Raw genomic sequence first — 228879 nt, 5'->3', positions numbered from 1 at the left:
GAAAGGGGGCGGGGAGCAGCAGCTCATTTGCATTTAAAGGGACACACACAAAAACGGCGTGTTTTTGCTCACACCCAAATAGGGGCAAATTTGACAAGCTATAATAAATGATCTGTGGGGTATTTTGAGCTGAAACTTCACAGACTCATTCTGGGGACACCAGAGACTTATATTACATCTTGTGAGAAGGGACATAATAGATGCCCTTTAAGAAATAATTCTAATATGCTGATTTTCTGAAACATTTCTGATTATTATCAATGTTGAAAACAGTTGTGCTTCTTCATTTTTTGTGGAAACCGTTATACATTTTTTTCAGGATTCTTTGATGAATATAGAAAGTTCAAAAGAACAGCATTTATTTCAATTTATTTCACTTTTGATCAATTTAATGTGTCCTTGCTGAAGAAAAAAAAAATCAACCGTGTAACAACACATGTCAGCTACAATGAGTAAGATGAGTAAGTTGTCAGTCAGGTATTAAGACGAAACCTTAAAGTGCCAATAAAACGAACACACACATAAACACTCGCAAGAAGAAACAGAAAGCGGTGAGTAAAGCCTCTTAAAGGATTACAGCTGCTGTGCTTTGTGGAAGCAGATGTGGAGTGAATGTGATCACTGAACAAACAAGGTGACAGGTGCGCGAGGAGACACTCGTGTGGCTGAATGGTCATGATTAAAGAGTGTCGTTTCTGTGCTAAACGCTATGGTTGAGGCAAATACAACAGCTTTTAATACGCTACTTCATCTCGTGTGAATGCACCTAAGCAGAGTTTTCAAACTATTCACTTCTTTATTAACTGAGTACGCCTTTATCAGTACTGTGAAGTATCAGGTAAATAAAGACTTTTTGAGGTTTGAAGACACACACCATGCAAGAGTTTTTATTTATTTGTACTCACACTGAAGTACACAAAATAAATAATTACTTTTTCCCTCTAATAGATAAAACACGAACACATATTCCGCCCCATTTACTTCTATAATACCCTTACACACAGAAAAGCCATTACAGATCTTCAAACAGCTGCAATATGTTAAGAGCTCAGCGGTTGGTCTGACCTACAGCAGATACACGGGTCAAGGGCACACACAAACACACACACACACACACATGCTAAATCATCAAATCCCTGGCAAATGTCTCCACCCTCCCTTAAAGCCCTTCATATAAGCATCACACATGCGCATGCTTTACACTCTGAAAAATAAAGGCTCCAAAAGGTTTTTTTGCAGCGATGCCATAGAAGAAACATTGTTGCTTCCCCAAAGAACCTTTCAGTGGACAAAAGAACCCTTTTAAAGAAACTTTTTCTACTATAACAAAACTTTTGTGGAATGGAAAGATTCCATGGATGTTAGATATTCTTCATGGAACCATCAATGCCAATAAAGAACCATTATTTTTAAAGGATTAGTTCACTTTCAAATGAAAATTAGCCCAAGCTTTACTCACCCTCAAGCCAGGTGTATATGACTTTCTTCTTTCTGATGAACACAATCGGAGATATATCCTGACACATCCAAGCTTTATAATTGCAGTGAGCGGGACCAACGAGTATGAAGCTCAAGAAAGTGCCTCCATCCACATCCATCCATCATAAACGTGTACTCCACATGGCTCCAGGGGGTTAATAAAGCAAATATCCATATTTAACAAGTTATGAAGTAAATTATCTAGCTTCCGTCAGACTGCCGCCTTCTGTATTCAACTTCAACTGAAGTAAGTGTAAAACTCTCGCAGTTCAAAAAGCTTACGCTACGTACTACGCCTTCCCTATTCAACTTACGGAAAAAGCTTAATTGACGCGACACCAGTTCCTTTTTTTTTGTAAGTTGAATATGGAAGGCAGTCTGCTCGGATGCATCAGGATATTTATTAATATTTCTCAGATTGCGTTCATCAGAAAGAAGAAAGTCATATACACCTAGGATGGCTTGAGGGTGAGTAAATCTTAGGCTAATTTTCATTTGTAAGTGAACTAATCCTTTAAGAGTGTAGCTGGATCAGTGATATAAAGATGAGTTTTAAATGTTCTTCATTTCTGTTTTTTCATTTATGCTGTTGCTGTTGTGTTGAGAGTAATGAATGCAATCGAGCGGAAAGAATCAACATGATTCTGTTTCATTCACAGAGACTTGCAGTGCACAGTGTCTTTCTCAAGGGAAGCTCTACGTTATCATCCCAGCTCCCTCACAACTAGGCAACCAGCATCCCAAATGTGTCCTCAAATCACCTCCACAACACCAGCTTGACTAAACTGGCCATCCAAGATACTACATGAAAACGGTAATGAAAACTATATTTATTCCTTAACTGAAGAAAATTTGAGTGGTGTTTGCTGATGCAAAAATTCATCAAATATATATATATATATATACAGTACTCACATAAAGCAATATATATATAGCAGATCTCAACTGCCTTATTTTTTATTTCATCATAAAATGCAACATATAAGTCCAGCTTTATCTGCATATACGATATGTACTTTATAGCAAATCTCAACTGCCTGATATTTTGTAACTATTATCACCCAGCTTATTTTAAAGTTGGATATATAAGTATGTCCAACTTTATCCACATACATACAGTACACTCATGTAGGCCGAAATATAGCCTACTAGTCTATATAGAAAATCTCAACTGCTTCATCATTTGTATCATTGCTAAATGTAAACTGTCGTCCAGCTCTAATCTGTTACATGCGACTATAAGGCATGAAGATATTAAGGTATTAAAACATTAACATCATGATTTTCTGTAAAGTTGCTTTGAAACAATGTGTATTGTGAAAAGTGCTATATTATTAAATTTTGCTTATTTATGTAGGGACCAGACTTGAGCTCTTTTGACTTGTGCCAGAACACAGATCAAAATGCTAAAAATATACAAATATAGAATTGTTTGTGGTGAGTTTTGCACAGAATATGGAAAAACATCTGAAAATGTGAATGTTTTCATGTTTTTATCCCTTTCTTTCTTGTATGCCTTCCCCTGCACTGCTCACAACCATTCTGGGAAAATGGTAGTTCTGCACACACACACGCACACACACACACACACACACACACACACACACACACACACACACACACACACACACACACACACACACACACACACAGATACTGAAATGCTGAGGCATGTCGGTGTGGACTGTCCTGCATGGCTCAAACAGTCAGTTCTCTCTGACTGACACGTGAGAGTATAATTACAGCTGTTCGGCTCCATGCGCCTTAGATTTAAATCCCAAACACACACACACACACACACACACACACACACACACACACACACAGGGTAAACAGAAAACACACATATGCACACTACCGGTCAAAAGTTTGGAAACATTACTGTTTTTAATGTTTTTGAACGGAGTCTCTTATGCTCATTAAGGCTGCATTTATTTCATAATAAATACAGAAAAAACACTAATATTGTGAAATATTATTACAATTTAAAATGATGGTTTTCTATTTTAATATACTTTAAAATATAATTTACTTCTGTGATGCAAAGCTGAATTTATTTTCAGCATCATTACTCCAGTCTTCAGTGTCACATGATCCTTCAGAAATCATTCTAATATGCTGATTTGATACTCAGTTATCATCAATGTTGAAAACAGTTGTGTTGCTTAATATTTTTTTGGAACCTGTAATACTTTTTTCAGGATTCATTGATGAATAAAAGGTTAAAAAGAACAGCATTTATTAAAAATATAAATCTTTTCAAACAATATAAATCTTTACTATCACTTTTTATCAATTTAACACATCCGTGCTGAATAAAAGTATTTCTTTCAAAAAAAAAAAAAAGAAAGAAAAAAAATTACTGACCCCAAACTTTTGAACGGTAGTGTATATTGTTACAAAAGATTTCTATTTTAAATAAATGCTGATTTTTTTTTTTTTTTTTAACTTTTTATTCATCAAAGAATTAGTGTGGTTAGTCTGGACTTGGGAGATCTAGCCTCCCCATTGACTATGGATAATAGGTAATTTTTTATAGTTTTTTTCCCCCAATTGACATCCCCAGAGTTTTGAGGTTTGGTCAGATTAACATCACTTCCCATAAGTATAAGCACTAAACACACACACACACACACACACACACACACACACACACACACACACACACACACACACACACAAATGTTCCTGAGACAGATGTCCAGTCTAACAGCTGCTTTGTCAATGTTTACCCTGATTGAAAGAGAGAAAATAAAGCTCTACTGAATTTTAATTACCAGAGAGAAATGGCATGAAATAAAGCAAATGAGAACGAGATCTGATGATTTTAGATCACCTCAAATACAGATCAAATACTTTTAACTAGCTGTTAAAAAAGAATCTGATGAAAAGATATAGCTGTATATAACAAATTTAATCAGTAATTTAATGCTAATTTAATACATTAATTCTTTTGATTAACTATTAAAATGACCACAATAGTCACTACTACATCTAGTTGTTTTATTTTTGTACATTACAGTTTTGTTTTTTAAATTGCTTACACACTAAGAGTGGTACTTGATGCCCACTCAGTGAAACCATTCACTCATGTACCGAATCTTCAGACCGAGTCTCAACTGCAAGCACATTCTCTGCTTTACACTCAGTTTGCAATTGTAAAAGAAACTTTTTGCAAAATACTAAACACAGTTCTCTACATTGTAGAGGTGCCGTGATGAAGAGATAATCAGTGTTATTCACTTCACCTATCAGTGGTCATAATGTTATGCCTGATAGGTGTATTAAATGTACTTGTACATTTTGGTCCTTGTTTTGATCATGAATCATGTGAATACTGAATGTTTTTTTCAAGACTGTCATAATTGAAAACAGCTTGAAACATGAAGGGACAAAGATATTATTGTAGAATTAAGGACAGTGCCTGTAAATCTTCAGTAAAAGTGGTTGCGTAACAGAACACAGTACTTGCTGCGAGAGTGAAAACACAAATGAAGACTTTATATTACGGCTTAAACACTGAAACAAAGGCATGACAGCATCCTTGAACTGACCCGACAGACTCGACTTTGATATTTGAAGAGAAGAATAAACTAATTGTGAAATGCTGACTGTTCATATTAAAGCTTTTCACTGACAGCAGAAAATGAAGGTGGTGTCACTTTAGGAGATTCTCCGAATCCTTTCGTCAGCAGATTGGGTCACTTCCTGTCTGCATGTAGTTTAGGAGATGATCAGTGTCCTCAGATTCAGACTCTGGTCTGGGTCAGTGCTGGTCTGAGAGACCTGGTCTCTGCTGGAGTGGAGAGGAGAGCAGTCGCTGACCCCATTCTGTGTCTGACACGGCCATGTGTGTGTGATTAAGTTCATGTGAAGGGCTAACATGTCGGGTTGGCATTAGCGTTAAATATGAAGCTGGCTGACACATGAAATGTATGTTATTGGAGGTTATTATAGTTTTTACATTTTAATGTAGTTTTTTTTCTTCATTTCAATTAGATATCACAACATGTTAGTTTAGTTTTTGTAGATTGTTTTTCTTTTTGTATTTTGAGTTATTTTTCAGTATATTTTTATTTATTTTTATATTAGATTTTTTTTTATTTATTATTTTTTATGAATTGTCTTATTTTTAGTAGTCCAGTTTTTTTCTAATTTGAGTTTAGTTTTATATTTTCAGTATTTTTTAATTTATTTTTTTATATTAGATATATTATTTATATTATTTTATACTTTTTACTAATATTCTTATTTTTAGTATTATTAATTAATTAGTTTTAGATTTTCATCATATTACTTATATTTATATATTAGATATTTCATATATTATTCATATTTTATTATATTTATTTACTAATATTATTATTTTTAGTATTATTAATTTGTTTTTTTACTTTCGGTTTAGTTTTATATTTTCTGTACATTTTCATTTATTTTTTATATTAGATTTTTTATATATTATTTTTTTGATTAATGTTGTTATTTTTAGCAGCCAAGTATTTTTCCAGTTTGAGTTTAGTTTTAGATTTTCAGTATTTTTATTTATTTTTTATATTAGATTTTTTATATATTATTTTTTACTAATATACTTATTTTCAGTATTATTAATTTGTAGTCAAGTGTTTTTGTAGTTGGTTTAGTTTTAGATTTTCAGCATATTTCTATTTTTTATATATTACATATTTTATATATTATTTATTTATTTTATTTTTTACTATTATTCTTATTTTTAGTATTATTAATTTGTAGTCAGGTGTTTTTCTACTTTGTTTACTTTTATATTTTCAGTATATTTTTTTATTTTATATATATATATTATATAAATAATAGATACAAATCATTTATTAGAACATTTATTTATTTGATTTTTGTATTAATATTTTTATTTTTTGTATTTTTCATTTGTAGTCAAATTCATTTGTGGTCATTTTTATTTTATTTTATTTTATTTCATTTCAGAGTCAAATGTATTTTAGTTCAGGCTCAGTTTTTTTGCAATTATTATTATTATTTTTTTGAACGTGTGTGTTCATGCATGTGTTGAATGAATGTGGGGTTCATGCTCTGCTGTCATCATCCCTTGTTTTGTCTGGTCATGTGATTAAAGTGTCTCCTTGATAAACCTCTTTTTGCATGATTGCTTTATCCACGGCTTCACGGGACGTCCGGCCAACTCTCATTAATGGTCAGTGAATTTCTTTGGAAAACCTTCACGTGTGCGTCAGAGATTTAAACTGAATTACACAGAAACGTCCATATCTCTAATTAAAAACAGGGTCGCTGCTAAACCTGAAATGTTCCATCTCAGCCTTCCCCTACAAACCCAGATATTAGGATTGTTCTGCTTCTGAAATTCATCCGTAAAAACATTTCTCATTCATATAAAGCATCAGTGCGCAATTTTGTGGTTTAAAGTAAAAAATCAGCCTGCCAAAATGAAAATCATTTTATCACCTTCATGACATTGCAAACCCACGAGATATGTACTTCATTTGCTAAGTTACACCAACTAATACATTTTTATGGTCAGACAAGGTGGAAATAGCTTAAGATAACAACTGCACATTTTCACTTTCTAACATTATAATACTGTGGGTATAATAGGTATATAGTACATTGAGGTTAAATTTTGAATTATTTTAAAGCCAATAGTAAAAACTAAATTGTGTTCACGTGAAAATGTCGAGAAATCAGAATCAGTGTTTATTTTGTTGTTTTGGAGCAGGACCTCAGACATTAATAAACCAAATGTACTGACAGTGATCCACGGCATATCAGTAATGAGCTTTAGTCCTAATGAGACTATGGCAGTGATGCCGCTTTGGCTTCTACAGAGTTTTATCGCTGATTGACTGCTCAGCTCAGATGCTCTGGCAATCATTTCACATGTTTCACGTCGCCAACCAACCAGACTTCACATCTGCATGTTTCTGTTAAATTTATCCTGCTTTTTTCTTAACAATATACTGTATCATATTTGATATGCAAATTTCTAAAGACATTAATATGATCAAAACTTTGCTGAAAAACCTGTTGCACACAATCTACTACATGCTTTCTATCGTCTGATTGATAGCTTATATTTTTTTTAGTAAAAGGCTTTTTAGTATCATTGTAAAATGTCCACCTACATGTCTTTTTGCTGTAAAACAGAAAAAATGACTTTTATAAACACAAAAATGACTTTTATTTTGTTTGTAGCATTTCGATATGAACACTTAGGTTTACTTGATTATCCATACTTTATTTTTTAGAAAAATCATGTTAAAATGTGAAATATAATCAAATGTCAAATATAATCTCTCATTCTTTTCAGTAACATTTATTTGTTCATCTCTTTATTGCATTACTTTATATTTTTTTAACCCCACAATTAAAACTATGCAGAGCTTTGATCATAAAACTATGCATTTAAATAACATCTTTGTCACAGTTATGTTCAGTTAGTTTTAGTTTATGTTCAGTTAGTCTAAGCACACACGTGAAACAGATGACCAAACCACAAATGGATTTGACAGCTAAGTTTGCTGCGGTGGCTCATATGAGCCACAACTTTTTGGATTATACAGAGTGTTTCTGTCGCCTCTTTATCACCAGCCCCTTCAACGACGAAACCCTGAAGTCTTTGTTCTGGATCGGGGCTAATACCACCACCCAGTAGACTTCCCAGACACTACAGGACTTGACTGGAAGGAGGACGTCATCAAGTGTTTGGAGAGCGTCTACTCCCGATCCAGAATACAGCCGGATCCAGAGCCCGATGCACCACCTCTGGCCGCGGCGAATTCGCGTGAGCCCCCTGCCGACAGAGAGCGCCTGCCAGGACGAGTGAGCAGGGGAAAGCCAGAGGAAAGGATGACAGTGCTGACCATCACCCCCGGAACAAGAGCCCCAGGGTGAGTCTGGCCATGGGTTTGTGAGCCCGCGACACCAGAAGCTGAGGGAATGCTGCCAAAAGTGGACACTGAGGACTGGCTGATCAGTCTCAATACTGGGGTATTGCCTCCCACCCAGTACTTTGTTTTAAGACAGCACTAAGAACTGTATGGACTATGATCAGTTTGTTTTGAGTCATCGCTATTTCAAAACAGCACCTGTTGGGAACTGGAGTTACTGTTATTGATCACATCAAGCGTACCTCTAGCACCATCACCACAGAGCTCAGCCAGTCCTCCAGCCCTGCTTCTGCTGGATGCCTGCAGCCCTTCGCCTCCTCTAACGTCAAGCCTCAGGTCGTACAACCACCAGCAGCGCCTGAGCGAGAGGGTCCTGCGTCTCCGCCTTCGGTCTCTGATCCCTTCACTCCATCTGAGTCCTGTCAACCACTTGGCTCCGCTTGGCTCCTCCCGCCTTGGGCTCCACCAGAGACCCTCGACCTTGCAGCTCCACCAGGTTCCCTCGTCCCACTGCCTCCCGCTTGGTCAGTCATCACTCTTCTTCTGCCACGGACTTGCAAGCTGTCCGCTGCGCTCCGTCTCTCCACCCCTACGGCTACAGCGGGCTACGCCTCAGACGCTCATCGCGGTGACTTTGCCAAGGTCTACAGTGGCAGCGATGTCACTCGGTATCATCGGCTCTCCCTCCTTGGATCCATAGGCCTCTTCTCTGTCGGTCATCCCCCAGATGTGGTCAGCGATCTTGGCTCCTCCCCCCCTTGACTCCTTCGTCGCCATCTCCTGTCACCATCCCTTCCTCACCGCCTCGTCCACCTCCAAAGCACCCACCATCCCTCCCTCCCTCTTTTCATCATCTGTTACGGCATGAGGTCGTGCCTTCCCGGCGGGGGGTGTACTGTCACAGTTATGTTCAGTTCGTTTTAGTTTCTATTGTCACGGACTGTTAGTTTGTATTCATTAATTTCTGTTGTCCTTTGTTCCTAGTTCCCGCCAGTATTTAGTAGTCATGATTACCTTGACTGAGTTATTCTGTTCAGCTGTGTGCAACTTATTATTTTTGGTATATAAGAGTTCATGTGGTTTCCCTTTGAGTTTGTTCTGGTCATGCTTGCGATTAGATCATGTTCTACTACCTTGTTTTATTGTTGTGGATTATTAAACTTTGTGTTGGAACTTCATCTTTCTTTTCATCTGTCTGCCTGCACACACGCGTAACGATCTTACTAAGACATATATAAGCTGTATATTCTCACTGTATCATACTATATAGGACATAAAAGCCTGATGTATCAAATATGATATAAAACATAACACGTATGCAAACTTTTTTCCTGTATATTTTGCCTAAGGCTCAATAAACTGTAACATTTAAAATATATATATTATTTCCTATATCAGGCCTTACAGGGTTAAGTTCCTCCAAAGCAAAAAGTATATCCTAAAGCAACAGCTGCCTGTTCTGAACAATTCCTAGATGTTCATAAAAAATTTGCATCCCACACACACACACACACATTGCGGACACCTGCTCTGAATGCAAAGACAATGACATTTCTGCACTGAGACTTGTTTGATTGACAGCTCTCCGCTGTTTATTAAATATAGGCCAGCTGCGCACAGCACAAATCCCCAAATGATTGCCTTTCGGGTGTTTTTTCGCCCCGCGCCATTGGCTGACCGCTGGCCTGATTTCCACTGATCTGCATGTGCGAGCATGTGAGACAGTACTTAACACACAAACTCCATCTCTCTCTCTCTCTCTCACACACACTCTGAGTTCAGACAGACACAAGATGCAGCTGTTATCCCGCTGCGCTCTTTAGACAGCTGCTGGTCTGTCTCTCTCATCCACTGAGCACTCGCTCTCCATCATCATCCGAAGCTCTTCTGTCAAAGACAGAATGCGACGATTGTTGGACAGCAGCTGGATAAAGTTTGGACCAGCGGGAAGAGATGACTGGGTTTCGGGGTCTCCTTCACCGCCTACTGCGGAGCAACGGCTACAGGTTAGTGAGCGATCCCATTAGACAAGTCATTAGGACAGAAAATGACAGATTGGACCACAAAAGTTCTTTGAGGCACAGAAAAACTAAAACTACACTACACTCTTAAAAATAAAGGTTCATTATTGGCATCAACGGATCCATGGAAAACTTTTAACATCCATGGAAACTTTCCATTGGACTAAAGTTACTTGATAGTGGAAAAAGGTTATTTAGATTATAACAATTTTACTCCACACTAAGAAAAAATGGTTCTTATAAGAACTGTTCACTGAAAGGTTCCTTGAATGGGAACCAAAAATGGTTCTTCTGTGACATTTCTGCAAAAAAAAAAAAAAAACCCATTATTCTAAAGAACCTTTTTTCCTCTATAGAACCTTTTATGCTTTGGAAAGGTTCTATGGATGTTAAAGGTTCTTAATTGAACCATTGATGCCAATAAAGAACCTTGTGTATATTTAAGTTGAAGTCAAGACATTTGTGTTGAATTTTTGGTGCTGTTATGATTTGAAGTTTCAGTTGTGATCTCCATTGGGGTTTATTTGAGGTGACACAGTGGTTTGGCATAAACGAAGGGGTTTAAAGCACCAAAATATCTAATCTAGCTGAAAAGCAGCATTATGTGATTAGCGTTGGTAAAACGGTGAAACAAGCTACAGATTTTGGGATGCAGTCCAGTTGTGGTGGACACACTGGTTCTGGATTAGAAAAGCAAGGGTGCTGCATACTGATTTGGTCAAGAGATGAGTCGAAACATTCCAAAAGAAAGCTAAATAAACTTTTATTGAAAGAAGTTGGAGAATGAGGCCATTAGAGAAGTTACTGGATCCATTCATAGATCCTTCTTCTGCATTTATAGGTTCAGCAAAGAATTTTCCAAGACCACTTTTCACTGTAGTCTTGATATGGCTCTGTTAAGACTTAAAAGCGCTCTGATTATGCATTATAGGTTCTTCAAATCATTGTTTTTGTTTCTTGGTTCTAGCACCAGTATAGTTTTATAGTTTTTTTTTAAACTAGAGAATAAAATGTTTGGTTTGGAATTCTACAAGTTTCTTATATCAAATTTGTGTAAAGATCAGTTTTGTCTTTCAACATATTTCTGTCCGGTTTTCAGATGTTATCTCCCTACTGAAAACTGCTGATTATAGTTTTTCTCCCAGCCTGGTCTTATCTGGTTTTAGAGGGTTTGGACACTTTTCAGCTGGTCAGTCTTTGAAACCAGCTGGCTATCCAGTAAAGCAAAGTAAATACAAACCCAAACTAAAGTGAAGATGAAACTTTTATAAGAGGTGGTGATTTCATATCAAATTTGATTTGTTTGAAAATGTATGATTTTAAGAAAAAAGCAAGAAGTTCCACTCCTAAACCCCTAAAAGATTGTACAAATTCATACAAATTAGCCATCAATTCGCTATAATTAAAACTAGTTATGAATTTCCATGTAAATACCAGCTGTGAAAAGTAGTAACCTGCGATTGACCTTTATTTCTACTTCATTTAACCCATAACAAGTTTTGCTGGTAGTTAATGTATTTAGGTTGATTGATTCTGCGATAACATTTTATCGCAATTATATTTTTGATATTTTATACTTAAAGGTGTAGCAAGCAATTTCTGAGAATAATTGTTGAACACGGTTGATATTTGAAATCAGCCCAAACAAACACACCCCTCCCTTCGTTGCTCCGCCCCAAAATGCACGAACCACAAGGAAGAACAAAAAATGAACATACAGTACACGAGTATACAAGCAAGAGTTCGTTTTTAGTTGCCAGCAGCTCCAGACAAACAATGACATTCAAAACCAAAGTTACTCACGTATGCAGCAGAAACAACACAATTTTCAGGCCTTCCCGCTTAGGGCTCTCCAGAGCTGGAAAGCTTTTCTAAATATTAACGCACATCCTAAAGCTCTTGCCTGATCACAACCCTTTTTCCCCAGTGATATTGCTATGAGCTTTTCTATTTTGTACAGTCTCTCAGCCATCTCTCATTCTACAGTCTTTCTTAAAATCACCCTCTTGCTCACTCTCTCTCCTTCCCCATCATGGGTGGACACACCCCCTACTGCTGATTGGCTACAGGTTTGTTGTTCTGCTTGGTCTGATCCTTTTTCAACAGCGTTTCTCAGAAATCGCTTCCTGCATCTTTAATAAAAGCAGTTGATTTAGATGTTAGCCTATACCATTTTTTAGTGTTGAGCTTAAACCAGATAAGACCAGCAAATCAGCTTTAAAGGGTTAGTTCACCCAAAACTAAAACCAATGAAAATTACCTATGATTTACTCACCCTCAAGCCATCTTACTGTACGGTGCATATGACTTTCTTCTTTCTGACAAATACAATCGGAGTTATATTAAATAATGTCCTGGCTCTTCCATGCTTTATAATGGCAGTAAATAGAGAATGAGATTCTGAAGCCCAAAAAAGTGCAACCATCCATCATAAAAGATATCCACATGGCTCCAGTGGGTTAATAAACGCCTTCTGAAGCGAAGCAATGCGTTTGTGTAAAAAAAAAAAAAAAAATCTATATTTAAAACTTTAAAAACTAAAATAACTAGCTTCCGACAGACATCTGTACGCATTGACTTATGACGAAAGAGTGAACACTGACCTGACGCATGACGTATTGACGAACGTGGAAGCACAGAGGATAGAGCAAAACAAAACACCGGTCACGAATTAGAAGTCTAAAACAAGAATTTTTAAAGAGAAATGTCGGAGGATTCTGATTTAAGAGAAGAGGAGCTTTAGCTTGTTGCTCAGCCCTATTTGAACCGCGAGAGGCTTACGATACTCCTACATCGTGACAGGGGTGACACTTTTGGTGCAAGTCAATGTGCGTACGGCTGTCACCCGGAAGCCAGTTATTTAAGTTTTTAAAGTTTTAAATATGGACATTTTTCTTACACATACGCTTCGCTTCAGAAGGCCTTTAATATCTTTTATGATGGATGGTTGCACTTTTTTGGGCTTCAAAATCTCATCCTCTATTCAAATTAGCTACAAAGCTTGAATGAGCCAGGGTATTTTTAATATAACTCCGACTGTATTCATCTGAAAGAAGATAGTCATGTACAGCATGGCTTGAGGGTGAGTAAATCATGGGGTAATTTTCATTTTTGCGTGAACTATCCCTTTAAGGGTTTTTTTTTTAGGACTATGCAGGCTTTCAAAAATGTTCAAATTCAATATCATGTCCTTAATGTCCCTTTAGGGTTACCACTGGAATGAGGTTTCGACGGAAAACAGCGGGAAATCTGAGCTTATCCTGTACGTCGTTCTCCCGTTTGTCACGCTCATCGTGTTCGGTATCGCGTTTGTCCTTCTTTACCGAAGATTAAGACAGAACAAGCTCGGACTGAACAACATCATCGCACTGGACCTGCAGGACCCGGAGCGCAACGCAGAGATTCTGTCGTCACTCACCGGGAACGCGGAGCGGCTAAACAGCACGAGCTCGGACATGTCTGACGGGGTCTTCCTCATGGTCTACCTCCCGCCGCCCTACGAGGACACGCTGACGAAGATCACGCGCGCTGCCAGCCTCAGCAGCGGCAAAGACGTCGAGTCCATCAAGATCGAAGACCTCGAAGCCAAACTGTGTCCGGAGCTCAAGGCGAGCGGGGAGTTTGTCTGAGAGAAAACTAGTATAGAGACACCGGGGCTAGTTGTCACACATGGAAAATATCACAAGGGCTATATATCTCAGTTACACACGTGCTTATTTTCTCCAGAACTGGTTTTATGTTGGTCGAATTCTAACCTACGAACTAAAACAACGGCGAAAAACGTAAAGGTATGTGCCTAACTTTCTAAAAATATACCTCAAGTGGGAAATATTCACTTGAGTAAAAAGTGTGACAATTAGCCCCCGTCCTCCCTGTAGTGACACCATCTGAACTAAGTTTGGCAGGGTCTTTTATACGATAAAACCATTCACAGAATAAAAAGATATATTATTATTCATATTTGTTTTGAGTTATTGTCAGTCATGAGAGTAAATCTTTGTGCTTTTACAGTAGTAGGCTATGTGTTATCAGCAAGTAATCACCATGTGTTTTACTTTGAAATACTGCCTAATTAGACACACTTTATGTAGTAACACAATTAGTAGAGAATACTAGAGATCAGTCAATTAACAACATGACACTTTTTATATCTGCACGACTGCATCAGTCCTTGTTCGTATTCAAACATAAAGCACAATCCTGACAGGTTTTCATTATTGTTGTCAGTCATGTAGTCTTCTAAAGTATTTCTAATAAAGACAACATTAAAAACCACTAAGTGTCACTGAACTTTTTTGCCCAGTTTCATGTAATATGTTTTCACATCTTCTCTTAGCCTAGGCCTAAGATGCACAGGAAAAAAAATACCGAAGATCCTAATTTTATATTTCACTCAACAACATTTGTTGAAAACATTTTATATATGTTATATAAACTGTGCACTGTAAAAAAAAAAAAACAACAACTTAACTTTGAGTTATTCTTTTACATTGACTCAGTTAAGCTGCATTTACTTGACACATTTAGTTGTTTGAACTTATAAAGTTTATTTGAAATAACTTTAGGGAAGTAAAGTGAACTTACTTTTTTTTTCTTTTTAAGTTTTCAATACCACAGCTCATGTTCATTTAACCTAATTTGACTTATTTCTTAGTTAAACCAAAAAAATTGTCAATTGTAAATAATTATTTTATTTCAAATGTTTCAGCCATGTTTCGTTGAGAACTTTTTCATTCAAATTCATTCCTACTGCAAATAATAATTGATCTGATGGCATCCACTGAAACATCAAATGCAAACAATTAAATGAAATCTCTCAAGATCTCAGCAGAGGAGGATTAAACAACTCCAAAAACAGCTTTACCAGCTTCATTTGTTTATTTATAATTGAAAATACTATTTTTTTAGTCACCATTTAGGTGAATAGTGTTTCCTTTAGTTGTGCTCTTGATCCTTGAATTTTCCAATTAATTTTTTAAATGGAAGTTCCCCAAACCGGAAGTGCAACCTATAATTGGAAACGCAGTCAGGAATAAGGTGGATTGGCTTCAAGAGAAACTGAGGGAGGTTGCCGCTTGTCTGAAACCTCATCACTGATTGTTAGGGTTTAGTGTAGTGCCTCTAAACTTTCTGCTGATCTTGTGATACTGCAGCTTTTGCTCCAGCAGTGTCACGACAATCTGACCATTTGAAGCATTAAAAACATGCTGGACAGTAAGTTTTGAACTACAGTATCAATCAGACACACACTGACATCAAGAATCAGCATATGAATCTCAGCAATGGTGACAATCAACAAAAAGCTTCATGCTGCAGTGCATTATTATATTAGTTTGACTGTTTGCTAAGATCGTGTAGCCTATAGGCCCTATTTGAGAATATGAACAATTAACACTTTGTTTTTCCTGCCATTTAATTACTATTCACTTGTAAATATACAAACATCTCAAATTCTGTGAAGCCATTCTGTTACGGCGAGCAAATATCGCTGACTTGTGTGTGTAAGACACAATCTAATTAGCCTAATTTACATTTTTAAATATTTTTAATGACCACAGAGTGTCAGAACCTCGGTTTAACGTCTCATCCAAATGATGGTGCTTTTTGACAGTATTACAGGAGCGTTTCCTCCGAGGAGGCAAGGGAGGCAGTGCCTCCTCAAAAAAAAAAAATAGGATGAGAAAATAATCCATATTACATATAAAACAACACAAATATTGAAAAAGCACAAGTCACTCGTATTTCTTAAGGAACACCGCCCAACATCGACACCCGCAGGTAAAGTTACAGCAGGAGACATGCCTCCCTTTGCTCTCATAGAAAACCATTAGACCCCCGGCGTGCAGTGGGTTTTGTGGGGGGTAATTGAGAATGAATGGGGGAAAGTCACGTGAGAGGAACCAAGGTCTCCATTGCGCTATGATTGGATGTAATTGGTTATGATTGGATATGACTGGTTTGTGCAATAAATCCTGCCTCTTGTTTACGTGCACGTTCTGCGTGTCAGTTTGAATGACCAAATGATGGCGTCAATGGGAAGACTAATTGAAAAGTAAGTAAACAGATCACCCAGTTAGATATCACCGCTTTATGTCACGTCAAAATTAAACTTGAAATGGACTGAAAACACGATGACTGCGGGGTTTTTTTGTGCAATCAGAACACCAATGAGGTGTTAGGACCCACACAGACCACAGGGTGAGCGCCCCCTGCTGGCCTCACTAACACCTCTTCCAGCAGCAACCTAGGCCCTGTTTACACCTGGTATGCGTTTTGGTCCATGGGATTACAATTGGACGAGGGAGACACACACCCATTTACACCTTGTTTTAAGTCTCTTTTGTCCACTTTCGACCACTTCTGTCCTGATTTCTTCGAAGGAAGGGTCTATGGGTGGGTAAATGTATGTTTTTTTTTTTTTCAGATCTTTAGATCTAATGGATGAAATAAGCTCACACAAATTACATATGAACGCGAAAGGAGACAGAGAGAAACAGAGCAGCAGGTTTCGTTTCTGCTCTGACAGTCTTGACACCACGCTGAACGCTGTGAGTGTGTGTTAGAAATCAGGAATGGTGAAGAACATTGTGCTTTGTATGTTTTTCATCTTTTTAAACCAAACTTGGGTCTTCAGCCGACAAAGTTTAAATCCCATCTAGTTAGCCCGCTTCCCATAATGTTTACGCATTAAGTCAATAGGTGGAGAGTTCGCGGTCTTTTGCGGCTGTTTGAACACATTTGACCACATGAGCTTTTCCACTATGAACATAATCCGGACAAATGTGTTTTCAACTACATGTGGAAGTGGTCGAAGGTGGACAAGCTCAAAAACCTCATCCTGTTTTACATCCGGTCCATGTGATCCGATCGACCAAAATGCATCCTAATACCAGGTGGAAACAGGCCCCTAGTTTTCCCAGGTGGTCTCCCATCCACGTACAAACCAGTCTCAGCCCCACTTAGCTTCAGTGGGCAACCAGTCTTGGCCTACAGGGTGATATGGCTGCTGGCATATGAAGAGATATAGGCCAACTTGTGGTGATGTGATCATGTGATGACACAAATATGCACCTTAATCATAACCATTTGCCTTTCACACACACCACAAAGACAGAAAAATAATAATGTGACAATGGCAAATGTCCTCTTCAGATTTCAGCTTTAATCAAATCTCAGGAAGACATTAAAAACCATCATCATTAAACCCTATAAAACATCAAAGTCCCCGAAATACAGATTAAACTCAGCTGAAGTTCACTGTACTGTTGATGTAGTGATTGTGTTGAGCTGCTCTCTTCACTGATATGGCTGATAAAAAAACAATTCACTAATGCATGAATGATAGGAAGACTTTATTAGATTTTTTACAAAAAATTCATGTACATTTATATACAGTAAAGTCCAGGAAAGGTCACGTGACTTCAGTGTTGATGATGATGTCTCTATAGTGGCTCCATATTCACCATAAATCACAGCTGTCAGTAAAATAAAACACAGACAGTAACATGTATATTACTGCTGACACATCTGTTCAGAGGATCGACAAGGTCAAATTATTTTATTATATTATATGAATCAATACTTACTGCAGTGTCTCTAGTTTATAATGTGGATCATCTTTTAAAGCAGAAAGACTCTTCACACTTGCATCTCCTATTTCATTCTCAGTCAGATCCAGTTCTCTGAGGTGTGAGTTTGATCTCAGAGCTGAAGTCAGAGCAGCACAACCTTTAGCTGTGATATTACACCCCCATAACCTGCAGAACAACGACACAATCTGTCAGTTTAACTTAGAAAATGTGCAGAGCGGTGGGTCTCCAGGACCAGAGATGAGAACCACTGACATAAAATACATATAAATATCAGTCGCCACTCTATATCTGTCAGCAACATGATATTTAAATGCTTAGTTTTATTATCAAAGCCCTGTAATTTTACAACATAATGAATGCAATACAATAATGATTGAGAGATGAACAAATAAATATTCTTTAAAAGTCTGATAGATCATATTTAATACATTTGAACATGATTTTTTTAAACAAACAAAAAAGATGTATGGATGACTAAGTAAACCTCAGTCGACTCGCTTTAGTCCAGAAAATGATCATCTTGAAATATTATTAACAATATAAAGGTTATTCTTGTTTACTTCATAAAATTTGGTAAAGATTTAAAAGCAAAAAGACACACGTGAACCACGAGCTGAAGAGACACATTTTAAAACTATACTAAAAGACCTGGGGACACTTGATATTCAACAATGTTTTTGATCTGTCTGCACTGACACTATTGTATGAGAACTGAACTGAGCTGGACGATTACGTCACTGTTTTCTCCAGTGCTGATATATAGATAAATTACCTAAATTAATAACTATTGAGTTTTACAACAGAATGAATCAATACTGAATTTAAGCTGGACAATGACACCATTTTCTTTAAAAGCTGCTGTGCAGCCAAAATTATTTACCAGTTATCACTGTAAAGCTGCTTTGACACAATCTGAACTGTAAAAAGCACTATATAAATAAAGGTGACTTGACTTGACCTTTTACTTCCTAAAAAAAACTATAAACTATCAATCAGACAACAGAAGTAGTAGATTGTGTGTAACAGGTTTTTGATCATGTTGATAATTTAGATCAAATATGATACAATAGGAATTAAAGGCTTAAAATAACATTATTCTTGTTTCAGTAAGATTAAAGTATGATCTTACCTCAGTTTCTCCAGTTTACAGTGAGGATCCTTCAGTCCATCAGAGAGCAGCGTCAGACCTCCACCTCCTATTATATTCCCATTCAGATCCAGTTCTCTGAGGTGTGAGTTTGATCTCAGAGCTGAAGCCAGAACAGCACAACCTTCAGCTGTGATATTACAGCAACTCAACCTGCAGAACAACGACACAATCTCTCAGTTCAGCAGAAACTACACAATCACAGAGAGAATGAGATATTAAACACTAAATCTGTCTGGGTTTAATGTTTTTATTACTTTTTGTTTACTTTTTGCTTCATTGTGTGTTAAATGTAAATTACGATGGGAAAAATATAAGGATAATAATCCCTTAAAATAGTATTATTCTTGTTCAAATTAAGACCAAGTTCAAGACACCAAGATCAGTTTCAGAGTGGACTTCATCAACAGTTGTAGTGATTACAGTGGTTACATCAGCCACAACATTCAAATGTACACATGATCACAGAGCAAAAACAACATCATAATATTGCTGAAAAATAATAATCGTAAATAAATATTCTCCAAAGTCTAATGCGAACAGGATGCGTGAATAGCTGTTGGCGCTCTGCCTTTATAAAGCAGCACCAGACGGCAATTACACTGAATCGTTCTTCTTCAGATTCTTGACTTGTCGTTGTCTGAACAAGCCCAACATAGAAGTCGCTATAGAAAAGCACCTCTTCAGCGGACGGAAACACAAGCTGCTTTTGTGAACGGCGCGCGCTCCACTGCTGTACGCGTTCCTGTGAGAAGACGTGACGTACAAGAGGCTGAGCTTGTGAGGCGCTAAAATCTGTCAAATACTGTTATTTATATTTATTAACACTGTTATATATTGTTCGTCCAAAGCATCACTGAAATATTTACTTTTTTTTTATTTAAATTAAAAAAAAAAAACGGATCTAATATTTTCTCTTCCTGTTATATTTTTCAATGATTCAATCAATGACATTACAAAGTGAAAATAATGCAGGTGTTTTTCATTGCACGTTTTTCAATTTAAAAAATCTTTCTGTTTTTGTAACTTTTAGTGAAATTATTTGGTAGTCAGTCAGAGTGTGTGTGTGTGTGTGTGTGTTAGAAGTGTAACGGTACACAAAAATGACCTTGGTATTGAAATCACAGTTCGGTGCAGATTCAGTACAGCAGGAGGGAGAAAACTAAAATTGCTTTTTTTCTTTTTATTAAACTGGTTTACTAAATAAATTGTGTCTCTGTTTTTAAATAAATTCAATTACAGTTTGACCCATTTCAGAGGCGTCCAAAATCAGAATTTAAAATGGACTAAATAAAGCTCTCTACGAACTTGACGTGTGATGCCGCACTGACTGACATGAATGAATCACTGTCACACGCACACGCTCAGAGAAATATTGAAAATTACTACATAATACATTTTTAACAAGCAGAATAATACAGTCACGATACACACAGTCTCACTTTCAGCTGTCTTTTAACTATCATTGTGTTGCGAAGGACAAAAACATGAACTTTAATTATTGGCTTTACATCATAAATTCAGCTGTCACTTTACTTCGGCCCGAGGCTCTGTGCGGTCACACACTTGACACAGCTCTTGCTACAGTTCTGGTCAGACGTGCCATATAGGCCTATACATAACACAACAGCACTCTGGGTAACCACACCCCGCTCCATCCGCTGGCGGTATTGGTACGGTCCAACCGCGAGCACAAAACATGGAAATGGAAAAATAGGAATAATCACTTTTTCAGTTCAACTTAGAAAATTTGCAGAGCGGTGGGTCCCCAGGACCAGAGATGAGAACCACTGACATAAAATGCATATAAATATCAGTCGCCACTCTATATCTGTCAACAACATGATATTTAAAGGCTTAGTTTTATTATCAAAGCCCTGTAATTTTACAACATATAATGAATGCAATACAATAATGATTGAGAGATGAACAAATAAATATTCTTTAAAAGTCTGATAGATCATATACATTTGAACATGATTTTTTAAAACAAACAAACAAAAAGATGTATGGATAATTAAGTAAACCTCAGTCGACTCGCTTTAGTCCAGAAAATGATCATCTTGAAATATTACTAACAATATAAAGGTTATTCTTGTTTACTTCATAAAATTCAGTAAAGATTTAAAAGCAAAAAGACACACGTGAACCACGAGCTGAAGAGACACATTTTAAAACTATACTAAAAGACCTGGGGACACTTGATATTCAACAATGTTTTTGATCTGTCTGCACTGACACTATTGTATGAGAACTGAACTGAGCTGGACGATTACGTCACTGTTTTCTCCAGTGCTGATATATAGATAAATTACCTAAATTAATAACTATTGAGTTTTACAACAGAATGAATCAATACTGAATTTAAGCTGGACAATGACACCATTTTCTTTAAAAGCTGCTGTGCAGCCAAAATTATTTACCAGTTATCATTGTAAAGCCGCTTTGACACAATCTGAATTGTAAAAAGCACTATATAAATAAAGGTGACTTGACTTGACCTTTTACTTGCTAAAAAAACTATAAACTATCAATCAGACAACAGAAGTAGTAGATTGTAACAGGTTTTTGATCATGTTGATAATTTACATCAAATATGATACAATAGGAATTAAAGGCTTAAAATAACATTATTCTTGTTTCAGTAAGATTAAAGTATGATCTTACCTCAGTTTCTCCAGTTTACAGTGAGGATCCTTCAGTCCATCAGAGAGCAGCGTCAGACCTCCATCTCCTATTATATTATCAGTCAGATTCAGTTCTCTGAGGTGTGAGTTTGATCTCAGAGCTGAAGCCAGAACAGCACAACCTTCAGCTGTGATATTACAATAACTCAACCTGCAGAACAACAACACAATCTCTCAGTTCAGCAGAAACTACACAATCACAGAGAGAATGAGATATTAAACACTAAATCTGTGTGGGTTTAATGTTTTTATTACTTTTTGTTTACTTTTTGCTTCATTGTGTGTTAAATGTAAATTACGATGGGAAAAATATAAGGATAATAATCCCTTAAAATAGTATTATTCTTGTTCAAATTAAGACCAAGTTCAAGACACCAAGATCAGTTTCAGAGTGGACTTCATCAACAGTTGTAGTGATTACAGTGGTTACATCAGCCACAACATTCAAATGTACACATGATCACAGAGCAAAAACAACATCATAATATTGCTGAAAAATAATAATCGTAAATAAATATTCTCCAGTCTAATGCGAACAGGATGCGTGAATAGCTGTTGGCGCTCTGCCTTTATAAAGCAGCACCAGACGGCAATTACACTGAATCATTCTTCTTCAGATTCTTGACTTGTCGTTGTCTGAACAAGCCCAACATAGAAGTCGCTATAGAAAAGCACCTCTTCAGCGGACGGAAACACAAGCTGCTTTTGTGAACGGCGCGCGCTCCGCTGCTGTACGCGTTCCTGTGAGAAGACGTGACGTACAAGAGGCTGAGCTTGTGAGGCGCTAAAATCTGTCAAATACTGTTATTTATATTTATTAACACTGTTATATATTGTTCGTCCAAAGCATCACTGAAATATTTACTTTTTTTTTATTTAAATTAAAAAAAAAAAACGGATCTAATATTTTCTCTTCCTGTTATATTTTTCAATGATTCAATCAATGACATTACAAAGTGAAAATAATGCAGGTGTTTTTCATTGCACGTTTTTCAATTTAAAAAATCTTTCTGTTTTTGTAACTTTTAGTGAAATTATTTGGTAGTCAGTCAGAGTGTGTGTGTGTGTGTGTGTGTTAGAAGTGTAACGGTACACAAAAATGACCTTGGTAATGAAATCACAGTTCGGTGCAGATTCAGTACAGCAGGAGGGAGAAAACTAAAATTGCTTTTTTTCTTTTTATTAAACTGGTTTACTAAATAAATTGTGTCTCTGTTTTTAAATAAATTCAATTACAGTTTGACCCATTTCAGAGGCGTCCAAAATCAGAATTTAAAATGGACTAAATAAAGCTCTCTACGAACTTGACGTGTGATGCCGCACTGACTGACATGAATGAATCACTGTCACACGCTCAGAGAAATATTGAAAATTACTACATAATACATTTTTAACAAGCAGAATAATACAGTCACGATACACACAGTCTCACTTTCAGCTGTCTTTTAACTATCATTGTGTTGCGAAGGACAAAAACATGAACTTTAATTATTGGCTTTACATCATAAATTCAGCTGTCACTTTACTTCGGCCCGAGGCTCTGTGCGGTCACACACTTGACACAGCTCTTGCTACAGTTCTGGTCAGACGTGCCATATAGGCCTATACATAACACAACAGCACTCTGGGTAACCACACCCCGCTCCATCCGCTGGCGGTACTGGTACGGTCCAACCGCGAGCACAAAACATGGAAATGGAAAAATAGGAATAATCACTTTTTTCAGTTCAACTTAGAAAATTTGCAGAGCGGTGGGTCCCCAGGACCAGAGATGAGAACCACTGACATAAAATGCATATAAATATCAGTCGCCACTCTATATCTGTCAACAACATGATATTTAAAGGCTTAGTTTTATTATCAAAGCCCTGTAATTTTACAACATATAATGAATGCAATACAATAATGATTGAGAGATGAACAAATAAATATTCTTTAAAAGTCTGATAGATCATATACATTTGAACATGATTTTTTAAAACAAACAAACAAAAAGATGTATGGATAATTAAGTAAACCTCAGTCGACTCGCTTTAGTCCAGAAAATGATCATCTTGAAATATTACTAACAATATAAAGGTTATTCTTGTTTACTTCATAAAATTCAGTAAAGATTTAAAAGCAAAAAGACACACGTGAACCACGAGCTGAAGAGACACATTTTAAAACTATACTAAAAGACCTGGGGACACTTGATATTCAACAATGTTTTTGATCTGTCTGCACTGACACTATTGTATGAGAACTGAACTGAGCTGGACGATTACGTCACTGTTTTCTCCAGTGCTGATATATAGATAAATTACCTAAATTAATAACTATTGAGTTTTACAACAGAATGAATCAATACTGAATTTAAGCTGGACAATGACACCATTTTCTTTAAAAGCTGCTGTGCAGCCAAAATTATTTACCAGTTATCATTGTAAAGCCGCTTTGACACAATCTGAATTGTAAAAAGCACTATATAAATAAAGGTGACTTGACTTGACCTTTTACTTGCTAAAAAAACTATAAACTATCAATCAGACAACAGAAGTAGTAGATTGTAACAGGTTTTTGATCATGTTGATAATTTACATCAAATATGATACAATAGGAATTAAAGGCTTAAAATAACATTATTCTTGTTTCAGTAAGATTAAAGTATGATCTTACCTCAGTTTCTCCAGTTTACAGTGAGGATCCTTCAGTCCATCAGAGAGCAGCGTCAGACCTCCATCTCCTATTATATTATCAGTCAGATTCAGTTCTCTGAGGTGTGAGTTTGATCTCAGAGCTGAAGCCAGAACAGCACAACCTTCAGCTGTGATATTACAATAACTCAACCTGCAGAACAACAACACAATCTCTCAGTTCAGCAGAAACTACACAATCACAGAGAGAATGAGATATTAAACACTAAATCTGTGTGGGTTTAATGTTTTTATTACTTTTTGTTTACTTTTTGCTTCATTGTGTGTTAAATGTAAATTACGATGGGAAAAATATAAGGATAATAATCCCTTAAAATAGTATTATTCTTGTTCAAATTAAGACCAAGTTCAAGACACCAAGATCAGTTTCAGAGTGGACTTCATCAACAGTTGTAGTGATTACAGTGGTTACATCAGCCACAACATTCAAATGTACACATGATCACAGAGCAAAAACAACATCATAATATTGCTGAAAAATAATAATCGTAAATAAATATTCTCCAGTCTAATGCGAACAGGATGCGTGAATAGCTGTTGGCGCTCTGCCTTTATAAAGCAGCACCAGACGGCAATTACACTGAATCATTCTTCTTCAGATTCTTGACTTGTCGTTGTCTGAACAAGCCCAACATAGAAGTCGCTATAGAAAAGCACCTCTTCAGCGGACGGAAACACAAGCTGCTTTTGTGAACGGCGCGCGCTCCGCTGCTGTACGCGTTCCTGTGAGAAGACGTGACGTACAAGAGGCTGAGCTTGTGAGGCGCTAAAATCTGTCAAATACTGTTATTTATATTTATTAACACTGTTATATATTGTTCGTCCAAAGCATCACTGAAATATTTACTTTTTTTTTATTTAAATTAAAAAAAAAAAACGGATCTAATATTTTCTCTTCCTGTTATATTTTTCAATGATTCAATCAATGACATTACAAAGTGAAAATAATGCAGGTGTTTTTCATTGCACGTTTTTCAATTTAAAAAATCTTTCTGTTTTTGTAACTTTTAGTGAAATTATTTGGTAGTCAGTCAGAGTGTGTGTGTGTGTGTGTGTGTTAGAAGTGTAACGGTACACAAAAATGACCTTGGTAATGAAATCACAGTTCGGTGCAGATTCAGTACAGCAGGAGGGAGAAAACTAAAATTGCTTTTTTTCTTTTTATTAAACTGGTTTACTAAATAAATTGTGTCTCTGTTTTTAAATAAATTCAATTACAGTTTGACCCATTTCAGAGGCGTCCAAAATCAGAATTTAAAATGGACTAAATAAAGCTCTCTACGAACTTGACGTGTGATGCCGCACTGACTGACATGAATGAATCACTGTCACACGCTCAGAGAAATATTGAAAATTACTACATAATACATTTTTAACAAGCAGAATAATACAGTCACGATACACACAGTCTCACTTTCAGCTGTCTTTTAACTATCATTGTGTTGCGAAGGACAAAAACATGAACTTTAATTATTGGCTTTACATCATAAATTCAGCTGTCACTTTACTTCGGCCCGAGGCTCTGTGCGGTCACACACTTGACACAGCTCTTGCTACAGTTCTGGTCAGACGTGCCATATAGGCCTATACATAACACAACAGCACTCTGGGTAACCACACCCCGCTCCATCCGCTGGCGGTACTGGTACGGTCCAACCGCGAGCACAAAACATGGAAATGGAAAAATAGGAATAATCACTTTTTTCAGTTCAACTTAGAAAATTTGCAGAGCGGTGGGTCCCCAGGACCAGAGATGAGAACCACTGACATAAAATACATATAAATATCAGTCGCCACTCTATATCTGTCAACAACATGATATTTAAAGGCTTAGTTTTATTATCAAAGCCCTGTAATTTTACAACATATAATGAATGCAATACAATAATGATTGAGAGATGAACAAATAAATATTCTTTAAAAGTCTGATAGATCATATACATTTGAACATGATTTTTTAAAACAAACAAACAAAAAGATGTATGGATAATTAAGTAAACCTCAGTCGACTCGCTTTAGTCCAGAAAATGATCATCTTGAAATATTACTAACAATATAAAGGTTATTCTTGTTTACTTCATAAAATTCAGTAAAGATTTAAAAGCAAAAAGACACACGTGAACCACGAGCTGAAGAGACACATTTTAAAACTATACTAAAAGACCTGGGGACACTTGATATTCAACAATGTTTTTGATCTGTCTGCACTGACACTATTGTATGAGAACTGAACTGAGCTGGACGATTACGTCACTGTTTTCTCCAGTGCTGATATATAGATAAATTACCTAAATTAATAACTATTGAGTTTTACAACAGAATGAATCAATACTGAATTTAAGCTGGACAATGACACCATTTTCTTTAAAAGCTGCTGTGCAGCCAAAATTATTTACCAGTTATCATTGTAAAGCCGCTTTGACACAATCTGAATTGTAAAAAGCACTATATAAATAAAGGTGACTTGACCTTTTACTTGCTAAAAAAACTATAAACTATCAATCAGACAACAGAAGTAGTAGATTGTAACAGGTTTTTGATCATGTTGATAATTTACATCAAATATGATACAATAGGAATTAAAGGCTTAAAATAACATTATTCTTGTTTCAGTAAGATTAAAGTATGATCTTACCTCAGTTTCTCCAGTTTACAGTGAGGATCCTTCAGTCCATCAGAGAGCAGCGTCAGACCTCCACCTCCTATTATATTATCAGTCAGATCCAGTTCTCTGAGGTGTGAGTTTGATCTCAGAGCTGAAGCCAGAGCAGCACAACCTTCAGCTGTGATATTACAATAACTCAACCTGCAGAACAACAACACAATCTCTCAGTTCAGCAGAAACTACACAATCACAGAGAGAATGAGATATTAAACACTAAATCTGTGTGGGTTTAATGTTTTTATTACTTTTTGTTTACTTTTTGCTTTATTTTGTGTTAAATGTAAATCACGATGGGAAAAATATAAGGATAATAATCCCTTAAAATAGTATTATTCTTGTTCAAATTAAGACCAAGTTCAAGACACCAAGATCAGTTTCAGAGTGGACTTCATCAACAGTTGTAGTGATTACAGTGGTTACATCAGCCACAACATTCAAATGTACACATGATCACAGAGCAAAAACAACATCATAATATTGCTGAAAAAATAATAATCGTAAATAAAAATTCTCCAAAGTCTAATGCTAACAGGATGCGTGAATAGCGGTTGGCGCTCTGCCTTTATAAAGCAGCACCAAACGGCAATTACACTGAATCGTTCTTCTTCAGATTCTTGACTTGTCGTTGTCTGAACAAGCCCAACATAGAAGTCACTATAGAAAAGCACCTCTTCAGCGGACGGAAACACAAGCTGCTTTTGTGAACGGCGCGCGCTCCACTGCTGTACGCGTTCCTGTGAGAAGACGTGACGTACAAGAGGCTGAGCTTGTGAGGCGCTAAAAACTGTCAAATACTGTTATTTATATTTATTAACGCTGTTATATATTGTTCATCCAAAGCATCACTGAAATATTTACTTTTTTTTTTATTTAAATAAAAAAAAAAAAACTGATCTATTATTTTCTCTTCCTGTTATATTTTTCAATGATTCAATCAATGACATTACAAAGTGAAAATAATGCAGGTGTTTTTCATTGCACGTTTTTCAATTTAAAAAATCTTTCTGTTTTTGTAACTTTTAGTGAAATTATTTGGTAGTCAGTCAGAGTGTGTGTGTGTGTGTGTGTGTGTGTGTGTGTGTGTGTGTTAGAAGTGTAACGGTACACAAAAATGACCTTGGTAATGAAATCACAGTTCGGTGCAGATTCAGTACAGCAGGAGGGAGAAAACTAAAATTGCTTTTTTCTTTTTATTAAACTGGTTTACTAAATAAACTGTGTCTCTGTTTTTAAATAAATTCAATTACAGTTTGACCCATTTCAGAGGCGTCCAAAATCAGAATTTAAAATGGACTGAATAAAGCTCTCTACGAACTTGACGTGTGATGCCGCACTGACTGACATGAATGAATCACTGTCACACGCACACGCTCAGAGAAATATTGTAAATTACTGCATAATACATTTTTAACAAGCAGAATAATACAGTCACGATACACACAGTCTCACTTTTATCTTCTTTTAACTATCATCGTGTTTCGAAAGACAAAAACATGAACTTTAACTATTGGCTTTACATCATAAATTCAGCTGTCACTTTACTTCGGCCCGAGGCTCTGTGCGGTCACACACTTGACACAGCTCTTGCTACAGTTCTGGTCAGACGTGCCATATAGGCCTATACATAACACAACAGCACTCTGGGTAACCACACCCCGCTCCATCCGCTGGCGGTACTGGTACGGTCCAACCGCGAGCACAAAACATGGAAATGGAAAAATAGGAATAATCACTTTCAGTTCAACTTAGAAAATGTGCAGAGCGGTGGGTCCCCAGGACCAGAGATGAGAACCACTGACATAAAATACATATAAATATCAGCCGCCACTCTATATCTGTCAACAACATGATATTTAAATGCTTAGTTTTATTATCAAAGCCCTGTAATTTTACAACATATAATGAATGCAATACAATAATGATTGAGAGATGAACAAATAAATATTCTTTAAAAGTCTGATAGATCATATTTAATACATTTGAACATGATTTTTTTAAAACAAACAAACAAAAAGATGTATGGATGACTAAGTAAACCTCAGTCGACTCGCTTTAGTCCAGAAAATGATCATCTTGAAATATTATTAACAATATAAAGGTTATTCTTGTTTACTTCATAAAATTCAGTAAAGATTTAAAAGCAAAAAGACACACGTGAACCACGAGCTGAAGAGACACATTTTAAAACTATACTAAAAGACCTGGGGACACTTGATATTCAACTATGTTTTTGATCTGTCTGCACTGACACTATTGTATGAGAACTGAACTGAGCTGGACGATTACGTCACTGTTTTCTCCAGTGCTGATATATAGATAAATTACCTAAATTAATAACTATTGAGTTTTACAACAGAATGAATCAATACTGAATTTAAGCTGGACAATGACACCATTTTCTTTAAAAGCTGCTGTGCAGCCAAAATTATTTACCAGTTATCATTGTAAAGCCGCTTTGAAACAATCTGAACTGTAAAAAGCACTATATAAATAAAGGTGACTTGACTTGACCTTTTACTTCCTAAAAAAACTATAAACTATCAATCAGACAACAGAAGTAGTAGATTGTAACAGGTTTTTGATCATGTTGATAATTTACATCAAATATGATACAATAGGAATTAAAGGCTTAAAATAACATTATTCTTGTTTCAGTGAGATTAAAGTATGATCTTACCTCAGTTTCTCCAGTTTACAGTGAGGATCCTTCAGTCCATCAGAGAGCAGCGTCAGACCTCCACCTCCTATTATATTATCAGTCAGATCCAGTTCTCTGAGGTGTGAGTTTGATCTCAGAGCTGAAGCCAGAGCAGCACAACCTTCAGCTGTGATATTACAATCCTCCAACCTGCAGAACAACAACACAATCTCTCAGTTCAGCAGAAACTACACAATCACAGAGAGAATGAGATATTAAACACTAAATCTGTGTGGGTTTAATGTTTTTATTACTTTTTGTTGACTTTTTGCTTTATTGTGTGTTAAATGTAAATCACGATGGGAAAAATATAAGGATAATAATCCCTTAAAATAGTATTATTCTTGTTCAAATTAAGACCAAGTTCAAGACACCAAGATCAGTTTCAGAGTGGACTTCATCAACAGTTGTAGTGATTACAGTGGTTACATCAGCCACAACATTCAAATGTACACATGATCACAGAGCAAAAACAACATCATAATATTGCTGAAAAATAATAATCGTAAATAAAAATTCTCCAAAGTCTAATGCGAACAGGATGTGTGAATAGCTGTTGGCGCTCTGCCTTTATAAAGCAGCACCAAACGGCAATTACACTGAATCGTTCTTCTTCAGATTCTTGACTTGTCGTTGTCTGAACAAGCCCAACATAGAAGTCACTATAGAAAAGCACCTCTTCAGCGGACGGAAACACAAGCTGCTTTTGTGAACGGCGCGCGCTCCACTGCTGTACGCGTTCCTGTGAGAAGACGTGACGTACAAGAGGCTGAGCTTGTGAGGCGCTAAAAACTGTCAAATACTGTTATTTATATTTATTAACGCTGTTATATATTGTTCATCCAAAGCATCACTGAAATATTTACTTTTTTTTTTATTTAAATAAAAAAAAAAAAACTGATCTATTATTTTCTCTTCCTGTTATATTTTTCAATGATTCAATCAATGACATTACAAAGTGAAAATAATGCAGGTGTTTTTCATTGCACGTTTTTCAATTTAAAAAATCTTTCTGTTTTTGTAACTTTTAGTGAAATTATTTGGTAGTCAGTCAGAGTGTGTGTGTGTGTGTGTGTGTGTGTGTGTGTGTGTGTGTTAGAAGTGTAACGGTACACAAAAATGACCTTGGTAATGAAATCACAGTTCGGTGCAGATTCAGTACAGCAGGAGGGAGAAAACTAAAATTGCTTTTTTCTTTTTATTAAACTGGTTTACTAAATAAACTGTGTCTCTGTTTTTAAATAAATTCAATTACAGTTTGACCCATTTCAGAGGCGTCCAAAATCAGAATTTAAAATGGACTGAATAAAGCTCTCTACGAACTTGACGTGTGATGCCGCACTGACTGACATGAATGAATCACTGTCACACGCACACGCTCAGAGAAATATTGTAAATTACTGCATAATACATTTTTAACAAGCAGAATAATACAGTCACGATACACACAGTCTCACTTTTATCTTCTTTTAACTATCATCGTGTTTCGAAAGACAAAAACATGAACTTTAACTATTGGCTTTACATCATAAATTCAGCTGTCACTTTACTTCGGCCCGAGGCTCTGTGCGGTCACACACTTGACACAGCTCTTGCTACAGTTCTGGTCAGACGTGCCATATAGGCCTATACATAACACAACAGCACTCTGGGTAACCACACCCCGCTCCATCCGCTGGCGGTACTGGTACGGTCCAACCGCGAGCACAAAACATGGAAATGGAAAAATAGGAATAATCACTTTCAGTTCAACTTAGAAAATGTGCAGAGCGGTGGGTCCCCAGGACCAGAGATGAGAACCACTGACATAAAATACATATAAATATCAGCCGCCACTCTATATCTGTCAACAACATGATATTTAAATGCTTAGTTTTATTATCAAAGCCCTGTAATTTTACAACATATAATGAATGCAATACAATAATGATTGAGAGATGAACAAATAAATATTCTTTAAAAGTCTGATAGATCATATTTAATACATTTGAACATGATTTTTTTAAAACAAACAAACAAAAAGATGTATGGATGACTAAGTAAACCTCAGTCGACTCGCTTTAGTCCAGAAAATGATCATCTTGAAATATTATTAACAATATAAAGGTTATTCTTGTTTACTTCATAAAATTCAGTAAAGATTTAAAAGCAAAAAGACACACGTGAACCACGAGCTGAAGAGACACATTTTAAAACTATACTAAAAGACCTGGGGACACTTGATATTCAACTATGTTTTTGATCTGTCTGCACTGACACTATTGTATGAGAACTGAACTGAGCTGGACGATTACGTCACTGTTTTCTCCAGTGCTGATATATAGATAAATTACCTAAATTAATAACTATTGAGTTTTACAACAGAATGAATCAATACTGAATTTAAGCTGGACAATGACACCATTTTCTTTAAAAGCTGCTGTGCAGCCAAAATTATTTACCAGTTATCATTGTAAAGCCGCTTTGAAACAATCTGAACTGTAAAAAGCACTATATAAATAAAGGTGACTTGACTTGACCTTTTACTTCCTAAAAAAACTATAAACTATCAATCAGACAACAGAAGTAGTAGATTGTAACAGGTTTTTGATCATGTTGATAATTTACATCAAATATGATACAATAGGAATTAAAGGCTTAAAATAACATTATTCTTGTTTCAGTGAGATTAAAGTATGATCTTACCTCAGTTTCTCCAGTTTACAGTGAGGATCCTTCAGTCCATCAGAGAGCAGCGTCAGACCTCCACCTCCTATTATATTATCAGTCAGATCCAGTTCTCTGAGGTGTGAGTTTGATCTCAGAGCTGAAGCCAGAGCAGCACAACCTTCAGCTGTGATATTACAATCCTCCAACCTGCAGAACAACAACACAATCTCTCAGTTCAGCAGAAACTACACAATCACAGAGAGAATGAGATATTAAACACTAAATCTGTGTGGGTTTAATGTTTTTATTACTTTTTGTTGACTTTTTGCTTTATTGTGTGTTAAATGTAAATCACGATGGGAAAAATATAAGGATAATAATCCCTTAAAATAGTATTATTCTTGTTCAAATTAAGACCAAGTTCAAGACACCAAGATCAGTTTCAGAGTGGACTTCATCAACAGTTGTAGTGATTACAGTGGTTACATCAGCCACAACATTCAAATGTACACATGATCACAGAGCAAAAACAACATCATAATATTGCTGAAAAATAATAATCGTAAATAAAAATTCTCCAAAGTCTAATGCGAACAGGATGTGTGAATAGCTGTTGGCGCTCTGCCTTTATAAAGCAGCACCAAACGGCAATTACACTGAATCGTTCTTCTTCAGATTCTTGACTTGTCGTTGTCTGAACAAGCCCAACATAGAAGTCACTATAGAAAAGCACCTCTTCAGCGGACGGAAACACAAGCTGCTTTTGTGAACGGCGCGCGCTCCACTGCTGTACGCGTTCCTGTGAGAAGACGTGACGTACAAGAGGCTGAGCTTGTGAGGCGCTAAAAACTGTCAAATACTGTTATTTATATTTATTAACGCTGTTATATATTGTTCATCCAAAGCATCACTGAAATATTTACTTTTTTTTTTATTTAAATAAAAAAAAAAAAACTGATCTATTATTTTCTCTTCCTGTTATATTTTTCAATGATTCAATCAATGACATTACAAAGTGAAAATAATGCAGGTGTTTTTCATTGCACGTTTTTCAATTTAAAAAATCTTTCTGTTTTTGTAACTTTTAGTGAAATTATTTGGTAGTCAGTCAGAGTGTGTGTGTGTGTGTGTGTGTGTGTGTGTGTGTGTGTGTGTTAGAAGTGTAACGGTACACAAAAATGACCTTGGTAATGAAATCACAGTTCGGTGCAGATTCAGTACAGCAGGAGGGAGAAAACTAAAATTGCTTTTTTCTTTTTATTAAACTGGTTTACTAAATAAACTGTGTCTCTGTTTTTAAATAAATTCAATTACAGTTTGACCCATTTCAGAGGCGTCCAAAATCAGAATTTAAAATGGACTGAATAAAGCTCTCTACGAACTTGACGTGTGATGCCGCACTGACTGACATGAATGAATCACTGTCACACGCACACGCTCAGAGAAATATTGTAAATTACTGCATAATACATTTTTAACAAGCAGAATAATACAGTCACGATACACACAGTCTCACTTTTATCTTCTTTTAACTATCATCGTGTTTCGAAAGACAAAAACATGAACTTTAACTATTGGCTTTACATCATAAATTCAGCTGTCACTTTACTTCGGCCCGAGGCTCTGTGCGGTCACACACTTGACACAGCTCTTGCTACAGTTCTGGTCAGACGTGCCATATAGGCCTATACATAACACAACAGCACTCTGGGTAACCACACCCCGCTCCATCCGCTGGCGGTACTGGTACGGTCCAACCGCGAGCACAAAACATGGAAATGGAAAAATAGGAATAATCACTTTCAGTTCAACTTAGAAAATGTGCAGAGCGGTGGGTCCCCAGGACCAGAGATGAGAACCACTGACATAAAATACATATAAATATCAGCCGCCACTCTATATCTGTCAACAACATGATATTTAAATGCTTAGTTTTATTATCAAAGCCCTGTAATTTTACAACATATAATGAATGCAATACAATAATGATTGAGAGATGAACAAATAAATATTCTTTAAAAGTCTGATAGATCATATTTAATACATTTGAACATGATTTTTAAAACAAACAAACAAAAAGATGTATGGATAATTAAGTAAACCTCAGTCGACTCGCTTTAGTCCAGAAAATGATCATCTTGAAATATTATTAAAAATATAAAGGTTATTCTTGTTTACTTCATAAAATTAAGTAAAGATTTAAAAGCAAAAAGACACACGTGAACCACGAGCTGAAGAGACACATTTTAAAACTATACTAAAAGACCTGGGGACACTTGATATTCAACTATGTTTTTGATCTGTCTGCACTGACACTATTGTATGAGAACTGAACTGAGCTGGACGATTACGTCACTGTTTTCTCCAGTGCTGATATATAGATAAATTACCTAAATTAATAACTATTGAGTTTTACAACAGAATGAATCAATACTGAATTTAAGCTGGACAATGACACCATTTTCTTTAAAAGCTGCTGTGCAGCCAAAATTATTTACCAGTTATCATTGTAAAGCCGCTTTGAAACAATCTGAACTGTAAAAAGCACTATATAAATAAAGGTGACTTGACTTGACCTTTTACTTCCTAAAAAAACTATAAACTATCAATCAGACAACAGAAGTAGTAGATTGTAACAGGTTTTTGATCATGTTGATAATTTACATCAAATATGATACAATAGGAATTAAAGGCTTAAAATAACATTATTCTTGTTTCAGTGAGATTAAAGTATGATCTTACCTCAGTTTCTCCAGTTTACAGTGAGGATCCTTCAGTCCATCAGAGAGCAGCGTCAGACCTCCACCTCCTATTATATTATCAGTCAGATCCAGTTCTCTGAGGTGTGAGTTTGATCTCAGAGCTGAAGCCAGAGCAGCACAACCTTCAGCTGTGATATTACAATCCTCCAACCTGCAGAACAACAACACAATCTCTCAGTTCAGCAGAAACTACACAATCACAGAGAGAATGAGATATTAAACACTAAATCTGTGTGGGTTTAATGTTTTTATTACTTTTTGTTGACTTTTTGCTTTATTGTGTGTTAAATGTAAATCACGATGGGAAAAATATAAGGATAATAATCCCTTAAAATAGTATTATTCTTGTTCAAATTAAGACCAAGTTCAAGACACCAAGATCAGTTTCAGAGTGGACTTCATCAACAGTTGTAGTGATTACAGTGGTTACATCAGCCACAACATTCAAATGTACACATGATCACAGAGCAAAAACAACATCATAATATTGCTGAAAAATAATAATCGTAAATAAAAATTCTCCAAAGTCTAATGCGAACAGGATGTGTGAATAGCTGTTGGCGCTCTGCCTTTATAAAGCAGCACCAAACGGCAATTACACTGAATCGTTCTTCTTCAGATTCTTGACTTGTCGTTGTCTGAACAAGCCCAACATAGAAGTCACTATAGAAAAGCACCTCTTCAGCGGACGGAAACACAAGCTGCTTTTGTGAACGGCGCGCGCTCCACTGCTGTACGCGTTCCTGTGAGAAGACGTGACGTACAAGAGGCTGAGCTTGTGAGGCGCTAAAAACTGTCAAATACTGTTATTTATATTTATTAACGCTGTTATATATTGTTCATCCAAAGCATCACTGAAATATTTACTTTTTTTTTTATTTAAATAAAAAAAAAAAAACTGATCTATTATTTTCTCTTCCTGTTATATTTTTCAATGATTCAATCAATGACATTACAAAGTGAAAATAATGCAGGTGTTTTTCATTGCACGTTTTTCAATTTAAAAAATCTTTCTGTTTTTGTAACTTTTAGTGAAATTATTTGGTAGTCAGTCAGAGTGTGTGTGTGTGTGTGTGTGTGTGTGTGTGTGTGTGTTAGAAGTGTAACGGTACACAAAAATGACCTTGGTAATGAAATCACAGTTCGGTGCAGATTCAGTACAGCAGGAGGGAGAAAACTAAAATTGCTTTTTTCTTTTTATTAAACTGGTTTACTAAATAAACTGTGTCTCTGTTTTTAAATAAATTCAATTACAGTTTGACCCATTTCAGAGGCGTCCAAAATCAGAATTTAAAATGGACTGAATAAAGCTCTCTACGAACTTGACGTGTGATGCCGCACTGACTGACATGAATGAATCACTGTCACACGCACACGCTCAGAGAAATATTGTAAATTACTGCATAATACATTTTTAACAAGCAGAATAATACAGTCACGATACACACAGTCTCACTTTTATCTTCTTTTAACTATCATCGTGTTTCGAAAGACAAAAACATGAACTTTAACTATTGGCTTTACATCATAAATTCAGCTGTCACTTTACTTCGGCCCGAGGCTCTGTGCGGTCACACACTTGACACAGCTCTTGCTACAGTTCTGGTCAGACGTGCCATATAGGCCTATACATAACACAACAGCACTCTGGGTAACCACACCCCGCTCCATCCGCTGGCGGTACTGGTACGGTCCAACCGCGAGCACAAAACATGGAAATGGAAAAATAGGAATAATCACTTTCAGTTCAACTTAGAAAATGTGCAGAGCGGTGGGTCCCCAGGACCAGAGATGAGAACCACTGACATAAAATACATATAAATATCAGCCGCCACTCTATATCTGTCAACAACATGATATTTAAATGCTTAGTTTTATTATCAAAGCCCTGTAATTTTACAACATATAATGAATGCAATACAATAATGATTGAGAGATGAACAAATAAATATTCTTTAAAAGTCTGATAGATCATATTTAATACATTTGAACATGATTTTTTTAAAACAAACAAACAAAAAGATGTATGGATGACTAAGTAAACCTCAGTCGACTCGCTTTAGTCCAGAAAATGATCATCTTGAAATATTATTAACAATATAAAGGTTATTCTTGTTTACTTCATAAAATTCAGTAAAGATTTAAAAGCAAAAAGACACACGTGAACCACGAGCTGAAGAGACACATTTTAAAACTATACTAAAAGACCTGGGGACACTTGATATTCAACTATGTTTTTGATCTGTCTGCACTGACACTATTGTATGAGAACTGAACTGAGCTGGACGATTACGTCACTGTTTTCTCCAGTGCTGATATATAGATAAATTACCTAAATTAATAACTATTGAGTTTTACAACAGAATGAATCAATACTGAATTTAAGCTGGACAATGACACCATTTTCTTTAAAAGCTGCTGTGCAGCCAAAATTATTTACCAGTTATCATTGTAAAGCCGCTTTGAAACAATCTGAACTGTAAAAAGCACTATATAAATAAAGGTGACTTGACTTGACCTTTTACTTCCTAAAAAAACTATAAACTATCAATCAGACAACAGAAGTAGTAGATTGTAACAGGTTTTTGATCATGTTGATAATTTACATCAAATATGATACAATAGGAATTAAAGGCTTAAAATAACATTATTCTTGTTTCAGTGAGATTAAAGTATGATCTTACCTCAGTTTCTCCAGTTTACAGTGAGGATCCTTCAGTCCATCAGAGAGCAGCGTCAGACCTCCACCTCCTATTATATTATCAGTCAGATCCAGTTCTCTGAGGTGTGAGTTTGATCTCAGAGCTGAAGCCAGAGCAGCACAACCTTCAGCTGTGATATTACAATCCTCCAACCTGCAGAACAACAACACAATCTCTCAGTTCAGCAGAAACTACACAATCACAGAGAGAATGAGATATTAAACACTAAATCTGTGTGGGTTTAATGTTTTTATTACTTTTTGTTGACTTTTTGCTTTATTGTGTGTTAAATGTAAATCACGATGGGAAAAATATAAGGATAATAATCCCTTAAAATAGTATTATTCTTGTTCAAATTAAGACCAAGTTCAAGACACCAAGATCAGTTTCAGAGTGGACTTCATCAACAGTTGTAGTGATTACAGTGGTTACATCAGCCACAACATTCAAATGTACACATGATCACAGAGCAAAAACAACATCATAATATTGCTGAAAAATAATAATCGTAAATAAAAATTCTCCAAAGTCTAATGCGAACAGGATGTGTGAATAGCTGTTGGCGCTCTGCCTTTATAAAGCAGCACCAAACGGCAATTACACTGAATCGTTCTTCTTCAGATTCTTGACTTGTCGTTGTCTGAACAAGCCCAACATAGAAGTCGCTATAGAAAAGCACCTCTTCAGCGGACGGAAACACAAGCTGCTTTTGTGAACGGCGCGCGCTCCGCTGCTGTACGCGTTCCTGTCAGAAGACGTGACGTACAAGAGGCTGAGCTTGTGAGGCGCTAAAAACTGTCAAATACTGTTATTTATATTTATTAACACTGTTATATATTGTTCATCCAAAGCATCACTGAAATATTTACTTTTTTGTTTATTTAAATAAAAAAATAAAAAAACGGATCTATTATTTTCTCTTCCTGTTATATTTTTCAATGATTCAATCAATGACATTACAAAGTGAAAATAATGCAGGTGTTTTTCATTGCACGTTTTTCAATTTAAAAAATCTTTATGTTTTCATAATTTTTAGTGAAATTATTTGGTAGTCAGTGTGCGTGTCTGTGTGTGTGTGAGAGGAGTGTAACGGTACACAAAAATTACGGTTCGGTACGTACCTCGGTATTAAAGTCACGGTTCGGTACAGATTTGGTACAGCAGGAGGGAGAAAACTAAACATAAAATTAATTTTTTCTTTTTATTTAACAGTGGTTTACTAAATAAACTGTGTCTCTGTTTTTAAACAAATTCAATTACAGTTTGACCCATTTCAGAGGCGTCCAAAATCAGAATTTAAAATGGACTAAATAAAGCTCTCTACGAACTTGACGTGTGATGCCGCACTGACTGACATGAATGAATCACTGTCACACGCACACGCTCAGAGAAATATTGTTTTTGTAAATTACTGCATAATACATTTTTAGCAAGCAGAATAATACAGTCACGATACACACAGTCTCACTTTTAGCTTCTTTTAACTATCATTGTGTTGCGAAGGACAAAAACATGAACTTTAACTATTGGCTTTACATCATCAAGTCAGCTGTCACTTTACTTCGGCCCGAGGCTCTGTGCGGTCACACACTTGACACAGCTCTTGCTACAGTTCTGGTCAGACGTGCCATATAGGCCTATACATAACACAACAGCACTCTGGGTAACCACACCCCGCTCCATCCGCTGGCGGTACTGGTACGGTCCAACCGCGAGTGCAAAACATGGAAATGGGAAAATAGGAATAATCAGTTTTTCATTTCAACTTAGAAAATGTGCAGAGCGGTGGGTCCCCAGGACCAGAGATGAGAACCACTGACATAAAATACATATAAATATCAGTCGCCACTCTATATCTGTCAACAACATGATATTTAAATGCTTAGTTTTATTATCAAAGCCCTGTAATTTTACAACATAATGAATGCAATACAATAATGATTGAGAGATGAACAAATAAATATTCTTTAAAAGTCTGATAGATCATATACATTTGAACATGATTTTTTAAAACAAACACAAAAAGATGTATGGATAATTAAGTAAACCTCAGTCGACTCGCTTTAGTCCAGAAAATGATCATCTTGAATTACTAACAATATAAAGGTTATTCTTGTTTACTTCATAAAATTCAGTAAAGATTTAAAAGCAAAAAGACACACGTGAATCACGAGCTGAAGAGACACATTTTAAAACTATACTAAATGACCTGGGGACACTTGATATTCAACAATGTTTTTGATCTGTCTAGATTGACACTATTGTATGAGAACTGAACTGAGCTGGACGATTACGTCACTGTTTTCTCCAGTGCTGATATATAGATAAATTACCTAAATTAATAACTATTGAGTTTTACAACAGAATGAATCAATACTGAATTTAAGCTGGACAATGACACCATTTTCTTTAAAAGCTGCTGTGCAGCCAAAATTATTTACCAGTTATCATTGTAAAGCCGCTTTGACACAATCTGAATTGTAAAAAGCACTATATAAATAAAGGTGACTTGACTTGACCTTTTACTTGCTAAAAAAACTATAAACTATCAATCAGACAACAGAAGTAGTAGATTGTAACAGGTTTTTGATCATGTTGATAATTTACATCAAATATGATACAATAGGAATTAAAGGCTTAAAATAACATTATTCTTGTTTCAGTAAGATTAAAGTATGATCTTACCTCAGTTTCTCCAGTTTACAGTGAGGATCCTTCAGTCCATCAGAGAGCAGCGTCAGACCTCCACCTCCTATTTTATTATCAGTCAGATCCAGTTCTCTGAGGTGTGAGTTTGATCTCAGAGCTGAAGCCAGAACAGCACAACCTTCAGCTGTAATATTACACCCCCATAACCTGCAGAACAACGACACAATCTCTCAGTTCAGCAGAAACTACACAATCACAGAGAGACTGAGATATTAAACACTAAATCTGTCTGGGTTTAATGTTTTTATTACTTTTTGTTTACTTTTTGCTTTATTGTGTGTTAAATGTAAATTACGATGGGAAAAATATAAGGATAATAATCCCTTAAAATAGTATTATTCTTGTTCAAATTAAGACCAAGTTCAAGACACCAAGATCAGTTTCAGAGTGGACTTCATCAACAGTTGTAGTGATTACAGTGGTTACATCAGCCACAACATTCAAATGTACACATGATCACAGAGCAAAAACAACATCATAATATTGCTGAAAAATAATAATCGTAAATAAAAATTCTCCAAAGTCTAATGCGAACAGGATGCGTGAATAGCGGTTGGCGCTCTGCCTTTATAAAGCAGCACCAAACGGCAATTACACTGAATCGTTCTTCTTCAGATTCTTGACTTGTCGTTGTCTGAACAAGCCCAACATAGAAGTCGCTATAGAAAAGCACCTCTTCAGCGGACGGAAACACAAGCTACTTTTGTGAACGGCGCGCGCTCCGCTGCTGTACGCGTTCCTGTCAGAAGACGTGACGTACAAGAGGCTGAGCTTGTGAGGCGTTAAAATCTGTCAAATACTGTTATTTATATTTATTAACACTGTTATATACTGTTCATCCAAAGCATCACTGAAATATTTACTTTTTTTGTTTATTTAAATAAAAATAAAAAAATCTGATCTATTATTTTCTCTTCCTGTTATATTTTTCAATGATTCAATCAATGACATTACAAAGTGAAAATAATGCAGGTGTTTTTCATTGCACGTTTTTCAATTTAAAAAAATCTTTCTGTTTTTATAATTTTTAGTGAAATTATTTGGTAGTCAGCGTGTGCGTGTCTGTGTGTGTGTGAGGAGTGTAACGGTACACAAAAATGACGGTTCGGTACGTACCTCGGTATTAAAGTCACGGTTCGGTACAGATTCAGTACAGCAGGAGGGAGAAAACTAAACATAAAATTTATTTTTTCTTTTTATTTAACAGTGGTTTACTAAATAAATTGTGTCTCTGTTTTTAAATAAATTCAATTACAGTTTGACCCATTTCAGAGGCGTCCAAAATCAGAATTTAAAATGGACTGAATAAAGCTCTCTACGAACTTGACGTGTGATGCCGCACTGACTGACATGAATGAATCACTGTCACACGCTCAGAGAAATATTGTTTTTGTAAATTACTGCATAATACATTTTTAGCAAACAGAATAATACAGTCATGATACACACAGTCTCACTTTTAGCTTCTTTTAACTATCATTGTGTTTCAAAGAACAAAAACATGAACTTTAACTATTGGCTTTACATCATCAAGTCAGCTGTCACTTTACTTCGGCGTGAGGCTCTGTGCGGTCACACACTTGACACAGCTCTTGCTACAGTTCTGGTCAGACGTGCCATATAGGCCTATACATAACACAACAGCACTCTGGGTAACCACACCCCACTCCATCTGCTGGCGGTACTGGTACGGTCCAACCGCGAGCACAAAACATGGAAATGGGAAAATAGGAATAATCACTTTCAGTTCAACTTAGAAATTGTGCAGAGCGGTGGGTCCCCAGGACCAGAGATGAGAACCACTGACATAAAATGCATATAAATATCAGTCGCCACTCTATATCTGTCAACAACATGATATTTAAAGGCTTAGTTTTATTATCAAAGCCCTGTAATTTTACAACATAATGAATGCAATACAATAATGATTGAGAGATGAACAAATAAATATTCTTTAAAAGTCTGATAGATCATATTTAATACATTTGAATATGATTTTTTAAAACAAACAAAAAAGATGTATGGATGACTAAGTAAACCTCAGTCGACTCGCTTTAGTCCAGAAAATGATCATCTTGAATTACTAACAATATAGAGGTTATTCTTGTTTACTTCATAAAATTCAGTAAAGATTTAAAAGCAAAAAGACACACGTGAACCACGAGCTGAAGAGACACATTTTAAAACTATACTAAAAGACCTGGGGACACTTGATATTCAACAATGTTTTTGATCTGTCTGCACTGACACTATTGTATGAGAACTGAACTGAGCTGGACGATGACATCCCTGTTTTCTCCAGTGCTGATATATAGATAAATTACCTAAATTAATAACTATTGATTTTTACAACAGAATGAATCAATACTGAATTTAAGCTGGACAATGACACCATTTTCTTTAAAAGCTGCTGTGCAGCCAAAATTATTTACCAGTTATCACTGTAAAGCTGCTTTGACACAATCTGAATTGTAAAAAGCGCTATATAAATAAAGGTGACTTGACTTGACCTTTTACTTCCTAAAAAACTATAAACTATCAATCAGACAACAGAAGTAGTAGATTGTAACAGGTTTTTGATCATGTTGATAATTTACATCAAATATGATACAATAGGAATTAAAGGCTTAAAATAACATTATTCTTGTTTCAGTGAGATTAAAGTATGATCTTACCTCAGTTTCTCCAGTTTACAGTGAGGATCCTTCAGTCCATCAGAGAGCAGCGTCAGACCTCCATCTCCTATTATATTCCCATTCAGATTCAGTTCTCTGAGGTGTGAGTTTGATCTCAGAGCTGAAGCCAGAGCAGCACAACCTTCAGCTGTGATATTACAATTACCCAACCTGCAGAACAACGACACAATCTCTCAGTTCAGCAGAAACTACACAATCACAGAGAGAATGAGATATTAAACACTAAATCTGTGTGGGTTTAATGTTTTATTACTTTTGTTTACTTTTTGCTTTATTGTGTGTTAAATGTAAATCACGATGGGAAAAATATAAGGATAATAATCCCTTAAAATAGTATTATTCTTGTTCAAATTAAGACCAAGTTCAAGACACCAAGATCAGTTTCAGAGTGGACTTCATCAACAGTTGTAGTGATTACAGTGGTTACATCAGCCACAACATTCAAATGTACACATGATCACAGAGCAAAAACAACATCATAATATTGCTGAAAAAATAATAATCGTAAATAAAAATTCTCCAAAGTCTAATGCGAACAGGATGTGTGAATAGCTGTTGGCGCTCTGCCTTTATAAAGCAGCACCAAACGGCAATTACACTGAATCGTTCTTCTTCAGATTCTTGACTTGTCGTTGTCTGAACAAGCCCAACATAGAAGTCGCTATAGAAAAGCACCTCTTCAGCGGACGGAAACACAAGCTGCTTTTGTGAACGGCACGCGCTCCGCTGCTGTACGCGTTCCTGTGAGAAGACGTGACGTACAAGAGGCTGAGCTTGTGAGGCGCTAAAAACTGTCAAATACTGTTATTTATATTTATTAACACTGTTATATATTGTTCATCCAAAGCATCACTGAAATATTTACTTTTTTTGTTTATTTAAATAAATAAAAAAAAAAAAAACGGATCTATTATTTTCTCTTCCTGTTATATTTTTCAATGATTCAATCAATGACATTACAAAGTGAAAATAATGCAGGTGTTTTTCATTGCACGTTTTTCAATTTAAAAAATCTTTCTGTTTTTATAATTTTTAGTGAAATTTTTTGGTAGTCAGCGTGTGCGTGTGTGTGTGTGTGTGTGTGTGTGTGTGTGTGTGTGTGTGTGTGTGAGAGGAGTGTAACGGTACACAAAAATGACGGTTCGGTACGTACCTCGTTATTGAAGTCACGGTTCGGTACAGATTCGGTACAGCAGGAGGGAGAAAACTAAAATTGCTTTTTTCTATTTATTAATCTGGTTTACTAAATAAACTGTGTCTCTGTCTTTAAATAAATTCAGTTACAGTTTGACCCATTTCAGAGGCGTCCAAAATCAGAATTTAAAATGGACTGAATAAAGCTCTCTACAAACTTGATGTGTGATGCAACATTCATTGTTTATTATATTTCACAATATCCTCTTTCACACACTATTATTGTTTAAATATCTATTTTTTTCATAATTAATTGTTCTTTTTCAAAAAGCTGTTTTTCATAATAATATGCTGCATTTACGAATGATGCCTATTTGATGAATCGTGTATTTCCAAAACACGATTTTCCCAAAGATTCTTTTCATAATAATAGAGGACATTTCACAAATGCCAATCAACAGACAGTGGGCGGTGCTTGGCGCTAATAGGTTGAAAGTTGAAGAGCAGACAGACATGACAAATCGATCTTCCTGTGGTTGGTGACATTAGTCACGGGATGCTTCACCCTGGTATAGTTTTTTTTTTAATCCTCATTAATATCAAAGATGTTCATCAATGATTGTATATCAAGAGCAGGGACACGTTTGTGTGCATTTTGTTTTGTGATTTTACCGGAAAGAATAGACCCTCCGCAACGGCATTAAAGGGATAGACTGAAGCGCGCGCTCGTCTGTGTGAAGACTGTGCACGAGCCAAAATAGAGCGTTCCGCCACTGATAACAGCGGCAACGAACAGCATGATCAAAAACAACACATTCCTGCTCCAGATCGCCTGTTTTTTTTTTTTGTTTTTTTTTTTTTTTTACACAAATTAATGTCAACTGGATCTGTTTCATTTGCATTAGGTATATCCGTACAGCGAGATTAAAAAAAAAAAAAAAAAAAAGGGACAATATCGACTCTGGCAAAATGTGGTGGGGATCATAGACATTAATATAAAAAATGTTTATTATAATGTCTATGGTGGGGACATCACAAAAAAAAGATATTTAAACAATAATAGTATGTGAAAGAGGATATTGTGAAATATATATTTTTTTAATGTGAGACTCGGACGCAACAACCCAAACCTGTAGAATCAAAAATTAAAGAGACAATTTTCAGTTTGTGAATTATTCAAAAGAAAAGGAAACTGAAAGTCTGAAGTCAATTTACATTTGGTTCATTTTGATGGTGGGAATTGAACAAAGAGCTGCAAAGCTTTAACGTTTACACGCACCTCCTCATTCTTATTGCAACAACTTTTTATCTCTTTCTCATCAAACAGCCAGACTAACGAATGGCTCGACACAAACCATTGTGAGGCCCATATGTAGAGATTGAATATTCTCAACTCAACTCGATTTTTATTTATAAAGCACTTTCAAAACCATCAGAATGGACCGAAGTGCTGTCCATAAATACTAAATAACTCTAATATTCATACAAACATAAAATAACAACAAAACATAACATCAAGAGAATCATGCAACCAATCACTCACAATTCACCGACCTACCTGACCTACCGTGGGATGGTTAGGAGGAGCATAGTCTGAGAGAAATTTTTAAAATCCTGTGAAACTAAGTTCACCTTCTTTAAGACTGGTTCAATAACAGCATGCTTAAACCCTAATGGTACAGTGCCATAAAATAAACTACTGTTAATAATCGATAATACACTGGGACTAATAGTTTCTACCACCTCCTTAAACAATCGGGATGGGAGAATGTCATAAAGAGAGGTAGTCGGCTTTAAATGCAATATTATATTTTCCAACTGAGCTAATGTAATCGATTCAAATTTACTCAAATGAGACGGATTTTTTTTATCAGCTACAACATTCCCTACTGGCACAATATCCGACCCAATAAGATTAACCTTGTCAATAAAAAACATTTAAAAAAACTCTCACACAGATCCTTAGACGGAGTAGGGGAAAAATTAATAGACAGACTCAACACTTTATCTATGGTTGAAAACAATACCTTCGGGTTATTTGAATTATGTGATATAATTCATGAAAAATGTGAAGATCTAGCGGCTTAGTTTGATAGAGATTCTCTAAAAATATCATAAGACACTTGCAATTTATCTTTAAGCCACTTACGCTCTGCATGCCGACAAACCCGCCTCATATTCTGAGTTACATCATTTAACCAAGGTTGTTTTTTAACTTTATGACATCTCATTTTAAAAGACGCAACATTGTCCAAGATCTCTGAGCAAACATGATTAAAAGAGTTGACCAATTCATCAGGTCCTATATGGTGCAACATTGTAGACTCAGTAGGAAAGGGTAATTCAGTAGTAAAAGCAGTTGAAAGGCACTAGGTGTGGAGGTAGTAATAACCCGAGACAAGAATGAAGGGGGCTGATAACAGAGTACATTTGCTGCAGAAGACAGATCAAACCTAATAGACATATGGTCCGTTTCTTTGACACAAATATTTTCTATCGTTATCCCCAACGAGAAAACCAAGTCAAGAGTATGCCCATGACTGTGTGTAGGTCCAGAAACACTTAAATTAAAAGAATCTACTAAATTCACCTCAAACAGGTTCTTTAATTGGATAAAGGTCATAAGTGGTTTAAACAAAATCCAAACAGCACAAACTGTAGATTTTGCATATGTAGCCTACAAAAGTTTTCAGATTTGGCAAAGTTCACTATATCAGAAGAGAGTCTCATTGAAAGAGTGACAGATGAGTCCTCACAGACTTTCAAAACCCAAGCCTAAAAAAACTAGCATCTTCATCTCAAGTTCAATTAATGTGGAAATGAAGAGTGTAACAAGTGTGTCTTTTGTTAAAAAAAAAAGAAAAAAAAGAAAAAGAAATCAGGCCAAATTAATATTACTATAGACAACAAAGAACAGAGAAGCACATCACTACCACACACACACACACACACACACACACATCTGATGACTGATCTCAGACTTACCCTGCTGATCTGGAGGCTTCAACTACAGGCAAGAGCTTCTGAAGTAATTCATCTGGTGACGTGCGGTTTTGGGCTTGATTGATGCTTATGTATTTCCTTAACATAAACTCATCCAAACACTCAGAGGTTAATAAAACAAAGACAACAGCCGACCACTGTGACGAGGACAATCTGGTGCTTGAAAGACCTCCAGATCTGAGACACTCCTGGATTTCATTTACGAGAGAATGATCACCCAGTTCATTTAAAGAGTGGAACAGATTGATTGATTTCTCTGGTGAGGGATTCATTTTTATCCTTATTTTAATGTATTCAACCGTATTCTCTTTACTGTACGAGATGTTTCTAACATGTGTCAGAAGGGTTTTCAGGAGTGTCTGATTGGACTCCAGTGAGAGACCCAGAAGGAATCGGAGGAAAAGGTCCAGATGTCCATTCTTACTCTGCAGAGCCTTGTCCACGGCTCTCTGATGCAGGTCAGATATAGTGTGACACATGAACTCATGTGAATGTTTTGAGCTGAGGCTTTCATTGAGCACATCCCTCTTGTACAGCAGGAATGAAAGCAGCACATAAAGAGCTGCTAGATGCTCCTGAATGCTCAGATGAACAAAGCAGAAGACTTTCCCCTGATACAAGCCCAACTCCTCTCTGAAGATCTGAGTGCACAATCCTGAGTACACTGATGCTTCTGTCTCATCAATGCCACACTCGCTCAGGTCTTCCTCATAGAAGATCAGGTTTCTTTTCACAAGCTGCTGGAACGCCAGTTTCCCCAGTTTGAGGATCATGTCTTCATCCTTCACATTCTTCTCATAGTCCTTCTCATGTTTGATGTTTGTCTGAATGATCAGGAAGTGTGTGTACATTTGAGTGAGAGTCTTGGGGATCTCTCCACTCTCTGCTTCACTCAACATCTTCTCTAGGACAGTGGCTGAGATCCAGCAGAACACTGGGATATGACACATGATGAAGAGGCTCCTTGATGACTTCAGGTGTGTGATGATTTTATCAGCCAGACTCTGATCACTGATTCTCTTCCTGAAGTATTCCTCCTTCTGAGGCTCATTGAAGCCTCGTACCTCTGTCACTCGATGGACACACTCAGACGGGACGAGGTCAGCTGCTGCGGGTCTGGAGGTGATCCAGATGAGAGCAGAGGGAAGCAGATTCCCCTCAATAAGGTTTGTCAGCAGCACATCCACTGAGGCTGATTCAGATATATTACACAATTTCACATTGAAGTTCAGAGACAAACGACACTCATCCAGACCATCAAAAACAAAGACAACTTTATATTCATCACTGAATGGTTTCATTTCTTTTGTTTCAGGGAAAAAGACATGAAGAAGATCTGAAAGACTGAGTGTTTTGTCCTTCATCAAGTTGAGCTCTCTGAAAGGAAGTGGAAATATGAGCTGGACGTCCTGATTCTCTTTCCCTTCAGCCCAGTCCAGGATGAACTTCTGCACAGAGACTGTTTTTCCGATGCCAGCGACTCCCTTTGTCAGCACAGTTCTGATGGGTTTGTCTTGTCCAGGTAAAGGTCTGAAGATGTCATTACATTTGATCGGTGTGTCTTCTGTTGCTGCTCTGCTGGATTGAGTCTCAATCTGTCTCACCTCATGCTCATTATTGATCTCTCCACAATCACTTTCTGTGATGTACAGCTCTGTGTAGATCTCATTCAGCAGTGTTGGGTTTCTCTGCTTTGCTGTTCCCTCATACAGACACTCAAACTTCTTCCTCAGATTTGATCTGAATGTCTTGAGGAATTTGGCATGTTGAGGGTCACTACTTTAAGATAAAAAAAAAAAATCGTTAATAAACTATATACAAACATTGAATCAGGATATTGTATTGAGTCAAGATCCTGCTATGTAAGGGTAGGAACACACCAAACCGACACCAAAGAACAAGCGCTGATGAAAGCCAAATGTGTTGTAGATAACTGTCTATTTAAGCAGATATATTCGTTTATATTCGTCTTTCAAAAAAAGACTGCCGGTATATGAACCATAAACAAAGCAGCGCTTGCTGACAGTTTTGAATATAATCATGCTGATCATGTCCTTAATTCCACTCCGCTCATGTTATTATGAGAATATTCACGCAGTGGAATGCTCAGGTAAGATGGCGTAACAGAACTCGGTCAGATTAAGGCTTATTAATGAAAGTTCCTGTCAAAAAAATTAATTGTATTAAAAGGGCAGCTATAAAAAAAAAAAAAAGCCAGTGTTGAGCAGCAAACAGGTATTTGAAGCTTCAAACTGCTCCATGCAGGCTGCAGGCTGGCAGTTGTGCGTAAAGATGCCACCACTAACCAAAGCTCACAAAGAGAAACATTTACAGTGGGTTTAGAAATACATGAAGACTCATTTTTAAATAGTTTTATTCACTGACGAATGGCGTACTACAATGGATGGTATAAATGGATGGATTTCTGGATGGTTGGTGAATGGCCACCACGTTCCAACAAGACTGTGACGTCAGCAGGGAGCTGGCGGGTGATGATTTGGGCTGGAATATTGGGAAGTGAGATGGAAGGTCCCTTTAGGATCTCTGAGGGTGTCAAAATGACTTTTGTAAGATATGTAGAGTTCATAACTGGCCATTTTCAGCTATGGTATAAAAAGGAGGATAGTGCCTTCTGAAATACAATGCACTATGCACTATCCCATGCTGCAAAAAAACAGCACAGCAATAAAACTGTTTGAAAATTTATTTCTACACCCACTGTAAATGTTTCTCTTTGTGAGGTTTGGTTAGTGGTGGCTAAAATGCATCTTTACACATAACTGCCAGCCTGCATGGAGAGCTTCTTGAGACTCCAGAGACACCAGCAGCTTCAAATACCTGTTTGCTGCTCAACACTGGCTTTTTTTATAGCTGCCCTTTTAATACAATACATTTTTTTGACAGGAACTTTCATTAATAAGCCTTTATCTGACCGAGTTCTGCTGTGCTCTAAATCACTCACAAATCTTATGATAATTTGATAATCTCCATTCAGTTTTCACACAATATTAGTTGTTTTCATGCCTTTTGCACAACATTGGATCATTTCATGCTTTTCATCTTCAGAAAGATCTTTCTTCCTCCCCATATTGCATGAGAACTGTGACTTGCTTAATAATGTGGAACAACCTCTAAGTAGGGTTTCCATAGACTTGGCAAATTATTTTGTCTGAGATTGATACCAGTTATCTAAAAAGACATGGATAAACAAACAAACAAACAAACAAACATTTTCTTAGAAAAACTAAAATCTGAACGTTTATTGTACTGAAATCTTACTGATATGCCACTTGTATAATAATTTGGAACACGTGTAATACATAGCCTAATCAGCACTCAAGCACACGCATAAAGCGTGGCACAGTGCAACGGCAAAAGTAATTCTCTTATATGTCTTGAAAAACAGAAGGAGACCGTCTAAACATATTAATCATTTATTGATAATGTTTTCGGCTGCAGAGATTAAGTCGACGATGCTGACTCGTCATCTCCATATAGTGGACACGCCTATATGTATTCCATAATCTGAGAATATTTATTTTCCATTTGAATTGGTTCATTTCAAGTGCCAATGTTATTTTTAAAAATGACCTTTCATGCAGCGTGTAATGTAGCTGTATGTGAATGTAAACAGTCTGCAAAGTTGTAAAGCTGAAAGTGCATCATAAATAAAGCTATTGTCATTCAAAAGAAGGAGATGACTCTGAACCGCTTAAACGAGTCATTTGTAATTTGAATCCCATTTCCGTGAAGTTCACACGTCACAAGTTAACACATTTGCATAATGCCGGCCTACGTTCTGCATGGACATCCCGCAAAAACTTGAACCCTTTTTCAAACGCTGTAGCTCGTTCGTGTGGATAACATGTCGACAAGAGGCTGTGCTCTGCGCTATGGAAGTAAATTCAGTTTATTTTCACTTCCAAAAGATGAGGCTGTGAAGAATCAGTGATTAAAGAAACCTGCTTTATTTGGACCAGCTTGCTCCACAGAATCACAACCTGTGTAATTAATTATTGATGTATTTTATACGAGTGTTCAAAATACATAGTTTTGCGTTTTAGCTATATTGCGTATGTCTCCGTCTAACTCATGTTATTACTGTCTGTGAAATACTTCTGCTAATCAGCTGTAGGCCACTGTTACCTAAAACTGTGTCCATTTCTGCAGATTGTCTCTTGTTCTTACTACTTTCATTAATGATAAAGGATGGAGCAAGATTTGTTTTACAAACTGTAATGTTACATCAGTCATTCACGTTAGTGCTCAACTAACGTATGCACCGTTATTGATACAGTTCAGTTCCCACATGTGCTAACCTTTCAAATAGCATTATAGGGGCACTTTAAAAGCAGACGTTTCAAGTTTCTATAGATATTTCTTGTGTCTGTGAGGTAAGTATTCGCTGAGTTTTGGTTCATTTTTTGTGACTGAGATGGCAGAAAGCACATCCTGAGTGTTTTCATTATTTTACAAAAGCACAACGTTTTGTTGTTATTGTGAGTTTACAGAAATAAAAGTAGACCCTTTACAGTTGCATTACTCTTATCTGTATGACCAAAAATGACAGAGCATTTTAAAGTCCCCCTGTGGTGAAAATCAAGTTTTTAATGTTGTTTATATGTCTATGTGGTGTTTTTAATAAGCTTTGAGACAAACCGTGTGCAAATTCACCATTGCTGAGTATTTTAAAACTGCAGTGATCCTAAGACAGTTCAAAAACACAGTTCGAAATCACCGGTGTTTCTGACATCACAAACTAACTTATAACCAATCACGTCAACGTGCCGATGGGCTTTAGCATATCATTAACTATTACCACTCTGAAGAAGGCAGCTGTCTGACTCTGAGATGGCGAACGAGAACATGGTTTGTGTAACATTACCAACACATTATTAGCTGTTTGATAACATACTCAAGCAAAAGGCTAATCATATTAATTACCGTCATGCGTCCGACGTTTCAAAAAGTGATACTATTGTTTAGCGTTTACCTCAGTAACTTGTGCGAGTGAGTGGAGGTGGGGCTAATTAGCATATTCATAGATCTGTGTATACTAAATGAAGCAAGGGTGTAGAGTTACATTCAAGCTATTTTAAAGAATGAAGAATTTTTTTTTCACAGGAACATTTAAATATGTCATTTTGGTGATCAAAGATGAGTTTTAAGGGATAAAATTGTTGACTAAGGGGGACTTTAAGTTAAATGCAAGTGATCGCACCGGCGCCTCTGTGTCATGCAGTAAGCGCGCTCTCCACACAAACACTAATAATAGCACACATTTATCTATGTTAACATTAGAGCAAGCAGAAGTTGCTACTTCATGTCATATTGGAGGTCGATGAACGATAGGCGAATGTTTGGATTTCGTGCCGTTAAACGATCTGGCCATCACAGTATGCGTGTTTTCACCACTTCCACGAGTTCTTTTTTTCTGCGACTAAACGACTAATACAATTTTGGTCAACCAAGCCTCTTCTAGTTGACTAATGGTTAGTCAAATATTAGGGGCAGTCCTAATAAACTGAACAGCCAATCAGAGTTCTCTCTCTGCCCGACACCGATTCTACATGCTGAATGTAAATCACACACTCTTAAATGTATGACTTTTGTAATTAACTGATTTAGGTGACTGAATTATTCCACTAATATTTATTATGCTGCTGGAGACTTTACAGCAGGTGCACATCCACATATTGGAGCTGTTAATTAAGATTTTTTAATTATAACATCTGAAATGCATTACATACAATCACTTTAGTCAATTTACAGCATTAATGAACAATTTTATTAGTTTCAACACAGATATAACAAGATAAGTGGTTTAGTAAAGTGTTTACCTAAACCCAGGATCAGTGTGTCCACTAAATTTAACGGGACGATCCATTGACTGGTCACTCTTCATGGACACAGAGCTGGGTTCTGGAGGGTCCGATCTGTGCAGTGAAGTTGAACACAAGTGAATGTAAATCACACTCTTAAATGTATGACTTTTGTAATGAACTGATTTAGGTGACTGAATTATTCCACTAATATTTATTATGCTGCTGGAGACTTTACAGCAGGTGCACATCCACATATTGGAGCTGTTAATTAAGATTTTTTAATTATAACATCTGAAATGCATTACATACAATCACTTTAGTCAATTTACAGCATTAATGAACAATTTTATTAGTTTCAACACAGATATAACAAGATAAGTGGTTTAGTAAAGTGTTTACCTAAACCCAGGATCAGTGTGTCCACTAAATTTAACGGGACGATCCATTGACTGGTCACTCTTCATGGACACACAGCTGGATTCTGGAGGATCTGGTCTGTGCAGTGAAGTTGAACACAAGTGAATGTAAATCACACACTCTTAAATGTATGACTTTTGTAATGAACTGATTTAGGTGACTGAATTATTCCACTAATATTTATTATGCTGCTGGAGACTTTACAGCAGGTGCACATCCACATATTGGAGCTGTTAATTAAGATTTTTTAATTATAACATCTGAAATGCATTACATACAATCACTTTAGTCAATTTACAGCATTAATGAACAATTTTATTAGTTTCAACACAGATATAACAAGATAAGTGGTTTAGTAAAGTGTTTACCTAAACCCAGGATCAGTGTGTCCACTAAATTTAACGGGACGATCCATTGACTGGTCACTCTTCATGGACACACAGCTGGATTCTGGAGGATCTGGTCTGTGCAGTGAAGTTGAACACAAGTGAATGTAAATCACACACTCTTAAATGTATGACTTTTGTAATGAACTGATTTAGGTGACTGAATTATTCCACTAATATTTATTATGCTGCTGGAGACTTTACAGCAGGTGCACATCCACATATTGGAGCTGTTAATTAAGATTTTTTTAATTATAACATCTGAAATGCATTACATACAATCACTTTAATCAATTTACAGCATTAATGAACAATTTTCTTAGTTTCAACACAGATATTACAAGATAAGCCTGCAGTCTGTACAATTCATAACCCCATCTTCATTCTTTATAAATCTCTCCAAGTGTGTAGCATTAGCCCCGTTAGCCACGCAGCACTATTAAACTCATTCAGAATCAAACGTAAACATCCACAAATACATGCCATACTTAAGTTATCTGATATGCTGGATCGCAAACACTTTGTAAAGATCCATTTTGAGAGTTATATTAGCTGTATGAACTTATTCTATTGTTTATGCAGTGTTTAATGGCAGTCGCGAGCTTGGGGGCGGGGAGCACGAGCATTTAAAGGTGTACACGCACAGAATCGGCGCATTTTTAATCAAAACTGCCAAAATAGGCAGTTAAAACATGGTATAATAAAAAAAATCTATGGGGTATTTTGAGCTGAAACTTCACAGACACATTCGGGGGACACCTTACATCTACATGTTACATCTTGTGAAATAGTATTCTAGGGAACCTTTAATACATTTTAGTCCCTTTACAGCATTAATGAACAATTTTCTTAGTTTCAACTCAGATGTAACAAGATCAGTGGTTTAGTACAGCACTCACCTAAACCGATGATCAGTGTGTCCACTAAATTTAATGGGACGATCCATTGACTGGTCACTCTTCATGGACACACAGCTGGGTTCTGGAGGGTACGGTCTGTGCAGTGAAGTTGAACACAAGTGAATGTAAATCACACACTCTTAAATTCATGACTTTTGTAATGAACTGATTCAGGTGACTAATATTTATTATGCTGCTGGCGACTTTACAGCAAGTGCATCTTCTAATTAATGTCTGAAATGCATTACATAAAACACTTTAGTCCCTTTTAAGCATTAATGAGCAATTTTCGTAGTTTCAACACAGGTGTAACAAGATAAGTAGTTTAGTACAGCACTCACCTAAACCCAGGATCAGCGGGGCGATCCATTGACCGGTCACTCTTCACAGGGTACTGATCTGAAACAAAACATGAAGGGAATTTAGAGTATTTATGCTATATTAATTATCATTAGTCATTCTCAGGAAATCATGAAATGGATCCATGTGCATGAAAATCATATTTTACCTAAAAGACCAAATCCTACACATGAGGATACATAAGGTTGATATGACACAGGTTCAGTGTGCCTCTGTAAAACCACATAATTATATTAATAATCCAAGACTTTCAATACCTGTCAACTCTTTACATGGCGAAGTTTTGAGGATAAAATAACAAAAAAATGTCCTAAACTAGCGAATATCATAACATTGCACCACATTACTTACAGTCAGTATTCCTGTACTTTGTGCCAAAAAAACTTGAAAGACAAATCTATTAGAGAAAACCAACTCTTTGAATCTTCTGTATATGATGTCAGGAGCTAAATATTCGAATACAAAAATCGCACTAAAAGATTTTCACAGCATAACAATGTTAAACATTGTTTGTTATTTCTAGCACGAAGTATTGGCGTTCTGAACGCAAATTCATTAGTCTCCTTTAAAACATAAAGATGTATTTAGAATTATATTAAAATAAATGTAAAATAATGTTATTAGCAAAACAAAATGGCCCTGTCCTGAAGTGAGACGCCATACGGCGCCATCTAGAAAAATGTAAGCGATTATTACTTAAACTGTGTCTGTAACACTCACCTCAGTGGAAATGTGTCTGTGGACACTGATGATCCGTCAAGAAAATCTACATGAAGGAAACTCTTTGATTCTATTGGCGAGATGTTTCTGTTTTCTTAAAGGACAACAGGCCGATGGATTTTACTTTCACTTTCACTCTGCTACATCCCAATTCGCATAGTATCCGTCATAAAAAGTATTCAAAATGAGAATTATTGTGTCCGAAATCCTAGTATGTTGAAATGAGTACTCCAAACACACCCAGATGGTTTATTTTTTCCGTTTAGAATCCGAAGTGCAGATCCGTGTCTCGAGCAGTGTTGACAACTAATTTTCAGGGGAATGTCTTTTTCCACTTCCGGGTTTGTTTTTGTTGGCGCGTTGCATCCTGTGTGCATTACCGCCACCTACATTTGCTGTTATGCAGTCATGGTTTATTTATAATCAATTTCTTCCTTGTTTTTGCTCTTTTCCATTCTTTCATATATACACACATAGCTATACAAATATTCATACTTATATAATTATTCGATGTTCCATCCCATTCCATCTTCCCAGACCTGGCGCTGCACGTTCAGCTCCTCCAGACTAATTCCGTGGCCCCCTAAAGGCATCTTCACACAGCCGATTTATGGCTGCTCTGAAGCAGGTGTCGTGCCGAAATCACGTAAAAATCAGGCTCGATTAAGCAATAAACGGAAAATTAATTAAATTAATAATTTTGATTAATCCGTTACAGGAAGAGTTTCTTTGTTATTATCACGGACATATTACCACGGACACAGAGTTATATGTATTTGCAGGTTATGGCCGTTTGATCATGATAAAAGCAGCTGTAGACGTGTAGAAACAGGGGCGATACCCTTTAAACATGCTGCGCGCGCTCCCGCGGACAGCAGTCAGTTTTCGGCAGACGACCTGTCTGTGTCTATTGAACAATTACGATTATCAACTTAATTCACATATGATGTGTGTACAGCCATCTTTCTTCAGCTCTCTCCAGGCTGATGCGCTGCTTGGCTGTTCAATGCTTTCCTCTTTTTGTGTAATTTAAATGAAAATGTGCCTTTTTTTATTGTTTGAGTCACTTTTCAAAAGTTGCTAAATTTGTTTTTAGGTGCTTTTTGAAAAAAATGCTAGGATAGTCTGAAAAGTTGCTAAATCTGGCAACAAAATTGCTAATTTGGCAACACTGGATCTCTAGAAGGGTGTGGCTGCAGCAGGAGATCTCCAGGTCTGCAGGTATAATAGACCTATAAAATACATAGACACCTTATTAGCCCAATCCTTTTCTATGATTCCTTTGATTTTCATTCATTTGAATGGATATAAATGCATTTAGTTCATTTGTATAACTATGGTGTATACTGACAGTAAATCTGTTAAATGTTTATAGACATATAATAAAACACGTTTTCAAGTTGCCAGACACATTAAATATAATGCTGTCCATTTAAAATTCACTATATTATAAATGTTCTATAAATACATTTATTGTTGTGGTATTTTGTGTGTTTTTATCCCAGTACTAAAAAATCAAGGTTGGCATTTATTTCAGCGCCACAATCCACTCGTTAACAAACACGCCGTCTAGTGAATGTTCTTTATACTTAACATATTGCCCACTAAATACTGCCTAACAGGAAGAGAAAAAATTAGTCTGTAAAAATATCTTAAAGCTATGGAAGCCCGTTTCCGCCACTAAATAAAAAAATAAAAAGAGTAATTGCGACTTTTTATCTCAGAATTCTGACTTTTTATCTCGCAATTGCGAGTTTATATCTCACAATTGCGTGATATAAAGTCAGAATTCTGACTTTTTTTCTCGCAATTCTTACTTTTTTTCTCACAATTGCGAGTTATAAAGTCAGAATTCTGACTTCTTACTTTGCTTGCGTTGCCTTTCACTGCGACTGACCATTAGGATTGGTGCTTCGTTATTATTCTACATAACATGGAAGACCTCATAAAGGATTATTTTCAGCGCGGATTTACCAATAAAGAAATTTTTATTTTACTGGAGGAGACACATAAAGATTAGTCTCCGGACATATGCATTATGCAGGAATATGCATATAGCATGTTTCCACGGTAACCTTGTACATGAGTATCATTGTTTCGTTTCAAGGAGAAAAAACAGCTTTTACTGCCATCTAGTGGGCTTAATATTAAAACACCAATACCTATCATGTTTCATCAACTTTGTAACTTTGCAACTCAAGTCTGGTGGCTCCATAAAAGGGGGCATTCAAGGGTAAAATCATGCAATTCTGCAAATACAGTGTAAGTATTTGGTGAATAAAAGTTGTTTTTAACAGAATGGATACACTAATGAATTTGACACAATAATAACAATATAATAGTAATAATAATAAGAATCAGCTGTGGCGGAGGCGCAATAAAACAGACGAAGCTGAAGTGGCACATTTTCTACACCAACAGCTTCAGACATCAGAACGGCAGCACGGCTATCGTTGGATGTACAAGAAATGTTGGATGTCCGGAATTGTTACAGACAGAGAAACTGTCAGTTAATTGCGAGAAGAAGAAAAAAAGTCAGAACTCTGAGATATAAACTCGCAATTGCGAGAAAAAAAAGTCAGAATTGCGAGTTTATGTCTCAGAATTCTGACTTTATATCACGCAATTGCGACTTTATTTCTCGCAGTTCTGACTTTATATCACGCAATTGTGAGATATAAACTCGCAATTGCGAGAGATAAAAAGTCAGAATTCTGAGATAAAAAGTCGCAATTACTCTTTTTATTTTTTTATTTAGTGGCGGAAACGGGCTTCCATATAAAGCCCCCCGTGGTGAAAATCAAGTTTTAATGTTGTTTATATGTCTATGTGCAAATTCATCAGTCAGCACCATTGCTGAGTATTTTGCGTTTTAAGGTATGAAATTATTGACTACAGGGGGATTTTAACTTACTCATCATAACCACTGATTGGCAAATTAGAGAACCATCAATCCATCATTTCACTAAACCATCCACCAACTCTCTTACACTCCTTCTCAAAACAAAGCCTGTTTTATATTTTCCATCTGATTTGGATTGTCCACCACAGACATGGAAATGTTTGACTCAGTTTTCACTACATCAGACCACAGAGACACACAGGAATGAATTAAATTCATGAGCACAACACTGCGTTTCAAAAGGCTTTAATGACTCGTACAGAATAAGATTTGTTGTCTAAACTAAGTATATAAATGTAGAAGAAAAGCAGGGCGTGTCAAAGTTCAGGATTCAGATCAGGAGGTCTAAAACTCAGGGTTGTGGACAGTCAGCGAAGTAAACAGAGGCCTTTGCATTGACACACTCTGGCTGGTAGATCAACGAGATCCTGTCAAAGGAAAGTGCCAAATATTATGCTTTGAAAGAACCAAGACTGAATGCTTTTTAGAAAAGAAATTATCCATAGTGGCTATTGTAGAGACCTCTATATCAGTTTAACATTCTTGCATGTTTTCCATTAACTCATTAAACAGTTTTAGGTTTCATTCACTTACATTTTATGGATGTGTTTAGCAGTTTCGGGGTCAGGAATCACTGCAGTCCTGTTAAAGTCAGATGAACAGTTTCAGAACACTTGCACTCAACTGCCTTACGAGGATTCACTACTAAATCATTTCTATGTGGAATAAATGTTAACACGATATTCTATATAAACAAAATTAATAATAATTCAAACGTCTACAAACACATTACAAGAATAATGTATATTTTTTTGTATTATAGCTTAGCTAATTTACTACACTAGAAATTAAGATTCACTGCGAAAATACCTTCATACTATAATAGCATTTTCTGTAATTTGTGTACTATTGTGTGTACAATTTTACTCACATTTTATTTATAAGGACCTCAAGCAGCTCTGAAAAAGAAAAAAATCACATTAATATAAACCTGTTCACACACACACACACGCACACACACACACACACACACACACACACACACACACACACACACTTCTATATTATATATATATATAGACCTATATATATCTCATGAAGTAATTCTGTGAAATATTATTTAAAATACATATTTCTATATTTTAAAATGTAATCTATTCCTGTGATCAAAGCTGAATTTTCAGCATCATTACTCCAGTCTTTAGTGTCACATGATTTGCTTCTCAAAAAATATTTCTTATTATTATAAATGTTGAAAATAGTTGTGCTGCTTCATACTATTGTGGAAAGCGTGATCATTCCCCATTTCCTCATCGGATTCTTTGTAGAGCTTTTTGTTTGTTTGTTTCAAATAGAGATCAAGATTCTCCCACGAGTCTGAACAGACAAACTACACAAAAAAACATAATTTACAAGAGGTTCTGACAAAATGTTAAAGCTGCAGTCTGTAACGTTTTTTGAGTTCAAAATTTACAAAAATTACATAATGAGCGAGTACATCATGAATCCATTTTCCAAACCGTGTTTTTGTCTTATCCTGAATCACTACGGTACACCTATAATAAGTGTTTATATTCGGACTATCATGGGTCGGGTCGGCACCGCTGTGGAGTAAAAGTACCTGCGTGACTCGTCATAGACATAAACACAGAGAAGTAGCTCCGGCTACAATGTTCTTCCACAAGACCGATGCAGTTCTGTTTATTATCCGCTAGAGCGTCGAAAGTTACGGACTGCAGCTTTAATTGCTGTAGTTTTTATTTAAAACGTTTAACCCTTGTGCATCAAAAAAAAAGTTACACATAGGTGCAAAATGGACAAAAATGTCCATGTCCAAAAACTGTCATAAAAATATGATTTATTAATATTTTTTTCCACTTTCACTGATGTCAATTTTTTAACCAGCATCTGTTCTATCCATAGATACCAAACATTCATTAATTTTAAGAACTGTAACCCTTTAAATGCTGGTTTGTTTACATAATGCCATAGGTGTTTTTTTATGAAAAAAATAAAAATAGTAGTTTATTTTCATAAACTAAATGCTAAGCAGAATTTTTTTTCTTTGCTTATTAGATTCTTGGGTGTGTCAATGAAGAACAACAACATTAATTTTGAGGCATTTATATTTTTTATGTAGTGTTAGATTTTTTACAAAAACTAACACTTAGGTCCATAATGGACAAAAATGTCCATGCCAAAAAACTGTCATAGAAATATTATATATTAATATTTTTTTCCACTTTCACTGACTGTTTTTTTTATCAGCATCTCTTCTATTCATAATTACCAAACATTCATTCATTTTCAGAATTTTAATGCTTTACAAATCGGTTTCTTTACACCCTCAGCTTCTAATGCACCTGTGTGCTCACTGTCAGTGGGCAACACTAGCTTCAGAGCTTCCTCTGCTGAGTAACGTCTCTTCAAACAATGAAATGATCAACCCCTCAAGCACCACATATTTATAGGTTTGGCTGTGAGGACACTTGTGTGAACTCAAACTTTGTATAAAATCTACCAGACTAAACAATCAGCATTTTCTTGTGGTGAAAACTAAAACAATGTGTTTAGGGGCTTCTGAACTTCTACTTCAAATTCAAGCATACCTTTTATCTCCGTACAAAAACAATAACAAGTGAAAAAGTGCAATCAAGGGTTAAGATGCGTGTTTGGTCGAAAAAGAAAAACCTCAAAGCTCATTAACCTTCTTTTTCATAGTTTTCACATGGCCCTATGACCCTGCCACGGGTGCGACTCATATTTACTCATATATACTCATAGATTTTTGATTGCCAGTACAATATAATTTCTTTCAAACTAATTACACACATTACATTTTCAGTTCATCCTTACCAACATACCCACACAATTATAGCTGCATTATTTTTCAAATTGACTCTATAATATGCATAAGCAGAAAACACAAATAAAGCAAGTATTTCTTTTATATGCCAAATTGGAAAATATGGCACAATCTAGTAAAAAATGGTAAAAATGTCAAATTTGAAGCCTTGCCGATAGAATGAACGCCTATTTGCAAATATTGTATCATTTTATAGTCAAATGGCCCTGGGTTAAAAAATTGCAGTTTTAATGGGTTTCAATGTGGACATTTTTGTCTTTAAGGTCCTGAGTGTGAGTATTTTTTGTACGGAGGGTAAAATTGATTTTTTGAAGGAAATGAGGGTAAAATATTAAAATTCCAATAAAAATAAACACCTGAGCCAAAATTCATGTAGTTGGCATTAACAAAGGCACACTTATAACAAAAAACAAAACTGAAATGGACAAAAATGTCCATAAGGTTGCACAAGGGTTAATTAATAGGGATGAATTGTTTAAAAAAAATAGTTTGAATGAATGATTCAATGACTCACCCATAAATAGGCCTACTTCACTTGTTTTATTACTGGATGAATTGCATTTGTCATTGAATCATTCATTCATGAGATTCGTTCAGAAACAAATACGCTTTTTAACAGTCACTTAACAGTCTCCACCAACTGGTGTAACGATGTAATCGACACAAGCTTTAAAGCTACTTTCAAAAGGTGATTTGCTCTATTTTGATGGCTTCCGCTGACATCAGTGTTTATATCCAATAAACTTTTATACCAGTACTTCTGTGATAATTTGAATATTCGAAAATAATGATACTGTGTGGTTGAAAAGAAAGTGTGAAGCTGTTTAATACCGAATCATGACAACTACTCTCTCTGGATCAGCAGCAGCGCAAACACAGATCTTAATGTTTTGGTGTGATTTTGTCAAATGTTTAAATCTGGTCGAATCATTGCCATTGGGAATGAGATTTTTTTAACGATTAATCATGCAGCTCCAATTCTTTAATGAATAAAAAGTTCAAAAGAAAAACATTTATTTTAAAGCCCCCCTGTGGTGAAAATTAAGTTTTTTTAATGTTGTTTATATGTCTATCTGGTGTTTTTAACATGCTTTAAGACAAACCATGTGCAAATTCATCAGTCAACACCATTGCTGAGTATTTTCTCTTTAAAACGGCAGTGAACCAAAGACAGTCTCAAACCCGCTGTGTTTCTGATGTCACAAACTACCTTGTAACCAATCATGTCAACGTGCCGGCGGGCTTTAGCATATCATTAACTGACCGCGCAAGGGAGTCTCAAAAGAAGGTTAACTCGGTATATTTTTCTGTTGATATGGAAAAAAAATCGGGTAGATTTAGCAATATGGTGGGTGTATGATGCATATTACAATGTTATATATATATATATATATATACCTTTCTCCACTGACGTTCTGAGTTGTTCAAAGCATTTCTAAGGATACTGATTGTTAGAAGGCAGCTGTCCGACTCATGAATCCGAACATGATTTGTGTAACATTACACGTTATTAGCTGTTTGATAATGTTGCCAAGCAAAACGCTAATCATATTAATTATCATTATGTGTCTGACGTTGTAAAAGTTATACCATTGTGAGCGTTTACCTCAGTAAGTTGACTGAGTGGATCTCTTGAGCTTGTGTGAGTAAGTGGAGGCGGGGCTAATTATCATATTCATAGATTCGCGTATAATAAATGAGGCAAGGGTGTAGAGTTACATTCAAGCTATTTTAAGGCATTAAGAATTTTTTTTTTTTACAGGAAAAAAAGTTTAAATATGTAATTTTGGTGACTAAAGATGAGTTTTAACGGATAAAATTATTGACTACAGAGGGACTTTAAATATAGATCTTTTGTAACATAATAAATGTCTTTACTGTGAATTTTGATAAATTTAAAGCATCCGTGTTGAATAAAAGCGAGTACTCACTGTCGCAGGTCAGTCCGCAGAGGTTCAGTGAATGACGTTGAGTGGAGTTGCATACCAAGCCGTACAGGGTCCAGAACTCATTTTTGTCCTCGCCACTTTCCAAGTGGGGTTTAGGGGTGACTTTAGCGGAGGGGCGGCCTTTCTTGGCAGACCTGCCCTTGCTAGAACCTTGACTTTCATGTGGCTTTTCTGGCTCAATGATCGTCTTAAAGGAACACTCCACTTTTTTTGAAAATAGGCTCATTTTCCAACTCCAATAATCACGAGGATAGAAAGCAGAGACTGAAAAGAGCTCTTGCCACAGATATTCTTGTTATAACATGTTACGTTAAAATACCAAGTTACGTTATTCTCATGATGTCTGAAAATAAAACATGAAAGAAAAATTGACAGCTCATTCAGTCAAACTGACAGATAAGCTTTATTTGTAGGGCAACCTTATGATTTGAAACGATTCGTTTCAGTCTTTTTAAATGGAAGTTCCCCAAGCCGGAAGTGCAACCCATAATTGGAAACGCAGTAGGCTAGTCAGGAATAAGGTGGATTGGCTTCAAGAGAAACTGGGGGAGGTTGTCGCTTGTCTGAAACCTCATCACTGATTGTTAGGGTTTAGTGTAGTGCCTCTAAACTTTCTGCTGATCTTGTGATACTGCAGCTTTTGCTCCAGCAGTGTCACGACAATCAGACCATTTGAAGAATTAAAAACATGCTGGACAATAAGTTTTTAACTACAGTATCAATCAGACACACACTGACATCAAGAATCAGCATATGAATCTCAGCAATGGTGACAATCAACAAAAAGCTTCATGCTGCAGTGCATTATTATATTAGTTTGACTGTTTGCTAAGATTGTGTAGCCTATAGGCCCTATTTGAGAATATGAACAATTAACACTTTGTTTTTCCTGCCATTCAATTACTATTCACTTGTAAATATACAAACATCTAAAATTCTGTGAAGCCATTCTGTTACGGCGAGCAAATATCATTGACTTTTATGTGTAAGACACAATCTAATTAGCCTAATTTATATTTTTAAATATTTTTAATGACCACAGAGTGTCAGAACCTCGGTTTAACGCCTCATCCAAATGATGGTGCTTTTTGATAGTATAGTGTCCCCGTCACTGCTGAGGCGTTAGGAACCACACAGACCACAGGGTGAGCGCCCCCTGCTGGCCTCACTAACACCTCTTTCAGCAGCAACCTAGGCCCTGTTTACACCTGGTATTAAGATGCGTTTTGGTCCATTGGATTACAAGTGGACGAGGGAGACATATACCCATTTACACCTTGTTTTAAGTCTCTTTTGTCCACTTTCGACCACTTCTGTCCTGATTTCTTCGAAGTAAATGTATGTTTTTTTCAGATCCTTAGATCTAATGGATGAAATAAGCTCACGCAAATTACATATGACCGTGAAAGGAGACAGAGAGAAACAGAGAGCAGCAGGTTTCGTTTCTGCTCTGACAGTCTTGACACCACGCTGAACGCTGTGAGTGTGTGTTAGAAATCAGGAATGGTGAAGAACATTGTGCTTTGTATGTTTTTCATCTTTTTAAACCAAACTTGGGTCTTCAGCCGACAAAGTTTAAATCCCGTCTAGTTAGCCCGCTTCCCATAATGTTTACGCATTAAGTCAGTAGGTGGAGAGTTTGCGGCCTTTTGTGGCTGTTTGAACTAGGGTTGCAAATGGGTGGAAAGTTTCCGGTAAATGTCCGGAAACTTTCCACGGGAACTTAACCTGAGGAATTTTGGAAATATTCCAATTTGGAAACTTACGGGAATTGGGAATTTACGGGAATTTATGAGAATTTATGGGAATTAATTGGAAATTTTGGGAAATTTATATAAATGTATAATATTTATATAAAATGTATCATATACAAACATAAATATAAACATTTTGTTTGGTCATAACATGAAATTTCTTTTTCGCATTCAATTAATTCTAATTTAATAAATGTTTAAAATATTTTTATTGAAACAGTTATGTTATTTATTTCAGTGTCACATGATCCTTCAGAAATCATTCTAATATGCTGATTTGATACTCAGTTATTGTCAATGGTGGAAACAGTTGTGCTGCTGAATATTTTTTTGGAACCTGTGATACTTTTTTCAGGATTCATTGATGAATAAAAAGTTAAAAAGAACAGCATTTATTCAAAACAGAAATCTTTTCTAACAATATCACGTTAATATCACTTTTTTTATCAATTTCACACATCCTTGCTGAATAAAAGTATTAATTTCTTTCAAAAAAAAAAAATGACTGACCCCAAAATTTTGACTGGTAGTGTATATTGTTACAACAGATTTCTATTTTAAATAAATGCTGTTCTTTACATTTTTATTCATCAAAGAATCCTGAAAAAAAGTATCGCAAGTTATAAAAAATATTAAGCAGCACAACTGTTTCCAACATTGATAACGGAGTATCAAATCAGCATATTAGAATGATTTCTGAAGGATCATGTGACACTGAAGACTGGAGTAATGATGCTGAAAATTCAGCATTGCATCACAGAAATAAATGATATTTTAATGTATATTAAAATAGAAAACCATTATTTTAAATTGTGGTTATATTTCACAATATTACAGTTTTTTCTATATTTTTGATCAAATGTGTATGTTATGGACTGGGGGAATGCACAGTGCATGCAGGGGGTGTGGCCTCAATAGCTCTGCAGTAAGTAATGTGCTGTGTGAACGTCAGGGTAAAAACTGAAATTGCATTAAATCTGGTTGTTTTAACCAAAATTATGCCGCAAGATGTTTTTTTCAACTAAATTTAAGTACCCTGTTATAGGCTAATCTGCAATTTTGCAAATTCCCTGTTTTTGCCCATATGTTCCCGTTAATTCCCATGGAAAGTTTCCAGCTTTGAAAATTCCCGGAATTTTGCAACCCCAGTTTGAACACATTCGACCAAATGAGCTTTTCTACTATGAACATAATCCAGACAAATGGGTTTTCAACTACATGTGGAAGTGGTCGAAGGTGGACAAGCTCAAAACGTTTTACACCCCATTTATACCAGTATTTAACGTCATCCACTTGTGATCCGATCGACCTAAACACATCCGAATACCAGGTGGAAACAGGCCCTTAGTTTTCCCAGGTGGTCTCCCATCCACGTACAAACCAGTCTCAGCCCCGCTTAGCTTCAGTGGGCAACCAGTCTTGGCATACAGGGTGATATGGCTGCTGGCATATGAAGAGATATAGGCCAACTTGTGGTGATGTGATCATGTGATGACACAAATATGCACTTTAATCACAACCTTTTGCCTTTCACACACACCACAAAAAAATAATAATGAGACAACGGCAAATGTCCTCTTCAGATTTCAGCTTTAATCAAATGTCAGGAAGACATTAAAAACCATCATCATTAAATCCTATAAAACATCAAAGTCCCTGAAACACAGATTAAACTCAGCTGAAGATCACTGTACTGTTGATGTAGTGATTGTGTTGAGCTGCTCTCTTCACTGAGATGGATGATAAAAAAAACAATTCACAAATGCATGAATGAGAGGAAGACTTTATTAGATTTTTTACAAAAAAATCATGTACATTTATATACAGTAAAGTCCAGGAAAGGTCACGTGACTTCAGTGTTGATGATGATGTCTCTATAGTGGCTCCATATTCACCATAATCCATAGCTGTCAGTAAAATAAAACACAGACAGTAACATGTGCATTACTGCTGACACATCTGTTCAGAGGATCGACAAGGTCAAATTATTTTATTATATTATATGAATCAATACTTACAGCAGTGTCTCCAGTTTATAATGTGGATCATCTTTTAAAGCAGAGAGACTCTTCAAACTTGCATCTCCAACGTTATTCCCTTTCAGACCCAGTTCTCTGAGGTGTGAGTTTGATCTCAGAGCTGAAGTCAGAGCAGCACAACCTTCATCTGTGATATTACACTGACTCAACCTGCAGAACAACGACACAATCTCTCAGTTCAACTTAGAAAATGTGCAGAGCGGTACAAAAGATGTATGGATGACTAAGTAAACCTCAGTCGACTCGCTTTAGTCTAGAAAATGATCATCTTGAAATATTATTAACAATATAAAGGTTATTCTTGTTTACTTCATAAAATTTGGTAAAGATTTAAAAGCAAAAAGACACACGTGAACCACGAGCTGAAGAGACACATTTTAAAACTATACTAAAAGACCTGGGGACACTTGATATTCAACAATGTTTTTGATCTGTCTAGATTGACACTATTGTATGCGAACAGAACTGAGCTGGACGATTACGTCACTGTTTTCTCCAGTGCTGATATATAGATAAATTACCTAAATTAATAACTACTGATTTTTACAACAGAATGAATCAAAACTGAATTTAAGCTGGACAATGACCATTTTCTTTAAAAGCTGCTGTGCAGCCAAAATTATTTACCAGTTATCACTGTAAAGCTGCTTTGACACAATCTGCATTGTAAAAAGCACTATATAAATAAAGGTGACTTGACTTGACCTTTTACTTGCTAAAAAACCTATAATCTATCAATCAGACAACAGAAGTAGTAGATTGTGTGTAACAGGTTTTTGATCATGTTGATAATTTAGATCAAATATGATACAATAGGAATTAAAGGCTTAAAATAACATTATTCTTGTTTCACTTAAGATTAAAGTATGATCTTACCACAGTTTCTCCAGTTTACAGTGAGGATCCTTCAGTCCATCAGAGAGGCAGCGTCAGACCTCCATCTCCTATTATATTCCCAGACAGATTCAGTTCTCTGAGGTGTGAGTTTGATCTCAGAGCTGAAGCCAGAGCAGCACAACCTTCAGCTGTGATATTACAATCAAACAACCTGCAGAACAACAACACAATCTCTCAGTTCAGCAGAAACTACACAACCACAGAGAGACTGAGATATTAAATACTAAATCTGTGTGGGTTTAATGTTTTTATTACTTTTTGTTTACTTTTTGCTTTATTGTGTGTTAAATGTAAATCACGATGGGAAAAATATAAGGATAATAATCCCTTAAAATAGTATTATTCTTGTTCAAATTAAGACCAAGTTCAAGACACCAAGATCAGTTTCTGAGTGGACTTCATCAACAGTTGTAGTGATTACAGTGGTTACATCAGCCACAACATTCAAATGTACACATGATCACAGAGCAAAAACAACATCATAATATTGCTGAAAAATAATAATCGTAAATAAAAATTCTCTAAAGTCTAATGCTAACAGGATGAGTGAATAGCTGTTGGCGCTCTGCCTTTATAAAGCAGCACCAAACGGCAATTACACTGAATCGTTCTTCTTCAGATTCTTGACTTGTCGTTGTCTGAACAAGCCCAACATAGAAGTCGCTATAGAAAAGCACCTCTTCAGCGGACGGAAACACAAGCTGCTTTTGTGAACGGCGCGCGCTCCACTGCTGTACGCGTTCCTGTGAGAAGACGTGACGTACAAGAGGCTGAGCTTGTGAGGCGCTAAAAACTGTCAAATACTGTTATTTATATTTATTAACGCTGTTATATATTGTTCATCCAAAGCATCACTGAAATATTTACTTTTTTTGTTTATTTATTTAAATAATAATAAAAAAACGGATCTATTATTTTCTCTTCCTGTTATATTTTTCAATGATTCAATCAATGACATTACAAAGTGAAAATAATGCAGGTGTTTTTCATTGCACGTTTTTCAATTTAAAAAAATCTTTCTGTTTTTATAATTTTAGTGAAATTTTTTGGTAGTCAGCGTGTGCGTGTGTGTGTGTGTGTGTGTGTGTGTGTGTGTGTGTGAGAGGAGTGTAACGGTACACAAAAATGACGGTTCGGTACGTACCTCGTTATTGAAGTCACGGTTCGGTACAGATTCGGTACAGCAGGAGGGAGAAAACTAAAATTGCTTTTTTCTATTTATTAATCTGGTTTACTAAATAAACTGTGTCTCTGTCTTTAAATAAATTCAGTTACAGTTTGACCCATTTCAGAGGCGTCCAAAATCAGAATTTAAAATGGACTGAATAAAGCTCTCTACAAACTTGATGTGTGATGCAACATTCATTGTTTATTATATTTCACAATATCCTCTTTCACACACTATTATTGTTTAAATATCTATTTTTTCATAATTAATTGTTCTTTTTCAAAAAGCTGTTTTTTCATAATAATATGCTGCATTTACGAATGATGCCTATTTGATGATCGTGTATTTCCAAAACACGATTTTCCCAAAGATTCTTTTCATAATAATAGAGGACATTTCACAAATGCCAATCAACAGACAGTGGGCGGGTGCTTGGCGCTAATAGGTTGAAGTTGAAGAGCAGACAGACATGACAAATCGATCTTCCTGTGGTTGGTGACATTAGTCACGGGATGCTTCACCCTGGTATAGTTTTTTTTTAATCCTCATTAATATCAAAGATGTTCATCAATGATTGTATATCAAGAGCAGGGACACGTTTGTGTGCATTTTGTTTTGTGATTTTACCGGAAAGAATAGACCCTCCGCAACGGCATTAAAGGGATAGACTGAAGCGCGCGCTCGTCTGTGTGAAGACTGTGCACGAGCCAAAATAGAGCGTTCCGCCACTGATAACAGCGGCAACGAACAGCATGAATCAAAAACAACACATTCCTGCTCCAGATCGCCTGTTTTTTTTTTTTGTTTTTTTTTTTTTTACACAAATTAATGTCAACTGGATCTGTTTCATTTGCATTAGGTATATCCGTACAGCGAGATTAAAAAAAAAAAAAAAAAAAAGGGACAATATCGACTCTGGCAAAATGTGGTGGGGATCATAGACATTAATATAAAAAATGTTTATTATAATGTCTATGGTGGGGACATCACAAAAAAAAGATATTTAAACAATAATAGTATGTGAAAGAGGATATTGTGAAATATATATTTTTTTAATGTGAGACTCGGACGCAACAACCCAAACCTGTAGAATCAAAAATTAAAGAGACAATTTTCAGTTTGTGAATTATTCAAAAGAAAAGGAAACTGAAAGTCTGAAGTCAATTTACATTTGGTTCATTTTGATGGTGGGAATTGAACAAAGAGCTGCAAAGCTTTAACGTTTACACGCACCTCCTCATTCTTATTGCAACAACTTTTTATCTCTTTCTCATCAAACAGCCAGACTAACGAATGGCTCGACACAAACCATTGTGAGGCCCATATGTAGAGATTGAATATTCTCAACTCAACTCGATTTTTATTTATAAAGCACTTTCAAAACCATCAGAATGGACCGAAGTGCTGTCCATAAATACTAAATAACTCTAATATTCATACAAACATAAAATAACAACAAAACATAACATCAAGAGAATCATGCAACCAATCACTCACAATTCACCGACCTACCTGACCTACCGTGGGATGGTTAGGAGGAGCATAGTCTGAGAGAAATTTTTAAAATCCTGTGAAACTAAGTTCACCTTCTTTAAGACTGGTTCAATAACAGCATGCTTAAACCCTAATGGTACAGTGCCATAAAATAAACTACTGTTAATAATCGATAATACACTGGGACTAATAGTTTCTACCACCTCCTTAAACAATCGGGATGGGAGAATGTCATAAAGAGAGGTAGTCGGCTTTAAATGCAATATTATATTTTCCAACTGAGCTAATGTAATCGATTCAAATTTACTCAAATGAGACGGATTTTTTTTATCAGCTACAACATTCCCTACTGGCACAATATCCGACCCAATAAGATTAACCTTGTCAATAAAAAACATTTAAAAAAACTCTCACACAGATCCTTAGACGGAGTAGGGGAAAAATTAATAGACAGACTCAACACTTTATCTATGGTTGAAAACAATACCTTCGGGTTATTTGAATTATGTGATATAATTCATGAAAAATGTGAAGATCTAGCGGCTTAGTTTGATAGAGATTCTCTAAAAATATCATAAGACACTTGCAATTTATCTTTAAGCCACTTACGCTCTGCATGCCGACAAACCCGCCTCATATTCTGAGTTACATCATTTAACCAAGGTTGTTTTTTAACTTTATGACATCTCATTTTAAAAGACGCAACATTGTCCAAGATCTCTGAGCAAACATGATTAAAAGAGTTGACCAATTCATCAGGTCCTATATGGTGCAACATTGTAGACTCAGTAGGAAAGGGTAATTCAGTAGTAAAAGCAGTTGAAAGGCACTAGGTGTGGAGGTAGTAATAACCCGAGACAAGAATGAAGGGGGCTGATAACAGAGTACATTTGCTGCAGAAGACAGATCAAACCTAATAGACATATGGTCCGTTTCTTTGACACAAATATTTTCTATCGTTATCCCCAACGAGAAAACCAAGTCAAGAGTATGCCCATGACTGTGTGTAGGTCCAGAAACACTTAAATTAAAAGAATCTACTAAATTCACCTCAAACAGGTTCTTTAATTGGATAAAGGTCATAAGTGGTTTAAACAAAATCCAAACAGCACAAACTGTAGATTTTGCATATGTAGCCTACAAAAGTTTTCAGATTTGGCAAAGTTCACTATATCAGAAGAGAGTCTCATTGAAAGAGTGACAGATGAGTCCTCACAGACTTTCAAAACCCAAGCCTAAAAAAACTAGCATCTTCATCTCAAGTTCAATTAATGTGGAAATGAAGAGTGTAACAAGTGTGTCTTTTGTTAAAAAAAAAAGAAAAAAAAGAAAAAGAAATCAGGCCAAATTAATATTACTATAGACAACAAAGAACAGAGAAGCACATCACTACCACACACACACACACACACACACACACATCTGATGACTGATCTCAGACTTACCCTGCTGATCTGGAGGCTTCAACTACAGGCAAGAGCTTCTGAAGTAATTCATCTGGTGACGTGCGGTTTTGGGCTTGATTGATGCTTATGTATTTCCTTAACATAAACTCATCCAAACACTCAGAGGTTAATAAAACAAAGACAACAGCCGACCACTGTGACGAGGACAATCTGGTGCTTGAAAGACCTCCAGATCTGAGACACTCCTGGATTTCATTTACGAGAGAATGATCACCCAGTTCATTTAAAGAGTGGAACAGATTGATTGATTTCTCTGGTGAGGGATTCATTTTTATCCTTATTTTAATGTATTCAACCGTATTCTCTTTACTGTACGAGATGTTTCTAACATGTGTCAGAAGGGTTTTCAGGAGTGTCTGATTGGACTCCAGTGAGAGACCCAGAAGGAATCGGAGGAAAAGGTCCAGATGTCCATTCTTACTCTGCAGAGCCTTGTCCACGGCTCTCTGATGCAGGTCAGATATAGTGTGACACATGAACTCATGTGAATGTTTTGAGCTGAGGCTTTCATTGAGCACATCCCTCTTGTACAGCAGGAATGAAAGCAGCACATAAAGAGCTGCTAGATGCTCCTGAATGCTCAGATGAACAAAGCAGAAGACTTTCCCCTGATACAAGCCCAACTCCTCTCTGAAGATCTGAGTGCACAATCCTGAGTACACTGATGCTTCTGTCTCATCAATGCCACACTCGCTCAGGTCTTCCTCATAGAAGATCAGGTTTCTTTTCACAAGCTGCTGGAACGCCAGTTTCCCCAGTTTGAGGATCATGTCTTCATCCTTCACATTCTTCTCATAGTCCTTCTCATGTTTGATGTTTGTCTGAATGATCAGGAAGTGTGTGTACATTTGAGTGAGAGTCTTGGGGATCTCTCCACTCTCTGCTTCACTCAACATCTTCTCTAGGACAGTGGCTGAGATCCAGCAGAACACTGGGATATGACACATGATGAAGAGGCTCCTTGATGACTTCAGGTGTGTGATGATTTTATCAGCCAGACTCTGATCACTGATTCTCTTCCTGAAGTATTCCTCCTTCTGAGGCTCATTGAAGCCTCGTACCTCTGTCACTCGATGGACACACTCAGACGGGACGAGGTCAGCTGCTGCGGGTCTGGAGGTGATCCAGATGAGAGCAGAGGGAAGCAGATTCCCCTCAATAAGGTTTGTCAGCAGCACATCCACTGAGGCTGATTCAGATATATTACACAATTTCACATTGAAGTTCAGAGACAAACGACACTCATCCAGACCATCAAAAACAAAGACAACTTTATATTCATCACTGAATGGTTTCATTTCTTTTGTTTCAGGGAAAAAGACATGAAGAAGATCTGAAAGACTGAGTGTTTTGTCCTTCATCAAGTTGAGCTCTCTGAAAGGAAGTGGAAATATGAGCTGGACGTCCTGATTCTCTTTCCCTTCAGCCCAGTCCAGGATGAACTTCTGCACAGAGACTGTTTTTCCGATGCCAGCGACTCCCTTTGTCAGCACAGTTCTGATGGGTTTGTCTTGTCCAGGTAAAGGTCTGAAGATGTCATTACATTTGATCGGTGTGTCTTCTGTTGCTGCTCTGCTGGATTGAGTCTCAATCTGTCTCACCTCATGCTCATTATTGATCTCTCCACAATCACTTTCTGTGATGTACAGCTCTGTGTAGATCTCATTCAGCAGTGTTGGGTTTCTCTGCTTTGCTGTTCCCTCATACAGACACTCAAACTTCTTCCTCAGATTTGATCTGAATGTCTTGAGGAATTTGGCATGTTGAGGGTCACTACTTTAAGATAAAAAAAAAAAAATCGTTAATAAACTATATACAAACATTGAATCAGGATATTGTATTGAGTCAAGATCCTGCTATGTAAGGGTAGGAACACACCAAACCGACACCAAAGAACAAGCGCTGATGAAAGCCAAATGTGTTGTAGATAACTGTCTATTTAAGCAGATATATTCGTTTATATTCGTCTTTCAAAAAAAGACTGCCGGTATATGAACCATAAACAAAGCAGCGCTTGCTGACAGTTTTGAATATAATCATGCTGATCATGTCCTTAATTCCACTCCGCTCATGTTATTATGAGAATATTCACGCAGTGGAATGCTCAGGTAAGATGGCGTAACAGAACTCGGTCAGATTAAGGCTTATTAATGAAAGTTCCTGTCAAAAAAATTAATTGTATTAAAAGGGCAGCTATAAAAAAAAAAAAAAAGCCAGTGTTGAGCAGCAAACAGGTATTTGAAGCTTCAAACTGCTCCATGCAGGCTGCAGGCTGGCAGTTGTGCGTAAAGATGCCACCACTAACCAAAGCTCACAAAGAGAAACATTTACAGTGGGTTTAGAAATACATGAAGACTCATTTTTAAATAGTTTTATTCACTGACGAATGGCGTACTACAATGGATGGTATAAATGGATGGATTTCTGGATGGTTGGTGAATGGCCACCACGTTCCAACAAGACTGTGACGTCAGCAGGGAGCTGGCGGGTGATGATTTGGGCTGGAATATTGGGAAGTGAGATGGAAGGTCCCTTTAGGATCTCTGAGGGTGTCAAAATGACTTTTGTAAGATATGTAGAGTTCATAACTGGCCATTTTCAGCTATGGTATAAAAAGGAGGATAGTGCCTTCTGAAATACAATGCACTATGCACTATCCCATGCTGCAAAAAAACAGCACAGCAATAAAACTGTTTGAAAATTTATTTCTACACCCACTGTAAATGTTTCTCTTTGTGAGGTTTGGTTAGTGGTGGCTAAAATGCATCTTTACACATAACTGCCAGCCTGCATGGAGAGCTTCTTGAGACTCCAGAGACACCAGCAGCTTCAAATACCTGTTTGCTGCTCAACACTGGCTTTTTTTATAGCTGCCCTTTTAATACAATACATTTTTTTGACAGGAACTTTCATTAATAAGCCTTTATCTGACCGAGTTCTGCTGTGCTCTAAATCACTCACAAATCTTATGATAATTTGATAATCTCCATTCAGTTTTCACACAATATTAGTTGTTTTCATGCCTTTTGCACAACATTGGATCATTTCATGCTTTTCATCTTCAGAAAGATCTTTCTTCCTCCCCATATTGCATGAGAACTGTGACTTGCTTAATAATGTGGAACAACCTCTAAGTAGGGTTTCCATAGACTTGGCAAATTATTTTGTCTGAGATTGATACCAGTTATCTAAAAAGACATGGATAAACAAACAAACAAACAAACAAACATTTTCTTAGAAAAACTAAAATCTGAACGTTTATTGTACTGAAATCTTACTGATATGCCACTTGTATAATAATTTGGAACACGTGTAATACATAGCCTAATCAGCACTCAAGCACACGCATAAAGCGTGGCACAGTGCAACGGCAAAAGTAATTCTCTTATATGTCTTGAAAAACAGAAGGAGACCGTCTAAACATATTAATCATTTATTGATAATGTTTTCGGCTGCAGAGATTAAGTCGACGATGCTGACTCGTCATCTCCATATAGTGGACACGCCTATATGTATTCCATAATCTGAGAATATTTATTTTCCATTTGAATTGGTTCATTTCAAGTGCCAATGTTATTTTTAAAAATGACCTTTCATGCAGCGTGTAATGTAGCTGTATGTGAATGTAAACAGTCTGCAAAGTTGTAAAGCTGAAAGTGCATCATAAATAAAGCTATTGTCATTCAAAAGAAGGAGATGACTCTGAACCGCTTAAACGAGTCATTTGTAATTTGAATCCCATTTCCGTGAAGTTCACACGTCACAAGTTAACACATTTGCATAATGCCGGCCTACGTTCTGCATGGACATCCCGCAAAAACTTGAACCCTTTTTCAAACGCTGTAGCTCGTTCGTGTGGATAACATGTCGACAAGAGGCTGTGCTCTGCGCTATGGAAGTAAATTCAGTTTATTTTCACTTCCAAAAGATGAGGCTGTGAAGAATCAGTGATTAAAGAAACCTGCTTTATTTGGACCAGCTTGCTCCACAGAATCACAACCTGTGTAATTAATTATTGATGTATTTTATACGAGTGTTCAAAATACATAGTTTTGCGTTTTAGCTATATTGCGTATGTCTCCGTCTAACTCATGTTATTACTGTCTGTGAAATACTTCTGCTAATCAGCTGTAGGCCACTGTTACCTAAAACTGTGTCCATTTCTGCAGATTGTCTCTTGTTCTTACTACTTTCATTAATGATAAAGGATGGAGCAAGATTTGTTTTACAAACTGTAATGTTACATCAGTCATTCACGTTAGTGCTCAACTAACGTATGCACCGTTATTGATACAGTTCAGTTCCCACATGTGCTAACCTTTCAAATAGCATTATAGGGGCACTTTAAAAGCAGACGTTTCAAGTTTCTATAGATATTTCTTGTGTCTGTGAGGTAAGTATTCGCTGAGTTTTGGTTCATTTTTTGTGACTGAGATGGCAGAAAGCACATCCTGAGTGTTTTCATTATTTTACAAAAGCACAACGTTTTGTTGTTATTGTGAGTTTACAGAAATAAAAGTAGACCCTTTACAGTTGCATTACTCTTATCTGTATGACCAAAAATGACAGAGCATTTTAAAGTCCCCCTGTGGTGAAAATCAAGTTTTTAATGTTGTTTATATGTCTATGTGGTGTTTTTAATAAGCTTTGAGACAAACCGTGTGCAAATTCACCATTGCTGAGTATTTTAAAACTGCAGTGATCCTAAGACAGTTCAAAAACACAGTTCGAAATCACCGGTGTTTCTGACATCACAAACTAACTTATAACCAATCACGTCAACGTGCCGATGGGCTTTAGCATATCATTAACTATTACCACTCTGAAGAAGGCAGCTGTCTGACTCTGAGATGGCGAACGAGAACATGGTTTGTGTAACATTACCAACACATTATTAGCTGTTTGATAACATACTCAAGCAAAAGGCTAATCATATTAATTACCGTCATGCGTCCGACGTTTCAAAAAGTGATACTATTGTTTAGCGTTTACCTCAGTAACTTGTGCGAGTGAGTGGAGGTGGGGCTAATTAGCATATTCATAGATCTGTGTATACTAAATGAAGCAAGGGTGTAGAGTTACATTCAAGCTATTTTAAAGAATGAAGAATTTTTTTTTCACAGGAACATTTAAATATGTCATTTTGGTGATCAAAGATGAGTTTTAAGGGATAAAATTGTTGACTAAGGGGGACTTTAAGTTAAATGCAAGTGATCGCACCGGCGCCTCTGTGTCATGCAGTAAGCGCGCTCTCCACACAAACACTAATAATAGCACACATTTATCTATGTTAACATTAGAGCAAGCAGAAGTTGCTACTTCATGTCATATTGGAGGTCGATGAACGATAGGCGAATGTTTGGATTTCGTGCCGTTAAACGATCTGGCCATCACAGTATGCGTGTTTTCACCACTTCCACGAGTTCTTTTTTTCTGCGACTAAACGACTAATACAATTTTGGTCAACCAAGCCTCTTCTAGTTGACTAATGGTTAGTCAAATATTAGGGGCAGTCCTAATAAACTGAACAGCCAATCAGAGTTCTCTCTCTGCCCGACACCGATTCTACATGCTGAATGTAAATCACACACTCTTAAATGTATGACTTTTGTAATTAACTGATTTAGGTGACTGAATTATTCCACTAATATTTATTATGCTGCTGGAGACTTTACAGCAGGTGCACATCCACATATTGGAGCTGTTAATTAAGATTTTTTAATTATAACATCTGAAATGCATTACATACAATCACTTTAGTCAATTTACAGCATTAATGAACAATTTTATTAGTTTCAACACAGATATAACAAGATAAGTGGTTTAGTAAAGTGTTTACCTAAACCCAGGATCAGTGTGTCCACTAAATTTAACGGGACGATCCATTGACTGGTCACTCTTCATGGACACAGAGCTGGGTTCTGGAGGGTCCGATCTGTGCAGTGAAGTTGAACACAAGTGAATGTAAATCACACTCTTAAATGTATGACTTTTGTAATGAACTGATTTAGGTGACTGAATTATTCCACTAATATTTATTATGCTGCTGGAGACTTTACAGCAGGTGCACATCCACATATTGGAGCTGTTAATTAAGATTTTTTAATTATAACATCTGAAATGCATTACATACAATCACTTTAGTCAATTTACAGCATTAATGAACAATTTTATTAGTTTCAACACAGATATAACAAGATAAGTGGTTTAGTAAAGTGTTTACCTAAACCCAGGATCAGTGTGTCCACTAAATTTAACGGGACGATCCATTGACTGGTCACTCTTCATGGACACACAGCTGGATTCTGGAGGATCTGGTCTGTGCAGTGAAGTTGAACACAAGTGAATGTAAATCACACACTCTTAAATGTATGACTTTTGTAATGAACTGATTTAGGTGACTGAATTATTCCACTAATATTTATTATGCTGCTGGAGACTTTACAGCAGGTGCACATCCACATATTGGAGCTGTTAATTAAGATTTTTTAATTATAACATCTGAAATGCATTACATACAATCACTTTAGTCAATTTACAGCATTAATGAACAATTTTATTAGTTTCAACACAGATATAACAAGATAAGTGGTTTAGTAAAGTGTTTACCTAAACCCAGGATCAGTGTGTCCACTAAATTTAACGGGACGATCCATTGACTGGTCACTCTTCATGGACACACAGCTGGATTCTGGAGGATCTGGTCTGTGCAGTGAAGTTGAACACAAGTGAATGTAAATCACACACTCTTAAATGTATGACTTTTGTAATGAACTGATTTAGGTGACTGAATTATTCCACTAATATTTATTATGCTGCTGGAGACTTTACAGCAGGTGCACATCCACATATTGGAGCTGTTAATTAAGATTTTTTAATTATAACATCTGAAATGCATTACATACAATCACTTTAATCAATTTACAGCATTAATGAACAATTTTCTTAGTTTCAACACAGATATTACAAGATAAGCCTGCAGTCTGTACAATTCATAACCCCATCTTCATTCTTTATAAATCTCTCCAAGTGTGTAGCATTAGCCCCGTTAGCCACGCAGCACTATTAAACTCATTCAGAATCAAACGTAAACATCCACAAATACATGCCATACTTAAGTTATCTGATATGCTGGATCACAAACACTTTGTAAAGATCCATTTTGAGAGTTATATTAGCTGTATGAACTTATTCTATTGTTTATGCAGTGTTTAATGGCAGTCGCGAGCTTGGGGGCGGGGAGCACGAGCATTTAAAGGTGTACACGCACAGAATCGGCGCATTTTTAATCAAAACTGCCAAAATAGGCAGTTAAAACATGGTATAATAAAAAAAATCTATGGGGTATTTTGAGCTGAAACTTCACAGACACATTCGGGGGACACCTTACATCTACATGTTACATCTTGTGAAATAGTATTCTAGGGAACCTTTAATACATTTTAGTCCCTTTACAGCATTAATGAACAATTTTCTTAGTTTCAACTCAGATGTAACAAGATCAGTGGTTTAGTACAGCACTCACCTAAACCAAGGATCAGTGTGTCCACCAAATTTAACGGGACGATCCATTGACCGGTCACTCTTCATGGACACACAGCTGAGTTCTGGAGGGTCCGATCTGTGCAGTGAAGTTGAACACAAGTGAATGTAAATCACATTCTTAAATTCATGACTTTTGTAATGAACTGATTCAGGTGACTAATATTTATTATGCCGCTGGCGACTTTACAGCAAGTGCATCTTCTAATTAATGTCTGAAATGCATTACATAAAACACTTTAGTCCCTTCACAGCATTAATGAGCAATTTTCTTAGTTTCAACACAGGTGTAACAAGATAAGTGGTTTAGTAAAGCACTCACCTAAACCCAGGATCAGCGGGACGATCCATTGACCGGTCACTCTTCACAGGGTACTGATCTGAAACAAAACATGAAGGGAATTTAGAGTATTTATGCTATATTAATTATCATTAGTCATTCTCAGGAAATCGTCAAAATGGATCCATGTGCATGAAAATCATATTTTACCTAAAAGACCAAATCCTACACATGAGGATACATAAGGTTGATATGACACAGGTTCAATGTGCCTCTGTAAAACCACATAATTATATTAATAATCCAAGACTTTCAATACCTGTCAACTCTTTACATGGCGAAGTTTTGAGGATAAAATAACAAAAAATGTCCTAAACTAGCGAATATCATCGTACTGCACCACATTACTTACAGTCAGTATTCCTGTACTTTGTGCCAAAAAAAAAAAACTTGAAAGACAAATCTATTAGAGAAAACCAACTCTTTAAATCTTCTGTATATGATGTCAGGAGCTAAATATTCAAATACAAAAATCGCACTAAAAGATTTTCACAGCATAACAATCTTAAACATTGTTTGTTATTTCTAGCACGAAGTATTGGCGTTTTGAACGCAAATTCATTAGTCTCCTTTAAAACATAAAGATGTATTTAGAATTATATTAAAATAAATGTAAAATAATGTTATTAGCAAAACAAAATGCCCTGGCCTGAAGTGAGACGCCATACAGAGGCCATGTAGAAAAATTTAAGCGATAACTTAAACTGTGTCTGTAACACTCACCTCAGTGGAAATGTGTCTGTGGACACTGATGTTCCGTCAAGAAAATCTACATGAAGGAAACTCTTTGATTCTATTGGCGAGATGTTTCTGTTTTCTTAAAGGACAACAGGCCGATGGATTTTACTTTCACTTTCACTCTGCTACATCCCAATTCGCATAGTATCCGTCATAAAAAGTATTCAAAATGAGAATTATTGTGTCCGAAATCCTAGTATGTTGAAATGAGTACTCCAAACACACCCAGATGGTTTATTTTTTCCGTTTAGAATCCGAAGTGCAGATCCGTGTCTCGAGCAGTGTTGACAACTAATTTTCAGGGGAATGTCTTTTTCCACTTCCGGGTTTGTTTTTGTTGGCGCGTTGCATCCTGTGTGCATTACCGCCACCTACATTTGCTGTTATGCAGTCATGGTTTATTTATAATCAATTTCTTCCTTGTTTTTGCTCTTTTCCATTCTTTCATATATACACACATAGCTATACAAATATTCATACTTATATAATTATTCGATGCTCCATCCCATTCCATCTTCCCAGACCTGGCGCTGCACGTTCAGCTCCTCCAGACTAATTCCGTGGCCTCCTAAAGGCATCTTCACACAGCCGATTTATGGCTGCTCTGAAGCAGGTGTCGTGCCGAAATCACGTAAAAATCAGGCTCGATTAAGCAATAAACGGAAAATTAATTAAATTAATAATTTTGATTAATCCGTTACAGGAAGAGTTTCTTTGTTATTATCACGGACATATTACCACGGACACAGAGTTATATGTATTTGCAGGTTATGGCCGTTTGATCATGATAAAAGCAGCTGTAGACGTGTAGAAACAGGGGCGATACCCTTTAAACATGCTGCGCGCGCTCCCGCGGACAGCAGTCAGTTTTCGGCAGACGACCTGTCTGTGTCTATTGAACAATTACGATTATCAACTTAATTCACATATGATGTGTGTACAGCCATCTTTCTTCAGCTCTCTCCAGGCTGATGCGCTGCTTGGCTGTTCAATGCTTTCCTCTTTTTGTGTAATTTAAATGAAAATGTGCCTTTTTTTATTGTTTGAGTCACTTTTCAAAAGTTGCTAAATTTGTTTTTAGGTGCTTTTTGAAAAAAATGCTAGGATAGTCTGAAAAGTTGCTAAATCTGGCAACAAAATTGCTAATTTGGCAACACTGGATCTCTAGAAGGGTGTGGCTGCAGCAGGAGATCTCCAGGTCTGCAGGTATAATAGACCTATAAAATACATAGACACCTTATTAGCCCAATCCTTTTCTATGATTCCTTTGATTTTCATTCATTTGAATGGATATAAATGCATTTAGTTCATTTGTATAACTATGGTGTATACTGACAGTAAATCTGTTAAATGTTTATAGACATATAATAAAACACGTTTTCAAGTTGCCAGACACATTAAATATAATGCTGTCCATTTAAAATTCACTATATTATAAATGTTCTATAAATACATTTATTGTTGTGGTATTTTGTGTGTTTTTATCCCAGTACTAAAAAATCAAGGTTGGCATTTATTTCAGCGCCACAATCCACTCGTTAACAAACACGCCGTCTAGTGAATGTTCTTTATACTTAACATATTGCCCACTAAATACTGCCTAACAGGAAGAGAAAAAATTAGTCTGTAAAAATATCTTAAAGCTATGGAAGCCCGTTTCCGCCACTAAATAAAAAAATAAAAAGAGTAATTGCGACTTTTTATCTCAGAATTCTGACTTTTTATCTCGCAATTGCGAGTTTATATCTCACAATTGCGTGATATAAAGTCAGAATTCTGACTTTTTTTCTCGCAATTCTTACTTTTTTTCTCACAATTGCGAGTTATAAAGTCAGAATTCTGACTTCTTACTTTGCTTGCGTTGCCTTTCACTGCGACTGACCATTAGGATTGGTGCTTCGTTATTATTCTACATAACATGGAAGACCTCATAAAGGATTATTTTCAGCGCGGATTTACCAATAAAGAAATTTTTATTTTACTGGAGGAGACACATAAAGATTAGTCTCCGGACATATGCATTATGCAGGAATATGCATATAGCATGTTTCCACGGTAACCTTGTACATGAGTATCATTGTTTCGTTTCAAGGAGAAAAAACAGCTTTTACTGCCATCTAGTGGGCTTAATACTAAAACACCAATACCTATCATGTTTCATCAACTTTGTAACTTTGCAACTCAAGTCTGGTGGCTCCATAAAAGGGGGCATTCAAGGGTAAAATCATGCAATTCTGCAAATACAGTGTAAGTATTTGGTGAATAAAAGTTGTTTTTAACAGAATGGATACACTAATGAATTTGACACAATAATAACAATATAATAGTAATAATAAGAAGAATCAGCTGTGGCGGAGGCGCAATAAAACAGACGAAGCTGAAGTGGCACATTTTCTACACCAACAGCTTCAGACATCAGAACGGCAGCACGGCTATCGTTGGATGTACAAGAAATGTTGGATGTCCGGAATTGTTACAGACAGAGAAACTGTCAGTTAATTGCGAGAAGAAAAAAAAAGTCAGAACTCTGAGATATAAACTCGCAATTGCGAGAAAAAAAAGTCAGAATTGCGAGTTTATATCTCAGAATTCTGACTTTATATCACGCAATTGCGACTTTATTTCTCGCAGTTCTGACTTTATATCACGCAATTGTGAGATATAAACTCGCAATTGCGAGAGATAAAAAGTCAGAATTCTGAGATAAAAAGTCGCAATTACTCTTTTTATTTTTTTATTTAGTGGCGGAAACGGGCTTCCATATAAAGCCCCCCGTGGTGAAAATCAAGTTTTAATGTTGTTTATATGTCTATGTGCAAATTCATCAGTCAGCACCATTGCTGAGTATTTTGCGTTTTAAGGTATGAAATTATTGACTACAGGGGGATTTTAACTTACTCATCATAACCACTGATTGGCAAATTAGAGAACCATCAATCCATCATTTCACTAAACCATCCACCAACTCTCTTACACTCCTTCTCAAAACAAAGCCTGTTTTATATTTTCCATCTGATTTGGATTGTCCACCACAGACATGGAAATGTTTGACTCAGTTTTCACTACATCAGACCACAGAGACACACAGGAATGAATTAAATTCATGAGCACAACACTGCGTTTCAAAAGGCTTTAATGACTCGTACAGAATAAGATTTGTTGTCTAAACTAAGTATATAAATGTAGAAGAAAAGCAGGGCGTGTCAAAGTTCAGGATTCAGATCAGGAGGTCTAAAACTCAGGGTTGTGGACAGTCAGCGAAGTAAACAGAGGCCTTTGCATTGACACACTCTGGCTGGTAGATCAACGAGATCCTGTCAAAGGAAAGTGCCAAATATTATGCTTTGAAAGAACCAAGACTGAATGCTTTTTAGAAAAGAAATTATCCATAGTGGCTATTGTAGAGACCTCTATATCAGTTTAACATTCTTGCATGTTTTCCATTAACTCATTAAACAGTTTTAGGTTTCATTCACTTACATTTTATGGATGTGTTTAGCAGTTTCGGGGTCAGGAATCACTGCAGTCCTGTTAAAGTCAGATGAACAGTTTCAGGACACTTGCACTCAACTGCCTTACGAGGATTCACTACTAAATCATTTCTATGTGGAATAAATGTTAACACGATATTCTATATAAACAAAATTAATAATAATTCAAACGTCTACAAACACATTACAAGAATAATGTATATTTTTTTGTATTATAGCTTAGCTAATTTACTACACTAGAAATTAAGATTCACTGCGAAAATACCTTCATACTGTAATAGCATTTTCTGTAATTTGTGTACTATTGTGTGTACAATTTTACTCACATTTTATTTATAAGGACCTCAAGCAGCTCTGAAAAAGAAAAAAATCACATTAGTATAAACCTGTTCACACACACACACACGCACACACACACACACACACACTTCTATATTATATATATATATAGACCTATATATATCTCATGAAGTAATTCTGTGAAATATTATTTAAAATACATATTTCTATATTTTAAAATGTAATCTATTCCTGTGATCAAAGCTGAATTTTCAGCATCATTACTCCAGTCTTTAGTGTCACATGATTTGCTTCTCAAAAAATATTTCTTATTATTATAAATGTTGAAAATAGTTGTGCTGCTTCATACTATTGTGGAAAGCGTGATCATTCCCCATTTCCTCATCGGATTCTTTGTAGAGCTTTTTGTTTGTTTGTTTCAAATAGAGATCAAGATTCTCCCACGAGTCTGAACAGACAAACTACACAAAAAAACATAATTTACAAGAGGTTCTGACAAAATGTTAAAGCTGCAGTCTGTAACGTTTTTTGAGTTCAAAATTTACAAAAATTACATAATGAGCGAGTACATCATGAATCCATTTTCCAAACCGTGTTTTTGTCTTATCCTGAATCACTACGGTACACCTATAATAAGTGTTTATATTCGGACTATCATGGGTCGGGTCGGCACCGCTGTGGAGTAAAAGTACCTGCGTGACTCGTCATAGACATAAACACAGAGAAGTAGCTCCGGCTACAATGTTCTTCCACAAGACCGATGCAGTTCTGTTTATTATCCGCTAGAGCGTCGAAAGTTACGGACTGCAGCTTTAATTGCTGTAGTTTTTATTTAAAACGTTTAACCCTTGTGCATCAAAAAAAAAGTTACACATAGGTGCAAAATGGACAAAAATGTCCATGTCCAAAAACTGTCATAAAAATATGATTTATTAATATTTTTTTCCACTTTCACTGATGTCAATTTTTTAACCAGCATCTGTTCTATCCATAGATACCAAACATTCATTAATTTTAAGAACTGTAACCCTTTAAATGCTGGTTTGTTTACATAATGCCATAGGTGTTTTTTTATGAAAAAAATAAAAATAGTAGTTTATTTTCATAAACTAAATGCTAAGCAGAATTTTTTTTCTTTGCTTATTAGATTCTTGGGTGTGTCAATGAAGAACAACAACATTAATTTTGAGGCATTTATATTTTTTATGTAGTGTTAGATTTTTTACAAAAACTAACACTTAGGTCCATAATGGACAAAAATGTCCATGCCAAAAAACTGTCATAGAAATATTATATATTAATATTTTTTTCCACTTTCACTGACTGTTTTTTTTATCAGCATCTCTTCTATTCATAATTACCAAACATTCATTCATTTTCAGAATTTTAATGCTTTACAAATCGGTTTCTTTACACCCTCAGCTTCTAATGCACCTGTGTGCTCACTGTCAGTGGGCAACACTAGCTTCAGAGCTTCCTCTGCTGAGTAACGTCTCTTCAAACAATGAAATGATCAACCCCTCAAGCACCACATATTTATAGGTTTGGCTGTGAGGACACTTGTGTGAACTCAAACTTTGTATAAAATCTACCAGACTAAACAATCAGCATTTTCTTGTGGTGAAAACTAAAACAATGTGTTTAGGGGCTTCTGAACTTCTACTTCAAATTCAAGCATACCTTTTATCTCCGTACAAAAACAATAACAAGTGAAAAAGTGCAATCAAGGGTTAAGATGCGTGTTTGGTCGAAAAAGAAAAACCTCAAAGCTCATTAACCTTCTTTTTCATAGTTTTCACATGGCCCTATGACCCTGCCACGGGTGCGACTCATATTTACTCATATATACTCATAGATTTTTGATTGCCAGTACAATATAATTTCTTTCAAACTAATTACACACATTACATTTTCAGTTCATCCTTACCAACATACCCACACAATTATAGCTGCATTATTTTTCAAATTGACTCTATAATATGCATAAGCAGAAAACACAAATAAAGCAAGTATTTCTTTTATATGCCAAATTGGAAAATATGGCACAATCTAGTAAAAAATGGTAAAAATGTCAAATTTGAAGCCTTGCCGATAGAATGAACGCCTATTTGCAAATATTGTATCATTTTATAGTCAAATGGCCCTGGGTTAAAAAATTGCAGTTTTAATGGGTTTCAATGTGGACATTTTTGTCTTTAAGGTCCTGAGTGTGAGTATTTTTTGTACGGAGGGTAAAATTGATTTTTTGAAGGAAATGAGGGTAAAATATTAAAATTCCAATAAAAATAAACACCTGAGCCAAAATTCATGTAGTTGGCATTAACAAAGGCACACTTATAACAAAAAACAAAACTGAAATGGACAAAAATGTCCATAAGGTTGCACAAGGGTTAATTAATAGGAATGAATTGTTTAAAAAAAATAGTTTGAATGAATGATTCAATGACTCACCCATAAATAGGCCTACTTCACTTGTTTTATTACTGGATGAATTGCATTTGTCATTGAATCATTCATTCATGAGATTCGTTCAGAAACAAATACGCTTTTTAACAGTCACTTAACAGTCTCCACCAACTGGTGTAACGATGTAATCGACACAAGCTTTAAAGCTACTTTCAAAAGGTGATTTGCTCTATTTTGATGGCTTCCGCTGACATCAGTGTTTATATCCAATAAACTTTTATACCAGTACTTCTGTGATAATTTGAATATTCGAAAATAATGATACTGTGTGGTTGAAAAGAAAGTGTGAAGCTGTTTAATACCGAATCATGACAACTACTCTCTCTGGATCAGCAGCAGCGCAAACACAGATCTTAATGTTTTGGTGTGATTTTGTCAAATGTTTAAATCTGGTCGAATCATTGCCATTGGGAATGAGATTTTTTTAACGATTAATCATGCAGCTCCAATTCTTTAATGAATAAAAAGTTCAAAAGAAAAACATTTATTTTAAAGCCCCCCTGTGGTGAAAATTAAGTTTTTTTAATGTTGTTTATATGTCTATCTGGTGTTTTTAACATGCTTTAAGACAAACCATGTGCAAATTCATCAGTCAACACCATTGCTGAGTATTTTCTCTTTAAAACGGCAGTGAACCAAAGACAGTCTCAAACCCGCTGTGTTTCTGATGTCACAAACTACCTTGTAACCAATCATGTCAACGTGCCGGCGGGCTTTAGCATATCATTAACTGACCGCGCAAGGGAGTCTCAAAAGAAGGTTAACTCGGTATATTTTTCTGTTGATATGGAAAAAAAATCGGGTAGATTTAGCAATATGGTGGGTGTATGATGCATATTACAATGTTATATATATATATATATATATACCTTTCTCCACTGACGTTCTGAGTTGTTCAAAGCATTTCTAAGGATACTGATTGTTAGAAGGCAGCTGTCCGACTCATGAATCCGAACATGATTTGTGTAACATTACACGTTATTAGCTGTTTGATAATGTTGCCAAGCAAAACGCTAATCATATTAATTATCATTATGTGTCTGACGTTGTAAAAGTTATACCATTGTGAGCGTTTACCTCAGTAAGTTGACTGAGTGGATCTCTTGAGCTTGTGTGAGTAAGTGGAGGCGGGGCTAATTATCATATTCATAGATTCGCGTATAATAAATGAGGCAAGGGTGTAGAGTTACATTCAAGCTATTTTAAGGCATTAAGAATTTTTTTTTTTTACAGGAAAAAAAGTTTAAATATGTAATTTTGGTGACTAAAGATGAGTTTTAACGGATAAAATTATTGACTACAGAGGGACTTTAAATATAGATCTTTTGTAACATAATAAATGTCTTTACTGTGAATTTTGATAAATTTAAAGCATCCGTGTTGAATAAAAGCGAGTACTCACTGTCGCAGGTCAGTCCGCAGAGGTTCAGTGAATGACGTTGAGTGGAGTTGCATACCAAGCCGTACAGGGTCCAGAACTCATTTTTGTCCTCGCCACTTTCCAAGTGGGGTTTAGGGGTGACTTTAGCGGAGGGGCGGCCTTTCTTGGCAGACCTGCCCTTGCTAGAACCTTGACTTTCATGTGGCTTTTCTGGCTCAATGATCGTCTTAAAGGAACACTCCACTTTTTTTGAAAATAGGCTCATTTTCCAACTCCAATAATCACGAGGATAGAAAGCAGAGACTGAAAAGAGCTCTTGCCACAGATATTCTTGTTATAACATGTTACGTTAAAATACCAAGTTACGTTATTCTCATGATGTCTGAAAATAAAACATGAAAGAAAAATTGACAGCTCATTCAGTCAAACTGACAGATAAGCTTTATTTGTAGGGCAACCTTATGATTTGAAACGATTCGTTTCAGTCTTTTTAAATGGAAGTTCCCCAAGCCGGAAGTGCAACCCATAATTGGAAACGCAGTAGGCTAGTCAGGAATAAGGTGGATTGGCTTCAAGAGAAACTGGGGGAGGTTGTCGCTTGTCTGAAACCTCATCACTGATTGTTAGGGTTTAGTGTAGTGCCTCTAAACTTTCTGCTGATCTTGTGATACTGCAGCTTTTGCTCCAGCAGTGTCACGACAATCAGACCATTTGAAGAATTAAAAACATGCTGGACAATAAGTTTTTAACTACAGTATCAATCAGACACACACTGACATCAAGAATCAGCATATGAATCTCAGCAATGGTGACAATCAACAAAAAGCTTCATGCTGCAGTGCATTATTATATTAGTTTGACTGTTTGCTAAGATTGTGTAGCCTATAGGCCCTATTTGAGAATATGAACAATTAACACTTTGTTTTTCCTGCCATTCAATTACTATTCACTTGTAAATATACAAACATCTAAAATTCTGTGAAGCCATTCTGTTACGGCGAGCAAATATCATTGACTTTTATGTGTAAGACACAATCTAATTAGCCTAATTTATATTTTTAAATATTTTTAATGACCACAGAGTGTCAGAACCTCGGTTTAACGCCTCATCCAAATGATGGTGCTTTTTGATAGTATAGTGTCCCCGTCACTGCTGAGGCGTTAGGAACCACACAGACCACAGGGTGAGCGCCCCCTGCTGGCCTCACTAACACCTCTTTCAGCAGCAACCTAGGCCCTGTTTACACCTGGTATTAAGATGCGTTTTGGTCCATTGGATTACAAGTGGACGAGGGAGACATATACCCATTTACACCTTGTTTTAAGTCTCTTTTGTCCACTTTCGACCACTTCTGTCCTGATTTCTTCGAAGTAAATGTATGTTTTTTTCAGATCCTTAGATCTAATGGATGAAATAAGCTCACGCAAATTACATATGACCGTGAAAGGAGACAGAGAGAAACAGAGAGCAGCAGGTTTCGTTTCTGCTCTGACAGTCTTGACACCACGCTGAACGCTGTGAGTGTGTGTTAGAAATCAGGAATGGTGAAGAACATTGTGCTTTGTATGTTTTTCATCTTTTTAAACCAAACTTGGGTCTTCAGCCGACAAAGTTTAAATCCCGTCTAGTTAGCCCGCTTCCCATAATGTTTACGCATTAAGTCAGTAGGTGGAGAGTTTGCGGCCTTTTGTGGCTGTTTGAACTAGGGTTGCAAATGGGTGGAAAGTTTCCGGTAAATGTCCGGAAACTTTCCACGGGAACTTAACCTGAGGAATTTTGGAAATATTCCAATTTGGAAACTTACGGGAATTGGGAATTTACGGGAATTTATGAGAATTTATGGGAATTAATTGGAAATTTTGGGAAATTTATATAAATGTATAATATTTATATAAAATGTATCATATACAAACATAAATATAAACATTTTGTTTGGTCATAACATGAAATTTCTTTTTCGCATTCAATTAATTCTAATTTAATAAATGTTTAAAATATTTTTATTGAAACAGTTATGTTATTTATTTCAGTGTCACATGATCCTTCAGAAATCATTCTAATATGCTGATTTGATACTCAGTTATTGTCAATGGTGGAAACAGTTGTGCTGCTGAATATTTTTTTGGAACCTGTGATACTTTTTTCAGGATTCATTGATGAATAAAAAGTTAAAAAGAACAGCATTTATTCAAAACAGAAATCTTTTCTAACAATATCACGTTAATATCACTTTTTTATCAATTTCACACATCCTTGCTGAATAAAAGTATTAATTTCTTTCAAAAAAAAAAAATGACTGACCCCAAAATTTTGACTGGTAGTGTATATTGTTACAACAGATTTCTATTTTAAATAAATGCTGTTCTTTACATTTTTATTCATCAAAGAATCCTGAAAAAAAGTATCGCAAGTTATAAAAAATATTAAGCAGCACAACTGTTTCCAACATTGATAACGGAGTATCAAATCAGCATATTAGAATGATTTCTGAAGGATCATGTGACACTGAAGACTGGAGTAATGATGCTGAAAATTCAGCATTGCATCACAGAAATAAATGATATTTTAATGTATATTAAAATAGAAAACCATTATTTTAAATTGTGGTTATATTTCACAATATTACAGTTTTTTCTATATTTTTGATCAAATGTGTATGTTATGGACTGGGGGAATGCACAGTGCATGCAGGGGGTGTGGCCTCAATAGCTCTGCAGTAAGTAATGTGCTGTGTGAACGTCAGGGTAAAAACTGAAATTGCATTAAATCTGGTTGTTTTAACCAAAATTATGCCGCAAGATGTTTTTTTCAACTAAATTTAAGTACCCTGTTATAGGCTAATCTGCAATTTTGCAAATTCCCTGTTTTTGCCCATATGTTCCCGTTAATTCCCATGGAAAGTTTCCAGCTTTGAAAATTCCCGGAATTTTGCAACCCCAGTTTGAACACATTCGACCAAATGAGCTTTTCTACTATGAACATAATCCAGACAAATGGGTTTTCAACTACATGTGGAAGTGGTCGAAGGTGGACAAGCTCAAAACGTTTTACACCCCATTTATACCAGTATTTAACGTCATCCACTTGTGATCCGATCGACCTAAACACATCCGAATACCAGGTGGAAACAGGCCCTTAGTTTTCCCAGGTGGTCTCCCATCCACGTACAAACCAGTCTCAGCCCCGCTTAGCTTCAGTGGGCAACCAGTCTTGGCATACAGGGTGATATGGCTGCTGGCATATGAAGAGATATAGGCCAACTTGTGGTGATGTGATCATGTGATGACACAAATATGCACTTTAATCACAACCTTTTGCCTTTCACACACACCACAAAAAAATAATAATGAGACAACGGCAAATGTCCTCTTCAGATTTCAGCTTTAATCAAATGTCAGGAAGACATTAAAAACCATCATCATTAAATCCTATAAAACATCAAAGTCCCTGAAACACAGATTAAACTCAGCTGAAGATCACTGTACTGTTGATGTAGTGATTGTGTTGAGCTGCTCTCTTCACTGAGATGGATGATAAAAAAAACAATTCACAAATGCATGAATGAGAGGAAGACTTTATTAGATTTTTTACAAAAAAATCATGTACATTTATATACAGTAAAGTCCAGGAAAGGTCACGTGACTTCAGTGTTGATGATGATGTCTCTATAGTGGCTCCATATTCACCATAATCCATAGCTGTCAGTAAAATAAAACACAGACAGTAACATGTGCATTACTGCTGACACATCTGTTCAGAGGATCGACAAGGTCAAATTATTTTATTATATTATATGAATCAATACTTACAGCAGTGTCTCCAGTTTATAATGTGGATCATCTTTTAAAGCAGAGAGACTCTTCAAACTTGCATCTCCAACGTTATTCCCTTTCAGACCCAGTTCTCTGAGGTGTGAGTTTGATCTCAGAGCTGAAGTCAGAGCAGCACAACCTTCATCTGTGATATTACACTGACTCAACCTGCAGAACAACGACACAATCTCTCAGTTCAACTTAGAAAATGTGCAGAGCGGTACAAAAGATGTATGGATGACTAAGTAAACCTCAGTCGACTCGCTTTAGTCTAGAAAATGATCATCTTGAAATATTATTAACAATATAAAGGTTATTCTTGTTTACTTCATAAAATTTGGTAAAGATTTAAAAGCAAAAAGACACACGTGAACCACGAGCTGAAGAGACACATTTTAAAACTATACTAAAAGACCTGGGGACACTTGATATTCAACAATGTTTTTGATCTGTCTAGATTGACACTATTGTATGCGAACAGAACTGAGCTGGACGATTACGTCACTGTTTTCTCCAGTGCTGATATATAGATAAATTACCTAAATTAATAACTACTGATTTTTACAACAGAATGAATCAAAACTGAATTTAAGCTGGACAATGACCATTTTCTTTAAAAGCTGCTGTGCAGCCAAAATTATTTACCAGTTATCACTGTAAAGCTGCTTTGACACAATCTGCATTGTAAAAAGCACTATATAAATAAAGGTGTGGAGAAGGTTTTTGTCCAGGATATCCCTGTACTTGGCTGCATTCATCTTTCCCTCGATTGCAACCAGTCGTCCTGTCCCTGCAGCTGAAAAACACCCCACAGCATGATGCTGCCACCACCATGCTTCACTGTTGGGACTGTATTGGACAGGTGATGAGCAGTGCCTGGTTTTCTCCACATATACTGCTTAGAATTAAGGCCAAAAAGTTCTATCTTGGTCTCATCAGACCAGAGAATCTTATTTCTCACCATCTTGGAGTCCTTCAGGTGTTTTTTCATGTGTCTTGCACTGAGGAGAGGCTTCCGTCGGGCCACTCTGCCATAAAGCCCCGACTGGTGGAGGGCTGCAGTGATGGTTGACTTTCTACAACTTTCTCCCATCTCCCGACTGCATCTCTGGAGCTCAGCCACAGTGATCTTTGGGTTCTTCTTTACCTCTCTCACCAAGGCTCTTCTCCCCCAATAGCTCAGACGGCCAGCTCTAGGAAGGGTTCTGGTCGTCCCAAACGTCTTCCATTTAAGGATTATGGAGGCCACTGTGCTCTTAGGAACCTTAAGTGCAGCAGAAATTTTTTTGTAACCTTGGCCAGATCTGTGCCTTGCCACAATTCTGTCTCTGAGCTCTTCAGGCAGTTCCTTTGACCTCATGATTCTCATTTGCCCTGACATGCACTGTGAGCTGTAAGGTCTTATATAGACAGGTGTGTGGCTTTCCTAATCAAGTCCAATCAGTATAATCAAACACAGCTGGACTCAAATGAAGGTGTAGAACCATCTCAAGGATGATCAGAAGAAATGAACAGCACCTGAGTTAAATATATGAGTGTCACAGCAAAGGGTCTGAATACTTAGGACCATGTGATATTTCAGTTTTTCTTTTTTAATAAATCTGCAAAAATGTCAACAATTCTGTGTTTTTCTGTCAATATGGGGTGCTGTGTGTACATTAATGAGGAAAAAAAATGAACTTAAATGATTTTAGCAAATGGCTGCAATATAACAAAGAGTGAAAAATTTAAGAGGGTCTGAATACTTTCCGTACCCACTGTAAATAAAGGTGACTTGACTTGACCTTTTACTTGCTAAAAAACCTATAATCTATCAATCAGACAACAGAAGTAGTAGATTGTGTGTAACAGGTTTTTGATCATGTTGATAATTTAGATCAAATATGATACAATAGGAATTAAAGGCTTAAAATAACATTATTCTTGTTTCACTTAAGATTAAAGTATGATCTTACCACAGTTTCTCCAGTTTACAGTGAGGATCCTTCAGTCCATCAGAGAGCAGCGTCAGACCTCCATCTCCTATTATATTCCCAGACAGATTCAGTTCTCTGAGGTGTGAGTTTGATCTCAGAGCTGAAGCCAGAGCAGCACAACCTTCAGCTGTGATATTACAATCAAACAACCTGCAGAACAACAACACAATCTCTCAGTTCAGCAGAAACTACACAACCACAGAGAGACTGAGATATTAAATACTAAATCTGTGTGGGTTTAATGTTTTATTACTTTTTGTTTACTTTTTGCTTTATTGTGTGTTAAATGTAAATCACGATGGGAAAAATATAAGGATAATAATCCCTTAAAATAGTATTATTCTTGTTCAAATTAAGACCAAGTTCAAGACACCAAGATCAGTTTCTGAGTGGACTTCATCAACAGTTGTAGTGATTACAGTGGTTACATCAGCCACAACATTCAAATGTACACATGATCACAGAGCAAAAACAACATCATAATATTGCTGAAAAATAATAATCGTAAATAAAAATTCTCTAAAGTCTAATGCTAACAGGATGAGTGAATAGCTGTTGGCGCTCTGCCTTTATAAAGCAGCACCAAACGGCAATTACACTGAATCGTTCTTCTTCAGATTCTTGACTTGTCGTTGTCTGAACAAGCCCAACATAGAAGTCGCTATAGAAAAGCACCTCTTCAGCGGACGGAAACACAAGCTGCTTTTGTGAACGGCGCGCGCTCCACTGCTGTACGCGTTCCTGTGAGAAGACGTGACGTACAAGAGGCTGAGCTTGTGAGGCGCTAAAAACTGTCAAATACTGTTATTTATATTTATTAACGCTGTTATATATTGTTCATCCAAAGCATCACTGAAATATTTACTTTTTTTGTTTATTTATTTAAATAATAATAAAAAACGAATCTATTATTTTCTCTTCCTGTTATATTTTTCAATGATTCAATCAATGACATTACAAAGTGAAAATAATGCAGGTGTTTTTCATTGCACGTTTTTTAATATAAAAAAATCTTTCTGTTCTCATAATTTTTAGTGAAATTATTTGGTAGTCAGCATGTGTGTGTGTGTGTGTGTGTGTGTGTGTGAGAGGAGTGTAACGGTACACTAAAATGACGGTTTGGTACGTACCTCGGTATTAAAGTCACGGTTCGGTACAGATTTGGTACAGCAGGAAGGAGAAAACTAAACATAAAATTGCTTTTTTCTTTTTATTTAACAGTGGTTTATTAAATAAATTGTGTCTCTGTCTTTAAATAAATTCAATTACAGTTTGACCCATTTCAGAGGCGTCCAAAATCAGAATTTAAAATGGACTGAATAAAGCTCTCTACGAACTTGACGTGTGATGCCGCACTGACTGACATGAATGAATCACTGTCACACGCACACGCTCAGAGAAATATTGTAAATTACTGCATAATACATTTTTAACAAGCAGAATAATACAGTCACGATACACACAGTCTCACTTTTATCTGTCTTTTAACTATCATCGTGTTTCAAAGGACAAAAACATGAACTTTAACTATTGGCTTTACATCATAAATTCAGCTGTCACTTTACTTCGGCGTGAGGCTCTGTGCGGTCACACACTTGACACAGCTCTTGCTACAGTTCTGGTCAGACGTGCCATATTGGCCTATACATAACACAACAGCACTCTGGGTAACCACACCCCGCTCCATCCTCTGGCGGTACTGGTACGGTCCAACCGCGAGCACAAAACATGGAAATGGAAAAATAGGAATAATCACTTTCAGTTCAACTTAGAAAATGCGCAGAGCGGTGGGTCCCCAGGACCAGAGATGAGAACCACTGACATAAAATGCATATATAGATAAATTACCTAAATTAATAACTATTTTTTTTAACAACAGAATGAATCAATACTGAATTTAAGCTGGACAATGACACCATTTTCTTTAAAAGCTGCTGTGCAGCCAAAATTATTTACCAGGTTATCACTGTAAAGCCACTTTGACACAATCTGCATTGTAAAAAGCGCTATATAAATAAAGGTGACTTGATTTGACCTTTTACTTCCTAAAAAAACTATAAACTATCAATCAGACAAAAGAAGTAGTAGATTGTGTGCAACAGGTTTTTGATCATGTTGATAATTTAGATCGAATATGATACAATAGGAATTAAAGGCTTAAAATAACATTATTCTTGTTTCACTTAAGATTAAAGTATGATCTTACCACAGTTTCTCCAGTTTACAGTGAGGATCCTTCAGTCCATCAGAGAGCAGCGTCAGACCTCCACCTCCTATTATATTCCCAGTCAGATCCAGTTCTCTGAGGAGTGAGTTTGATCTCAGAGCTGAAGCCAGAGCAGCACAACCTTCAGCTGTGATATTACAATCAAACAACCTGCAGAACAACAACACAATCTCTCAGTTCAGCAGAAACTACACAATCACAGAGAGAATGAGATATTAAACACTAATTCTGTGTGGGTTTAATGTTTTTATTACTTTTTGTTTACTTTTTGCTTTATTGTGTGTTAAATGGAAATTACGATGGGAAAAATATAAGGATAATAATCCCTTAAAATAGTATTATTCTTGTTCAAATTAAGACCAAGTTCAAGACACCAAGATCAGTTTCTGAGTGGGCTTCATCAACAGTTGTAGTGATTACAGTGGTTACATCAGCCACAACATTCAAATGTACACATGATCACAGAGCAAAAACAACATCATAATATTGCTGAAAAATAATAATCGTAAATAAAAATTCTCCAAAGTCTAATGCTATAACAGGATGCGTGAATAGCTGTTGGCGCTCTGCCTTTATAAAGCAGCACCAAACGGCAATTACACTGAATCGTTCTTCTTCAGATTCTTGACTTGTCGTTGTCTGAACAAGCCCAACATAGAAGTCGCTATAGAAAAGCACCTCTTCAGCGGACGGAAACACAAGCTGCTTTTGTGAACGGCGCGCGCTCCGCTGCTGTACGCGTTCCTGTCAGAAGACGTGACGTACAAGAGGCTGAGCTTGTGAGGCGCTAAAAAACTGTCAAATACTGTTATTTATATATATTAACACTGTTATATATTGTTCATCCAAAGCATCACTGAAATATTTACTTTTTCTTTTCCTGTTATATTTTTCAATGATTCAATCAATGACATTACAAAGTGAAAATAATGCAGGTGTTTTTCATTGCACGTTTTTCAATATAAAAAATCTTTCTGTTTTTATAATTTTTAGTGAAATTATTTGGAAATTATTTGGTAGTCAGTCAGTGTGTCATCGTGTTTCGAAAGACAAAAACATGAACTTTAACTATTGGCTTTACATCATCAAGTCAGCTGTCACTTTACTTCGGCGTGAGGCTCTGTGCGGTCACACACTTGGCACAGCCCTTGCTACGCTTCTGGTCAGACGTGCCATATAGGCCTATACATAACACAACAGCACTCTGGGTAACCACACCCCGCTCCATCCGCCAGCGGTGCTGGTACAGTCCATCCGCAAGCACAAAACATGGAAATGGGAAAATAGGAATAATCACTTTCAGTTCAACTTAGAAAATGTGCAGAGCGGTGGGTCTCCAGGACCAGAGATGAGAACCACTAACATAAAATGCATATAAATATCAGTCGCCACTCTATATCTGTCAACAACATGATATTTAAATGCTTAGTTTTATTATCAAAGCCCTGTAGTTTTACAACATATTGTAATAACTGGCAGTTACTTAGTAAAAAATGGGGCTCACCGGAGCTATACTACGTTAGTATACTTGTACTCTGCTAAATGCTAGTATGAGCACTTGTGTCCCATACACTGCATGACCATGAGTGTCGCTATAGGCAGAATAAAACAGCAGGTAGCAGTATTGTCTTTTCTCCTCTTTATTCTGAACACAGAATAAGAACTACACAAGCAAGGCCAAATCGCCAAGTCCCTCCTGTACACATCTCTCTTCATGATGGTGAGAGCCACACTTTTTATAACCAGGTGGTAAATGAACCAAACCCACCCAAACTAACTTGAACATAAACACACATAACTTTGCTAAAGCAAAAACCCAACCATTTTGCTTAAATAATGCATAAATCAACTCAAAACAAACAAATACCCATAATGCAACCAGCTGCTGGTGTTGAATGTTGGGTCATTACAATATAATGAATGCAATACAATAATGATTGAGAGATGAACAAATAAATATTCTTTAAAAGTCTGATAGATCATATTTAATACATTTGAACTAGGGGTGTGCGATATAACGATTTTTGTTCGTGGACAATTAAAATGTCTCCACGATCTGCTTATGAAGAAATATTGTAGTATCGTGCTACAGTGCTTTCTATCAGTTGCAGTTCTAGTGCCTCCGTCTCAGCATACTGTTCAACGTGACGTACATTCACATTTTAACGCAGCGGTAGAGAGTAATATTCGCGGGACACTTCAATCCACAAAAGTTCATTATTTCATGTGCCTTGCCGGTTAAACTTTTCTTTTGTGTGCTGATGCGCCGTTCTGACATGCCACATGCGTTTTTTCAGAACGAGAACACACGAAGCGCACAGGCACTAAAACTGTCAAACAGCGCCTGATTGCTATGTTATCTTTAGAGTCCGATTGCTCTAATACTGTCAAATACACACAAAGTTTACATAAACATAGTTGGTTATGTCTAAAGTGAAAGTAAACATTTGAGAGAAAATTGGAATCAATGTATAATTTATACAGTGAAGTCTACTGTTTTATTTTTATATTTGGTCATTTAATTTTTTACTTGAATGCTACTGTTAAATACACCTACTGTAGCTGAAAAAATAAAGCATTTTATTAATTTCATTTGTATAATGTGTAGCCTATGTTTTTCTTCTTTTTTAATAACAAAGATAAAATAATGACAAAGATTTTTATCTTTGCCACTTTGGCCTAAATGTCTGCCATTTTTTATTTTTTTTTATTTTATATTTTGTTATTTTGTAAGGCTTTGTTTTTAAAATAGGGAAATTAGTTTGGCTGTAATGCTCAGTCACTTGCAAAATAGTAAAAACAACATGAAGAATCGTGATAAAATCGTGAATCTTGATTTTCCTGAAAAAAAATCGTGATATGATATTTTTGCCATATCGCCCACCTCTAATTTGAACATGATTTTTTAAAACAAACAAACAAAAAAGATGTATGGATAATTAAGTAAACCTCAGTCGACTCGCTTTAGTCCAGAAAATGATCATCTTGAATGACTAAAAATATAAAGGTTATTCTTGTTTACTTCATAAAATTCAGTAAAAATTTAAAAGCAAAAAGACACACGTGAACCACGAGCTGAAGAGACACATTTTAAAACTATACTAAAAGACCTGGGGACACTTGATATTCAACAATGTTTTGATCTGTCTAGATTGACACTATTGTATGAGAACTGAACTGAGCTGGACGATTACGTCACTGTTTTCTCCAGTGCTGATATATAGATAAATGAACTAAATTAATAACTATTGATTTTTACAACAGAATGAATCAATACTGAATTTAAGCTGGACAATGACACCATTTTCTTTAAAAGCTGCTGTGCAGCCAAAATTATTTACCAGTTATCACTGTAAAGCCGCTTTGACACAATCTGAATTGTAAAAAGCACTATATAAATAAAGGTGACTTGACTTGACCTTTTACTTCCTAAAAAAACTATAAACTATCAATCAGACAACAGAAGTAGTAGATTGTGTGTAACAGGTTTTTGATCATGTTGACAATTTAGATCAAATATGATACAATAGGAATTAAAGGCTTAAAATAATATTATTCTTGTTTCACTTAAGATTAATGTATGATCTTACTTCAGTGTCTCCAGTTTACAGTGAGGATCCTTCAGTCCGTCAGAGAGCAGCATCAGACATTCATCTCCTATTTTATTCCATGTCAGATCCAGTTCTCTGAGGTGCGAGTTTGATCTCAGAGCTGAAGCCAGAGCAGCACAACCTTCAGCTGTGATATAACACCCCCATAACCTGCAGAACAACGACACAATCTCTCAGTTCAGCAGAAACTACACAATCACAGAGAGACTGAGATATTAAATACTAAATCTGTGTGGGTTTAATGTTTTTATTACTTTTTGTTTACTTTTTGCTTTATTGTGTGTTAAATGTAAATTACGATGGGAAAAATATAATAATAATAATCCCTTAAAATGGTATTATTCTTGTTCAAATTAAGACCAAGTTCAAGACACCAAGATCAGTTTCAGAGTGGACTTCATCAACAGTTGTAGTGATTACAGTGGTTACATCAGCCACAACATTCAAATGTACACATGATCACAGAGCAAAAACAACATCATAATATTGCTGAAAAATAATAATTGTAAATAAAAATTCTCCAAAGTCTAATGCGAACAGGATGCGTGAATAGCTGTTGGCGCTCTGCCCTTATAAAGCAGCACCAAACTCCAATTACACTGAATCGTTCTTCTTCAGATTCTTGACTTGTCGTTGTCTGAACAAGCCCAACATAGAAGTCGCTATAGAAAAGCACCTCTTCAGCGGACGGAAACACAAGCTGCTTTTGTGAACGGCGCGCGCTCCGCTGCTGTACGCGTTCCTGTCAGAAGACATGACGTACAAGAGGCTGAGCTTGTGAGGCGCTAAAAACTGTCAAATACTTTTATTTATATATATTAACACTGTTATATATTGTTCATCCAAAGCATCACTGAAATATTTACTTTTTTTTTTGTTTATTTAAATAAAAATAAAAAACTGATCTATTATTTTCTCTTCCTGTTATATTTTTCAATGATTCAATCAATGACATTACAAAGTGAAAATAATGCAGGTGTTTTTCATTGCATGTTTTTCAATTTAAAAAATCTTTCTGTTTTTATAACTTTTAGTGAAATTATTTTGTAGTCAGTCAGAGTGTGTGTGTGTGTGTGTGTGTTAGGAGTGTAACGGTACACAAAAATGACCTCGGTATTGAAGTCACGGTTCGGTGCAGATTCAGTACAGCAGGAGGGAGAAAACTAAAATTGCTTTTTTCTTTTTATTAAACTGGTTTACTAAATAAACTGTGTCTCTGTTTTTAAATAAATTCCATTACAGTTTGACCCATTTCAAAGGCGTCCAAAATCAGAATTTAAAATGGACTAAATAAAGCTCTCTACGAACTTGACGTGTGATGCCGCACTGACTGACATGAATGAATCACTGTCACACGCACACGCTCAGAGAAATATTGAAAATTACTACATAATACATTTTTAACAAGCAGAATAATACAGTCACGATACACACAGTCTCACTTTCAGCTGTCTTTTAACTATCATTGTGTTGCGAAGGACAAAAACATGAACTTTAACTATTGGCTTTACATCATCAAGTCAGCTGTCACTTTACTTCGGCGTGAGGCTCTGTGCGGTCACACACTTGGCACAGCCCTTGCTACGCTTCTGGTCAGACGTGCCATATAAGCCTATACATAACACAACAGCACTCTGGGTAACCACACCCCGCTCCATCCGCTGGCGGTACTGGTACGGTCCAACTGTGAGCACAAAACATGGAAATGGAAAAATAGGAATAATCACTTTTTTCATTTCAACTTAGAAAATGTGCAGAGCGGTGGGTCCCCAGGACCAGAGATGAGAACCACTGACATAAAATGCATATAAATATCAGCCGCCACTCTATATCTGTCAACAACATGATATTTAAATGCTTCGTTTTATTATCAAAGCCCTGTAATTTTACAACATAATGAATGCAATACAATAATGATTGAGAGATGAACAAATAAATATTCTTTAAAAATCTGATAGATCATATTTAATACATTTGAACATGATTTTTTAAAACAAACAAATAAAAAGATGTATGGATGACTAAGTAAACCTCAGTCGACTCGCTTTAGTCCAGAAAATGATCATCTTGAAATATTACTAACAATATAAAGGTTATTCTTGTTTACTTCATAAAATTCAGTAAAGATTTAAAAGCAAAAAGACACACGTGAACCACGAGCTAAAGAGACACATTTTAAAACTATACTAAAAGACCTGGGGACACTTGATATTCAACTATGTTTTTGATCTGTCTGCATTGACACTATTGTATGAGAACTGAACTGAGCTGGACGATTACGTCACTGTTTTCTCCAGTGCTGATATATAGATAAATTACCTAAATTAATAACTATTGAGTTTTACAACAGAATGAATCAATACTGAATTTAAGCTGAACAATGACACCATTTTCTTTAAAAGCTGCTGTGCAGCCAAAATTATTTACCAGTTATCACTGTAAAGCTGCTTTGACACAATCTGAATTGTAAAAAGCACTATATAAATAAAGGTGACTTGACTTGACCTTTTAGTTTCTAAAAAAAAATATAAACTATCAATCAGACAAAAGAAGTAGTAGATTGTGTGTAACAGGTTTTTGATCATGTTGATAATTTAGATCAAATATGATACAATAGGAATTAAAGGCTTAAAATAACATTATTCTTGTTTCAGTAAGATTAAAGTATGATCTTACCTCAGTTTCTCCAGTTTACAGTGAGGATCCTTCAGTCCATCAGAGAGCAGCGTCAGACCTGGACCTCCTATTATATTATCAGACAGATTCAGTTCTCTGAGGAGTGAGTTTGATCTCAGAGCTGAAGCCAGAGCAGCACAACCTTCAGCTGTGATATTACAATTACCCAACCTGCAGAACAACGACACAATCTCTCAGTTCAGCAGAAACTACACAATCACAGAGAGACTGAGATATTAAATACTAAATCTGTGTGGGTTTAATGTTTTTATTACTTTTTGTTTACTTTTTGCTTTATTGTGTGTTAAATGGAAATTACGATGGGAAAAACATAAGGATAATAATCCCTTAAAATAGTATTATTCTTGTTCAAATTAGGACCAAGTTCAAGACACCAAGATCAGTTTCAGAGTAGACTTCATCAACAGTTGTAGTGATTACAGTGGTTACATCAGCCACAACATTCAAATGTACACATGATCACAGAGCAAAAACAACATCATAATATTGCTGAAAAATAATAATCATAAATAAAAATTCTCCAAAGTCTAATGCTAACAGGATGCGTGAATAGCGGTTGGCGCTCTGCCTTTATAAAGCAGCACCAAACTCCAATTACACTGAATCGTTCTTCTTCAGATTCTTGACTTGTCGTTGTCTGAACAAGCTCAACATAGAGGTCGCTATAGAAAAGCACCTCTTCAGCGGAAGGAAACACAAGCTGCTTTTGTGAACGGCGCGCGCTCCGCTGCTGTACGCGTTCCTGTGAGAAGACGTGACGTACAAGAGGCTGAGCTTGTGAGGCGCTAAAAAACTGTCAAATACTGTTATTTATATATATTAAGGCTGTTATACAGGTGCTGGTCATATAATTAGAATATCATCAAAAAGTTGATTTATTTCACTAACTCCATTAAAAAAGTGAAACTTGTATATTATATTAATTCATTACACACAGACTGATATATTTCAAATGTTTATTTCTTTTAATTTTGATGATTATAACTGACAATTAAGGAAAATCCCAAATTCAGTATCTCAGAAAATTAGAATATTGTGAAAAGGTTCAATATTGAAGACACCTGGTGCCACACTCTAATCAGCTAATTAACTCAAAACACCTGCAAAGGCCTTTAAATGGTCTCTCAGTCTAGTTCTGTAGGCTACACAATCATGGGGAAGACTGCTGACTTGACAGTTGTCCAAAAGACGACCATTGACACCTTGCACTAGGAGGGCAAGACACAAAAGGTCATTGCAAAAGAGGCTGGCTGTTCACAGAGCTCTGTGTCCAAGCACATTAAAAGAGAGGCGAAGGGAAGGAAACGATGTGGTAGAAAAAAGTGTACAAGCAATAGGGATAACCGCACCCTGGAGAGGATTGTGAAACAAAACCCATTCAAAATTGTGGGGGAGATTCACAAAGAGTGGACTGCAGCTGGAGTCAGTGCTTCAAGAACCACTACGCACAGACGTATGCAAGACATCGGTTTCAGCTGTCGCATTCCTTGTGTCAAGCCACTCTTGAACAACAGACAGTGTCAGAAGCGTCTCGCCTGGGCTAAAGACAAAAAGGACTGGACTGCTGCTGAGTGGTCCAAAGTTATGTTCTCTGATGAAAGTAAATTTAGCATTTCCTTTGGAAATCAGGGTCCCAGAGTCTGGAGGAAGAGAGGAGAGGCACACAATCCACGTTGCTTGAGGTCCAGTGTAAAGATCCCACAGTCAGTGATGGTTTGGGGTGCCATGTCATCTGTTGGTCCACTGTGTTTTCTGAGGTCCAAGGTCAACGCAGCCGTATACCAGGAAGTTTTAGAGCACTTCATGCTTCCTGCTGCTGACCAACTTTATGGAGATGCAGATTTCATTTTCCAACAGGACTTGGCACCTGCACACAGTGCCAAAGCTACCAGTACCTGGTTTAAGGACCATGGTATCCCTGTTCTTAATTGGCCAGCAAACTCGCCTGACCTTAACCCCACAGAAAATCTATGGGGTATTGTGAAGAGGAAGATGCGATATGCCAGACCCAACAATGCAGAAGAGCTGAAGGCCACTATCAGAGCAACCTGGGCTCTTATAACACCTGAGCAGTGCCACAGACTGATCGACTCCATGCCACGCCGCATTGCTGCAGTAATTCAGGCAAAAGGAGCCCCAACTAAGTACTGAGTGCTGTACATGCTCATACTTTTCATGTTCATACATTTCAGTTGGCCAAGATTTCTAAAAATCCTTTCTTTGTATTGTATTTTATAGATAATGGTAACACATTCCAGAGTGCAGGAGCCACAACAGAAAAAAGTGCAGTATTCACTACGCCTCAGCCGAGACCGTGGGACGGTTAGGAGGAGCATAGTCTGAGAGGAGCGCAGATGACGTTGAGACTGGTAAGGGATTAACATGTCCTTTATATACTCAGGAGCCTGATCATGCAATGCTTTGTAGACAAACATTAACACCTTGTATTGTATTCTGTATTTTACAGGTAACCAGTGAAGAGATATCAATATGATCCCGTTTTCTGGTGTTTGTTAAGATTCTTGCTGCAGTGTTTTGGACATACTGAAGACGAGCAACCAGGGATTCACTTATACCTGCATTACAATAATCCAACAATGTGGAAATAAAGGCATGCAAAACGGTCTCCAAGTCCTTGTTTGAAAGGATAGGTTTCAGTTTAGACATTTTTCTTAACTGAAAGAAAGCTGTTTTCACAATGCTGTTAACTTGACAATCAAAGCGAATTTCAGAATCGAATATTACTAGATTCTTTACATAACTATGCATATTGTTGGACAAAGGTCCATAACTTTCAACTAGATGTTTGTTCCCAAACATAATAAACTCAGTTTTATCCTCATTTAGTTGTAAAATATTATTTGCTAGCCATTCCTTTACCTCAGTCAAACACAAAGATGTACAGCCATCACACTCCAAAGGAAAATACAATTGTAGATCATCAGCATACAAGTGATAATTAATATTGTATTGCCTAAAAATTGACCAAGGGTAACATATATAATGAAAATAAAGTCAGACCAAGAATTGATCCTTGAGGAACCCCCAAGAGATAGTTGCAGATGCAGAAACATCATTTCCAATTTTAACAGATCATGTCCTCTCATGCAGATAAGAGGAAAACCACTTAAGGGCTACATTTTTAATCCCAACATAATCTCTGAGGCATTCATTAAAATCACATGATCCAAAGTATTGAAGGCTGCACTTAAATCTAACATCAAGGCAACAATTTTCCTGGAGTCAATACTTAACAAGATATTGTTTGTAACCTTTAATATTGTTGATTTTGTACTATGTTTGGTTCTAAATCCAGAAGGAAAAATATCCATTATGTTATTTCCAATCAAAAAGTCAACAAGTTGATTATGGACAACTTTCTCTAGGATCTTATTCATAAAAGGCAATTTAGAGATAGGCCTAAACAATTTTAAAATCCTGGAAACTAAGTTCATCTTCTTTAAGAGTGGTTCAATAATAGCATGCTTAAACCCTAATGGTACAGTGCCATAAAATAAACCACTGTTAATAATCGATAATACACTGGGACCAATAGTTTCTACCACCTCCTTAAACAATCGGGATAGGAGAATGTCATAAAGAGAGGTAGTCGGCTTTAAATGCAATATTATATTTTCCAACAGAGCTAATGCAATCGATTCAAATTTACTCAAACAATGAGATGGATTTATTTTATCGGCTACAACATTCCCTACTGGCACAATATCCGACCGAATAAGATTAACCTTGTCAATAAAAAACATTAAAAAAAACTCTCACACAGATCCTTAGACGGAGTAGGGGAAAAATTAATAGACAGACTCAACACTTTATCTATGGTTGAAAACAATACCTTTGGGTTATTTGAATTATGTGATATAATTCGTGAAAAATATGAAGATCTAGCAGCTTGACCAGCATTTTGATAGTTTGATAGAGATTCTCTAAAAATATCATAAGACACTTGCAATTTATCTTTAAGCCGCTCTGCATGCCGACAAACCCGCCTCATATTCTGAGTTACATCATTTAACCAAGGTTGTTTTTTAACTTTATGACATCTCATTTTAAAAGACGCAACATTGTCCAAGATCTCTGAGCAAACATGATTAAAAGAGTTGACCAATTCATCAGGTCCTATATGGTGCAACATTGTAGACTCAGTAGGAAAGGGTAATTCAGTAGTAAAAGCAGTTGAACTTGAGAGGCACTAGGTGTGGAGGTAGTAATAACCCGGGGCAAGAATGAAGGGGGCTGATAACAGATTTGCTGCAGAAGACAGATCAAACCTAATAGACATATGGTCCGAGATAGCCGTGTCTTGGACACAAATAATTTCTATCGTTATCCCCAATGAGAAAACCAAGTCAAGAGTATGCCCATGATTGTGTGTAGGTCCAGAAACACTTTGAAATAAATTAAAAGAATCTACTAAATGAAAAAATTATTTGGCCATGGGTTTACCGGAACAACAGACATGAATATCAAATATTCAAGTTGTTTATTCATTTTCCACCCCCAAATGTAAAAACGAAAAATCAACCCCGAATCCTTGTTTTTTTTTTCATTTTGTTTGAAAAAAAAAAAATGGCCCCGTTTCTTTTTTCTTTTTTCCCCCCCATTTTTCTTATTTCAAAATTAAATAAAAAAACGAGTGATTGAAAGATAACCTGATTCACCTCAAACAGGTTCTTCAATTGGATAAAGGTCATAAGTGGTTTAAACAAAATCCAAACAGCACAAACTGCAGATTTTGCATATGTAGCCTACAAAAGTTTTCAGATTGGTGAAGTTCACTATATCAGGAGAGAGTCTCATTAAAAGAGCGATAGATGAGTCCTCACAGACTTTCAAAACCCAAGACTAAAAACTATCTTCATCTCGTTCAGTTAATGTGGAAATGAAGAGTGTAACAAGTGTCATTTGTTTATAAAAAAAAAAAAAAAAAAAAAAAATCAGGCCAAGTTAATATTACTATAGACAACAAAGAACAGAGAAGCACATCACTACAACACACACACACACACACACACAAACACACACACACACCTGATGATTGATCTCAGACTTACTCTGCTGATCTGGAGGCTTCAACTACAGGCAAGAGCTTCTGAAGTACTTCATCTGGTGAAGTGTGGTTTTGGTCATTTTCTCTGCTTATGTATTTACTCAAATAAAACTCATCCAAACACTCAGAGGTTAATAAAACAAAGACAACAGCTGACCACTGTGATGAGGACAATCTGGTGGTTGAAAGACTTCCAGATCTGAGACACTCCTGGATTTCATTTACGAGAGAATGATCACCCAGTTCATTTAAAGAGTGGAACAGATTGATGGATTTCTCTGGTAAGGGATTCAGTCTTATCCTCGTTTTAATGTATTCAATCGTTTTCTTTTCATTGTACGAGATGTTTCTAACATGTGTCAGAAGGGTTTTCAGGAGCGTCTGATTGGACTCCAGTGAGAGACCCAGAAGGAATCGGAGGAAAAGGTCCAGATGTCCATTCTTACTCTGCAGAGCCTTGTCCACGGCTCTCTGGTGCAGGTCAGATATTGTGTGACACGTGAACTCATGTGAATGTTTTGAGCTGAGGCTTTCATTGAGCACATCCCTCTTGTACAGCAGGAATGAAAGCAGCACATAAAGAGCTGCTAGATGCTCCTGAATGCTCAGATGAACAAAGCAGAATACTTTCCCCTGATACAAGCCCAACTCCTCTCTGAAGATCTGAGTGCACAATCCTGAGTACACTGATGCTTCTGTCTCATCAATGCCACACTCTCTCAGGTCTTCCTCATAGAAGATCAGGTTTCTTTTCACAAGCTGCTGGAACGCCAGTTTCCCCAGTTTGAGGATCATGTCTTCATCCTTCACTTTTTTCTCATAGTCCTTCTCATGTTTGATGTTGGTCTGAATGATCAGGAAGTGTGTGTACATTTGAGTGAGAGTCTTGGGGATCTCTCCACTCTCTGCTTCACTCAACATCTTCTCTAGGACAGTGGCTGAGATCCAGCAGAACACTGGGATATGACACATGATGTAGAGGATCCTTGATGACTTCAGGTGTGTGATGATCCTGTTGGACAGACACTTTTTACTGATTCTCTTCCTGAAGTATTCCTCCTTCTGTGGCTCATTGAAGCCTCGTACCTCTGTCACTCGATGGACACACTCAGACGGGACGAGGTCAGCTGCTGCAGGTCTGGAGGTGATCCAGATGAGAGCAGAGGGAAGCAGATTCCCTACAATGAGGTTTGTCAGCAGCACATCCACTGAGGCTGATTCAGATATATTACACAATTTCACATTGAAGTTCTGAGACAAACGACACTCATCCAGACCGTCAAAAACAAAGACAACTTTATATTCATCACTGAATGGTTTCATTTCTTTTGTTTCAGGGAAAAAGACACGAAGAAGATCTAAAAGACTCAGTATTTTGTCCTTCATCAAGTTGAGCTCTCTGAAAGGAAGTGGAAATATGAGCTGGACGTCCTGATTCTCTTTCCCTTCAGCCCAGTCCAGGATGAACTTCTGCACAGAGACTGTTTTTCCAATGCCAGCGACTCCCTTTGTCAGCACAGTTCTGATGGGTTTGTCTTGTCCAGGTAAAGGTGTGAAGATGTCATTACATTTGATCGGTGTGTCTTCTGTTGCTGCTCTGCTGGATTGAGTCTCAATCTGTCTCACCTCATGCTCATTATTGATCTCTCCACAATCACTCTCTGTGATGTACAGCTCTGTGTAGATCTCATTCAGCAGTGTTGGGTTTCCCTGCTTTGCTGTTCCCTCATACAGACACTCAAACTTCTTCCTCAGATTTGATTTGAATTTCTTGAGGAATTTGGCATGTTGAGGGTCACTACTTTAAGATAAAAAAAAAGGTTAAATAAATCATATACATATACATATCCTTGTATCAGGATATTGTATTGCATCAGGATCCTGCTATGTAAGGGTAGAGACACACCAAACCGAGACCAAAGAACTAGAACTAATGAAAGCAGAATGTGTTGTCCCCTCGTATCTGTGCTTGAACACACCGAAAGGACTACAGGCGCCTGTCAACTAGCATGCGTGTTCTGCGCCTGCGTGTAAAGTAGATAACTGTCTATTTAAGCAGACATATTCGTTTATATTAGTCTTTCAAAAAAAGACTGCAGGTATATGAACCATAAACAAAGCAGCGCTTACTTACCGTTTTGAATATCAATCATGCTGATCATGTCCTTTATTCCACTCTGCTCATGTTATTATGAGAATATTCATGCAGTGGAATGCTCAGGTAAGATGGCGTAAAATTAAAACAGCCTTCTTTCTGTGCCGTCATGACTTCTTTGCTTGCTTTCATCACTTTTGATCTTTTTCTTGTGCACTGACTTGTTTGCTAAATTGTAGGGCTCCCCTTGACTAAAGATTTTTCTAGTCGACTAGTAGTCCTTCATTTAAACGATTAGTCGACTAATTGCACGTTTATATTAATAAGCCATAAATCAAAATAATGAGCCTTTAATTGCCTATATATAATACATAGCCTAATCAGCACTCAAGCGCACATAAAGCTTGCCACAGCGCACCGGCAAATGTAATGATTATGAATGTGTCGTGAAAAAACAGAAGGAGACTCTCTAAACATTTAAATCATTTATTGATAAAGTTTTCAGCTGCAGACATTAAGTCGACAATGTTGACTCGTCATCTCTGCATAGTGGACTATGCAGAGATTGCTACTAGGGGTGTCGCAATATACCGGTATTGACGATAATCGTGATATTCAAAGCATGAAATATCAACATCGTGTTAATTTAGGGTGTGGCAATATATCGGTATTGGCGATAACCACAATATTTAAAATTAATAGGACTCTTATGATATCATGACACATAAATACTCCAGCACCAGTACCTGGTTGACCTCTCAGGTGGCAGTATTGCAGCTTAACGCTGACACCTGTCAAACAAGAATAAGACGCAGCACGCGCAGCTATTCTGAGAAGAGAGCAAGAGGCTCTGTCCACACCCAAATAAAGTAAGCTCGACAGTAGTCAGTGCGAAGGGTGGCAACACCACCAACCCTTTTTACCCACCTCCGTGTCTATCAGCCTGCGGATTACGCCATTTTACAGAGAGTAAATTGCGATTATTTTACTAGTCATGGAATGGGAAATGTTAGGCTATATTAACCTGTTAACAGCGATTTTCTGTGTTCATGTATTTAAATAAAGGGTGATTCTTTTAATAAGTACCGCGTTTTCTTTACTCGTCTTACTCAGCGTGATGTAGCTATGCATGCAGTTATATGCCCTCAAAATTCAAGATACATGGGCATTTTTGCCCCGAAGAGTTTTTGTCATTAACTTATATCATATGATAAGATGTACAATATCACACGAGCAAGAGTGCCGTGCAACAGACAGAAATGTTTTTGTTATACTCAGTTAAATGAATGATTAAATGACCCATTCAATAAAGAGAGTCACTTGCTTCCTTCCTGAATGAATGAATCATTTGAACAAATCAGTTGAATGAATGAATGAATGAATGACTCACTCATTAAGACAGTGACTTGCTGCCACCTACTGGCAGTTTAGTTTCATATTTAAAGTACATTTTAATTAAAAAGTTAAAATTAGAAATAATTCCATATTTAAATATTGAATTAACTTTATGTAGACACATTGTAAATACTGTGTAAATATATTAATGCCACTTCTCATTCTGTGTCACCTCTGTATTGCAAAAATGGATTTTGTTGATGATTTCATTTGATTGGTAACAGCCCTAGGCTACTAGGCTAGTATTAATTTTTATTTCTTCAGGTCTTAAAAAGGTCTTAAAAAGCCTTAAATTTGGCTTTTAAAAAATGTGCAGCAACCCTGAAAAAGAAAAACTAAATAAAAAAAGTAAAAATTAATTTGACTGATACATTTTTTCCCCCAAGAATTCTATAGATATCGCGATATATCGATATCGTGAATTCTTTTGGCCACAATAATCGTGGTGTGAAAAATCTAATATCGTGACAGCCCTAGCGTCTACATGCTATTTTCATATGGATTACATAATCTGAGAATATTTATTTTCCATTTTAATTGGTCCATTTAAAAGTAGACATCTCTGTGAGGCAAAGACATGCTGAGTTTCAGTTCATTTTTTGTGACGTGCTACAGTTCAGGGAGACCGAGATGGCAGAAAGCGCATCCTGAGTGTTTTCATTATTTTACAAAAGCACAACGTTTTGTTGTTATTGTGAGTTTACAGAAATAAAAGTAGACCCTTTACAGTTTGCATTACTCTTATCTGTATGACCAAAAATGATGGAGTTTTTTAAATTAAATCAAGTGATTGCACCGGTGTCTCCATGTCATGCAGTAAGCGCGCTCTCCACACAAACACTTGGATATGCGCCTAATAATAGCGCACATTTATCTAGGTTAACAATAGAGCGAGTGGACTTGTAAAGTGATAAGCCATATTTGAGGTTGATGAATGACAGGCAAATGTTTGGATTTCCTGCCGTTAACGATATGTCCGTCACAGCCTGTGTGATTTTAAGACTAATAAAATTTTGGTCAACCAAACCCCTTCTAGTCGACTAACCGGTTATTCGACTATTAGGGGGCTGTCCTACTAAACTGAACAGCCAATCAGAATTCTCTTTCTGCCAAACGGCATCCGACTAGAGCCAACGGTGCAGAACACACTGAAAAAACGTAGTCGGTCGACACTCAAAAACAGCCCAATGTTGCCAGATGGCCGACCATCGGCTTGGTGTATCCCGGCCTTTTGTCTCTTTGGATAAATGTGTCTGTCAAATGAATAAATGTAAATATAAATATAAACATGTATAATCAAGTGTTTAGTAAAGCACTCACCTAAACCCAGGGTCAGTGTGTCCACTAAAGTTACTTGGAGGATCCATTGACTGGTCACTCTTCATGGACACACAGCTGGATTCTGGAGGATTAGGTCTGTGCAGTGAAGTTGAACACAAGTGAATGTAAATCACACTCTTAAATTCATGACTTTTTTAATGAACTGATTCAGGTGACTGGATTATTTCATTAAAGGGTTAGTTCACCCAAAAATGAAAATTCTGTCATTAATTACTCACCCTCATGTCGTTCCACACCCGTAAGACCTTCGTTCATCTTCAGAACACAAATTAAGATATTTTTTAAGAGTTTTTTTATATTTCCCATAGAAAGCAATGAAAATACCACATTTAAGGTCAGAAAAGTAGTGCTCTACATCAGAACGCTTACACTGTATTGGCATCACACGTATGTGTCATTGTGCTCATGTGAACAGTGTTGGCCAATACTGAGCCGGCATCCGGACATAACACGGAAGCTCTGCACTGTCTATTCAACATAAACTGCGTAGGAGAATGACACGGTATAAAGAAATTGTTGAATAAAGTTTTTTTTTTTTGATTTTGCACACAAAATGTAGTCTTGTCACTTCATAACATTAAGGTTGAACCACTGTAGTCACATGGACTATTTGACAATGTCTTTACTACTTCTCTGGACCCTGAATGTGGTAGTTACGTTGCTTTCAATGGAGGATAAAAAAAAAAACCTCTCAGATTTCATCAAAATATCTTAATTTGTGTTCTGCAAATGAACGAAGGTCTTACGGGTTTGGAACAACATGAGGGTGAGCAATTAATGACAGAAATTTCATTTTTGGGGGAACTAACCCTTTAATATTTGTTATGCTGTTGGAGACTTTACAGCAAGTGCACACCCACACATGTGAGCTGTTAATTAAAGGGGTAATGACATAAGAAATCAAATTTGATCATCGATAAAAAAGCTGTAAAAATACTTCGTTTGAATCCGAGATGGCATGTGACGTCACAGGGGCACAATCATTAGGCTTGTTCGAGATGTATCGGTGCTGCGCAGACCAATCGGTGTATGACATCAAAGTACTGCGAAAGCGTTTGGAGAGCAGACGTCTCCTTATGCTTTTGAATTGCTCTCATGGTACTTTGATGTCATACACCGATCAGTCAGCGCAGCGCCGACGCATCTCGAACAAGCCTATATTCATATAACTGCCTCTGGAGGAAGACAACAACACCTATTTTTACATCATCGCATCGTTGGCCCCGCCCACTGGTGTTCAGCCGATGAGCAGCGAGTGGATCTAAAGTACAGGTTAAAGGGCTAAAATCAGGGTAGAAAAATGCCTTTTATTTCTAAATTATGACATTTTATGATGTAAGAATCATATTAACATTATAAGTGCACCTCAGGAAACATTATAAAATAATAATAATCTACTTCATGACCCCTTTAAGATCTTTTAATTAATATGTCTGAAATCCATTACATATACAGTCACTTTAGTTTACTTTAGTTTTTAACAGCATTAATGAACAATTTTATTAGTTTCAACACAGACGTAGTAAGAGAAGTGGTTTAGTAAAGCACTCACCTAAACCCAGGATCAGTGTGTCCATTAAAGTTAACTATAGGATCCATTGACCGGTCACTCTTCATGGACACACAGCTGGATTCTGGAGGGTTCGGTCTGTGCATTGAGATGAACACAAGTGAATACAATTCACACACTCCAGTAAATTGATTCCAGTAAATTAATTATTCCATTAATATGTATTATGCTGCTGGAGACTTTACAGCAAGTGCACATCCACATATGTGAGCTGTTAATTAAGGTCTTTTAATTAACTTCTGAAATGCATTACATACAGTCACTTCAGTCCCTTTTAACAGCATTAATGAACAATTTTCCTCATTTCAATGTAGTAAGATGTAGTAAGATAAGTGGTTTAGTAAAGCACTCACCTAAACCAAGAATCAGTGCGTCTACTAAAGTTAACTATAGGATCCATTGACCGGTCACTCTTTATGGACACACAGCTGGATTCAGATGACTTTAGTCTTTCCATCTGGACTGAACTGAAACAAAACATGAAGGGAATTTAGAATATTTATGCTAAATTAATTACCACTTGTAATTCTCAGGAAATCACAAAATGGAATAATGTGCATGAAAATCATATTTTACCAACTTTTAATTTTAACCTAAAATACAAAATATGAGGAATCGGACACATAAGGTTGTGATGTTTTCACACAGCTTCAATGTGCCTCCATAAAACCATAGTTATATTAATAATCCAAGACTTTCAATACCTCCTGCCAACTCTTTAAATGGCCAAATTTTGAGAATTAATGTAAGAACAAAAAATGGCCTAAACTACCAAATATCATCGCATTGCACCACATCATTTACAGTCAGAGTCACAGCCGGAATGAAATGCACTAAGCCCTTGATCACTTGGAATTCACTACGGAGCTGATTTATTATTTAAACCCCTTTTCTACTTGTGAATTTGTTTTATGCACCATTCTATTGCTTATAAGTTGTTGGAGAAAATATCTAAAATCTTATAGGTATATGAGCTGTTGGAGAAAAATAAAATTACACAAATGAAATAAAATATCAATAGCATAAACTTTGACTGTGAACATAAGGTATCTACAAGTATTATGCGACTGAATCTCAACATAATTAATATATTATAGACTATTATGCGATTAATTCTCAAAATAATTAATATATCAATCTTCAGTTAAGCGCGATCTGCTGTGATGTCACAATCAAGTTGAATTGTGAATATAGAGCTGCTTGAAGTGTACATCAGAGTAGTCTCGCTCCCTCGAGGAAGCGAGGGTCTGTCCATATATACTTCCTTCATCCACTTCATGAAGAGGAACACACTTCAAAATAGCGGCAGGGATTCCCCGAGGGGAAGTGCTTAGTGAAGTTCACGAGTGCTTGTCTAAAAGTGGAGTGGAACGCAGGCCCAGTAGACTCACCTATGTTCCTCGACAGTTTTTCAGCATCCCTCCACCACCCTGTCTCCTCATACTCACCTGGTTATCTTCCTAACCAGAATACAGGGGGAGTACTCTGGGTTCGGGCCAAATACCGAGCTCGGAGCACTCTTCTCGGACAGCATGCCAAATACGCATACCATTTACTTTACCTGATTTATTTGTAAGTGATTTTTAAACTGTAATTAAATTACATACAGAAAGCGATCAAATTACGCTCCCTTTACAATGGCTGAAGCTGTCAATAACACAGTGCGAGTTTATCTGGACACTTGCCAAAACTGCCGTTATAATGAATGACACTGTTACAATATTACTGCACAACAAATTCCTTAATCTCAACAGCTGTAATAGTAAAACGTAGTAAAAAGCATCCGAGAGGGTTCCACATGTAATATCTATTTAAAATGCAAATATGGCAGTGGGCATTTACACTGAAGTCTCACAGCAGACACGCCCCTTGAAACAGCGTTCAAATCAGAGGGCTAAAATCAGGGTAGAAAAATGCCTTTTATTTCTAAATTATGACATTTTATGATGCAAAAATAATACTAAAATTATAAGTGCACCTCAGGAAACATTATAAAATAATTTTAAAAAAATCTACTTCATGACCCCTTTAAGATTTTTCAATTAATATGTCTGAAATCCATTACATATACAGTCACTTTAGTTTACTTTAGTTTTTAACAGCGTTAATGAACAATTTTATTAATTTCAACACAGATGTAGTAAGATAAGTGGTTTAGTAAAGCACTCACCTAAACCAAGAATCAGTGCGTCTACTAAAGTTAACTATAGGATCCATTGACCGGTCACTCTTCATGGACACACAGCTGGATTCTGGAGGGTTCGGTCTGTGCATTGAGATGAACACAAGTGAATGTAATTCACACACTCTTAAATTCATGACTTTTGTAATGAACTGATTCCAGTTAATTAATTATTCTATTAATATGTATTATGCTGATGGAGACTTTACAGCAAGTGCACATCCACATATGTGAGCTGTTAATTAAGATCTTTTAATTAACTTCTGAAATGCATTACATACACTCACTTCAGTCCCTTTTAACAGCATTAATGAACAATTTTCCTAATTTCAACATAGATGTAGTAAGATAAGTGGTTTAGTAAAGCACTCACCTAAACCCAGGATCAGTGTGTCCATTAAAGTTAACTATAGGATCCATTGACCGGTCACTCTTCATGGACACACAGCTGGATTCTGGAGGGTTCGGTCTGTGCATTGAGATGAACACAAGTGAATACAATTCACACACTCCAGTAAATTGATTCCAGTAAATTAATTATTCCATTAATATGTATTATGCTGCTGGAGACTTTACAGCAAGTGCACATCCACATATGTGAGCTGTTAATTAAGGTCTTTTAATTAACTTCTGAAATGCATTACATACAGTCACTTCAGTCCCTTTTAACAGCATTAATGAACAATTTTCCTAATTTCAATGTAGTAAGATGTAGTAAGATAAGTGGTTTAGTAAAGCACTCACCTAAACCAAGAATCAGTGCGTCTACTAAAGTTAACTATAGGATCCATTGACCGGTCACTCTTCATGGACACACAGCTGGGTTCAGATGACTTTAGTCTTTCCATCTGGACTGAACTGAAACAAAACATGAAGGGAATTTAGAATATTTATGCTAAATTAATTACCACTTGTCATTCTCAGGAAATCACAAAATTAAATAATTAATGTGCATGAAAATCATATTTTACCAACTTTTAATTTTTAACCTAAAATACCAAATACCAGATCTTTTAATTAACTTCTGAAATGCATTACATACACTCACTTCAGTCCCTTTTAACAGCATTAATGAACAATTTTCCTAATTACAACATAGATCACAAAATCAACATAGATCACGAAATCACAAAACGGATTTGTGTGCATGAAAATCATATTTTATTTCTAGCACTTAGTATTGGCGTTCTGAACGCAAATTCATTAGTCTACTTTAAACCATAAAAATGTGTTTAGCATTATATAAAAATAAATGTAAAATAATGTAATTAGCAAAACACAATGGCCCTGGCCTGAAGTGAGACAAGGCAGAAAAATTTAAGCGATAACTTGAACTGTGTCTGTAACACTCACCTCAGTGGAAATGTGTCTGTGGACACTGATGTTCCGTCAAGAAAATCTACATGAAGGAAACTCGGCGCGATGTTTCTGTTGCTACATGGTCCGATGGATTTTACTTTCACTTTCACTCTGCTACATCCCAATTCGCATAGTATCCGTCATAAAAAGTATTCAAAATGAGAATTATTGTGTCCCAAATCGTAGTATGTTGAAATGAGTACTCCAAACACACCCAGATGGTTTATTTTTTCTGTTAGAATCCGAAGTGCAGATCCGTGTCTCGAGCAGTGTTGACAACTAATTTTCAAAGGAAGTTGCTAAAGGAGGCGGGTCCATTTGTTGCGAAAAGTTGTTAAATGACGTTCTGATGTCATACCATGGCGTCATCGCGCAAACATGCCGCAAAACTGCGTTATTGCGTAAAATACACATAAGAAATAGGCTATGATTTGAAATGTGTTTATTTAGATTTGTTCATAAAAAATAATATAAACATCGTAAAATAGGGCACATGTAGGCTACTGTGTTAATATGACAGAATTAACTGTTTTGATTTTTCACAGGTGTGTTTTTAAATCATGCATTGCATTTTGTGTTTTAGGGTTACACAGGCCCACATAGCAACATTGTGCCGGCCCAGATCCGGCCCACATCTGGCACATGTGGCATGATGATCTGGCCCACATGCTGCAATGAATTACGGTCCTTGTGTGGGCCATTTCTGTTTGCCAGATCTGGGCCACAAGCAGGCCACAGCAATGCCACATGTCAGCCAAGAGCAAAGAAATAAACCTAAACTGGACCTTATCTGAGCCACAAAATCTGTGTATATTAAGTATAGAGTCATCTCAGCCTTGATAAGCCTGTTAACAAGCAGAATCACTGAAGGAAAGAAGAGAACATAAAAAGAGACGAGCAGAAACACAAGAACTACAATTGACTTCAGCCACAGCCTTAGATGAAATCAGCTGAAGATAAAAGACATTAAATCTCTCAAGATCTCAGCAGAGGATGATTAAACAACTCCACAAACAGCATTACCAGCTTCACTTATTACTAACCAGATTGACTTTATTTATATTAGACATCTACAAAAGTTGTTATTGAGAATTAACAGGGGTTTAACTCTAATGTGTTTCATTTGAAGTCACCATAATGGTGATTAGTGTTTCCATTAATTGGGCTCTTAACTCTTATTACACATTTGTCTTTTCTGGCTGCTGTGACAGTGTGTTTGTTAAACACATTTGCAGTAGCAAAGGAAGCTAAAGCAAAATGACATCAGGTAATGATGGTTGTCTGTTTGTTGTTTTGTGGTTATCATGAAGTGGCCTGATGTCATTTGAATCTAACAATTGTGTTGTGCTATTAATGCATTTACATTATAAATGTACATTATGTGTTACTACAGCATGGGTTCCTGCAGCAATCAGTTAGAAGATTTTACCAGACATGAGCACTAGAAATTAATCTATGATGACACACACAGACATCAAGAATCAGCATATGAATCTCAACAATGGTGACAATCAAAAGTGCCATGCTGCAATGCATGCTGGGTGTTTTGTAGTATGCTGGTACCCAGCATGCATCCCACTTTTGAATGTCACCATTGTTGAGATTCATGTGCTGATTCTTGATGTCTGTGTGTGTTATCATAAATTAACCTTTAGTGCTCATGTCTGTTAAAATCTTCTGATTGCTGCAGGAACTCATGCTGTAGTAATGTAGTTGTTTATAATGTAAATGTACCAATAGCACAACACAATTGTTAGATTCAAATGACATCAGGGCAGTTCGTGATGACCACAAAACAATCAACAGACCTGATGTCATTTTGCTTTAGCTTCCTTTGTTACTGCAAATGTGTTTAACAAACACACTGTCACAGCAGCCAGAAAAGACGAATGTATAATAAGATTTAAGAGCCCAACTAATGGAATAAATAATCACTGTTATGAGGACTTCAAATGAAACACATTAAGGCAGGAACACACGAAGCCGACGGTCGCCCATTGTTTTCTCAGTGTGTTCCGCACCGTTGGCTGAAGTTGGTCCTCATTGGCTTTTTTTTGGCCGAATCGGCGTCAGAGCTCATTGGTCCGTCGGGCTATCTGATCATTCTGATTGGCTGTTCAGCTACTGCCACCTGCTAGTACGGAAAGGCATTTCTTCTTACACAGGCGCAGAATGGACGTGCTACTTGGCCATCGGGTGTCGATTGTCGGTTTAGTGTGTCAGGGCAACTTTGGTCCCAGACACTGCCGACATGAGCCAACCCCACAGTCTGTTTTCGTCGCCACGAGCTCATCGGTGTCGGCTTGGTGTGTTCCTGCCTTCAAAGTTAAACCTCTGTTAATTCTCAATAACAACTTTTGTAGATGTCTAACATAAATAAAGTCAATCTGGTTAGTGATAAGTGAAGCTGGTAATGCTGTTTGTAGAGTTGTTTAATCATCCTCTGCTGAGATCTTGAGAGATTTAATGTTTTTCATCTTCAGTTGATTTCATCTAAGGCTGTGGCTGAAGTCAATTGTAGTTCTTGTGTTTCTGCTCGTCTCTTTTTCTGTTCTCTCCTTTTCTTCAGTAATTCTGCTTGTTAACAGGCTTATTAAGGCTCAGGTGACTCCATATTTAATATACACAGATTTTGTGGCTCAGATAAGGTCCAGTTTAGGTTTATTTCTTTGCTCTTGGCTGACATGTGGCATTGCTGTGGCCTGCTTGTGGCTCAGATCTGGCAAACAGAAGTGGCCCACACAAGGACCGTAATTCCGACTGCATCGGTCCTTGTTTGCATTCAAACATAAAGCACAATCCTGACAGGTTTTTCATTATCGTCGTCAGTCATGTAGTTATCTAAATTATTTCTAATAAAGACAACATTAAAGACCACTAAGTGTCATTGAACTTTTTTGCCCACATGCAGTTTCATGTAATATGTCTTCACATCTTCTCTTAGCCTAGGCCTACGATGCACAGGAAAAAATACTGAAGATCCTAATTTTATATTTCACTCAACAACATTTGTTGAAAACATTTTATATATGTTATATAAACGTTGTGCACTGTAAAAAAACAAACAAACTAAAAAACAGGAAGTATCTTTAACTTAACTTTTTGAGTTATTCTTTTACATTGACTCAGCTAAGTTGCATTTACTTAACAAATGTAGTTATTTGAACTTACTGAGTTTATAAAAATGTTCTTACATCAATTGAAGATGTTTTCATAATTCAATAGGGCCTCAACCTTGTTACTGTTTTTGCTTTAAAACAGTAACTTAAATCACTACAGAACAAACATTCAAATGTGGTAAAAACAGACAACTTCATCTGATCTACTTTACCAAAGCACAAGTGTTAATGAAACACTGCTGCAATCGGTGTTAAAAAAAAAAAAAAAAAAAAAAAAAAAAAGGCCAAGGGTCGAGTGCTCAACTAAAGCAAATGCTTTTCACTATAATGGTGACTTCAAAAATTTATAAGAGCTAAACATTAATAAGAGCTAAACCTCTGTTAATTTTCAGAAACAACTTATGAAAGAAATAAAGTCAAACTGGTCTGTAATAAATGAAGATGGTAAAGCTGTTTTTGGAGTTGTTTAATCTGCTCAGATCTTGAGAAATGTCATTGATTTGATTTGCAGTTGATGTTTCAGTGGCTGAAATCAGATCAATTATTATTTGCAGTAGAAATGAATTTAAATGGGAATAAAGTTCTCAACTGAAAAATGGCTGAAACATTTGAAATAAAAGAATTATTTACAATTGACATGAAAGAACAATTTTAAATAAAATAATTATTTATTTGGTTGAATTAATAAAATAAGCCACATTAGGTTACATGAACATTAACTTTGGTATTGAAAACTATTGAACTGTGAGATTAAATAACTACATTTCAGTGCATAGCCGCAGACCAGTCAGGGTGCCCATGCTGACCCCTGTCCACTGCTGAAAGCGCAACAGTGGGCACGTGCGCATCAGAACTGGACCACAGAGCAATGGAAGAAGGTGGCCTGGTCTGATGAATCATGTTCTCTTTTACATCAATTTATTAAATCTAAATGATGTCCTCAGAGATCAGACTCTGGGTGAGACCAGTGAATCAGGCCACTGCATGACGAGTAAACCCAACTAAAGCAAGCGCTTACCTCCATAACGGTGAACTTTATTATTTTCAATAAAACAGGGGGCAGCCCTAAGTGGGCCCGTAAAGGGCCAGTGCAGGCTTGTTTGCAGGGATGGTATTGAAGACCGAACTGAAGTCCACAAATAAGATTCTTGCATAAGTCCCTCATCTGTCGAGATGTTGCAGGATGTAGTGCAGTCCCATGTTGACTGCATCATCCACAGACCTGTTTGCTCTATATACAAACTGAAAAGGATCCAGCAAGGGTCAAATGATGTTCTTCAGCTAGGCCAACACCAGTCACTTAAATAACTTCATGACCACAGACATGAGAGCGTCAAGTCTGTAGTCATTAAGTCCAATGATTTTGTGTTTTTTGTGGACAGGAATGATGGTGGAGTGTCTGAAGCAGCGGGGAACTTCACACTGCTCCTGTGATCTGTTGAAGATCTGTGTGAAGATTGGGGCCAGTTGGTCAGCACAGACAGCACAGACCATCTGGGCCTGAAGCTTTCCTAGTCTTCTGTTTTTTGAAGACACGGCAAATGTCCTCCATACAGACCTTAAGCGCAGGTTGGATGGTAGAAAGGGGGGAGGAGTTGGTACAAGTGCAGATCAGAGCGGGTCTGGGGTGTGAGATTTTGGGCTTTTCAAACTTACAGTAAAACCAGATCGTTAACCAGTTGTTGATTCTCCACAGATCAGCGGGGTGGTTATATAAGGTTATCCCAGAAAACCCAGAATATACTGTCAGTAGAGAACACTTTTGTCAGAATTGCCATTCTTCTAGTTTGTAATGCTATTATTTCTTCTATTTGTGTGTTCTGTGGCATTTTTAAAGCTTAACTTATTTTCTTAGATAACTAAAGTAATATTCACTCATGTTATTATTGCATATTATTAGTGTATTGTGGCTAGTCTTAATTATTAGTTTGACTGTTTGCTAAGATTGTGTAGCCTATCGGCCCTATTTGAGAATATGCACAATTAGCAATCTTTCCCGCCATTTAATTACTATTCACATGTAGATGTAGGCCTACAAACATCTACAATTCTGTAAAGCCATACTGTTACAGTGAGCAAATATCGCTGACTTTTTTTTGTACAAGATACAATCTAATTACCATAATTTACATTTTTAAATATTTTTCATGACCAGAGAGCGTTTTGGTCGATCGGATCACAAGTGGACGAGGGAAACACATTCCCATTTACACCTTGTTTTAATCCGTCTCTTTTGTTCACTTTCGACCACTTCTGTCCTGATTTCTTCGAAGGAAGGGTCTATGGGCGGGTAAATGTAAGTTTTTTTCTTTTCAGATATTTAGATCTAATGGATGAAATACACTCATGCAATTTACATATGAACGCGAAAGGAGACAGAGAGAAACAGAGAGCAGCAGCTTTCAGCCGCAAGACCTCGCTGAACGCTGTGAGTGAGTGTTGGAAATCAGGAATGGTGAAGAACATTGTGCTTGGTAAATTTTTAGTCTTTAAACCAAACTTGGGTCTTCAGCTGACAAAGTTTAAATCCCATCTGGCTAGCGCACGTCCCATAATGTTTACGCATTAAGGAGAGTAGGCGGTCTTTTGCGGCTGTTTGAACACATTTGACCACATGAGCTTTTCCACTATGAAAATAATCCGGACAAATGTGTTTTCAACTACATGTGGAAGTGGTCGAAGGTGGACAAGCTCAAAATGTTTTACACCCCATTTACACCAGTATTTAATGTCATCCACTTGTGATCTGATCGACCTAAACACATCCTAATACCAGGTGGAAACAGGCCCCTAGTTTTCCCAGGTCTTCCATCCAGGTACAAACCAGGCTTAGCCCCGTTTAGCTTCAGTGGGCAACAGTGCTGGCATATGAAGAGATATAGGCCAACTTGTGGTGATGTGATCATGTGATGACACAAATTTACACCTTAATCATAACCATTTGCCTTTCACACACACCACAAAGACAGAAAAATAATAATGAGACAATGGCAAATGTCCTTTTCAGATTTCAGCTTTAATCAAATCTCAGGAAGACATTAAAAACCATCATCATTAAACCCTATAAAACATCAAAGTCCCCGAAATACAGATTAAACTCAGCTGAAGTTCACTGTACTGTTGATGTAGTGATTATGTTGAGCTGCTCTCTTCACTGATATGGATAAAAAAAAAAAAAAAACAATTCACTAATGCATGAATGAGAGGAAGATTATTAGATCTTATACAAAAAATCATGTACATTTATATACAGTAAAGTCCATTGACTTCAGTGTTGATGATGATGTCTCTATAGTGGCTCCATATTCACCATCATCTAACAGCTGTCAGTAAAATAAAACACAGACAGACAATTACTGCTGACACATTTGTTCAGAGGATTGACTAGTTCAAAAGACATTATTATATGATATGAATCAATACTTACAGCAGTGTCTCTAGTTTATAATGTGGATCATCTTTTAAAGCAGAAAGACTCTTCACACTTGCATCTCCTATTTCATTTCCAATCAGATTCAGTTCTCTGAGGTGTGAGTTTGATCTCAGAACTGAAGCCAGAGCAGCACAACCTTCAGCTGTGATATTACACCGACTCAACCTGCAGAACAACAACACAATCTCAGTTCAGCAGAAACTACACAATCACAGAGAGACTGAGATATTAAATACTAAATCTGTGTGAGTTTAATGTTTTTATGACTTTTTGTTTACTTTTTGCTTTATTGTGTTAAATGTAAATCACTGATTTGAACAACACAAGGAGAATAATCCCTTAAAATAGCATTATTTTTGTCTCAGTTAAGATTAATGTATGATCTTACATCAGATTCTCCAGTTTACAGTGAGGATCCATCAGTCCATCAGAGAGCAGCATCAGACCTTCATCTCCAATTTTATTCTCAGACAGATTCAGTTCTGTGAGGTGTGAGTTTGATCTCAGAGCTGAAGTCAGAGCAGCACAACCTTCATCTGTGATATTACACTGACTCAACCTGCAGAACAACAACACAATCTCTCAGTTCAGCAGAAACTATATTATATATTTAATAGTAAATCTGTGTTTAATGTTTTTATTATTTTTTGCTTTATTGTGTGTTAATGTAAATCATGATTTGAACAACATAAGGAGAACAATCCCTTAAAATAATGATTCTTGTTTTACTTAAGATTAATGTATGATCTTACCACAGTTTTTCCAGTTTACAGTGAGGATCCTTCAGTTCATCAGAGAGCAGTGTCAGACCTTGACCTCCTATTTTATTCTCAGACAGATCCAGTTCTCTGAGGAGTGAGTTTGATCTCAGAGCTGAAGCCAGAGCAGCACAACCTTCAGCTGTGATATCACACCCCCATAACCTGCAGAACAAAAACGCAATCTCAGTTCAGCAGAAACTACACAATCACAGAGAGACTGAGATATTAAATACTAAATCTGTGTGAGTTTAATGTTTTTATGACTTTGTTTAGTTTTTGCTTTATTGTGTGTTAAATGTAAATCACTGATTTGAACAACACAAGGAGAATAATCCCTTAAAATAACATTATTTTTGTCTCAGCTAAGATTAATGTATTATCTTACATCAGATTCTCCAGTTTACAGTGAGGATCCTTCAGTCCATCAGAGAGCAGCATCAGACCTTCATCTCCTATTTTATTCTCAGACAGATTCAGTTCTCTGAGTTGTGAGTTTGATCTCAGAGCTGAAGCCAGAGCAGCACAACCTTCAGCTGTGATATTACAATCATACAACCTACAGAACAACGACACAATCTCTCAGTTCAGCAGAAACTATATTAAATATTAAATAGTAAATCTGTGTGTGTTTAATGTTTTTATTATTTTTTGCTTTATTGTGTGTTAATGTAAATTTGAACAACAAAAGGAGAATAATCTCTTAAAATAATATGATTCTTGTTTTACTTAAGATTAATGTATGATCTTACATCAAATTCTCCAGTTTACAGTGAGGATCCTTCAGTCCATCAGAGAGCAGCATCAGACCTCGACCTCCTATTTTACTCTGAGACAGACCCAGTTCTCTGAGGTGTGAGTTTGATCTCAGAGCTGAAGTCAGGGCAGCACAACCTTCAGCTGTGATATTACAATCATACAACCTGCAGAACAATGACACAATCTCTCAGTTCAACTTAGAAAATGTGCAGAGCGGTGGGTCCCCAGGACTGGAGATGAGAACCACTGACATAAAATGCATATAAATATCAGTCGCCACTCTATATCTGTCAGCAACATGACATTTAAATGCTTAGTTTTATTATCAAAGCCCTGTAATTTTACAACATATAATGAATGCAATACAATAATGACTGAGAGATGAACAAATAAATATTCTTTGAAAGTCTGATAGATCATATTTAATACATTTGAACATGATTTAAAAAAAAAAAAAAAAAAAATGTAGGGATGACTAAGTAAACCTCAGTCTACTTGCTTTAGTCCAGAAAATGATCATCTTGAAATATTATTAACAATATAAAGGTTATTCTTGTTTACTTCATAAAATTCAGTAACGATTTAAAAGCAAAAAGACACACGTGAACCACGAGCTGAAGAGACACATTTTAAAACTATTCTAAAAGACCTGGGGACACTTGATATTCAACAATGTTTTTGATCTGCCTGCACTGACACTATTGTATGCGAACAGAACTGAGCTGGACGATGACATCACTGTTTTCTCCAGTGCTGATATATAGATAAATTACCTAAATTAATAACTATTGATTTTTACAACAGAATGAATCAATACTGAATTTACTTATGCTGGACAATGACACCATTTTCTTTAAAAGCTGCTGTGCAGCCAAAATTATTTACCAGTTATCACTGTAAAGCCGCTTTGACACAATCTGCATTGTAAAAAGCACTATATAAATAAAGGTGACTTGACTTGACCTTTTACTTCCTAAAAAAACTATAAACTATCAATCAGACAACATAAGTAGTAGATTGTGTGCAACATGTTTTTGATCATATTGATAATTTAGATCAAATATGATACAAAAGGAATTGAAGGCTTAAAATAACATTATTCTTGTTTCAGTTAAGATTAATGTATGATCTTACGTCAGTTTCTCCAGTTTACAGTGAGGATCCTGCAGTCCATCAGAGAGCAGCGTCAGACCTCCATCTCCTATTTTATCATCAGACAAATTTAGTTCTCTGAGGTGTGAGTTTGATCTCAGAGCTGAAGTCAAAGCAGCACAACCTTCATCTGTGATATTACAATCATACAACCTGCAGAACAACGACACAATCTCTCAGTTCAGCAGAAACTACACAACCACAGAGAGACTGAGATATTAAATACTAAATCTGTGTGGGTTTAATGTTTTTTATTAATTTTTGTTTACTTTGCTTTATTGTGTATTAATGTAAATCACTATGATTTGAACAACATTAAGAAAATAGTCCCTTAAAAAATAACTTAATTCTTGTCTAAGTTAAGATTAATGTATGATCTTACTTCAGTTTCTCCAGTTTACAGTGAGGATCCTTCAGTCCATCAGAGAGCAGCATCAGACCTTCATCTCCTATTTTATTCTCAGAAAGATCCACTTTTCTGAGGTGTGAGTTTGATCTCAGAGCTGAAGCCAGAGCAGCACAACCTTCAGCTGTGATATTACAATCAAACAACCTGCAGAACAACAACACAATCTCTCAGTTCAACTTACAAAATGTGCAGAGCAGTGGGTCCCCAGGACTGGAGATGAGAACCACTGACATAAAATGCATATAAATATCAGTCGCCACTCTATATCTGTCAGTAACATGACATTTAAATGCTTAGTTTTATTATCAAAGCCCTGTAATTTTACAACATATAATGAATGCAATACAATAATGATTGAGAGATGAACAAATAAATATTCTTTAAAAGTCTGATAGATCATATTTAATACATTTGAACATGATTTTTAAAACAAACAAACAAAAAAAAAAGATGTATGGATGACTAAGTAAACCTCAGTCGACTCGCTTTAGTCCAGAAAATGATCATCTTGAAATATTATTAAAAATATAAAGGTTATTCTTGTTTACTTCATAAAATTAAGTAAAGATTTAAAAGCAAAAAGACACACGTGAACCACGAGCTGAAGAGACACATTTTAAAACTATTCTAAAAGGATTTGGACACTTGATATTCAACAATGTTTTTGATCTGCCTGCATTGACACCATTGTATGCGAACTGAACTGAGCTGGACGATGACATCACTGTTTTCTCCAGAGCCCCTCTGCACACTGATGACGGGCACAGTGAGTGTGTATTATGTCTGGGTAAATCCCATGCAGAAGCCGCACTCACGGAAACGACCTGCTCTCACTGTGAGAGTATGAGTCTGGCCTCTTTGCGCTCGCGGATAGCGTTCTTTTCAGAACACGACTCCACCACTCGCGCCCTCCCGTTTTCTTCCTCCCAGGAACCTGTGAGGAAAAAACAGCGGGGTAGAGGATCCCAGCGCTCGGATGAGAGTGAGCTAATGTCGGCTCAGGTTCCTTGTGCCTCACTCTCTCCACATAGAGAGGCTTCCCCCATCCATTTCTCCCGCCCAGACCAACGCCCCTCTGCCTTGGTCTCGTTCGGGGGATCTGATGAAGAGCCGCTGGATGACAGCATGTCCTTGGCAGCTTCGGATGCCAAGGAGCGGTCGGGCTCACTTCCTGACCCTGCTCCCTTGCCGTCTTTGGAACCAATTGTCGCCAGGGCATCAATCGACACGGAGCTCGCCCGTGTGCTGTCTAAAGCAGTTGAGCAGCTCGGTCTGGAGTGGTCTGCGCCTGAGGAACCCACACGCAGCCGCTTAGACGAGTGGTTCCTGCCTGGACATCGCCAAGCGCCTCCTCAGTGGTCAGCGCCCTTCTTTCCAGAGGTGCATGACGAGCTCACCAAGTCATGGCGTGCTCCCTACTCTGCCTGCCTGCATCCTTCTGCCTCTCACGCTCTCACCTCTGTTGACGGCGCTGGGCAGAAAGGATATGAAAAACTGCCTCCCTTGGACGAAGCTGTGGCCGCACACCTGTGTCCGCCCGCTGCCATTGGATGGAAGGCCAAGGCCGCCCACCCATCCAAGCCCTGCCGTACCACCTCGGCCCTCGCTGGACGGGTGTACACCTCGGCTGGTCAGGCAGCTTCTGCTTTACACTCCATGGCGGTACTCCAGGTGTACCAAGCGAAGCTCCTCAGAGACCTGGATGAGGCTGGGCACGACCACCTTTAAAGAGCAGCGTAGCGCCACAGACTTGGCCCTACGCGCCACAAAGACCACGGCTCAGGCTATTGGGCGTTCGATGGCCAGCCTGGTGGTGCTGGAGCGCCACTTATGGCTCAACCTGACTGAGATCAAGGACGCAGACAAGGCCGTCTTCCTTGACTCGCCAGTCTCCCCCACTGGTCTCTTTGGGCAAATATCCTCTTCCACCCCATACAAGCAACACAGTCCCTCACAGCGACTTAGTGCCAGAACCAATTCAGCCCCTCGCCACATGGGCCGAGGCCTGGCAGGCCATCCCCGGAGTGTCAGCTTGGGTTCTGAACATAATAAAACGAGGTTATGTACTCCAATTCGCTCAAAGGGCCCCGTTTTTCAACGGCGTAGTCCAAACCTCTGTGGAAAGCAAGGATGCGCATGTCCTGTGTTCCGAGGTAAACACCATGTTGGCGAAAGGAGCCATAGAGGTGGTTCCTCCAGCACTTAGCGAGTCAGGTTTTTACAGCAGGTACTTCCTCATTCCCAAAAAGGATGGCGGTCTCAGACCTATTCTCGATCTTAGACATCTGAACAGGGCCCTGATAAAGCACTCATTCAGATTGATCACTTTGAAGCAGATCTTCCCGCAAATACGCCCGGGAGACTGGTTCTTTACCCTGGATCTGAAAGACGCTTATTTTCACATCCAGATAGTCTACCTTGACAACTGGCTCATTCTGGCCCAGTTGGAGGCGGAGCTAATATCCCACAGATCCATTATCCTCAACCACTTAGAGTGCATGGGGCTCAGGGTCAATTTTACAAAGAGCTCATTATCTCCCAGCCAACGTGTGTCGTTCCTGGGGATAATTTTAGACTCATCCCACATGAGGTCCACAGTCACTCCAGAGCATTCTCTGGCCATTCAGCACCTCGTACAAACCTTTATGCCCGGGGCTTCTCTGCCTGCTCAGAACGTTTCAGAGGATGCTAGGTCTGATGAGTTCAGCATCTCCGGCTCTGCAGCTGGGCTTGCTTCACATGCGCCCTCTGCAGCTCTGGCTGAAACCACGGGTCCCGCCCCTAGCCTGGCAACATGGTCGTTGCTCGCTCAAGGTGAACCAGGTGTGTGTCACAACCCTGGCCCCTTGGATGAACCCTTGCTGGTTCAAGTAGGGCGTGGCAATTGGGGGATAGACAAGAGGAAGGTCATCTTCACAGATGCCTCCAAGATGGGTTAGGGAACTCTGTGCAACAACCGTCCGGGCTTTGGTGCTTGGAACGGCCTGGAAAGCGAGCTACATATCAACTGCCTGGAAAGGATGGCGGTATATCGAGCTCTCCAGGTTTTCCTTCCTCTCCTGGTGGGTCACCACGTCTCGGTCAGATCAGACATCATGACGGTGGTGTCCTTCATAAATCACCAGGGCGGCCTCTCTTCAAAGCCCCTCTTCACTCTAGCGAAAACCATCCTAGAGTGGGCCCAGTGCAACCTGCTCTCGTTGAGAACAGCACACATACAGGGCGTGCTGAACATAGGGGCGGACATGTTGTCCCGGAGCAACCTTCCCTCAGAGGAATGGTCACCCCACCCCCGCTCAGTCCAGAGAATTTGGGGCGTCTTCGGGAAGGCAGAGGTCGACCTCTTTGCCTCACAAGACAATCATCACTGCTCAATATATTTCTCAAAAGCTAAAGACGCGCTGGCCCACGACTGGCCCAGCCTCCTCCTTCATGCTTTTCCCCCGATCGCGCTGATTCCGAGTCAGGGAAGGTGCTCACAAAGTCCTCCTGGTGGCTCCTCTTTGGAGGACCCAACCATGGTTCTCGGAGCTATCGCCCCTGGAGCCATGGCCAATCCCTCTGAAACGGGACCTCCTCTCCCAAGCGAGAGGGACAATATCGCACCCCAGACCCGAGCTGTGGGACCTTCATGTGTGGTTTCTCAATAGGAGCCTGCAAGCCTCCCTGAGAATGTCTTAAACACTATCTCTCAGGCCAGAGCTCCGTCTACAAGATGTCTCTACTCCCTCAAATGGGCCATCTTTGCTGCCTGGTGTACAGCCCGGGGACCCATTGACTTGTGACATATCCCAGATATTGTCCTTCCTTCAAGACTTAAGGGATAGAGACCGTACTCCCTCTACCCTTAAAGTCTTTGTTGCAGCTATAACAGCTTCTCATGCTCCTATAGCAGGACAGTCGATAGGGAGAAATGACCTTGTTGTTCACTTCCTTAAAGGATCCAGGAGGTTGAATCCCCCTCGTCCCCTCACGGTTCCTACTTGGGATCTTTCTGTGGTTCTTAGAGACCTTAAAGGCCCTCCCTTTGAACCAATCCAGACTGCTGACCTACGACCCCTGTCGCTGAAAACTGCCTTGCTGCTAGCTTTAGCATCAGTTAAGCATGTGGGAGATTTACAGGCGCTCTCTGTGAGCCCCTTGTGTCTTGAGTTCAGGCCTAACAACTCCAAAGTCGTCCTGAAACCGAGACATGGATATGTCCCGAAAGTCCTATCTACCCGCTTTAGGGCGCAGATGGTCGTTCTCTCCGCTCTTCCTCCTTCTCAGGATGAACAGGAGTTGAACCTACTCTGTCCTGTCAGAGCCCTGAGGTCTTATATTGACCGTTCCGCCTCCTTTGGTAAGGCGGAACAGCTTTTTGTCTGCTTCGGTGGCTGCATAAAAGGTCTTCTGGTCACGAAGCCCAGACTTTCCAGATGGATAGTCGATACCATAGCACTCGCTTACTCCTCCTTAGGCCTTCACGGCCGGCTGGGCCTCACCGTCCACATTTGTCAGGTTTTAAAATCCCTGCGCTTCAGTCGCAGTCCTTTCTGCATGAGCCTCCATGCTGTGTCCAGCTTATGGTTTTCCATTACGACCCTGACCACGTCTGGGCGTAACTATGTTCTGTGCCCTGTATATATGTACCCTAGGCCCCTCCGGTGCCTTAGTTATGGGCTTGGGTGTCGCAAGGGAACGTACTCGTGTAGAATTTTGCAAGGGAACGTACTCGGTTACTAACGTAACCTCAGTTCCCTTAGATACGGAACGAGTACTGCGTTCTTTGCCGCGCTACGCACGAGACGCCTCATGCCATCGCTTCAGTCGAATTTAATAGATTTGCCATGGTGAATCGACCACTTATATAGCCTGAGACCCTGCCCCTTTTGGTGGGCTCACCATTGGCTCACGCGTTCCGTGCTGTCATTGGTTCGTTTTCTTTAACTTCACAAACCAATGGCCGTGCAGTTCACACTGCGTGATTGTATAAAGGCTTTAGAATCGGAGAAAAAGGAGTTTTCCCCATAGTGTCTTGTCTTATTAATAATCAATATTAATTAATAACACGAATGACACAGTAATCGTTCCGTATCTAAGGGAACCAAGGTTACGTTAGTAACCGAGTACGTTTTTGATCATGTTGATAATTTACATCAAATATGATACAATAGGAATTAAAGGCTTAAAATAACTTTATTCTCGTTTCACTTAAGATTAAAGTATGATCTTACGTCAGTTTCTCCAGTTTACAGTGAGGATCCTTCAGTCCATCAGAAAGCAGCGTCAGACCTTCATCTCCTATTTTATTATCAGGCAGATCCAGTTTTCTGAGGTGTGAGTTTGATCTCAGAGCTGAAGTCAGAGCAGCACAACTTTCATCTGTGATATTACAATAACTCAACCTGCAGAACAATGACACAATCTCTCAGTTCAGCAGGAACTACACAATCACAGAGAGACTGAGATATTAAATACTAAATCTGTGTGGGTTTAATGTTTTTATTACTTTTTGTTTACTTTTTGCTTTATTGTGTATTAATGTAAATCACTATGATTTGAACAACATTAAGAAAATAATCCCATAAAATAACTTAATTCTTGTTTCGGGTAAGATTAATGTATGATCTTACCTCAGTGTCTCCAGTTTACAGTGAGGATCCTTCAGTCCATCAGAGAGCAGCATCAGACCTTCATCTCCTATTTTATTCCCAGTCAGATCTAGTTCTCTGAGGAGTGAGTTTGATCTCAGAGCTGAAGTCAGAGCAGCACAACCTTCAGCTGTGATATTACAACCAATCAACCTGCAGAACAACAACACAATCTCTCAGTTCAGCAGAAGCTTACTTGATTAATCATGTATTTCCAAAGCACGATTTTCCCAAAATCGAACTTCCTGTGGTTGGTGACATTAGTCACGGAACGCTCCACCCTCATATAGTTTTTTAATCCTTATTAATATCAAAAATGTTCATCACTGATTGTATATCAAGAGCAGGGACACGTTTGTGTGCATTTTGTTTTGTGATTTTACCGAAAAGAATAGACCCTCCGCAACGGCATTAAAGGGATAGATTGAAGCGCACAAGTCTATGTGTAAAGACTGTGCACGAGCCAAAATGGAATGGTCCGCCACTGATAACAGCGGCAACGAACAATCTGCACGATTTCAAAAACAACACATTCCTGTGCCAGATCACCTCTTTTTTAACACAAATTAATGTCAACTGGATATGTTTCATTTGCATTAGGTATATCCGTACAGCAAGAAAAAAAGTGGTTGGGACAATATCGACCCTGGCAAAATGTGGAAATGTGGTGGGGACATCACATATCCCACCCGCAAATTAGGATTAGCCAATTAGCGCCAAGCACCGCCACTGTCTGTTGATTGGCATTTGTGAAATGTCCTCTATTATTATGAAAAGAATCTTTGGGAAAATCATGCTTTGGAAATACTTGATTTGTCAAACAGGCGTCATTCATAAATTCAGCATATTATTATGAAAAACGGCTTTTTGAAAAAGCACATTTAATTATGAAAAAAAAGATATTTAAACAATAATAGTGTGTGAAAGAGGATATTGTAAAATATACTGAACAATAAATGTGTTTTCATGGAATTTTACAAAATAGATAAATTTGTTTATTGATTTATTTAATTATTTAAACATAATTAAATTAATTATTTAATATTTTTTAATTATTTCAGAATAAACTGGTACATTTAATTGTTGTTTTATTGAATTCATTATTTATTGAGTTATTTCATTTTGAGTAATTTGGTCCTCCATAAAAAACATGAACTTTAACTATTGGCTTTATATAATCAATTCAGCTGTCACTTTACTTCGGCCCGAGGCTCTGTGCGGTCACACACTTGACACAGCCCTTGAGATGGTTCTGGTCAGACGTGCCATATAAGCCTATACATAACACAACAGCACTCTGGGATACCACACCCCAGTCCATCCCCCGGCGGTACTGGTACGGTCCAACCGCGAGCAGAAACAGGGAAATGGAAAATCAGAATAATTTTTTTTTAATGTCAGACTCGGACGCAACAACCCAAACCTGTAGAATCGAAAATTAAACAGAGACAATTTTCCATTTGTGAATTATTCAAAAGAAAAGGAAAATGAAAGTCTGAAGTCAATTTACATTTGGTTCATTTTGATGGTGCGAATTGAACAAAGAGCTGCAAAGCTTTACACGCACCTCCTCATTCTTAGTGCAACAACTTTTCATCTCTTTCTCATCAAACAGCCAGACTAACGAATGGCTCGACACAAACCATTGTGAAGCCCATATGTAGAGATTGAATATTCTCAACTCAACTATTTATAAAGCACTTTTAAAACCATTAGAATGGACCAAAGTGCTGTCCATAAATACTAAATAACTCTAATATTCATACAAACATAAAATAACAACAAAATATAACATCAAGAGTAATCATGCAACCAATCACTCACAATTCACTGACCTAATCAAAACCCGGAAGCTTGATAAATAAGTAGGTCTTCAAGTCCTTTTTAAAAATGTCCATGCTTGACGAGGATTTTATAGATAATGGTACCACATTCCAGAGTGCAGGAGCCGCAACAGAAAAAGTGCGGTATTCACTACGCCTCAGCCGAGACCGTGGGACGGTTAGGAGGAGCATAGTCTGAGAGGAGCGCAGATGACGTTGAGACTGGTAAGGGATTAACATGTCCTTTATATACTCAGGAGCCTGATCATGCAATGCTTTGTAGACAAACATTAACACCTTGTATTGTATTCTGTATTTTACATGTAACCAGTGAAGAGATATCAATACAGGCGTTATATGATCCCGTTTTCTGGTGTTTGTTAAGATTCTTGCTGCAGTGTTTTGGAGATACTGAAGACGAGCAACCAGGGATTCACTTATACTTGCATTACAATAATCCAACAATGTGGAAATAAAGGCATGCAAAACGGTCTCCAAGTCCATGTTTGAAAGGATAGGTTTCAGTTTAGACATTTTTCTTAACTGAAAGAAAGATGTTTTCACAATGCTGTTAACTTGCTGTTAAATTTCAGAATCAAAAATTACTCCAAGATTCTTTACATAACTATGCATATTGTTGGACAAAGGTCCATAGCTTTCAACTAGATCAATTCCAAGCTGTTTGTTCCCAAACATAATAAACTCAGTCTTATCCTCATTTAGTTGCAAAAATTTTTTTGCTAGCCATCTCTTTACCTCAGTCAAACACTTAAAAAAAATTAGCAAGAGATGTACAGCCATCACACTCCAAAGGAAAATACAATTGTACATCATCAGCATACAAGTGATAATTAATATTGTATTGCCTAAAAATTGACCCCAAGGGTAACATATATAATGAAAATAAAGTCAGACCAAGAATTGATCCTTGAGGAACCCCCAAGAGATATTCGCAGATGCAGAAACGTATTTTCCAATTTTAACAGAGCATGTCCTCTCATGCAGATAAGAGGAAAACCACTTAAGGGCTACACTTTTAATCCCAACATAATCTCTGAGGCGTTCTATTAAAATCACATGATCCAAAGTATCGAAGGCTGCACTTAAATCTAACATCAAGGCAACACATTTCCCGGAGTCAATACTTAACAAGATATCATTTGTAACCTTTAATAATGCTGATTCTGTACTATGTTTGGTCCTAAATCCAGACTGAAAAATATCCATTATGTTATTTCCAATCAAAAAGTCAACAAGTTGATTATGGACAACTTTCTCTAGGATCTTATTCATAAAAGGCAATTTAGAGATAGGCCTAAACAATTTTAAAATCCTGTGAAGGCACTAGGTGTGGAGGTAGTAATAACCCGGAACAAGAATGAAGGGGGCTGATAACAGAGTACATTTGCTGCAGAAGACAGATCAAACCTAATAGACATATGGTCCGTTTCTTCGACACAAATATTTTCTATCGTTATCTCCAACGAGAAAACCAAGTCAAGAGTATGCCCATGATTGTGTGTAGGTCCAGAAACACTTTGAAATAAAATAAAAGAATCTACTAAATGAAAAAATTCTTTGGCCATGGGTTTACCGGAACAACAGACATGAATATCAAATATTCAAGTTGTTTATTAATTTTAATTTAAAAATGAAAAATCAACCCGAATTCTTGTTTTTTCATTTTGTTTGAAAAAAAAAAAAAAAAAATGGACCCGTTTTTTTTTTTTTTTTCATTTTCCTTATTTCAAAATTAAATAAAAAACGAGTGATTGGAAGATACTCTGATTCACCTCAAACAGGTTCTTTAATTGGGTAAAGGTCATAAGTGGTTTAAACAAAATCCAAACAGCACAAACTGCAGATTTTGCATATGTAGCCTACAAAAGTTTTCAGACTGGAGAAGTTCACTATATCAGAAGAGAGTGTCATTGAAAGAGCGACAGATGAGTCCTCACAGACTTTCAAAACCCAAGCCTAAAAAAACTAGCATCTTCATCTCAAGTTCAGTTATTGTGGAAATGAAGAGTGTAACAAGTGTGTCTTTTGTTATAAAAAAAAAAAAAAAAAAAAAAAAAAAAATCAGGCCAAATTAATATTACTATAGGCAACAAAGAACAGAGAAGCACATCACTACAACACACACACACACACACACACACACACACACACACATATCTGATGATTGATCTCAGACTTACCCTGCTGATCTGGAGGCTTCAACTACAGGCAAGAGCTTCTGAAGTAATTCATCCGGTGAAGTGTGGTTTTGGTCATTTTCTCTGCTTATGTATTTACTCAAATAAAACCCATCCAAACACTCGGAGGTTAATAAAACAAAGACAACAGCCGACCACTGTGATGAGGACAATCTGGTGGTTAAAAGACTTCCAGATCTGAGACACTTCTGGATTTCATTTACGAGAGAATGATCACCCAGTTCATTTAAAGAGTGGAACAGATTGATGGATTTCTCTGGTGAGGGATTCATTCTTATCCTCATTTTAATGTATTTAATTGTTTTCTCTTTACTGTACGAAATGTTTCCAACATGTGTCAGAAGGGTTTTCAGGAGTGTCTGATTGGACTCCAGCGAGAGACCCAGAAGGAATCGGAGGAAAAGGTCCAGATGTCCATTCTTACTCTGCAGAGCCTCATCCACGGCTCTCTGATGCAGGTCAGATATTGTGTGACACGTGAACTCATGTGAATGTTTTGAGCTGAGGCTTTCATTGAGCACATCCCTCTTGTACAGCAGGAATGAAAGCAGCACATAAAGAGCTGCTAGATGCTCCTGAATGCTCAGATGAACAAAGCAGAAGACTTTCCCCTGATACAAGCCCAACTCCTCTCTGAAGATCTGAGTGCACAATCCTGAGTACACTGATGCTTCTGTCTCATCAATGCCACACTCTCTCAGGTCTTCCTCATAGAAGATCAGGTTTCCTTTCACAAGCTGCTGGAACGCCAGTTTCCCCAGTTTGAGGATCATGTCTTCATCCTTCACTTTTTTCTCATAGTCCTTCTCATGTTTGATGTTGGTCTGAATGATCAGGAAGTGTGTGTACATTTGAGTGAGAGTCTTGGGGATCTCTCCACTTTCTGCTTCACTCAACATCTTCTCTAGGACAGTGGCTGAGATCCAGCAGAACACTGGGATATGACACATGATGAAGAGGCGCCTTGATGACTTCAGGTGTGTGATGATTTTATCAGCCAGACTCTGATCACTGATTCTCTTCCTGAAGTATTCCTCCTTCTGAGGCTCACTGAAGCCTCGTACCTCTGTCACTCGATGGACACACTCAGATGGGACGAGGTCAGCTGCTGCGGGTCTGGAGGTGATCCAGATGAGAGCAGAGGGAAGCAGATTCCCCTCAATGAGGTTTGTAAGCAGCACATCCACTGAGGCTGATTCAGATATATTACACAATTTCACATTGAAGTTCAGAGACAAACGACACTCATCCAGACCATCAAAAACAAAGACAACTTTATATTCATCACTGAATGGTTTCATTTCTTTTGTTTCAGGGAAAAAGACGTGAAGAAGATCTGAAAGACTGAGTGTTTTGTCCTTCATCAAGTTGAGCTCTCTGAAAGGAAGTGGAAATATGAGCTGGACGTCCTGATTCTCTTTCCCTTCAGCCCAGTCCAGGATGAACTTCTGCACAGAGACTGTTTTTCCAATGCCAGCGACTCCCTTTGTCAGCACAGTTCTGATGGGTTTGTCTTGTCCAGGTAAAGGTCTGAAGATGTCAGAGCATTTGATCGGTGTGTCTTCTGTTGCTGCTCTGCTGGACTGAGTCTCAATCTGTCTCACCTCATGCTCATTATTGAGCTCTCCACAATCACTCTCTGTGATGTACAGCTCTGTGTAGATCTCATTCAGCAGTGTTGGGTTTCCCTGCTTTGCTGTTCCCTCATACAGATACTCAAACTTCTTCCTCAGATCTGATCTGAATGTCTTGAGGAATTTGGCATGTTGAGGGCCACTACTTTAAGATAAAAAGAAAGGTTAAATAAATCATATACAAACATTGTATCAGGATATTGTATTGCGTCAGGATCCTGCTATGTAAGGGTAGAGACACACCAAACCGAGACCAAAGAACTAGAACTAATGAAAGCAGAATGTGTTGTCCCCTCGTATCTGTGCTTGAACACACCGAAAGGACTACAGGCGCCTGTCAACTAGCATGCGTGTTCTGCGCCTGCGTGTAAAGTAGATAACTGTCTATTTAAGCAGATATATTCGTTTATATTCGTCTTTCAAAAAAAGACTGCAGGTATATAAACCATAAACAAAGCAGCACTTACTTACCGTTTTGAATATCAATCATGCTGATCATGTCCTTTATTCCACTCTGCTCATGTTATTATGAGAATATTCATGCAGTGGAATGCTCAGGTAAGATGGCATAAAATTAAAACAGCCTTCTTTCTGTGCCGTCATGACTTCTTTGCTTGCTTTCATCACTTTTGATCTTTTTCTTGTGCACTGACTTGTTTGCTAAATTGTAGGGCTCCCCTCGACTAAAGATTTTTCTAGTCGACTAGTAGTCCTTCATTTAAACTACTAGTCGACTAATTGCACGTTTATATTAATAAGCCATAAATCAAAATAATTCAATTATTTAGCCTTTAATTGCCTATATATAATACATAGCCTAATCAGCGCTCAAGCGCACATAAAGCTTGCCACAGCGCACCGGCAAACGTAATGATTATGAATGTGTCGTGAAAAAACAGAAGGAGACTCTCTAAACATTTAAATCATTTATTGATAAAGTTTTCTGTGTTTTCGGCTGCAGACATTAAGTCGACAATGCTGACTTGTCATCTCTGCATAGTGGATGCATCTACATGCTTTTTTCATATGGATTACATAATCTGAGAATATTTATTTTCCATTTTTTAAGTTTTTTAAATTAAATAAAGTGATTGCACCAGCGTCTCCATGTCATGCAGTAAGCGTGCTCTCCACACAAACACTTGGATATGCGCCTAATAATAGCGCACATTTATCTAGGTTAACATTAGAGCGAGTGGACTTGTAAAGTGATAAGCCATATTTGAGGTTGATGAATGATAGGCAAATGTTTGGATTTCCTGCCGTTAACGATATGTCCGTCACAGCCTGTGTGATTTTAAGCCTAATAAAATTTTGGTCAACCAAACCCCTTTTAGTTGACTAACCGGTTATTCGACTATTAGCGGGCTGTCCTACTAAACTGAACAGCCAATCAGAATTCTCTTTCTGCCCAACGGCATCCGACTAGAGCCAACAGTGCAGAACACACTGAAAAAACTTAGTCGGTCGACACTCAAAAACAGCCCAATGTTGCCCGATGGCCGACTGTTGGTTTGGTGTGTCCTGGCCTTTTGTCTCTTTGGATAAATGTGTCTGTCAAATAAATAAATGTAAATATAAATATAAACATGTATAATCAAGTGTTTAGTAAAGCACTCACCTAAACCCAGGATCAGTGTGTCCACTAATGTTACTTGGAGGATCCATTGACTGGTCACTCTTCATGGACACACAGCTGGATTCTGGAGGATTAGGTCTGTGCAGTGAAGTTGAACACAAGTGAATGTAAATCACACTCTTAAATTCATGACTTTTTTAATGAACTGATTCAGGTGACTGAATTATTCCATTAAAGGGTTAGTTCACCCAAAAATGAAAATTCTGTCATTTATCACTCACCTTCATGTCGTTCCAGCACCCGTAAGACCTTCGTTCATCTTCAGAACACAAATTAAGATATTTTTTAAGAGTTTTTTTTTAATTTTATTTCCCATAGAAAGCAATGAAAATACCACATTTAAGGTCAGAAAAGTAGTGCTCTACATCAGAACGCTTACTCTGTAGTACCACTGTAGTCACATGGACTATTTGACGATGTCTTTACTACTTCTCTGGGCCCTGAATGTGGTAATTACGTTGCTTTCAGTGGAGGATAAAATAACCTCTCAGATTTCATCAAAATATCTTAATTTGTGTTCTGCAGATGAACGAAGGTCTTACGGGTTTGGAACAACATGAGGGTGAGTAATTAATGACAGAAATTTCATTTTTGGGGGAACTAACCCTTTAATATTTATTATGCTGTTGGAGACTTTACAGCAAGTGCACACCCACACATGTGAGCTGTTAATTAAAGGGGTAATGACATAAGAAATCAAATTTGATCATCGATAAAAAAGTATTCATATAATCAAGCTGTAAAAATACTTCGTTTGAATCCGAGATGGCACGTGACGTCACAGGGGCACAATCATTAGGCTTGTTCGAGATGTATCGGTGCTGCGCACCCCCCAAGTGCACGCCACTGGCTGAAGCTGTCAATAACACAGCGTGAGTTTATTTGGACTGACACTTGCCAAAACTGCCGTTATAATGAATGACACTGTTACAATATCACTACACAACAAATTCCTTAATCTCAACAGCTGTAATAGTAAAACGTAGTAAAAGTATCCGAGAGGGTTCCACATGTAATACCTATTTAAAATGCAAATATGTCAGCCAATCACAGCAGTGGGCGTTTACACTGAAGTCAGACACGCCCCTTAAAACAAAGCGTTCAAATCAGAGGGCTAAAATCAGGGTAGAAAAATGCCTTTTATTTCTAAATTATGACATTTTATGGTGCAAAAATAATACTAACATTATAAGTGCACCTCAGGAAACATTATAAAATAATAAAAACATCTACTTCATGACCCCTTTAAGATCTATTAATATGTCTGAAATCCATTACATATACAGTCACTTTAGTCACTTTTGCTTACTTTAGTTTTTAACAGCATTAATTAACAATTTTCCTAATTTCAACACAGATGGACTGAACTGAAACAAAACATGAAGGAAATTTAGAATATTTATGCTAAATTAATTACCACTAGTCATTCTCAGGAAATCACAAAATGGATTCATGTGCATGAAAAATCATATTGTAACGAATGGAGGAAATGATGAGACTCACTTAACAGCTTAGTCTTCTTTTATTAAGATGAGCACCTGTTTGGCCGATGCTCCTGCCACACAGACAGAGAACAAACTTCTGGAACCTTTTCCCCAGAACCCCGCCCACACAACACCACGCAGGCTATTCTTTCAGGAGAACCTCCCACCCCTTAAAGCCCCACACAAGCTGAACCATAACACAGGAAAGAACACATGCACTTAGATTTATCCGAACAGAACATAAAACACTCTTTAGACTTGCTACAATATTTTACCAACTTTTAATTTTTAACCTAAAAGACCAAACCCTACATATGAGGATAAATAAGGTTCTGTTGGTCTCAAACAGCTTCAATGTGCCTCTGTAAAACCACATAATTATATTAATAATCCAAGACTTTCAATACCTTCCAGCTATTTACATGGCAACGTTTTGAAGATAAATGTAATAACAAAAATAGCGAATATCATAACATTGCACCACATTACTTACAGTCAGTATTCCTGTACTTTGTGCCAAAAAAAAAATTGAAAGACAAATCTATTAGAGAAAACCAACTCTTTGAATCTTCTGTATATGATGTCAGGAGCTAAATATTCGAATACAAAAATTAAACTAAAATATATTTCACAGCATAACAATCTTAAACATTGTTTGTTATTTCTATACCCGGCGCCAATTTAAGCGATAACTTGAACTGTGTCTGTAACACTCACCTCAGTGGAAATGTGTCTGTGGACACTGATGTTCCGTCAAGAAAATTTACATGAAGGAAACTCTTTGATTCTATTGGCGAGATGTTTCTGTTTTCTTAAATGGCAACAGGCCGATGGATTTTATTTTCACTTTAACTCTGCTACATCCCAATTCGCATAGTATCCGTCATAAATGAGAACTAGCACTCCAAATACACCCAGATGGTTTATTTTTTCTGTTAGAATCCGAAGTGCAGATCCGTGTCTCGAGCAGTGTTGACAACTCATTTTCAGGGGAAGCTGCTAAAAGAGGCGGGTCCATTTGTTGCGAAAAGTTAGGCTTGTTTGAGACGCGCCTAGCCTCGCCTGAAATGTAGGCGAGAGCAGGCGGCTGCAGTGAGGGGAGGAGTGAAACAAGCACAGGCAAGACGGACAGTTCTCTGTTCTCGTAGTGGATCAGACACCTACGAGATCAGAGACGGATATCGCGGGATTCACACTCGTGCACTGTGTTGCTGATAAACTGGATGTAATTTAAGTTCTGTTGCTTTTATATGAAAATAAACATAATGAACAATATACCCAAAGTACTTGTTATTTATTTCCATTCGAAGAATATGTGTATCAATCATTTTTATTTTAATTACAGACATGTTTTTATATATTTTTATAAATATGATAACAATCATAACCCACAGAGAGATTGCACTGTCAGAGACTTAAGGAATATTCACACATAATTTATACACATAAAATCATGATATTAGAGTTTTAATATAAAAAAAAAAATCACGTGATTTTGGCGCTCCGAACAGCTGATTCATTATGCTCCGAAGCAGTGTTTTGAAATCGGCCATCACTAAATAATTCGTTATTTAGTTTTTTTGGCGCACCAAAAATATTCCCGTCGCTTTATAATATTAATATTGAACCACTGTACTCACATGAACTGATTTAAATATGTTTTTAGCACCTTTATGGGTCTTGTGAGATGAAATGTCATTGCTGCCTATGCAGGCCTCACTGAGCCATCGGATTTCAACAAAAATACCTTAATTTGTGTTCCGAAGATTAACGAAGGTCTTACGGGTCTGGAACGGCATGAGCGTGAGTAATAAATGACAGAATTTTCATTTTTGGGTGAACTAACCCTTTAAGCTGTGTCGTCAGCAAGTCCCATCGTGCTTTTGATCAGCGCAGTCGGTGGAGAGCAACTGCGCTCGACTGCAGAATCCGATGAGGCCGCCTCGCCGTCGCAAGACTTTTTTGACACACGTCGGCATGACATCAGAGCAAGGCGGCCCACCCTCGGACACATTTCTAACCGGCATGCATCTCGCGGTGATCACCGGTGATCGTTTCTGCACAGAATTTGCTCATCTCAAACAGAGATTGTATATAATGGGGAGATAAGAGGGTCGATCTACCATTGGAGAAAGCGTAACAGCTAACTTAATCACGTGCGGCTCCTCTCAGCCTATCGTGTAATGGCAGTGACATCAGACGCAACGTTCCCTGGTCTGCCTTCTCTTAAAAAAAATAAATTTTTATCAAGCTAAAATCAACATATAGTTCCCAACGAAAGTATTGTTTAGTGTAAAACATGCTGAAGATTAGCAAACAGCTAACCCAGGGGCGGGGCGTTAGCATTAGCCGTTACGCTTTTTTGGCTAAAGGTTGCAGGCTTGCCTTCCAGTGGCTTTGTCTCAAACAAGCCTAATGTTAAATGACGTTGTGATGTCATTCCACGATGACGTCATCGCGCAACCATGACGCAAAACTGCGTTATTGCGTAGAATACGCATGAAAAATAGAATTCGAAATATGTTTATTTAGATTTGTTCATAAAAAATAACAAGAACATATTTTTTATTTGTAAAAGTAATATGAACATCTTTATGATCAGATATTTTTATTTTTAAATACAACATTGAATTATTGAACACGCGCAACACAATTTTGTACAGTTATCATATTATAAGCATTATAAGCAGTGTTATGGTAATTAGTTAGCTACACTCTAAGAAAAGTTAATAAAATAGGGCACAATATACTGTGTTAATATGAAGGAATTATCCGTATTAATTTTTCACAGGTGTTTTACATGTTTTAAATCACGCATTGCATTTTGTGTTTTAGGGTTACACAGGGTTACAACCTAACAGATGGCAGAAAATTACCCGTACCTTTTCTGTTTTTCTACAATTTTTTTCTTACAGTTTACCAAACTGAACAACAATTAGGTACAAGCGTAATAATAACATGCTGTATCATAAATGAACAATTATTATTGAACAATTATGATTATCAACTTAATTCACATATGATGTGTGTGCTGTTAGGCATCTTTCTTCAGCTCTCTCCAGGCTGATGCGCTGCTTGGCTGTTCAATGCTTTCCTCTTTTTGTGTAATTTAAATGAAAATGTGCCTTTTTTTTATTGTTTGAGTCACTTTTCAAAAGTTGCTAAATTTGTTGTTAGGTGCTTTTTGAAAAAATTGCTAGGATAGTCTGAAAAGTTGCTAAATCTGGCAACAAAATTGCTAATTTGGCAACACTGGATCTCTAGAAGGGTGTGGCTGCAGCAGGAGATCTCCAGGTCTGCAGGTATAACTATAGACCTATAAAATACATAGACACCTTATTAGCCCAATCCTTTTCTATGATTCCTTTGATTTTCATTCATTTGAATGGATATAAATGCATTTACTTCAGTTGTATAACTATGGTGTATACTGACAGTAAATCTGTTAAATGTTTATAGACATGCAATAAAACACATTTTCAAGTTGCCAGACACATTAAATATAATGCTGTCCATATAAAATTCACTATATTATAAATGTTCTATAAATACATTTATTGTTGTGGTATTTTGTTGGTGTTTGGTGTTTGGTGTTTTTATCCCAGTACTAAAAAATCAAGGTTGGCATTTATTTCAGCGCCACAATCCACTCGTTAACAAACACACCGTCTAGTGAATGTTCTTTATACTTAACATATTGCCCACTAAATACTGCCTAACAGGAAGAGAAAAAATTAGTCTGTAAAAATATCTTAAAGCCCCCCATGGTGAAAATCAAGCTTTTAATGTTGTTTATATGTCTATGTGGTGTTTTTAGTATGCTTTAAGACAAACCATGCGCAAATTCATCAGTCAGCACCATTGCTGAGTATTTTGAACCATCAATCCATCATTTCACTAAACCATCCACCAACTCTCTTACACTCCTTCTCAAAACAAAGCCTGTTTTATATTTTCCATCTGATTTGGATTGTCCACCACAGACATGGAAATGTTTGACTCAGTTTTCACTACATCAGACCACAGAGACACACAGGAATGAATTAAATTCATGAGCACAACACTGCGTTTCAAAAGGCTTTAATGACTCGTACAGAATAAGATTTGTTGTCTAAACTAAGTATATAAATGTAGAAGTAAAGCAGGGCATGTCAAAGTTCAGGATTCAGATCAGGAGGTCTAAAACTCAAGGTTGTGGACAGTCAGCGAAGTAAACAGAGGCCTTTGCATTGACACACTCTGGCTGGTAGATCAACGAGATCCTGTCAAAGGAAAGTGCCAAATATTATGCTTTGAAAGAACCAAGACTGAATGATTTTTAGAAAAGGAATTATCCATAGTGGCTATTGTAGAGACCTCTATATCAGTTTAACATTCTTCCATGCAAACACAGTAAATGTATTAATGTTTTCCATTAATTGCTGTATTGAATTGGTTGTTGTATATTAAACATGAGTTTTAGGTTTCATTCACTTACATTTTATGGATGTGTTTAGCAGTTTCGGGGTCAGGAATCACTGCAGTCCTGTTAAAGTCAGATGAACACAGTTTCAGGACACTTGCACTCAACTGCCTTACGAGGATTCACTAATAAAATCATTTCTATGTGGAATAAATGTTAACACGATATTCTATATAAACAAAATTAATAATAATTCAAACGTCTACAAACACATTACAAGAATAATGTATATTTTATTGTATTATAGCTTAGCTAATTTACTACACTAGAAATTAAGATTCACTGCGAAAATACCTTCATACTGTAATAGCATTTTCTGTAATTTGTGTACTATTGTGTGTACAATTTTACTCACATTTTATTTATAAGGACCTGGACACAGGCCACATCATCACTGATGTCATCGTCAAACAGCTCTGAAAAAGAAAAAAAATCACATTAATATAAACCTGTTCACACACACACACACACACACTTCTAGATTATATATATAGACCTATATATATCTCTTCTGCTCATGAAGTAATTCTGTGAAATATTATTTAAAATACATATTTCTATATTTTAAAATGTAATCTATTCCTGTGATCAAAGCTGAATTTTCAGCATCATTACTCCAGTCTTTAGTATCACCTGATTTGCTTCTCAAAAAACATTTCTTATTATTATAAATGTTGAAAATAGTTGTGCTGCTTCATACTATTGTGGAAACCGTGATCATTCCCCATTTCCTCATTGGATTCTTTGTAGAGCTTTTTGTTTGTTTGTTTCAAATAGAGATCACGATTCTCCTACGAGTCTGAACAGACAGACTACACAAAAAACATAATTTACAAGAGGTTCTGACAAAATGTTAAAGCTGCAGTCTGTAATGTTTTTTTGAGTTCAAAATTTACAAAAATTACATAATGAGCGAGTACATCATGAATCCATTTTCCAAACCGTGTTTTTGTCTTATCCTGAATCACTACGGTACACCTATAATAAGTGTTTATTTTCGGACTATCATGGGTCGGGTCGGCACCGCTGTGGAGTAAAAGTACCTGCGTGACTCGTCATAGACATAAACAGAGAGAAGTAGCTCCGGCTACAATGTTCTTCCACAAGACGGATTCAGTTCTGTTTATTAACTGCTGGAGCGCCGAAAGTTACGGACTGCAGCTTTAATTGCTGTAGTTTTTATTTAAAACGTTTAATTAATAGGGATGAATTGTTTAAAAAAATGGTTTGAATGAATGATTCAATGACTCACCCATAAATAGGCCTACTTCACTTGTTTTATTACTGGATGAATTGCATTTGTCATTGAATCATTCATTCATGAGATTCGTTCAGAAACAAATACGCTTTTTAACAGTCACTTAACAGTCTCCACCTACTGGTGTAACGATGTAATCGACACAAGCGTTAAAGCTACTTTCAAAAGGTGATTTGCTCTATTTTGATGGCTTCCGCTGACATTAGTGTTTATATCCAAACTATAAACTTTTATCCCAGTACTTCTGTGATAATTTGAATATTCGAAAATAATGATACTGTGTGGTTGAAAAGAAAGCGTGAAGCTGTTTAATACCGAATCATGACAACTACTCTCTCTGGATCAGCAGCAGCGCAAACACAGATCTTAATGTTTTGGTGTGATTTTGTCAAATGTTTAAATCTGGTCGAATCATTGCCATTGGGAATGAGATTTTTTTAACGATTAATCATGCAGCTCCAATTCTTTAATGAATAAAAAGTTCAAAAGAAAAGCATTTATTTTAAAGCCCCCCTGTGGTGAAAATAAAGTTTTTAATGTTGTTTATATGTCTATCTGGTGTTTTTAACATGCTTTAAGACAAACCATGTGCAAATTCATCAGTCAACACCATTGCTGAGTATTTTCTCTTTAAAACGGCAGTGAACCAAAGACAGTCTCAAACCCGCTGTGTTTCTGATGTCACAGACTACCTTGTAACCAATCATGTCAACGTGCCGGCGGGCTTTAGCATAACATTAACTCTGACTGCGCAAGGGAGTCTCAAAAGAAGGTTATCTTGGTATATTTTTCTGTTGATATGAAAAATCGGGTAGATTTAGCAATATGGCAGGTGTTTGATGCATATTACGATGTTATGATGAACTATATATACCTTTCTCCACTGACGTTCTGAGTTGTTCAAAGCTTTTCTAAGGATACTGATTGTTAGAAGGCAGCTGTCCGACTCATGAATCTGAACATGATTTGTGTAATATTAGCAACACATTTTTAGCTGTTTGATAATGTTGCCAAGCAAAACGCTAATCATATTAATTATCATTATGTGTCTGACGTTATAAAAAGTTATACCATTGTGAGCGTTTACCTCAGTAAGTTGACCGAGTGGATCTCTTGAGCTTGTGTGAGTAAGTGGAGGCGGGGCTAATTATCATATTCATAGATCCGCGTATAATAAATGAGGCAAGGGTGTAGAGTTACATTTAAGCTATTTTAAGGCACTAAGAATTTTTTTTCACAGGAAAAAACGTTTAAATATGTAATTTTGGTCACTAAAGATGAGTTTTAAGGGATAAAATTATTGACTACAGGGGAACTTTAAATATAGATCTTTTGTAACATAATAAATGTCTTTACTGTGAATTTTGATAAATGTAAAGCATCCGTGTTGAATAAAAGCGAGTACTCACTGTCGCAGGTCAGTCCGCAGAGGTTCAGTGAATGACGTCGAGTGGAGTTGCACACCACATGGTCACTGAGCTGGAACAAGCCGTACAGGGTCCAGAACTCATTTTTGTCCTCGCCACTTTCCAAGTGGGGTTTAGGGGTGACTTTAGCGGAGGGGCGGCCTTTCTTGGCAGACCTGCCCTTGCGAGAACCTTGACTTTCATGTGGCTTTTCTGGCTCAATGATCATCTTAATGGCGCTGGTATTGAAGTTAGAGGTCAGCTGGACATGACACACGACTGTAAAGAGAGTTTCTGTTAAGGCCCGTTCACACCAAGAACGATAAATGTTAACGACCAACGCACATTGTTCTGTTTATTCTAAGTGCGCACTGCAATTATGTCGCCTGATGCTTTAAATGCTCAAGCTCTTTAAAGCAGGATGGATTCTGTTTGGCTGTTAGTGCTTTTATTGTTCTTGAGCTGAAAAAAACAAAAACAAAAATTGTCCTGAAAGTGCTTCCATTGATACACTTAAAAATAAAGGTTCCAAAAGAGGGTTTTTGAAGTGATGCCATAGAAGAACCATTTTTGGTTCCCCAAAGAACTTTTTACTTAACGGTTCTTTAAAGAACCAGTGTGAAGAACATTTTTATAATCTAAAGAACCTTTTTCCACTATAAAGAACCTTTTGTCCAATGGAAAGGTTCCATGGATGTTCTTCATGAAACCATAGATGCCAACAGAAAACCTTTATTTTTAGACTCTGCTCTTAAAAATAATGGTTCTCTATTGGCATCTATGATTTCATGAAGAACATCCATAGAGTCTTTACATTGCACAAAAGGTTCTAGATAGTGGAAAGATGTTCTTTAGATTATAAAAATGTTCTTCACACTGGTTCTTTAAAGAACCGTTAAGTAAATGGTTCTTTGGGGAACCAAAATAGTTCTGGCAAAACCCCCTTTTGGAACCTTTACTTTTTAAAACTTTATCTTTATCATTATCGTTCTAGTTATCATCCATGGTGTGAATGGGCTGTGGAGCCTGCATGAAAGGTCATTTTTTAAGAATATCACCGCGACTCTTTTCCATGTAAGTGACTAAAAATGACAAAAAAAATCAATATATGCTCACCTGCAAATATTATTAACAATATAAACAGTATTAACTATATTAATATACATTGAAACATCAGTGTTCAGTATCTCAAGTCAGATATTGAGCTCTGGATGTAGATGGAGACTCACTCTGCGCCAGGAGGTCGGTCGTATTCGGAGGCAGTGTAAGGCTTGTTTGAAGCTGCTGCTTCAGCCCACATTTAGTCAGAATCACACTGTCACTCAAGCCGGCCGCCAGGAATAAAATGACCATAACTGCCAACATCTTCATGTCTGGATAGATTCTCATGATCTCTGTGTGTTTCTCTTATCGGGAGTCGTTGCAAGTAGAGGATGAGCCGAATGTGTAGATATAGACCCACCTGTTCCCCTGAGAGGGACCGTCTATTACACCTTAAATGCGTCAGTGGCTTAGGGTTGTGTGTCAGTGTGTAGGCGTTTTTATGCCACTTTATGTTTGGTTTCAGTGCATAGATTCAAGCTCTATAAATAAAGAAATTAAGACAATGAAATTTTGTGCAAACAGTAACATCTAAAAAAGTGTTTTTGTCTCAGAAGGGATCAGATGTCATGTACAGGTTATGTGACACCTCTAAACTACAGCATACAAAGATCTGGACAGACTGACTGGTACACGAGACAATGCTGGGAGGGGAACCGAGTTTGTCACGTAGGAAACATTAGAGGTCTTCATGGGTCCACTTTGATATGAAAACCCAAGCAGAATGATGGAAGTGTAACCCATTCGTCGGATTTAACATTGGAAAAGAAAAGGGGGAAAATATCTACTAAGGTCTGAGCTCACCAAATATGTGTAATTTCTTTTTATACTAGTATTTGGATCCCGGGTTGGGGGTCTCACACCATACACTGAATCAATAAAATAATTAATATTTGTGTTTTTATTATGTGTGTATGCATTTGTATGAACTTAGTTGTCTACAGTACTAACTGGATGAATAAATGAATAAAATAAAATATGAAATAAAATGAATTAATGAATGAAAAACATTAATCAGTTTCACTGAACAATAACTGTATTCTCTGAATTATTTCTCTTTCACTTCTATTCAATTTCAATTTGCACTTAAACACTTTGCACACATCACATGAGAATATTCTTTGCCCTTTACAAATCACCAATTGAACACAAAGTACACCGATCAGGCATAATATTATGACCACCTTCCTAATATTGTGTTGGTCCCCCTTATGCTGCCCTGACAGCCCTGACCCGTCGAGGCATGGACTCCACTAGACCCCTGAAGGTGTGCTGTGGTATCTGGCACCAAGATGTTAGCAGCAGATCCTTTAAGCCCTGTAAGTTGTGAGGTGGGGCCTCCATGGACTTGTTTGTTCAGCACATCCCACAGATGCTCGATTGGATTGAGATCTGGGGAATTTGGAGGCCAAGTCAACACCTCAAACTCGTTGTGCTCCTCAAACTATTCCTGAACCATTTTGCTTTGTGGCAGGATGCATTATCCTGCTGAAAGAGGCCACAGCCACCAGGGAATACTGTTTCCATGAAAGGGTGTACATGGTCTGCAACAATGCTTAGGTAGGTGGTACGTGTCAAAGTAACATCCACATGGATGGCAGGACCCAAGGTTTCCCAGCAGAACATTGCACAAATCATCACACTGCCTCCGCCGGCTTGCCTTCTTCCCATAGTGCATCCTGGTGCCATGTGTTCCCCAGGTAAGCGACGCACACGCACCCGGTCATCCACGTGATGTAAAAGAAAACGTGATTCATCAGACCAGACCACCTTCTTCCATTGCTCCGTGGTCCAGTTCTGATGCTCACGTGCCACTTTTGGCGGTGGACAGGGGTCAGCATGGGCAACCTGACTGGTCTGCAGCTATGCAGTCCCATACGCAACAAACTACGATGCACTGTGTATTCTGACATTTTTTTAAAAAAAAATCAGAACCAGCATTAAAGTAATAGTTCACCCAAAAAATGAAAATTATCCCATGATTCACTCACCCTCAAGCCATCCTAGGTGTATATCTGGGTGACTATCTTCTTTCAGATGAACACAATTGGAGATATATTCAAAAATATCCTTGATCTCCAAAGATTTATAATGGTAGTGAATGGAGGACCTGTTTTGAATCCAAAAATAAATGCATCCATCCATCATAAATATAATCCATACGGCTCCAGGGGGTTAATAAAGGCCTTCAGAAGCGAGGCGATGGGTTTTTGTAAGAAAAATATCCATGTTTAAAACTTTATAATCTAAAATAACTAAGTCGCATTGCGCCAAATGATTAACCCCTGATGCGACGTATGACGCAGGATGTAGGAACAAATAGGGCTGTACAACAAACTGAAGGTCCTGTTCTCTTTTATCGAAATCCTCTGACATTTCTCTTTAAAATTTCTCGTTTTAGACTTCTAATTTATGACCGCTGTTTTGTTTTGCTCTATCCTCTGAGCTTCCGCGTTCGTCATTACGCATGCGTCAGGTCAGAGGTCACTCTTCTGCCGCAAATTGATGCGTACGGCCATCTGCCGGAAGCTAGTTATTTTACATTATAAAGTTTTAAATATGGATTTTTTTTTTTTTTTTTTTTACAAAACCCATCGCTTTGCTTTAGAAGGCCTTTATTAACCCCCTGGAGTCGTACGGATTATATTTATGATGGATGGATGCATTTATTTTGGGCTTCAAAACAGGCCCCCCATTCACTACTATTATAAACCTTTGGAGAGCAAGGATATTTTTTAATATATCTCCGATTGTGTTCATCTGAAAGAAGAAAGTCATATACACCTAGGATGGCTTGAGGGTGAGTAAATCATAGGATAATCATTTTTGGGTGAACTAAACCTTTAACTTCTCAAGCAATTTGAGCTACAGTAGCTCGTCTGTTGGATCGGACCACATTATCAGAAAATGATCGTAGGCTATCTTTGGTCGCAAGACCGGGAAAACAGCTGTCTTTGAACCTCTCTCACTGTATGACATAGGACCACCGATTAAGAGCCACGATCACAGAAATCGCCACGATTGTTTCACAATGGCAATCTTTCCTCTGGGACAGCCAAAAATCGTGCAGTGTATCCCAGGCTTAACACATCAACTTTGAGGACAAAATGTTCACTTGCTGCCTAATATATCCCACCCACTAACAGGTGCCGTGATGAAGAGATAATCAGTGTTATTCACTTCACCTGTCAGCGCTCATAATAGGCTTGTTTGAGATGCGCCTCACCTCGCCTGAAATGTAGGAGTAGAGTAGGCAGCTGCAGTGAGGGGAGGATTGAAGTCTGACAGTTCTCTCTTCTCGTAGTGGATCAGATATGAGATCAAAGGCGGATATCGCGGGATTCTCATGTGCTTTGTTGCCGATAAACTGGATGTAATTTAAGTTCTGTTGCTTTTAAATGAAAATAAATATGAACAAAAATGAACAAGACACCCAAAGTACTTGTTATTGTATTCCATTCGAAAGACTTGTTTATCAATCATTTTTACTTTACTACAGACATGTTTTTATATATATTTTTGACAACAATCACATAGCCCATAGAGAGATTGCACTGTCAAGAGACTTTGGAAACATTCACTCATAATTTATTCACATAAAAACATGATATCAGAGTTTTAAAATCAAACATTTTAAAAGAGAACCAATGCATCAGGGTTGTTTAAACCAATAATTATTAATCTGTGTTGTCAGCAAGTCGTTTCCCATCGTGCTTTTGATCAGCGCAGTCAGTGGAGAGCAACTGCGCAAGACTGCAGAATCCAATGCGAAGGCCTCACTGATTCCAGGCGAAAAGAACATTCACAATCCATTTCAAATGCTTCTGTTGACCTTTATGCACCTCAAATTTGATCAGTCTGCAAAACACCTTTCTCTCATGTTTCCCCAAAGACAGTATACAGAACATTCAATGAAATTGTGTCATTTTTATGCAAACCTAAAGCTTTCAACTGTACGGGCAGACAGAGATGATTTGCACAGAATTATGTCTCCTCTGTTTGAACACAGAGTAGCAGTGATTTGTTTTGAGATTTTTCACAGAGAAACCATCCAATCTGAAACCGTGCATGTTTGAATCTTTTGTAGAACTGTAGTGTAGAAATGTGCTGATGTATGACACCTAGAATACTATATATAATTTTAAATTTATGCAACTTTGTTTACTTCCACTGTGCACAGTTTAAGAATACATTTTACGCTGATGCTTTATCCAGTCTTGCATGAACAATAAAGCATGTACAATTACATTTTTTCAAAATGTGGTACTTATTGTCTTCTTGTGATTAACACTTCAACAGCCAAATGAAGTATGCAAACCGAATGTTGTACAGTACACACAGCGTAAGTAATTTGTAGTTTTTTTTAATGAATTCACAGGTATATCCACTTATACCGGAAACAAGATAGTTAATTATATCCATGAGCCGTAAACCAGATATTTAGCTTTATCCATGAATGAGGATGGATGCAGCAATGTGGGTTATGCACACCAAGTTACTATGGGTTGGTCGTATGGATAAATGTTCTGAATCGATAATAGTTTATCCAAATAAAGGCTCCTAGAATATTTGTTACATTTATCTCGGTATGGTATTGTCTCAGGTTTTCTTATTCTTCTACAGTTTAATGATTTCTAACCAATTTCTAATGATTTCTAATCTCTTCTCTGAATAGCGATACCTTGCAAATGGCGCCTCAGTTACGTCACACATAATAAACATATGTGTCTGACAAAGACTGATATGCCTTAACATTTAAATAGTGGCTGTCATAACGGATTCATACATTTAATATTGAAGCACATTGAGCACATATTGAAGCTCAAAAGGGAAATATGAATAATTAATCATAACTCGTTACTCGTATGGAGCTGAAGTTGTAATCAATATCTTCTGTGTTGAATGACGAAATGACGACGAACTTGCGTTGTTAATTTGACCCTGTTGTCGAGGAAGTTGTGCATGGCTTGAAGTTAATGGGGCCACGTGAGTTGACAAGCAATCAGTAGAATCAGCAAGAACAAAGGCAGAAGACCCAAAGAGAGACCAGTGCGATCTGCGTGGGGGTGTTTTAACCTCTACAGAAGTCACACCTTTGAGTTTTGGCTTGACCAATGAGAAAGGTGCAATTTCCAAACGGGAAATGTTCCTTTGTTTGAAAGTGGACTCATTTGCATGAAGGGAGTGAGCTGGCAGTTTGTGTCCATTTATACTCTGATAAATATAACAAACAAACAATGCATTCTATGATGAGGTGATGTCCACCAAGGAGTAATTGGATATGAAACACCACCTAGATGGGCTACATTATCTATAAGTTCTGTCCTCGGACATGCATAACACTACAACATACAAAAGAACAATATAGAAACAGTAATAATACACAAAAATGTACTGGGGAAATCCATGTTCCTTCATTTAAGCAAATTTGTCAATGAATTAGTGGAAAGGATGCCATTTCTATGGGCTGCATGTCTGGTTCTTGTATTGATAACAATCAATGTGCCAAGTGTCTTTGAAGTGTGTGATTGAAGCAGAAGGGTGATAGCGCTCAGTGGGGGAGCCAGACATTACGGAGCCTGCATGGGTGAAGGGTTGGAAGTGTGGTTGTGTGTTTGATCGATTCAGATGCCACAATACATTGAATATGCAATTGCCTGTTGTCAATATTTAACAAAATGCTCTTCTCTAAGTTCATTTTTGTAGCTGACTAATGAGTTATTAGACATTGAACAACCCTGAGGTAAATGTGACATTTTTTGTAAGTTGTTTTATTGATGCCTTTCCGCAGTTGAAACACTGATTGATCGATTACATGACATAATACAGATTTCGGTAAATTATATGGTATCTTTCAACATACCTTCTGATGTTCATTCATGCTTGTTTTGTGTTGTAGTAAAATGGAAGAGATGGTCGGTTCACGTACAACTTGAACTGAAGCACTACAGCGATCTGTAATGCCACAGAGCACCAAGAAAGATTGCGATACCTCGAGAGACGTCTATGTTCTCACTCAAGTCTATGGGAAAGTAGCCCATTTTTGATTCTTGTGAGATTTATTGTGCTTGCAACCCACAAAAACTGTTCAGAGCTACACGATTCATATAAACAACATATTTTGAGTCAAAACGGCAAATTTCGCCGAAAAGTGACTAGTTTGTCAGTATGAATGACTATGAAATTATATATATATATATATATATATATATATATATATATATAAAAATAAAGAAGATAAAACACCAATGTATGGTTGCTTTCTTAAAGTAAAACACATGGGTTGTTATTGAAACCCCTTAGATGCTTCAGTGCTTTTGGCGGTGGACAGGGTCAGCATGGGCACCCTGACTGGTTTGCGGCGATTCAACCCCATACGCAACAAACTGCGATGCACTGTGTATTCTGACACCTTTCTATCAGAACCAGAATTAACTTCTTGAGCAATTTGAGCTACAGCTCGTCTGTTGGACCGGACCACACGGGCCAGCCTTCGCTCCCCACGTGCATCAATGAGCCTTGGCCACCCATGACCCTGTCGCCGGTTCACCACTGTTCCTTCCTTGGACCACTTTTAATAGATACTGACCACTGCAGACCAGGAACACCCCACAAGAGCTGCAGTTTTGGAGATGCTCTGACCCAGTCGTCTAGCCATCACAATTTGTCCCTTGTCAAACTCACTCAAATCCTTACGCTTGCCCATTTTTCCTGCTTCTATCACATCAACTTTGAGGACAAAATGTTCACTTGCTGCCTAATATATCTCACCCACTAACAGGTGCCGTGATGAAGAGATAATCAGTGTAATTCATTTCACCTGTCAGTTCTGCATTCACGCCACCACATAATTACCATAATCTTGAGATGACAACACGTGATGTTATATTCTGAGCTGTTCACATCTTCGGACTGGGATTTATGCGTTTCTATGGCACCACGTTCAACAGCTAAATGAATCTACAGTCGTCAGGTGGTACAGCAGCCACGTGGTACACATGGGAGCTTTCAGAAAACTCCCAGCTTACAAACTCTAATTACGAGCTCTATGAGGACGTGAACGCTTTTTGCGAGCCAGAATCTCATAATTACAGTAATTACAATATGGCGTGAACACACCTATAATGTTATGCCTGATCGGTGTATATTGTTCATCAATAACAATCAAAATCAATTCACATGTGTATACTGAAGTCCAAGTGCAATATGAATGTATTTGTCTGAGTTCAGTTTGTGTGGATGTGTGAATGCCTACAGTCTTTGCAGGAATGAACGATGAAGAAAAACTTTTCCTCCTTAAAGCTGAGTCCTCAGATGACACAATTACTCCATAGTGCAATTCAGCATGACTCTCCCTCACCATGCGAATCCAACATGATCACCGAGCGTTGAGCGAGTCCAATCCCATCCAGCTTGCGAAGCAAAGTCCAATCACTATTGCAATAAAACTGGTCAGACATCCATTTAGAAAAATATTGATGAAGATGGATAAGATTAACAATAGCCGCACATGTGGCTCACATCACTCTCTTCAACGAGCTGGTGCACATATGATGTCAGCATCCATCACTGAAATGCATATAACATTAATAACTTTTAAACTTTAACAATATTACTTCCATAACATAAATGTGCAAACAAGTTTAACAAATATACAAATACAGTGGAAACACGACATGTATTGTATTGCACACTTTATACCAGTTTAATGAACAGCATTGAAGGGTTAGTTCACCCAAAAATTAAAATTCTGTCATTAATTACTCACCCTCATGTCGTTCCACATCTGTAAGACCTTCGTTCATCTTCAGAACACAAATTAAGATATTTTTGATGAAACCCGATGGCTCAGTGAGGCCTGCATTGCCAGCAAGACAATTAACACTTTCAACGTCCAGAAAGCTACTAAAGACATATTTAAAACAGGACTACAGCGGTTCAACCTTAATGTTATGAAGTGACGAGAATACTTTTTGTGCAGCAAAAAAACAAAATAACGACTTTATTCAACAATATCTAGTGATGGGCGATTTCAAAACACTGCTTCATGAAGCTTCGAAGCTTTATCAATCTTTTGTTTCGAATCAGTGGTTCGGAGCGTGAATCAAACTGCCAAAGTCACGCCCCCCCAGTGGTGAACCATTGAAATTTTTAAACATTTATCACATAATGAAGCCTTGTTTACTAAAATCACGTGACTTTGGCTTGATATGCGCTCCGAACCACTGATTTGAAACCACTGATTCACTGATGGCGCACAAAAAGTATTCCCGTCGCTTCATAACATTAAGGTTGAACCACTGTAGTCACATGAACTGTTTTAAATACATTTAAAAACAGTTCAGACATATTACTGGAATATTTGTTACATTTATCTCAGTATTGGTATTGTCTCAGGTTTTCTTATTCTTCTACAGTTTAACGATTTATAATCTCTTCTCTGATTGCGACACCTTGAGAGATGTCTAAGTAGCCCATTTTCGATTTTTTTTTAGGTTTATTGTGCTTGCAACCAACAAAAAAACTGTTCAGATCTACACAATTCACATAAATGTAGTAAAACACACGGGTTGTTATTGAAAGCCCATAGATCCTTCAGTGCTTTCGGCGGTGGACAGGGTCAGCATGGGCACCCTGACTGGTCTGCGGCGATTCAGTCCCATACGCAACAAACTGCGATGCACTGTGTATTCTGATACCTTTCTATCAGAACCAGCATTAACTTCTTGAGCAATTTGAGCTACAGTAGCTTGTCTGTTGGATCGGACCACACGGGCCAGCCTTCGCTCCCCACGTGCATCAATGAGCCTTGGCCGCCCATGACCCTGTCGCCGATTCACCACTGTTCCTTCCTTGGACCACTTTTGATAGATACTGACCACTGCAGACCGAGAACACCCCACAAGAGCTGCAGTTTTGGAGATGCTCTGACCCAGTCGTCTAGCCATCACAATTTGGCCCTTGTCAAACTCGCTCAAATCCTTACGCTTGCCCATTTTTCTTGCTTCTAACACATCAACTTTGAGGACAAAATGTTCACGTTCTGCCTAATATATCCCACCCACTAATAGGTGCCATAATGAAGAGATAATCAGTGTTATTCACTTCACCTGTCAGTGGTCAATGTTGTATTGTTCATCAATAACAATAAAAAAAGAAAAGAAAAAAAAAATCAATCTGTATGCGTATACTGAAGTCCGAGTGCAATATAAATGTATTTGTTTCAGTTCAGTTTGTGTGGATGTGTGAATGCCTACAGTCTTTGCAGGAACAAACGATGAAGAAAAACTTTTCCACCTTAAAGCTGAGTCCTCAGATGACACAATTACTCCGTAGTGCAATCCAGCGTGACTCTCCCTCACTATGCGAATCCAACACGATCACCGAGCGTTGAGAGAGTCCAATCCCATCCAGCTTGCGACGCAACGTCTAATCGCTATTGCAATAAAACTGGTCAGACATCCATTTAGAAAAATATTGACGAAGATAAGATAAGGATAAACAATAACCGCACATGTGGCTCACATCACTCTCTTCAACGATCTGGCGCGTATGTGATGTCAGCATCCATCACTGAAATGCATATAACATTAGGCTCGTTTGAGATTCGCCTCGCCTCGCCTGAAATGTAGGCGAGAGTATGCGACTGCGGTGGGGAGGAGTGAAAAAAGTCCAGGCAATTCTGACAGTTCTCTGTTCTTGTAGTGGATCAGACACCTACGAGATTAAAGGCGGATATTGCGGGATTCTCACTCATGGGCTTTGTTGCTGAAAAACTTGATGTAGGCCTAATTTAAGTTATGTTGCTTTTAAGTGAAAATAAATATTATGAACAAGACACCCAAAGTACTTATTTTATTCCATTCGAAAGACGTTATCAATCATTTTTATATTTTTACAAATATGACAACAATCACATAACCCATTGAGAGATTGCACTGTCAGAGACTTTTGGAATATTCACACATAATTTATTCACTTAAAAACACGATATGAGAGTTTTAAAATCACACATTTTAAAAGAGAACAATATGCATCACGGCTGTTTAAACCAATGAGCATTAATCTGTGTCGTCAGCAAGTCGTTTCCCATCGTGTTTTTGATCAGTACAGTCAGTGGAGAGCAACTCGGGTAAAATGTCTATTATAAGCGTCCATTGTAAAACATCAAACAGCACTTTTTGTCTACAAAAGCGTTAAATCCATGAAATGCCTGTTGTCATTGTAGTAAATCTGACTGACAAAACTTTTAGCAATTGCAATAAAACAGTTCAGACATTCATTCAGAAAAATATCGATGAAGATGGATAAGATTAATACGGAGCCCCGGACGTGACATGCAGGAAAAAAATAGTAGGCTAAATCGTGCGCACGATTTACTAATACATTCCCTCGATTTACTAAATTGTGCGCACGTTTTAGTAAACCGAATGAACGAAATAGTAAATCGTGCGCACATTTTAGTAAATCGAGGGAACGAAATAGTAAATAGTGCGCACGTTTTAGTAAATCGAGGGAACGAAATAGTAAATAGTGTGCACGTTTTAGTAAACCGAATGAACGAAATAGTAAATCGTGCGCACATTTTAGTAAATCGAGGGAACGAAATAGTAAATAGTGTGCACGTTTTAGTAAATCGAATGAACGAAATAGTAAATTGTGCGCACGTTTTAGTAAATCGAGGGAACGAAATAGTAAATAGTGCGCACGTTTTAGTAAATTGAATGCAGGAAATAGTAAATCGTGCGCACATTTTAGTAAATCGAGGGAACGAAATAGTAAATAGTGTGCACGTTTTAGTAAATCGAATGAACGAAATAGTAAATAGTGTGCACGTTTTAGTAAACCGAATGAACGAAATAGTAAATCGTGCGCACATTTTAGTAAATCGAGGGAACGAAATAGTAAATAGTGTGCACGTTTTAGTAAATCGAATGAACGAAATAGTAAATTGTGCGCACGTTTTAGTAAATCGAGGGAACGAAATAGTAAATAGTGCGCACGTTTTAGTAAATTGAATGCAGGAAATAGTAAATCGTGCGCACATTTTAGTAAATCGAGGGAACGAAATAGTAAATAGTGCGCACGTTTTAGTAAATCGAATGAACGAAATAGTAAATAGTGTGCACGTTTTAGTAAACCGAATGAACGAAATAGTAAATCGTGCGCACATTTTAGTAAATCGAGGGAACGAAATAGTAAATAGTGTGCACGTTTTAGTAAATCGAATGAACGAAATAGTAAATTGTGCGCACGTTTTAGTAAATCGAGGGAACGAAATAGTAAATAGTGTGCACGTTTTAGTAAACCGAATGAACGAAATAGTAAATCGTGCGCACATTTTAGTAAATCGAGGGAACGAAATAGTAAATAGTGTGCACGTTTTAGTAAATCGAATGAACGAAATAGTAAATTGTGCGCACGTTTTAGTAAATCGAGGGAACGAAATAGTAAATAGTGCGCACGTTTTAGTAAATTGAATGCAGGAAATAGTAAATTGTGTGCACGTTTTAGTAAATCAAATTAACGAAATAGTAAATCATGTGCACGTTTTAGTAAATCAAATTAACGAAATAGTAAATTGTGCACACGTTTTAGTGAATAGAATGAACGAAATAGTAAATTATGCGCACGTTTTAGTAAATCGAGGGAACGAAATAGTAAATCGTGCGCATTTTAGTAAATCGAATGCAGGAAATAGTAAATCGTGCGCACGTTCTAGTAAATCGAATGAACGAAATACTAAATCATGTGCACGTTTTAGTAAATTGAATGAACGAAATAGTAAATTGTGCGCACGTTTTAGTAAATCGAATGAACAAAATAGTAAATCGTGCGCACGTTTTAGTAAATCGAATGAATGAAATAGTAAATCGTGCGCACGTTTTAGTAAATCGAATGAGCAAAATAGTAAATCGTGCACAAGTTTTAGTAAATCAAATGAACGAAATAGTAAATCGTGCACACGTTTTAGTAAATCGAAGGAACGAAATAGTAAATCATGCGCATGTTTAAGTAAATCAAGGGAACAAAACAGTAAATCGTGCGCACATTTTAGTAAATCGAATGAACAAAATAGTAAATCGTGCGCAAGTTTTAGTAAATCAAATGAACGAAATAGTAAATCGTGCGCACGTTTTAGTAAATCGAATGAATGAAATAGTAAATCGTGCGCACGTTTTAGTAAATCGAATGAACAAAATAGTAAATCGTGCGCACGTTTTAGTAAATCAAATGAACGAAATAGTAAATCGTGCACACTTTTAAGTAAATCAAATGAACGAAATAGTAAATCGTGCGCATGTTTAAGTAAATCAAGGGAACAAAACAGTAAATCGTGCGCACATTTTAGTAAATCGAATGAACAAAATAGTAAATCGTGCGCAAGTTTTAGTAAATCAAATGAACGAAATAGTAAATCGTGCGCACATTTTAGTAAATCGAGGGAACAAATTAGTAAATTGTGCACATGATTAAATTATTTTTCTTGCATGTCATGTGCAGGGCTCCATAGGATAACGATAGCCACACATGTGGCTCACATCTCTGTCTTCAATGAGCTGGCGCACATGTGACATCAGCACCCATCAACACGTCTCTTAATAGGGGTGCTTCTCAAACAGAAGGCTGCATCCTACCGGTCTAGTAAGCGCGAATGTCTATCACACATGTTCCTGCCCCCACCGTCACGGCACGAAAATACTAAAACTTAATTTTTGAAAAATACTTCGTATTACAAATCTTTATATTGGTTTTCTGCAATACAATGAATCACAGCCGTTTACAGTCTCCCAGTGGCTTACATTATTGGCAGTTTTGTGTTAAGTGAGTAATTTACACCAAAACAAAAGATAACATCTTAAGATCTTCCAGTTAGTAAAGCGTGTCATCCTCACAAGCGGTTAAAACTCAAGAAACAGTTTTATAGCCATAGACTACACGCAATACAATCCTGTCTTGGACCACTCATTTGTCCGGAATCTAGGCTGCATTTTGTTATGTAATTTATTGTTACTCATAGCCTAATATGTGATTTTTTTTCCCATACAGATGATTTTATTTTACTGTAGCCTACATTTAGAAGAAGTTTTAGTGCACAATTATTTATGAATCACAAATTCTGCATGAACTCAGATTTTACTGACAAATAGGCTACATGTGAATGCACTGTTGAGACCCACCCTCCACATGTTTTGCAGGTATGGTTATTGTGTTTCATTTTAATATCAATTGTGAACCTACACATTTTAGTTTTATAGAAAAATGCAAATGTTTTGATTTTGCTTTGCATTTATTGAAATGGAATGAAACAAGAAACAACCCATTATACATTCAGAAGATTTGAATAAACTGTATGGCTATTATGTCAGAGAAGAACTCAAAAAGAACAAAAAAGTTTACTAACAATAAGTGGATGTCAGGGAGAAAATACAATACTATGTATGATTTGAGCCCTTTAACCATTCATAAATTACTATTTGGTGAGTCTAGATTGTGATTGAGCCTGTGGTGGAGCTTAGAGCTGGATGTTACCGTGGGGTTTGAGATGGGGCTTGTGAGGAGGCTTGTGGGGATGCTTGTGGGGAGGCTTGTAATCAGGCTTGTGGGGTCTTGTGGAGGTTTTGGTGGGTCTTGAGGTGGAGGTTTTGGTGGGTCTTGAGGTGGAGGTTTTGGTGGGTCTTGAGGTGGAGGTTGCAGTGGGCCTTGAGGTGGAGGTTGCAGTAGGGGTTGAAGTGGAGGTTTCAGTGGAGGTTGTGGTGGGGCTTGAAGTAGAGGTTGCAGTAGGGGTTGAAGTGGAGGTTTCAGTGGAGGTTGTGGTGGGGCTTGAGGTAGAGGTTGCAGTAGGGGTTGAAGTGGAGGTTTCAGTGGAGGTTGTGGTGGGGCTTGAAGTAGAGGTTGCAGTGGAGATTTCAGTGGAGGTTGTGGTGGGGCTTGAAGTAGAGGTTGCAGTGGAGATTTCAGTGGAGGTTGTGGTGGGGCTTGAAGTAGAGGTTGCAGTGGGGTTTGAAGTGGAGGTTCCAGTAGAGGATGAGGTGGAGGTTGTGGTCCAGGCTGGCTTTGAGGTTAATATTGTGGTGGGTCTTGAGGTTGGCTTTGTCGTTTTAAAGAAATGAGGTGGTATGAATGGAGGTCTTGGAATTAGCTTTATAGGTGGACCAGAGGGCTGGTGGGCCTCACACATACTGACCACCAACAGAACCAGAGGCAACACCACCAACATCTTCACTGGAAGAACACTCTTCATCTCTGGTGATCTGGAGATTAAACACAAGAGATTAAACACATTGTATTTGGTGAACCGCTTTTACATCCCAGATGATATTAGGATGCAAAATTACTGTGTATATCTCTGGAAATAAAACCAAGAACAAATCACCATTTTAAGTTTATGCCGACAAATCAATATATGTGAAATTAGGAAATAAAAGATAACATTATTGTAAAATCATGCAAACAAGCAAATAATATGTTTATTATTTAACATTTATATTATATTTATTATAAGAAATGGATAAATTGTTTTACAAATAACCACTAAAACTCAATCAAGCTGCATACAAATACTTTTTTAATCAATAGTATATTTATATTTAAATTTCTTACCAGATGTTGGTTGGAGATACAGCTAAACGAGAGTCTTCAGGTGTTCCTCAGTCTTCACTGTCTTTAACCCATCAGACTTATATATGTTAGAGTCGTCTCCACCTGCAGCTGCACCTTTACTGTTGATTCATCCCAGCATTATCGATATTGTCAGTGTTTTTTTAAACATGTATGAACCAGAAGATGATGGGCTCTCCCTGCTGAGTTTTGGTTCCTCCCAAGGTTTCATCCTCATCCTCTATTACCAAATGTCTTGGGGAGTTTTAAAACACTACTTTCTGTTTTCAGTTGCCTTGTAACAAATTATATTATTATATTGAATTTAGGTAGTGCTGGGCTATCTTGACATTCTTGTTCTTATACATAAAATAATTGTCCAAAACAACAGGTCTGTGTACCAGTTTTTACTGCAAAAACTGCAGTTGTTGTCATGTTAACTGTGTCAGCTATGCAATGTCGCTGTCAGAGTTTGTGTGTGTGATGGTTTATTCAATGATGATGTATGTAAAGTAAAGGTGATGATATGTTTGGTCAGTCCCTATACAGAGTGTCATTTTCCGCTCCAAATCATTAAATCCTGATTGTTTTTCTTTCTTTGGGAGGATCGGTATTTAGAATGGACCGACTTCTCTGTCAAGCCAGTTTAAAACAATGCAGTCCTTTTTTAATTACCTGATTACTAAATTTTACATAATTCATAATCATAACCAGAACTAGCCCTAGATCACTGTTTTATATTCAGGGCTAGAACAGGTTTTGCAACCATAAGATGTCATGTTTAAGCCTATTCAGCTAATCCAGATTTAAAAAGAAAACTTAAATAAGGCAAAGCAATGAAAATGGGTGTTACCATCATTAAACAAAACAAAACAAACAAAAACATTCTGGACGAACAATAGTTACAGTATAGCCTAGAAATAAATAGCACTTTTTAAATGAATAAATATACTAAAATATAGTTTTGGCAGCATTTACTGTAATTTTAGCTATATTTGTGTAGAATACACTGCCCTTAAAAACATAAGAAACTGGACACCCCTTATTTGATTTTATTGTTATTATTTATTATATAAAATGTATTTTTAAAATGTATTTTATTAGTAATTACACATCTAATCTGGTTCTCTGAGGTGTCACATAACCTGTACATGACATTCAATCCCCACTGAGACAAAGAGGACTCTTCATGGGTTCTTGATTGTCTGAAAGATGCACAAAATCACTATTGTATTTTACTGTATACAGAACTTGCTGTGTCACCCAGTTCCACAAAAAACAAACCGCAACGTTTCATACTGAACACACAGTGTCATAAAACCGCCTACTCATGTACAACAACTCCAAACTCTTTTATTTCACACAAGATCTCAGGGGAACAGGTCAGTGTATGTTAGAGTGACCAAACGTCCCGTTTTCCAGGGACAGTGCCTGTTTTTGGTGGCTTGTACCTGTCTGGAAATGTCACCTGAAATGTCCCAGTGTTTTTTAATAACACGTTCAAAAGTTAAATAACACCAATTTTGACAGGAAAGGCAGAGAAGCAGAGAGGTTCACTCCACCAACAGAGGGCGCTGCTCGCAGCAGCTGATTCAAGTCGTGTTGTTGTTCGTCTTCCTCAATGCTTTTTCGCGCTAGTTTTGCTTTTGAAAACTGAACCGTCTCGATAGTGTTGTTGTCTTCAAAGTAAGGCACATAATTTACACATATAAACAGCACAATATAAGCAACTTTTTGCGCGAAATACGTCAAAAAAATACGCGTTTTGAAAATTAAAGTATTAAGCTAAGCAGACTTATGTTTGTATTGTTCAGGGAAGTAAACATATAATGGGTCTGGTAAACTCCTAATAAATATTCATTTATGCGCTTATTATAGTAGATTTTCGTTATTCGTCAGCTGATAAGCAACATATTCATAATTAATTAAACCATATTGATATTCATGAGCAAAGCCTTCGTTGGTTTTATAAATGGCATGGCAGCATACAAAGTTATAAATGTGAGGTACTTTATGTACTAAGACTTTAATACTTTATATAATAATTTAAATAGCCTACCATTACACTATAAAATGTTTAAGTGGCCATTCTGAACGTCATGAAAGTTTGATTAATGTTTGATTTTATATTCATCATATTTAAGTGTTCATAAGCCACTTACTGTTAAACTGTCATTTTGATACAACACATTGCAAAATAATAATAAAAATAATACATAATACATGAATGATAATAACAAATAACAATTAAATACTAAAAAGATGTTTTGAACAGTTTATTAAAACAGGCAAGTGAAGGAGCATTCCTATATGGAAGATTCATTTTTTCATAATAAGCGTTAGTTTAAAGTGTTTTTTTTCGTAGGGATATGACTGCTGTTTAATGCTATCTGTCAGGTTAACTTTATTAAGTTCATCAGTGAAGATGTCTGATGTTCTGTGTTCAGGTGCATCGAGTATGTTTCCAAATTTGAGACTAGAAATGTCCCCTATTATAATTTAGTGGCTTTTTGACTGGGGTGAGACTGATGGATAGTGACGGATGCTTGTTGTCATGTTGTACTTTAGCACACTTACAGTAAACATACGCTCCGTTTTTACAAGCATTCTCTTCACAGACTTTATCATATACCATACTCAGCATCATATATATAATAATAAATAACATACTCATCAGCACAGTGTGATTCAAGGAACAGAGAAAGTTTTATTACAGTTGTCAACAGAAATTTAAAATGCCACCAAACATTTACATTATTACAGCAATACTATAACATTTATTCATGCACAAGCACCCTCTGTTCAGAGCCTTTATATGTTTAAACTCATGCTGGTCCCTCCACCATCATAGTGACCTCATTACCATTCAATCAAAGCAGTTGCCATGTTGTGTTTTTAGATTGACAGAAATCTTGCAGCTGATCAGAAGTGGTATTGTTCACAAATCTACAGTTTTACAGCAGGTCAGAAGAGTAAAATCACACTGTTGTTTCACCCAGTGGTGATGTTGCAGCCACTGTTGATGTTGCAGTCAGACACTCAGTGAAATAACGAGAGGCAACCACAGAGCGACACTCCTTCACCAAAATAGAGTTCAACCTGTAACACACAAAAGACAATCACACTTTGACCGTTCAGGCCTGATTTTACTTCTTAAAGGGATAGTTCACCCAAAAAATTGAAAATTTTGTCATCTCTTACTCATTCTCAGGTTGTTCCGAACCTGTATGAGAAGATATGTTGAAGAATGTTGGTAATTAAACAGTTGACAGTAGCCATTTACTTCCATAGTATGGGGGAAAAAAAATACTATGGCAGTCAGTGGGGCCCATCAACTGTCTGGTTACCAGCATTCTTCAAAATATCTTCTTTTGTGTTCTGCAGAAGAAATTCATATAGGTTTGCAACAACATGAGGGTGAGTAAATGATGATGAAATTTCCATGATTGCAAAATTATAAATAATATATATGCAAAAATCCTGCACACTACCATGAAAAAAAGAGACAGACAATAGTGTACAAACTTCTTTTAGCATATAAAATTATTAATAGGTCATAAATTGATTATTTTCAAGATCAACTTACGTTGTGAGTGGAAGAATGATATCAAGGGGGGATTTGGGTTTAGGTTTACTGTGAAGAAACAAAACATGTTATGAATGTCATAAAAACAAATTTGTTCAGTTTACTTAATTCAATTGTGCAAACTCGTTGCCTTAATTCAATTAAGTAAGCTTTACTTAATCGTATTAAGTTGATCTTACTTAAACCATTTAAGTTTTGTCAACTTAATTCTATCTGTGATCTGAGGAAGTGTACTCCCAGAGCGCATTGCGGCACAAATAAAGTAATTGCTTTGTTTTACTGCTTGTGGCTTTATTTTACAATTTTATTTGCTGTCTTGTGTCAGCATTACCACAACACTTACAGCAAATAAAATTGTAATGGTCTTATTAATTAAAAAAAAAAAAACTTAACTGTTACCATTGTTGTGTTTTGCATGCTGTATGTTGATGTCTGTGTGTGACTCGAGCAAGGTTGATTGCAAGGCACAGGCTCAAATAGAGAGGAATCAACCACCTTAAAAGTTTTATGTTTCACAATAGTACGGTGTTTATGATCTAATAAACCAAAATTCTACACAAAGTCTAAATTAGTTATTGGTTTAGTGCCAAATTATGTCACTTTTTAAAAGTGATCAATTTAATATGTTTCTTTCTGTGCACAAATAACTGTAATTTCCTGTTTGGAAATCAATTGGAATCAACTGGAAGAGAGTTATAATAACATAAGTGAAGTTCCAAGTGTACAACCAAAGGAAACACTAATCACTAAAATAGTGAGAAGAAATTTTAGGAAATCAGCATGAATTTATGAACTTATGTGACGTTATCCCAAACATTTTAGTTGTATTGATAATTTAACATTCAAGATCATTTTAGGAAAATGAGTGAATGCAACTAAATAAAGATAACTACAGAAGTGGAGAAAATTAGTGAAAAGTCTATTAAGAATTGCCCCGCCTTAAAAACTTTTGCTCCGCCCCCCCCTTTTTTTTTTTTGCTTGACAAAATGGTACTCAAACCAGTCAAGTAATTTTTACTTGGGTTTTCTGAGTAACAAAGCTTAGCATGCAAACAGTAAAGATTACTAAATTGTTGGAAATTCTTGGACATTAAGTAAACTTTACTAAAAAAGGTTAGTTAGAACAACTGTTAGGTTTTACAGTTTAATACTTAATGTTTGTATGTTGTACACATTTTTATAGAAGCCTTTTATTGCCTTTTAGATTTAACTTTCCCTACGCATGTGCTCTTGCCCAAATGCCGTCCAGTAACTACACTGATAATTTTTGTTTTATATACAACTACAAATAAAAAGCATTTTTAACAGAGTATATTTAGCAAGAAAATACTATTTCAGTCTTTCTACTTATGTGTGAAATTTAGCAATGTCTGAGTGAAATTAGTTTCAAAGTAAATCCTACACATTTATTTTTTTTTTTTCAGTGTAAGAAATTACAAATAGATCATTCAATGCAGTGTCCATAGTGTGTGTACTAATTACATGCTGCTAATCACGGTCTTCAGACAAGCGATGTCATCTGTGACGTCATCATCAATCAAATCTATAAGGAGAAAACAGAAAAAATCAAATCCTTATTCAATTGGCTCACTGTGAATGCTTAGAAAGCCATAGGAATCTGGCAGAGTCCAGAAATTCATTGTTTAGGATATAGTGTTATGATTGGTGCGACATTTTCTAACCAGAGCAGCTCATGTTGCAGACATTGAGTGACGGCTTCATGCCGGAATCACAGGCCCACTGATCACTGAGCTGAAACACACCATACAGGTGCCAGACGGGCCGCTCCTTTTGCCCAAAAGAGTTGGTATTAAAGGGCTCCTTAGGCTTGGCGGCGATCGCTTTGACATAGCTGGTGTTGAAGCCTGAGGCACTGGCCATGCAGACAACTGCCACAGAACGAAGGGAATAAAGGGTGTGAGGCTGATAAACCTTTCATCTGCACATTAAGTGACATAAATATGGTGACCAAAAGTTAGATAGAAAAGGGAATCTGTTACTCACGTCTAGCGATGAGATCATCCACGGTCATTTTGTTTCCCATGGCCCTAATCACAGGAATCTGAGCAGCGTCCAGCTGAGCCTTCAGCTCACACTTACTCAGAATCCGTCCCTCAGTCACACTGAACACCAGCAGAACCAGAGCCAATGACGCCAACATCTTCACTGAGAGAACGCTCTTCATCTCTGATTTCTGGAGATGAATCACAGGAAAGTAAAAGCACAGATAAATGGAAATTTATTTTTTGTTATAGTACTGTCATGACAACTCTTGGAGTGTTTGGCATGGTAATAAATATGACAGTGTTGATATGTTGATATGGTCGTAGATCTGCTACGCTGCTGCTGCTGCTGTTGGTTATTGCTGCTGCTGCAGAGCAAGTACAGGATTTGCTACTGCCAGTAGAGACACAACATGCTGCTGTGAGCAAGTAAGACATAGCCTACTGCTGCTGTACAATATAGTGCACATGAATTACCCGTGTCAGATCTAGACAGGTGGAGCTGGGAAAGGTGGTTTCTGAAAGCGTGCTGCAAATGCTGACCAAGTATTTGAAGGTTTAGCAGCGAGATCATTGGCTACTGATACAGCAGGAACCAATCAGCTGTGCCCTATAGAGAATGATGTGATTGCAAGCAGATTGAGTTAAGAGCCAATCAGCCTGCGCCATCTAGAGTTTCATGACAGAACTCTGTATTTATATTAATTTGGTTGCACAGGTATAATGCACAGAAGCCCATTAAAATGGCTCATTATTTTATTCTGATCATGAAAACAAACTAATAAATTATATATACTTCATTAAGGATGCTTTAAATTGATCAAAAGTGACAGAATCTATTTTAAATAAATGCTGTTCTTTTTTACTTTCTATTCATCACCTAAAAAAAACTGTATCACGGTTTCAGCAAAATTATGAAGCAGCACAACTGTTTTTATCATAAGAAATGTTTCTTAAGCAGCAAATCAGCATATTAGAATGATTTTTGAAGGATCTTGTGACACTGAAGACTGGAGTAATGATGCTGAAAATTCAGCTTTGATCACATTTTAAAATATATTCAAATAGAAAATAATAGCAATAATATTTCACAATATTGCTGTTTTACTGTATTTTTGATCAAGTAAATGCAGCCTTGTTAGGCAAAAGAGACTCCTTTCAAAAACAGTAAAACATCTTACCAACCCCAAATGAACTTTACTGTATATTTGTTGCATAGTCACAATAACCAGCAAGGCATTTCATACCAGTTTGATCACAAAACCTGCAATCAAACTGCAGGAGGAACTGTATTAAATGACTCTTACCAGACGTTCTGTGTTGGAAATAAAAATAAATGAGAGTCTTGAATTGTTTCTCAGTCTTCACTGTCCTTCTGTTCTGTGACCCTTCAGACTTATATATGTTAGAGTCACTTCCACCTGCAGCTGCACCTGAGCTTTTGGTTCATCCTACCTGTAATACTGAGATTAATGTTTTGTTTTTTTTTGGTCTAAATTTATGTCAGGGGAAGATGGTCTCGCCCTGTTGAGTTTTGGTTCCTCCCAAGGTTTCTCCATCCACCCAAACCAACCGCCTTGGGGTTGCACAGTCTTGTGCCTAAGTCCCTGTATAAATTAAAAAACTGGCTTGTGTTTGCTGTGATGTGATGTTCAGGTCACTCTTTCAATTGTCTTCCAGCTGTGAGTGTTTCTGGAGCTGATGTTGCATGACTGCAATAGACATATAATCGAGGACAGAAGACGCTTTTTAAAGCTTTAAATCCTCACTTGCTTTTCCTTGGGTGGATCGGTTGGTGGTGTGAACCTGACGATTCCTTGTAAAGACTTTTTTGGGCAAGGCACTGTCATTTGTCAATAGACGTTTCTAGAAACTCACAATGGTTTTAGTCAAGAAATTATTTCAACCAACCTAATTTAAGGATCATTCAGGAATTATGAATTATCCAATTCAAATCAGACTTGATCTTCAGCATTGTTACACTAATGTTTTGCAGCTTACATTAGTGTGTCAAAGGCTTGTGAAACTTGTAAATTTATGTAGGAACAGTGATGCTTTACTTGGAAAGCCTGCCCAGTTTAGTAATTGAGTTTTTAAGTTTTATTGGCATAATGCTTTTCACAATACATTTTGATCGAAAGCTGCTTTGGTGAATATAGTGCCTAAAAAAAGATTGGTTGTTTGGTTTGGGTGGATGAAGAAGAAACCTTGGGAGGAACCAAAACTGTCCAGGGAAAGACCATATTTCTCTGAGACGAGCATCAAATATTAATCTTAGTATTAATGGTGGGATGAACCAAAGCAAAGGTGCAGCAGCAGGTGTAGTCGACTCTAACGTATATAAGTCTGATTGGGTCACAGACAGTGAAGAACATCTGATATGAAGACTCGTTCATCTGTATCTCCAACCACAGAACATCTGGTAAGAAATAAAATGTTTCAGAAAATGCATTGTGCATTGACCAAATAAAAGTATTTATATATATATTTTTAAATAAAGTGTATATTAATATTATTGAATATATTTATAATAAAATCTATGCACTTTTATGTATAAAATAGTTAATAAAATAGAACATTCTAAAATAGTGTTCATTCCATCTTAATAAAATAAGAATGTATTTATTTCATTATTAGTTTGGTTGTTTGCCAAACTGAAAATAATGACATTTTTGTGCTGCTTATTATATAACACTATATCAATGGATCGACAACTAGATTTACAGGTTTTTTTTTTTTTTTCATAATTGTACTACAGTAAAAAGTACTGCAAGGGGAAAGTATTACGGAGCCCTGAAAGGGACATGGTGATGAAAAAAAAATGAGATAGGCGGAAAAATTACATGTCAGAACTTTTACGTTTTCTAGCAAATGTTTTGAGTTCCCCTGAGAAACTTTGCATTTGTTCAAAAAACCTTTGCCTTCCATCGCAAAACGTTTGTGTTCCCCCAAGAAACCTTGTGTTTACTTGCTAAATTTTTGCATTCCCCTGAGAAATTTTGCATTCACTTGCAAAACTTTTGCTTTCCCCTTAGAAACTTTGTGTTCACTTGCAAAAGTTTTTTGAGTTCTTTGTGAGCAAATGCAAAGTTTATCGGGGGAGTGAAAAAGTTTTGTGAGGAAATGCAAAGGTAAAAAAAAATCACCATGTCCCTTTAGGGGCTCTGTAAAGTATAAGTGTAAAATGCCTAGAATGCAGATTGCAATATATTTCAGACCACAGGTGGAGCTGGTGATGATGAAGCCAAAACAATACCAATTGACAAGTTCAGTTATTTAAGCTTCATGCTTTATTTGTAATAATGAAAAGACATTTTGAGCACTCCAGTTTTTTATTTTATTGCTTATGATAAAATTACAGTATTTAAAAGCCCTCAGCAGCAGCACAACGATATTAGATACAGCGATATATATTTAGACAGAAATGTAAACATTCACAGTATTACAGCAATAAACTAAAGTGTCTTAATGCACAAACTCTCTCTATTAAAAGTCATTAGACATTTAATAAACTCACACAGATACCGCCACCTTCACAATATTGACCTCAGAGGTATGGAAACCATCAGACTGTTGTGTTTGTAAGGAAGTTAGAGCGAGCCTGTTGGCCCGTCTGTTTTAAACACAGTCTGCAAAGTACTTTGAGGGAACAACAGAGCGACACTCCTTCACCATCAGCGCCTCCAAACTGTAACACACCAAAGACAATCACACGTTGAACATTGAGGCCTGGTTATATTGTTCAAGCCTCTAACACATTCGTATTTTGTATTATTCTGTATTTCTGAATTTTATATATATTGTATTTTTTTATATTATATTGATGAAGGTTGAATTTATGTCTGCCATGTAATAGTCTGTAAAGCTGATATGGCAATACATTTAAATACAATAACAAAATGTATGATTTCACTTGATTTGTAAAACTTTCACCAGTAAATCTATAAACTTACATCTTATTACCATCAGTGGGCTTCTCTTTGGGTTTAGGCTTCCTGTTAAGAAATAAGACACATAATACTTACAGTTTCAGTTCTTTTATAACTTGTGTTAACACATTTTTTTATTATTATGCCATTATTATCATGGCAAACTAACATAAAGAAAAGCATGTCCTGCTTTGAATTAATATTTTAAACACCGTTGGTAACTAAAACAAGCCTGTGTTTGAGCTTGTGTGAACTTACATGGTGTTCATCAGGGTCTTCAGGCAGGCAATGTCATTGCTAATGTCATCATCAATCAGAGCTTTTGTACAAAAAAAAAAGAAAGAAAAAGAATTCAAAATCTTGCTCAATTGGCTTATTGATTGGTTTTTAAACTTTCACAGTATTCACTTTCTCTTTCAGATTTTCAATGCAGAAATTAAAAACAATTTGGTTTATGATAAATGCAGACTTTAGGTGCTACTTTTGCCTCTTAATCTCACCAGAGCAGCTCATGTTGCAGACATTGAGTGACGGCATCATGCCGGAATCACAGGCCAGATGATCACTGAGCTGAAACACACCGTACAGCTGCCCGGAAACTTTGGCAGTAGCGTTCAGCTGTGGATGCTTGGTCTCATGGTCGGACACCTGTGGTCCTTTAGTGGGGGCCTGTGCATGAGGCTTGGGTGGGATTTTAGATGGAGCTTGAGGAGGAACTCGAGCTTGAGGAGGAACTCGAGCTTGAGGTGGAACTCGAGCTGGGGCTTGAGCTGGTTTCATCTCCTTATTGTTGATCATGATTGCTTTGACAAAGCTGGTGTTGAAGGCTGAGCTGTTGGCCTTGCAGACAACTGCCTCAGAAAGGAAGGAAGAAAGACATAATCTGATATAAAACATGGCAGTTTGGCTTTCTAAAGACGAAGAGAGAACCTGACATAAAAATGACTCACGTCTAGCGATGAGATTGCTCCATGGTTATTTTCTCTCCCATGGCCGTAATCTGCTGAAACTGAGCGGCGTCCAGCTGAGCCTTCAGCTCACATTTACTGAGAATCCGTCCCTCCACCGCACTGGACACCAGCAGAACCAGAGCCAACGCCGCCAACATCTTCACTGAGAGAACGCTCTTCATCTCTCTATGATCGGAGCTTAACTGCATTAGATAAACCCAGAGAACTGATTACATCTTCAACACTGTAAAACCAAACACTCAAAATAATTAATTGATTTGAGTAGGACAAACTTAAACAAATTAGTTTAGTCAGATTATCTTTTATGAGTATTTAGCACTTTCGTTTTCTTTCAACTTCACTGAACTGATGTATTTTAAGTAAACTGCTTAAGTGTCATTGTTTTGAGTTTTATGAACTTATTTCTTTTAATTTAGACAAACTTTAACTGAAAGTTTAACTGAAACTGGGCTGGGATTTCTTTTTCCCAGCACTCTTTGCCCATGGCACTCGAAAGTGAGAGTAAATGCTAAAATTAATTGTTATATAATGTTTTTTTTTTTTTTTTTGTGCAAGATTAATGTTAAGTAAGAGATTTAGTAGTGATTAATGTTTTGTTTTGCTAATTTAGAAGAGTTTCTGTTAATCTGGGTTTTTTGAGAGTTACCATCATGGTGACAAGTGGTGTATATGGCTTGGTTTGAGAACAGATATATTAAATGCTTTATATTGCTATTGTTAATATGTTAGCAAATTAGCATTTTCTAACAGAAATATAAATATCTGTAATATTTTAGTTCTGATCATGCATGAAAAATGTCTCTATTTATATATATGTATATATATATATATATATATATATATATATATATATATATATATATTTGTATATATATATATATATATAAGGCTCAACTTAGCTAATATTTACATTTTAATTACGGGATCTATATAAATAGAGACGATATATATATATATATATATATATATGATAATGCAATACACAAAAACAAAACATTTGCATTTATTAATTTAGCAGATGCTTTCATCTATCTATCTATATATATGTGAACATATTTCACTATATTTATATGTACTATATTTCACAAAAACAAATAATTTACATTTAATAATTCAGCAGATGCTTTCATCTAAAATTGTTATAATTTTTAAATAAATACATCATTTATATTATCACCAAAGTCAGCCCCAACAGACATTTTTTTTTTTTTTTTAAGAATAACCAGCTGATTAAATTATTAGTTTGAGCGAAAAATATGAAATAAAGTATGGTGACTGTGATCGGAACTGTCATGTGTCTTACCAGACGTTCTGTTGAGATGATTCTTGTTGGAGGATATTCTAGCTTTAGTGTTTTTCTGTACTGTGGTCCATCTTATATATGTTCGAGTGACCTCCACCTGTGCTGTTGGTCCATCCCATCATCACGAGGAGATTGTGTTACTGTGATGTCATTCTTAAACAAATTGGGAAAAAAATCACAAATGCTTGCCAGGGTGTTCAGGTTGTCATGTTTATTTATTTATGTGCACTATTTTTCCCCAGTGATTTCCAGCTGTGACTGGAGTGATTTCTGTTTTGAAGCTGATGTTTTGTTACTTGAGCCTTTGAGCTGTTTGCCTTTGGATTATGATGTTCTGCAACACACACACACACACACGCACAGCACATTTCCTATTCAAATAGATGAATACTGCAGTCTCGTCATTCTCATCTCATCTTCATCTAGAGTCCACAGCTCATATAATAGAGGACAGTATGACTCTCTAAAGCCCTAAATCTTTATTGTTTTGTTTGGGTGGATTTGAAGAGCTGAAAATGGTTTTGGTGTAATTAAAGGATTATTTAACAGTTATGAATTATGCAATGAAAAAATTTCAAATCAAACAGGATCTTCTGTATTGTCACACCAGATTGGTTTTGTGATCCAGAGTTTGTTCTCACAAAACTTAAATATATTTGTCTCTTTCTATGCAGCTTTGTTTATGGTATGCTGATCATTATACTTGTAATGATTACACTTGTTTTAAGAATAAGAATAAGCTTACTTTTATATGCAATTAGGCTTTATTTTTTAACTTTAGATGCTTTACTGGTTCAGTCTGACAAACTGAAGTCAGTATGTCTGTAGAAATTTTCACCATTACAGTCAGAGTCTCAGTCCAAATCTCTGAGCGACACTGTGAAGGTTCATTTGAGTTTATTCAAATAGTGCACAAATACTTTAGGGAAAATACTTGCTCTGACCTTTTTGTAAATATGAAAATTTTTGTAAATATGAATTTCACGTGGCACAGGTCAAACAATAAAAGTGGTAAAAGGGTTTTGTAACCACAATTTCAACGATTATTTCTTGTGAGTATGCAATCACCACCTTTTAAAATGTTATTTTATTAAAAACAGAATTTATTTGCACCTGATGGCTGCATTATTCAGCACTGATCTGAGCAGGGTTGCCAGGTCTGCTCAACAAAACTAGACCAATGCAATTTTCTCTGTCCGGGGGCCGAATTCTCTGCCGAAATTGTATGTTCAGGGATGGGGATTGGGGAGAAAGGGGTGGCAGGCAGGGCTTGAAATTAACTATTTTGCTCACCAGCCACTGTGGCTAGTGGTTTTCCAAAGTTACTGGCCACTCAGCATTTTCACTAACCACAATTTTGACATCAATAACATTAGAAAACCTGCCATATAGATATTTTTAATATTATCTCATATTTTGGCAGCAGATATATTAGGCTGCTGTCACTTTAAGACCTGACGCACGGATCCATTATACTGTTACACATGCGTTTTCTTTCTCAACTGAGAAAAAATTTGCCAAAACCTGCATTTTGATATTATTTTGTGTGTATTTGGCTGTTTAAGTGCAAAAAGCAGTGGAAAAAAAACTCAATTTAGTACTGAGAGGCGGCTTTATGTGCGTGTATGGGTGTGAGCACAAAATCTACAGGAATGAGTAAAATTATGTGCAATATGTGCAATCCCATGCCGAAATTCATGCCCTGTAACACCAACAATATTCATCTAGAGCAAATGAAAGGAGTGAGTGAGAGAAGGCGGGTTTGTGTGTCAACTCGCTGTCGGAGAGATGAGAAAGAGAGAAAGTGCAGCTGGTGTCGTGTATCTGTTCTGCTGAAAAATGAGTATTGGAAGTGTTTCCAATATTTCAGTACCCGCCAATTTCAGCAGTGACTGCGTTACATGCCACTGCTGAAATCCACCCGCATTTGTCAGGTTGGTGGTTGGTAATGTCAAGCCCTGGTGCCTGGGGAAATCAACCCATGAAAATGAAAATCAACCTGCAGGGCAACAATTTAAAAGTAGTCCATTTCCGCAGGAAAACTGTGGACTTGGCAACACTGGACCTGAGAATGATCCAAAGAGCATTCTGTGTACAAAGCAGTTAACATGGTCAATGCAACTAATTTGCTTATGTAATATAATATGTCCCTCCTAATGGGAGGAACGGGCACTGCACAATGGATTTGGTTAAACAGAGTTTACTTTTTATTGTGAGTCATTATTATGAAGCTTGGGGCAGGTGCACAGACAAAGGGGAAAAATCAGACATAAGAACATAAAACGTAAATGTTTTGAGCCCTCCAAAATTAATAAAACATCTACAAACAAATTTTTTTAATTTAAATGTCATAAAAATAATAGAGAAAGATGTTCTTTGCAGCCAGATTGTGTAGTTAGTTATGACATCTACCAGCGGGGGTTAACAAGACCGTACAAAAACCACCTAAATCCTGACTTCTTGAATGGTATACACTTGCTTTGTGATGAACAAAACGTTTGTGTAAAACTCCAATGAGATATTTGTATCTGTGTGACGTTTGCTCGGTTGTCATGGATTTAGTGAACCAGAGTTGCAACATAGTTGTTGGTGTTAGCACACAAATATTCATTTCAGAAAGGCTTTCAACCTTTCACTCACGCAAACATTGATTTATTGATGTTTTATTGTTAAGACAGACTTAGACAAGGAACTCTTTTATGAATATTGCTTTATTTGCATTCTGAGGCATGCTAATTACATGTAGAAGCATTGATCAACATAATTGTGGCTATTTTGAGAACATTTTCCTGGTATATTTTGACAAGTGCAACTGAAGATTGAAATAAAAGACATAAAAGTCTGAGAACTGATAAATTTAACTAATTTATGTGAGTGTGAACAGTAGTTACTCTTTGAAAGACATTTTCCAGCAGATTAACAAACACCAAAGAGGTTTTGAAGCACTGCTGTCATGGATGCAAACATCAAGTGTTGGGTTTATTTCAGTAATGCATTAGGATGAAGCTTGACAGAATATTCATGTCTGAAGAAACGCTGAATGTGTTAGACACACTCAGCAAAGTGCTGCAAAGGATTGACATTGAGGCACTCCTTCACGAACAACAAGGGCTTCCTAAAAGACAATAAACACAAACTTGTAAAACAGGCTAAACATCGTGTATACCTTATTGATGTGGCTTATCTTAACATTGTAAATGCTACTGCAAACACAGAGCACACAATTTAAATGATTTACATAAGCAGTTGCTTATGAAAATACGTTTTAGATACTTATATTTCATCATATATTTATTTATTTTGTCCAATATATATATATATATATATATATATATATATATATATATATATATACAAAATACATTTTGCATTTACCCGAAAATGTAAATTTGGTGTACTAAATATATTTTTACTTTGAAAAAATTATTTCCTGAAGCCTTTCAGGTATTGAATAAAATATAAATATATTTATAATCAGTATTTCTCTTGACTCATGCAATCTTTCAGTTGTTTGACTTACTTCTTGTGCCGAGGAGCTGGAGCACTGCTGTAAGAAAACAGGACCAGGAATGTTATTATTATTTAATATGTCTACTACTTGTTAAAAAAGTGAGAAATTGGGTAATCATGAGAAAAATACATTTGTTTAGTTGATTTTAGTCGTATTAGAATGGTCTACAATGAAAACATTTGGTGATTTGCAATTAAAATGCATTGCAATTAAAATTCTTTTTGCAGATTTAAAGCCACAACAATGCTATAAAATTGAGGTAAGTTATGCAAATGACTGAATGTGGTGACTACTAATGGGAGCGGAGACTGTGATCACATGATTAGCAAGACTATGCAACTGTTATAATCGACTACTGATTTGAAGATGTGAAAAGTTGATGACTTACGCATTGTTCCCGCTGTCCAACAGGGTCTTCAGGCAGGCGATGTCATCCCTGATGTCATCATCAATCAGAGCTTTAGAAGACAAAATTTACGAGATGTCACTCAATGTACAAATCACATTGTACAAATTCAAGTTTTTTCATGAGATCAGGGTTGAATCTGTTCTGTTATGCTTGCTTTTTTCTAAAAATCATGCGTTTTCATTCAAATCACATAATGCAAATTCATACAAAGTCCTTGTAAAATAGTTATGTGTTCCCATGAGGTAATTACTTTTGTGACCAGTCACATGACTCACCTCTGCAGTCTATGCGGCAGATGTTCAGACTCTGGCCAGGTCCGGAACTGCACGCCACGCGATCGCTCAGCTGGAAGATTCCATACAGTGTTGTGGGGACACGAGCGGAGCTTTCTCTGGAATCCTCCTCTGAACTGCTGCCAGACAAGCTAGGTGGGTTCCTGTCACGTCCCCCACCAGGGGATCTCTTTCCTCTTCCACCGGGACGGCCCTGACTAGGTTTTCCCCCTGGTCTTCCATTGGGTTGTTGTACTGGTTTGGGAGGGGGTCCTGCTGGAGGTCTGACGTCACCTTGGATCGGGCTGACCAGTTTGGTGTTGAACTTTGACACACGCTCCACAGAGCAGACGACTGAAAGAGAGACAGAAACGCGCTTGGCTTACATTTGTACCATTACTAGTACTCAGCTGACAGCATTTACACTTGCAAAACTTACTTTTGGCGATGAGGACCAAATCTACAGCCCTATTTCCAGGCACAGTCACATTTCCAGGTCCAGACACATTTCCAGGTGCAGTCACATTTCCAGGCGCAACCACATTTCCAGGTGCAGTCACATTTCCAGGCGCAACCACATTTCCAGGTGCAGTCACATTTCCAGGTCCAGACACATTTCCAGGTGCAGTCACATTTCCAGGCGCAACCACATTTCCAGGCGCAGTCACATTTCCAGGCCCACTTCCAGGCCCAGCTCCTGTCACATCTCCAAACCCAGGAGTGATGTTTCCTCCAGGCACACTTCCTCCAGGCACACTTCCTCCCTGATTTCCTCCCTGATTTCCTCCCTGATTTCCTCCCAGAGCCGCCACGAGCTGCTCCTTCAGCTCACATTTACTCAGAATCCGTCCCTCACTCACACTGGACACCAGCAGAACCAGAGCCAACCCCGCAAACATCTTCACTGAGAGAACGCGCTTCATCTCTCTCTGCTTGTATATCTGGGGATTAAACACAGAACAATGAATAAATCCAATGAAACAATCATAATCTGCAATAAAACTCAATAAAAAGTAAATTCTCTTGCATCAATAAAATGCTTGCAATGAAGGAACCTAACAATCACCAATTAGCAACCTTCTGGGTTCAGAAAAAATGTGCAAAAATTGTACCCTTAGGTTGTCATTTGGGGCAGTACCCTCAAAGGTACACCTTTGTGCCTTATTTACCCCTAAAAGGTTCAAAGTAGTACCTTAGTAGTACATACGTATTACTACTTTAGGGTATAATATGCACCTTTTAGGGGCAGATAAAAAACAAAGATGCCCCTTAAGGTACATTTTTGCAATTTTTACTGACAGTGTTCCAAGCCTAAAGTTTGGTTGGTCAAGCCCAAGTAGGGTATTTAAACACAAATGTTTTTTAATCATTATGCTCTTTAATAAAGCAACTGGTTGGTCTAGAGGAAACGCTCATGCAACTAAACACTTTACATGTAATCTTCTACAACCAAATGGCTCATTACTGTTGCATATTTTAACAAAGTTATAAAACTATGCATGAGCATTTTTAGCCTAGCAGATAAATGAGAGCAATATTTGAGAGTTCAGAAGTGATTTTTACCAGAGATGCTATGTCTGTTGTAGATGGAGATCTAGTCTTCACTCTTGCTTCAGGCTGGTGTTTGTTTCCACCGTCTGATGTGTGCTGAATGGATGATCATGGGGATTTTTATACTAAACTATGATGTGATGACCTCACTGCTTCGAAACTCACTAAACCTGTTGATAAAACACCACATGACTTGGATTCCAAAGACAAATGGCATGTATTGCTTCATTATTTTGAAGTCACTCTTTATCTGGCATGTCTGCTGATGTAATTGACACGCTCAGGTGGAGGTGAGTCAGGTTTTGCCTCGTCACTATTTCCTCGCACCATTTCAGCTATTTTTAGACTGTGACCATGTAATGTGACCTCATGTCTCTGTTGTGCTAGGTTCCTTCAGAATTGGACACAGTGGCCCTGCAAATAAATTAACAATTTCAATATTTTTTTATTTTACTTTTTAATTCGAAAAGGTTATCATTGAACTTAAGAACTCAAGAAATCATATTTTACTCAGGTCCAAAGTATCAGAGCAATTCTTGACTTGTTTTTGGTGTGCTGTATAATGATTTAAATTGAAAAAATAAATTCCCTTACGGAACAAAAACATATGCAAAATATATTGCAAAATATAATGCAATATATTACATAATACATTTCCATATATGGAAAACTAGTGCTTATATTTTTTCAATATACTGCAATATATACTATATAGCACTAAAAGTGGTATTTGGCTCGTAATCAAACCATTTTTGGTGCTATGTAGCACCGTATCTTTAAAGGTGCTCTACAGCACCTTTTGTCAAATGGTGCTACGTAGAACCCATAAGAGGTGCCATATCGCATTTTATTTCTTCAACAAAAAAGGTGCTAAACAGCAACAACAGTGGTTCTTTGGCTCGTAAAGAACCTTTAAAGGGGCTAACAGGTTATTTGTATGGCAGTTGTGCTATATAGCACCTTAACCACCCCAAAGAACCACTGAAGAACCATACAGGGGTTTAACAGGTTCTGTATACGGTAGTGGTGCTATATAGCACCTCAGTCATCCCAAAGAACCAGTGAAGAACCGCTGAAGAACCACTGAAGCACCAAGATTTGGTGCTATACAGCACTTAATGTGGTTCCCTTATGATTACGAGCCAAAGAACCACTTTTAGTAGTATAAAGCACCATTTTTTTTAGACTGTATGCATTGACTATGTACATTTACATTTAGTCATTTAGCAGACGCTTTTCTCCAAAGCGACTTACAAATGAGAACAGTAGAAGCAATCAAATCAACATGAGTGCAACAGTACGCAAGTGCCGTGTCAAGTCCCAGTTATTCCAGCAAAGTGCTCTTAGTAAGGATTTTTTTTTAAACAGATGGAGAGAGAGAATAGAAATAGAAAAAAGAAAAAGTGCTAATATTACTGGGTCAAGTGTTGACGAAAGAGATATGTTTTTTGAAAATGGCTAATGACTCCACCAGCAGGGAACAGATAAGGAGAATGTCCGTGAGAGTGATTTTGTGCCCCTTTGGGATGGCAGCACAAGGCAATGTTCACTTGCAGAACACAAGCTTCTGGAGGGTGCATAAGTCTGAAGTAGTGAGTTTAGGTATAGGGGTGCAGAGCCAGTGGATGTTCTGTAGGCAAACATTAGAGCCTTGAATTTGATGTGAGCGGCTATTGGCAGCAAGTGCAAACTGATGAAGAGAGGTGTGATGTGCGCTCTCTTCGGCTCGTTAAAGACACCTCTTGCTGCCGCATTCTGGATCAGTTGTAGAGGCTTGCCAGTGCATGCTGGAAGGCCTGCCAAGAGAGCATTACAATAGTCCAGTCTGGATAGAACAAGAGCTTGGACAAGTATTTGTGTGGAATGCTCTGATAGGAAGGGTCTAATCTTTCTAATGTTGTACAAGACAAATCTGCAGGACAGGGCCTTTGTAGAAATCTGTGAAGCTTAAACGATCATCCGTCACCACTCCAAGGTCCCTGGCTGTCCTGGAAGGAGTTATGGTTGATGAACCAAGTTGAATGGAGAGGTTGTGATGAAGTGTTGGGATGGCTCCGACCACAAGCATTTCCGTTTTTGCAAGGTTGAGTGGAAGGTGGTGGTCCTTCATCCAGGCAGAAATCGCTGTCAGGCAGGCTGCGATGCGAGCAGCAACCGTTGGATCATCTGGTTGGAATGAGAGGAGAGTTGTGTGTCATCAGCATAGCAGTGATAGGAAAAACCATGTTCCTGAATGACAGATCCAAGTGATGACATGTAGATGGAGAAGAGAAGTGGTCCAAGCACTGAGCCCTGAGGCACCCCAGTAGCTAGATGTTGCGACTTAGACACCTCACCTCTCCAAGATACCCTGAAGGACCTACCTGAGAGGTAAGATTTGAACCACTGGAATACGGTTTCTGAGATTCCCTTCCTCATGAGGGTTGAGAGGAGGATCTGGTGGTTAACTGTGTCAAAAGCAGCAGACAGATCCAACAAGATGAGTACTGATGATTTTGAAGTTGCTCATGCCAGTCTCAGGGCTTCAGTAACTGAGAGCAGGCCAGTCTCAGTTGAGTGGCCACTCTTGAAGCCATGTATGGCTATATATTGATACATATAAAAATATTTAGAAATGAAGACAAAAATAGCATTACATGTGATTTTCACAAAGTTTTATCCTTTATTGTGTACATACAGTATATTGCACATACATGTTCCCATATAAATGTGAATGTAATGTACACACATATATACACTATATTGCCAAAAGTTTTGGGACACCTGCCTTTACGTGCGCATGAACTTTAATGACATCCCATTTTTATTCCGTAGGGTTTAATATGGAGTTGGCCCACCCTTTGCAGCTATTACAGCTTCAACTCTTCTGGGAAGGCTTTCCACAAGGTTTATAAGTGTGTTTATGGGAATTTTTTTTGGCAACCGCCAAACCAAGATTCATCCATTGGATTGCCAGACAGAGAAGCGTGATTCGTCACTCCAGAGAACACGTCTCCACTGCTCTAGAGTCCAGTGGCGGCGTGCTTTACACCACTGCATCCGACGCTTTGCATTGCACTTGATGATGTAAGGCTTGGATGCAGCTGCTCGACCATGGAAACCCATTCCATGAAGCTCTCTACGCACTGTTCTTGAGCTAATCTGAAGGCCACACAAAGTTTGGAGGTCTGTAGCTATTGACTCTGCAGAAAGATAGTGACTTCTGCGCACTGTGCGCCTCAGCATGAGCTGACCCCGCTCTGTGACGTGGCCTACCACTTTGTGGCTGAGTTGCTGTTGTTTCCAATTGTTTCCACTTTGTTATGATACCACTAACAGTTGACCGTGGAATATTTAGTAGTGAGGAAATTTCACGAATGGACTTATTGCACAGGTGGCAACCTATCACGGTACCACGCCTGAGCTCCTGAGAGGGACCCATTCTTTCACAAATGTTTGTAGAAGCAGTCTGCATGCCTAGGTGCTTGATTTTATACACCTGTGGCCATGGAAGTGATTGGAACACCTGAATTCAATGATTTGGAGGGGCGTCCCAATACTTTTGGCAATATAGTGTATATACACACATTTATGGAATGAGTTACAACAGACTTCTAGTTCCCAAAATGCTTTGCTTCTGACTGTTAAAGGAGAATAAATGTTAAAATTAAGTGTTATTTCATGTGTTTTGCTCAATATTTATACAGGGGGAGATCTGTTAGTGTTTAATGTTCTATTATTTTGGAATTTAAAAGGTCTTCTGGTATGTGTGAGTTTTTGTGGTTACTGTAGAATAATTATAAAATATATAAGAAATATACTACATTATATATTTCTTTATATATGTGTGTTTATACTGCATGAGTAAACATATCTGCAATATATTACACATTCAGTACCATATCTGATCACATATACATCTATATATTATGAAGTGTATTACTGAATATAAAATTACATACATTATGATATATTAGTAAATATATTGTCACATCATTCATATATAGGGAATTATATTTTCTTTTTGTAAAGGTTAACCCATGAAATTTCTCTTGCATATCATGTTTTGTGCAATGGTATTAAAAATGTTTAAATGTTACAGGTTGAATATCAATGCAAAACTGTCTAATAATGGCTTTACTAAAATATAAAATATTCAACTTAACACATTATTCACAGTCCATTTTTTGCAGAAATATGTACAAAAAACAGATTTTTTTAAAAGTATAAACATAAATACTGATAAAGATCTAAAATAAACTTGCTTTAGTTTAACCATGTATTCAAAAAGACTTTTATGATTATACACCCTTAAATATGATAAAAGAAGACAAGCCACAACTTAAATGCATTTATCTTTTTTAATTTACTAAAATGTACTGTACTGGTGATGAATTGGGGAAGTCCGGACTGTGTGTTGCGTGTATAGCGGGTGGAATGGTATCACACACCTGTTGGATTATGTAATTGTACCCAGACTGCCACATAGTTTCGGCAGTAATTAACTCAATAGATGCATCTTGTGTTGTTACAGAGCTGTTTTGTCAAGGGTATTCAAATACACAATACTATGATTCATTTCTATGATAAGATTGTCAATCTTTGTTCTGTAAAATGCATGTACTTTCAAATATGCAGACCATATAAATAGTTTGTTTTTTTTAAATTGAAAAGTATTTTAAACAGTGTACAAAATGGGTCCAAAAAGTATCTGGACCCTTAAAACATCAACATCTAACTTCACTGCATTAGATACAAAATATCAAACTAAGCCACTGTTATTTTTAACCAGAATTCTTTTTTTTTTTTTTTTGTGAATGCAAAAAGGTCTTCATATTAGCATATGAACATGTTGCACAAAGTTTGACAACAGAACATGTGCAAAACTTATGTTAATGAACAATATAATTATTGTTTTATATTTTGAGACCAAACTTTGTTTCTTTATTGAAAATTGTACTTGTTTTGTTTTGAATGAATATATATATATATATATATATATATATATATATATATATATAGGGTGAATTCATGTTGATTTGGACACTTTTTTCAATTTATCTCAATGGCAATAAGTGTCCCAATCACCCTGAATTCACCCTATATATATATAAGGGTGTATATATAGGGTGTGTAAGCCCTCACCCAGGTCCTACTCGCCCCGCTCTGCCTCAAACCTGGGTCTCCGACGTGGGAGTCGGACACTCTAACAAGGAGGCTAAAGGCTGCAACCTCTAGCGTCGGTCGGTAAAGGTTTACTTGCACAGCAACTACTAGCTGGCCTCCGTTTTATATATATATATATATAGTCAAACCAAAAATTATTCAGACATTTTTTATATTTTTACTAGTGGGTGCAGGACACTATAGTTCATTTATGTAAGTGAGGATAGCAAAATAAAGTAAACTGTGACATATTATACTCAAAAATTCTTCATACAGTGGACTACCAGTAAAATTGATAAAAATTTGGAACCAAAAATTATTCAGACACTTTGACCTGACCATGTTTTGCTTAAGTGTTATCTGATATAATTAAGATTAATTTTTGTCTGACACAGTTTAACTCTGAGATCTTGTCATATTTTATTACCATTTTTTTAAAACTATAGTGAATAAACTGTATTAATGAATGAAATGTTCATGGTGTCTGAATAAATTTTGGTTTGACCGTATATATATATATATATATAGTTTTCCTTGAAAAGTGTGCTTGCGCTGCTTTAAAATAAATGACTCTTTTATCTAATACAATGACATTCACACATTCAAGTGTCACATAAGTGCATATATTCATCAGTTGGATCTGTTATTAAATTGCTTAAATATATTTAATTTTCAAAGGTCAGTATCATACACACCCTCATTGAACAAATGTACAATCTGGTGCGAAAATACAACAAACAATGAACCGTACAGTTGAGGAACATGATCACGAGTTACAAACCAAGTATTAAATATCAGAGAAGACTGGAGCCATCTGACAATAGTCTGAGAAAGATAAACTTGAATTGTTCAGTGTTTCTATAGCGAGGGATCAGTTTGCAGTAAGTCAAGAGAGTTCAGAAGAGTTTGTGCTATTTTTGATGTGAACACAAGACAAATCGGCATGACTCAGACGTTTAGATATCCACATATGCCAATAAGGACGTCAGTCTCTCGCTGCTGTGATTATCTTATATCAAATAGATAAATATGATTAAATATGTTACGTCCTTTGTCAAATAAAGGTTTAAATGCAGGTGGAGATTATTGCTCACTTGTTAGTCCTCATTTGTTTGATCATCTAATGAATTGCTTTGGGATATTTAAATATTTACATAGTTACAGGATTTAACCAATGTATGATTGAGATTATGCCATTCTAATGTTTTACTTTGAAGTAAATCTAAACAGCATGAATTAGTCACCTTAACGTAGTCACCCAAAATTCTTATAATTCACATTTTATTCTATGATACTGTGTACTACTTTCTCTATTTTAAGGCTGATCATTACAGACGTGCCTGAAATATCTTTGTGGCTTTCATGGTTTTGGTTGTGTGCTAGTGGAAAAATAACTCAAACGCATGTTTTGCGTGACAGTTCTGGCAGATCTGCTGTGTCATTGTGTAATCACATTCCACCAGGGAGAATTTTTTTTCTTCAATCAAAAGGTTTTGATCATGACTTTGATAGGAGCTTCATGTGTTTTGGATGTGGTGGGTCAGGTAGAGGTGCTGATCATCTCTTTATGTCCCACCATTCCTCCAGCGGGGCTGGATGTGAACTCAGCGTGAACTTCTGGACATCTGCGCCTGTGTAAAAACAGCACAAAATATCACCATATAGTTCACAGACGGCCATTTATAATGGCATGTTTTTGTCAAGAGTCATTTTGTCATTTCATCAGCTAAAATCCTTATGTTTCAGAGTGTTTCGTGCTTTATTGTTGGCTTGTCATGTTGATTGAGATCAACACTTGCAGGAACAGTGATTTTGTGGCATGTATGTTTCATAAGCACAAAAACACAACCACAGTAGCTTTCCATCTCCACCAGACTTTAAACAATTTGTTAAAGAAACAATTCACCTCAAAATAAAATATCACTATTTATCTGCCATCATGTTTTTCCCCACACTCTAAAAAATGCTGGGTTGTTTAACCCAAAATTTTAGTCAAATATGGACAAACCCAGCCATTGGGTTAAAAATATAATTTAAAAATTTAACCCAAAGGCTGGGTTTGTCCATATTTGACTCAAATTTCGGTTGAAACAACCCAGCATTTTTTAGAGTGCATATACATACACTGTAAAAACAAACAAACATTTTTTCTTTTGTCAAATCAACATAGATAATTAATGTGGTTCAGATAACATAATAATTTGTGTTTCTGTTGATTAAACCAATCGCCTTCATTGTATTAACTCAATTTTTTAATTTCAATGAACTCAAAATTTTAAGGCAACCAGGTAACTTACTTTTTTAAGTTTTTACAGTGTATGCTGCCATTTTATTATTTGGAGAGTTTTCCATAAAGCTCAACTATGTGTGTGTGTGGTTAAAGATAAGATTTTTGTATGTTTTTATCATTTGTATTAGTTTTATTTTTTTGTAAATATGTCTATGTTTGAGTTATTTTATTATATCAGGTTAAACCTAATGAAAATGAGAAATGTTGCATTAGCTGAAATAAAATAAGTTTTTAATACTATATTTTATTTCAGTTAGCATTTATTTTCCCCTCAAGTGAAGTCAGTTGTTTGCTGTGGTTTGTTTTAGTTAGCTAGAATAAATGTTTCACATTTTTGACATTTTTCAAAATTCTTCCTTCGTGTTCTGCAGCTTTCGGTTGTGGAACGACGTACAGGCTTAAATACCACTCACATTTTCTTATGAAACATTTAAGAGAGATGACTAATGGTAAAGAAATATTTGAAATAACTAGCCTTATAAACACATGCCTAAACTCTAAGAGTGTCCACAACACAGCTATAACGACAAGACACAGAGGGACGATTTAGCGCTTTTTCCAGCTGATGAACGGTAAGAAACACTATCAGCCAATCAGAATCCACCAAACTTTAAAGCGCGTGCTGCAGAACTTAACCGAATCGTGTGATTCGATTCAGCAGAACATTATCGTCTGTTCGTGTGGACGCTAATATGTTATCGCTCTTTGTGCAAACGGGCCTTTGTAACGCAATTAATAATCTTTACATCTACCATTACTGATACAAATCATCTGTACATATGAAACCGGTAATGCTTGTTCCCACTACGACTGATTGTTTTGATGTAGTGATGAAGTCATTATACTTCTCATGCATCTGATTGGGTTATGCAGGTTTCTTTTCACATTAGTGGTACAATGGTAGTCCATTAGTATTGTGTGAGATATACATGCTAGTGACTGTAGGTGTATGTATTCAGAATGTTCATTGCTGTTTTTAATCTAATGTTAATTAATATTCCAGTTTCGTTTGATTTTTACACAGATTAATGCATGTGGAACCACGTTTAGGTTCAATACATTCACACACACACCCTGTTTCTCCACTTAGGGGTCAAGAACATCCCAATGTGTGAAGGACAACTAGTCTACAGTTGCTCAGGTTGTGTCTACATCTACGTGTAACCTTTATGTTAGCAAAACATGATTTTGTAAGGTGCCAGAGAAAAAATTAATGAAAAAATAAGCCTTCCAACAACACCACTCCTGATTATCCAGGGCGGGAGGCCAAGTTTAAGAGCTTAAGAGACCGTTTTTTTTGTAAGACTAAAAGGTGAGTCTTGCTTAATATATCAAGAAAGGGGATTTAATCATAATCTTCTATTTATGACTTTGAAGAAAAGACTTTTAAGTATTTACTTCATTCCTCTACAGAGGTTTACATGTGAGTGAAGACATTGAAGCAGGTAAAACAGAGGTATCAGGTGAATCTTCTCTAACACAGACCTATAGACAGCTGAGAGGGTAAGTGTTGTCCGCTGTGACCCGACAGAAGTGAGGCCTGCAGGCTCAGCAGATCGAAGTTTCTTCTCTGATAATGCTGCGCTACACTAGATTCATCACGAAGCAGGTCTGGAGTCTTCTGTGTCGATCTGAGGAAGAGAAATCAGAAATCTTTTGAGGTTGTTGCAGCCTAGTAGTTAAAAATCTGGGCAACATTTTTACTATCACCTATTGCCCTGGTACTATAAAAGAATTCAGCTAAGTTACATAAATTAGTATGCACCGAATGTTATACTTATGCAATAGAGCGCTGCAGTGGTGATGTATTTTTGTAGGCCAACCTAGAAGTCTGCATCACCCTGGTTCCCTCAACTAAAACCCAACAGGAGTTTTCCATTGGCTTTTGAGTTATTGTAGAAAATAAGCTCTGTGACCAACAAAAGTTTATGATTCTTAAACATTTTGTTCATCATGATAATCTTCAGAACTTTTATTCATTTTAAAGCCTAAATACAATCGCTAGAAGTAAAAAGCTAAACATAGGCTAAATGAACAACACCACAGTCTTCAATGTCACCATTATTAAGTTTCCGACAACTTTTTCAGTCTTTATTTATGAACATTTTCTCTGAAAGTTCGAGTTATAATAGTTTGCAAGTGCGTGATTATAAACACGAGGCTGTGACTAGCAAGTAGATGAGTTTACCTGTTCAACTGATGATGTTTAATGTCCCAAACAACCGCTGTGGTCCCATTTAGACACTTGTTAGCAACCGCCTTCAAGTAAAAGCTTTAATGAAGTCACATTAAAGTATTACTGATGTGTGTCATATAATATAACGTGAAAATATATTGGGCTTGTTTTAACCACAGACTTTATTTCAGGCATCTGACATTCAAAACATTCAAAATACCAATTGACTTAAGGACGATGGAACCGGAAGTGCTAAAACGCTCCTTTCCGGGTTTTGACCTAAAAAAATATCATCCATGCAGGATTCTATAGTGATGGTTTATTTACTAAACATCGCTAATTTGAAATCCTAATGTATGTTGCATGTGGCGTAACGTGGTGGCCGTAGAGTGAACTGCAGTCTGTGAAACTCATTTTAAACAGTGCACCCAATGGGAAGGTATCTTGAGCTTTGACAACAAAAACTAGTTGGGTAGGTTTTGGGTAGTTAGCTGGCCAGGCAGGGAGACCAATTAGACCAGCAAACCGTATTAGGTTGGATTGAACTGTTGTTTTATTTTTCAACAGGATAAAATTTAAATAAAATGTTGATGATGAACACTGTTGAATATATCAGCAAGTTTGAGAAAATGGAAACCGTTTCATGTATTATAATATTAAAGGATACAAAGCGAATTTCTCTTTGTAATTATGTAAATGTGTCTGTGTGTCTCTCTCTCACCTGTGCAGACGTGAACTGATGGTATGAACTCTCGCGATCTGTCCAGGATACAGTCCCAGGACATCTCGGCCCTGACGACGAGCGCTGGAGAAACAGTGAAAAGAGTAACCTGATCAAACAAACATGATGCACACAATAAAACATACCAACATGCTTCAAATCAATGTTTAATAAATCAATAAACTTGCCAAATTTAGTCTAAAACATTTACACAACATTAACATTTTTAAGTTAAACTGAAAGCAGTATCACAGCATGTTTACAAGTGTGAATAGCTTAATTTAAGGATGTTCAGCACACTTTATTACCCATTTAACATCCACAACTGGAACTAAACGCTTTTATTTTGAGTTATTATCAGTCAAAGACTTTTTAAACTCATTTATACTCACACATGTGTTGGTTGATGTTGGGTGTCCTGACTTTCCTTAAATTCATGCAACCTCAGAGCAATTCCTGACCCAGCCATCCTGCACAATAACATAATTAAAACTGGGTTTCGGTTAAATCTTACATGCTCATTAATGGGAAACATACATAAATATAATGGAGCCTATATAGGGAACACAATGGCTTGTGTTTTAAACCATAAGACAACAACAGCTTAACCAAGCCTAAGCTGGTTTGTTAGTCTCTCAACCTGATTCAGAGAGGTTTTGGGTAGTTAGCTGGTCAGACAGGAGAAAACCGGTTTAGGCTGGATTGAACTGTTGTTTTATTTTTCAACAGGATAACATCGAAATAAAATGTTGATGATGAACACTGTTATGCAGCTCCAAAAATAGAATTATAAATGGATCTTCACAAATGGTTTTCAGCTTTATATTCAGTTTCTGCTGCGGCTCCTTGTGTCTTGTTGTTTTTGTAGAGTGAGTCACTGCTGAGAGTCTTGTTTACAGGTCACAACCAAATCACACATTCAAATGAGAAATCTTCTTCTGAAAACAAAATGAAACCTGTTTTGAAAGACAAACCTTACCTGCTTGTTTTCAGTCAGCGTGTAAATTCATTCACACTTTGCATGGCTGAAAGTCAGCGTCCTTATGAGAGTAATGGACAGCAGCGCTTCTGTTACCCGAGCACAGAAATCTGACACAGGCCGGAGCACAGAGACACTGATATCCATTCTAGACAGATCACAGTGGTCAGGATGTGTTGTGTTCTGGGTCTGGTTTAACGGTGCATAATCTCCATTGGGCTGAAATTCACACTAATCTAGAAGCTCTTGGTCTGTAATCTTACAAGCTGTCTCTGATCTGGAAGGAAACAAAAGCAACTGCTAAGAGCAAACCGATTAAGAGCTATTAAGTTTTATAGAATTAGACTTTGCAAAGGAATACTACTCTAAAAAATGCTGGGTTAAAAACAACCCAACGTATTTTGGGTTCATTTTAAGTGAGCAATATAGTAATTTTTAAACAATGGTTGAGATAAATAAAACTACCCAGCAGGTTGGGTCAAACATTTAACCCAATCGCTGGGTTAAATCAACCCGACCGCTGGGTTAAAACAAGCCAATCGCTGGGTTGTCCATATTTAACTTGGGTTATTTTTAACCCAGCATTTTTTAAAGTGTATAATAATACGTTTGCATGTACTTTTATAATTTATAGTGCTATTACTATTTTTCAATAACATCAGAGACTATACCAACATATCTTAAAATCCTTTCATTGTAACATAACTGATACATCCATAATTGTGAATAAACTCTGGAGTCAGGATCTGAATTTCAGTACTCAATGTCTTTTTCAAGATCTTTTTCTCTTTTTTGGTGTACTAAATGTGATAATTAACTAAAAATGAATGCATGGTATGAATGGTGCCTTTTCATGACCATACTTTTGTTTATATTTCTTAAAATTATTTTTATAATAATTAAAAATATTTTAATAATTGAATAATTATCATTTATTTCTTTTAATAATAATTTTATTACAATAGTTTATTTGATTTATTTGTATGTTAAATGTAAGCTTCTAAACTATTAATAAAAATTAATCTAGATGAATAATTAATAATAAAAAAATAACTTAGATTGATTTTTAGTAATTTAATATCATTTAAATGTATTTTTAAAATTTGAATGTAAACTAATAAATAAATAAAGTAAGTGGAGTTTCTGTTTTGGAAAAGCAGCCTTGATCTTTCTGTTTAATCCGAGGCTTCAGTTTTATGTGTTGAACACTAGAGGGAGACAATCCTGCAACTTTGTATGTGAAGTCCTCATAAACTATGCACTACACGTGTAGTTCTAAGCAAAAGATATATGGAATAGTTTATGGAAATAATCCCCAAGTTTGTGACTTTAACCGATTAGTGGTGGTTATTCAAAGAGCAGTTTTAGTCTTAGTAATATTATTATTATTCGTCCATGTCCTTTGTTTTCTGTATGCATTTCTGCATTCATTAAATAAGACAAAGGGCCCCAAATCTTCAGTCTGTCCCGGGATAGAGGCGGGGAAACTCACTGTAGCTGGCGCATTTATTATTGTCTTTATCATATGAGGCATAATAAGTGAGTTCTGGTGCTACATGAGGTTTCTTTTCGGTTGGTGGTAGGTACATAAAGCATTTATCATTCATATATAGCGAGACCAACAAAAGCCTGGCGAGCGACAAAGCCAGGAAGAGCAGGAGAAGGACGGGGGGAGCGTCCGGTGAAAACGGCTCCCGGTGTGACGTCGAGAGGTTTCCTCCTCCGTCCCACTGGCAGCGGCTGAATGGCTGGTGCTGGAGACAAATTACGAATCCTACTATTGCGAAGGCTCAGCTCATTATAATAAACTCAGGCTGACGTTTCTTTCCAACCTCCCAATAGGAAAGGGTTTGGTTATGAATATTAATTAGCTCCGACAGCCATTTGGTAACATTTCAATGGCGAAATTCTCAGTTTTTAATATTAATAAGCCTTACAGTTCTGAAGCTTATGTTCCTATAGTGATATATTTCAATGTCCATGGGGTAGAAAAAGAGAAAGCGTATATTATACAATAATTAATATTTTAAGCATGTTTCTTTTGAATAAAACCAAATGCTCTGGCTACAAACCATTTTCTTTTCTTTTTTTCATGTTTATAATATTTCTTTATCTTATATTATTTTTATTAATACAATATTGACACATAAGTGAAGCACCACCTTTTCTTTTTTATGGCACCTTTTCTATTTCTACATTTATTGTATTGTTTTCACAATATTACTTAATAAAATGTTGAACAGTTCTTGGTATTGTTTATGTCAATATGCATAAAATTTGAATAATAAACATGCATGTATTTTGGATATTATTCAGCTCTCGCCGAAGTTCTTCCAATGTGGAAAGCTTATAATCTGAATATTTATGAGTTGTCACTGACGTTGCCTGCTAACCATCCAATGGCGACGCTTATCTCATGAAAATTAAGAAGCAGGCCTTCGCCATAGTAGAATTCGGGCAAATTCGAGTGCAGGAGACGGGGTGCGCCGTCACCGCGCTTTCTGCATTGGGTTACGCCATTCATCCAGGGTCATTCGGTTCACCGGTGTAACGAAGATGATGGCCACTTCACGGGCGCGCGTGCCTCCGTTTTCCTCATGACCGACCAGCGGCGGCAGCATCATCTGCGTGCGGGTTTGGGTTTGTCTCACACCGGGCTGGCGTGGAACCGATCCCACCGTCTGGCGGAGCGTCTGCCAGGTATTGCGTGGTTCGTGTTGTTTATTTTTCCTCCATCACCGAGCAGCATCACGGACAAGGCCGAGCATCCGCGCTGGAGCATCACTGGCCGCCGGGCGGGGATGCTCCTCGGCCTTCCCCGTGATGCTGTTGGACACACGAAGAGCTTATTTATATATCGCGAACTATTTTGATATAAATCGCTCTGATATTTCATTACAATCACATTTAAATAGCATCCTGCGTGTTATTATTGATGCGCGTCCACCATTTTACGCATTTCGGCCAAATAGAAAACAAGAGCGCGCACATTTCACATCCTTCAGCCTAAATGTGTGTTTGTATTGTTATCACACAGCAGTGTTTTTGCACAGACACTCATATATGTTCATAGGCACGTTTGTTCTTGTTCATGGCGAGCTGTCAGTCTGCTGTATTTATTATCATGGCGATGGATTATATAACAGCAGCTCAATATGACACAAAAGCCGCTGCTTCATTGTGTTTATTGTGATTTGTCATGTTAATTGCTGTCACATCCGTGTGTGTGTGTGTGTGTGTGTGTGTGTGTGATGCCCAACCGTGTCCGCCATTGTTTTTGTTGACATTGGTTTGGGTGGCTTCTGTTGTTTAGACATCTCATTTATCTTAACAACATGAATTATTCATTCATTTTATTTAAATACAAGTCAAAACGAGCCTCATCTGTGAAGAATATGTTTTCATTTTCAGATTTTAAAGTCGTTTGATGTTATACTTTTGTGGGACTTGAAATCAAAGAGGTCTTTGTGGTGAAACTGGGAGAAAAAAAAAAGCCTTAGGAAAAAAAAATGTATTGTAATATTTTATTATAATTTCTTTCTTTTTTGAAGAAGAAGAAGAAAACAAAATTTGTGATGTAATCAATGTGCAGGAAGCCATTTTGTTGTCATGTGACAATAAAAACATAAAACAGAGGGCCGCTTTAGACCTTCATGACTGATATCACATTTGACCTTTTTATGAAATAGTACGGTTAGTTTAGGAGAAACAATATGAAAATGTCTTGATATTTTAAATAAAAAATGATTTGTTTGTAAAGAATAATGATCAAACAGTATAGCCTCAAAAATATTTTGGGTGCAAGGAAAGTATTTTAGTGATCAAAACCTCAGAGAACATCAAAACCTTTATAGAAAGATAATCAAAATAAACTGATTCTAAAAATGTCATGCATCATGTCCAAACGCCATGTGTGAATTATTCTTTTCTTGCCATCTTGAATGCATGTGTAATGTTACTGGGGCAGGTGTCACACATGTGATGATGCTGCGCCTGTTTCTTCATGGCATAGTGTGATTTCATGCACTGTTCATTTAATAAAGGGGAGTTAACTTGTGGATTATGGAAAGTGCATGAGTTTACAGCAGCAACTAGATGCAGAGATGTTTAAATATAAAAAGAGTGTGAGGTGCCTGTGTTCCCATATGCTCCAGATTTACTTTGTTATTAGAAACAAGCAAGCAACAAACAAGCGTGAGACATTGTAAGGATTGCTTCTAGTGTTCTGAGATTCTGAGGTTGATTCCAAGGTCCATATGTTGATTATAAGGCTGATTCTGAGAGTTTGACTGTTCTATGTTTGATTCTAAAATAAAAAATTAAGTTCTACGTTTTTCAAATTTGATTTTAGGGGTCTATAGGCACGTAGTGTTTCTTTACAAACATCGCTCATTGGCAACTACTGGCCTGGTATGAATAATACAGCGGTTTTAGTCGTTTTCTTGGATCCGTGTGAACGGATCGGGGATCGTTCTGACAACGTTGACTTCTGTACACGAAAAACGCAAAGAAAAAACTTCAGTTTTTAGTACATTGTTGGCATGCAAACGTATCCTGAGTTGCAAGGCTGATTTAGAAGTGAAGTGAAATGGTTGATTCTGAGACTGATTCATTGTTTAGTTTGATTCTAAGATGATTTTACTCTTTGATTCTTTACTGAAAGTGAGTTCTGTTTATTGTAAAATTCTGATTGTATTGTTGAATTATAGAAGTCTAGTTTGATTCTATGGTTTCTGTTTCAAAAAAATATTTCTAATATTTTATCATTCTGAGATTCAACAGCTGATTCTGATGATTCATTATGAGGTTTAGATGTTGATTAAAATGTCCCATTGTTCATTATGGGTTTCTAAAATTGATTGTACGATTCTTATTTTGATTTGCAGGTTCTTGGGTTGATTCTAAGACAGATTCTGAGGTTATTATGTTCATTTTAAGGTTCTAAGTTCGATTGTAGAAATCCAAGGTTGAGTCTGAGGTTGTAATGGTGATCCTGAGATTTTAAGGTTGATTTTAAAGGTTCTATGTTCGATTCCAAGATGATGCTAAAAAAAATGACAAAGTTTTAAGATTAAAGTGATAGTTCACCCAAAAATGAAAATTCTGTCATCATTTACTCACCCTCAAGTAGTTCCAAACCTGTATGAATTTCTTTGTCCTGCGGAACACAAAGGAAGATATTTGGAAGAATGTTTGTAACCAAGAAGATCTCGCCCCCCATTGACTACCATAGTATATTTTTTTTTACTAATGGTAATTTATACAGGTTTATAACAACTTGAGGGGGAGTAAATGATGACAGAATTTCCATTTTTGGGTGAACTATCACTTTAAGTTCCAAGTTTAATTTTAAGATAAATGTCAGGTTGGTTGGTTGATTCTTGATTTCCAAGATTATACAATTTATTCTAAGGATGTAAGATTCTGTGATTGATTCATAGTTTTTAAGTGGAATCTCAGATGACTTTAATGTTGATTCTATTTGAATTTGAGTTCTATTTATTGTAAAATTCAAATAGTAATTATATGGTTTCTATTTCTTATAGGGTTCTAATATTTATTTTATCATTCAATAAGGTTCATCAGTTGATTCTGAGATGATTTGAGGTTGTGATATTGATTTATTATGGGGTTCTACAGTAAGTTCTTTATGAATTACATTCTGAAGCTCTTATGTTAATTGAGTTCTAAGACTGATTCTGAGGTTCCAGTATTGGTTCTAATGTCGTTGGGTTCATTGTAGATTTATTTGATTGGTTGTAACATTTAAAGGTGCTGGTTTTAAGATTCTGCATTTGTGGTTCTAAGATTAATTCTAAGGTTCTAAAGTGTCTCAGTTCAGAGAAGAGGCACACATCGCATCAGCATCCAGTGTGAGAGAGGAAGAGAAGGCCACGGGAAGGGGCGGGAAATGTTTCCCTGCTCCTAACAATGACTTTATTTCACATGGAAGTGTGTGTGTGTGGGAGAGGGGGAGAAGCGGAAGAGAATGACCCGTGTGTGTGTGTGTTTTCTCTGTTTTGTTGTTTCCTTCCAGGCTGAGTCACCGTTGGAGTGTTTGAAGGGTCGCGAGAGAGAGAGTGAAAGTGAAGGAGGAGGCTGAGACGTTACATCACAACGTGGCAGAGAAAGTGAGAGGAAGAGTGTGAGAGAACAGGAGAGCAGAGCGAGACGGGCGTACGGGAGAGCGAGGGAACAGGACACAACCACAAGCAGGAAGTCGAGCACTGGACTGACCCTTGAACTCTGACCTCGGAGCCAACATGAACGACCAGAACGTGGTGAAAGAGGGATGGGTGCAGAAGAGAGGTGAGAAATAACCGGTGCATTGAAGTCTTGATGGGAGTTGATATATATATCCTTCATTATTGTTGTTATACTGCCGTGTCTGTGAATATGTCATGTTTTCACATACATGTTCATTGTTTTTCTGTGTGCTTGATCATTTTTATTGGTTCTACAGGTGAATACATCAAGAACTGGAGGCCGCGGTACTTCCTGTTAAAGACGGATGGGTCGTTTATTGGATATAAAGAGAAGCCACAAGATGCTGATTTGGCGTATCCGCTCAACAACTTCTCTGTCGCCAGTGAGTCTCTCTCATTATCAGACTTAATTAAATGGTATCAAAAGGTTTTATGGCTTTTAGACCATGCATGTCTTTCAATGTTCAGGTGACACAATCCCCAGACATGAGAATCCACTTGCGAGGGATATATGAAATATATGTACTTTATAATGACCCATTTATACTGTGAAATATTAAAAAAAATTATAAAGATGTGTAAAATATTATCTGGAAAATGTTTACTTTAGTTTTCATTGTGTGTATTCTCTATAAAGAATAAAATAAATTAAATAATGCATGATTAAACAAACAAAAATTATTTATTTTTAGATTATTTTTTAATTAATTAATTAATTAATTAACTTATTTATTTATTTAGCTAGCTATTTATTTAATTTTTTATGTTTATTTTCCCTTAATATTTTTAATTTGTGAAATCAGTGTGTCGTGTTTTTGGCAAACCCCTCTAGATCATTGTACTGTTCTCCAGATCCATGACTCAGATCATTCAAAACAAACTGATTCGATTAGAGCATCACGTGCTGATGTCATCAGCATGAGATGATGACGTCGTTATTCCACATAAACATCTTTCCTCCTCTCACTCGTCAGAGTGTCAGCTGATGAAGACGGAGAGACCGAAGCCCAACACCTTCATCATCAGGTGTCTGCAGTGGACCACTGTGATCGAGCGCACCTTCCATGTGGACTCGCCTGACGAGAGGTACGACACGTCCTGAACAAACACATTTAAAACACTACAGTTCGGAAGTTTAGGGTCTTTCCCCCCGCCCCTTTTTTTAAAGAATTCAATACTTTTATTCAGCAAGGACTCATTAAATTGATCAAAAGTGAGATTAAAAACATTTATAATGTTACAAAATATTTCAATCTCAAATAATGTTCTTTTTAACTTTTCCACCAAAATATTCCACCAAGAAACAACTGTTTTCAACATTAGCCATGTTTCCATCCACCGTTTTTTTTATGCACATTTTGGGATATCGCAAAAAAAAAAAATGGAAATGCCAAGATGTGCATACATTTATCTGATCAGAAGACATGCGCATAATCTGCGATGGAAACACATTTAGCCTACTGAATAAATCCCTCAGTGTGCAACAAAAAACTCATGTGACTTTGCCTCAACAGATGTGATTGGATAACTGGACTAATTAGTGGACCAATCGCATCACAGCATCTCAAATGTTGGTTTGGTGATTCTGAAACGCCTGAGCCAAAGTCTGTCATCAGAATGATTTGGTTTTAATCCTTCCCAGAAGTGTCTCACATGTTTGTGTTCCCAAAACATCAAGTATCTGAACGCACAAGAACATGACAGCGTTTATTGTTTCTTCTGCGCGCTCTGAGACGCAGTTCATTTGATGTAGAATAAAAGAGCCTGATTGCAGCAACTTCCATTTTTAATAGATATCCTGCGCTAATTTCCCAGGAAGTGATGATTTTGTTCTCTTGAACACATGGGATGGAAACGGTTCTTTATTCACAAATGTTTTATGCGGCATTCCAATTTTGTGCACAAGTTAAATTAAATTATTAGTAAACATAGCTATTGATAATAATCAGAAATGTTTCTTAAAATCTACAAATCATCATATTAGAATGATTTCTGAAGGATCACGTGACACTGAAGACTGGAGTAATGATGCTGAAAATTCAGCAATAAATTACATTTTACAATATGTGACCCTGGACCACAAAATCAGTCATAAGTCGCATGGCTATATTTGTAGCAATAGCCAACAATACATTGTATGGGTCAAAATTATAGATTTTCTTTCATGCCAAAAATCATTAGGGTATTAAGTAAAGATCATGTTCCATGAAGATATTTTGTAAATTTCCTACCGTAAATATATCAAAAATTTATTTTTGTGAGTAGATATGCATTGCTAAGGACTTCATTTGGACAACTTTAAAAGTGATTTCCTCAATATTTAGATTTTTTTTTTTTGCACTCTCAGATTCCAGATTTTCAAATAGTTGTATCTCAGCCAAATATAGTCCTATCCTAACAAACCATACATCAATGAAAAGTTTATTTATTCAGATGATGTATAAACTTCAAAAAATGACCCTTATGACCAGTTTTGTGGTCCAGAGTAAAATATATTCAAATAGAAAACAGTTATTTCAAATTGTAATAATATTAAAAATAAATAAATATATTACTTTTTTACTGCAACTTTGATCAAATAAATGCAGCCTTGATGAGCAGAAGAGATTTTTTCAAAAACAATAAAAAAAAATCTTAAAGACCCCAAACTCAACAATAGTGTATGAAGACGTAAAGGTATAGTTCACTCAAAAATAAAAACACTTTCATTATTATGTTAAAATAAGAAAAGAACTACTTGCCAATAAAATTGCATATGAAAAGTAAAATTAATTCAAGATGATTCTCTGAAAACAAGGCTTATCTTGGTTCTCAAGGAAATTGATCTTGTTTTAAGGTTCAGATAGTGGTAAAAAAAAAAAAAAATTGCAATTAGGAACCAACACTTTTCACAGTTAATCTCAGTATGGTCAGATATCAGCTGATTAATCGGCCTGGCCGATATATCGCTTTATCACAACTGATTGCTCATTTGTTTCCTTGGTAACAAGGGATGAGTGGGTCGAGGCCATTCAGATGGTGGCGGACAAGCTGGCCAAACAGGAAGAGGAAGGAATCCTGTGTAGCCCCATCTCTCAGATCGAAAACGTCAATGAGGAGGAGATGGACACGTCAACCAGTCATCACAAACGAAAGGTTAGAGAGATGGTGGCAGGCTGGTGGACCAACCTGGTTTAAAGTGCATGTGGTCATTCTAACAGTCTCTCTCTTCTCGGACAGACAATGAATGACTTTGACTATCTGAAGCTGCTGGGGAAAGGCACGTTTGGGAAGGTGATTCTAGTGCGAGAGAAAGCCAGCGGCACATATTATGCAATGAAGATCCTGAAAAAGGAGGTTATTATTGCCAAGGTACGAGACCTGCTGCTCTGAGAACAGACTGAACTGAGAAACGATGGGAAAATCAACATCTCTCTTTCTTTCTTCAGGATGAAGTGGCTCACACGCTCACGGAGAGCAGAGTTCTGAAGAACACGAGGCATCCGTTTCTAACTGTGAGTGATGCTGTAACATGAGATATATAATCACACTCTCCTCAGATATTTAAATAAGCAGACCTTGTTTAAAAGACATTTAAAATAAACAATGCTAATTATTCGTTGTTTTGTCTTACCTGCAGTCGCTGAAGTACTCATTTCAGACGAAGGACCGTTTATGTTTTGTTATGGAGTATGTGAATGGAGGAGAGGTATATGTTTTCATTTATTTTAAACTTTCTTTTACATTTTTAGAACTTCAAAGTTTAGAGAGAAAGTTCACATAAAGCTCAAAAGTTAAATTTCTTTTAACTTTCTCTCTAGCCTTGGAACTTTATTTTAAACATTTTAATGCTTACAAAATTCCTTTCTGGCTTTCAAACTTTCTTTAAAATTTTCTTACAAACTTTTAGACTTTCTTTTGAACTTTTCTTTCCATACGTCAAACTTCTTTCCGAACCTTCTCAAACTTACAAACCTTTTTTTTTTTTTTTTTTTTCTTCCTCAAATTTTGGATTTTCTTTTTATCTTTATCCAAATTTCAAACTTCCTTTGGAACATTTTCAAACTTACAAACGTTTGTTCTTTCTGTCAAACGTCTGTCCTTTTGAACTTCTGGATCATTCTTTTAAACCTTCTTTTGAACTTTCTCTCTAATCTTTGAACTTCTTCAAAAAAAATTTAAACATTCAAACTATTTACAAAATTTCTTCCAGCTTTCAAATTTTTAAAACTTTTGAACTTTCCAAATTTTGAACTTCTTTCTGAACATTTTTGAAATTATTTTTTTTTAATTGTCTTTCAAAATTTTTGTTTTTCTTTCTACATTTCAAATTGCCTTTCAAATATTTTCAAACTTTTATCTTTCCAACTTTTGATGTTTCTTTCAAACATTTCCTTTCAACCTTCTAAACCTTCTTTTGAACTTTCTCTGCAACTTCTGAACTTTCTTCTAAAGATTTTCAAATGTAAAATCCTTCTTTACAACATTCAGCCTTTTTTCTTTTGAATTGTTATCTTTCTTGCTTTATTTCAAATGTTCATTCTTTATGTATGTTCGTGTGATGCACATTTAGATTTCTGAATATTCTTTTTCTTTATTGTTGTTGCAGTTGTTTTTTCATTTGTCGAGAGAACGCGTGTTTTCCGAGGATAGAACCCGTTTCTACGGCGCTGAGATCGTTTCTGCGCTGGATTACTTGCACTCTGCAAAGATTGTTTACCGTGACCTGAAGGTGAGCAAAACACAGACTAGTTTTTATCCTGTAAACCTTAGCATTATTAGCTGAACGCAAGATGATAAAACCATTTGCTTGTATTTTTTTTTTCAGCTGGAAAACTTGATGTTGGATAAGGACGGTCACATAAAGATCACTGATTTCGGCCTGTGTAAGGAGGGCATCACAGACGCCGCTACCATGAAAACGTTCTGCGGGACTCCGGAGTATCTGGCCCCTGAGGTACGGGACACAAACGTGTCAGGAACGTTGTTTTATCTCTTTAAACTCAGCACAGGAAGCCCTCTGTACCGTGGTAAATTTAATATAGATGACTGTTTAATCTCCGTCTGTCACAGCCGGAACAGGTTAGCAGGAACAGGGTCACACATTAGCTGTGCTTTTTAACGTCCGTACAGAAATAGACAAACAGCAGGCTGTAGACAAGACTGAGCAGCTCATGGGTAAAAATAGAGTGATCAGACAGGAAACGTAACAGTGACCTGCTGGCCGTTTTCATTGCTGTTTAAGCTCCACTTTAATAATGAATTAAGAGTACAGCATTTACCATAAACAATGCTGTTGCATATGGAGGCTGTAACACTTGTGACTCATGTTAATGCCGATGTCATGATCAAAACTGTGTGATGTAATCATATGTCAGGCTGTTTTTCCATCATTTGAGTCATTTATCTGGGTTGGATGACCTCAGAAATGGACATAAACATTGATGCCGCAGTAATGATTGACTATTGATAGTAGTATTAGGGGAGGGAGAGGGGGGCATTATTGATTGGGTTTTGAAAGATAGTGTAATTGTTTCTGGATCAGCCATCAGAGAGTAATATAACTTGATTATTGATCAGATATCAGAGGATAATATGACTGGTCATGGATCAGATATTAAGATAATGTCCAATATTGGTTTTTGATCAGTTATTGGAGGATAATGTGATTATTCATAAGGAATCGGAAGATATTAATGCGTTTCTGATCGGTTATTGGAAGCTAATATAATTATTAATGAAGAATTGGAAGAAATTGTGTTTTTAATCCGTTATTGAGGCTAATATAATTATTAATAAGGAATTGGAAGATATTAATGTGCTTTTGATTGGTTATTGGAGGATAATATAATAATTGTTAGATATTAATGTTTTTTTGATCGGTATTAAGGCTAATGTAATTATTAATGAAGATTAATGTGTTTTTGATCAGTTATTGAGGCTAATATAATTATTAATGAAGAATTGGAAGATATTAATGTGTTTTTGATTAGTTATTGGAGGATAATATAATTATTAATGTGTTTTTGATTGTTATTGAGGCTAATATAATTATTAATGAAGATATTAATGTGTTTTTGATCAGTTATTGAGACTAATATAATTATTAATGAATAACTGGAAGATATTAATGTGATTATTGATCAGTTATTGATGCTAAAATAATTATGAAGATCTGAAAGATATTAATGTGTTTTTGATTGTTATTGGAGGCTAATATAATAATTATTAATGAAGATATGAATGCGATTATTGGTCAGTTATTGATGCTAATATAATCATTTATGAAGGTTATTGGAGGATAATATAATAATTTATGAAGAATTGTTAGATATTATGTTTTTGATCGTTATTGAGGCTAATATAATTATTAATGAAGATTAATTTGTTTTTGATCAGTTATTGAGGCTAATATAATTATTAATGAAGAATTGGAAGATATTAATGTGATTATTGCTGAGGTATTCGATAATAATGTGATGTGGTTGTTAATCAGGTATGTTATTGAGTATGGATCATGTGTGGGAGGATAAATTATAATGATTAGTTATCAGATCACTTTTATTGTTAATATGAGCATGCAGGGGAGTGATAATCTGAAGATATGAAAGTATCTGGTAATATTAAAGTGTTTTTTTTTTTCATTATTGATCAGTCATTTGAACATAATGAGACTGTTTCAGGATGAGGTGTTCGAGCATAATGTGTTGTTGTTTTGTAGGATTGATCAGTGTAATGTGATTGTATTGATCAGGTATTGGAGGACAATGATTACGGGAGAGCCGTGGACTGGTGGGGTCTGGGAGTTGTTATGTATGAGATGATGTGTGGACGCCTTCCATTTTATAATCAGGTACAGTATGACTCACTGTAACCTTAACAACATACAACAACACATCATTTCTCTTGTATATGCTGACGTGCATCTCTCTTCAGGACCATGAGAAGCTGTTTGAACTGATTCTGATGGAGGAGATAAAGTTTCCCAGAACCCTCTCTGCAGACGCCAAGTCTTTACTGTCTGGATTACTCATCAAAGACCCTAATAAGAGGTCAGTGTGGGATCCAAAGCCTTTCTGGGTGTGTTTGTAATGTTTCTACTAACAGTTATTGGCATTAAGGAGTTGAAATCATCATCATTTCAATATGACAGCACCAGACTTAATCTGTTTGTGTATCATGTGAGACCTGAATGAATATTAATGTGCGGTTTATTCTCTGAAGGCTCGGAGGAGGTCCGGATGATGCTAAGGAAATCATGAGACACAGTTTCTTCACAGCGCTGGACTGGCAGGACGTCTATGACAAAAAGGTACAAGTGCACTTGCAATGGAAATCTATGGGGCGAGACATAATGGAGGGTTTAAAAGCAGAAACGTGACTTGTTCACTGCCATTTAAAAGGGTTTTTTTTTAAAAGAAATTAATACTTTTATTAATCAAGGATGCATTAAATTGATCAAAAGTGACAGTAAAAGACATGTATAGTGTTACAAATTATTTCTATATCAAATAAATGCTGTTCTTTTGAACTTTCTATACATGAGTGCTGAGTAGTCCCTCTAAACCGGAGTGTTACTGCCCGCTGGCGCCACCTATCTACGAAAAGAATAATAATCATATTTTTCAAAGCTACTGCCTTGATCAACACAAAATAGGTGTCATTTGAAAGCTTAGAGGCTGAACGTAACAATGAATGCAGCCAATCTGAATAACTCCTAAGTAGTGCTGAGTTATTTGGCTGATAATTAAAAAAGGTTTTCATAATTTATGCATTTTTTTTGTACTATGTTCTGCAATGTGTCAAAAACCTCATACAGCTCAGATAGTCATGTGTCATATGTCATTTGAAAGGTCTAGTTTTGGGCTTTGACTAAACATGAGCGAGTTTTTGTACGTGAACCCTCGCAAGATCCATATGTAAATGATATACGGATGCGGCATTTATGTCACGTTTTCACTCGTAACATCAAGAAACATCCTCCGATTGTGGGAAATAGCACATCATTATTTAAAGCAGATTCTCATGATTAAAATCAACATAATCCAATGCGTCAATCACGAGATACGACACAACCCCACAGGCACACATAGATATGTAAAATCAAATGTAGCTTTAATGTGGCGTTTCGATTATAACTTCATGAAACATGTATAGATTGTAGAAAATGTCACATCATTACTTACAGTGGATGCTCCCGATTGTAAACGAGTCCAAAACCAGCATAATCCGTTATGTCGATCACAAGATATTCCTCATGGAGTAACGATTTTAAAAATACCCATTAGGGGGCATCAAAGGGCTAAATAAAAAGGTTACCTTGGTTCCAAATGTTGTAACTTTTGATTACTTTATGCTATCTCCACAAAATTTGATCCAGATGCAGCTCACATGCAGGGGAACTTCACCAAAAAAATTGTCCTCCTACCTTATTTCTTTCCTGAGTTATATTGCATGTCAAATAAAAAAGATATGTCAAATTATAATAAAGAATTATATATTTGTCTTTTATCAGCAGTTTCTCAGCATGAGAATGTCCAAATGTAATGAATTTTTTTTTTCTAAAAATGTAAAAAGTTTTCTATAAAATGATACTACATTTTGATTCTCTTTGCTATAGTTTTGGAGTCTTTACTTTTGTGTATGTCACTCAGAAAAAACAACTCTAAAAATGCCTTCAGGGCTTAAAGGGTTAAAGATTCATTAATTCATACATGATTATGTATAATAAGCTGCTTTTTTTTTTTCTCCGTCACATCTCTTGTCCAGCTGGTACCACCGTTCATGCCCCAGGTATCATCTGAAACTGACACCAGGTATTTTGACGAGGAGTTCACGGCGCAGACCATCACCATCACCCCTCCAGAGAAATGTGAGTGCGCCGTTTTCCCTCCCTTTCTCTCTTTTCCTGTAGACTGGCTCCTCGTGGCACAGGAAGAGGAAGCTACATTCGGTACACAATGAAAGAGCCGTGCTTTTCCATCAAGCACCAAGCGTATCGCTGTGAAAATCTGCATAGCACTTATCGCTTTCATTCGGCCGTCAGTGTGTAACGTTTCTCTCTTCCTCTCCTGCAGATGACGAGGACGGGATGGACTCGGCCGATAGCGAACGGAGACCACATTTCCCACAATTCTCATATTCGGCCAGTGGGCGGGAGTGATGTCATCAAATGCCGCCATTTAAGGAGCCCTGCGTAGCCATGCTAGAAAGAGCCCCCCTCTCTCTCCCCCTCCGTTTAATTACCGATAGTCATAGCGAGTCGTTTTTGTTGCTTTCTGTTCATTTTTTTTTTAATTTTATGTGGGACTTTAAAGGGGTTTTGCACAGTTGGGTGAGACTTGAGCTAGTCGACCCACATTTAAAAAGTCTTGTACACTTTCAGCTTGTTGTTTACAGATCATGGACAGTGTTTTTTGGGAAAATATGATCAGTATTGTTGAAGACCTGGAGCATTTTTTTTTTTTTTTTTTTTGCACTTGTTTGAAAGAGCCGTTGTGGGGAACAAACCAAAAATGTTGCCTTATGTGTGTGGATCTCATCAGACAGACAGACAGACATGTAGTTGGGGTTATTAGATGCAGCAGTAGATCTGTTCCTGTGAGGCTCACAAATTTAATTTTGTTTCTGATTTTTAACACACACACACACACACACACACACACACACACACACACACACACACACACACATCCTCTGTCTGAGGCGTTGAAGAGTTTTGTTTCTCACTTTTGGTAAAAATGAATTCTAAGAAAGTGGGTAAAAGTGTGTCAGAGGACACTAGTGTTAATATTTGCATATTTTCTTTATAGTTTTTATCCACATGCTCTGATATGAAGGTTTCAGTTCAAACACTACCATATAACAAACTGCCGTTACTGTAAAGGTCTCTCAGGCAATTCAGAGCACAAGTGTGAATCTCATGAAACCGTCAAGAACATGTCTGTGTCATATTTCACTGCAAAATCATGAAGACAAAAAATTATATTTTGCATGAAGACAAATATTTTAAGCATCACTAGCATGTTTTTGCAATGCGACGTTATTTTCATGACAGTTTCCTCCCATGTTCTCATTACCGTAATACAGAAAAATTATAGTATAATATTATTATTTTAATGTAATAATAAAATACATAATATTATATTAAATATTATTTAAATAGAATTTAAAAAAGTATTTTGGTAACACTTTACAGTACGGTTTAATTTGTTAACATTAAGTTTTCATGAAATAACAATTAACAATAAAACTACAGCATTTATTAGTCTTAATGTTAATTTCACCATTTACTAATACATTTTTAAAATTTAAAGTTGTATTTGTTAACATTAATGCACTGTGAACTAACATGAACAAACAATTGCATTTTTATTAACTAACATTGACAAAGATTATTAAATGTTGTAAAAATAAATTGTTCACTGTTAGTTCATGTTAACTAATGTTAACAAATGAACCTTATTGTAAAGTGTTACCTGTATTTTTATGTTTTTTGTTAATTATTGTACTGACTTTGCTGATTCAAATAAACATAAGAAAATATTTTTTATAGTAAAGCAGTAAAAAGTTAGATAATTACCCTAATAAAAATCAACAAAAAAAAAAACGACTGCAAAATAAAACATTTGGATGCATTACGGTAATGATGTTTTTTTGCATTATGGTAATGAGAATTTGCGGGTGCATAATTGTCAGAAAAATAACGTCACAATGCAAAAAATCATAATGGTCCAAAAAAAATAGACTCTCTTTGTAAAACCTGTCATATAATTTATTTTATTTAGATTTTTGGGCTGAAATATGACCTGCACATGTTTTTCGTGAGATTCACCTATAAATCTACCCACCGACGGGGTGAAATCTGCCCAGATGTGATTTTTATGACTTTGTCCTTCTCTGCTCACCTCTGAAATGGACAGTTTTAAACGTTCTACGCTCTCCAGACCCGAGAAGCGTCAAGGACAAACATGTAAAGACTCATTTTGGGTGGTGTTTCACCACTACTGTACAGAGCAACAGGTGTGTCTCTCTCACCAGCACAGAGAGAGACCAATCAACCACTGACCCTCACTTCTCACCACACAGAGAGAAAACCTAATGTTGGACTATTCCAGAAGATGTAAATACAAACCTTTCGCTCTCTTTTTACCGTTGTTGTTACATTATGATTATTTTTTTGCATCGAGAACTGTCTTCATAGCTGTGGAAATCTTATGGACGTGTGATGTCTGCGTTTGGAATCAATACCAAGTCAGAACACAGACTCATTATATGTGCAACTGAGCCATGCAATACCAGTGTGAATGACCCTTGACCCCGGAGCTGCCCCTCCTCTGTGTGATGTACATATGCAATGCCTTCTGTTTGTGACAACAGGCGCGTGACGGTTATTGTGTGTGGCAATATATGAATTGAAAAATATTTCCTGAAATGACACAAAATCATTGGAGGAACGACGAGTTGCTTTGGTTTCAATCCCATCCTGTTTGTACCCAATCCAGTGAACGTTTTGGAAACTGCCGTTGTTCATTGCGGTTCTTCATAGCGAATGATATGAGTGTGTGTGATTGTTCGTTTAAGTTTCAGTTGTTATTTTCACGACAGGAAATCCTCGTTGGGTTTTCTAATGTTCCGATGACTGAGTTTGTTTTTGTTTTCTTGTTTTTTTTTTTTTCGTTTTTTTTTTCAGCGTATTTTTGTACTATAGATGTAATTTTAGTTGTATTTATTTTCGTATGTTGGGATGAAGGACGCTGTCAGCCGCGTTTATTAAGTGCTCTCTCTCCCTCATTATTTTTTATACCTTTCCTTTAGTCGTTTGCCTGTTTTGTTTCATACCAAAACTCTAGGGCAAGTGCCATGTAGTGGACTTGCATTGCCATTTGGTAGTATTTATTTTAAGTTATATTAAAATGTTCAAATTTCCCAGTTGGTCCATGTGGTATTATTTTTCTAGATTTAAGTTACATGATGTTTTAATGCTGCATCTCTATACTTTTTTTTCCTATATAAGGAATTAGGCCCAATATATTTTTTTAAAGGGGTGGTTGATTATGATTTCACTTTTTTAACTTTAGTTAGTGTGTAATGTTACTGTTTGAGCATAAACAACATCTGCAAAGCTACGACACTCAAAGTTCAATGCAAAGGGAGATATTTCCTTTTAAAGAATTCTGTTTAAGGACTACAACACACAGCTGGTAGGGACTACAACGAGCTTCTTCCTGGGTTTGTGACATCACAAACACTAAAATTTACATAAACCCTGCCCCCGAGAACACAAACAAAGGGGGTGAGTTGTTGTGGTAGAGTGTTGTTGCCATGCTGTCATTTTACGCCAGACTGCTTCACAAACGAGAGTCAATTCAACGCTGGATTTTCACAAAAGATTAACATGACGGCACATGCTAGTCGATGAGTTGAATCAACTCCACAGCAACTACATAAATTCAAAAACATCCAGTTTCATTCTTAAAATTGTAACTTCTTCCTGAGTCTCTCCATCAGTGTCCGACTCCGGTTTGAACAATGTAATGCTGAACACTGTTACTGACAATCCTCATTTTGGCTGCGTGAGATTCTCCTGCTTTGTTGTTGTTGAGCAAACGAAGCATTAGCTGTTAAAGCTCCACCCTCTTCTGGAAAGCAGCTCATTTGAATGTAAAGGGACACACACAAGAACAGCGTGTTTTTGCTCGCACCCAAATAGGGGCAAATTTGACAAGCTATAGGTATTTTGAGCTATAACTTCACAGACACATTCTGGGGACACCAGAAACTTATATTAATTCTTGTAAAGGGGGCATTATAGGTCCCCTTTAAAGATAATAGTTAACAGTTTTTAAGAGAAGCTTAAATAATTATAAATTTAAAATATTTTTACATTTTATATGAGTATATGCTCTTATACAAAATTTTACTTTGCAGTCTGCAATAAAAGTGCAAGCAAAACTTTAAATCTAGGGTAGGAAATTTCAGAGAGGCTAACAATAGCAAGCTAGCTAGCTTTGAAAGCATGAGATCCCACCCTCCCTTCAGAGCATCACCAAAGCCACGCCTCCCTCAAAACACGAGCGTCACGAGACGAGAGACGCCGTTAAATTACCTCATGTCTTAAAGCGCACACAATAATAATGAGCGTAAACAACTTTCAGAGCACTTACCTGTACCACTCGACTGCTGCAGATTAATTTCGGTGTTGATAGTGTTGCCATAGAAACGCATAAATCCGAGTTGGGGGACATGAACAGCTCCGGTTAGAACGTCACGGGTTGCCATCTTAATTATGGTTATGACATGGCGTGAACGCAACATAAACTCGTTTTGGTTCAGGAGGAACTGTAAAAGTCGGCTGCTGTTCGTTTTTGCGCTCGGAGTCTGTCTACAACTCGTTGAACGCGCTGATGGCAGGTAGGACATCTTATTATTGTATTTAGACCAAATTCAACATTTTTTGGACCTGAGACTTCCACAGAGGTTATATGTACATTTTTAATATTTAGAACACTTCTGTTATTGATTGCTATCAGGATGTAAAGAAAGTTTCAACCAGTTTAACAAAAACTTTGCCTACCCTACCTTTAATTCTTTTAAAAAATTCATTTTATAAAGCAATAATGTGTTTGGCCTTATTTCTGAAGCTGCAAGGGACTACAAATATACTCTTATGTGTTAAACGTAAATGAAACCTAAACATGTGTTTGTTTATATTTTGCTACAACTGTAATCCTAATATTTGTGACCCTGGACCACAAAACCAGTCATAAGGGTCCATGTTTAAATTGAGATTTATACATTAGCTGAAAGCTGAATAAGCTTTTCATTTGATGTATGGTTTGTTAGAATAGGACAATATTTGGCAGAGATACAACTATTTGAAAATCTGGAATCTGAGGGTGCAAAAAAAATAAAATAAATAAATAAATAAATAAATAAATATTGAGAAAATCACCTTAAAAGTTGTCCAAATGAAATCATTAGCAATGCATATCCACGCACAAAAAATTTTTGATATATTTACAGTAGGAAATTTACAAAATAACTTCATGAAACATGATCTTTACTTAATATCCTAATGATTTTTGGCATAAAAGAAAAATCGATCATTTTGACCCATACAATGTATTGTTGGCTATTCACAGACAGAGCTTAGCCTAAACCAGGATTAGGCCTTAGTTCAATTAGGGTATTTAAGTAGTTTTTATGAATGTACCCTAGAAAAAAACATCACTGGTGTGCATCTTGAGACAAAACAATGACACTGACATATTTTAAGATATGTCAGTCCAAGTTACTTTCAGTTAAAACAGCTCAAACATGCATTTTAATCTAGGACTAGCGTAAGCCTTGTCTGTGAAACCAGGGGATAGTACATTTAAACTCGAAAAACAAAAAACTCTTTTTCTGTGAAAATTGCAAAACAAAAACAAATGTAGACTGTTAAACGAGGAACATGACAATAACAAACAAAAACAAAATTAGGCTGTTTTATTAAGGAAAAAGCATATAGTGCAATGCATTAGGGCTTGCTTTAATTTAACCAAATGACTATCAAACTAACAAAGAACTGTATGACAGAAATATATAGTCCTGACATACAAAAACTGTTCTCAAAATCCCAAAGGTCAATCCGGAATAGCAGGAGGCCAGTCGATGTCTACGGACTAAAACACACAGACAGGAAGGAGGAATATTAGAGATTTTGGAGATAACGTGCAGTGCTACTAAACATTTCCATCAATCATCCAAACCACATCAGCTGTGACTCGTGATACTGCATATTAAATAAAACGCACCTCGACGTCCAGCTCCAGAATATCAGCATCAGTCTTCATGAGGTCACAGAGGTTGGGTTTAGTGCGGCCGAAGTCTCCGTGCACAAACTCTTTAATGTAACTGCAGTGACGTCCGTGAAGGGAAATCAGTACCAATGGCAAAACATTTAAAAGAAGATCCAGGCATATTATCTTTTGCTCTTTCTTAACACTGACTTTGATGTACACTATCATTCAAAAGTTTGGAATCATGAGGATGTTTTAATTTTTTTGTGAGCAGAAGAGACTTAAAATATCTTAATGATTCCAAACATTGAAGCGGTACTGTAGATACATGTTTTTTGTTGTAATTGTCATTAGCTTGCACATGAGAACTACAGATGTGAACGTGAATTGTGTAAGGATACGTCCCGGCCTGTGTGCACAGCTTCAAGGTGAAGTGGTGTGTGTCCAGGTAAACGGCACTCATGGAGTGGATGAGTCTCTGTCGGACCGCCAGCGGCCGGCGATGCAGGACTCTCAGCGGAGTCTTCTGAGCAATCTTTAGATCCTAAACACACAGACAATCATCAGGATGTCTCTTCTCATGTGTCCTGCTCAAACAGATCAGAAAGCTCAGAAAGACCTTAATGTTTCCTAGGAATTCCAGATCAGTGTCGTCGATGGCTTTCTGAGTCCAGATGAGGGCGCTGTAGGTTTTAGTCTTCTCCTCTTCACCCTCTTTCATGCGGCTTGTTGCTTCCCTGAAGAAATAAACACAAAATTACTAGGGCTGGGTTGAAAAGATCGAATTCTTGATTCTCATTTTGATTAACTGATATTCCCAGCAAACACAGCACTTTCCCCTAATGTTAATTTTTGGTTCCCGTTTAGTTATTTTTTGGGAACCAAAATATTAACGTTAGAGGAATGTTCTTTTTAGGGAATATTTTTTTTAACCATAAAATAACGTTCCCAGAATGTTGCATGGTGGCTATGTCTAAATAACCTAAAAATAACTTATTGAGAACGTTCCCTAATGGTTATTTTTAGGTTATTTTTTTCAACCATAAAATGTTCCCAGAACAGTGCAGGGTGGTTATTTTTTTAAATAACCTAAAAATAACTTAAGGAGAACTTTCCCAAATGATTATTTTTAGGTTATTTTTATAACCACATGAACTGTCTTTCCAACTAAAAGGTCACAGATGATTTTGTGTAATGATAGAGCCCTGAAATTAATTTAATACAGCATTTAATAAAATATAGAAATTAGATAAATCAAAACGCGTTTTGAATGATAATATTAAGCCAGGGTTTAAGCATAGTGATGATAACAGAAACGCTGGTTTGTTTCTATCTTCATTTACTGCGTGCCTCTGATCTGCACGCGCTTCCAGCACGCGCCACAACTGTCTTCAATGAGACGCGCGCTCGCGGAATTTAAAAATTAACGGTCATTTCGTTTTACTGGCTGACTGACTCATTCGTTTATCGACATCTTTATTGAATGATTAATTAAAATTAATATAGTTATGAGAATAAATATGATTTCGAAGGGATTTGACTCGCTTAACTGAAGAGAACATGTTAATCGAAAAGTTTTTGTTTATGGACCAAAAGAAGAATGTCTTCTTAACATTAGAATAACGTTATACAAACCAAAAACTAAGGTTATAATAACGTTAAGAAAACTTTCCTTGCTAACCAAAAACAAACCTTAACAAAATGTCTGGGAACCAAAAACTAATGTTCTGGGAACGTTATAGCATTATGGGAACGTTAGATTAACCTTAGAATAGCATTCTACAAACCAAAAACTAAGGTTATAATAACGTTAAGAAAACTTTACTGGATAACCAAAAACAAACTTTAAATTAATGTTCTAGGAACGTTATATTAACTTTATGGGAACATAAGATTAACCCTAGAATAACTTTCTACAAACCAAAAACGAACGTTCTGGGAATGTTAAGAAAACTTTCCTGGCTAACCAAAAACAAACCATTATAAAAAATTTCTGGGAACCAAAAAATTTTTTTTTATTTTATATATCAATCATAAATTTTTATTATAGTATGTATCAACTGACAAGGTTTCCTGTGTCATTTACAGTATTAGTTCGGAGCAATTTTTTTCCTTGAGAAAAATAGGCATGTACCGTACCTGATATATATCCAAATTAATTGATATAAACTTGTGAAATGTATGTCAATGCCCAGCAGTATAAATTACACTTTTTTCATAGATCTTTGACTCTCAATGGATATTTGTGCTTATATACAACACACACACACACGCACCTGGTAACAATCTGTAGGTATCGTACTCTAATTTTGTCAGATGATTGGTTGATCGTCTGCAGGACAGGAGAGAACAAGAGTCAAAATTCACATTAGTAGGTTTAATGAAAATCTGTGCAACCTTATTCCCAGTAATGACATAAAGCTTGCAGTTTTGAAAATGATCTTGACATTTTTGTGAGCAATATCCATTTGACTGACAATGAATGATCTCAGTTTGGGACCATTTATACTTTCAGCCTCCCACAAAATATTAGGAATTGACACACCGTGAGGGTAGAACTGTAAAATACAGCTTCAAAAGACTTTAATGTAATGCAAGTATAAACACAACTGAAATGCATGAGTAATCATGACTGCTACTAATATATTACTAATAACACTAGATATTCACACACATTACTGAAGAGCAGTAAAACGCTTGTACCTCCTGTAGTTGTTTGATCTCGGTTCTGTTGAATTTGGCTCTATGGGGGTTCAGAAGCTCCAGAGCGAACGGTCGACCTGAGAAACCACAGAAACAAGACATATATGACCGCTTTGACACAAACTTCAATTCTGTAGCACATAAGGAAAAATTAGTGTGTAAATGTAGAGTGTGTGAAAGCAGTAAGTGTGTTTTACCATTTCCCAGAGTCCTCACATCCACGTCTTCTCGTCCTGAAGATGAGAAGTTAAAACCTACATGAAAGAGACACAAAAAAAGACTCAACGGTAAAACTTGCCGGTCTGAAATCAATCTGAACACCTGTGCTGTTCGCAGTGCCAATTTGGTAGCAACATATACGTCGCCTACAATTTGGGATCTGTCTCGAGATGGCTGAATATCCAGGTTGCGAGGTGACTGGACACAGAGAGGCTTACCGTCAGCTCTGAACGAGGACAGGAGAGGAGCGGCGATCAGCTCCTCCACGGATCCGTCCATCCGCCTCTCTCCATCGATCACCCACGGCGTCTGCGGAAGCTCCCGAGAAAACTTATTATACCGACCTGCAGAGACAAGGTTTTTTTTTTAAAGAAAATAATACTTTTATTCAGCAAGGATGTATTAAATTGATTAAAAGTGACAATAAAAACATTTACAATGTTTTAATTCAAATTTTTATGTCAAACAAATGCTGTTCTTTTTAACTTTCTATTCATCAAAGAATCCTGAAAAAATATATATCAATAATAATATTACGCAGCAGAACTGTTTTCAACATTGATAATAATAATAAATGTTTCTAAATGTTTCATCATATTAGAATGATTTCTGAAGGATCATGTGACACTGAAGACTGGAGTAATGATGCTGAAAATTCAGCTTTCACAGGAATACATTTTACAATATATTCAAATAGAAAACAATTATTTTTAAATTATAATAATATATCACAATATTACTGTTTTTACTGTATTTTTAATCAAATAAATGAAGCCTTGGTGAGCAGAGGAGACTTCAAAAACATTAAAAAAACCTGTACCAACTCCATATATATAAATACAAATCACACTGAAATTATGGGTTGAGTTGACAGTTCCACTAACAACATAGAAATCTAATGTTTAGTAACTATTTGGATGTACCTGCTATAAAGACAGATGTGTGGAGACATGTGGTGTCCAGCGCTGTACATCTAGTGTTTGGTTTCTTTGGTGGACATGGATAATGCCTGCACACGACACAACAAACATTTAAAAAGAAGGACCAAAAACTGTCTCATGTGAGCATGAAAACTGAAAACACTCACCTGCTAAACTTCTCATCAGAGATCTTCTCCAGAGCTTTAACCACCGCCATCCTGGTGAAGATGGACTGAGGGACAGAGACCAAGATGGATACAACTACAGTACTTTCATATTTAAAATAGGCACTTTTGATTTTAAAGAGGACCTATTATGCTTTTTTTTTTTTACATTCAACTTCCCTCAGTGTGTAATGTTGCTGTTTAAGCATGAAAAAGGTCTGCAAAGTTACAAAGCACAAAGTCCCTCCAAAGGGAGTTATTCTCTATATCAGTAACACTGTTTCTGAACTCCCTGAAATGTCTCCATTGTAGTCTTGAATTTTCCTCTGGAAATGAACATGTCACAATATTCCTCATTTAAATAATTCATACACAGAATAAAGGGGCGGGGCCTGGTTGAGTTAGTTAGTAGTGTGTTGAAACTCGCAGTAAGGTAAGGGGTGGGACAATTCCCAAACACACTCAAAGCAGTTGACCAATCACAACACACTGGTCGAGCCGACCAATCAGAGCACATTGTGCTTTTCTGAAGGAGGGGCTTCATAGAGACAGGAACTAAACAGAGTGTTACTGACGGACTGGGAAAAGAGGTGCTGCAACAATGTCAAATATGTGAAAAATAATGTTTTTTGAACATTCAAGCATGAAACCCTATTCTAGTAGAGCCCAAAACCAAATCAAGAATTTGATAATGGGCATAATAGGTCCTCTTTAAAAGATAGTGGAGAGAGACAGGAACATGGAGGACTGGAATCACAAAATAGGAAAACTGGGAAAGCTTACCGCTTTGTTTTTGGTGGGTTTGAAACAGTCTGGACAGGTGTTCGCTCTGCCCAAAGAAAGACACATCTGTGTTAATCAGGAAGTGACATCATTTGGACCCATTCTACATGATGGCAAATTTACATTTATGCATTAAGCAAAGTCTTACAAAATTTGCTTTGTATAAAAGTGTAAATGTAAAATGTTAATGTAAATACTCTAATTACAAATTCAAAATTGTTACACAAGTTGCAGTGTCGTCTGCATTAGTCAAGCTCAACCATTCAAACCTGCCATTAAAGTTAGAGCAAGAAAAAAAAACACTTTTCATCATTGACCCACTTACAAGAAATGACAGTCCTCCTCTGTTTCTGGGTGTACAAACCCGACACTCACTTCACACGGGCTCTGCAGATCACAGAACCAAGAGATAAGATAACAGCCAATTATTCACAAACTCAATCAGGAAGGAGGAGGACTCACATTGGCCAGAACAGCAGCTCCCAGTTCCTGGCCGATCTTTCCCTGTACGGCCCACTTGAATGCGTCCTTCACCTGGATGACATCATCTTTACCTAAACACATGCTCTTCTCCCTGGAAACACAACATCTCTGAACATACAGTCACTTTAAACCAGGCGTTCTCAACTCTGATCCTCTAGAGCCACTTTCCTGCAGAGTTAGGGCCGGTCCCAATACACACACTTGCGGTCTTGGTCACTTGAGAGTGTGTGTATGTGTGCAAGACTGTCTCAGGTCAAAAAAAATGTCAAAGTACACTTAAAGGGTTAGTTCACCCAAAAATGAAAATAATGTCATTTATATCTCACCCTCATGTCGTTCTACACCCGTAAGACCTTCGTTTCTCTTCAGAACACAAATTAAAATATTTTGATTAAATCCGATGGCTCAGTGAGGCCTGCATAGCCAGCAATGACACTTCCTCTCTCAAGATCCATTAATGTACTAAAAACATATTTTTATCAGTTCATGTGAGAACAGTGGTTCAATATTAATATTATAAAGCGACGAAAATATTTTTTGTGCGCAAAAAAAAAAAAAAAAGACTTTTTAACAATATCTAGTGATGGCCCATCTCAAAACACTGCTTCAGAGCGTTATGAATCTTTGAATCAGTGATTCGGATCACGTATCAAACTGCTGAAATCATGTGACTCCGATCCACTGATTTGATTCATAAAGCTCCGAAGCTTCAAGAAGCAGTGTTTTGAAATCGGCCATCACTAGATATTGTTAAAAAGTCCTTATTTTGTTTTTTTGCCGCACAAAAAAATATTCTCATCACTTTATAATATTAAGGTAGAACCACTGTAGTCACATGAACTGATTTAAATATGTTTCTAGTACCTTTATGGATCTTGAGAGAGGAAGTACCATTGCTGTCAATGCAGGCCTCACTGAGATATCGGATTTCATCAAAAATATCTCAATTTGTGTTCTGAAGATGAACGAAGGTCTTACGGGTGTAGAACGACATGAGGGTGCGTAATTAATGACAGAATTTTTATTTTTGGGTGAACTAACCCTTTAACGCAGTACACTTAATGTACACTAAATCCACACTCTCTAATAGAGCTTCAGAGCGGGATTCGGCTGTAAATAGTGAGCAATATGCATTGACACAAATTACTTTATTTGAGTGGTTCATTGAGATATCATGACTCTGTTGTTAGAAAAGAACTGCGTAGTGATATCATTGCGTGATGACGTAAGGAACCGATGAATCATTGATTTAAAGATGAGTCTTTTGAACCGGTTTACTGAAACGAACTGTCAGAAAGAATTGGTTCGCAGAAATGAATCGGACTTCACATCACTAGTTGTAAAACTGTAAAGTGTTGCACATTTTATTGTTGCAGAGGTTAAAAACGTTTGCAAATGAAGCAGCACATTCACGCACTAGTTAAGTGTGTCTCATTGGGTAAAAAAAAAGTCTTAAAAAACGCTTGCGGTCCTCAAACCCACTTAAATACTTTGGCCAAACTCTGTAAATACATCACGTAAGTAAAACGCAGCCCAGGACAGTGGACCTCAAGGGCCAGAATTGAGAAAATGGATGCTGTTGCTTGCTGGGAATGATGGGAAATGTGTTGCCTACATACCTGACTTCCTTTTTGACATGCAACCAGCAGGAATGCTGTAGAGAAATGCACAGAGAAACACATTTTGTCCATATTTCTATCATAAAAATAGATGGTAAACCAATCATCTGTGGCGGCAGGACTCACCTCTCTGACGGACAGCTGAGCGGGAAGAGAAACGGTCAGCACTAGACTGTCAAACTCATACTGCTGCTTCTTCACAGCATCTGACACCTGCAGATTAAAAGAAATCCATAACGTCCACATGGCAGCAGAATATAGATTAAAAAAGTACCATAAAGAATACAATAAGATCTCATTAGTTAATGCATTAACTAACATTAGCTAACAATAAGCAATATATATTTTTACAGCATTTATTAACCTTTGTTAAAGTTAGTTTTTGCCTTTTTTTGTCAAAATATTTTGTCGGATAAATACTTTAAATTAGTTTGGTGTTTTGTATTTCCCACATATTTTAAATATTTAAAAAATATAAAATATTTTCATGGTTTAATCGAACTTGTAGGGTCATTAAACACAAATATCCTCTCCGGACATCACTTTTGGCACCTACTGTGTACGTTAATATCAGCCAACTGTATATAATGGATCCTATTTTTATTTGTGTATTTATTTTATTTTGTTGTTGTTGTATTGTGCAGTGGAAACTTGTTCTGTGGGATGGTATTCTTTATATGCATTATCAAAATTATAATAAAAAGACATACCTGTTTGGCGAAAGTCGAATCACAGAAGTCCTGCAGGACTCCCAAACAGACGGGACAAATGTCTGAGTCCGTCTCCGTCTCCGCTGGTGTAACACAATCCTCTTCCACTCTCATGCGTTTATTCGGCGGCTCGTCTGTTTTGACCTCACCAGAGGGGCTGTTTTCCTCACTGATGAAGGTGAGAAGCTCCTTGTGTATGTCCTACAAACAGGAATGCTCATTAATGCCAGACATACTGTACACATACACAATGACGCACCTACATCAGGCGAAGCCAGCTGATTTTCAGGAAGCGGCTGAATATGAGAAACCTGGTATGATCGTCTGTAAGCAGAGGAGCTTCCCACACAGCAGAAGCGCAGGACGCATCTCACACAGCAGCCGGCGCACAACAGCTTCCTGACCACGGGCCGGTCCTTCTCTTTGAGGGACAGCATGCTGAGGAGAACAACGGCAAAACAGAGCGTTACATGATGTACAACATGTCCTAAATACATGTCACAGTGTTTAATGATGTGATGACAAATGATTTATTTATGGAGTAGTTCATATAGTTCATGCTAAACTGAAAACACAACCTCAATTATTTTTAATAATAACTAAAATCTAAAAATAAAGACTTTTTAAGGTAGCACTTTACAGTAAGGTCCTATTAGTTAACTTAACATTGGTTAATGCGCTAACTAACAATGAGCAATACATGTGGTAGAGTATTTATTAATCTTTGTTAATACAACAGTTCATGTTAGCTCAGGTTCATTAAATAATATTAACTTTTTTTGATAGTTTTTCATTGTTGGTTTATTTTAAACTAGTTAACTAATGTTAACAAATACACAGTTACATATTTATTATTAAAATGATTCTGTTTTTATTGCAAACAACTTTAATGAGAATCATAGTTTTAAAAATTAGCTCTTTGATAAGTGCATAATTTGACATTAAATGTAGCAAACAAGTCACAACATTTGATATACATCATGAAAAAGGAAAAACTGTTAATCTTAAAATTATTATTATTATTTTTTTTAAGGACAGATTTTTGTTTTTGTTTTGTTTTGTTGTTATTTATATTGCAACACACCCAAAATGCAATCTAAAAATTTAGGAAAAATATGCATAAATAAATATAAATAAGACGTTGGCCTAGCAGTTGTTGTTTTTTTAGAGAGACGAAGTCTATCTAAAACTTTACTCAACTACATGTCGTTAATGTACTTTTTGTTTTTAATTATTTTTTAATAAAGACAAAATGCTACCTTGTATTTCCATAAATGTACATTTACGATGCTTTATTTGATAATACGTAAAGGGGAAGTTAAAAGCACAGGGATGGGGACAGATAAAAACATTAAAAACATCATGATATAAGGACAAAATATTTTGAATTATTATCGAAATGCCTATATTGACGTATTGTAAGAGCTTGCATCAGTTACACTACACAGTATGTATATAACAAACACAAACAGCACATGTTTTATAGAATGACCGCTATCTAAACATGTTCACCATCCTACTTACCTTCACTGGATCACTTCAACTCTTCATTCAAACCTCAGAGAAACACAGTGAACCGGCTGCTTGCACGCGCGTACTGACAGACACATGTGTTTATGAACACAGCAGCTCGCGGTCTCACTGTACAACAAGCTTTATATTGAACTCATTTTATCCTAAAGCATAGAAACTGCGCGAATCATATATTATAAATTATAAAACACAACATACTCTGACATTTGTATAAGGGGGCGTTGTAGACCTACTACCGCATATCTACTTACTGCAACTGCATCTTCTTGGGCATGTTTTAAGACACCCCTGAACGTCATCCTCACGCGCCGCACTGTCACGCTCGGGGTCCTTTCTCTGTTACAGTCGCGACCGGTGGATCTGGAAGGTTCTGCTTGGGATATCTGAACTTAACGTTATCTGAACCCATCCGAACAGCAGAGACGGCCTAGAGAGACCGGGCAACGTCCATCTGCGTCTGTGAAATCTGCGAAACAAAATAACATAAATATTAGCCATCATGCCTGAAGCGATGTCAAATGGGTCTAAAAACAAAGGAGGTGCGTATGTGGACCGGGACAAGCCCGCCCAGATCCGCTTCAGCAACATCAGCGCCGGGAAAGGTGAGAGAGATGGATATTCATATTAAAAATGTGAGAAACACTGACAGGGATTTTGTTTTATTATATTGTTGCTCTCCATGATGTACAGAGGGAGCATGAGTAAAGAAAAGTCCTGTACCGTTATAAACATGACTAACATCTTATCTGCATAAATGCTTTAATTTCTGCAAAAGTGACGCATTTAAAAGCATTAGGTGATGATAATGTAGCCATGTATGGTCCTCAATCACAATGCACACTCACTTTCGTCCATATAAGGTGTGGTCTTCATTTTGACAACACATGACGTACTCAAAAAGAGTATACATAAATATGTACGTATGAATATAATCAAAATATAAATATTATTTTAGTTCAAATATAAAAGGACGTCACACATTTCATTCATTAAGAAAGTCTTTATTGTTCGTAGAAATTTGACTAAAATGTTTTTTTTTTCCCTGCATATGTACATATGTGTAAAACATTTAGGCTACTATAAACAGATAAATGGTTAATTTAAAAATTATTATTATTTTTAAGAACAGATCTTTTTGTTATTTATGTTGCAACACACCCAAAATGCAGTCTAATATGTGTGAGTGTGTATGTATGTAAGTATGTATGTATGTATTTATATATTACAGTGCTTCCCACAGGTTTGAAATATACTTGCGGTGGTAGCCGGGTGAAAAATACTCCTATTACCCACGGCACAAAAATGGTCTACTGCATGTGACAAACAAATAATGTGTGATTTTTAACAGTATTTTTATTTATTGAAATTAATTTTAATTACATTGCATACTATTACATTTAATTACATATTATTATTATTATTATTATGTATTGTAAATTGTGCAAAATTACAGCATTTAAATGGTTCTTCTTTTCATATTGCTGTCATATAGTGTCTTTCTCAGTGAATGGGACACAGATTTTACTAGTAAAATTTATTTAATTAATTAATATATATGTGTCAAATAATGTTCTTAGTCTTTTCTTCCTGTGGGGGAGATACAATAATTTACTATGAATTACATGGAAATCAAATTAAATACAATTTATTGTGTAACCAAAATACCAATAATGCCCAAAAGAAAAAGAAAAAAACTCAGCGTGTGACTTTTAATTATAAACAAGCCCTAAATACACCGGGACTCTTATTTTGAAATGTCTACACAATTGCAGGCTGGTCCTTCAGATTCTTACAACCGTCTAAAACATTTTATATTAAGGCCATAAAGTAGACATTGTCGTAATTCATCAACTCGAGTTCATTAGCAATCCCTTGGCATAAATCTGCGCTTTTCATTGCCGTCTGAAGCGCTGTTGCGCGAGCCTGTAGAACGCGCAATAGCGCCGCCTTGTGACTTTGCAACATGCAGCGCTCTTTGTGAAATATCCAGCACGTCTCTGCAGTGCACGTGGGAATGTCAGCAGGAGTAAACAGTTCTGACGCACACGTAACGAGCAGGTACGAAACGCGTAGGGCGAGGGGAGATTTTACACTAGTTAATCGATCGCGGATGGTTTCATTATCTTGGGCGGATATAAAAGTATACGAGTGTAAAAATAATAAAAGCAAAAATGTGTATACTTGGGCGGCCGTTAATATACCTGGGCGGCCCGCCCAAGTAAAGTCTATGTGTGGGAAGCACTGATTTTATATATATATATATATATATATATATATATAATTAGTGTGTGTCTGTGTTGGAATGTATATAAATATATCTGTCTATAAATTCTTATTTATATATTTCACACCTGTATGTGTATATATGGTATGTGTAATGATTGTTCCCACACAGCAGTGTGGTATGTGTGATGAGTGTATATATGGTAGGTGTGATGATTGATCTTGTCTTTTGGTTGACAGCTGTCGCAGATGCCGTCAGAACGAGTCTGGGCCCTAAGGGCATGGACAAAATGGTACTTTTTTTTTTCATTGATATAAATCTCATCATATAATATGACGGTTTTATGCTTCACTTGACTTGGTATTATATCAATCAATGACTGTGTTTTGTGCACTGAGTGAATGTTTTTGTTCTCTGCAGATTCAGGATGGGAAAGGAGACGTCACCATCACCAATGATGGAGCCACAATCCTCAAACTGATGCAGGTGCTGCATCCTGCGGCCAAAATGGTAAATCAGTGATTCAGAGATGTTTTTCTTCATTTCTATAACCTGAAGGTGCTGAATGAAAGGTTTTGTTTTAGATTGATATTGTTCAGATTACTGATTGCAGATTTCAGTGTGGGGGGAAATTCAGACATGAATTGCTATTCTATTTTCTACCAATTCAAATCGATTTAACAAATTTCAAAAATCAAAAAGGGTTAGTTCACCCAAAAATTAAAATCTGTCATTTACTCGCTCTTGTGTACAATAAAAGCCTAAATTCAATCTGTTCATCGTATAAAGCGATTGTGTCTCTTCAGAAAATTTGTACTAAACCACTCAATTCATATGGAATATCAATATAACTTCTTGAAGCGTCAAAGTGGTAGTTGTGTAGCTGTCAATGGAGGGACAGAAATCGCTCAGATTTCATCAAAAATATCTTCATTTGTTGTTCTAAATGATTCCCACCCCAGTCATTGCATGTCAGAGGTCACGTCTGGAGTATCATGGGATACATCTGTGTGTGTTTTAGATGGTGGAGCTGTCTAAAGCTCAGGATATTGAGGCTGGTGACGGCACTACATCAGTGGTGGTGATTGCTGGAGCTCTTCTTGATGCCTGCTCTAAACTGCTACAGAAAGGTAAGCTTTGGTTACAATAAACATGTACCGATATGAACATTTTGGCCAATACCGATAATTATTTAAATTTGAAAGCCGATAACCGATATATTGGCCCTGTTTCAGGCACTTCATCATACATCAAATATATAAAGTACAGTAGCCTAGTTTGGACCAGTATATGTTTTAAAATGAATTTTACACTCCTATGGATTGCTTTCCTTAAAAAAAAAAAAAAATGGTTGCCTTACAAATAAATAAAATAATGCCTAAATAATGCAAACTAGTCATTGGACAACATTACTTAAAGGAATAGTTCACCCAAAAATGAAAATTATCCCATAATTTACTTAGCCTCAAGATATCCTAGGTGTATATGACTTTCTTCTTTCAGCCACAGTAATATGGCTCATCCCAGCTTTGTAATGGCATTGAATAGTGCCTAAAACATCATGATATAAGAAGAGTTTTTGAAGCTCCAAAAAGTGCATCCATCCATCATAAAAGTAATCCATACGACTCCAGTGGGTTAATAAAGGCTTGAAGCTTTAAAAATGGACACGTATCGGCTGATACCGATATGGTGGCCGATATATCGTGCAGCCCTAGTTAGCACTGGTTTGCTGTGCACTGATTTAGCATTATAACCCTCTGATGCACGATGTCATACAGTGGACAGATGCCATTTTTAACCATTCAGGTTGCCCTTTGACCCTTTCTCATAATTCTTTATTTGTCATAGAGGTGTTTATTTATGATAGCAAGTTTAACATAGTCTGTTTTTCCTGCCAGGAATCCACCCGACCATCATTTCCGAGTCCTTCCAGAAGGCCGTTGAGAAAGGGGTGGAGATCTTAACCTCCATCAGTCAGCCGGTGCAGCTCAGCGACAAAGAGACGCTTCTGAACAGCGCCACCACCTCGCTCTGCTCTAAGGTGGTGTCGCAGTACTCCAGCCTGCTCGCGCCCATGAGCGTCGACGCAGTCATGAAGGTCATCGACCCCGCCACCGCCACTAGCGTCGATCTCCGCAACATCCACATTGTCAAGAAACTCGGGTGAGACACAGTTTAAATGTAAAACCTGGCAGATACGCTGAACTTTGAGAATGAAGGCACACAGAAACTGATACATTGTCGAAAGCAGATACTCCCCAGTCTTTATTTTATCTCATATGTTTGCAGGTTACACATGTATGTTACAGTTTTCAGGTTGCAGAAAGAGTAGTTTCTCTTAGCAGAAATAAATTCATGGATGTGTGTGTGTTTGCAGAGGGACCATTGATGACTGTGAGCTGGTGGATGGTCTGGTGTTGACTCAGAGGGTGGTGAACACTGGAGTGTCCCGTGTGGAGAAGGCCAAAATCGGCCTCATCCAGTTCTGCCTGTCCCCTCCCAAAACTGATGTACGCGGTCATATGTTTTTTTTTTTTTTTTTTT

At 36.9% G+C, this 228879-nt stretch overlaps 7 protein-coding genes and 3 long non-coding RNA genes across 77 annotated transcripts in view; 3 read left to right on the top strand and 7 right to left on the bottom strand.

Moving 5' to 3' along the window:
• Nucleotides 1–17731: 17731 nt before the first annotated feature.
• LOC127520007 (NACHT, LRR and PYD domains-containing protein 12-like) lies at nucleotides 17732–143386 on the bottom strand. Of its 50 annotated transcripts, XM_051907745.1 has the most exons (27): nucleotides 143050–143380; nucleotides 140831–140926; nucleotides 137558–139354; nucleotides 133516–133686; nucleotides 133117–133287; nucleotides 127874–128044; nucleotides 127474–127644; nucleotides 126333–126503; nucleotides 125969–126139; nucleotides 125575–125745; nucleotides 125211–125381; nucleotides 124959–124987; nucleotides 94705–94846; nucleotides 92889–92917; nucleotides 68589–68672; nucleotides 43379–43436; nucleotides 40680–40850; nucleotides 37977–38147; nucleotides 35273–35443; nucleotides 32567–32737; nucleotides 29861–30031; nucleotides 27154–27324; nucleotides 24481–24651; nucleotides 21803–21973; nucleotides 19118–19288; nucleotides 17983–18153; nucleotides 17732–17871 (listed from the first exon to the last, which is right to left on the bottom strand). In XM_051907745.1, exons 2-27 carry the CDS (start codon nucleotides 140893–140895, stop codon nucleotides 17856–17858), a joined length of 5298 nt encoding a protein of 1765 aa, XP_051763705.1. In that variant the 5' UTR covers nucleotides 140896–140926; nucleotides 143050–143380; the 3' UTR covers nucleotides 17732–17855. The 50 variants fall into 50 exon arrangements, with proteins under 50 accessions (XP_051763705.1, XP_051763807.1, XP_051763801.1 ...); XM_051907847.1 differs by lacking the exon at nucleotides 43379–43436 and having other exon boundaries at nucleotides 40680–40737; nucleotides 143050–143382; XM_051907841.1 differs by lacking the exon at nucleotides 92889–92917 and having other exon boundaries at nucleotides 24481–24544; nucleotides 27218–27324; nucleotides 68589–68701; nucleotides 143050–143382.
• On the top strand, nucleotides 19063–103272 carry LOC127520210 (uncharacterized). Of its 4 annotated transcripts, XR_007932067.1 has the most exons (4): nucleotides 19063–19218; nucleotides 35374–37397; nucleotides 93062–93457; nucleotides 94519–94698. It is a non-coding gene; the product is annotated as an uncharacterized LOC127520210 (long non-coding RNA). The 4 variants fall into 4 exon arrangements; XR_007932065.1 differs by lacking the exons at nucleotides 93062–93457; nucleotides 94519–94698 and adding an exon at nucleotides 103137–103272 and having other exon boundaries at nucleotides 35374–37873; XR_007932066.1 differs by lacking the exons at nucleotides 93062–93457; nucleotides 94519–94698 and adding an exon at nucleotides 102656–103233.
• Nucleotides 84785–89311, bottom strand: LOC127520225 (uncharacterized). Its single transcript, XR_007932069.1, has 3 exons — nucleotides 88958–89311; nucleotides 85116–85143; nucleotides 84785–84826 (listed from the first exon to the last, which is right to left on the bottom strand). It is a non-coding gene; the product is annotated as an uncharacterized LOC127520225 (long non-coding RNA).
• Nucleotides 143387–146805: 3419 nt separating the features above from the next.
• LOC127512257 (lysozyme S) lies at nucleotides 146806–150849 on the bottom strand. The gene is made up of 4 exons (XM_051893001.1): nucleotides 150688–150849; nucleotides 149462–149737; nucleotides 147150–147210; nucleotides 146806–146857 (listed from the first exon to the last, which is right to left on the bottom strand). Exons 1-4 carry the CDS (start codon nucleotides 150845–150847, stop codon nucleotides 146806–146808), a joined length of 549 nt encoding a protein of 182 aa, XP_051748961.1. The 5' UTR covers nucleotides 150848–150849.
• A 23222-nt stretch (nucleotides 150850–174071) lies between these two features.
• On the bottom strand, nucleotides 174072–175529 carry LOC127515469 (lysozyme C, milk isozyme-like). Of its 2 annotated transcripts, XM_051899146.1 has the most exons (5): nucleotides 175433–175523; nucleotides 175179–175402; nucleotides 174937–174997; nucleotides 174703–174744; nucleotides 174072–174437 (listed from the first exon to the last, which is right to left on the bottom strand). In XM_051899146.1, the coding sequence occupies exons 1-5, from the start codon at nucleotides 175474–175476 to the stop codon at nucleotides 174368–174370; spliced, it is 441 nt and encodes a 146-aa protein (XP_051755106.1). In that variant the 5' UTR covers nucleotides 175477–175523; the 3' UTR covers nucleotides 174072–174367. The 2 variants fall into 2 exon arrangements, with proteins under 2 accessions (XP_051755106.1, XP_051755098.1); XM_051899138.1 differs by having other exon boundaries at nucleotides 175179–175529.
• A 4116-nt stretch (nucleotides 175530–179645) lies between these two features.
• Nucleotides 179646–182875, bottom strand: LOC127520302 (collagen alpha-1(III) chain-like). 2 transcript variants are annotated; one of them, XM_051908282.1, is made up of 6 exons: nucleotides 182708–182875; nucleotides 181584–182085; nucleotides 181148–181498; nucleotides 180852–180921; nucleotides 180473–180499; nucleotides 179646–180067 (listed from the first exon to the last, which is right to left on the bottom strand). In XM_051908282.1, the coding sequence occupies exons 2-6, from the start codon at nucleotides 182065–182067 to the stop codon at nucleotides 179998–180000; spliced, it is 1002 nt and encodes a 333-aa protein (XP_051764242.1). In that variant the 5' UTR covers nucleotides 182068–182085; nucleotides 182708–182875; the 3' UTR covers nucleotides 179646–179997. The 2 variants fall into 2 exon arrangements, with proteins under 2 accessions (XP_051764242.1, XP_051764250.1); XM_051908290.1 differs by having other exon boundaries at nucleotides 180473–180496.
• Nucleotides 182876–188525: 5650 nt separating this feature from the next.
• LOC127515073 (uncharacterized) lies at nucleotides 188526–194712 on the bottom strand. Its single transcript, XR_007930758.1, has 5 exons — nucleotides 194007–194712; nucleotides 193420–193497; nucleotides 193028–193111; nucleotides 191616–191761; nucleotides 188526–189471 (listed from the first exon to the last, which is right to left on the bottom strand). It is a non-coding gene; the product is annotated as an uncharacterized LOC127515073 (long non-coding RNA).
• A 1701-nt stretch (nucleotides 194713–196413) lies between these two features.
• akt3b (v-akt murine thymoma viral oncogene homolog 3b) lies at nucleotides 196414–212119 on the top strand. 2 transcript variants are annotated; one of them, XM_051895626.1, is made up of 15 exons: nucleotides 196414–196706; nucleotides 200044–200315; nucleotides 200470–200595; nucleotides 201187–201298; nucleotides 203203–203347; nucleotides 203432–203563; nucleotides 203641–203706; nucleotides 203832–203900; nucleotides 204801–204923; nucleotides 205020–205148; nucleotides 206946–207044; nucleotides 207128–207243; nucleotides 207416–207503; nucleotides 208961–209063; nucleotides 209269–212119. In XM_051895626.1, the coding sequence occupies exons 2-15, from the start codon at nucleotides 200270–200272 to the stop codon at nucleotides 209352–209354; spliced, it is 1440 nt and encodes a 479-aa protein (XP_051751586.1). In that variant the 5' UTR covers nucleotides 196414–196706; nucleotides 200044–200269; the 3' UTR covers nucleotides 209355–212119. The 2 variants fall into 2 exon arrangements, with proteins under 2 accessions (XP_051751586.1, XP_051751594.1); XM_051895634.1 differs by having other exon boundaries at nucleotides 196414–196716.
• Nucleotides 211838–224365, bottom strand: pus10 (pseudouridine synthase 10). Its single transcript, XM_051895614.1, has 18 exons — nucleotides 224100–224365; nucleotides 222887–223013; nucleotides 222576–222776; nucleotides 221992–222078; nucleotides 221866–221900; nucleotides 220226–220337; nucleotides 220089–220150; nucleotides 219764–219809; nucleotides 218984–219048; nucleotides 218820–218905; nucleotides 218115–218240; nucleotides 217875–217931; nucleotides 217678–217754; nucleotides 217251–217306; nucleotides 215594–215711; nucleotides 215376–215518; nucleotides 214990–215089; nucleotides 211838–214857 (listed from the first exon to the last, which is right to left on the bottom strand). Exons 2-18 carry the CDS (start codon nucleotides 223010–223012, stop codon nucleotides 214819–214821), a joined length of 1536 nt encoding a protein of 511 aa, XP_051751574.1. The 5' UTR covers nucleotide 223013; nucleotides 224100–224365; the 3' UTR covers nucleotides 211838–214818.
• Nucleotides 224366–224419: 54 nt separating this feature from the next.
• Nucleotides 224420–228879, top strand: part of cct4 (chaperonin containing TCP1, subunit 4 (delta)) — a 34014-nt gene continuing 29554 nt past the window's right edge. For 6 of the 13 annotated variants that reach the window (XM_051895530.1, XM_051895502.1, XM_051895540.1 and 3 more), the window contains exons 1-6: nucleotides 224421–224710; nucleotides 226572–226624; nucleotides 226753–226842; nucleotides 227354–227462; nucleotides 228234–228498; nucleotides 228713–228845. In XM_051895530.1, the coding sequence (XP_051751490.1) occupies nucleotides 224608–224710; nucleotides 226572–226624; nucleotides 226753–226842; nucleotides 227354–227462; nucleotides 228234–228498; nucleotides 228713–228845 (753 nt within the window). In that variant the 5' untranslated portion in view covers nucleotides 224421–224607. Of the gene's footprint in view, nucleotides 224711–226571; nucleotides 226625–226752; nucleotides 226843–227353; nucleotides 227463–228233; nucleotides 228499–228712; nucleotides 228846–228879 lie in introns of all 13 variants that reach the window. The other 7 variants (XM_051895593.1, XM_051895578.1, XM_051895558.1 and 4 more) reach the window with 2 other exon arrangements.

Source organism: Ctenopharyngodon idella, chromosome 1 (genome assembly GCF_019924925.1).
Source record: "Ctenopharyngodon idella isolate HZGC_01 chromosome 1, HZGC01, whole genome shotgun sequence".
Lineage (NCBI taxonomy): Eukaryota > Metazoa > Chordata > Actinopteri > Cypriniformes > Xenocyprididae > Ctenopharyngodon > Ctenopharyngodon idella.
The sequence above is the reverse complement of the archived record's forward strand: the minus strand, read 5'-3'. Positions and strand labels throughout refer to the sequence as shown.

What these genes read in the sequence shown, in the direction of transcription:
- akt3b (XM_051895626.1), top strand. Translation starts at nt 200,270, where the DNA reads ATGAACGACCAGAACGTGGTGAAAGAGGGATGGGTGCAGAAGAGAG. An exon ending in GGGATGGGTGCAGAAGAGAG is followed by an intron (nt 200,316 to 200,469) that starts GTGAGAAATAAC and finishes TTGGTTCTACAG; the next exon opens with GTGAATACATCAAGAACTGG. An exon ending in TTGTTTACCGTGACCTGAAG is followed by an intron (nt 204,924 to 205,019) that starts GTGAGCAAAACA and finishes TTTTTTTTTCAG; the next exon opens with CTGGAAAACTTGATGTTGGA.
- LOC127520007 (XM_051907745.1), bottom strand. Translation starts at nt 140,895, where the DNA reads ATGAAGAGTGACCAGTCAATGGATCCTCCAAGTAACATTAGTGGACAC. An exon ending in TGTAAACTGGAGAATCTGAT is followed by an intron (nt 124,988 to 125,210) that starts GTAAGATCATAC and finishes GTTGTTCTGCAG; the next exon opens with GTTGAGTCGGTGTAATATCA. An exon ending in GTGTAATATCACAGATGAAG is followed by an intron (nt 68,673 to 92,888) that starts GTTGTGCTGCTC and finishes TCACAGCTGAAG; the next exon opens with GTTGTGCTGCTCTGGCTTCA.
- LOC127512257 (XM_051893001.1), bottom strand. Translation starts at nt 150,847, where the DNA reads ATGAGAATCTATCCAGACATGAAGATGTTGGCAGTTATGGTCATTTTA. An exon ending in GACCGACCTCCTGGCGCAGA is followed by an intron (nt 149,738 to 150,687) that starts GTGAGTCTCCAT and finishes CTCTCTTTACAG; the next exon opens with TCGTGTGTCATGTCCAGCTG. An exon ending in CTGCGGACTGACCTGCGACA is followed by an intron (nt 147,211 to 149,461) that starts GTGAGTACTCGC and finishes TTTCTTTTTCAG; the next exon opens with AGCTGTTTGACGATGACATC.
- pus10 (XM_051895614.1), bottom strand. Translation starts at nt 223,012, where the DNA reads ATGCTGTCCCTCAAAGAGAAGGACCGGCCCGTGGTCAGGAAGCTGTTG. An exon ending in ATTCGACTTTCGCCAAACAG is followed by an intron (nt 222,079 to 222,575) that starts GTATGTCTTTTT and finishes TTTAATCTGCAG; the next exon opens with GTGTCAGATGCTGTGAAGAA. An exon ending in AGATCAAACAACTACAGGAG is followed by an intron (nt 217,307 to 217,677) that starts GTACAAGCGTTT and finishes CCTGTCCTGCAG; the next exon opens with ACGATCAACCAATCATCTGA.
- LOC127520302 (XM_051908282.1), bottom strand. Translation starts at nt 182,067, where the DNA reads ATGAAGCGCGTTCTCTCAGTGAAGATGTTTGCGGGGTTGGCTCTGGTT. An exon ending in CTGCCGCATAGACTGCAGAG is followed by an intron (nt 180,922 to 181,147) that starts GTGAGTCATGTG and finishes TGTCTTCTAAAG; the next exon opens with CTCTGATTGATGATGACATC. An exon ending in CCAGCTCCTCGGCACAAGAA is followed by an intron (nt 180,068 to 180,472) that starts GTAAGTCAAACA and finishes ATTGTCTTTTAG; the next exon opens with GAAGCCCTTGTTGTTCGTGA.
- LOC127515469 (XM_051899138.1), bottom strand. Translation starts at nt 175,476, where the DNA reads ATGATCAACAATAAGGAGATGAAACCAGCTCAAGCCCCAGCTCGAGTT. An exon ending in AAGACCCTGATGAACACCAT is followed by an intron (nt 174,745 to 174,936) that starts GTAAGTTCACAC and finishes ATTTCTTAACAG; the next exon opens with GAAGCCTAAACCCAAAGAGA. An exon ending in CCCACTGATGGTAATAAGAT is followed by an intron (nt 174,438 to 174,702) that starts GTAAGTTTATAG and finishes GGTGTGTTACAG; the next exon opens with TTTGGAGGCGCTGATGGTGA.